We start from the raw sequence: 251663 nt of genomic DNA, 5'->3' as shown, positions 1-251663 counted from the left end.
ATTGCTTGTGTGAATGCTATTTAATCTGCTGTATACCTAATATTTCTTATTATTCTTTGATATTTTCAGACCACTCACTGTTACCACTCAACCTGATCAACAGTAAACTCCTAACTTTGATTCAACTGAGTCTTATGTGTTCTTTCCAACACATACCGCTATACAACCCTGATTACGTGGATTCACCAGAGACCAGTTAAACCCCCGCCCCATACACACATACAAACACACACACACACGTTTGCATTTTTACTTTCTCAAAAAAAATTCATTTTTACATTCTACATGTATGATACATTCTGTATGATTTATAAGCATTTTGAAAAATGGGGACATGGGTTATGTTAAGTTACCCTCTCCTTGTAATACCTGTGTCATACCCATGTCATTATACAGACTTGTGTCCTGATATGTCACAAAAACAAGAGCACACACACACTCTCACACACACACTAATTGAGAATGAGGAGTCACGTGCCGATTTGGGAGGGGTCTGAGCCGGTCGGCCCTGATGGAATGATACGCTATCTGTTGCCAGGGGCAATGCCTTCAGAACTTCACAGAGGCGCGACTAAACATTTCAGAGCGCTTTCATTTTTGCGCATTTATTTTGTCGGCGGAACAGATCGAGACGGATCTACGAATACGAGAAAGAAAAGGAAGAAAGTAAAGCAATGCAAAAACATAAGGCGAAAGAAAGTGGACCTTACAGGAACAAGCTCACACCAAGCGCAAAACAGCGGTGTTTGGAGAAGCTCTCAGGCAGCTCCCTGCAGCGGCACAGAGACCTGGACAATTTACCTCAGTACACACATATGGACATTGGGAATTATATTGTTTACAATGTAAGTCACTTTGCATTCACGCTGTAAATGGCTTTAATCTAACCCGGACATTTACATCTTGCAATCACACATTTAACTACCCTAGCTAACCCAGAACTGGTTTGTCCACTTTGCAGCCCCCAACAAAAAAAATTAACTTATAACTAAACATACACAGCTTTAGCATACATCAAAACATGTTGGAAACGTTCGTATACATTGAACATCTCGTTACAATCTAGTGTTCAGTCGCAGTTAATTCTAAATGCAATGTAATTACAATACGCTAAAACGCATGTGAACAAACTTACTTTGGCCAGTACAACACTGTTTTCATCACCTGCTGTAAATGGACCCAGCCATAGCAGAAAGCCTCGTAACTTTCCAAAGACTTGTGGCTTTTAAACTCCTGCATTGTGTAGTAACTTAAACCAAAAACAATATAATTCCCAATGTCCATATGTGTGCATGGAGGTAAATGGTCCAGGTCTCTGTGCTGCTTGAGAGCTTCTCCAAATACCGCTGTTTTGCGCTTGGTGTAACCTAAAAAAAAACTGTATTTCATTGTTCCTATGTTTTCCATATGTATCGTGTGAGGTACTGCAGCAGTTTTTAACGCAGCAGTAACGTCCAGGCATGGTAAAACAGTGCAGAATTGCGAGAACCTCCTCTTAACAACACATTTAAACAATCCTGTTTCGCCTCCGGTATCCTTCGCTGTCGCTTTCATTCTGTTGTACTGCGGAGCTTCTGTCACGAAAACAAATTCCTCGTATGTGTAAACATATCTGTCAATAAAGCTCATTCTGATTCTGATTCCAACATGGCGGAGACCGTGATATCGAGGGAGGGGCTTTGTGCTATGACGACAATTTCTCATTCTCAATAGCCAGATAACAACACTGGATTGTGAAGGGTCTAAATGATTTGTTCATTTCGACTCAAGAGCCAACTCGTAATGATCCAGTTTATCGAACAGAGAGCTGGTTTGATGGCAGAATTATGGATTTTAATTTAAAAAAAAGTGAGTGAGTGACATACAGCCAAGTATGGTGATCCATATTCAGAATTCGTGCTCTGCATTTAACCCATCTAAAGTGCACACACACAGCAGTGAACACAGAAGCACTGTGAACACACACACGGAGCAGTGGGCAGGCATTTATGCTGCGGTGCCCGGGGAGCAGTTGGGGGTTTGGTGCCTTGCTCAGGGGCACCTCAGTCATGGTATTCCTGGCCCGAGACCCAGACCCACAACCTTAGGGTTAGGAGTCAAACTCTCTAACCACTAGGCCTCAACTTCCCCTGACAATTGTGGATGGAAGAGAGTGCTGTTCATTCACTCCCTCCCACCTACAACTCCTGCCAGCCCCGAGACTCGAACCGGCAACCTTCTGGTAACTAGTCCAACTCACCTCACTTGTGTAATTCTGAATATTTTTTAATTTACAGAATAATACATTTTATTCTGATAAACCATCTGAGTGCAAATTGGTCATGCCTCATATGATAGGCTTTTACATGATATGATATTATATCTTATATTGTAGAATGGTATATCCTGTTATTTATTTATATATATATATATATATATATATATATATATATATATATATATATTAACTGACTTCAAAAAAATGTTTTACATTTACTGCTTTCATATTCTCATTCAATTTACAGTTTGATTTAGGTCTATTGTCTACTTGAACAATACATGATGGGGTTTCAGGACGTTTTATTTTACTTTTATGTACTATTTGTGTAAATGCCTTACTTTAATGTGGTTTAACGGGCGCACGCGTTGAGAATTCAAATCACATTTAAACTGTAGCGGAAGCAGTTACCATGGAAAAGGAGCCCCAACTCACTCAACTGACAAGTAGCGAGAGTCTCTCCACTGTTTCCTCTTTCTCTTTTCTGCATTTCACCTCTGTTGTAGTTTACAACAGAGGTGAAATGTAGAAGAGTTTAATTTCTAATAAACCTAATATTGTAAACTACATATTGTTGGCTATAATGTCACACATTGCTCCTATATTCTTCTGCTGATGGCCATGTTGCGGAGCAGGAGCCGATCTCCTGTTGAAGAACATCTCCTAGGTGCTATGAACCAACTTACTAGTAAGTAAAACCTCAAGCATTCAAAAGTTTAGCAAATGTTATATAAGGTATTATATATCGAGTGAATGAGTGCCTTAAAAAAACAACTTTTTTAAATATTTTTAAATTTCAAAAATGTTCAAAAAAAGCATATATTATATAATATAAATTTCTGATGCAGCCAATAATTAGAGACGCACCGAAATGCTTTATTTATGCTTCACGCGGTGTGATGCTTTAGGCCGGTGACACACTGGATGCGTGGCGCAAGCGTCTCAGCCGCGTGGCGTGTCGGTTTTTAATTCGGCTCCCATGTTAACAGGTTAGAGCTTACAGACCGCCTGCGTGAGACGCGCGGCAAACGCTTGCTTGCTAGAAATAGAACCGACGCCTATTTTTACCGCGACACGCGGGCGTGTTGGAAGCTTTTCCAGGCAAAATATAATAGGAAAATGTGTTTAAATGTAATTTTGTACACAAATACATATGATTTCCTGATATTTTGATATTTGAAAGTCCATAGGTTGACATAAATTCAGATATAAATGTAATAAAAAAAATAATAATAATTATCGATTTTCAAATATTGCACCTGTCAAACATAATCTATTTCGCCGTCAAAACGGTGTCCTTTATCAGTAGGCGTAGGTGTAGGTGTGCAGAAAAAAAGTATATATTGTTGTCATGAAGACATGAGCCTGGTCTGTCAACGGTCTCCCTCTACAGCAGCATCGCGCCAGCGCCGCGTCAGGCACGCTTCTGGTGTGTAAAGACACAGAATCCGCCACGCTTCTGGGACGCTTCAGACACGCGGCGCTCACGCCACGCAGCCAGTGTGTCACCGGCCTTACCCCATTATGCTTTGCGCGTACGCGTATGTAGGATGCTTCGAACTTCCGGTTCGCAACTAGATGCGTTTAATTAGCCGTTACAGAGTTTTTGGAATGCTCTGAAACCTCAGTTGTAATCGGTTTTACTTACTTTTAACGTCCATAATGCAGACATCCCAAGTCTCCCGGAAGTTCCGGGAGTCTCCCGCATATTGAAAGCGGCTCCCTGAGACCCGCAAATTAGTTAAAATATCCCGGAATCTAGACCGAGCGAGCAAAAGCGCGCATGCGAAACAGATACTGTTTCAAACCGTGTAGCGCGCGCACGGCAGAGAGGGAGAGGGAGCGAGAGACCTTGCGTGTGTGTGCTAATGTGCTTGTATGAAGCCCATTTAAGACAGAGAGCATCCCGATTGGCCTTTTTCTGCAAATCAACCAATCAATTGTCAGTGTGGGCGGGCTTTTATCTCTTCTCCCGAACAAAATTAATCAGTTATGTCTATCTAGAAACAGGAGCACCATGGCAGAAGGAGAGTGTCACAAAAAAAAAAAAAAAGTACACGAAAGTGTACCCCTGTCTTATAGGTGTAAAACATAATGACAACGAATAATTACATAGGCCTATAGCTTATAGAAATAATAATTTATGCTATATCTTTTAGGGACCACAACATGTTAGGGAGGCTAAACGCAGGGAAGGCTGCTCCAATATATCTCAGTTCTCCCATTCAGATAGGCAAAGTCTCATTGAGAAGGTGACTACAGGGTCTTCGGGATACCTCCCTGAAATGACTTTTTGCAGGTTGGGATGTCTGCATAATGTCAACAAGCAACGGCAACATTAGTTCGCAGCAGTGCCGGCTACAGACAATTTTGATTGGGGGGGCAATGGGTGGTCCTGGTCATTTAAAGGGGGGTCTCATGAACACCTACAAAAAATACAGTTGACACAGCTAATAACTATATAAAAATACAGTTGACACGGCTTAATATTACTGCTACTAAACAAAAACAACACAGAATATCAACTACTTTGTTTTTAATTAATCAATTGCAGTTTGCAAACAATATGCTCAAACTTTAAAGGGTTGGTTCACCCAAAAATGTAAATTATTTAATTAATAACTTACTCTCATGTCGTTCCAAACCCTTGAGACCTCCTTTTATCTTCGGAACACAGTTTAAGATATTTTAGATTTAGTCCCAGTTCTAAGTCTCCCTCCATTGAAACTGTGTGTACGGTCTACTGTCCATATCCAGAAAGGTAAGAAAAACATCATCAAAGTAGTCCCTTTAAATGGTTTGCGTCTCCAATACGCATTAATCCACAAATGACTTAAGTGGTTAACTTTTTTAACGTGGCTGACACTCCCTCTGAACTGGGCCATGCAGAGACCTTTGGAGGGGCAGGTGCTCAAAGTATAAAAGGGGCACATGGAACAAGGCTTTAAATGGTGCTGTTCAAAATATCAATACAGCAATATACTGTGATGCATTCCTTGCTGATTCACGTATAGATATGGATGATTATGTATTGAAACGGCAGCAAATGCTTTGATGCAGTTTTGAAAAAGAAACAATAGAGAAGACAATTTTAAGTTTAATATAATAATAGCTCTGGGATTAGAAACTGAAATTGTCCCAACCTGATGGATTTTTCTTCTCTGTTCTACAGAATAATTTAGAATAGCGGTTATAGTAAAAACTATAGAAAACACCTGTGCCTCTACATTTTCCTCTTTCTCACCAGCCTCTGTCTCCTGGCTTGCTGTTCCCTGCTCTCTTCTGTCACTTGTGCCTCTACATTTCCCTCTTTTTCTTCCTCTATCTCCATTTCCTCATTTGATCTATTACTTTCCACTCTCTGTCCATCTAGGAACAAGGGTCAATTTACTATTTCAGCATTAATCTATTATTTTAACCATCACTACTACTCTCGCACCTAATCAGTAAGTCCACCTAAATATTGATACAAAACATTAAAAAACTGATACACTGGAATATAGGGATTAATATTATTACTGTTGTAGTTGTTGTTGTCTAAAATTGAACACCTTTGCAATGTAAACAAATGACAGTCTACATTTGTTATTCATCTCCTTCACACTGCACTTTGATGTCAGGTATATTATGCATTTTTTATTGACATTGATAATTTTACATTTATTTCCAGAGAGATATTATTGAGTTTACAGGCTACAGTGGTCTTGCTGTAAATACTGTTGCTATGGTAGAAAAAATTTTTTGCGTCACATTTAAAATATAATTATATTTTAATTCATTTCTGAATTGTTTTTATTTTTATAATGATAATTCAGAGAATGAGAAAATCTGAATAAGCCTAACCAGTGTTGTGATAATTATTTTTAAGGCAAAATAAATAAGTACAGTAATATAATAAAAGTTTAGTCAAATAACATAAAAAAGACCAGACCCCTCGATGCCTGTGAAACTTTTCTCCCTCAAACAGCACGCTACTTCTACACTACAGGCTACACACAGCAATATAAACAACATATCTGCATGTTCTCACATCACATCGTTCTTGTAAAATAATAATAAGTAAATAAACATCAAAATCACTTCGCTGAGAATGAAACACCACTTACCAGCTGCTGCGGTGTTGAAAATATCCTCTGGCAATTAAAAAATGCATGTGCGGTGTGAGGAATCGTCCCGGTCGGATGAGGTCGTCGTCGTTGTCGTCAGGTGAAAGGTCATCATGTTGGTCATTTTATTTACGACTAAATTATTATTAATACATTTTACTAATATTATGATTGGGCGTGGGCAGGCATTCACAAAAGGGAACATTATTACAAAAAAAAAAAAAAAAATTCGAGAAAATTTAGCTTTGACAAAAGGGCACTTAAGGGGCAAAGGAGCAGGTGCTCAAGTGAACCAGTTGTTTCCGACAATTCAATCAAATAAACCGGTTGAAAAAATTAAATACGGTTCACCGCTTCTTTTGCGGTCGATGTAATGTCATTGGCGATGACTGCCCTTCATACAAGCCTTCAGTTTACCCGCGCTTATAACATTAGAACAGAATACGTCCAGAATCAATCATCAAAAGAATAAGTTTGTGGAAGTGTGAACTGACTATAAGAATAAGTTTGTGGAAGTGTGAACTGACCATGTGTGGTCCTTGTCTGGAATCTAGACCTGATCCACACTAGGACCATCAATCATTGCGGTATGTGGTTGTTAAGTTGTGTGGGCCGGAGCTGGGCCAGAGAAAAATTGGATCAGGCTGAGGTGTGACTCAGTTTATGGCTTTCTGGTTAAAGACCGGTGTTGATATGGTTTACTTAAGGTTATGTTTTGGTTCCAGTATTACATTTTGATCTGGCCCAATTCAGGGCAAGTTACGGGTAATTAACTTGGCTGAGACTTGGGCCAGCCTGGTCCACACTAGGACCATCATTCATTGCGGTATGTGGACCAAGCAAAAGCTGGTTGTGTGGGCTGGAACTGGGCCAGAGAAATTTCCCTATGTAGGCAGAAGCCAAACTTCAATTCATTCTCCTCATCAAATGTAAACCATCATCATGGTGACCATAGTGGTTTTCGGGAAAACTCCATCGTAAGTGTCAGTATTTGTGAACAAAGAGCTACATGTGGGGTTTGTTCATACTAAATGCTGTCTTTTGATTCATCTTTCGTAGTACATATGGTGCGAAGAATTACAGTCATGATTGCACAACACCATTCACAGGAGAGTCAGTACTCACCTTACCCGACTAATAACCTTCACCCAGTTTATGGATTGCAAACCTTTCCGATTGGACCTACTCTGGGACAACAATATGCCCCCAGCATCCACATAAGATCTGGTAAGATCTGCAAACATCTACCTGTTTCAAAAAGAATAAAGCCTAGCACATTCTACAAGACCAAATGTTGTTGAACTTTTATTGTTTTAAGTCTGTGACAAGAAGTTCACGTTGCAACAAAATCGCTATACTTGTACTTCATATACATAAAGAGACAATTCACCCAAAAATGAAATTTCTGTCATCATTTATTCACCCTCAAGCTCAAAAGAAGATATGTTGAAGAATGTTGGTAACCAGACGGTTGATGATAGCCATTAACCGACTTCCATTTTATTTATTTTTCATACAGTGGAAGTCCGTGGCTACTGTGAACTGTTACCAGCATTCTTCAGAATATTCTCTTCTGCGTTCAACATACAGGTTTGAAACACATGAGTTAGTAAATGATGACAGAATTTCCATTTTGTTTGAACTATTGCTAAGTCTAGCCGACCCATCTTTATGTATGTGCGCTCCGTCTTCGACAAGAAAGACAGCAACAAGGTGCCACTTTAAAGTGAGCGGAAGTAAAGAGCTAAAGTCTGTGGAAGCTCAAAACTGCCTAAACTTCTTTTTTATTGTCGCAGAACTATTTGTTCACATGCCAAGAATAAATTATTAAGTAGCCATGAGTTTTTGAGAACAGGATTGTGGTGACAGTGGGTGAGATGGTGTGACTGACGCACACAACAACAAAAAACTTTACATGAGAAATAAAGTGTGAATAAAATCAATCCTATTTTTATTTACTGAACAAATGATTATCGTTTTCCAGCAGGTCAGTTTCCTGCTTCCTTCAGTCAGGCTGCATATGTTGAAGATCAAATCATGTACGCTCTATTTTTCCACATCCTGTTTAAATTTAACAGACTATGAGACTTCCTATAAAGGACTGATTATGGTTCTTTCGTATTGCAAACATGATACTTGACTCTGAACTGTGGCTAATCTTTATTCTTTTGTTTATAATATTTTTCCATCGGAATGTTCGGAAACAGTATACCATTGCTCAGCCTTTTCGAGCATTTTTTTGCCCCCAAAAGAAGAATGAAAACTTACTTCATTTGATTTATAGCGGGTCTGTTAGGACCAACACAGACCACAGGGTGAGCACCCCCTGCAAGCCTCACTATCACCTCTTCCAGCAGAAACCTAGTTTTCCAGGAGGTCTCCCATCCAGGTACAGACCAAGCTCAATCCTGCTTAGCTTCAGTGGGCAACCGGTCTTGGACTGCAGGGTGATATGGCTGCATACGCACACATAGAACCTTTACATCACACATAAGCTTATTTATTGCAGAGGAAGGTGTTCTCTAAATATTCACTTCTGTGGCATTGCTAAGAAAAAACACTTTTGTAACCTTTATTTTTAAGAATGTATTAACTTACATCGCTCCAAATTCAGATTAGCTAATTCCATTTCATAAAAACTAATATAATATAAAACATTTTTTTAAATTTTTTTGTGTTTTATATTTAGAGCCAATCACAAACAAACCCTGATTGTATTGGGTAATGTTTAAATGTACATATTTAACAAATTTCAACAGCTGTTTTTCTTCTTCTTCTCTTCCTCTTTCGCTTTCGTTTTTCCCCAGTGTTTGCCTGACGTTGATGACGGAAAAGAGGGGGAAAATCTAAAACTGGTTCATTAGACGCCCACGAGCTGATCTGGTAACACTGTAAGCATCAAGAGAAGTTAGTTGAAGAGGAAGAGCAGCACGATGGCGTTCACCTCAGCGGTTCTCATGTTCCTGTCTGCGGGTTTATTCACGGTAACAGACGGTAAGTTTATTACATAAAATAAATAAACTATTTAAACATGCTTTTGTGTCCCCATTTTGTAAAGTTAGTTTTTTAGACATTGTTTTTTTGCCAATTATATTCTTTGTGGCTGTTACGTTTAGAGCCCAAACTAACCCTTTAAGTTGCTCAAGGCTTTATTTCTAAGGAAAAAAAATAAAAAAATAAATAAAAAAAATAAATAAAAATTCAGATTTATTTTAATGAAACTACATAACATTATAACATAAAACCAATATGAAAATGTTCACAAAAACATGCCTGTTATTGTACAAAGCTCCGTTTTTTGGAATTACCTTTTTATGTATTTTATAATAATTTTACAACTTTTAATGTATGCAGTAATATAAATTCATTAAAATAACACCATTTGATGCACAAGGCTTGGTTTTTCATATTATATTGTTTTTATTTACAGTACAGAATCCATATTTTTAATGTTTTCTATACTTTAATTAAACTCACACATTTTTATTAGCCATTTTTAGATAAAGGTATCAAAACAACTGTAAAAATCTCTAAATATTAATTCCTATGCTTTGTTAATTAAAACAGTATACCTATGTATCCTTTACATGTATCAATGCACATATTGTACTATGAAAAGATGCACTTACAATAATTCATAAAGTAAAATATTTACATTGATAACTATATACAGGATGTACATATATATATATTATATATATATATATATATATATTTCTATATTTCTATATATTCATACTTATATCTATACATTCAGATTTACATTTATATATTCAGATTTATGACTATGTATTTAGATTTACATTTTTATATTCAGAATTATAACTATTCAGATTTCTATATATTCAGACATGATAATATTCAGGCTTATAACTATATATTCACAATTTACATTAGATTTTAATATAATTATTTGTTTTTGGCATCTCATTATATATATATATATATATATATATATTTACAGATTTTATAGTTGGTTTGATACCTTTATCTCAAACGGTGTCAGAGTTTTAATTAATTTAAGTGGGTACAGTATATAAAACATAAAGAATATGGATTCAGTATTGTATATAAAAACAATAAAGGCTTATTCTGAAAAATATAGCCTTGTGGATTATAGGGAATAATATTCTGAATATTTTACAGCTGGTTTGATACCTTTAGATGAAATGGTGTTATCGTTTATTATTGCATACATTAAAAGTTTTAAAACTATTATAAAACACATAAAATGGTAATTCCGAGAAAAAAAACAGAGCTTTGTGCAATAACAGGGATGTTTTTCTGAACATTTTAATAATGGTTTTATATTACAATGTTAAGTACGTAAACTGTTCAATTAATTTAAATGCTTCATTTTTTTCCTACTATTTTCCCCTAGAAATGAAGCCTTGTGCAGTAAAGGGCACATTTTTATGACTGAGTTAGTTTGGGTTCAAAACATAACAGCCACAAAGAGTATAATTGGCAAAAAAAATAAAAAAAATAATAAAGATTGTCTAATGATTGTCAAACATCAAACTAAGTTGGTTGGTTGACCAATGACTGTCAAGTACAAAAATCATTTGTACAGTACTTGATTTAACGGTACTTTTTAAACGATGTTCATGTTATAAAGTCCGTTCTCTCAATTCTCTTGAATTTATCATCGTATGTTCTTTTAGGAGCTGACTGTGAGAGCTATTACACCAGCAAGAACAAGTACAGACCTTCGTTTAACTGCGGGTTTCTGCAGCACTGCTGTGGAACCTGCAATGACAGATTCTGCTGCCCCTTTGATGTTTTGAGGTTATCCAAGCGTGATCAAAATATGTGCAATATGTAAGGATTTTTAAGCCTTTTCTTTCTTAAAACAATAGACCCAAAAGTTACTTTTTATACACCCTAACAATAATTCATATTCATATTTAGTTAATGTTTTAATATCCCTCATCATCCATAGCTGTGATCTACTGTTAATTCTGTGAACTGAATCATGGTACAATCTAGTGATTTACACTCAAATATGTTGTGTATATATTGTTAAAGGGTTAGTCTACCCAAAAATGAAAATTAGCTTGTGTTTTACAAAATGATAAATATAATTTTAATTACTAACATTTTATTATAAATAAGATTTATAGATTCAATTATAGCTTAAATATACTAGAAGATGCTTTTTCTAATGCTTGTTACTTCATATTTTTATCTGTCCAGCGGCAGAAACCTTGGTTTTATCATTGGCTTATCAATAGCAGGGTTTGCGGCCTTCGTCATCTTGTTCATCTGCTGCTGCTGCTGCTGCTGCCCCTGCTGCTGTTTCTATCAAATGTGCAGAAGACACAGAAGTAAGTGTTTTAATGTTAAAGAAATACTTGATCAAAAACTGAAAATGTACTTGTGCTCAGGCCATTCAAGATGTAGATGAGTTTGTTTCTTCATCTGAAAAGATTTGGAGAAATTTATCATTTTATCACTTGCTCACACGTGATCCTCTGCAGTGAATGGGTGCCGTCAGAACAACTGCTGTCCAAACAGCTGATAAAAACATCACAAAATTGTCACTTTTGGCCAAAATGCAAGTCCTCTATCCATAATATTGCCATCTCCAGTAAAAAAAAAAAAATCTTTATTATTTTTCATTATCTCATTATCTGATTCAGGAGAGAAATATGCACAGACCAATCATTGTTGACATTTGAAAATAGTCAAAACTGTTCTAAACAAATATGTTGGTGGATTTTAATGTGAAACTTTGGACTTTTTCACAGGAGAAAGTGCTGTTATGGTTCACTTTGTCCAGAAGTGATAGTTTAAAGTAAAAAATATCTTGATAGATTTGTTTCTTGGAAACGTGTTCAGCAGATGTTTATTTTTCGGTGAAATGTTCCATTAATGGGGTTTATAAATGATTCAGTATGCTAATCAAATTTAATTATTAATTGATTTCTGTCTTGTTTTTCTTTTCCACAGCTGCGGTACAAACAAATGTAACTACAGTCATGAATTCACAATCCATTCAGATGCAGCCGGTAATGCAGGTAGTCCAGCCCCAACAATACCAACCAGTGCCGACTCAAGCAGGTTACGGGGGTCAGCCTATGCAGACAGCACCATATCAGGGACAGTCAAATGCACCAGAACCCCCACCCTCGTATGACATGGCCAGTAAGAACATCTAGTACTGGATAGACTGAGACCATGTAGTATCTGGAGTCTGGTAAGATCTGCAAACATCTACCTGTTTTACAAAGAATAAAGCCTAGCACATTCTACAAGACCAAATGTTGTTGAACTTTTATTGTTTTAAGTCTGCGCCGTCTTTGAGAAGCAAAACAGCAAATGTTACCCTGGACCACAAAAGCAATCTTAAGTGTCAGTGTTTCAAAATAGAGAATAAATAAATAATCTTTCTATTAATGTATTAATGGTTTATTGGATAGGACAATGTTAGGCTGAGATACAACTATTTGAAAATCTGGAATATGAGGGTGCAAAAAAAATCTAAATACTGAGAAAATCGCTTTTGAAGTTGTCCAAATGAATTCTTAGCAATGCATACTACTAATCAAAAATTAAGTTTTGATATATTTACGGTAGCATAAAATAATAATTGATCATTTTGACCCATACAATATTTTTTTTTTGGCTAATGCTAAAAATATACCCCATTGACTTAAGACTTAAGGTTTTGTGCTCCAGGATCACAAATAGGAGCCACTTAAAATGTGAGTGGAAGTCAAGAGCAAAAATATGTGGAAGCTCAAAACTGCCTAAACTTATTTTTTATTGTCGCAGAACTGTTTGTTCACATGCCAAGAATAAATCATTACGGAGCCATGTGTTAGTTTTTGAGAATATGATTGTGGTGACAGTGGGTGAGATGGCATGACTGACGCACACAACAACAAAAAAAGAAACTTTACATTACATGAGAAATAAAGGGGGGTGGGGGGGAATCAATCCTATTTTTAATTACTGAACAACTGATTATCGTTTTCCAGCAGGTCAGTTTTCTGCTCTCTTCAGTCAGGCTGCATATGATGAAGTTCAGATCATGTACGCTCTACAAGCACCGCTTCAACCAGCGCTTCCCACAGACCACACCTCACTTCAACCACCACACAACCCTGATTATGTGGATTCACCAGAGACCAGTTAAACACCACCCCACCGCACCACACACACACACACACACACACACACCCACACACACACACACACCCACACACACACAAATGGCCACTTATCAACTCTGGATTGTGGAGGGTTTCACATTCCCGTGCTTCTTCTACAAAAAAAGATTGTGTTGAGAATAAAAGTATTGTTGCTTCAATTTAGCTTAAACTTGCTTTCAATTTTTTTTTACTCCAGTCATTACCCACTGCTTGTTAGTTTCTCTTTAATTTTAACCAGATTTGCTCTCAGTGTGGTTTGACACCTTTTGTTGTATTGCCTTTTGTTTAATGGTCAATAAATGGCATCATAAAACGAATTGTTTAATGGTCAAAAGTTAATGCATCTTATCTAAATGTGAAAACAATCCTTTGTACAATTTTATCGTAGATTTTGAACATTATTCTATCAAATAAATCAACCAGTCACGGGCCAACTTCAGACTTACGGTGAATAAATAGCAGAAATCTTAAACTGAACAGCTCTCCGTGTGAGAAAACATTCTTGCACCATCTTAAGACTGTTTTTATTGTATATTTTGGACATACTCTTAAAGATAAAGGTTCTTCACTGGCATTAATGGTTCCACAAAGAACTTATACATAGAACCTGTGGTCCACTGTATAGAGCAATAGTCAAATGGAATTAGTGGCCTAAAGTCAGTCACACCTCCACCATTCCAAATAATGTACATTTCATTCATAATATTATTAATACAGGCCTACAGTTCCTGCACATTTCAGTTTTTCTGAATTGCATGAAATGGCTAATAAAAATAGGTTATACAAAATCATTATGTGGTCACTTAAGCTGAGTTCAGACCGCAATTTTAGCCCTGATTTTGGCACACCGACAGGTTTTGAGAAATTGCCGACAAATGGCCAAAATCACAGGCAAATCGGTGCTCGTTCACGTAAGTGACAATCACGCAGTGAATTGCCGACAATTCTCAGACGGCCGTGAGATATTTGGCATGTTAAATATTTGGACCAATGCTTGCCAAGATAGTTATGCGGTGTGAAAAGAACAGTGACCCGACTACTTTGAAAATTGTGCAGTCTGAACTCGGCTTCAGGCAAATTGGTTTAGACTTGACTTCTGATCGTGACCGTGTTTCACAGGAAATCTGTTAATTGTCCAGTGCCAAATAAACACAGAGATGGAAAGGAAAAGGTCAAAGCGATGAGGTGCCCAATTTAGAAAAAAAAGGAAAAGAAGAAGAGAAGAAATTATCTAAAGATAAAGGTATGCAGCTTTTAATGGAGGGGTTAATTGGTGGGTATAACTCTTAAGTTGCCTTTGGATACTTCACTCATACTGCATATGAGGAAAAGCTTAATTTCCCTCAATGCTGAAGACTTTTTCAATACTGCAGTGAAACTGCACTGCCATTGGTTCAAACTGGAAAACTTTTTGAACCAATGACCGTGCGGCAAAGCTGCGTGAGCCTGTGGCGATGCAGTGCGCCAAAATCCTGCCAAAATGAGCATGAGTCTTGCCTCTCTGCGCTCATGGATTGCTTTCTTCAATGAAAGCGGTCCCACCCCTCACGCCCTCCCGTTTTTCCTGCTTCAGTGAGCCAGCTAGGAAGAGACAGTGGGGTAGAGGGGCTCAGTGCCCGGACTTGGGTGAGCCCACGCCTGCTCAGTACCCGCGTGCATCACCCTCTCCAATGAGAGAGCTGAGCTGGGATGGACGCCAAGCTTTTCCACATCCTCTCAATATGAGACAAGTCTGGTTCTGACACACCTGCCTTTCGCAACCTCCGCATCACCACGGATTTGGCCCTGCACGCCACAAAAGCCACAGACCTGGCCATCGAACGATCCATGGACAACTTGATTGTGCTAGAGCGCCAGCTCTGGCTCAACTTGATGGAGATCAAGGAGAAAGATGAAGTGGCCTTTCTCAACTTCTGGGGAAGTCGTTGCCTAGTGGTTAGAGAGTTTGACCTAGGGTTGTTGGTTCGACTCTTGGGCCGGCAATACCACGACTTATGTGCCCTTGAGCAAGGCACTGAACCCCCAACTGCTCCCCGGGCGCCGCAGCATAAATGGCTGCCCACTGCTGTGGTGCGTGTTCACAGTGTGTGTGTGTGTGTGCACTTTGGATGGGTTAAATGCAGAGCACAAATTCTGAGTATGGGTCACCATACTTGGCTGAATGTCACGTCACTTTCACTTTCAATGCCCCAGTCTCTCCAACCGGTCTCTTCGGCCCTACTGTAGATGGGTTCACTGAGCGTTTCACTGCAGCACAGAAGTCATCCCAGGCCATGTGACACTTCCTTCCCAAACACTCTGCCTGCCCCTTCTACCTCCCAGGCAGCACCCCCTAAGGAGCAGCATCGGCGAGCTCGCCCCGCTAAGAACGCTACCTTCCAAAGATGTCAAGGTCCCGGCCAAGGATTGTGCTGGACTCGACCCCTCCAAAATCTTCCTGATCCTTTGGGAAAAAAAGAGGAAGGAGCAAAGTCCCACCGCCACTCACTGCAGTTCACCCGGAGACCCCCTCGTTTCCACGGGTTGATTCTCACTTTGGTATAACTGGACGACACTCAGGTCCTCCGCGCCGACGTGATGACTCTGCTAGGGAAGGGAACCATAGAAATAGTTCCCCCCTCAGAAAGCGGATTGGGGTTCTACAACCATTATTTCCTCATCCTCAAGAAAGATGGCGGTCTCAGACCCATCTTGGACCTCAGATTCTTGAACCTCTTCCTCATGAGACGGACATTCAGTATGTAAACATTAAAACAGATCCTTACACAGATTTGCCCTGAGGACTGGTTCTTCTCACTGGATCTGAAAGATGCTTACTTTCACATCCAGATAGCCCCCATCACAGACAATTCTTGATATTTGTGTTTGAGGGCATAGCTTACCAATATACAGTCCTTCCCTTCGGGCTGTCTCTAGCACCTCGCACTTCCATGAAGTGCATGACACAGTGCTTTCCTCTCTGAGGCAGATGGGAATCTGTGATCTTAATTATCTCGATGACTGGCTCATTCTGGCCCAGTCGCGGACCAAGCTAGACCATCACAGATCCGTGCTCCTCAGCCACTTAGAGTGCCTAGGACTCAGGGTCAATTTTGCCAAGAGCTTACTGCTCCCCAGTCAACGTATCACGCTCCTGGGGGCAGTCTTCGACTCAGTCCGTATGAGGGCTGTAGTCTCACCAGAGCGTGCCCTGGTAATTCAGCAGGTCGCAGCTTCCGCCAGAAACAAAGCCTGTTTCCCTCTGAAGTTCTTCCAGAGGATGCTAGTGCTGATGCATTCCACATCCCCAGAAACTCCGGGTCCCACCTCACACTTGGCGGCACTGCTGCTTTCGCATCAAGGTCAATCAGGCCTTTTTGGCAGACTTGATACCTTGGATGAACCCTGTTTGGTTCAGTTTTGGAATACCACTACAGGAGGTTTCCAGAAGGACTGTGCTCTCGACAGATGCGTCCATGTTTTTTGTTTTAGGGCACTTTGTGCGAGGGCAGACCAGCCTTCAGCTCGTGGTCACACGAGGAGAGCCATCTACACATCAACTGCCTCGAGATGTTTGCAGTGGAATGAGCCCTTCACTCCTTTCAGGCATTCCAAGGGCTGCCACGTCCTAGTCCAATTGGATAGCATGACAGTGGTGTCCTACATAAATCAACAAGGCGGCCTTTCGTCCAACTACCTCTGTGCACTGGCAAAGCACCTCTTGGAATGGGCATTACCCAGGCTGTGATAGCTCAATGCAACACATGTACCTGGCAGAACGAATCTGGGAGCAGACATGCTATCCTGGAGCAATGTCCCCCCAGACAGTTCCCAGAATATGGGAGATTTTCGGGTTGGCAGAGGTCGACCTCTTCACCTCAGAAGGCAACTCTCATTGCCCAACCTATTTTTCAAAGGACTCAGATGCCCTGGCCCACAACTTACATTTTTACCCCAATTGCTCTGATCCCTCAGGTCATCAGATGAGTCAGGGAAGACAAGGACAGAGTCCTCTGGTGACCCCACTCTGGAGGAGCCAAGTTTGGTCCACAGAGCTATTCAGGCTCTCTACAAAAGCCCTGTGTTTGTTAGCATTTTTGCTATGTTTATACAACAACAATTCGGTTTTAACTAAATAAAACACATGATCTAATTTCACCATAATATTGTGCTTTGCAACAAAACTGTATCAAGTTCAGTTATTATTAATTTCCATCAGTTGGGTTAACATTAGGCCCTGTAATAAGCCAATGGAATTGGAATCCAAATCTGTGTAATTATAATTTAAATCGGACTACTTTTCAAATTGTATTTCATAAAAAATCATCTCAGACATTACCTCAAAATGTTATTGGGGTTTCAAAAAAAAAAAAAAAAAGCTTTGTTACAGAACAGCGCATTGATTTCATAAACGTCCACTGAAGAGGTCATCAGGACCTCTCAGAAGGGGTTGTAGTTGGTGCCAAGTACAAAAATCATTTATACAGCATTTTAATCTATGTTCACGTTATAAACTCCGTTCTCTTGAATTCATCCTATCTTCACATGGTCTTGAAATTTGTTGTATTTCTACTGTTGGTGATGACGGGTTACCATCCAAAGTTGTGAATATAACTTATGTGCAAAATTGGAATATCGCCCAAAACATTTTCGAACAAGCAACGTTTCCATCCGAAGAATAAAAAAGAACAAAATCGTCAACTAATAAACTGGCACTATACATCACTAAGAAAAATAGGAGAAGCTACTGAATATAGTTATTAATTATCTGCATAATTGCATTTATATATTCAGGATTTATACATATTTTCAGATTCATTTCCTTTTATTCAGACTTATGACTTTATATTCAGATTCATTTTTTTATGTTTACAATTTACATTTATTTATTCAGATTTACTTCTATATATTCAGACTTATTAATATATATTAATATTTACTGCTATATATTCATAATTTATATTTATATGTTCAGATGTATGTCTATATGTTCAAATTTACAAATTTATCTTCAAATATACATTCAGACTTGTAACTATATATTAATTTACATTTATATATTAGACATAATATATTCAGGCTTATAATTATATTATTACAAAATATTATATTATTTTGGGGAGTACTAGAACATGCTTGCATTTACTATGTACAGATATGTATTATGTTTTATGCATAGGTATTTTTATTTAATTATATCACAATAACATGAATTTAATTTATTTATAACGCGGTATATGTATGAAAACTGATGCAAACTCATTGTCTGCCAGCAGGAACAGCTCCACACACAACAGCTTCAAAAAAAAAAAAAAAAAAAAAAAACAGACATTACATACAAGATTAAAATGACATCAATTTTTCTGAAGTCCCGAAGTCGGTGTCTTTCAGAAATAAAGTGATGTAAAAACACCTGCACTCAATGTATGGTAAATTTAAATTGTGCACACACACACACACACACACACACACTGTAGGTGCAAAGTCCTATGTTAACTTCACTGGAACAGGAAAAAAGCTTCTTACTCGTCACAGAAGTCAATCAAAAAAGTTTAATCCAAACACAAAATTACAAAACTATACAAAATCCAGATGGCTCCTGTAGCCTTTCCTATGGTTTCACCTGTTAAACCTTTAACTGCTGTTACCTTGAACGTTTAAACAAGAGTTATTTTTTAATGACAGACGAAAACGGTAAGAAAACTATTTCTCCCTTATTTCCTATACACGAACAACTACCCAGTTCGATCTTCCGCCCAAGTGGGCGTAACCATTAAAGAAACAGAACAGAAATTAGCCTGTACATCAGAAAACATACGAAACAGTACTGAAATATATATATAAATATATATAAAATAAATACAGGACAAAACAGAACTACCTCAGAAAGAAAGATACAAATATGATATATTCGGTTTATGCTTGAAATCAACACTCCAAGAAACAATACCATACAAATTATTGAAACGTAAAATTGGCTCTTACACACCAGCCCCTAATTGTCTTTGTGTTCAACGAAACAATTAACAACCTATTTATACTAAAGAGCCAAACAAATTACATAAAAGAAAGATACCAAATAGTTTCAACTGAATCTCCGAATTTTTTCTCAATAAGATGCTAACCTGAATTTAGGTGATAAACCCATAACAGATAGGAGACTATAAATCTGCCTCTAAGAGTAAACAAAGCTTAATAACAGGACGTAAAAGAATGTTTGTGCTTGTTTTCACTCGGGCCTGAGAGTTTCGTGGTGCGGAATCATCAGCAACCAATACAACGTCCCCAGGCTTGAGATTTTGTACTAGGCTTTGCCACTTTTGTCTTTCTTGCAGGTCTGGTAAGTATTCTTTGATCCAGCGCTTCCAAAATATGTCAGCCATATACTGAACTTGGCGCCACCTACGTCTGGAATACAGGTCTGCTTTGTCAAAAACCCCAGGAGACATGGACGGCTTTACTTTCAACAGCAGCAAATGATTTGGAGTAAGGGCCTCCAAATCGTTTGGGTCATTGGACACCTTAGTGATGGGACGACTATTGATTATTGCTTCCACCTCACATAAGAGCGTTTGAAGACTTTCTTCATCAAGAGACTGCTGTTTTACAATGGAGTTGAGAATTTTTCTGACAGTCCGTATTTGACGTTCCCACACTACTCCATGGTGGGATGCAGTTGGAGCATTGAAAATCCACTGTACACCTTTTGCAAGCATTGTGGTTTGAATCCTGTCATTATTTAAACTTTGTATGGCCTTTTGCAACTCCATTTCTGCCCCAATGAAATTTGTCCCATTGTCAGACCTGATTGTTTTAACCTGACCCCTTCTAGAAACAAATCTCCTTAGTGCATGAATGCACGAGTCTGTATCCAAAGAGCTGGTGACCTCAATGTGAACAGCTCTTAACGTCAGGCAACTAAAGATTACCCCATATCTTTTAATCAATGTCCTTCCTCTTTTGATTTCAAATGGGCCAAAATAATCAATGCCTACATTTGTGAATGGGGGTTCATCTGGCAAAAGCCTGTCACGGGGAAGGTCAGCCATGAATTGTTTGCCTGTAGTGCCGCGCTGGCGTTTACAAATGGTGCATTGAGATAGGATTTTTCTGATGGCCGTTTGTGCTTTTGGAATCCAGTATTTTTCCCGTAACTTTGACAACATGTGATTACGGCCGCTGTGACCCACATCTGCATGAATTGATCTTAAGATCAGATGTGAAACAGGATGGTCCTTTGCTAAAATAGCAGGATGCTTGGCCTCCTCAGGCATAGATGACCTGCTTAGTCTGCCACCTACTCTTAGAATTTTGTCTTGCAAAACTGGTGACAACTTGTAGAGAGCGCTGCTGTGTTTTACAGTTTTACCTTGCTGGAGGGCTTTGATTTCCTCTGGAAACATGATTGTTTGGCTGTAGCGAATGATCTCTTCCTCAGCTTTTTCAAGGTCACTTACAGTCAAAGTAACCCCTGACAGTGAAGATTTGAAGTTTTGAAGTTCAGAATTCACTGCTAGATTGTCTCTTAGACTGTGGCACAGCTCATTTCTTTTTTCCATTAGTGTCTTCAGAGTGCTTTTAAACTTGAGGAACCATGCAATGGCTCTTTTCAAACGGTACCAATCGGAGTAGTGTGAAAAGAACTGAGAAGTATAGTCAGAATTGTCTGCACTCACTGCATTTACGCAGACTTCCTTAACTTCCAAATCATTAACAGATAACTTAAGGGTGTGACTAGGCATTTTTGGCCACTCTGATTCTGGCCACAACATAGATTTGTCTGAAAGGATGGACCTGTGAGCCGTGAATTTGCTTTAAGGAAAGCATCTACAGTAAGTCCTCTTGAGGCAATGTCGGCCGGGTTGGAAGAAGAATTCACATACCTCCATTGCGACGCCTTTGAGAGCTCTCTGATTGCAGTTACCCTGTTGGTCACAAATGTACGGAACCGCGTGCTTTCGTTGTTGAGATATTTCAGGACTGAAGTACTGTCCGTCCAAAATACAGACTCCTGAAGAATCAAGTCCAATTCAGATTTCAGCATATTGTCCATTCTAGCAGCCATTGTAGCTGCAGTAAGCTCAAGATGTGGCACGGTAACTGTTTTTACTGGAGCAACCCTTGCTTTACCCATAACAAATGCACAATGTTGGTTACCTCTGTGATTCTCCATGAGCAAGTATGACACTGTGCCAAAACCCAGCTCACTGGCATCTGCAAAATGATGCAGCTGCGCTGAGGTGATTTCACCAAAGTTAAGTGGCTTCATGCATCTTTCAACCTGAAAGTCATTCAAGTTCTGAAGACTAGCCAGCCACAGATTCCACTGACGTCTGAGAGTTTCTGGAATCTTGTCATCACAGTCATGTTTTGTTCTACAAAGCTCCTGCAGTATTTGCTTTGCAGGAAGAATAACTGGAGAAAGTATTCCAAGAGGATCATAAATGGAGCTGACCATGGACAATATACCTCTCCTTGTAAGAGGCTTTTCCTGTAGGGTTACTTTGAACTGCAAAGTGTCTGTCTCAACACACCACTGAACCCCTAGAGCTCTTTCCAATGGTAACTTGTCTTTCTCCAGGTCCAAATCCTTCACTGTCTTAGCTTTGCTCTCCTCACTTATGGATGCAAGTACAGTGCGACTGTTGGACATCCACTTGGTCAAATTAAATCCTCCTGATGCACACATCTCCCTTAAGTCATGCATTAGAGCAATACCCTGCTGTTCAGTAGCCACAGACGTCAAACAGTCATCCACATAGAAATTCCTAAGGACTGATCTATGCTGTGCACTGTTGTCCTTTGCACACCTTTGCAAAGCGTAGATTGCACAACTTGGGGAGGATGTAGCACCAAATAAGTGGACACTCATTCTGTATTCCTCCACTTCCTGTGCAGTGTCCCCTTTAGGCCACCAAAGGAATCTTAACAGATCTTTATCTTTAGCAGGAACTCTGACCTGATGAAACATCCCTTCTACGTCTGCTGCAAGGGCAATCGGCTTATGTCTGAATCTCGCCAGAACACCAATAAGAGAATTATTCAAGTTGGGTCCTTGCAACAGTTGCGAGTTGAGTGATTTTCCTTGGTAGGTAGCTGCGCAGTCAAACACCACTCGAAGTTTGTGTTTTTGTGGGTGATATACCCCGTGGTGTGGGATGTACCAGATTCTGCCAAGGGTTCCTTCAATTTCACTTGCAGGGATTTTCTCAGCATGACCTTTGAGTAGCATGTCCTCCATGAAACTACAATAGTCCATGTAGAAAGCTGAATTTCTTTTGAATTTTCTTTTTAGAAATTGTGAACGCAGAGAAGCTACAACATAGTTGTTGGGAAACATTACATCCTTTTTTTTCAAAGGAAGGTCAATGCAGTAATGCCCATCTACAAGCTCTATGGACTGTGATACAGACTTCATAAACTGTCTATCCTCAATGGACATTTCCAAATTTTCAGCTTGTTCACATTCAGGAAAATCATACCTCATTTGCTGTTGGATTAGGTTCTCCAAAGTTACCACTGAAATCCTGTTTGCCATCACCTGTGTCCATCCTGTGTTTCTGTTAGTTTGGATGTTCTCTCTCTCCAAAGGTCCATTTACAATCCAGCCCAGGATGGTCTTGACAGCATAAGGCCCATCTCCTCTACTGTTGATGACCTTCCATGGCTCAAGAATCTTAGGTACATTTGTTCCGATTAGTAAGCCAATACCGGCATCGATCTGAGGAAGATGCACCTCTTCAAGATATTTCCATTTCTGAACATCCTTCTGTTGCGGAATGTTTTCTCCTTTAACTGGAATCTCTTTTTGAGAGAACACCTGAGGGAGATCCACAAAATTATTCTCGTTCAGTCCACTTATTTCCAGTTCGGTGCAAACATGTGTACTAACAGACCTTTCCTGTCCCATAGTACGCAGTAGGATGTTTGTTTTCCTGCCAGTTAGCTTTAATTCCTTCATTAGCTGTTCTGTACAAAATGTCGCAGAACTTCCTGGGTCCAAGAAGGCGTAAGTCAAAACTTCCTGATTGCTTTTTTTGGACTTAACTCTAACTGGTACTATGGCTAAAGAGCACACCAAATGACCAGCCCCAGTGCAGCCACAAGTTTCGCTGATGACAGTGTCAGTGACAGTTAAGGAGCTGTTTCCATCTTGAGATTTTGGAAGCACTGGCTTCCTGTCTGGGAGATGAAGAATGGTTGGATGCTTTAATGAGCATTTTTGACAAGTTAGTCTTTGCACACAACCTTTACTCATGTGACCTGGTAATAAGCAACCATAGCACAAGCCTTTAGATTTCAGAAAGTCAAGTTTTTCATTGTGTGGCTTATGCTTCAGAATGCTGCAAACGTCCAATCCATGGTTTTTATTACAGCATAAGCAGAGGGTTTCATGGCTTGCTTTTGCTAGATCTTTTTCCTTTGTTCTTTGTTTTTTGGGTTCTGGAACAGGTGTCACACTTGTTGCAAATGTGGTTTTCCTTTCTTTCACTTGCAAGTTACTTGATCTGTTTGTTTTGAATTTGAGATTGTCTTTTGCCATCGTGTTATCCTGAATATTGCCAAACAGTGGATGCGAAACAATCTTTGCCTGCTTGTCTACAAAACTAACCAAGTCACAGAATCTTGCTCTCAAGCCAGTCCTTTCTTGAAGCTCACAGGCAACTGCTCTCCATTTTTCTCTCAGTTTGAAAGGAAGCTTGGATACAATTGCACGCATGTTGCTTGGACTGTCCATTTCCTCAACATATTCCACACTGTCAATGGTGTTGCAACAACCAGTAAGGAAAAGAGCAAACTCATTTAAGGCTTTATTATCCTCAGGCCTTAAAGCTGGCCAGTTCAGTGCCTTTTCTGTATAGGCAGTGGCGATTGTGTACTCATTGCCAAAATGTTGGTAGAGTAGTCTTTTAGCCTCTTTGTAGCCCCTTTCAGAAGGCATGTGTTGACAGCTGCGTACCAGAACCTTTGGTTGCCCCTTGGTGAACTGTTCTAAGAAGTACAATCTGTCTTTGTTATTTGTTGTCTTACTCTCTACTCCATGTTCAAAGGCTCGAATAAAGAATGTGAAATCCAGCGGGTCTCCACTAAACACTGGAATATCCATAGGTGGAAGAGTAGATAAAGACTGCTGTTTTATGAAAATCTCAGCAATGTCATTTTGACGTTGCATTATGTTGAACAAGCTTCCTGTATCAACATGTGAAGGAATTCTCACATCTGACCTTGTTGGTTGTGATTTAGCAAAATCATGATGCACATCACTGTCTCTTGGAACTGCATCAGTATCAGGTGCTAGCTCACGAGAAAATGTTTTTGGCCGTACTACTTGATTAGGTGTAGCTTTAAGGGTTTCTGCAATAGTGGCAGCCCTAGCTGCATTACCAGATGCATCAGAAACACTACGAGCTGGTTCATACATGGACAAAACCTGAAGTTTGGCTTCAGCCGCAGCAATAGCAGTTTGGAGCTCAAAATTTTCCCTCTTTGCTTTGAGTTCAGTTTCCTCTCTCTCAAGCTCTTGTTTCTGTAATAACGCATTAGCTCGTGTCAACAGCTCTGCCCTTTCAGTTTCAATTTTCAGTCTAGAAGAAGCTGTAGATGAAACACCTGAAGCCACCTGACTACGAGATTTTTTTGGAAAGAGAGGCAGTTGTGAAGAAGAGATAACCATTGAGGCACTGTCATTACATTCAACCTCTGCATCACATTGCTCTGCCTCCTTGGATTGGAGTTTTACTTTTTCAACCCAGTCTTTAACCTTGTCTACAAAGTGCTTAACTGCTTGAGACTTCGATTCGAACCAATGTAACTGATCTAAATATGCCTCATCATCTGACATAAATTCTCTGGTTGCATAATTAATGTCTTGGAATGCAGCAAAGGACTGTGCAAACTCACCATTTATGCAATCATACACAGTGTCAACATTACCAGAGTCCTCAAGCAAAGCTTCAATTTCTCTCATTTGCCTTGTTAAATGTCCCAGCTTGGCTCTTCTAGTTCCCAACAAGTGATGAAGCCGTTCCTCTTGTGCTTTAACAGTCATCTTCGGCACTCTTTTAGAGGCCGCGTTCAATTCCTCTGTTTCCATAGTAATCAATGTTCGTGTTCAAAGCGCGCATTGCGTTCATCACGAAAGCAGATGAGATCGCCCTCTTGCGATGCTGTGTGGAAACGCAAACATGGCGGGACCATGACGCTGCAAAGTTCAGCAATATTCAAAGTCCAATAATATCCCCAAAACGTCCGAAAAAGTTGTGAAAGCTCACTAAAGTCCGATCAGCAAAATCCGTAGTGCATGTAATCCAAATGGCATCGGAGAATCTCAGCCGAGAATCCCGCGATAGTCCGTTAATATCCAAGTAACGTTATGGTCTTTGATGTTGCGTGAATCACTCGATAATCTTCTCGTTAAAAACAAAAATATTGCTCGCTTCAAACGAAAAAGAGAAGTTTTCTTACTTTAAATGTAGGTGCAAAGTCCTATGTTAACTTCACTGGAACAGGAAAAAAGCTTCTTACTCGTCACAGAAGTCAATCAAAAAAGTTTAATCCAAACACAAAATTACAAAACTATACAAAATCCAGATGGCTCCTGTAGCCTTTCCTATGGTTTCACCTGTTAAACCTTTAACTGCTGTTACCTTGAACGTTTAAACAAGAGTTATTTTTTAATGACAGACGAGAACGGTAAGAAAACTGTTTCTCCCTTATTTCCTATACACGAACAACTACCCAGTTCGATCTTCCGCCCAAGTGGGCGTAACCATTAAAGAAACGGAACAGAAATTAGCCTGTACATCAGAAAACATAGGAAACAGTACTGAAATATATATATAAATATATATAAAATAAATACAGGAAAAAACAGAACTACCTCAGAAAGAAAGATACAAATATGATATATTCGGTTTATGCTTGAAATCAACACTCCAAGAAACAATACCATACAAATTATTGAAACGTAAAATTGGCTCTTACACACACACTGTGAACAGACACTTGGAGCAGGTGGGGGTTCGGTGCCTTGCTCAAGGGAAGGGAATGATAAGGCTAATTATATATGCATACCACTTTCTGAAACAACCTTACACAGTTTTGATAACGTTATTGATGTACACAATGTTAACGTAGCATGCCTATGATGATGTAATACCGACTGCACACATACACAGGCTTATTCTTGGGATTCCACAACTTCCCTTGATCATCCTCACAACTTATTCAACGTATTGATTGTAGCCATTTTGTTCTCCTTTCCGGTTCTGTATGTTTATAAGGATGTAAAACTTCAATTCATAATTTGTTAGTGTATTGGAGGTACAGATAACGACACAGCAGCTCTTCGGATTGTTTGTCCAATGTATTTCAATCATCGCCAAGGCAATGTTTTCCCCCACGGGCTAAATTCAGATCACGTGACGGGGTGTTCCCGGGGCGTACCCAGACCAACCGTCTGTATGAATGGTTCTTTAGACTAGGACTGTTCGATTCCGATTCCTGATTCTTTTTTCTGGAATCGAAAGAATCGATTCCAAGAATCGAATTATACGTATTGCGAAAACACACGTATACATACACGTATGTATGTGGGTAGATACATAGGGATATACATATATTTAATCCAGTATCATAAAACTATAGCATAAATTCCTGTTAAATTCTAAAAGCATTTTGTTAAGGAACAGACTCATGCACACGATTCTAGATTTCGTTGGTTAAGTCGCTGATTGCCTACACAATGCTGAAGTAATCATCCTACCCTAAACCATACTCTGTTTCACGACTGGATCCATTTATTTAGTTTGAACTTTATTTCTTGTTGACAAATGAAATCGGCTACATGGGCGCGGTTTGTGTAAAAAAAAAAATAATCATAAACAAGAGTAGATTTGGAATCGCCTTGGAATCGATTCTTCTTTCCCAGCCCAAATTTAGACGCCCAGTGTGAACACCAAGAGAAGTTAGTTGAAGAGGAAGAGCAGCGCGATGGCGTCCGCCTCAGCGGTTCTTCTGCTCCTGTCTGCGGGTTTATTCACGGTAACAGACGGTAAGTTTATTACAAAATCAAAGAAACACTTTAAACATGCGTTTGGGCGGTTTACCGATGGCGCCAAGTAACGTTACAAAAATCATTTATAAAGCACTTCATTTATCGGGACTTTTTAAACTATGTTCACGTTTTAAGGTCCCTGTTGTTCTTTTATGTTTAGGAGAGGACTGTAAGAGCTACTTCACCAGGGATAACGTGTACAGGTCTTCGCTTACCTGCAGGTTTTTGGAGCACTGCTGTGGAAGCTGCGATCACAGATACTGCTGCTCCTCTACATCTTCGAGGTTATCCCATGATATGCAAGATATGTGCACTATGTAAGGATTTTCTTTCTTAATACAATTGTCAGTGAGACCCAAAAGTTACTTTTTATACACCCTCACGTAATTCCAAACCAAAATGGTTTAAAAGAAATTACATGTGTGTGTGTGTGTGTGTGTGTGTGTGTGTGTGTGTGTATACATAGTGTGAACTACCGGGGAGTTAGAGGGAGCTCGGCTCCCCTTAATGACACATGGGCTCCCCCAAAAACGAGAAATGTGAAATTTTGGGGGGTCTCAAAAAATATTGACAATGTGTATATTTAGAAGTGCAATTTCAGTTGTGTAATGTGATCATGATGCAGTATTAAGTGTAAAATAGCAAAAATATTATTCCTTCATGCATGACGGCGAATAAAACCTAATTTACTTCAATAAAGATTACTATACATCAGACATGGGGACATGTGACTTGGTGACTTGGACTCGAGTCGACTCGAGTCGCTATTTTTAGGACTTGAGACTTGACTCGGACTTGGAAGTTAAAGACTCGGGACTTGACTTGAGACACGATGACCTGAATGACTTGAGTGTTAATCACACCATGTTTACAGTTTAAATATAAAATATATAAATTATTTTTTAAAATAAAGTTGATTACTCAGCTGGAGCGCAGGCTGAGAATAGCGTCGTGACTGGATCAGGACACTATCATCAGTCATGCCCTCTCTACCTTACACACACCACGCCCACTTAAATCAGATATCACATCACATCAACATGTCAGCCTGAGAGGTACCGAGGGTCATCGCTTTTGTCTTCAATAGTTCGCGCCTAAAAACGCGTGGAAAACGCTAGTCGAGCGGCTTTCACCTTCTTTCCAAAGCGGTCGGGCAGAAGTGCTCCTGGGGCGTCTGTCGTTGCTAAGCATCCATGACACTCTCTCTCTCAATGAAGACGCGGAAATTTCAGCAAAGGATAAATGGATTTGCAGCACTAAAAATCGCTCGCAGTAGCTCTGCTACTAAATTCATTTCAAAATGGCAATCCATATACAGCTATGAACAGCTGTTCCTTCATCTTAGCTGAGCTTTCAACGTTGATACAAGAAAGGATGAAGCTGATTGGTTAGTTATTGTCACATGACCTGCGGTGCGCTTGCGGCATTCTGAAAAGTTTAGATGTTGAGCGCGTTGCTTCCATTATGAGAAGAGAATCCTACATTGCAAATAACGAACTTGCGCGCACAAAAGACGTGATGTGAACGGCCCCTAATGATCCGCTAGCAGGCCGTCAAAAAAAAAGCATTCCAGGGGCAGCGCTAGGGCTGGGCTAAGGGGGCATAAGCCCCGAATATTTTGTTACCTTGTCTTTCTCATAGAGCAAAACAATTAATCAGAAAAACAAATGTATCTGCCGCGATTACCCAATCATGAGAAGTGCATATTACATATATGTGTGTGAGTGTGTGTGTGTGTGTGTGAGTGTGAGTGTGAGAGAGAGAGAGAGAGAAAGAGAGAGAGGAGAAATGTAACAGTTTAATGTTGTATGTAAACTGTGTTTGAGAGAGAGAGAGAGAGAGAGAGAGAGAGGTGTTCAGAGAGGAGTCTGTTGGATGTTTAGTTTTATGGACTCAGTGTTGAAAATGTAAAACATTTCAAACACTGTTGGCAGAAGTGAAAGATAAATAATTTTAGGAAGTTACAATTTTGTTTGATTCCATGATGTATTTTACTGAACATGAGTATTTACAATGCAAATCCAAATTATTTTAATTTACTGACAGTTACTTATATCTTGTCTTTTAACTTTATTAAGATCAGATTCTGCAGGTAAAATAACAATATTAAGGTGACTTGACTTGGACTTGACTTGACATAGCTTGTGACTTGACTTGACTTGCCCAAGAAAAAAATACTTGGGACTTACTTGAGACTTGAAGGTTAAGACTTGAGACTTACTTGAGACTTGCACATGTGTGACTTGGTCCCATCTCTGCTATACATGCTATTCTTGTAATGAGCATCAAGGTGGTGGGATGCTGGGCTGCAAATTCCACTTATGTTAGTACGCAGTAGATTCGTAGAAAAAAAATAAACGCTGGAGGCCATTTATCACGCGCAAAGTCCTTAATTCATTTTGCAGTTATAGCATCATAGCAAGGGCAAAAAGAAAACAAGGCAGTTTAATTAATTTTGGTTTTATTAAGAAATTGTGTAGTGAGTGGAGAGACTGGAAGAACCAATATACATGGCTGTTTGTTAAGGATGGAAGCTTGTGGTGCATCGGAAATAAGCTGCGCTGCTCAGTTTGACCTATCAATTTGTGTTGGTAAAGTATAAGGGGCCGTTCACAATCGCGCCTAAAACCGCTTTCTCCTTCTTTCCAAAGTGATCGGGCAGTTGCGCCCCTGAGGCGTCTGCCGTTGCTAAGCAACCATGACCTGCTCTCTCTATAAAGACGCAGAAATTTCAGCAAAGGATAAATGGATTTGCAGCCAGGCGGCAAGGAAGTCGACCGGAAGTTGAAGTCGGCTGCGTGCTGCCATCTTGTAGCAGAACTTCACTTGCGTTAGCATTCCCATTGACCTCCATTCATTTTGGCATCACTTTGAGAGCGAATAACTTTACATCTGAGGCGTTTAAAGACTCAGTTTGTCCATTATTTATTTCTAAAGATACACGACAATGTATAAAGGGCTCCATTACCTTCTATGTTACATTATGGCCCCGTAGAAACAGTTTTTGTAAAAAATAGGCTCACGATTGCGTCATAACCACTCGGCTCTCTGTCGCATTACCGTACAGACAGGTGGAGAAGCTCGCAGGCAATTAACTTAATATGGCGTACTGAAGTTACATTTTAAAATACTATACAAAATAATTAATCAGAATACTTACTCCTGCTCACTCACGCCAAAGAACTCCCCGCTCAAGCTCGCCGTCTCTGCAAGATTAACGATGGCAGTTTGCACGCACAGCTACTAGAAGATTTACATCTGGCAGACAGGTTGCTGACGTCGTCAAGCTTCGTTTGAGTCTGCGCGTCAGAAACGGAAGTGCTGAAAAACGCTAAAAATGGGCTTCAATTGTCTCAGTTGAGTTCCAATGGGGTCGCTGTGTCCATTTCTTTTACGGTCTATGTTTGCAGCACTAAAAATCGCTAGCAGTAGCTCTAAATGTATTTCAAAATGGCAATCCATATATAGCTATGGTCAGCTGTTCCTTCATCTTGTCTGAGCTTTCAAAGTTGTTACGGGAAAGGATGAAGCTGATTGGTTGGTTCTTGTCACATGACCCGTGGTGCGCTTGCGGCTCTGAAAAGTTGAGATGTTTTTAACTCGATGCAGTGCGGAAGCGCCTGGAAAAAAACATAGCCATATAGAGACATCTATATATATATATATATCTCTCTTTATGGCTCTGGAAAAAAACGATCGCTTCCATTATGAGCGCGTGCCTACATTGGAAATAGCGAACTAGAGTGCGAAAAATACGTGATATGTGAATGGCCACTAATAGTGCATATACAGTTGCAGCTGTTATGTATCTTTTTAAGTCATTGTAAGTCCTTTTTTGAGGCACTCGTGTCGATTATGTATAATAGTGCATAAACTTGTAGCTGCTGTAAGTCCTTATTTGAGGCACATGCAAGCGTATCCAGTCTGATTAATATTAAAAGTTATCCTGTCAGGATAACCTACATACCTACATACCCTTACACATCTATCTTACACACCTCTGTAAAAGCTAATATGCCATATGCATATTAATTTGCGTATTATGCGGCACACAGGCTCTCAACAACAATGACAGCTGATCAACGATTTCAACAGTAGGCTAGATGGGGGTTGGGTTAAATTCAGAGAAGATATCCCTACATGGATCAGTAAGAGTAATCCACCAATACATGATTCACTATGAACATTCACGTCACTCTAAAATGACAACGCGTTCAACAGCAGCAGAACTGTACAAATGCTGGACATCCACACACCCCACCACAGTATCACCACTTACACCTCCATAACAATGTGCATGAATCAATACTCATCAAATAATAAAGCACTCACCTGTCACTTGTAAATAAAGTCAATGCGTCTGTCATTCAATGTCCCTTTACTCGTATTAAAAAAATAAACATGGCCATATAAGTTGTTGTGCTAGCTGTTAGCCACTCATTGATATATTCTTTAAAATGGCGCACAAAACTATTGTCAGTGAATTCAGTTGAAGTAGTTTATCCTTCAGTTATTTCTCTTTTGTTTGCAAAAGAGCGCCTTAAAAAAGGCAGATCGCAGCAAGATCTGGTGTAGAGGCGCTGGTGACAGTGGCTTGGAAATTCCCAACTAAACGATGGACGCAGTGTTACCAAATTGGGCTAGGTGATGAGTGGGGCTAGGCCGTAGGGCTGTCAACGAATATTCTAAATTCGAATATGTATTCGAATAGTTTTAAAAAAACTAATTTTGAAGGTGAAAATGAATATTCGAATAACAAAAAAATGTGGGAAAAAAGGCCCGCAGTAGTAGAGGCGTGGCTGTCTCCTTTGCGAGTGGGCGCGCTAGCGCGCCTGAGGGTTCAGGGACAGGTCACAGCCTCACAGGAGTCGCACTGTCTGTCACAGCATCACTGCTGAAAGATGACGCGTCTTCATGGAAGATTCCTACAAGTGCAGAGCCCAACTCGACCGCAGCAGAGAAAATGAGGTCAAATTGTTGACCCGCGAGATAAAGTTGTATGCAAGCTATTTAAGATACAGTTAGCATACCATTCGACCACTAGCAACATGAGGTCACATCTCAAAAACGTGCACCCAAATGAGCATGGCATAATGTGTGGAACTCCAGCTAAACCGTTACGTCTTGACACTTAACGCTACTTTGCATCGCCCGCCGCAAGCTCTTTGTCTGCAACACGACAAGAGGCCATAACGGATAAAATAATTTAGTTCATTTGTAAGGACATGAGACTGATCAGTATCATGGATGAGGCAGGCTTCGGGGAGTTCTGTCAAGCAATGGATACGAGGTTTATTTATTTATCGTTTCATGTCAAAGAAAAGTTCCATGTTTACCACAGCACAGCTCGCTCGGAGCATTCAATGCCAGTTCTATATGCTGTAAAACTTCAATCACCGAATGAAGCCTGCTATATTTGGGACAACAGTCGCGACCTTAAATTACTTGCACAAAAATTAGTTTGTTCATTTAAACCATTATGCGCAGATAACATGAGGGTGAGAGAGCGTGAGGTCTGCAGTCTTGGCCATTAGTTGATTTCCTTGTTTTTGTGTAGGTAATACGTTGTCATACGTTTAAACTTAAATAGACTACCTACACAAGTAGTTATGTCTCTTTGTATTATTTTGTCCTTTTATTGACGTAATGTGCGTCATTGACAACATGCGTAACTAGATGTTTGAATAGTTCGAATATTCGTGTGTTTTTAGAGGGAATACTCAAACGTAATTTTTGAGCAATTTTGACAGCCATACTAGGCATAGAGCCGTGGAAATGGAGCGAGGCCGGTGGAGTGATTAGAAATGAGCGACACCTGCGACACTCACCGGTCTGGAGTCCCACGGAGGAGATCAGGAGGATATAAAATAGGAGCGACGACAGTGAAGGATGAGAGAGGACCAGGCCTGGGCTTTATTTTGTGTTTGGTTTTTGGTTGTGCGCGGCCGTCATCTGTGACGGGGCTGTCACACTGTTGTGTGTTTATTTTGTTATTAAAGTTTTTATTTGAATGTCCGCCGGTTCCCGCCTTTTTCTTCCTGTGATGATGAAGTTTGTATACTGTTACTAAAGCTCATGACAAATCTGATTCGATGACTTTGAACAAAAGGGAAGCATTATCTGTAGTACTGGCCCGGTTATTACAGTCTATATGTGCTGGCCACATTCCTTTTTTTTATGTAGGATATTCCAGTTCAACCTCAAAGAAACTAATCATAGGTCATTTTGTGGACATTACACAATAAAATGATACCTAAATAATAATTTTTTTTAAAAACCTATTAGTTTTTATAGGATAAGCAGAGAAGGCCCTGCTGGCACTGACAGCACACCACTGCCTGAGATGCTTCATAGGTGAGTAAAACACAAATTAGTTTTCATTTTTGGGTGAATTAATCCTTTAATATCGGTTTTTGAGCTTAGTCTAATAGTTGATGTAAATCTCAAACCATATCTTCAAATTTACTTGCATTTCCAGCATTGCATCTGGTTCTGTCCTTCCATTTTCTTGCATTACCCAACGTTTCCTTCTGAGGTTGTAATTTTTTCACTGAAATGTTAATGTAGTTTGCAAAAAGCACCCTACTCCCTGTAGGTGCATGTTACGCTTTTAACAGCGACTTTGTCACTTACAGAACAAACACTTTAAAAAGCAGTTTTGTTTTGGTCAATTTAAAGCTTAGGCAGAGGAGAGAAGTAGTATGATGCAACCTTTACATTTTTGAGTGCGTTAACCAAGGCAAGACGGGGCTTGATCAAAGTAGTTAAACAAATTTTTTTCGTTTTTTTTGTGGCAATGTTTGCAATAGTGACCCTGATTTGAAACCTGATTTGATAACGGTTTATAATGATATTATGTTTTTAATAATCTAATCTAAGCACAAAGCAAACTAACCAGTGTGTTTTATTGAAACCATAGTGGTTTCATTAAATTAATCGAAAAATAAAATGTTAATTAATAACATTTTCATATAAATAAGATTTATAGATTCAATTATAGATCAAATATACTTTTTACACAAAAGATGCTTTTTCTAATGCTTGTAACTTAATGTTTTTATCTGTCCAGCAGCAAAACCAGTATTGCCGTTACTTTATCAATAGTAGGGGCTGTGGTCTTCGTCATCTTTTTCTTCATCTGCTGTTGCTGCTGCCCCGGCTGCTGTATCTATCAAACGTGTGTAAAACCCAGACGTAAGTGTTTAAGTGGTAATGAAATACTTTAACAAAAACTGAAAATGTACTTGTCCTCAGGCCATTCAAGATGTAGACGAGTTTGTTTCTTGATCCGAAAAGATTTGGAGAAATATTATCACTGCCGAATCCTCTGCAGTGAATGGGTGTTGTCAAAAGGAGTCCAAACAGCTGATAAAAACATCACAATGATCCACAAGTACAGGTGCATCTCAGTAAATTAGAATGTTGTGGAAAAGTTCATTTATTTCAGTTATTCACCTCAAATTATGAAACTTGTGTAAATAAAGTTCAATGCACACAGACTGAAGTACTTTAAGTTTTTGGTTATTTTAATTGTGGCATTTACCCACATTTAACAAAAACCCACAATTTCAACCTCGACCAATTAGAATAGGGTGAAATGTGAATCAGCTAATCAACTCAAAACACCTGCAAAGGTTTCCTGAGGCTTCAAAATGGTCTCTCAATTTGATTCACTAGGCCACACAATCTTGGGGAAGACTGCTGATCTGACAGTTGTCCAGAAGACAATCACTGACACCCTTCACAAGGAGGGTAAGCCATAAACATTCATTGCTAAAGAAGCTGGCTGTTCACAGAGTGCTGTATCCAAGCATGTTAACAGAAAGTTGAGTGGAAGTAAAAATTGTGGAAGAAGAAGATGCACAACCAACCGAGAGAACCGCAGCCTAATGAGGATTGTGAAGCAAAGTCGATTCAAGAATTTAAGTGAACTTCACAAGGAATGGACTGAGACTGGGGTCAAGGCATCAAGAGCCGCCACACACAGATGTGTCGAGGAATTTGATGAACCACAGACAACGTCAGAGATGTCTTACCTGGACTAAGGAGAAGAAGAACTGGTCTGTTGCCCATTAGTCCAAAGTCCAAGGTAAAATGACCATGATGTTGGTGTGCTTGACTGGCCAGCAAAGTCACCAGACCTGAACCCCAGAGAGAATCTATGGGGTATTGTCAAGAGGAAAATGAGAAACAAGAGACCAAATAATGCAGAGGAGCTGAAGGCCACTGTCAAAGAAACCTGGGGTTCATACCACCTCAGCAGTGCCACAAACTGATCACCTCCATGCCATGCTGAATTGAGGCAGAAATTAAAGCAAAAGGAGCCGCTACCAAGTATTGAGTACATGTACAGTAAATGAACACACTTTCCAGAAGGCCAGCAATTCACTAAAAATGTTTTTTTTTCTTATTGGCCTAACTTGTTGAGATAGTCAACTGGTGGGTTTTTGTTAAATGTGAGCCAAAATCGTCACAATTAAAAGAACCAAAGACTAAAACTACTTCAGTCTGTTTGCACTGAATTTATTTAGTAGCCTACATGAATTTCACAATTTGAATTGAATTACAGAAAGAAGTTAACTTTTCCATGTCATTCTAATGTATTAAGATGCACCTGTAGTTTACATGACTCCAGTCCATTAACTAGTGAGGCTAAAAGTGTAAATAAGAAACAAATCAATCAATAAGATGCTTTATAACCTTAAATTGTCACTTTTGGCCAAAATGCAAGTCCTCTATCCATAATATTTCTATCTCCAGTAAAAAAAAGAAAAGCATTATAATGAATGCATAATGCATTATAAAATAGTACAAAGCACATGTCAAACATTCATCTGATCTGATATCTGATCTTATGGCTGTTTGAGAGAATTTCTTTTTTACCATTATTATTATTATCATAAAACTACTACTTATAAGTGGTCTTTGATCGCTTTAAGTAAAGTAGTATCAGAAAAATGGCAAGATATGAGACTTTATACATTATAATCCATCATAAATGTGGATGCAACATGTTTCATTGTGTTATAAATCATCATACTCTTAAAAGCTAGAACCACAACTAAGTTAATATTATAGTATATTAAAACTGTTCTTATTAATATTCATGAGATGAACATGAGCTTTTTATAATGCATTTTGTATTCATTATAATTCCTTAAGAATACACTTATAATGAAAGTGTCACGAAATAAACCTCTTGTCTGAATCACGAGAGAAATATCCACAGACCAATCATTCTAGTCCTAAACCAATATGTTGGTGGAGTTTGATGTGAGACTTTGGACTTTTTTTTACAGGAGAAAGTGCTGTTATGGTTAATTTTGTCCAGAAGCGATGGTTTAAAGTAAAGAATGTCTTTGATAGATTTTTTTTTTTCTTGGAAACGTGTGGCTTGTGTCTTCACAAAACATTAATTGATGGACTGGAGTGCTGTGGACTGCTTTTGGATTATTGTGATGTTTTAGGATTTAAAAAAACAAGAAAAACAAAGCTTACGTGACGTGACGTGACATTCAGCCAAGTATGGTGACCCATACTCAGAATTTGAGCTCTGCATTTAACCCATCCGAAGTGCACACACACAGAGCAGTGAACACACACACACACACACACACACACACACACACTGTGAACACACCCGGAGCAGTGGGCAGCCACTGGGAGCAGTTTGGGGGTTCGATGCCTTGCTCAAGGGCACCTAAGTCGTGGTATTGAAGGTGGAGAGAGAACTGTTCATGCACTCCCCCCACCTACAATTCCTGCCGGCCCAAGACTCGAACTCACAACCCTTCGACTGAGAGTCCGACTCTCTAACCATTAGGCCATGACTTCCACACTGGTGATGTAATGCTACATTTCTCCAAATCTGTTCTGATAAAGAAACAAACTCATCTACATTCTTCATGACGAGTAAATGTTCTGCAGATGTTTATTTTTGGGTGAACCGTTCCATTAATGGGGTTCATAGATGATTCAGGATGCTAATTATTGAATTATTAATTGACTTCTGTCTTTTTTTTTTAACAGCTGTGGATGAAACACATGTAACTACAGTCGTGAATACACAATCCATTCAGCCGCAGCCGGTAATGCAGGGAGGCCAGTATCCACAATACCAACCAGTGCCGACTCAAGCAGGTTACGGGGGTCAGCCTATGCAGACAGGACCATATCAGGGACAGTCATATGCACCAGAACCCCCACCCTCATATGACGTGGCCAGTAAGAACACCTAGTGCTGGATAGACTGAGACCATGTAGTAGTCTTTTCTGTGAAAGTAACTAGTGTCTTTTACTGTTTCCAGCGAGTCCTGGATATCCCACTATTCAAGGTGCATATAATGGAGGCCAGGCCATGTACCCCATGAAGTCACCTGACCAGCCGGGTGCTGCTCCTGTCCTTTCAGAGACATTGAATCAGCCGGCTTACAACCCCGACTACATGCAGCCACCAAAAACCGGTTACTAAACTGCAACCATCTGTCAAATCAGTCATTGCTGGATTGTGGAGTTTGACGCAGTTTCGCAAGGCAGTAAAAATGTGCATTATACAAGACAATGTGCTATGGTCAGGGTTATTAGTTTTTTAATTTTAGTTATTTAGTTTTATTTCAATTTCTTTCATTTTATTAAAAAATAAATAAATGATTACTATAGAAAGTTTTACATGAAAATGTACAAGCAATGAGTGAAAATAGTTTCACACATTAAAAGAAAATGCAGTTTAAGATTTATATTAGTGTTTTCTGCCTTCGGTATTAATAATTCTGCTATACACTGATATACAATATAAAATTAAATATACTAAAAATACCAAAATGTAAAATATAACTTGCCATCTTTATTTTATTTTCATTATTTTTGTTAGTTAATATTCTTTAGTTACAGCTCATGTAATTCTGTTGAGTTTGCATAAAGGTTTTTTTTACTGAATTTCAAATGGCAGGAAGTGTGATTATATATAAAGAAAGGTGTCAACTATTTTTTTTCCTTTTGAGGGTATAAATGCAACCGCGTTTTGAATAACAATGAGTGTCACAAAACTTTCACAATTATGTCATGAGTCCCACTGACATTCTGCACCAACAAGTTTAAACCCACACACTCGTTTTCAAGCACAGAATGGCTGTTAAGGTAGGAAAAACATTACTTTTTTAACCTTTATTAAAGCATTAAGAAACCCCCGTCCCAACATTTGCAGTGCCTTTTCAGATTGTATTTTACTGTTTTAGGTGATATTGCTTTTATGAGATGCAGTCTATTTGTTTAAATGGCTATACATTTGTGAATATGTTAAATTGGTGTTTTATGTTTTCTCTGTGTGAAATATGGAAAAAAAAATTTTTTGTCTCTTTTACCCAGGAACTAGGGACTTTGGCCTGGTACTCGGTGTGTTTCCACCACAGGAACCAGGAACTAAAAGTTCCGGTTAAAACAATGTCCCTGCTGGCGAGGTGGTACTTTTTCAAAGTTCTGGAACTTTCGGGGGCGGGACTTGGGCGCTAAACATCCTGATTGGTTGAGTTCACGCAGCATTGGCTGGGTTCAACGACCATTTATTGGGATCATTTTCAAAATATTACTGTTATTGTGTCATGAAATATAATTTTTAAAGTATGTAAGGTGAGAATGTAGTCGTTTAAAACTCAAATCTGTGGTTTATTTATAAAGACAGTGCCTATTTAAAAATGTGTTTCGCCGATCTCTGAGACGTGAGCTCCACGTGATCAGCGGGAGCTCAGTCCTCATGTATCCGCCGAAAGCAGCCTCACCTCGGCTAGACCTTCTGATGTGTGCCGCTGGCTCCGATGTCTCTTTTTAGTGGTTAAACATAAAATATAATTCATTTTGGGTAAATCTAACAGGTTATCTTTGGTCTGTATTCAATTTATCTATATGTTAAAATGAAAATAAAAAGGCAAATTTATATCATATTTAGTTTCATTGTAATGACTATATATACACATTTCCCTGAACTAAGTACATTTCTGCAGCTGTTATTATGTTTAAAGGGTAACTAAACCAACTTTTTTTTTAGTTAATGATCTGTAAGAATGGGGCTTTATTAGTGCGGTTCATTGATTCGAGTAACGTTTTTGACATTTGAGTATGAAGTGTTTTAATTCTACAATATCTGATGTAAAAACGTCTGAGTGCTGCCCTCTTCAGGTTGAACTGTGGCTACTGCGGTTGATTTTTCCTATTGGATGTTGCGGTGACAACAAGTGACGTAAGCGGTTTCCAGCTCACCACGCCCTAGGTAGTATAAAACCATCTTGTTCCGTCAAAATCACTGTAGAGAGTCAGGAGTTGGAATTGCGAGTATTGAAAGCGACCAGGATAGACTATTATAGCATCTATTTAGCATAGCGTCTACATACTTATTTAGATTTTGTGTATCTTATATAGGTAATTAGCATAGTTGTTGGTGTAATGTTAGTATTGTTAGACGCATAGTTAGTTGCATAGTATTGCATCATTTAGGATAGCTTCAAGTTGGCTTAGATTTATCTGTATTTAGTACAATGGTCAGGATGGTACGTATGTGTATAATGTGTTGATAATAAGATGGCGCCAGTGTGTGGGGCAGGCCGTCTGTTGTCTCTAGCCTTAATCGTGTTTGTGTTGTTTTTACTAACTACTTTTAACAATGTGGACTCTCTACTTGTGTATGATCGCCAGATACTGCTGAACATTAGATTAAATATGGAAAATATGCTAATTTATAATTCTGGTGGATCGCAAACCTTACCTCACCTGCATGAGTTACCTGCGTATCTCTGCCGAACGCCGTTTCCTGCTCGAAAGAAAAAGCGACGTAAACGTCGGGGGAAACGTGGCGGCCTGCTGATAAAAATTAAATCCCGTCTGGCAGTTTCCCGTAATCTCCGTAGAACATTAGCGGAGTATCAGATAGATGACTGCAACTATATTTCCATGCGTTCTTTGGATCCTGTCCACACCTGGCTGGTACCGGTGGTCGACGCAGACAAGGAGTCCAGGGCTCCCCGCTCCGTGTCTCCCCGCTTCCGGAGAGGTAGAGTTAACACATCGTGCCTACGGGTGTTGGATCGTGAGCCCCGGATAGCAATTAACCCAGCTCCGGCCAGGATTGCCCTGGTAAATGCCAGGTCGCTGGTAAACAAAACTTTTATCTTAAATGACTTTTATACCTCTAATAACTTGGATCTACTGTGCGTGACTGAAACCTGGATGAACGAGGGTGAGTTAAGCCCCTTTTCGGAGGTTTTACCTTTAAACTGTGACTTTTTTAACTCTCCACGACTTACAGGACGGGGTGGTGGAATTGCGATTATTTTTAAGGAAAAATTAAACTGCCGGCGTGTGATGTGCAACTTCTACTCAAGCTTTGAGCTGATTGTATTTGAGCTGAATCAAGCTGAACCAGTGCTATGCGCTGTGATTTATCGTCCTCCCAAATACCATAAAGACTTCATAAACGACTTTTCCGATTTTCTGGCAGAAATCATGCCGAAGTATGACAGAGTTTTAATTGTTGGAGATTTTAACATCCATATCTGTTGTCCCTCCAAGCCATTGGTTAAAGACTTCTTAAATCTCACGGAGTCGTTTAACTTGATGCAGTTTGTGGCTAGCTCTACACATGAGCACGGACATACATTAGACCTGGTTTTATCGTGTGGTCTACCTGTTAACAATATTAATGTTTGTGATGCTACTTTTTCTGACCACATGCCTGTGTTATTCGAGATTTCTTGTTTCTGTAGTGCTAAACCATGTGCTCCTGCTCGTCGCTGTTGCGCATTTAACTCTTTAACTGCAGAACGGTTTACTGATGTTTTTAAAAGCGCAAATATGGCCTTCTCAGTGTCCACTCAGCATTATAATACTGATGAGTTAACATCATTGTTTTATACTTCTTGTCAGAATGCACTGGACATTGTTGCCCCTTTCAGGACTCTTCGTGCTAAGTCAAAATCTGAACCATGGCTAAATGACATTACCCGTGCTGCTAGGCAGGAGTGCAGGAGAGCAGAACGCCAATGGAAAAAAGATAGGCTGCAGGTTTCGTCTGAGATCTTGAAAGACAGCTTGTTTAAATATCAAAAAACTGTAAAAATGGAAAAGTCAAGGTATTTCTCAAATGTCATCGCAAATAATTCTCATAAACCTCGTGTTCTGTTCAACACTATTAATTATGTTTTAAATACATCTCAACAAATGAGTTTGGAATTTTCCAAAGAAACATGCGAAAACTTTTTGCAGTTTTTTAATGACAAGATTGTGACTGTTAGAGCCAATATTGTTCACCCTTCTGCTGATATGTCTTCTTTCTCTGTGTGCTCTTTTGTTTTTAATCAGTTTGAGCCAGTGTCTCTTGCTTGTTTAAAAGACATCATTGACAAAATGAATCCATCTGTTTGTCCCACAGACATTATTTCCCCAGATTTCCTAAAAAAGGTTTTTGACACCCTTGGCCCTAAAATACTAATAATTGTAAATAGTAGTCTCATTCATGGAGTTGTACCCCTACATTTTAAACACGCAATAGTGGAACCACTGATGAAAAAACCCAATCTGGATTCATCGGTTCTTACTAATTTTAGACCCATTTCGAAACTTCCGTTTCTTTCCAAAATATTGGAAAAAGTTGTTTTTAAACAATTAATGTCCTTTCTAGACTTACATGGTTTGCAAGAAATGTATCAATCTGGTTTTAAATCACTCCACAGCACAGAAACGGCCCTGTTAAAAGTTTATAATGATTTATTATTGGCCACTGACACAGGTAACTATGCTGTTCTTATGCTGTTAGATCTTACTGCTGCTTTTGACACTATAGATCACAATATACTGATCTCTCGTCTTGAGCATTGTGTTGGTATAAAGGGTGCCGCGTTACAATGGTTTAGATCTTATCTGGGTGAAAGAACTTTCTCGATACGTCTTGGGGAATTTGTGTCTTCTACTGCATCTCTTGTATGTGGAGTCCCTCAGGGTTCCATTCTTGGACCCATTTTATTTTCCTTATATATATTACCTTTAGGGTCCATATTTAGGAAACATGGCATCTCATTTCACTGTTATGCAGATGACTCGCAACTCTATCTGCCTTTAAAACGAAACAATGCAAACTCTATAGCACCTTTGTTGAGATGTCTTGAGGATATTAAAGCCTGGATGGCCTCTAATTTTTTAAAGTTCAATGAAGATAAAACTGAAATCATTTTGTTTCGACCTGGTGGTACCATCAATACCCCTGATGTAGATCTTGGCGACTTAAAGTCATATGTGAAGCCCGTTGTAAAAAACCTAGGTGTTTTAATGGATGGTGACTTTAAACTAGATAAACAGATTAATTTGGTAGTTAAATCGTGTTTTTATCAGTTAAGGCAATTATCTAAAGTCAAGTCATTTGTATCTTTTACTGATTTTGAGAGGGTCATCCATGCTTTTATATCATCCCGCTTGGACTATTGTAATAGTCTCTATGTAGGCATTGGTGAGGCATCTCTAACACGTTTGCAGAGGGTACAAAACGCGGCTGCACGTTTATTGACAGGGACACGCAAACGAGACCACATTACACCTGTATTAGCTTCCCTTCACTGGTTGCCAGTTCGTTTTAGAATTGATTTCAAGATTTTACTTTTAGTCTTTAAATCATTAAATAATACTGCTCCTAAATACCTCTCAGATCTATTACAGCCATATGCTCCATCCAGAGCACTTAGGTCTGCTGGGCAACTGCTTTTAGTTTCCCCCAATGCAAGATTAAAGAGCAGAGGTGACCGTGCCTTTGCAGTAGCGGCCCCGAAACTCTGGAATAATTTACCTTTGTACATTAGGCAGGCATCTTCACTTGCTGTTTTTAAATTACATTTAAAAACATATTTGTATAGTACAGCATATAACACAGTATGAGAGTTACCTGTTAGGAGTTCTTTTAAGTGTGTGTTATAAATCATTATTGTATTTATTGCATATTTTATTGTGTTTTTATTTATTATATTTTATTTCTTTTTATGGTTTTTAGTTCTACTGTTTACTTTATATTGTATGTACAGCACTTTGGTGAACACCTGCTGTTTTAAAAAGGTGCTCTATAAATAAACTTTGATTTGATTTGATTTGTAGTGTTGCTGGTTGCACTGCTGGACTGCATAGTTTTCCAGCAGACTTTAAAATTAGGCACCAGTGGTTGCATGCACTTGGCCTGGAAGACCGCGAGTTCCCGCCTAGAGCTATAGTGTGCAAACTGCATTTTACGCAGGATTGCTTCTCCAACGCAATGGAGGTGGTAATGGACTTCTCCACACAGCTTGCACTGAAAAGTGCAGGAGTTAAGACCGCAGTTTAAGCCAGTGGCTCGAATTGATATGGCTCATGCCACAGATACCTCGACATCCTCCACTTCAGGTGAAGGTGGGGGAGAAAAGTCCTCTACTTCAAATGAACGCTCTGTTGCAAAGCTACTTGCGTCACTACAGTCACTCTCCATTTTAGCTACTCTGACAGCAGCTGTCAATCAATCCGTCACTGCGTGTCTCAGGTTCACACCCCACCCGCTCAGCCCCGCCCTCCGTTTATCCCATCTATCTCCGCTGTGCTGACTAGGGGTTTAGTTACCCTTTAAATGAAAACAAAAGGAGGAAGAGGTGTTTGATATCCCATTTTTCACAAAAAGATGAATCTTTAGATCATTCTTGAAAATGAGTAAAGACTAATTGAAAAAAAATTAGCTGTACGAATTGAGATTGGGAGGTCATTCCACCAGCTGGGCACAGTCCAGGAAAAGGTCCATGAGAGGGATTTTGAACTTCTTTGGGATGGCACCACAAGGCGTCGTTCACTTGCAGAGCGCAAACTTCAGGAGGGCACATAAGATTTAACCAGTGAGTTAAGGTATGTTGGTACCGTGCCAGTGGTCGTCTTGTAGGCAAGCATCAGTACCTTGAATTTGATGCGAGTGGCTACTGGTAGCCAGTGTAACATGATGAGGAGGGGATTAACGTGAGCTTTTTATGGCTCATTGAAGACAACCCTCGCTGCTGCATTCTGGAGTAATTGCAGAGGCTTGACAGTACATGCAGGAAGAGCCAGGAGAGCATTACAATAGTAAGTGAAGGTATGACTGAAGAAGAGATCGCTTGAAGGAGGTGAGTGGGGATCGGATCAAGTGGACAAGTAGTAGGATGATTGGACAGGAGAAGTTTGGAAACGTCCATCTCTGACAGTAGGGGAGGAGGAGGAGAAAGAGAGCATCGGTCATTGTGAAGTTGTCCTCAGTCTGAGGTGTGGAGAATTGGTCACTGATAGATCTTGTCTTATTTGTGAAGTAAACTGCAAAGTCATCCGCTTTAAGAGTCGATGGAGGAGGTGGTGGCGGTGGATTAAGAAGAGAAGAGAAAGTCTTGAAGAGTGTCCGAGCGTCACGACAGCTGTTAATTTTGTTGTGGTAGTAGGATGTTTTAGCAGTGAAGACATTTTCAGAGTTTCTTGATTTCTGCCATTTCCTCTCTGCAGCCCTGAGTTTATAGCGATGTTCACGGAGAACCTCGGACAGCCAGGGGCAGATGTGGTGGTGCATGCTGGCCGAGACGTCAGTGGGCAAAAGTTGTCCAAGCAAGATGTTAAAGTGGAGCAAAGAGTGTCCGTATCGCTGTTCGTGTCCAGAGCAGAAAACTGAGAGAATGGTGGAAGAGAGGATGAAACCACAGCAGATAGGCGAGATGGAGAGAGTGAGCGTAGGTTCCGTCGAAAGGTGACCTGCGTTGGAGTGTGTGCCGCTTCAGGAGTAAGTGCTAGGTTAACAGTAATGAGGAAGTGATCAGAGGTGTGCAGTGGAGCAACTGAAGAGTTGTCCACAGAGCAAAAGCGTGTGTAGATGAGGTCCAGTTGGTTGCCTGATTTGTAGTAGACACTTGCTTGAGATCAAATTAGGTGAGCAGAGTGTTGAAGTCAGCAGCCTGGGGTTTATCTAGGTGGATGTTGAAGTCTCCAAGCAGTACCAGAGGAGTACCATCTTCAGGAAAGTTTGATAGCAGCACATCCAACCCCTCTAAGAAGTTTCCCAATTAACCTGGGGGACGATAAATGACCACAAAGTGGATTTTAACAGGGTGGGTTACAGTAATGGCATGTGATTCAAATGAACCATTACCTGTAGGTGATTCCTGAAGATCAAATTTCCATTCTTTTGATATAAGGAGACCCGTACCTCCACCCCTCCCAGTGATACGAGGAGTTAGGGAACAAGTGAAATTAGTGGAGAGGGCTGGAGGGTTGGCAGTATCTTCAGGTTTGATCCAAGTCTCAGTCAGTGCCATGAGGTTGAGACCGGAATGAGTAGCAATAGAAGAAATGAAGTCTGCTTTGTTATCTGCAGACTGGCAGTTCCAGAGACCAACTGGAATAGAGAGCATAGTAGTAGAGGTCAGAGGGACAAGCCGTAGGTTTGTCAGACAGGCCGTCCTGCGATGTACGTAGCGTTCTCTTTGAGTGTTAGTAGTGATAGTAGAGATCTGAATCACACAGTGACTACAAGTGTAAGAAATATTTGAGAACAAGCTATACAAAAAGTAAAGAAAGGGGGGGAAAGCAATACTCAATTGCCCTGTCGTTGTCCTTGCTCGGTGGAGTCGTGCAGGTAGAGTCGATTGTCTTCACACGAGGGCGGCCGCTGCGAAACCTACTGCTTTTGTATTTGCCTGATTACCTGTGATTGAAGTCAGCTGGCCACGCCTCACTATTTAGCAGATCGAAACTGGGCAGTCCCACGATAGGCAAACGCAAAACCAATCGCCACTTTCAGCACATATTTACCAGGGTAAGACACACACAATTAAAACCAAAAACTTCCCTAGCAATGACAATCACACAGTAGTCTAATGAGAAAACGAGACAAAACACTCACAAGCTGCTGTCCTTCTCTGTTGCTCGACTGTTTCTTCTGACAAGTGCTTTCAAAACAGCTAATTAAGTAATTTCACTGGCTTTGGCCACGCCTCACTATTTATCAGATCGAAACTGGGCAGACGCGAAACCAAGTGCCACTTTCAGCACATATTCACCAGGGTAAGACACACACAATTTAAACCAAAAACTTTCCTACGAATGCACAAAGTCCGCCACTGAGGATGCACGTCCAAAATCAGCGTACTTTGTATTGAGAAACGTGCACAGACCTACGTCACCAGTCTATTTGCCTAATCTTCCTGGTACTTTACACCGTGGTGGAAACGCAGAAAGCAACAGGTCTGGGGGAAAAAAAGTTCCTGGTACAAATATTCCGGGTAATTTCGATGGAAACGTGGCATAACAGGTCCTGCATGCTCACTCTCCTGTCAGCACTTTAATTTATATTTATATATTCAGATTTGATTTGATTCTATGTTAAAATTTATACATTTATATTCAAATATGCATTTATACATTCAGACTTGTAACTATATATTCAGATTTACATTTATGTATTAGACAGTATAATATTGTGTAATAATATAATTATAAGCCTGACTATATATTATTTTGGGGAGTACTAGAACATGCTTGCATGCATTTACTATGTACAGATATGTATTATGCATATGTGTTTTTATTTAATTCTATCATAATAACATAAACTGCAGTGAAACTGTTATACAGTTGAATTTATACCATAGTACGGTCTCAGGCGGCAATGTATAAAAACCGATGCAAACTCATTGTCTGCCAGCATGAGTCGCTGTTGGAGTGGTACAGATCAAGGTTTCGCCGGGAACAGCTCCACACACACACAAAAAAAATCCTGCTTTATCAGACATTACATACAAGATTGAATTAAAATGCCATCTATTTTTTCTGAAGTCGGTGTCTTTCAGTAATAAAGTGATATAAAAACACCTGTACTCAATGTATGCACACTGCACACTGTAGTATCACAACTGAAGTGTAAATTCTGCAGATTACATCATTGTCCAGTATTGTACAGTCAGTAATTTATGATCAAAACGTTTATAATAATATTCGAAAAATTTTACAGTTGGTTTGATACATTTATCTCAAACGGAGTCAGAATCTAATTAAAGTGGATATGGTTTAATTAACATGAAAAATATGGATTCAATATTGTATATAAAAACAATAAAGGCATAATCAGAAAAATATTGTGCATTATAGGGTATTGTGAATTATAGGGAATAATATTCTGAATATTTTACAGCTGGTTTGATACCTTTAGATCAAATGGTGTTATCGTTTAATGGATTTATATTATTGCATAAATTAAAAGTTGTACAATTATTATAAAACACACAAAAAGGTAGCATTGTGCAATAACAGGGATGTTTTTAATATTGGTTTTATATTATAATGTCACATAGTTAAATTGTTTAATTAATTTATATGGTTAATAATAATAATTTAAAAAAAAGAAATTAAGCCTTGTGCAACGTGAAGGACACATATTTATGACCATTTAAGTTAGTCTGGGCTCAAAACATAACAGCCTCAAAGAGTTTAATTGGCAAAAAAATAAAAATTAATGTCTAATGAATGTCAAACATAACTTTTGTAAGATTTGGTCATAGGAATAAATGACATTTTAAAATATATAAAATAGAAAACAGTTATTTTAAATAACAAAAATATTTCAACATTTAAAAAATTTAAAATCTCACTGTTCAAAAACTTTTGACTGGTAGTTTGTGTGTGTTTGTATTTTTTTAAGACTAGACTGTATATGCATAAAAATGACTATAAAACTATAAAAATGTTAAGAGATATGCCACTTCAATCTAATTTGGCACAGTTGAGCTGACTTAACCCTTATTCCAAACCTAAATGGTTGGAATCTTCAAAAATGACACACACACACACACACACACACACATATATATATATATATATATAAATAGTTAAGCAACATGGTAGTTCTCTCATAAGTCATCGATGTTAGCAAGACAAAACTATTTTGACAGGGACAATTTTGCACAAACAGAAACACGCACACATGTAAAAAAAAAAAAAAAAAAAAAGATCCCATTTGATGTCTACTGTAAGTGAACACGTGCCTGGTTTGGACTGTCTTTTATGGTATGTTTGGAGAATTTGTAGCACTTGAGTGTATATGGGGCCCCCTACTGGTGAACTAATAAAGAAACAATAAAAAAATTAAATAGCAGTCTTGTCTTGTCTTGTACAGAATTTAAATAACCAACAAATTATTAGTAACAAAACACATGAGTGTGAATGATGCAATTTCTACCTTTGATCTCGTAGGTGTCTGATTCACTATGAAAAGTGAGCACTGTCTTGACTGAACTTCTCACTCTTTCCCTCAGTGTAGCCATCTCGTAACGTTCACCTTGGAGATTGAAAATGAGCAGTAAACAATACAGAACCAGAACAATAAAACCCACAGAAGAGGTGGGAGTTCAAAGAAGGAATCTTTATATTACCAAACTGCAGGGAGAGGAAGACCACCTCAGAGAAAACCAGGGTTGAGCTGCTGCAAGAGCTTTTGAAGCACAGCAGCTGTGGTCAAAGAGTTCTCGTGTGTTCTGATTGGTGGATGATGAGTGGATAAAGACTAGACCAATCAAATAGTGAGAGAGTGATCTGCTCACCTGGTTATGTTAAAATGCCAATCCATATGATTCGCGAACACAGCGTTCGGAGCTTGAATAATTATACTAATTTCGGGAGTTCGGAGCGGGTTCGCGAATCATTTGAGTCAGTTTGGGGATCGCGAATCATTTCAGTCTGTTCGGGAGCTCGGAGCGGGACCGCGAATCATTTGAGTCAGTTTGGGGATCGCGAATCATTTGAGTCAGTTTGGGAGTTCGGAGCGGGTTCGCGAATCATTTGAGTCTGTTCGGGCGCTCGGAGCGGGATATCGCGAATCATTTGAGTCAGTTTGGGAATCGCGAATCATTTGAATCAGAGTTCGGAGCGGGATCGCGAATGAGTCAGTTCGGGAGTTCGGAGCGGGTTCGCGAATCATTTGAGTCCGTTTGGGAGGTCGGAGCGTGAATCATTTGAGTCAGAGCGGCTTCGTGGATCATTTGAATCATTCTGAGAGTTCGGTGCGGGTTCGCGAATCATTTGAATCAGTTCGGGAGTTCAAAGCGGGTTCGCGAATCATTTGAGTCTGTTCGGCAGTTCAACGCGGGCTCGCGAATCATTTGAGTCAGGTCGGAGCGGCTTCGCGGATTATTTGAATCATTTTGAGAGTTCGGAGCGTGTTCGCGAGTCATTTGAGTCAGTTAGGGAGTTCAAAGCATAGACAGTAAAAGAAATGGACACAGCGACCCCATTGGAACTCAATTGAGACAAATGAAGCCCAGTTTTAGCATTTTTTAGCACTTCCGTTTCTGACGCGCAGACTCAAACGAAGCTTGACGACGTCAGCAACCTGTCTGCCAGATGTAAATCTTCTAAGTGGCTGTGCGTGAAAACTGCCATCATTAATCTTGCAGAGACGGCGAGCTTGAGCGGGGAGTTCTTTGTCGTGAGTGAGCAGGAGTAAGTATTCTGATTAATTATTTTGTATAGTATTTTAAAATGTAACGCCAGTACGCCATATTAAGTTAATTGCCTGCGAGATTCTCCTCCTGTCTGTACGGTAATGCGACAGAGAGCCGAGTGGTTATGACGCAATCGTTAGCCTATTTTTAACAAAAACTGTTTATACGGGGCCATAATGTAACATAGAAGGTAATGGAGCCCTTTATACATTGTCGTGTATCTTTAGAAATAAATAATGGACAAACAGAGTCTTTAAACGCCTCAGATGTAAAGTTATTCGCTGTCAAAGTGACGCCAAAATGAATGGGAGTCAATGGGAATGCTAACACAAGTGAAGTTCTGCTAAAAGATGGCAGCCCCCACCCGACTTCAACTTCCGGTCGAGTTCCTTGCCCCTTGAGAGCAGCAGCTCCGCCATCTTGGACTGAACGCAACACAGCTGTCATAGAATTGAATGATACCCGGTCCCATTTCAAAAGCGATCAGATGTTAAAACACTATAGTCACATTTAAATCTAGACTCAAAACTCATCTGTTTAGCGGTGCATTTATTGAATGAGCACTGTGCATTGTGTACGAAATGTGCTATATAAATAAACTTGCCTTGCCTTGCCTTACGGTAGTTCTGCCAACGGTAAAGCCGTTGGTTCAGTCCAAAATGGCTGCAGCGCGATAGCAGCGCCATCTAGCGATTGTTGTCAAAACTGCAATGGAGTTTCGCCTCTTGTTACTTCTATACTCTTTGCCTTGGTTCAAATCGGGTTCGCGAATCATTTGAGTCAGTTTAGGGATCGCAAATCATATGGATAGGCATTTTTAACTAATTTAGTAGTTAGTTCTAATAACGTTTTCCACGCGTGTTTAGATGTGATATGTGAACTCATATTTTTTGTTTGAATGATGTGCCTTTTAACAGTATCAAGTATATTCAAAAACTAAACAAATCGTGCCTAAAAAAGTGCAAGCATCTATTCTAGGCTAATCTAAAGTTACATGATGAAGTCATTCTAGTGCGCATGGCGCGTGTGCATTTTGAGTGCTTTCTTTCACTGCATTATTTGGTGTATTCAAATGCATTTATGAATGCATGTGAATGATCACAAAATTCAAGACATGGGGGTTAGAAAATGTACCTATATATTTATATCATTTTATGTAGTTAATCAATATCACACGAAGAGTGCCATTTCGGTTTTTCTCCAAAAATCAGCATGATTAAAATGTGATATTTAGTTACTACAAACAATAATTTAATTACAAATACAAAATGTTGCAGAATAATGTAATATATGAATGAATAATAGCCTAAAGAACCTTTGAGCCAAAAGGGATCTTTCTTGTCATTATAGAACCTTTTTAGAATAAAAGGTTTTTTGGAGTTGAGTAAAGAACCCTATGATTCTATATAGAACCCCAATGAACCCTTTTAGTGTTGTCCAGTGTTGGGCAGTAACGCATTATTAGCAACGCGTTACAGTAACGCAGTTACTTTTGACAATAACTAATACTGTAACGCATTAATTTTTAAATAAATTAACTCCGTTACCGTTACCATATGGTGCATTTTCCATTGCTTTTTTTAAAATTAATTAATTTTGACTGATTGGCAGTCTAACCTGTTTGCAGCAGTGATGCATTGTAGGATTGGTGGATGCCAACCACTGTAAACACGAATGTGGGCGTGTTTCCGTTTATTCAAGTATGTGCGGCAGTCTTGGCGAGTCAAGGCTTGAGCAACACAAGTTTCTCAAAGTGGAAATATACTCATTATTTCACTTTAGTTGAGCATAAAGACAAAAACCTTTTAATCAAATGTAAGGTTCAAGTAAGGTTCAGCGTTACTTCAAAGTGTCATCAGCTGTGATTAAAGGGATCTGCCCTTATGTTGTTAAAGTTTGTTAATTAAGACATTCATGATAAATATTAATAAAGCAAGATGCCCTGTTTGAAATATATGACATGCATGGTTTATTCGAAGTGAAAAGGTAAAGTATAAATAAAAATTATTACAACAGATGTGAAGGGGAAGGAGAATTTATACGTGCGTCAAGGTAAGTCGATAAAAGACTTCCGCATAGGATACACCTGTGTAAGAAGCACCCCAAGTGTTTACATGTCCTCTCGCTCAGATTACAAAAGGAATAAACCACCCCTTAAAATCTGATCAAAATTTAAGTCGGATCTGGCCAATTCAATCTGATTGATGTGTTTACATGTGACTTTTGTTATTCTGACTGTGCTTCTAGTCTTATTACGATCGGATTAGTAGTGTCCATGTAAACGTAGCTACCGAAAAGTCCAAAATTAGGAAATGCCTATGAGAAGTATGCAGCACTGCAGAAATGTCAACTTGAAGGCATGAAAACTGGACAATGAAATGCTCATTTGGCTATTGGGGTTTCAAAAATCTGTTGAGAAAAAAGACTAAGACTTTAAGAATTAAGGCAAAGATTTCAAGTTAAACTGAATTTGTGACAGATCTTATGCATAGCCAGATTGTGATGCACATCTGGGTGAAGAGTATTATCAGAACTGGGTTCATCCTTTGGTTGGATGGAGGAAGATCTGAATTTGATTTGCTGCATTCAAATTGCATACTTCTAAAAACCGTTTATGAACATGTGTTGTGGAAAGTTACATTTAAAAACGATGCAAAAGCTTACTTATATGTTTTTAATATAAAAAGTTATATTTTTGCCAAATTATTTTTGACATTATTATTACCATAGTGGTTTTTCAGGATGGCCTTTATTTTGTTATGTTCATATTATGTTTATATTGTTATGTTCATCTCCTGCTGCCCGAGTAAAAGAATGAAAAAGCTTCATGGTAAGTGTCATATTTGTGTAAAAAGAGCTACATGTGGGTTTTGTTCATACTAAATACTGTCTTTTGATTCATCTTTTGTAGTACATATGGTGCAAACAATTACAACACCATTCACAGGAGAGTCAGTACTCACCTTACCCGACTAATAACCTTCACCCAGTTTATGGATTGCAACCCATTCCGATTGGACCTACTCTGGGACAACAATGTGCCCCAGGACCAGCATCCACATATCTGGAGGCTGGTAAGATCTGTTAACACCTACCTGTTTCAAAAAGAATAAAGCCTAGCTCATTCTACAAGACCAAATGTTGTTGAACTTTTATTGTTCCTCCATGCCACGCCGCATTGCTGCAGTAATTCAGGCAAAAAGAGCCCCTAACTAAGTATTGAATGCTGTACATGCTAATACTTTTCATTTTCATACTTTTTAGTTGGCCAAGATTTATAAAAATCCTTTCTTTGTATTGGTCTTAAGTTATATTCTAATGTATACAGAGTTTGGGATTTTCCTTAGTTGTCAGTCATAATCATCAAAAAAAAAAAGCAATTACCATTTGAAATATATCAGTCTGTGTGTAATGAATGAATATAATATACAAGTTTCACTTTTTGAATGGAATTAGTGAAATAAATCAACTTTTTTGATGATATTCTAATTATACGACCACCACCTGTAGGTGTACCCCTAGTGATTCAGGACAAGCTAAAAACACGGTTTGGAAAATGGATTCATGCTGTACTCGCTTATTATATACATTTTGTAAATTTTGAACACAAAAAAAGTTATGGACCGAAGCTCTGGTTGATTCTTTCAGGGAGCGGTGTATTTCTGCAAATGGCAATAGGACCACTGGGAGGAGCCAGAGGAGCTTGATTTTATATTCTACTGTCAGGACATAATGACAGGTTAAACAAATATGTAAAAAATAAATTTTTGCAAAAGTTACCTACTGCAGCTTTAACAGAAGAAATAAACTCATACAGGGTTGGAACACGGGCGTGAGTAAATGATGAAAGAATTGGCATTTTGTTTGAACTATTGCTAAATCTAGTACTAGTTTTTATTTTCCAGCAGGTCAGTTTCCTGCTTCCTTCAGTCAGGCTGCATATGAAGATCAGATCATGTACGTTTTTTTTTATTGTAGGCTATATTTTGGACATACTCTTAAAGATAAAGGTTCTTCACTGGCATTAATGGTTCCACAAATTACTTATAACATACATAGAACCTTTACATCACACAAAAGCTTCTTTATAGTGGAGGAAGGTGTTCTCTAAATATTCACTAAAAAGTTCTTTGGGGAACTCAAAATTGTTCTTCTGTGGTATTGCTAAGAAAAACCCCTTTTTAAGATTTTTTAAGAATGTATCAACTTCCAGAGCTGCAAATCCAGACTACCTAAATCAATTTAAAAAAAATAAATGTATATAAAAAATAATATTTTATACATTTTACGAGCAAATAACGAACAAATCCTGACTGTATTGTTCAGATTTACATATTTAATACTTTTTTTAAATTTTCTTCTTCTTGTTCTTTCGCTTTCGTTTCTCCCCAGTGTTTGCTTGACGTTGATTACAGAAAAATAGGAAAAAAACTAAAACGGATTCTTCAGACGCCCACGAGCTGATCTGGTAACACTGTGAGCGTCAAGAGAAGTTAGTTGAAGAGGAAGAGCAGCACGATGGCGTTCACCTCAGCGGTTCTCCTGCTCCTGTCTGCGGGTTTATTCACGGTAACAGACGGTAAGTTTATTACGAAATTCAAAGAAACACTTTAAACATGCGTTTGGGCGGTTTACCGATCGCGCCAAGTACAAAAATCATTCATACACTTGATTTATCGGTACTTTTTAAACGATGTTCAAGTTATAAAGTCCGTTCACTTGAAATTATCATGTGATCACACTATGAAATGTGTCGCATTTCTACTGTTCTCTTAGGTTTTGGAGAGGACTGTAAGAGCTACTACACCAGCGATAACGTGTACAGGTCTTCGATTAGCTGCGGGTTTTGGCAGCACTGCTGTGGAAGCTGCGATGACAGATACTGCTGCCCGATTGAATCTTTGAGGTTATCCGAACATGAGCAAGATATGTGCACTATGTAAGGATTTTATTTCTTAATACAATTGTCCGTTAGACCCAAAATGGTTTGAATCTTCAAAATGACACACACACACATATATATATATATATATATATATATATATATATATATAGAGAGAGAGAGAGAGAGAGAGAGAGAGAGAGAGAGAGAGAGAGACAGAGAGAGAGAGAGAGAGATAGATTTAGGTTAGTTAATGGTTTAATATCCCTCATCATCCATAGCTGTGATCTACTGATAATTATGTGAACTGAATCATGGTACAATCAAGAAATTTACAGTTAAATGTGTTGTGTATATTTTGTTAAGGGGTTAGTTCACCCCCAAAAAAGAAAATGATCTTGTGTTTTACTCACCCTTGTGAATCCTAGGTGTAAATGACTTTCTTCTTTCAGATGAATCCAGTCAGAGTTATATTAAAAACTATCCTGGCTATTCCAAGCTATATCATTGTAGTCAGCAGGTGTTGCAGTTTAACAGTCCACAAGGCAAGAGAAAAGTGTTTATTACTTTTGAAATATGGATATTTTTCTTACAAAAACGTTACGTTTTATGATGAATGTGCAAGCTTTATTTGAAGACTAGTGGAGTGTTAAACTGCAACACCCACTGACTACAACGATATAGCTTGGAATAGCCAGGATAATTTTTAAAATAACGTCTGAAAGAAGAAAGTCATATACACATAGGATGCTTCAAGGGTGAGTAAAACACAAACTAATTTAAATATTTGGGTGAACTAACCCTTTAATATAATTTTTTGATCTTAGTCTAATCATTGATGTTAATTTCAAACCTATCTTCAAATTTACTTGCGTTTTCAGCATTGCATCAGGTTCTGTCCTTCCCTTTTCTTGCATTACCCACCATTTCCTTTAGAGGTTGTGGTATTTTTACTGAAATGCAGTTTGCATAAAGCACCCTACTCCCTGTAAGGTGCGTGTTACGCTTTTAACAGCAACTGTATTACTTATAGAACAAACACTTTAAAAAGCTGTTTTGTTCACGTCAATTGAAAAAAAAGGCAGTAGAGAAGTAGTATGATGCAACTTCTACATTTAAGGCGTTAACGTGGTGACCCAGGCAAGATGGGGCATGATCAAAGTAGGTAAAAACTGTTGTAAGAAATATTGGTTGCACTTTATTTTACAGTACATGTACTAACATGTACTTATAGTGTACTTACAGTGTATTTATCTAAGAAAGTTCTGGTAAAACAAGGTAACTACATGGGGTAAGGTTTAGGTTTAGGGGTAGGTTCAGGGTTAGTACCTAGTTATTACATAGTTATTGCAATTACTATAAAAAGTACATAGTATGTACATGAGGAACAGGACTGTAAAATAAAGTGCTACCAAAATATTTTATACAAACAAATGTTTTCTATTTTTTTTAAGTGGAAATTTTTGCAATTATGGCCCTGGTTTGAATCCTGATTTGATATTACTGTTTATAATGATATTATGTTTTTAATAATTCAGAGTGGTTTCATTAAATTAATTAAAACAAATGATATAAATAAGATTTATAGATTCAATTACAGATTAAATTTACTTGAAGATGTTTTTTCTAATGCTTGTTACTTCATGTTTTTTATCTGTCTTACAGCAGAAACAGTGGTATTGCCATTGGTTTATCAATAGTAGGGGTTGTGGTCTTCATCATCTTGTTAATCACCTGCTGCTGCTGCCCCTGCTGCTGTATCTATCAAATGTGCAGAAAACCCAGATGTAAGTGTTTAAGTGTTAAAGAAATACTTGAACAAAAACTGAAAATGTTCTTGTCATCTGGCCATTCAAGATGATAGATGAGTTTGTTTCTTGATCAGAAAAGATTTGGAGAAATGTTTCATTTTATCACTGGCTCACCATTGAGTCCTCTGCAGTGAATGGGTGCCGTCAAAATGAGTCCAAACAGCTGATAAAAACATCACAATGATCCACAAGTATAGGTGCATCTCAATGAATTAGAATGTTGTGAAAAAGTTCATTTATTTTCAAATGTTCAAATTGTGGAACTTGTGTATTAAATAAATTCAGTGCACACAGACTGAAGTAGTCTACGTCTTTGGTTCTTTTAACTGTGATGATTTTGACTCACATTTAACAAAAACCCACCAATTCTCAACCAATTAGAATATGGTGAAATGCAAATCAGCTAATCAACTCAAAACACCTGCAAAGGTTTCCTGAGGCTTCAAAATGGTCTCTCAGTTTGGTTCACTAGGCTACACAATCATGGGGAAGACTGCTGATCTGACAGTTGTCCAGAAGACAATCATTGACACCCTTCACAAGGAGGGTAAGACACAAACATTCATTGCCAAAGAAGCTGGCTGTTCACAGAGTGCTGTATCCAAGCATGTTAACAGAAAGTTGAGTGGAAGTAAAAATTGTGGAAGAAAAAGATGCACAACCAACCAAAAGAACCGCAGCCTTATGAGGATTGTCAAGCAAAATTCATTCAAGAATTTGAGTGAACTTCACAAGGAATGGACTGAGACTGGGGTCAAGGCATCAAGAGCCGCCACACACAGACGTGTCGAGGAATTTGATGAACCACAGACAACGTCAGAGATGTCTTACCTGTTCTAAAGAGAAGAAGAACTGGTCTGTTGCCCATTAGTCCAAAGTCATCTTTTCAGATAAGAGCACGTTTTGTATTTCATTTGGAAACCAAGGTCCTAGAGTCTGGAGGAAGGGTAGAGAAGCTAATAGCCCAAGTCCAGTGTTAAGTTTCCACAGTCTATGATGATTTGGGTTGCAGTGTCATCTGCTGGCGTTGGTCCATTGTGTTTTTTGAAAACCAAAGTCACTGCACCCATTTACCAAGAAATATTGGAGCACTTCATGCTTCCTTCTGCTCACCAGCTTTTTCCAGCAGGATTCAAAGAAACCTGGGCTTCAATACCACCTTAGCAGTGCAACAAACTGATCACCTCTATGCCACGCCGAATTGAGGCAGTAATTAAAGCAAAAGGAGCCGCTACCAAGTATTGAGTACATGTACAGTAAATGATCATACTTTCCAGAAGGCCAACAATTCACAAAAAATGTTTTTTTTATTGGTCTTATGAACTTATGAAGTATTCTAATTTGTTGAGATAATGAATTGGTGGGTTTCTGTTAAATGTGAGCCAAAATCTGTTCCTGTTCCATTAATGGGGTTTATAAATAATTCAGGGGGCTAACAAAATGTAATTATTAATTGATTTCTGTCTTGTTTTTTTTTTCCACAGCTGCGGTACAAACACATGTAACTACAGTCGTGAATACACAATCCATTCAGCAGCAGCCGGTAATGCAGGGAGGCCAGTACCCACAATACCAACCAGTGCCGACTCAAGCAGGTTACGGGGGTCAGCCTATGCAGACAGCACCATATCAGGGACAGTCATATGCACCAGGACCCCCACCCTCGTATCACGTGGCCAGTAAGAACACCTAATGCTGGATAGACTGAGACCATAAAGTAGTCTTTTCTGTGAAAGTAACTAGTGTCTTTTACTGTTTCCAGCGGGTCCTGGATATCCCACTACTCAGGGAGGCCAGGCCATGTACCCCATGCAGCAGCCCGCCCAGCCGGTTCATGCTCCTATGCTTTCAGAGACATCGAAACAGCCAGCTTACAACCCAGCCTACATGCAGCCACCAAACACCGGTTACTAAACCACAACTGTCTGTCAAATCAGTCATTGCTGGATTGTGGAGTTTGACGCCCTTTCGCAAGGCAGTAAGAATGTGCATTATACAAGACTATTTGATGTGCTAAGGTCAGGGTTTATTTCAGTTTTTAATTTTTAATTTTATTACTTTCAGTTTCTTTCAGTTTAGTTTTCGCTTTGTGACACGCTGGAAAAATGCATTTTGGAATTGTAAATATAAAAAAAATTTTTTTTAGAAATGTTTACATGAAAATACTATTTCAATCTTTCTGCAAGCACTGAATGACATTTTTTTTTCATGCGTTTTTGTTTTTTATTAGTGTTTTCTGCATTCAGTATTAATTATTAAACTATACACTATTTTCCCTACATTTCAAATGTCAGGACGTGTGATTCTTTTTAAAGAAAGTGTCAACAAGTTTTACATCTAAATGCAACCACATTTAACGCAAGTGTCTTAATACTGAACTGCTGTGAAAACCAATATTATATTTGCTTGATGCTGATTGATTATATGAAATGAAATAAATATATACATGTCTGCCCCCATTTCTTGAATTTTCGGATAATTTTAAATGCATTAAAATAAACTGAATCATGCAGTGAAAGAACTCACACTGGTGTAAATACTAGACTTCTGATTGCTTTAGTTAAAGGGTTAGTTCACCCAAAAATCATTAATGTCATTAATAACTCACCCTCATGTCGTTCCAAACCCGTAAGACCTCGTTTCATCTTCAGAACACAGTTTAAGATATTTTAGATTTAGTCCGAGAGCTCTCAGTCCCTCCATTGAAGCTGTGTGTACGGTCTACTGTCCATGTCCAGAAAGGTAAGAAAAACATCATCAAAGTAGTCCATGTGACATCAGAGGGTCAGTTAGAATTTTTTGAAGCATCAAAAATACATTTTGGTCCAAAAATAGAAAAAACTACGACTTTATTCAGCATTGTCTTCTCTTCCATGTCTGTTGTGAGAGAGAGTTTAAATCAAAGCAGTTTATCATATCATTCGTTTGCGAACGAATTATTCGATGTAACCGGTTCTTTTTGAACCAGTTCACCAAATCAAACTGAATCGTTTTAAATGTTTTGTGTCTCCAATACGCATTAATCCACAATGAGTTAAGCTGTTAACTTGTTTAATGTGGCTGACACTCCCTCTGAGATCAAACAAACCAATATCCCGGAGTAATGCATGCACTCAAACAGTACACTGACTGAACTGATGTGAATAGAGAACTGAAGATGACCACTGAGCCGAGCCAGATAACGAACAATAGACTGACTCTTTCACGAGTCAAGAACCGGTTGCATCGGTGTTCGGATCACCAGTAGTTCTTTCGGACAGTTCGATTCAATAAACCGGTTGAAGAAAATGGTTCACCGGTTCTTTTGCCCTCGACGTAATGTCATCATTTGCGATGATTGCCCTTGATTCAAGCCTTCGGTTTAGCCGCGCTCATAACACTAGCACAGAATCAGTTCAGAATCAATCACCAAAAGAACCAGTTCAGTTCAGACGCTCTGTGTGTCGGTCTGCTTCACGCTGAATCACACATGCACAGTATCATCAGCTCCTCGGTTCTCGAATCGGACGCGTCTGACAGAAACGGTTCTTGACTCGTGAAACAGTAAATATTTAGTTCATTATCTGGCTCGACTCCCTACTGAATTACTCCAAGATATAGGTTTGTTTGAACTCAGAGGGAGTGTCAGCCACATTAAAAAAGTTAACAGCTTAAGTCATTTGTGGATTATTGCGTATTGGAGACGCGAACCGTTTAAAATGATTCAGTTCGATTTGGTGAACTGGTTCAAAAAGATCTGGTTACATCGAATGATTCGTTCGTGAACCGGATATCACAAACTGCTTTGTTTTAAACTCTCTCTCACACAGACACGGAAGAGAAGACAATGCTGAATAAAGTCTTAGTTTTTGTTATTTTTGGACCAAAATGTATTTTCGATGCTTCAGAAAATTCTAACGGACCCTCTGATGTCACATGGACTACTTTGATGATGTTTTTCTTACCTTTCTGGACATGGACAGTAGACCGTACACACAGTTTCAATGGAGGGACTGAGAGCTCTCGGACTAAATCTAAAATATCTTAAACTGTGTTCCATAGATAAACCGACGCCTCACGGGTTTGGAACAACATGAGGGTGAGTTGTTAATGACATAATTTAGATTTTTGGGTGAACTAACCCTTTAAGTAACATGGTAGTTCTCTCATAAGTCATCAATGTTAGCAAGACAAAACTATTTCGACAGGGAAAATTTTGCTCAAACAGAAACACGCACACATGTAAAAAAAAAAAAAAAAAAAGAAAAAAAAAAAAAAAAAAAAAAAAGGCACTTTCTCAAGGAACATAAAGGGAGAGGTGCTGAAATCCCATTTGATGTCTAAGTGTACACGTGCCTGGTTTGGACTGTCTTTTATGGTATGCTTAGTGAATCTGCACTTTGATCTGCCGGTGTGTTTTACACGAGAGGATCGGCACCACTCGTTTACGAGAGGTGTGATCTTTTTAGGTGGATCGGAGGATAATGATGATACCAATTATTTCATATCATTGAATGTTTCAGATTCAATATTTAATAAAAATCTCATACCGGGACCTTCTGGTGAAAATTACTTCTCTCTGATGATGCATGCCAGACTTCTCCAAACATCAGTCAGAAAAATTTAATAACCGGTGTCTTGTACAGAATTTAAATAACTGACAAATTATTAGTAACAAAAAAGTTTTGAAAAACATGAGTTAGTAAATGATGACAGAATTTCCATTTTGTTTGAACTATTGCTAAGTCTATCCGACCCATCTTTATGTATGTGCGCTCCGTCTTCGACAAGAAAGACAGCAACAAGGTGCCACTTTAAAGTGTTCCTGTGGCTCAGTGGTAGAGCACACACACACACACACACACATACACACATGGCCACTTATCAACTCTGGATTGTGGGGGTTTCACATTCCCCAGCTTCTTCTACAGACTCTGAAAAGATTGTGTTGAGATTAAAAGTATTGTTGCTTCAATTTTGCTTAAACTTGCTTTCTGAATTTATTTTTACTCCAGTCATGACCCGCTGTTTGTCTGTTTCTCTTCATTTTAACCAGATTTGCTCTCAGTGTTTTGACACCTTTTGTTGTATGGCTTTTTGTTTAATGGTCAATAAATTGCATCTTAAACAACATTGTTTAATGGTCAAAAGTTAATGCATCTTATCTAACTGTGAAAACAATCCTTTGCACAATTTTTTGTAGTTTTTGGACATTATTCTATCAAACAAATCCAACTTCAGACTTTGGTGAATAAATAGCAGAAATCTTAAACTGAACTGCTCTCCATTGTGAGAAAACAATCTTGCAACATCTTAAAGACTATTTTTATTGTATATTTAGGAAATACTCTTAAAGATAAAGGATCTTCACTGGCGTTAATGGTTCCACAAAGAACGTATAACATACATAGAACTTTTCCATCACACAAAAGGGTAGCACTTTATTTTACAGTCCTGTTCCCCATGTACATACTATGTACTTATTATAGTAATTACCATAACTATGTAATAACTAGGTACTAACCCTGAACCTACCCCTAAACCTAACCCTAACCCATGTAGTTACCTTGTATTACCAGAAATTTCTTAGATAAATACACTGTAAGTGCACTATAAGTACAAGGAAGTACACGTACTGTAAAATAAAGTGCAACCCACAAAAGCTTCTTATTGGAGGAAGGTGTTCTCTAAATATTGTCTAAAAGGTTCTTTGGGGAACCCAAAATGGTTCTTCTCTAGCATTGCTAAGAGAATCCCCTTTTGTAACCTTAATTTGTGTATAAACTTATAGCGATCCAAATTCAGAAAATTCCTAAATCCATTTCATAAAAACTAATATATAATATAAAACATGTTTTTAAAAATATTTGATATATTTTTCGAGCAAATCACGAACAAAATCTGATTGTAATGTTTAGATTTACACAGTTTCAATCCAAACGGTACTTATTCTCCTTTCTTCCGCTTTCGTTTCTCAACAGTTGTTTGCGTGACGTTGATTACAGAAAAAAGGAAAAAAACTACGACTAGTTCATTAGAAGCCCACGAGCTGATCTGGTAACACTGTAAGCGTCAAGAGAAGGCGATGGCGTCCGCCTCAGCGGTTCTCCTGCTACTGTCTGCGGGTTTATTCACGGTAACAGACGGTAAGTTTATTACAAAATCAAAGAAACACTTTAAACATGCGTTTGGGCGGTTTACCGATGGCGCCAAGTAGAAAAATAATTTATACAGCACTTGATTTATCGGTACTTTTTAAACGATGTTCATATTATAATGTCCGTTCTCTTGATTTCTACTTTCTACTGTTCTTTTAGGCTCTGGAGATGACTGTGAGAGCTACTTCACCAGCGATAACGTGTACAAGCCTTCGTTTAGCTGCGGGGTTGGGAAACACTGCTGTGGAAACTGCCATCTCAGATACTGCTGCTCCTCTGAATCTTCGAGGTTATCCGAACATGAGCAAGATATGTGCACTATGTAAGGATTTTCAAGCCTTTTCTTTCTTAATACAATTGTCCGTGAGACCCAAAAGTTACTTTTTATACACCCTCACGTAATTCCAAACCAAGGTGGTTTGAATGTTCAAAAATGACACACACACACACACACACACACACACACATATATGTTTGGGTCAGTTAATGCTTTAAAATCCCTCATCATCCATAGCTGTGAACTACTGATAATTCTGTGAACTGAATCATGGTACAATCAAGAAATTTACAGTATTGTGTAAAAGGGTTAGTTTACCCAAAAATGAAAACTAGCTTATGTTTTATCCACCCTCGAAGCATCCTAGGTGTAAATGACTTTCTTCTTTCAGACAAATCCAGTCATTATATTGTGTTATATATGGAGTTATATAAAAACTATCCTGGCTATTCCAAACTATAATGTTGTAGTCAGCGCGCGTTGCAGTTTAACACTCCACAAGTCAAGCCAAAATTGTGTTTATTACTTTTTAAATATAGATATTTTTCTTACAAAAACACATGGATTCGCTCCAGGGGGCCTTTATTCATCCCCCGGAGCCGTGTGTGGTACGTTTTATTATGAATGTTTGAAGACTGTTCAACTGCAAAACCTGCTGACTACAGCCAGGATTATTTATTTAAAATAACTTCGACTGGATTCATCTGAATGAAGAAAGACATATACACCTAGGGTCAGTAGTGTGCTGTGGGGCTTTAGCCAGGGCCTTTAGTAAACAACTGTAAACTACATACCATTACACATCTATCATACATATCCATTAGTGATGCATGGGTCGGCCTTCTTTCCAACCCGCGGGTCCCGCTTCATAAATGGATTTTTAAAAATGTTGTTTTTAGTGACCCACCCCAACCCGCCCCGCAAATAAAGTGCTCTCGATTATGAGATGACCCGCGCATCACTAATAACTATATAATTTGCGTATAATGCCGCACACTGGCTCTCAACGACAATGACAGCTGATCAACAATTTCAACAGTAGACTAGATGGGGGTGGGTTAAATTCCCTACATAGATCAGCAAAAGTAATCCACCAATACACGATTCGCTATGAACAGTCACGTCACTCTAAAATGACGACACGCTCACAGCAGCAGAACTGTACAAATGCTGGACATCCACACACCCCACCACAGTATTATCAGACCCAATTTATAAGAGACATGCTACTTCCTCAATCCTCCATACAACTATATAAGGAAAACCCGTAACGGCAAAGATGGCGGTTGTATGCACATGTCCCGCCCCTCCCGCTGGAAAGCCAATCATCTGCTTTGAACAGTCAAGCCGGGAAACACTGACACATGCGCACAGTTGCAGCGAGTTGTGGTGTGTGCAAGATCAGATGGAATCCACATAGAAGAGGGTGATAACAACGCAAAGGCACCGGACTACCAGTTAAAGCATTTTATATCGACCAAAAATATGTTACCTTACATTCTAAGTAAAAGACACCGGCATTCTGGATAGAGACGTAAATGAAGTTGGTGTCGGGAACCCTTTCACATGCGTGGTAAAAGTAAAAGTTTCTATACATACAGTTTTCACGTCCGGGTGACCAGTGAAAGTGCAGTTCTGACTCTCTGCCCATTCATTTAGATAGGAGCCTGGTCTTGTTAGTCTGAAATAGCTGCCTGGAGGCATTGCCAAGATGGCGGCCGAGTGGCACGACTTGCCTAAAAAGACATTGGTATTATCAACCACCATGTTCACCTCCATAAAAATGTGCATGAATCAATACTCGTCAAATAATAAAGCACTTACTTGTCACTTGCAAACAAAGTCAGTGCGTCTGTCATTCAATGTTCCTTTACTCGTATAAAAAAAAAATAAACATGGACAAATAACTTCTTGTGCTCGGTGCTAGTAGTTTATCCTTCAGTTATATTTTTTTTGTTTGCAAAAGAGCGCCTTTAAAAAGGTAGATCAGCAACAAGGTTTGGTGTAGAGGCGCCGGTGACACCGGCTTGGAAATTCCCAACTAAATGCAGTGTTGCCCAATTGGGCTACTTTAACAATGTTGCCGCGGGTTGTCTGCTGGTTGAAGCAACCTAAGTGACGTGATATTTAGCCCCTGGAATGTGATCTTTACCAGGAGAACCCCGCCAAAAATGTGTATTTAACTCCTGGAACACGATTTTTAAAGTTGGACACCTCAAAAACGTGATTGGGTGGGTTTTGTCGAGAAAACCTGACAACCCTAGCTGGGGGAAGCACTTGGCATGTAGCTGGTCCCAGAGGGCGTGCTGTCATGGAACGTCAAAATTTGATTGGCTGATGATTCTGTCACTAATGTTCGTTACAAATCAGATTCAATGACTTTGAACCAAGGAGAATCACCATCAAAGTCCTTTTATAAATTGTCTCTGGCACTAACTGTGGTGCTGGCCCAGTTATTACAGTCTATGTGCAGGCCGCAGACCTTTTTATTTTTATGTAGGATATTCCAGTTCAACCTCAACGAAACTAATCATAGGCCATTTTGTGGGCATAACACAAATGAAAATGATACCTAAATAATAATAATAATTTTTTTTTTTACACAATTTTAATTATTATAGGCGAAGCACAGAAGACCTTGCTGTCCCTGAGAGCCCACCACTGCCTGAGATGTATCAAGGGTGAGTAAAACACAAGCTAATTTTTTTTTTTTTTTTGAGCTTAGTCTAATCATTGATGTAAATCTCAAACCCTATCTTGAAATGAATATTTCCTGAATTGCATCAAGTTCTGTCCTTCCCTTTTCTTGCATTACCCACCATTTCCTGTAGAGGTTGTGTTTTTTTTTTACTTAAATGCTGTTTGCAAAAAGCACCCTACTCACTCCAGGTGCATGGTACAACCCCTTTTTTACTTATAAAACAAACACTTTAAAAAGCTGTTTTGTTTTTGTCAATTTAAAGACAAGGCAGGAGAGAAGTAGTATGATGCAACTTCTACATTTTTGAGGATGTTAACGTGGTGACCCAGGCAAGATGGGGCATGATCAAAGGAGTTAAAAACTGTTGTAAGAAATATTTTAAAGAAACAAATGTTTTCTTTTTTTTTAGTGGCAATGTTTGCAATTATGGCCCTGGTTTGAATCCTTATTTTATATTCATGTTTATAATGACATTATGTTATTAATAATCCAAGCACAAACCAGCTAACCAGTGTGTTTTGATTAAACCAGTTTTATTGAAATGTTAAATAATCATATTTTAATATAAATACGATTTATAGATTGCATTATATATTAAATATACTAGATGCTTTTTCTAATCCTTGTTACTTCATGTCTTTATCTGTCCAGCAACAGAATCGATAGTATTGTCATTGGTTCAACATTAGTAGGGGTTGTGGTCCTCATCGTCTTTTTCATCTGCTGCTGCTGCTGCTGCCCCTGCTGCTGTTTCTATCAAATGTGCAGAAAACCCAGACGTAAGTGTTTTAGTGTTAAAGAAATACTTGAACAACCACTGAAAATGTACTTGTCCACTTGCCATTCAAGATGTAGATGAGTTTATTCTTGATCAGAAAAGATTTGGCAGTGAACGGGTGTTGTCAAACTAGAGACTCCAAACAGCTGATAAAAACATCACAATGATCCACAAGTATAGGTGCATCTCAATAAATTAGAATGTTGTGGAAAAGTTCATTTCAGTAATTCTACTCAAATTGTGAAACTTGTTTATTAAATTAAATAACCAAAGACTCAAACTACTTCAGTCTGTGTGCATTTTAATTGTGATGATTTTGACTCACATTTAACAAAAACCCACCAATTCACTATCTCAACAAATAAGAATATGGTGACATGCCAATAAGTTAATCAACTCAAAACACCTGCAAAGGTTTCCTGAGGCTTCAAAATGGTCTCTCAGTTTGGTTCACTAGGCTACACAATCATGGGGGAAGACTGCTGATCTGACAGTTGTCCAGAAGACAATCATTGACACCCTTCACATTCATTGCTAAAGAAGCTGGCTGTTCACAGAGTGCTGTATCCAAGCATTTCAACAGAAAGTTGAGTGGAAGTAAAAAATTGTGGAAGAAATAGATGCACAACCAACCAAAAGAACTGCAGCCTTATGAGGATTGTCAAATAAAATCTATTCAATAATTTAAGTGAACTTCACAAGGAATGAACTGAGGCTGGGGTCAAGGCATCAAGAGCCGCCACACACAGACGTGTCGAGGAATTTGCTGAACCACAGACAACATCAGAGATGTCTTACCTGGACTAAGGAGAAGAAGAACTGGTCTGTTGCCCATTAGTCCAAAGTCATCTTTTCAGATAAGAGCAAGTTTTGTATTTCATTTGGAAACCAAGGTCCTAGAGTCTGGAGGAAGGGTGGAGAAGCTCATAGCCCAAGTACTTGAAGTCCAGTGTTAAGTTTCCACAGTCTGAGATGATTTGGGGTGCAATGTCTTCTGCGGGTGTTGGTCCATTGTGTTTTTTGGGAACCAAAGTCACCGCACCAGTTTACCAAGAAATATTGGAGCACTTCATGCTTCCTTCTGCTTACCAGCTTTTTGAAGATGCTGATTTCATTTTCCAGCAGGATTTGGCGCCTGCCCACACTGCCAAAAGCACCAAAAGTTGGTTAACAAATCAATCATTAAGATGCTTTATAACATGAAATTGTAACTTTTGCCCAAAATGCTAGTCCTCTATACATAATATTGCTATCTTCAACAACAACAAAAAAAGAGGTCTTGTCTGAATCAGGAGAGATATTTGCCCAGACCAATCTTTGTTTACAAGTGAAAATAGTCAAAACCGTTCTAAACTAATATGTTGGTGGATTTTTATGTGAGACTTTTTCACAGGAGAAATTGCTGTTATGGTTTACTTAGTCCATAAGCGATAGTTAAAAGTAAAAAATGTTTTGATAGATTTGTTTTTTGGAAATGTGTGCCTTTTTGCTTCACAAGACATTAGCTACTTTTATCATGTAGACTGCTTGTGAATCATTGTGATGTTTTTATCAGCTGTTTGGACTCTCGTCCTGACGGCACCCATTCACTGCAGAGGATCGGTGATGTAATGCTAAATTTCTCCAAATCTGTTTTGTAATACTTTAAAAACCTTATCATCACGGGAAGAAGGAGGCGGGAACCGGCAGACAATCAAACAAAGACTCTAATTACAAAATAAACACAAAACAGCGCGACAGCCCCTCGCAGACAACTGCCGCGCACAAATAAAAACCATACACAAAATAAAGCCCAGGCCTGGTCTTCTCTTGTCCTTCCTTGTCATCGCTCCTCTTTTATATCCTTCTGATCTCCTCCGTGGGACTCGAGACCGTTGAGTGGAGCAGGTGTCCCTCATCTCCAATCACTCAATCAGCCTCGCTCCATTCCCACGGCTCTCGGCCCAGCCCCACTCATCACAGTTCTGATGAAGAAACAAACTCGGGTTTATAAATGATTCAGGGGGCTAACAAGATTGAACTATTAATTGATTTCTGTCTTGTTTTTTTTTTCTCCCACAGCTGTGGTACAAACACATGTAACTACAGTCGTGAATACACAATCCATTCAGCCGCAGCCGGTAATGCAGGGAGGCCAGTACCCACAATACCAACCAGTGCCGACTCAACCAGGTTACGGGGGTCAGCCTATGCAGACAGCACCATATCAGGGACAGTCATATGCACCAGGACCCCCACCCTCGTATCACGTGGCCAGTAAGAACACCTAGTGCTGGATACACTGAGACCATAAAGTAGTCTTTTCTGTGAAAGTAACTAGTGTCTTTTACTGTTTCCAGTGAATCCTGGATATCCCACTACTCAGGGAGGTCAGGCCATGTACCCCATGCAGCAGCCCACCCAGCCGGTTCATGCTCCTATGCTTTCAGAGACATCGAAACAGCCAGCTTACAACCCAGCCTACATGCAGCCACCAAACACCGGTTACTAAACCACAACTGTCTGTAAAATCAGTCATTGCTGGATTGTGGAGTTTGACGCACTTTCGCAAGGCAGTAAGAATGTGCATTATACAAGACTCAACATAGTTTTTTGAAATTGTAAATAAAACAGAACAAAGATTATTATAGAAAGTTTCACGTGAAAATACCATTTCAGTCTTTCTACAAGCAAAGAGTGAAAATTGTTTCTACAATTTTTTTTTTAAATGCAGTTTAAGATTTATATTAGTGTTTTCTGCTTTCAGTATTAGGTATTCTAGTATACACGGACATACAATATAAAATTAAATGTACTAAAAAGACTAATCTAAATCTATTATTATTTTTGTTAGTTAATATTCTTTAGTTACAGCTCATGTAATTCTGTTATTGAGTTTTCATATTAAGTTTCATTGTGTAGACCACATAAAAATGTTTTGTTTTTTTCCCTCAATTTCAAATGGCAGGAAGTGTGATTCTATTTAAAGAAAGTGTGAACTAGTTTTTTTCCTTTGAGGGTATAAATGCAACCGCATTTGAATAACAATGAGTGTCACGAAATTTCCACTGACATTCTGTACCAACAAGTTTAAATCCACAAACTCGCTTTTCAAGCACAGAATGGCTGTTAAGGTAGGGAAAATTGTTAATTTTGTTATAGCAATCTTTATTAAAGCATTAGTAAACACCCGTCCAACATTTGCAGTGCCTTTTCAGATGTTTCAGTTGACTTTGCTTTTTTGAGATGCAGCCTATTTGTTTGATGACTATACATTCTGAATATTTTTAATTGCCGTTATATGTTTTTTTATGTGTGAACGATGTTCTCAACATACTTTCAAACTCAACATAGTCGTCCAAACCCTCTGTAGTTTGGACTGTCTTTTATGCAATGTTTGGTAAACTTGCAGCACTTGAATGTACTTGGGTAAAAACTGTGTAAATTAAAAAAATGGTGTAATAAAAAAGAAACAATCTCTAGTGTTTGTATTGTTACTAATCATCTAAAAGGTACGACATGCTCACTCTCCCTGCAGCACTTTGATCTGCTTATGTGTTTGATCTTTTTAGGTGGATTGGAGGAGAATGCGTAACTGATGATTCTTTATCATTGACAGATTCAGATTTGGATGCACCTGGGCCACGCGCACGCTTAGGCTTAGGCAGACTGCTCTCACTGCAAGAGCATTAGCGTCGCGTAGCACTTTAATCCGCAGGTGTGTTACACGTGAGGATCAGTGCTCCTCATCTAATGAGTGCTCTGATCTTTTTAGACCGGTGCCGTTTTTCCCAGAAGTTAACGATGAACTCACCTAGGCATGGCACGCCCCTACTTTGTGCTAATCCACTTTTCTACTTCTACCGCCCTCACCTCTGTTGACAGCACTGAAGAAAAAGGGATGCAAGCCATTTCTGTGGCTGATTTTCAAAGCACTTCCCTGCTGCTCAGAAGTTGTAACACGTCATGTGCCACTTCCTGTCTAACCGCTCCAGCACTGTAGAATTAGGTTACTTGCTCCAGTATGCTCACAGGCTCTCTTCAGAGGTATTATTCAAACTTCAGTACAGGACAACAATGCTCACGTTGTCCAGTCTGAAGTGCAAACACTGTTTGCAAAAGGAGACGTAGAAATGGTTCCTTCAGTGAACAGCGAGTCTGCTTTTTTACTGCTGCTACTTCCTTTTTCCCAAAGAAGATAGCGGCTCAGATCCCTACAGTAGCCCCCTGGCCGATATCATAGAGGAAGGACCTCTTCTCACAAAAAAAAGGGCACGATTTGGCATCCCTGGCCAGAGATGTGGAGCCTTCATGTTTGGCAAAGTCTTTGCAGCTTCCTGCAAGTGTAACTCCATTTTGGAGGCTATAGCTCTGTCTACAACCGAGACACACTGCACAATGTTTGGATGTCCCAGACAAAAGATTGGCATTGTGAAACAATCGTGGTGATTTCAGTGATCGTGGCTCCTAATCGGTAGTCCTATGTCGTACAGTGAGAGAGGTTCAAAGATGGCCGTTGTCACAGTTATGTGACCAAAGATAGCCTACGATAATTTTCCGGCAATGTCAGTAATTCATGTTTATCACACAGTGTGTTTTCAGTTACGACTAACGTTTACTGACCAACCTGTAGAAATGCGAAGAAATCAACGCGACATGGCTCTAAAACACAAAACTGCTCTTATTTCTTCCACTTTCACCACTCCTACTTTTTTCAGCACTCATAAAAACTACAACTGTCAAAGTGTAATTCATTATGCTGTTTTTCTTTACTACTAACGCATGCTAATTACTTTTTATTCTTGTATAGAAACATGCGTCGTAGCCTAGGAGTCAAAAGGGAGGCAGATCTGAATGTGATTGGCTGCATTCAAAATTTCACACTTCCCGTCATATATCAGGCCAAAAACAGTATGTGAACAGAGTAACTGTATTGTGGAAAGTTACTTTTAAAAGTAAAGCATTACAATATTGCGTTACTCCCAAAAAAGTAACTTATTGCATTACTTAGCTACTTTTTATGTAAGTTAATGTGTGACATCACTTTTTCGTTAATTTTTTTTTTACTTATATGTTTTTAATATAAAAAGTTATATTTTTGGCAAATGTAAAAGCCCTTTTACATCAAAAGTGAAATGAAAGCTTCTGGTTGAAGGAAAGGTAAATTTACATCTGTACAGTAGGAGGGCACAGCTCAAACAAACCTTTCAGCAAACTGTTCAGCGTCAATTTGAGAAACACTGAATCTGTTTTTGTGCCATTGAGATGAGTATATGTATTTTCACATTTAGTCTAGAATTACAGTAAGCATTATGTTTACATGGTGCACACAACACCTCTGCACTAACTCCCGATTTTTCTCTCAACATGTGGACAGTAGAGCTGTCGGTCAAAAAAGAGAAAACAATATTTTAAAAACTCTGATATTTTCTTGCAAATAAAAATTTAATTAATTACTTTACTAGATACTTTAAAAAAAGTATCTAAAAGTGTTTTCCTCCAGATGTCAACCAAGGATGCCGAAATACAATTGGGTAAAGTGACAGTGGGCGGGTTTCACAAACCCAAACAACGACAGACATTCTGGCCCAGAACGCAAATTTTCAAAGGAGAATAACTGACTGTAGCTTTGTTTTGTTAAATTAGCATGTTCCTTAAATATCTGCAAACATATTATTGTTTTTTTATGCTTTAGTAGAGTCAAAATCTTAGATACAGCACCTTTAATCTTAATCTTAAAATCTTAAAGTTTGGCATGTGTGCCAGCATACAAACAGTCTGTATATGTAGTTCTGCAATTTGCAATAAATAACCAGTTTAAGAAAAAAAGAAGAAGTTTGATTAGCCTAGTTGTTTTGGAAATAGTAGCCGGTTGACCACCAACCATGTTCCCAAAATCTGTTTATATGACCAGACCGAGTCGTGAGTAGATAAGATCCCTAAAATTGCAAATACTAAAGTTTCAAACCCAAAGAGATATCCTTTTTAAAAGTTAAGAGTTGGTCAAGCAATAGACTGTATAAAAACATGGACGTAAAGTCCGTGACGTTATCCATAAAATCCTAAAGAGCTTTTTTGAAGCTCAAATTGGGCGGAGCTGGATGTCGCCATCTTGGCAGCGTTTCACAGAGCTTCACTCCTGGATAATCGAAAATGGGCAAAAAGGCGGGAGCTGGTTGCTGAAACCACACCCACCTAACTCGACTACGGTTAGAGCAGCGGCAATCCACCTGTTACTCAAGTTGCCACACCCTTAATTATGCAAAACTTTAAGACTTAATATAATTTAAACGGATAAGTTATAAAAAAAAAAAAACTCCACCCCCCTCACAGTTGTCATGAAGGGCATAATTAAGTATATAGACAAAAAAAAATGTAACCAGGCTGTAAACGTTTTTCTTCAGCTATTAAGTTGGGCATTTTAACACGAGCAATCTATGGGACTGACTCCCTTTTGCAGCCAGACTCAAGCGGTCAGACGATGAATTGCAGTTTTAGTCACTTAGACTTCACGTGAGAGAGCAGGAGCTTGCCGCTCGGTCCACGCACTCCTAAATCAACTCATTTTAACACGCCCCCACATGTCTACATCACAATGTGGGAAGATTTGCAAATGTTCACAAAGAATGACGGTTAACTTTGATTCTTGCTGTTGCCGCTTGCGCCATGTTGTGGAGACACTGTTTCGTTGTGAAAGCGAAACTAAAAGCGACTCGCTATTTTTTTCCAGGCGCGTCCCCACCGCATCGAGTTAAAAACATCTCAACTTTTCAGAGAACCGCAAGCGCACCGCAGGTCATGTGACAAGAACTAACCAATCAGCTTCATCCTTTCCTGTAACAACGTTGAAAGCTCAGAAAAGATGAAGGAACAGCTGATCATAGCTGTATATGGATAGCCATTTTTAAATAAATTTAGTAGCAGAGCTACTGCAAGCCATTTTTAGTGCTGCAAATCCGAGCACTTTGGAAAGAAGGAGAAAGTGGCGTGCCAATCGTTTTTAGGCGCGATATGTGAATGGCCCCTAAGTCATTATAATTAGTAATTATGTCCCCACTGGATGCAACAAATAGTATGTTTGTAATGGGTTTTATTGTTTTTGTCTTCTCGGTCAGATGTTTTGACCGGGACACTACATCAGAGTATGTTATGGGGCGTAACATTTCTGTTAAATGCTTGAGGCATTAGGCCAATCACAACGCATTGGATAGCTGGCCAATCAGAGCACACCTCGCTTTTCAGAGAGATGAGCTTTGTAAAAAATGATGTGTTTCAGAACAGCGGGGCATAGGGGAGAAACAAAAATCTGGAAAATAATGTGTTTTTTTTTTTTAATTTTTTTACCTTTTTCAGCACAGCAGGGCATAGAGGAGAAACAATGATGTTGAAAATAATGTTTTTTTTTTTTTTACCTTTATAAATACATTTCATTATACCAAATAATATTATTTTTAGCAACATCATATGACCCCATTTAAAATATATGTGTGGACTTTCGTTTTCGTTTCCTCCATAAAGGCTCCAGCATGGGACAGGCATTTGATTGGTTAGGAGATCCACATTGTGACAGAATACCAGTCCCTTATTCAGCAATCGATTCCCATTGTCGTGAGTGTGTCAGTGTGTTGTGTCGTGTGGTTTTATGGGTTTACAACAAAAAAATAATCTTTTATCTCATGTTTACGCTCTGGACGTCACATGCCTAATAGTGTAAACCTGTATGTTAAGCAGGACAGGGCTTTTTCCTTCCTAGTTCAGGTTTTGGCGTGTTCTCAGGTTACAACATCCGCAGGACTCCGCACGGAACGAGCTAACGTTCCTGAAGAGGAAGAGCGGAGCGATGGCGTCCACCGTCCCGGTTCTTCTGCTGCTGTCTGCGGGTTTATTCACGGCGACGTTCGGTGAGTGTCTAAGATACCTCAACAAACGGCTTCTTAGCGTTCACACGTCTTTTCTTTGACGGTTTCTCCGGGTAAATCGATGTCTGCTAAGTATACAGCTGGATCTGCCCTGAAAAACAAATTCGTTATGGATGTCTCGAGTCTTATGTGCCATTTGCAATTTTATTATGTATGTTTCACGTGTAGTTTTTAGTAGAAAGTTAGTTGTTTTCTTTATTTCTTTTTTTCAAAAAAAATTTTTTTTTGAAGTAAACAAAAAGATAATTTGAGTGGCCTACGTTTTACTGAGAAACTATTGCCTTCTTTCTAAAATGTCACAAGTAATTTAGTATTTTTGTAATTATTGTTAAAATGTACTGGCAATTTCAGTTTTTTTCTCTTTTCCAAGATTATTATTATTTTTTTATTTTTTTTCCGGTAGTAAATTAATTTATTTTTTCTAATCTGTTTTGTGTATATGAAATGTTTTATCTTTATAAAGTCTATACATGTTTCTGTAGGTTTAAAAACATGTGATGCATTTCTCCATACCCTATGGATCTCAAATCTGCTCACAACAAGTGATGCATACAGCTTACAAGAACAAGTCTACTTAATAAATATGATTATGTTGTTCCAACGCTTATTATTTTCTAGAATGAAGCACAAAAGAAGACATTCGGCAGAAAGTTTTTGCTACTCGTTTACACACAAGAAAAATATATGGTTGTTTACACTGTAAAAACTCTAACAAGCCATAAAAAATACCATTAAAGATGATCTAAATCAAATTCCAACTAATTGGGTTTGGATGACCTGTCAAATAGCAAGATTTTTAATTGTGGTGGAACTACTCCTACGTGTTAGTTTTGGCCAACATGTCATTTATTTCTCTTGTCTTTTTGCTTTGTTTAGCTGATGAGGACTGCAAAAGCTACATCAACAGTTATGGTGTGCCGAAGCCCTCCATTGACTGCAAACTTTTACAGTTCTGTTGTGGGACGTGTGATAACAGATACTGCTGCTTGAATCCATTTGACAAGTTATCCGAGGATGAACAAGACAACTGTTTTTTGTGAGTGGTTTGACTTCTCTCGTGATTGAACAAATGTCTTTCATAGTTTCATACTGACATGCTCGTATACTCTAGCGTTACCAAACTATGTTTTAAAAATATGACTTCCCAAACCCAATCCCCATTTTTGTTTGGCCGGACAAACAGATAGCGATGCCATTGGTTAAGTCCGTGTCGCTGTGCTGGGACAGCATCGATGTTTTGATACTGACACAGTAATATTTATGTTCATTTTTCAGGGAAATCCATCTGTGAATTGGAATAAGATTGTGATTAGGTCATATATGATTTGATGTAGTGTGTTTCTAACCTGTCTTTTTTCATCATCTGTCCTAAAGCAATGATTATACGTCTATTGCCATCGGTGTGTCAGTAGCAGGGATTGTGATCTTAGTGGTTTTGTTCATCGTCTGCTGCGTCTGCCCCTGCTGCTGCCTCTACAAAATGTGCAGAAGTCCCAGACGTAAGTGTCTACAGTTGCAGAATGCATCCATTCTTGTTCTTGTTTTCAATTTGAGTCGTGATATAATTGGACGGGAGTCATATTCCATGTTCAAATGTGAATCAAACTGAATCTCACGAAACGCATCACTAACTTGTTAATTGCGACATCATATCCACAAGTTTCGCAATTTCATTTCTTTCAGTTTTGGTGTCGAATGTAACCTAGGTGTGTTTTCGTGAGACTGATCCATGTATAAAACAGGGCTAAAATGTTTAAAAAACAATTTCCACAAGTTTAGACTTTCTCTGACCTTGTAGCCTATGATACAAATGTCACATTGTTTTCATAAACATGCATCAAACAGGGAAGTGTTACAATGAGAATGTTTTTATGCCAAATAGATTACGTTGTGGGTCAAAATGTGACATGTTAGTGTTTTGTCCAACTGGCCTCCGTGTAAGACAGCATACAACTTATTTTCCACAAGTTTAAACTTTCTCTGACCTTGTAGCCTATGCCAAAAAACTGGAATGTGACTTTTGAGAGCTGAAAACTGAATGCTGGAGCATTCTGGGATTCCGCACCCAGTCTGAGTCACTGTGTACATGCACAGCAACCACAAACAAGGGGAGGAACGCCCTTGTGCCCCGGTGTCTTGTGACACCATTGTTAATAATCGTGTCACAAGACGCTCAAATAATAGTTGATGTCTTATCTTTAGAACTTCTGTTTTTAACATTTAGTTACGTAGAGGGGGAAGAAGGGATTCGGTTTTCCATTCTGGGAACTAGGAATATAGTATTCTTCTTAAAGTGACAGTGCACTTAAAACCAGAATTTTCATTTATGAGTGCTCTGGCCCTTTAAGAAGCATGTTCATCATATGATTAGATTAGATTAGATTAGATTCAACTTTATTGTCACTGCACATGTAGGTACAAGGCAACGAAATGCAGTAAAACTCACTGTTAAATTCACTGACCTGTTAAAATGGTCAGCCTGTTTATTTGTTTTCTGCTTTAACCAGTGCTATTTTAATATCATTGAAATACCACTGTAAGTTTTTATTAATATCTTGAATTAGTTTTTATAGTTTTGTTTCCATTTTGATTTTAACATTTTAGTCATTCTGTTCTGTTGTGTTTGTAACTTTTATTCGTTTTTTATATTTGTATAGTTTTCTTCACAGGGAGGATTGTTTTTATTCTCAATCACATTAAGAATATTCTTTAGTATTGTTGTAAAGTTATTCATTTATAATTGCGATATAATTTAATAATAACTTATTAAATTATTTAATTTATAATAACTTTTTAACAGCGTTAGCTGATATCTGTAGACCAGGGTGGCAAATATAATACCAATTTTTATATAATGTAATGATATCAAATGGCAATTTATAGAAAATCCGTCTTCATATTAAACAAATGGTCAGATTATTAAAATGCATGGTCTCTCTCTCGATTAATAATAATAGAGCCTAATAATTAAAGCACAAACAGAAGTTGAACATTTAACTGCCACAAAGAGGAACTACAGCTGTTATTGTGGTTGCAGATGTTATCAGGCTGAACTGTGTATAAATATATTATTAAAAAATATAATATTAGTCAATATTACTGTTTTAAAGATTTTCTGATAAAATACATGAAGCCTTGGTGAACACACAAGGCTTTTTCCAGAAGCATTTAAAAATCTGCAGTGTATTTTCTATAATATGCATGAATGCTACGCATTGACTGTGACTTTATCAGCTCAGTGAATTCATCTTCTCTTGCCTTTGATTGTTTTACAGCTGTTATGGGAGCAACAACCACTACAGTGATAACCACACAATATCCCCAGCAGCCTGTCGTTCAGGGAGTTCAGTATCCACCGTTCCAGCCCATGCCACCTCAGGCCGGGTACGGCGGCACCCCAGCCTATGCTGGAAAACCCATGCCGACGGGACCCTATCAGGGCCAGCCATTTGCAGCGGGACCACCACCCCCGTATCAGGAGGCCGGTAAGATAATACGAGCTTGCACTACAGAAAATCCAGTCCGCTGGACTATTTACAAATATTCATTTGAGAAATTTTGAGGTAAATGCTGTGAATTTTGATATTTTAATGCAAATCTTTTTATTTGGAAATAAAGTGTCTTTATATAGTATTGCAATCCTTCACTGTCTCATGACTTGTGAGTTATGAATATGGCAGTCTTAAAGGAATACGCTTTCCACAGATGATTCAATTATTACTGAAGTGTTTTAGTAAAAAATATATTTTGGTAACAATTGCTGTAAAAATTATTTTTAGATTATTGTTGTTTTTAATATCAGACTGTTTAACAGACCTTTTAAACTTGCGTTATTGCATCATGTAAGCTACTTAAAATGACAAAATGTATATAAGCATATTTGAGATCTCATACCATCAAAAAAAAAAGAAAGAAAAAAAAATTGCCATTCAAAGGTTTGGGGTCGTGAGATTGTTTTAATGAAAGAATCTCTTATGTTTATCAAGGCTGCATTTATTGGATCAAAAATACAGTGAAAAACAGTCATTTTGTAAAATATTATTGCAATTAATTTTTTTTTTTATGTAATTGATTCCAGCTGAATTTTCAACATCATTACTCCAGTCTTCAGTGTTCTTCAGAATTCATTCCAACTCTGATTTAATTCTCTTGAAACATTTATTATTATTAGTGTTGAAAACAGCTATGTTGCTTCATAGATGTTTTTTAAGGATTGTTTGATGCATTGAAAGTTCGAAAAAACAGAATTATTTGAAATAAAACAATATGAATTCAATATCAATTTAATGCATCTTTGCTGTTTGAAAGTATTAATTTCTTTAAACCCAAACCTTTGAACTGTAGTTTTAAATTATCAAGTTGCATGGCTTTCACTTGAAAATTTAGCTCTAAATCGAACTCAGAAAAAGTGAAAGTGTTGGTAGAGGTTTGATTGACTCAAAGTGAAGCTGTAATTCTGCTTGTGTTTTCAGGAGGCCCAGGATATCCTGTTCCCTACAGCCAGGCACCGTACCCCATGCAACCACCCGTTCAGCCTGGATTCGCTCACCCACCCCCACCAACAGACTACAGCTCGACCCAACCAGCTTACAACCCCAACTACATGGAGCCACCAAAGACCGGCTACTAAACCACAACCTGGACTGTTGAGGATTATGTAGTTTTATCTTACAACTGCGGAAATGTACATCTACTGTGAAGCAGATCCTCCAGTCGGGTCGGGAATTAAATGACCAGTGTTTGCTATCATTGCCGCTTTAAAGTCTTTGCGTGTGACAGCAAACCACGTTTTCTTTACACTTGATTTTATTTAAATATTCTTATTTTAATTTACTCCAGCCATTGTCTGTCACTCCAAGCCATATATGTTGGTTTCGTTTTGTTCGTTTTTCTCCACTAGGCAAAAGGGAATATGTTTTTTTCGAGCCTCATAACTTGACATTCTTCATCTTGAAATGTCGTTAAGGCCCGTTCATAACGAGAACGATAACTATAAAGATAACGATATTAGCGTCTACACCAGTGAATGATATTGTCTGTTTAGTCTAAGCTCACGTGTGTCTGCCGCTTTAAATTCTCCAGCTCATTACAGCAGGCTTGATTCTGATTGGCTGTCAATGTTTTTATCGTTAATCAGAAAAAAAAATAGTTCTGAAAGTGATTCCAACGATATCGTTTCTCTGTGGCTTTATCGTTATAGTTGTGGTGTGGACTCTGCTATTCTTTAATATCGAGAACGATTTTTTTAACTATATCGTTATGTTTATAGTTATCGTGCTTGGTGTGAACGGGCCTTTAGACGACTTAAAGATCGCACACTTTATTTTATCCTGGGAATTTGCACAAAACTTCGACACTTTATCAGTTGGTACAACCATCATGTGGTTTAGATGTTTTCAGAGGTTTACGCATTTGTGAATGTTTGTAACTGTGTTCTCGTGACGGAGATCCAGAATATGCCTTGTTCAATGCAGCAAATTACACGTGGATACCATGTGTTCGGATTATTTTGGATGTTGCAGGAATTGCATGTTTATGAAGGAGGCGTCAGCACGGTTTATAGGTTTTACTTAAGGGTCTGAAATACATTTGTATTTCGCTGTGTGAGGAAGAGGTTTTGTTTGGTAATGTGACAAGCTCTTACGTGTTATGAAGGTCATGTGTTATCAATACCTCGCTCTGTACCGTCTTCAACAGATTCCTGTTGGGTGGGACTTTTTTTTTTTTTTTGATATTCTTGGTTTGATGGTATGTTAAAACTGATGTTTTATGTTCAAATGTTTATAATTTCAATCTCCATGTTTGCATCTGCAAATAAAAAGAAGTTGTGCTGGAACCAATGTTGAAGTCAAATGATGTGCCTAACATTTCACCTTCTTTCTTTTTTGTTTTTGTCAGACTTTTCTCATCTTTCTTACAAGTCTTTTACCTACACAGAGGAGCTTAAATGTTGTAGAGGAAGTGAGTTTACATAAACGTGGACCAATTCTAATTTAAAGTAGCACACTTGTACTACAAGATACTTTGAGGTCTCGGGAAAGTACACACCACTTCCCTTGATAGCACTAACAACATGCACTCAAAAAACTGATTTTGCAGATGTCAAATAGACGTCTATGTTCATCTGCAATGAACGTTTCCTATCAGATGTCAAATAGACGTTTAGAAGATGTCTTTAAGATGTTTGTGAAATCTGACATCTTAAAGACATCTATCAGATGTTAGTACACCGCAGATAGCTACTCTAGCATCTCGAATCCACCGGTTTCTTGTCTCACTTTAATACAGAATACAGACTAGTGTAACTTACCTCAGATGATTCTGGTATTAATATTAGGGTAATATTACTGCAGTATTCACCTTGTTGCTATGCTGATAGTTTTGTACATTAATTTATTGTTTTTGTGTGTTTTGGGATAGCAGGTGAAATTATCAACTTTAAATAAAAATTACATGCAACTATTTTTTTTTTCATGTGAGTATCCATTTAAATAAACGATATAATGTACAGTCAGTTGTTCATGAGTATTAACCCACATGGTTAAATATTGTATATTTGTCACCTGCTGTTAATTACCACAGATAAACCCTTTGGTTTATAAAAACTAAAAAAACTAAACATTTCTACAGTAGTGCAGCTACAATGGAGGACTATATCCTGTAATACAAAAAGGCGATATAGAATTAATTCTTTAATTCGGATCATTGGTGCTCACAGTCTTTTAAAAGTATGACGAAATCTGAGGACACACGGAATGTTTCTGAGCAGACAAATTTCAAGATATACACTAAATATCATTAGTTACAAAACTTGACTTCATGTTTGCTCATCACGACCCGGTTTCCATATCCATGTCTTCAACGTACTCCGTTTCCGATCGGCAGATCTCGTCCAGAGCCAGTTCTGCGGTGATATAACACAGTTTAATGCACTGCAACTGATTCATTTGAAGATCAAGGTTTAATGGTGCTTTATCATGCAGACGTTCATGCTGGCATCACTCGTACGCACACAAACTGACCTTCGCTCTCGGACAGATCTGGGACCAGCCGGAACGTGTCTCTGATGGCGGGAACGACCTGATCGTACATGTGCAGGACTTCCAGACAGTGTTCGGAAAACGACGAGTCCTTCATCAGCAGCCAGTGCAGTAACATCAGAGCTTCTCGCAGTACCTGCAACCCAGGACACGTCCAGCTCCGACCACCCACTGCTTGACTTCCTCTGCCTTTTGTCTTCAGCCATTGTCTGTGTAGAACCACAACGACCGTCCGCACCACCTGAAGAGGAATAAAATGCATCGTGCGCTCTGTACCAGTCACATCAGTAGCTATTGTTTCACCCAAGTTCCTCTTGTGCTTCTACAGACGGGTTTTGCTTTAAAACTAACAGACAGTGAGAGTAAAGAGTATCAAACCTCATTAACACACTGGCAGGAGGATTCACACAACGCCGCCCATGTCCCGGTCTTCTGTGTGAACAGTTTGGTTAACAACCGGATGACCTGTTTACAACAGAAAACCGTTTTTAATACCATCTTTATATTTCCAATGAAGTATTACAAGATGATCACCTCCAGTTCTAAGCGACTCCACACGTCCTCAGAAGCGGATCTGTCCGGTCTAGATGTGACGTACTGGAACATTTTGAGAAAAGGACACGGATCTGGTGGAAGAGCGAGTGTTGGTGTGAAACCACGCCAGCAGATGATGATCAGTGGAGCACTGGAACACACTTACATTCGTGTGAGCAGAGTTTAGCAGCCATGTCTTCATTATAGATGAGAAACGACAGACATCTCACAGACAGACGCACTATTCTGAACGACGTCTCCTGAGTCAGACATTTAGGCAACACTTGACTCGACATCACCACCTGGAGTCTACGTCAGAGAAATTAGAGTCAGCAGATTAATTATTATCATCAGGATTGAAATAAATACTAGTAAATTACTATAATAATCAGACTTTTAAAAAGAAAAAACACTGGCTTTGTTTGAAATGGAGTTGGAACTGTTATTCCATGCGAGGCATAAATGACTGTGATTACTTTCTTTAAGATATAATAGTACGTTTTCTGAAATAAGGTTCTTCAGAGGACTGAAACTGACTGTTTTTCAAAATCTTTCAAAATTGTCTCATATTAACACAGTCTAGGCAAGTAATCCAGATGGCATAAATTGTGACTGATATTCTTTATGGTCCATTTTTCATACTAAAAATCTGCATAAACTGAGAACACTGCATTCTAGAAGTTACTTCAATCCAAAACCAACAAATAGAAATGAAGTCTAGTGCTAGTGTGCAATGTTCTTCATTAGATATTGAGTTTTTAGATAGACAGATAGATAGAACGGCAAAATGATAAATAGATAGACAGACAGATAGAACGATAGATAGAACGATAGAACAACAGATAGATAGATAGATAGATAGATAGATAGATAGATAGATAGATAGAAAATAGACAGATAGATAGAACGATACAACAACACATAGATGGAACAATAGAACAGATGAAAATAGATACAGATAGATAGAATGATATAAACAATGATAAAACGATAGAACAGATAGATAGATAGATGGAATGATAGAACATAGAAAATAGACAGATAGATAGAACAATAGATAGAATGATAGAACAACAGATAGATAGATAGGTAGACAGATAGATAGATGGAATGATAGAACATAGAAAATAGACAGATAGATAGAACAATAGATAGAATGATAGAACAACATAGATGGAACAATAGAACAGATAGAAAATAGATACAGATAGATAGAATGATATAAACAATGATAGAACGATAGAACAACAGATAGATAGATGGAATGATAGAACATAGAAAATAGACAGATAGATAGAACAATAGATAGAATGATAGAACAACAGATAGATAGATAGATAGATAGATAGATGGAACGACAGAACAGATAGAAAATAGACAGATAGATAGAACGATAGATAGAACGATAGAACAACAGATAGATGGAACGATAGAACAGATAGAAAATAGATACAGATAGATAGAACGATAGATAGAACAACAGATAGATAAATAGAACAACAGATAGATAGATAGATAGATAGATAGAACGACAGAACAGATAGAAAATAGACAGATAGATAGAACGATAGATAGAACAACAGATAGATAGATCAATAGATAGAACTATATAACAGATAGAAAAGACAGATAGATAGAAAGAATGATAGATAGATAGATAGACAGATAGATAAAACGATAAAGATAATAAATATCTTATAGAAAATAAAACAGATATTATCAAAAACTAAAATGCAAACCATAAGACTTAAAATTAAAATAAGTATTAATTTTATGTACTCAATTTAAACTAAAAATATAATAAATAGTAAAAAAAAAAACTATAATGACATCATGAACGAATAAAAATGATGAAAACACACAACAAAATGACTAAAGCTAACTAAAATTAAACTTAAGACAGAAACCATTCGAGTAAGCTGTAAATCTGAATCTCAACTGTGTGAAGTCTACTACACCTGGAGAGCTGGTGGTCCCGCGCTCTCTCGGCCAGAACACTGAGGGTCTTCAAACACGTGCTCACCAGCGCCTCCCTCTGGCCCGCGGCCGTAATGAACGCAGGATCTGCCAGCTGTAGGACCCTCCTGAGCAGAGACAGCGGGGTCTGCGGGTCCCCGTTCAGATGTTCAGAGGTGCTGAGGAGGGTTCTCGATCCCTGCGGCTGCTTCACGTCCTCCTGAGGGCACAGGAGCACGTCCAGAGCCTCGCTGCTGTAGCACACTATGTGATAGAGCGCTTTGAGAGCGGCCAGGGCGAACTCCTCCTGACCGCTGAGAGACTCCTCCAGACTCGAGGCCAGGCTGCAGTCAGACGAGCCGGACAGTGAGCTGCTGTGGAGCGAGGACTTGGCCGAGCTCTCCACCGTCTCCAGAGACTGACAGTATGTGCTGATGTGGAAGCTGAGCAGGGGGAGGAAGTGTGCCGCGGCGGGACAGGAGCGCCGGGTGCGCTGGAGAGCAGCGTCTGGGTTCTGTGGGACACTGTCGGGGCCATGGAGAGCTAATGCGGTCAGAGCGGACATGGCCAGATTTTGCAGCTGGTGAAATCGAGATTGAGGACGATGAAAAGATCTGAACTCTGTGGAGGACGAGCTGGAAGTGGTCAACGATCCCCTGAAGAAAGGAGCAAGTAAACATTGAGGAAATAGTTTTTTTATAGTTATATAACATGCTACAGTAGAATACATGGATAGAGCTAAACTCTGCAGGAAAGTGGATCTCGCGGGCCAGATTTGAGGACCCCTGGTATAATATAATGCTAATTGTTATTTAAACATGGCTGATTTTTCATTTTCACCAGTTTTCCAGGCCTAAAAATCTAATTTTAGAATGACATTTTCCCCCAATATTTCTAGGCTTTCATAGTTTTACTTTCAGAAATGAATTAATAATAATACAAATATTTTATATACATTTAATTGTAAAAATAAATAAAAAATATTATAGTAAATTTAAAAGGAATATTTAAGTCATATATAGTTATCAAGTCAGAATAGTTTTTACCAATACAAAATTTTAATTAATAATAAATAATAAAATGTTAATGAAAACTACATTTTGAAAATGCAAAAACAGTTAATTTCATGATGTAAAAAGTCTTTTAAACAAGCCGTTTTTACAAACTTTTTTTATTTTCTACTCTAAAATGAATGTGAAGCTGTAGTGTTTTATATGTTGTTCTTAATGAACCATGTGTTTGGGTGTTTGTGTATCTATCTATATCTATATCTATCTCTTCCCATGGCTTAAAGTATATTTGATCATCGTTTCCAAAGTTGACATTGCTCAAACGTTCCATTAGGAAACACCAATATTTACAAATGACGCAACGGAATATCGTATGATAAATGTTGTAAAAGTGGGCGACTGATTTCTCCAAACAAACAGTTGTATGTAATGCAATCCGATGTTTACAGTAGGTTTCTCATGTTTCAGGACACACACTAATGCTCTCAGAAGTGTTGTGTGTTTAAGTCAGAAGCTCCTCCCAGTGGGCGGGGCTTGTTGAGGCTTACGGGCTGACGTAGCCGTGCTGTGACAGGACTTTTGGCAGAGCGTCAGGACTGATGGACAGCAGGTGACACAGACCCAAAGAGCTGGGATCCAGCGGCTGCTGCAGAAGCAGGTTCAGTAACACACACCCTAGTGTGAAACACAGCATCATCAACACACACCGGGATAACACAGACAAGAAGAAACATGCTAGACATCTGACCAGCGCTTACCCTCCTGCTCCGATCGTGGCTCTTCTGTGAGGGAACGTTTGGACTGAGCTGGTTCACCATCTGACAGATGTTGATAATGTGATATTAAGGGACTGGATGACAATATAAACACATCAGCAGTCAGGAAAGAAAATCATTCATACCCTCTAACAAAAGGGCTTTTTTGACAGGAGATGTTTTCTTGGAGAATTCGGCTGCAAAAGTTTCTTTAGTCATGAACACTCGACTCGCAGGAGACTGAAGACTGTTAACACAACAACACACACACACACACACACACACACACATCAGCTCATATTAGTCTAGAATCTCAGCTTTCAAGACACATTCGAACCTGCCAATAAATAAACAAGGATTAATATTAATTTTAATAATATATTTTAAAACAGTAATACCTACACTTTTAATAACAATAAGACTAGTAATTAATATTACTGTTATAAAAATATGCAATAGTGTAACTTAACATTATAATGTTTAACAATAACAAAAAAAAATGTATTGTAAGTATTGTGTATACTTATTAATAATAATAATAATAATAATAAATACAATTAGAAGTATTATTAATACTATTATTCATGTTGTTGTTGTTATTAAAAATAAAAAAGTATTACTATCAATTTAATAATAATAAAATATTAATCAATAATAATTATTGCCTTTTATAAATCACATAATTTTTTATTATTGCTATTAACATTAATATTAGTAATACTATTGTTGTCATTAAATACAATCATTATTATTTCGATGACTTGTTTTTTAATATTAATAATATGATTATTTTCTTTATTTTTTGTTGTAGTATGATCACAATCAATATTCCTGTTGCTATTAAAAAATGATTAAGTATTACTATTACTTATGTACAATATTAACAATTCTAATAACAATAATTGATATTATTGAAATATTTAATTTAATAAAACTTAGTAGCACACAAACAATGTAACATGATGCACTGAGGAGTGGAGTGCATGCAAAGAGATGTGTTTATATGAGAAAAAAAGGACATGCATATATTAATAAATTGTTGTATCAGTCTCTGGTCAACGAATGCTGCATTTACATGTTTCGTGCAGGAGTGGCGGGCTGCTTTCCTCCGCGCTCGATGCTCTGAAGTTTCCCTCTCATTTCATTCATCTCGGCTTCTTTAAAGTGCAACTCTGACTGCAGTGACTGCACCTGCAGAGAAACAAGCATTCGGATCTCATCCGAGCCGATTCATCAGCCCAATCATGTCATGAGTCAAACTCAAGTGCCATACCTTCCTGGACAGCTCCTTCTCGCGTTCGCTCTGAGCGTCAGCTTTCTCCTTCTCCAGGGCGAGCTGGGTCTGCCGCTGCTGCTCCTTCTCCTGATTGGCCAGTTTCAGGGAGTCCCGCAAGACTCGGATCTCTCCGTTCTTCATCAGGATCTCCTCCTCTACCTCCTTCAGCTGAGTGGCAACAGACATGCAGACAGAGTCATGAAACACTAAATGATGACTGGAATTCAGGAATGAAATGTTATAATGGGGTCTCTATGAGAGCAGATCTTGAAGCACCCAAATTAACTGCGTGTTGTGTTGAAGAACTCACCTTTTTCTTCAGGTCTGCTTGCTGTTGCTCTAACTGCTTGAAGTGCAGGTCTTCTCCATCTTTACTGGAATGCCCATCTTTTGAAAGAGATGCAAAATTACACATGCATACATGTTTAATCTCCAGTTTAACACAAAGTCGTTACATTTTTAGTCGAACCCATTCATATAATGCAAAAACGAGCTATGCAAAGAACTGTGGGAATATGCTTTTATCAGAAATGCTCGGTCCAAAAGCAGACATGGCAGTGTTTGAGAAAGAAGGACTCGTGGAACGTGCATCCAAAAAGTCTAACACTAACCCAACGCATCTTTTCTGTGAGGTTCTCTGTTGTTACAGGTGTTGATGCTGCTGCTGCCGTCTCCGATGGCGAATGTTTTCCGTCCGGATCTCACAGGTGCTTCTCTTCGCTCATCAGCGGACGTGAACAGCGAACCGAACGGCCTCTTCGACCCGCTGTTCTGGCCGTCTCCGGTGATGGCCTGGGACGCGATGATGTCAATCTGCTCCAGGTCATCCTGCGTGAAATCGATGTCATCGTCAAACGGGTCGGGCTCAGCTGTGACCTGATGGCTTTTCAGTCTCTTGCTTGGTGGGAAGTCCATGACAAAGAGGAGCTTTTGGGGGGGAAATAAAGAATGGCATTGGTTTTATTCTTAGTGATAAAGTGTTTTTTTATTATTATTAGCATATTTTTGTGTTTTGCTTTGGTGCCTAAATTGGTACCGAGAACCGTGGATTTTTACTTGGTACTGTGACAAATATACATAAATATATATATATATATATATATATATATATATATATATATATATATAGTGCCAGCTGAAAAAAGTACCATAAAACAAAAACACAATTGATAATACCATAATGCTACTAGTCAAAGCAAATAATCCAGTTATTTTCAAGCCACATGCGGTAACAAATAATATCTGTTCTCCATGAAATGCTCTTGCAGAGTCTCATACTGTGTTTACTGTGGTGAAACTGTAGTGAAGTGCTCAGGTTGATCAGTTACCTGCTGCTTCAGCGCGTGTCTCTCTCAGACTCCTGCATGAACCCGCGGCGGACACGCGGCACGACCGAACTGAGAACCTTCCAAACAACCTGCTACTCTGAACCATTAACATAAACACAAATGACTAAAGAAATAAACGGCAAGTTGTGAGGTTTGAAACATGTCTGAGCTTTGCCTCTCAAATCAGTGTGGAGGAGGGTCTACATGCGGACAGTAGAAAACGCATACGGTAGTAAAACCTCATTTGATTGGCTGAAGAGCGAGCCTAGTTTAGTACAGCGTGCACTGATTGGTCCATTGACCAGCGCACGCACAACGGAAACGCTCGTGAGACAAGTCATATGCAAAATAGTTTTGAAACTCAAAGTTGTGATTTAAAAGATATTATATGGTCAAGTTTGGCCCAATGAACGGTGCATTTTTAGAGGTTTTCCCTTTTTAAATATCCGTGCAAAATTAATTATGGAACCTCTGCTTGTTTCCGCCTCGGGATAAAAAATACAAGGTAACCTAATTTACCCTTTTATTTTATTTTTTTTTTACTGAATTTTCACACAATCTCACAATTTTGACGAGAATACGTTGAAACTGTTAGATATAAATCCCAAATTAATTGTGAGAAATAAATTCCGAAGTGTAAAATAAAAAATAAATACAAATAAAAAAGTCTCTGAAGTCATCTGATAGACGTATGTAAGATGTGAGTTTTGCATAACTAGATGCACTATACGTTGTAAATAAGTATACAGAAGTACGCATCGTTTGATACGTGACACGCCGTCTGTTTATAGAAATGGATCGCTTGTGACGTCATAGGGCCAGCTCGCGCTCTGATTGGCGGAGGCGCGAGGCTCTGGAGTGTTTACCATCGGAGCTCGGAACAGCAGCTGCACGTAGCTCGAGCCACCGCTGGAGGAGGAGGTCCGTGGTCGAAAATTTGGTTTTATTTGTCCGTTTTCACTACCGCGTCGATAAAAGCACTTCCAACAGCTGTGGAAACTCTTTGTATCGCTAAACCGAGTCACTGGAGCAGGTCGGTGGCGTTTAAGAGGCGTTTTTCCGTGTTGTTTTGAACAAAGGAGCGCGCCAGAGACACTGGCCTGGCCTACTGAGTTCAGCTTTGATTGTAATTTTTATATTTTATTTTCCCTTTCAGCTCATGCGAAATCTTCACGATGAAAACTGAGGTCTCTACTGCTGCTCACTTTGTCACACGTCTGTTGAGAGGAACGAGACTGCTTTCAGAAGAGCTACTGGAACAGTTCAGATTCTCTTTGGAGGAAGCTTTAGGGGGTGAGAGAGCCTCGGGCATCTCCTTTCCATTGTTTACAAATAAATGCAACTATATCATGGTCCAAATTCGGTAGTTTACAATGAAAACGAATATTATTTTGAAAAAAGCAGATGAGGATGAGACTGGGTTTATCGCAGCCCCAAAAGTCCATTTACTAAACTTGAATAATTTTGTGTCTTAAAGTACCAGAACTGTTTTGGAATTGCAAATAAGTTCATGATCGATTGCTCCAAGGCTTAACTGTCTTCTTTCATTGTAGATCATTATCAGCACCACTGGTTCCCAAGCGCACCGTGCCGAGGTTCGGGTTACAGGTGCATCCGGATCAACCACAAGATGGACCCTTTGATAGGCAAAGCGGCCTGTACGATCGGACTCACAAAAGAGCAACTCTTTTCACTGCTGCCAAGCGAACTCACCATGTGGGTCGACCCGTATGAAGTGTCCTACCGGATCGGAGAGGATGGGTCCATATGTGTCCTCTACGAGTCCACGCCTCCGGACAAAAACCAGCCGGAAAGCTGTAAAGATGGACTGAGAATCGGACGTCCGAGTCCGTCCAAATCCTTCAGCATGATGACCTGCTCCAGCTGAAGAGTGATTCTGTGTAATTAGCTGCTTGTGAGCGCAGTGAACCAGGCTTCGCTTGCATTCGATTTCTTTTTAAACCTTGTTTTTTATTTTTTAATCAACAGTGAAATCTTCATCCTATTGACCTCATAGTGAAAACAAATGTATTTTGATTAAATGTGTTTTAAGCTCCCTGTACAGTCATGTTGAATATGTTTTTTTTAAATTTCTATTAAAATGTTTCTATGGATTTCTAAAAAAAAAAAAAAAAAAATTAAACTGTCTTTTGTGGTTATTCCATGTAACTATTAGATTTAATCAGTACATAAGCCATAGAAGAGACTCTTTATACTTACAATTTATTAAATGCCTTATTTTTCTAACACTTAACATGTTTCTTATAATAATTAGACAAGCTATAAATATGCATTTTTCTTAAAAACTACAAAACTAACTTACTCTTCCTTAATTTTTCTGTATATGGAATTCATCTTAAATAAATTAATATTAAATACAATGAAATATAATGTTCCCTATATAACATTTAGACCTAGACTAAAATGCATGTTTGGACTGTTTTAACAGAAAGACATATCTGAAAATAAGTTAGTGCTATTGTTTTGTCTTAAGATACACACAAGTATTTTGTTATTTTCAAAGGCACGTTTATAAAAGATACTTGTATGTCCTAACTATGGCCTAATCCTGGCTTAACCTGAGCCTGTCTGTGAAACCAGGCCTAAATCTTGAAATCATTTTCTTAATTGAATGAAAAAAAAATAAAAAATCCAGAACAAAGAATGATATTTCTGGAAGTGAATCTGAAAATAAAATGTTGAATCGCTATTATAACTTACTTTTTGCTTGGTAATACTTTTTATGGTTGATCTTAAAGAACATTTGTTTTTTATTTTGTATTTAATTATTTATAAGGCATTTTCATTGAATTTTCTTCAGCATTTTAAATCATGAGTAGTCATAAATGCATACATTACTTTAGTAGTCACTTAATTATTTAAAAACGTTTTAATTATCCTACTCGACCAAATACAACAAACTTCGGCCTCTGAAAATGCCCCTCATATTTTATTGCTTTAGTTTTTAATTTTTAGATTTAGATTTTCTAATTCTTTGCCAATACATAAACCCCCTTACAATCCCAACCTATTTTTAAATATAATTTAAATGCAAATTGTATACAATAATTATATTAATACTGATAAGGTATACAATTTAAAATGTATTATTTAACAAATGTTTTATTTATGTTTATTAATTAATTATTTATAACTCAAAAGTCCTAAAATGTGATGTTTTTAGTCTTTCCGAGTAAATCATGTGCAGGCGAACACAAAAGGGGAGCAATCACAGCAAAACAGCAATCATATGTCCATTACATCATTTTATAGACACAGTCTATATATAATTGTATGCATTTAGCAGACTGTTTTATCCAAAGCAACTTACAGTGCATTCAGGCTATCAATTTTATGTATGTATGTATAATTACATTTTTGGATGGATAATATCCAATACTGAATCGTTCTGTTGTTTTTATATCATGCGCAAGCGAAATTAAAAAGGAAGGGAAACGGCAATCATGCGTTCATGACATCATTTTATTGATACAGTGGGACGACAGTTTGATTGTCACTTTCAGCATCCAATCCTCGGACGAATTTAACGATGACAAACACTTCTGGCCAATGTGAGCGCAGGGGGGCGTGTCCTCACGAAAGCGGTAGTAGCGCCTCACCCGACGGTGTGTCAGACGCGGCTCCTCCAGAAGTTTTGCGCCCGACCCCGATCACCTCACCCGGACTCTCAAATCTGCGTCAAACCCCTCATCAGTTCACGGTTCTTCTGGGTTATGGAACTGGATAAAATGGACGAAAACGACTGGAAATATCACGGGGAGGGCAACAAGAGCCTGGTCGTGTCTCACTTGCAGGTTTGTGTTCAATAGTTACTAGCTTTTAGCTTAGCCAAGATTCATATAAACTCAACCGAACTGGATTCAGTCAACGGAAAAAACAATTCAAACTACCTGGAAATGACCTAAACATAAAGTTTGGTAACCTTATAGTACTATCAGACGGAAACAAACTCCTCCTTCGTCTTAAAAGGGTGTTGTCAGGGGTTTAATGCTATTAGCCGCATAGCAGGCTAAACTAGGATTCATTGATGAAGTGAATGTACTACATGTGTTACCGATGTCACACTCACTTTATGTGCTCTAAAGTTCATTAAATCTTCGCATATGTATATGTAATGCTGAGATTCGTTGAATTAATGTTTGTGGATGGTTATGTGCATCTAAAATTGGGTCTTTATCGGCGATAAGTTCCCAATGAAAGCTTCAAAGTTCAGTTTGGAAACATTTAGCAGTTTGTGTAAAAGAAAATGCAGGTTTAGACCGGTTTTAGACCACCATGATGGATGTAAATGAAGATGGTGATCACGTTTATGATTGATCTTTGGGGAAAAAGGTACAATTAGAGACTAAAACACATGAATTTTCAACAGTGCAATATTTTTTAAAGGTATTTAGGTTATTGCATGCAAAAACACTTCTGCTGAAACTTGCTCTTAGTCTAAACTCTCCTTATTTGGACAAAGTAGAGACATTTTAAATAAAATCTGTTCCAAATAAGTCATAACTTGTGTCTCAGTTATAATATTAAAATGGAAACTATGTGAATAATTCATTTATCAGTTTAATCCGCATGCAAGTGAGTCCTTGTCTCTGTAGAATTGCAATGTCAAGGTCAGGATTTGTTAAGATCGGGGATATGTTCCTGGAAAACAGAAACAGCTTAACCTTTGTCTGATTTTCCAGCTTGTTTTGTGATCGGCTGTACCATCATATGATAAATAAAACGTCTGGAGTCATAAATGGGGCTGGATGTGTGTTAGAGATTATAACACAGTATTGTGTGTCCAATCACAGGAAGCCGCCCGAGACAACATTGACCAATATATTGATAAAATCGTGTCAAAACTGGGTGTGAGGAAAACACTCCCACTCTTTCTGGTCTGGTTTTTACATTCTTTGAGTACGAGCTGGACCACATTGTCCTGATCAAATCAGTCTGAACTATTATATAAAACTATTTAAGGCATGTTGGATGAACTTTGATAATATGATGCAGGTTTAAATACATAGGGTTGAATTTCACGAAAAAATACGAGAAATTCAGGTTCATTTATTTTGCGACAATTATTTATGAGTTTCCCCTCTAGAAGTTGAGTCATTAATGACAATTTGGCTGAACTAACCCTTTAATCCTTTTTTTTTTTTTTTTACTAAAATAAAATATGGAAAACTTTTTTTAAATTTCATCTAGCTAACATTTCTCATGGTTATTTAGTTGAACTTTAAATAAGTAAAACTGGAGTAAAAATTTATTGAAAGTATATAGACAAAGACAAACCTACTAAAAATGACAAAAACACAGCAAAGTTAAATATTGGTAAAAATGTTAAATATAAAAATAAAATCTGATTTAAATTAATACAAATATAGTAGTATCTAAATGATACTTTACATTGATATATTATAATTATGATTAATTTACTCATAAACTTCATCTTTTTACGTTAAACATTTAATGAGGCAGAAGTAGGTTTTCTTAGTGTTGAGCAAGTGTGTTTAGAAACTGCATTTGCGTTTAAGTCACCAACGATTGCATCAGTCTATAAAACACACCGTCATACTCTGAGTTCATCGTCATTGACGGGATCGCACCTTTACCTTTGTGGACCTTTTTAGTTCTAAGAGCATTCTGGGAAAAACAATGTATACTCCGGTGACAGTTGAGGGGATGGAGCATTTGTTGTGCACACAAGTACAGTCACAGGCAAACCCGTTTCAGAGGATTGCCTTCTGAACTACAATAAGACGTGGGTACAGACAACGATCAAAGTCTGTTTGAAATGAGCCGTGTGATTCTGTTTTCAAACATGTCACTTCCTATTACAGCACTGTCGAGTTCTTCGTCTGCTGAAGTTTCCCTCTGAAGACTCTGCACATACACGACAGGTAAAACTTCCTCAAATAGACTCTACTGAACGCTAGTACTTCCCAAATTTTTCCAGTGTGCACCATTTAACGGTGTTACCTTTTCTCACGCTATGAAATGATGGTAAATTGTTGATAAAACTTGTAAATAGTTAATAAAAGTAAGTTTTTGGTGATTGATTTGACTGCTCTACAATCTGTTTGGTTAATGTAACGACTAATTTGATGGTGAAAGATCTATTCATAGCATCTATCAGTCAGCTGGAAAGCTGGAACACAAACATGGTTATAGACTGAACCTCCGACACAGATTGACTGGATGGATACTGTGACCCAATTTAAAAATATGGAAATAATAACTTTTCTATTAATTGTACGGATTAATAAATATTTGCAATGCTTGGGAAAAATGGATTGTGTTTATGACTTAAAGGTATACTCTCCCCAAAATGAAAATATTGTCTTACCCTCATGTCGTTCCTAACGCGTAAATACTTTGTTTGTCTTCGGAACACAATTTAAGATATTTTGGATGAAAACCTGGAGGTTTGTGACTGTCCCATAGACTGCCAAATAACTGTGCGTTCACACCGCCGGCGTCGAGAGCGTCAAAGCGGCCGGAAGTCATTCATTTTCAATGTAAGCCGGCGTCGAAGAGCGGCGCTGAGAGTTGAAATCAAGGCAACTTTATGGTAATGAGCTATGACGCGGTTGGGCAGGAACCAATCGGAACGTAGAAGTCCACCACTTGAGAGGATTCCAGAGAACGCATTAGTTCTCAAGCACAATAGAGGACAGGTTGATTATTGCTGTTTCGCGTTTGCAATAATCTATAATGTGTCCCTGTTTGCATACAGGGACATAAAAAATAAAAGTGATTCGTAGACCAAGGTGTCTGAGATTGTTCATTTTCAGTAAAGTATCTTAATATTTCGTCCACAACAATATTTAATGAGGTTAACTTATAACGTTACCCTCCTTGTGGTTAGTCTTCACGAGATCAACAAGCTTGTTTGCTTTGCGGCCGCTTTAAATACAAAATAAGCATTCGATCTACGTCAGAGCGTCTGAGCGCTCACGAATCTCTCTGCAGCGTCGTGAGCAGAGCGGCAAGAGCGATTTTTGACGCTCTCGACGCCAGCGGTGTGAACGCACCGTAACAGTGTCAAGGTCCAGAAAGGATGAAAAGCATCATCATAATAGTCCATCAGACATCAGTGTTTCAGTCGTAACATTATGAAGCAACGAGAATAATTTTTGTACGCGAATAAAACAAAAATAATGCCTTTATTCAACAAAATGTATCCTCTGTGTCTCTCCACATCACTGTAGCGCCACTTTGGAGGACATCGACAGAACGCAAATGGTGTATGCTCTTCTGTGACAGTTTAGCTCTTATTCTCCAAAATGGCGCTACAGTGATAATTTTATTCGCGTACAAAAATTATTTTCATTGCTTCATAATGTTATGGTAGAAACACTGGTGGCAGATGGACTATTATTATGATGCTTTTCATTCTTTCTGGACCTTGACACGGTTATTTATTTGGCAAACGTCATCTATGGGACAGTCACAAGCCTCCCGGTTTTCAACAAAATATCGTTAATTGTGTTCAGAAGATGAACAATGCTTTTACTGGTTTGGAACGACATGGGCTAATGATTTGGTGACTAAAGACAAAATGTTCATTTTGGGGAGGAGTATCCCTTTAAGTCATAAACACAATCCATTGACATTGTATTATTTCCATCAATATAATTTAAGTATGGATGCATACATTACCAAACAATCTTTTCAATAGCCCCTTTAATTTTAAGCGTAGTTCTGTCAACAATTTCCACAAAAAGGCACAATGTTTAACGTTAAACATACTATTTCTGTGTGTTTTCTTGCACCATATTGTAAGTTTTTAGCGTCTCTTGGTACGAGCATCTGCAGCAATGTAAATATGCATCAAATATTTGGTCCTGGTTTACTTGCATTGATGGTGAAGCGTCAGCTCATTTTCCTGTGTCTTTCCTATCAGACCGCAGAACAAGCTTTTCGACACATCCTAAACATCGTGGATTATAGTAAATATGTCATGAAGCCTTTACTGGAGGAGAAATACGTTCACAGTGGAGTGAGTTACAGTTTAAGACATTATTAAATCATGTTGCTTTAACACACTCCGTGACCCAACAAATGAGCTGAAAGTAAGGGCTTGAATCTTCACAGGAGGTTGTTAAACTACCACTGGACTTTGTGAGACAGCTGTCGCTGAAGGTCCAACAAGAACGACCTGGTAAGATCTGCAGTTTTCAAGAGTTTTTTGCAGTGACATTGCAATAACCCCCAAAAACCAACAGTGTTATGATAGAGTTTGTTGCATTTTGATTGCAAAATCCTACAGTAATTTCAACATCGAGAATGGATATTCTAAAAACCTCAAAAGCAAAGAGTACAGATCCATTATGGAAATGACAACTGTCCAAAAAATGCAATTTACCATTGGGGTAAAATCTGCCTTGGATATGTGATTCATGAGATTCATCCTCTAAAGAAAAACTCAAGTCTGTTGTTCATCTAAACATGTTTATGTGAGACACAGTCCGTTTTTTTAGACCGGATCTGATGTTGCGTAACGGTGTTGTGATCTTTCCTTCACGCAGAACTGCGCTGTGATAAGGTCATGGACACTTTCAGTGGGTGTGGTTTATGCCTTCCCAACCTGACCCAACTTCCCCTCCACCATCTCAGAGACCACAGACCTCCAATCTGCGTTGAGATTAAGGTGAACTCCTTCATTCCGAAGCACGTAAATGTTATTTTGGAGAATATGGGTAACCAAACAGTTGCTGGTCCCCAGTCACTTCCACAGTATTTTCCCTTACTATTAAAGTCAATGGGTACCAGCAACTCTTTGGTTACCCATATTCTTCAAAATATCTTCTTTTGTGTTCAGCACAAGAAAGAAATATTCCTTCAGAAAGCAGAGACATTTGAATCGTCCACGATAAAAAATCGCGATATTGCACCCCCCTAGTTAAGTATGTCTGGTTTAAAGGAATAATTCATCAAAAACTGAAAATATGCTTAAAACTTACTCTCAGGCCATTCAAAATGAAAATGTAGTTGAGCTTGTTTGATGTGAAGAGATTTGAAAAATTGAGCATTCCATCACTTGCTCACCAATGGATCCTCTGCAGTGAATGGGTGCCGTCAGGATGAGAAAAGCTGCGTATTTATAAGAAACAAATCGTTAAGTAATTTTAACTTTAAACGTCACTTCTGGTCAAAATACCATTCCGTAATCCGAAATAACACTTCATACAGTGAAAAAGCATTGTCCTCCTACATCAAAATCCATATTTGTGTAGAACTGTTTTTGAAAGGAATATTATGAATAGAGAACTCATATTCTAGCCAGAAGAAATGGTTTTGAAGTTAAACGGGTCTTATGATGGATTACAAACATGCGGTTTGTGGATTACTTCCATTTATTTGTGGTTTTTATCAGCTCATTCTGACGGCACCCATTCACTGCAGAGGATCCACCTGGTAGGAAAGTTATTTAATGCTACATTTCTCCAAATCAGTGCAGATATAGAAACAAATTTACATCTTGGATGGTCTGATGATTGCTACATTTTCAGCTAATTAGAATTTTTTGGAAACTATTCCTTTAACCTTTTTCTCCATCTTGTGATCATCATTAAATGAATAACTGATGCAGTGGTCACACAAAATGCTTAGATTAATTATCTTGGTAAATAAAGCATAAACTATATGCCTAATTAACAGTTTTTCTCAAGATTATGACAATATCTTTTGAAACTATGTATAAGTGTGCCAAAAAACTCTCCTTGAATGTGTTGACTTTGTATCTTTTTTTGTATCTTCATGTGGTTTGGGTGTTAACACTATTGGTTTGGATTAGTGACAGTTGTTAAACTGGAGTCTCATAACTGATTTGTTATGATCTGATAAGAATTGTTTTTAAGAGATCAGTTTAATATGAACGCCCGCTCTTGGGGAAGTAGACCAGAGTAGCCGAATGACTCATTGAATCTATTTGTGTGGAATTTAATCACATGGCCAGTCAAACAAACGGGAAGGTGGTGTGAATCTGATCTGAAAAGCTTTGTTTGTGTTCATAAAAACAGCTAACATTCTTTACATAAAGTTATTCACAACACTTCATTGTGCAACTCGAGATCCAGAGATACAATTACATATTTTGCTTTTTCCCCACTAGCCAAAATGTGGATTTCTACCCTTTTCAAGACACATAACCAAGGAATGTAAGCGCAAAGTTTGCAGATTCTGCATGCATCAGCATTACAAGGCAAGTACCAACTGAATATCTAGTCGTTGCCAGACTTTTATAGAAGTGAAGCCAGATTTCTCAAAGCAAACTTCTGCTTTAACCAAAAAAAAAAAAAAAAAAAATGGTGCAGTGTAGAGAACATCCTGCTGTCTGTTTGCACTCTACGTTATCATATAATCAATTCTTTGTGGGGCTCAGATATTGCTGAAATACAAAAATCAGTTTCAATCCCAAAGTAGAAGTGAAATGGCGAGTCTTTCATCATTACACAAACTTTACAGTAAAAACACTTTGTAAAGTTCTAGTAAAATTCCTAAGATGTTATTTTGTTCTTTACAGTTAGCCAATGGGAAGTGGAAGCGATTGAGCAGATATTGCCCTCTGGATCTCTTCTCAGGGTGAGATACTGCTTCAGTCACTAAATGCAGGAATGGAAAGCTGGATTTCTATCTTTCACTGATGGGAAGACCTTAGGTCAGCATTGTTGACAAACCTAACTGACTGCGGCAAAGTCATTCACCACGCTGGATGTGTCACTAGCCTGTGTTAAAGCAAAGACATTTTCTATTGAAAAAGGAGGATAGCCAACATTATTGCAAAAGAAGTGACTAACCTTTCAACTGTGAGACCAGTGCTACAATCTATAATGCCTGAAGCCTTTATACTGCTGCTTGAGTCACAGGAATGCAAAAAAATACAAAAAACAAGATTGGTTATCCAGATAATTTCTATTTGTGCTGTCTTGTCAAAATCAAAATGAGATACAAAGAGTTTAACATGTTGCTAATGAAGTAATTTTAAACCAAATAATCTTGTATTCCAGGAGCAAACAGCGAATGTTCGTTGCATTAAAGAATCTGTTAGAGGAACCACAAAACAACTTGAAAATCTTTAAGGTAAATATGAACTTCGCACAGATTTCAGCCTGCTGCCTATTTTTGGAACTTTACACTTCAGATTTAAAGATCGAAAGTCTTCCCTCGACTTCCGTTAATAGAATGTTCAGCATTCGAAAAGTAACCGACACAGATGATGTCATGCATACTGATTAGCTGTTGCTCTTCAATCCAACGGATGAGAATATTCTGTTTATTACACAGCAGTTTTACCGTCTGGGGTCTTTAATGCTTCAGCTTTTAAAAGTTGAGTGGATTCTGATTGGCTGTCAGTGTTTATTGTTCTTTCGCTAGAATGTCATTATGATTATGGTGTGATCTTCCATATACTAATAGAATTAGAAATGTTTATCATGTTTTATTTATTTAATATTAAAAACATATTTAGTCAGGATGTTTTCATTGGGATTGTTAGCTGGGAAACCAGCTTTGTTGACCATCTTTATACCTGGTTTTGTGACTATATTAAACCACCAAAGACTAGCAAACCACCTGGTTTAAGGTGTTTTTTTTTTCAAGGGAAAATCAAAAATATTAAAAAATAATAAACTCTAGCTACTATGTTTAATGTTTGATTAATAGAAAAGTAGCATTAATTCAATGTTTCTCTACTTTTTCAGGGTGGAGAGTTGATATTTAGCTGTAAAGATGATGCCAAGCAGCAACCCGAACTGAACGATCTCATTCAACACCTTCGGCCTTATTTCTCTCATAGTAACGGCCTCTATAACGGCCACCAGCCAGGCAAAGCCGTCCTGAACGAGTTCATTCAGGTGATCTGCTCTGCTCTGCTCAGCGGCGGGGACTCGAATCGCTCGGGAGAGCCCAGGAAGGTGCACCTGTCCGAGAGCAGGCCGCACTGTGAAGCCAGTCCCTTCCCAAGAGACCTGCTCCGCAACGGTGAGCACGGAAAACTAATGAATATCTGGATGGCCGGCAGTGGAGAAACATGGCTTTATGCCCTTCAAAATATTGTTAAACAAGTGCAATGGAAATGACTTCATTGATCAGTCACAATATATGCGCAGGACTGAACTGGAGCGAAAGTGTTTGACATAGTTGAAGAAAAGACACTTATGGAGTGTATAAAAGGCTGGATTGAATCATACAAATGGCAGCAGTCGTAAATGGGTTTACGCAAGACCAGTAGAACAAATTGAGCTCATTTTCATGTGTTCACAGGTAACCACGGCCTCCCTAAAGACAGTGTCCTTGCAAAAATCCTCCAAGTCCAGATGCTGGATAACCTGGATATCGAAGGAATCTACCCTTTGTACAAACGTGTGGAGCAGTATCTAGAAGAGTTCCCGAAAGAAAGGTGAATTTTAACCTGGGATATCGAGTGCTGCGTTACTGATCTGTCGGATCAATACTTCGGTGCAGGAATGTTAAGTTCCTGCTGAGTAAAGATTCTGTTGGGCAGATACTGTGCAGAACCCACCTGTACCGAAATCATTTAATAAAAAATACAGAATAGTTGGCCATCTTTGTTTTGAGTTACTATAAATTACAGTGCAATTTATTCAAAGTAAGTTTAAGTGATATTATGGTGCCTTGAATGATTTAAAGACACTAGGTGGTGCAAAAGACCCATTTGTTAATGGATATACTTCATTCCAGTCATGAAGCACTGCATCCACATGGTGGTCCTCACATGCTGAAAATCACTTAAACGTAATCAGCACTTGTTTGTATCTCCAGAAACCGACTGCAGATAGATGGGCCTTATAATGAGAGTTTCATGGACATGGTGAAAAACTGTCCTGCTGAAGATGACGGCTCTGTAGAATACGCAGTTGGGAAGGTAAGACCGTGAACACGTGATGCCGACGAGTTTAGGTTTGTGTCTAACAAGAAGAAATGTTCAGGTTGTATTTCATCGAAATCAAAAAAGAAAAAAAGTTAAGGTATATGTGATTTATTATAGCATGCATATATTATTGATTAGCTTATTTACTGAATCAAATACAGGTTTATTGATAATTTAACTTCTTGTCTGGCATTTTGCATGTTTTTTTTTCTTAGCTCCTAATTTTTTATGCAAAAAAAATATTTATTAAATGTAAAAACATGTATTGTTGAATATATATTTAAGATAGTTTTTTAATGTTATAATACATAAAATCATAGTATTATAAATCTAATTTAGGAAGGGTTAACTCTTTTAATTTCTGATTTCATTTTGTCACTTTCCAGGTTTATCAGTATAGAGTTGCAATGACCGCCAAAGACTGCTCAGTCATGATCACGTTTGCACCCGACGAGGAAGACGAGGAGTAAGTTTGCTTCCGCTCTTTAAAATCACCGGCTATCTGATCTGCCGCGACATTTGCAATCATTTTACATTCCGATGCCTTGTTTTCAGACAGCAGTTGAATCTGGAGAAGCCTCGTTTCACATATTCCATCTCCATTCTGGATCTGGACCCCAAACCATATGAAGGCATCCCTCACCAGTACAAGCTGGACACCAAAATCGTCAACTACTACCTGCGGAGCACGCAAGCTCCGCCCCCCTCCAGCCTATATAAGGAAAGGCAGGAGTGTACGCTGCTCTTCCATGCTGTATGAGACACCTCCACAAGTGCTGCTAGGGAAATACCCAGAAGTGCAGTTGAAGTAGTGATACCGTTAGTTTTCTTCTTTTTGTTTGCTATTCTGTCTAGTTTTTTGCCCTCCCACAGGATTCCGCGACATGAAGTTGGCAGCGATGGCGGCGTTCGCAGTTGTTTGCCAGAGCGACCTTTCTTTTCGAGGGTGATGTTCTCATTGGGGCTGGTCTCCTAAAGCACAGAATACCTGAATGAGTCTGTCATTGGCTGTAAAGAGGGAGGACAAGGAGTCTCTGTGTGTTTTTGTGCAGTGCTGGGTTTTTCTCGCACGCAGCAGTGCAACTGTGGTTTCCAAGTGCCAAAACAGGCTCGAAGCGATTTCCTCTAGTGAATGTTTTACCGTGCATCAGCTTGGCCGTGTCTGCAGTCGCTGTCCAGGCAGTTTGGAATTGAAAAACAGAAAAGTACTTGAGTTTTTTTTTTGCGTGACTTCATCCCTAGAGCTCCTCAAACCACTGACCCTCCGCGAGCTACAGTAGCGGGATTTATACTGACAAGCACAGACCTATTGCATGCTAGCTAATGAGGTCGCGTTAACACCGTCACTACCCGAAAGATAGATTTGATAAATTAGAGGATAAGTCTAATGACATTACTCGCTAATGAAAGTGTCTTTTTGTAACATACGCTTGGCTGGCGTAACCGTTTACCACCATATACACATCGAAGTGTCTTCTTAACAAGCAGTTCACAATAAAACCTTTTTTTTTAACTAACCCTCATGTCATTGCAAACCCATTTGATAGAATCGTTACGCAGCTTGTCAGTTCATTCTGAGCGGGTATTTTGTCCGAATTGTGAATGAACAACTTTTTTTTTTGAACAATCATCAGTGAATCAGGACTTAGTTTTGAGTGAAGAACAGACTAAGTTTTGTTGTTCAAGTAGTGCACGAGTGAAATTAACTACAGTTGTTGCATTGGAGCTTGACGATACTTGGTCACATACAAACTGTTGTGTAATGATTTTTCAAAAATCTGGAGAAATATAAGTATGCAGACATGATGGTGTGCAAATAACTAGTCACTATCACCTCAAACGCCACCGTTTTCCCCAGAAATGCAAAAATATGCTTTCTGTCCATCAACGATTGCTTTGTCTCAGAGTTTGACACTAATACACTTAGTTGTTGTCTGTTTTGAAACCGTAGAGCAGAAAACAACCAAAGGAATCCAAACCCAGCATCTCGAATGCTACTATGGTTGTGTTCGGATTGAGTTTTAAAAGCCTTAATTGGTTGCAGAGCCATTATACGACCAAAAATGGACAGCATGCCAGTTTTAGTCATTCGCACAAGTAAAAAGATGATCTAGCAGGTTTTCCCAACAGTGAAGATTATTATTATTTTTCTTCAGAGAAGCAGTATAGGCCACAGAAATGGTAGTGTTGATTTAAAATGAGTTGCAAGTTTGGCGCCTTTGACCCCAAAAAAACAACCACAGTGAGATGGTTGGCATAGATTGTGTGCTGCAACTTTAACACTAAAGATGGCACCTCATGGTATACTTTCTTTGTCATGGGAAGTATTACTGTTACAATATACTGTGGCATGAGAGATACTCATGTGCCTGTTTACCTCATTTGACGTGATGCAAACTGCGTCGGCTTGCTTTTCTCAAAGTCAATGCAGTTCTCATCAGGCGAATATTGTTTTGAGTTTTACATGGATGAATATTCAACATTGCCAAATTGTTCACACTCCCCTTTGTCTTAAAGTGAACTGGTGTCAAGAGAAGTATTAATACGCCTTACCTGTGAGTGAAAACGCCTTGTCCAACCAATGGCGTTTATTTGACTGTCATGTTATGATGTAACTGATTGAGCATTTCATTACTCTATTTGCCTTTGTTTTAACATCTTTCCCGTTGAACCAGACGAGCCAGAGATTTTAAGAGTCTTAGGTGGGACACTGTGTTATTCTAATGAAATAAAGACTTATAATCACTATGTAGGCAAGAATGGACTTTAATTCTGTTATTAAGCAAGAAAAGAAAAGAAGATCACCGTTACAGTGATGGAATCTAATGTTAAAATTTAACTATTTGAAAATACAAAGTGGATTTTGCAGTCAAACATTTTGTATTTGAAATTATTTATTTTTCTAGCTCTTGTCTAATAATGTATATTTCCACGCAACGTGGGCCTATCATGCGTAAAAAATGATTGACATGTACAGGTGGCGTCACCATGTAGTTCCTAACGGCTGATTGTACAGGTGTTTATATCGAATAAAAAGATTAGGTATGAAGTTCCCACGGCGTGAACGTTGGCTTGTTTTATGACTTCTCACAAACATACGGTTCTTATCAAGCCCTCGATTGACGCTTCCACCCCGAGAACCTTCAGGAGGCTCTGAAAGTAATTCGAGCCGTTTTCCATCACTTTTTTGGTGTCAAACTCCCGAGCTGAAAGCAAAATAAAACATTTAAGTCATTGTAGCAAAAGTCACAATTATGAATTGTACAAGTGTAAAATACTTGATTCTGATAAGTCAGTTGTGTCACTTTTATTGCAACCACAACATTTTATATTTCACATACAACATAACGAAAGTTTTCTCATTGTCAACTTTTCTCACAATTTTCCTCAATCTCAACAAAACGAAAGTTTTGTTATCATAAGGGCTGGGTTTTGACACAAATTTCACAATTCGATTATTGATTAGATTCAACATCGAAATGTATATAAATATATTTCAGCCAAATTATCTTGGACAAAAAATCTCTCAACTAATGCTTTAAAATGTAGAGTATGTTGGTACAACGTTACTGTATAATTGAAGGTTAAAACTGACTGATTTGTAGGCCATACAGCTGCAAAAATTACACTTAAGTTTTTAAAATAAAGTTGTTGTTTTTTAAATTCAAACATTTAAATGGTGGCCGCCATTAAAAACTTGGGTGTATTCAAACAAATGAAAACAATTATGATACATATGTTAGGCTATATAGTGAGTATACAGTATTTTTTGTTACAGTGTTTTCTGAGTATTTTTCTAATGAGTTTATGGTCACCGGATAAAGTTAAAGTAAATGTCTGATGTAAATGTGAAGTTGTGCGACATTGTTTACAAGCTGTTTACGGCTAAAACACTGATTAAGCGAATACATGAGAAAATATATGGATTGTAAAAGTTTTTTGTAAATATTTAGTCATGTTTATTTTGTGCTGAAGCAGGCATTAATGTGGAAGAGATGATAAGTCCATGTGCGCCTTACGCCGCCGTTTTTGTTGGAATCGCTATAGCTATCTGCCACTCCATATTAAACAGCACCAAAAAAATGGCATTTATTGTTTGGACAGATGGACAGAATTTGAAATCCGACTGTTTCAAATTAAAAATACCAAAGCAGAATGCTTAATTGGTTGGGTAGTGCGCTTAAATCAATGTTCTGTTCAGTAACTGAAAACAGGCTGCACTAATCGATTTCTGGGATTTAAGAATTGATATTGTTCCATAAAAATTAAGATATCTATATTTTGTTTTACCCAGCCCTAGTAATCATGACTTAATTTCCTTGTGATTTTGACAGTTATACCCATCAGTTATATTTAGTTACAATGTACACTACAAAAATGGCCAGTTTCGGAATGGAGTAAAAATGGCCATGAAAGAATTTCAATCTATTTAAAAAGCTGAATAAGCCGGTCAACCCTGATGCAACATTATCCCTTACATAATCATATGGTTAATCTTACCCTGGTCTGGCATTTTCAGCAGGAGCTCAAGCGATGGCTTTACCACTCCTTCCATGGACACATCGATCTTCCAGAATATGGTCATGGAGGTCCTAAGAAAACATACAGCCATTGGCTCTTTCTGTATTTCATGCATGTAATCTGAAGAGATGAGTCATGGTCACCAGTAAAAGATACAGCAACTTGTAGTCGCTTGACACTATATATGTGTTTCATGTGCCATCAACAGTTGACAAACGGCAGAAGTTACAGGCTGCAATTTCCATTTGGCTTTCCTAGCTGATGCAACTTACCCGGGCAGTTGAGGACTCCTTATAATCATGAGCTCAGATCTGCATCCCTCTGGAAGGCTGACCACGTCTGGGTACTTCTCCTGCCAAACAAACCGCCTGTTTATTAAAGGAATCAAAATCTCAACAGATTCCATCCGACCCACGGCAACCTGGTTCCAAAACAGTGGCCGATAACTAAACACATACAAACTAAATATGTGTAGAAATTTTACATTTTAAATGATTGCGTAATTGTAAGTGGAAATACACTTTTTGCTTCCTTAACAAGGCAAGAATACACTGAATTCAGTCTGAGACTGCACTGGGAATAAATCACTCAAAAATTTGGTAACACTTTAGAATAAGGTTCCATTAGTTAATGTTAGTTAACTACTTTAGTTAACATGAACTAAGCAAGAACAATCCTTCTACAGCATTTATAAGTCTTAGTTCATGTTAATTTCAACATTTACTAATGCATTATTTAAATCAAAAGTTGTGCTTGTTAACATTAGTTAATGCACTGTGAATTACCATGAACTAACAATGAATAACTGTATTTTCATTAACTAACATTAACGAAGATGAATAAATACAGTAATAAATGTATTATTCATTGTTTGTTCATGTTAATTAATACATTAACTAACATTAACTAATGGAACCTTATTCTAAAGTGTTACCAAAATTTTTTATAATTTATTCCTCCTCATGTTATTTCAAATGGTTTGACTTTCTTTCTTGTAACACAAAATGTGAATTTTTAAAGAATGTCCAGGCAAGAACATAATGAAATATTCAAGTACAGTCAAAGTGAATGAGAACTATGGTTTCAGTTTCCAAAATAACCATAAAAGTCTCAAAAAATTGGTACATAATTTGACAAATTGCTTTTGTTCCTATTTTGTAAATTGCTTTGGATAAATATCGCCTGCTAAAAGCATGAACGTTAATGTCAATTCAAAGAGTCTTCTGGAGTCATATGATATTTTATGTAAGAAACAGACCCCCAAAATAAAATTTTCTTTGTTCATTTTATCACTGTAATGAGCTTTTTACTGTTGTGACTGAATCATTGAGACAATAACTTGAACCGGTTCAACCTAATCAACCATTCAGACCAGTTTTGTAAACCAGATTCAATTATATTGAAAAAGAATCTGGAATATTCCAGAGAAATACACCGACTTTTACAACATCTGTATTTTTAGGTGAACTATCCCTTTAATATATCAAGTGTTTTTTAATAATTAGTGAACTGAAGACATTTAATAGTCTTACCTTCAGGACTTCGAACCACAGAAGAGAAGATTGAATACACAGAACCATTTCATGCTGACGGTAAATAATAAAATAAAAGAAGAGAAATGTTTCCATCTCTCTGTCTTTGGTAGAAACCACTAAATACAGTTAGAAATTAAACCCTTACTTACCCTGTCCCTTAATTACATATTAAAACATGTAATAACACTCTGTATGTGTTTTAATAAGTAATTAAGACATCTAATTAAACCACTCTTAAAATTAACTCCTCATTTGTCTGCATTTCAACTAGCCAATTAAAATCATATAATAATAATTCACACCATGTTCACACAATCAACAAAGGGGTGCGTTTCCCAAAACCATAATTGCAAAGTTAGCAACTTTGTTGGTTGCAATGCAATTTCCTATTTCCAACCAAGTTGCTAACAGGGAAGCAACTATGGTTTTGGGAAACGCACCCCAGCACGACCGTCATAAATGCCTTGAACAAATTCATCAGACTTTTCCATTGGACATCAAAGCTTTCCAGTTTTTTTTCCCAATCCCCACATTACATAGCTGGGAAACGTTGTCAGTTACACCATTATCTTGATGCTCCCTTTGGTAAACACAAAGACTTTCTCTAACAAGTATCTCGAAACCTGTCTGAATTTGTGTTTGTGATGTTTTCTTACGTTCCAGTGAAGAATAAACACTGTTATGTTCTTAAAGCGAGTCATTTTTGCAAATGTTTATTTTTACACCTACACATTGGTTCTGGTCAGTCGATGAGTTATGTAATTAATATTTAGTCACAATGAGTGTATTCTTTCCAGTTTGTTCTTTGAATCTATTCAGCAAACAAGCATTTTTCAAGACTCTTGACCAATCATAAATAACGTAAATAACTTCATAGAGCTTCTGTCTACTTGTTAACCCAAAACGTTCAACAATTGTTTAAAAGACAGCACTCTTTTTGGTAAATGTGACACTGGCCTGACCAAAGGCTTTCTTGAACTAAGCCATTAATTTAGCATCCTTTACACGACCTAACCATTATTTGAACTCTATACCTCCATTGTTTGATCCTGGAACGACATGTTATACTCCCCACGGATCCCTGTCAACAGTTATTATAAACCAGACAGGACAACCAGAGTCTCTGGGCTTGTCCAGAAGCCAATACTGTCTGGATGTGAGGGATCGTCTACAAACTTGAGCCGAGAAATCAGAAAAGATGCAATTTTGGGACTCAAGAGGACATTTTCAGAAACACAGGAGTTAAATGTTCAACCCTTGCTTCCAGCACACCACGTGTTGCACCGATTAAAGCATTGTTTCATTTACACCAAGGTTTGTTAACAGCGGATGACCTGGAACTGACTTGTTAATCGAAATGCCTCGAGGGCGATACTGAGGTACCCTGCTAAAAGGAAAGAAACACAAAACCGCTGACTACACACATGCCACTGCTGAGTACTTAAGCTCTCTGGCACAACTTGAGATCTTCCATTATGTGAAAAGTTCCATAAGAAAATATATACTGAACCAGATGCTGAAGCAAACCGACATCACCGCAGTGGAAAGAGATGTCTAAACGCAACAAAAAAAACACAGTCCAGTCTTTTGACAGACATTATCACGGTGCTAGACTTGTGTGAAAGAGCCTCAAACTACATCTCAAATGGCCCGTGACATTATACAGAACATTCTAACCAATGGAATTCATCAGTGGAAACAGTGATTTTTTTAAAGACATCCTTAATAAAACATCCTCTGGTGAGTTTATACAAGAAAAGAACGCCCACAACTAAACAGAACTAGAAGAACGTCCTATTCTCATAACTGAAGATGTGCGCAACATAAAGTTGAGGTAGAACCCTTTTACTTCCATGATGCAACAGCATATTCAAAGAAGTTTGTAGGGAGGGACTTGATGTCGAAAAGTGGTTTCTGTAGGACAGGTAGTTTGGAAGAATGGGACTGAATTTGGGATTGACTTCTTGGCGTCAAGTAAAGTCATTTCTGAGGTTGGAGCAAGTTTATTTTGATGAAAAACACTGAAGATTGTCTTTTTCCTTTGGATTCATGTACACCAATGAATCATGCACAATTAAGACCAGGAGCGTGTATAAAGAAAGTTCACACACGGCAGTTCAAACAGTGAACAGTCGCAGCTGTTCATTCCAGCTGGTTGAGTCACTGAGCTCCGCTCATTACCTGACGGAAAGTCAAAACATCCTATGGTGCTGAAACATCTTACATCATTCATTTCACAGTACAGTTAAACTCTCGTTTGATCTATGTCTCATAAAACTCATCTATTTACAGTTCTGTCACTAAGGACAGACGAGGACTAGGCTGTAAAATCATTTGTATATTCAGAATGATCCCACATACACAGTACAACTCTTAGGTTACTTACACTACTAATCTTTGGGATGGGATGTTGCAAGGAGTTGTGTAAGAGTGATATCAGCTTCAATCTAAGGCTGGATGTGTTAGCAATTTAGCATCTCAAGGTAACAAATCTGGAGGTTGTTTTATTCTGAAAGCTCTGGAAAATGTCTCAAACTCATCTGCTAGTTTGTCAGTTCTTGACTGAAAAAAAAAGGATGCAGTCATTTCTGCTTATTGAAGACTGTGGAGTTTCATTAAAGGTACATACAAAAATGTCAAACTGTTAAGAGCATGAAGAGCATTTGAACTACATTTTACCATTGCAAACATCTAATAGTTTAATTCAAAACTAGGTTAAATTAAATCGGCTGATTAGCCAAATCTTCAGCCATCATCTTCACGATGATTGGCCTATAAACCACACAAATGTGTTTAAAAGACATTTGTCTACAGCAATGAATCAAATCTTCTAGTCACAACAGCGTTTTTACTGTATAAACTTGCATTATCTTTGTCAAAAGGTCTTGAATATAAAATGTTATTGTGATAAATTACTAAAATAACAATGGTGCATCTGTTGTGAGTTTAACAGTAAAAATACACCAAGTAGTCCAGAACATATTCCTCACTGTTTACCAAATAAATCTTATATTCATGAATCTTATTATACAACAGTTAGGTCACGCAAAGCATGATTTGCTTCCTTTGGAAATATTTTCTTTGGCAGAGAAAGATATACAAACTAATTGGCCATATTCTGTTTAAAACGCAAGTTGGTTGGATATCAGCTTCTTGTCTGAATCACAGCCATATAGCTGATGTTCATCTTTATCAAATATTATAGAGATACTAAATGCATTTACATATTCTTCGAGAGTTTGGTTTCTTTCGAGTCATTATGAGAAGAATGGACAATAGATGTGATTTTACCTGAGAGCATACCAATCTAATTATAGCATGCAACTGCTTGACCAAAACCCCCTTTGTGTATAAAACCCAAAGACGAGAAAGATGAGATCTTTCTTCTTGGCTCAACATGCCCAACCTCTGAAATGGGAGATGGGGCCGTCTTATTGGCCAGTAGGGGGTTGACTTGAAAACCCATCCAGAAAAGCTAAAAAACCAGTCCAGACGTATTGATCAGCGTATTGAAGCTACAATGTGTGCATTTACAGCCCAATTTCTGCACTTACACCATGTTTTTAACAGTCAGTAATGACAAGCCAGATGCCACCTCTTTGTTTGAGTACAGTAGACCTAGCCTAGTAATTAGGTCGAACAAAATCACCAAGTTTTCGTCTCTTGTCACAACCCTCATTTGGCTGAAACGTTCTGAGACAGAACGGGAGAAGTTCTGCCCGAGCGAGTCCCAACTAAACGTCTGTTCTGACATTTATCAGCATTCTTGCTGCGGACATGCACACACACATCTTGCGCTGCTGGCAAATCCCACAGTTTTTCGGGAAAGAGCGGAAATATCTGGCCCCACAAAACTGCCTGAAACCGTGGTAACGTACAAACGACTCTCTCCTCACCCTCAGTAATGTAGTAAAAGTTGTAGTTGGGTTTATAGATTAAAACTTCTCATTGCATGCAGTTTGGAACTTCTCCGCTAAACATTGAGACGTTTGCAGCTGGAGTGATGATAAATGATTTTTCGGAAATAGGTCGGTCTCATCGCTGAAGCACTGGCATACAGCTGCAGGACTGTAAAAGTGATTATTGCTTTACTGTACCTGGTTTTCATTACGGTGTTGAGAGAGGGACCCCATATTATGCACACCCTCTAGGATATTTTTACTCACAGAAGTATATTTCAGTCCTCTCTTTCTCGCTCTAAGCTGTAAGTTTTATAGATTCTTTCCATCTGAGCCTGGTCATCCTAAAGAGCTTAATCTAAAGGGTTTTTTTTGCTCCATCCATCTCACCGCAGCTCTGATTTAATGCTAACCGTATGATTTTGCCTGAGGGTCAGAGTGACGTTTGTAGACGCCCCCTGTGCACAAATCAGCTTTGCTCAGCTGTTGATTTTATTCTCTATTCCCATTACTGTAAGTCGGGGAAATCTGTGTTGTCATCTTTTCCTTGTTTGGCTTTTCTTCTACAATATATTTAAGCTTCGTGATGAAAGTAACTGATCTGTACATGTAAAAATCAGTGGCGTGTAAACTACATTTCTTTGAAACAGAAGGCATGTGATCATCAAAGATAATGTATGCCCTGATACATTTTCAAATAAAATACAGCGTAAAAGTAACAGACACTCTTTACGCTACGTCCAAAACTTTAATTTCTGAATTACATTTAAATTATTACTTTTAGTCTTGAACTGACTAAAACAATTCACTGAAATAATCAGATTCGAACGGTTTGGAAATTAATACCACGTTTTGAAAACAACAAAGAATTTCAATTAAATGTAAACAAAGTAATGACCATTCCACTATTAATTTAAATGTAACAATTTGTTCAAAATTCTGAAGTTTACATTTAAAAAAATTAATTTAAACTAATAACAATACCAATACCAATCCACCAGGGTTTAAAGCTTTGAACAAAGTGTAAAAAATGTGTTACTATTTGGTTAATAATTGAAATTTACATTTAAAATAATAACCATTTCATTACCACTCCACTAAAAGCTTAATATTTACATTTATTAATTATCTGACGCTTTTATCCAAAGCGACTTACAATTGGTATATATATGTCAGAGGTCGCACGCCTCTGGAGCAACTAGGGGTTAAGTGTCTTATCCACTGCGCCAACACCACCCCTTAAATTTAAACTTATATATTGTTTGCAATTCGGAAATTGCTACCAGGTTTAAAGTTTTGGAAACAGCATAAAGAGTTTCCATTACTATTCTGCAGATTTAATTGAAATGATCCAGGTTAATGAATAACTGATTAATTGAACCAAAAACCATCTCTTTCAGACATTTGACCGATTACAAGTCAAGAACCAATGCATTTGAGTCTGCATAGGCTTTTAATGATGATTTTCATGGTTGCTTCAACATCCAAAAACTTTTTCAGCCAAGTCTTGCAAATTATATTAAAGTTGTTTTATGAGGTGAATTGTTGCTGCAAAAAACGGAACAGTTTGAATAAAAATCCTATAAACACTATTACTAAACTTGAAAAATCATAATGAATAGCAATATGTGCGCACATGACTTTATTGGAATGTTTTCGATAATTTAATATGGCACAACGGAATCACTGACGTTCAGTTATACAAACTTTTCTAAAGATCATATTTGCGTAATGTGTTGTAGTCGCCAACACTATAACCTGAGAGTATGAGTGTTACTGAAAGCAAGTCTGTTTATTCTAAAATGTGTGATATGATAGTTACATTTGAACATAATACTTAAAACTCCTGCAGTCCACTAAACAACACCCATCACACACAGAAACAACAGTTTTACTCTTTAATCTAACAGAAAAGGTGTTAAAGGCTACTATTCCTTCAAAGCTATCTGGCTCTCCAGGGTCAAGCTGTTAAACGCCGTATCACCTGTGATGCCAAAACTTATCATTATGGAAATGTGTCAGTATACATTCACAGAGCTATACTGTCCCACAGGTTTCAGTCAGCCATGAGACTCTTCACTCTTCACGAGTCTGACCTTCAGCCTTGCAAAACATCAGAGACGTCCCTTGGTGCAAGATAGAGGAGGAGGTGATGGAGCAAAACGAGCAAGAAAACAGACATCTAATACTGCCTTGCAGCAGAAAGCAATGGACAATATAGATCTATTTTTATTGAGTCGTCCAAGAATACAAAGGAGCCAAAGCCAAACTATGAAGCGACTGCAGGTCAGTGTTATGATCCTTTGAGACAGTAGTTTGTCAATCTATTAACTAATCGTAAATTACTATTTCTACAAGTTGAACAAAGACCAACTGATGACTGTCCAAACTGAGTTATTTAAACATAAAACTCAACATAAAAAGTCCATTGTTTGTATATATTGAAATCAAAGTAATTTGCCTTATTATACATTATATATTGCAACCCTAACAGTACTGAGCTCCAACATTTTGCTCTGTTCATAACCATATGGCTTTTACAGAAGTCACAAATCTGACTCTAATACAAACACTATACCTACTTCTACTTGACACTTTTAGTCATGCTTTTTTTTGCACAGACCTTCAGATAAAAACTAAATTCCATGGCATGTGTTCAAGAGAAACAACAGAGGGTATGCTATGCTGGTCTTTCCTATTTTCAGTGGGCTCTAAGCAGGAGAAATATGGCCATCATCTGAACAAATGGTGAAGTATTGATATATGATTATTAGGGCTGTCAAATGATTAAAATTTTTAATCAAATTAATCAGAATTTTCAGTGGATTAATCATGATTAATCACTATTTGCAACTACACCTGAATCCTAACCATTTTTTTTCTGAAATGCATACCAAAAGATAAATAACAGGACACAGATACATAATTTTCATGTATTGTTTCATCCTGTGGTTCTTTTTTTCTGAATTTCAAAAGTTTAACATTTACTTAGATAAAATTTACCTGAGCACTATATCAAACCATGCCATTTAACTACAGATAGTGTAAGAGTTTTAGGTGAACCAGTGGTTAAATATAGCCACATATCTATGAAATTATGGATAGAGAAACTCGAAAGAATGAACTCAGAAACAAAAACATGCACCACAATCACATAAGCAGCACTCTGGGCACTCTTGTTTTTGGGAGGTGTTCATTTGCTCTGCCACAATACTTTAGGATCGATATTTTCACGTTCTGAAGGCTTCAAGTGCCAGTAAAACCAAGTAAAAATGCATATGCTTTTCCAAACAACTGTAATTTTCGCTGCATTGCATGTAGGTGTTCTGCGCATGCGCAGTGTGAAACACAGGACGCTATAACACAGTGATCCTCAAATCTGGCTCGCGAGATCCACTTTCCTGCGAAGTTTAGCTCTAACCCTAATCAAACATGCATGAGTTTGCTAATCAGTGTCTTTAGGATCATTAGTAAATCACAGGCAGGTGTGTTTAATTGGAGTCTGCGCTAAACTCTGCAGGAAACTCGCGAGCCAGATTTGAGGATCACTGCTATAACAGGAAGAAGAAGCTCCAGCGTATCAACTACCAAAGTCGTCTCTGTTTATCGAGCTTGGCATGAATGTATTTGAGAGTAAATGGGGTAAAACCTTAAGCTTCTTCGGTGTTTTCGTCGCGGCGCTCGCCGCTGTTTTTTACTATCTTGAGAATTCAGAGATCGACGAGACTTTCCTAACCTGAATAATTTGTCACACTGCGCATGCGTGAAATGCGTTAAAAAATTTGACGTAATTAACGACAAACAACTAATTAACGCCGTTAACACGCTATTTTTGACAGCCCTAATTATTATATATAGTTACTTAAAAATGACCTCAATCAATGAATCAATGAAATCTATTGTAAGCAAAGAGTATTTTGCATACAAAATACAGATTTTTAAATACAGTAGATGTTGTGAATGCATGTCCAAAAGTCAAAGTATACATTAAGAGTCTTCAAAATTGGCCTATAGCTTATTATCACAGCGGTTAGTTTATTTGATATACTGCATGACCATTCTGCCCAAGGTGGTCCTTAACACTTACCACATGATTGGCAAGATGTGAACGTGTGAACCTGCAATTCCCAAAAAACACAAACATCCGCTTGAACCACAGCCAAAACACAGATGGTACCGCTAACTTTCACTGGTAAACAACACAACGTTCGTGTAGAATTAACGTCAGTAACAGATTTGTAATTCTTACAAATTAAAAGCTGAAGAAGTGTGAGTAAAAAACAGCACATAAAAACACTTTTTCCCAGTAGACCAGTAGTGTATTACTAGCATGTGTACACCATTGACTATGACGATCTCTTTAAATGAGAACATGTGGAAAACAGTGTTGGGATAAACTGGTCTAAATAGTCATTTTACAGCCAGATTATCTGCATTGGATGACAACATTCAACAGCCAGGCGGTCATTAACAGGCATTAGTTTCCCAAATAGTCTAACAGCCCTGTCAATGCAAAATGCGGCCTCTGTTTTCAATCAGTACTGCCATTTTTTATTACTTAAAAAATAACAAATCAAATCAACATGATAAAATTGAAAGCCTTGAGACATTTCAAGACGTTGCGGGAGAACCAACAAATCCTAAACAATTAATTATTTTGAATTTATGATTCTTTGTAATGATTTTATGGACCCACTTTATATTAAGTGGCCTTAACTACTATGTACTTACATTTTAATTAATAATTTAGTACAATGTACTTATTGTGTGCATACATGTTTTTACATTGTACTTATATATATATATATAAAACAAAACTACATGTAATTACATCTGTATTTAATTTCTGTAATTACATTTATAATTACACTGTTGACCCATACTTTACACCTTAACCCACCCTTAAACTTACCCATACCTCCAACCCTCTCCCTAACCTTACCCCTATCACACCTCAATAGCAGCAAAAGTGTTTTACAATACAATATGAACACAATAAGTACAGTGTACTTATTTTTTATGTAAGTACATAGTAGTTAAGGCCACCTAATATAAAGTGGAACCTTTTTTTTCTGTTGAACACAAAAGAAGATAGATAATATGTTATATATATATGTTATATGCATAATTTTGGGTGATCTATTCCTTTAATTTAGCACTGATTTGCATGAGTAAGCAGAAATCGATTGAAGTAAAGCAAATTTCATGTTACTGAAAGCTTACATTTGGATCAGATTTCTAACATTTTCTGTCTTGTTTGTGTAATTATTCCAGGAAAAACAGAGCACTGTGTATTTCGAGGTATCACCATGTACGATAAAACCGTGTGGTCGCCAAAGCCATGCGTTAATGAGCCTGTGTTCCAGTGGTGAGGTGGTCTGCGACCGAATACTGTGTCCAGTCCTGCATTGCCAACTCATATTTCAGCCAATCAGAGAGTGCTGCCCAATTTGCATTGACCCAGGTTTGGAAAAACAAGTGAAGCAACAAAAATGCATGGAATAAGAACTGCCAATACATTTCATATACTAATTGTGATGTTTGATCTCCCCTTGTCTTATAAACGCACAATCATCACAGTCTCAGCTACCGATGCCCCCGAGTTTTCTGGTGACCCTGCCGCTCCCAACATTCTCGAAAATCCCTATACCAAAACATCACAAAGCCAGAGAGATAAGACAGATTAAAAAAGGATGAAGAGGAATGGATTTTTGAAGAAAGGAGTAGAAGGATGGAAGAACACCGGAGGGCTGAGGAGGACAGGATTTGTAGGCTGGAGATGGAGCAAAAAGAGACGATGAGAGCTTTAGAAGAAGCAGCCAAATGTGCCCAGGAAGGACTCTGTGGAGACGAGGCCACTAAAGACGAGGACATGGTTTGGTTGAGGGGGGGACATTTTCCAAATGCCACCAGTGTCTCCAACGAGAGCAGCAGATTAGAGCTGAAGATCTTTGCCCGAACCCGATGGGACCCGATGGGACCCGTCGGGACCCGACGGGTTCGGTCGGGTTCGGGCTTAATTTCTATCATCTTACGCGTGCTCGGGCCGGGCTCGGGCCGGGCTCGGGCTTGCGCTCCGGTTTGCGAGGTAAACGAGCGGTCATGTGATGCGTTTCGATTAGCGCGAGAAAGATGCGAAAATGAATGCTGAGCAGGTGTAACGGAGGCTTGCCTCTGGTGATTACGTTTTGGTTGCACCAGCAACTAAAGCAAAGTCTGAAGTGTGGAAAAGTTTTGACCATGTTTATAATGAGAATAATGAGTGAATAATGATGACGCACCATCAGTGAGCGCAGGAACGTGATGAAGACATCTACAGTGGATTAAATCATTTTCCTCCACATAAACATGTAGACCTACCCTAATCTCTGTGAGTAAAGGTTTTTCAAATGATAACTAAATATTCATTGAGTCTTAAATGCATAATGTTGACAGAGTATTTACGCTAATGCTGGCATTATTCTTTTATTAAATAAAGCAAATCCGGCGGAGCCTTTATCTTAATTTCGTTATTGCCAAACACCCATCTTAATTTAAAATTTATCTTAATTTAATTTTTTTTAAAGACTCGTTTTTATTGGTGCACTGGTCTATTTATAGGTTAAATGAGCCTATGTCTAGAATGCTGAGATGTTACGATGTCACAGAGGACTTATTTTATTTCTTTATTCCAACTTCCAAGTGGTCTAGTCTACGTTAGTTATGAGTAAATTATGTTAAAACATTAATAAATGACTCATTGTTGACAAAAGGCAAAAGAGCTGTGTGCGTGCGCACATTTGAATAATGTCGGGCTGTAAACGGGTTCGGGCTTTAAAAAGCTGTCAATCAAAATGTACTTGTCGGGCTCGGGTCCTGTCGGGCCTAACTTTTAAGGCCCGATTACAGCTCTACAGCAGATCCTACTTTACTCTTTGCTCTCCAAGAGCCAACCGGGTGAGGAGGACCATGAACTGGGCGAAGAAGAACCAGAAGTAGTTGAGGAGGAATCTGAGATGGTTACTACATTGCTGCCTCCAGGTTGTTCGATCTCTGACGTCACTGTCACCTGTGAATACGCTAAACTGACGGGTATACCTCCACTGTCCATCCCTGAGCTCAAATCCTTCAGCCTCCAGGGTGAGGAAGGCCACATCCCCGCATAACCCCATTACAGGTCGTAAAGAGATACAGGTGCTGCAATGGAACTTAGAACTTTTAACTAAGACACATGCAAGAAATTAAGTCTAAATCAGTATATACGCCTGTATTTACACAGTCCACATCCATGTATACAGATCCCAGTCAGGCTGATTTTGATAACCTGTCATGCATTATGAAACTACAGGCAATGAAATCAAAACCATTCCTGCTGGAGCATTCAATGGCATTCCCAACTTAGAGTGGCTAGACTTGGGGAAAAATAAGATTGTGTCATCTGGCATAGACCAACAAGCACTTAAAGTAAGTTAAAAATACAAGTTTACCACATACTGCAAATAACGAACACATAAACACCCTTTTAGAAACATTGTGAGCACCCAAATGATCCAACTGCAATTCACGGTTTGGAAGTTTTTTTTTTTTTAAATGCCACAAATTTGGCCCAATACTGAATGGCTGTGCTGCAAAAAATGGTGCAAATACTGTACATGTTCATGCCATTAAGTTGCATCAGACTTCGTGTGAAGAGATCTTATAGAAATCTTGACATGATCTGCAAGACTGCTGAACAAGGCTGTAAAGAAATCTCGCATCATGTTGTTGTAATTTTTAAAAGTCTGCTGTATGTACATAGACACATAACAGAAAGTATAAATAATCTGACTGTTGACATGAAATTGACCCATTCTTAATGTACAATTAAACTGACATGTACACGGGGTTTCATTTACACAGGTTTTTTTCTCGTGCAACATTCGGGCAATTGAGATTAAGTACTTTTCCACTGCTGCCCTTCGGTTCAGAAATTCATATGAATTACTTCATGTCTTCCAGCTGAACTTTAGGTGAATTAGAGAAGCAAATGTTTCTTCCATAACAGTTTAAAGCCATATCAAAACAGTACCATCCGCAACCCTAACAGTACTGAGCTTCAACATTTTGCTCTGTTCATAACCATATGGCTTTTACAGAAGTCACAAATCCAACTCAATAATACAAACACTATACCTACTTCTACTTGACACTTTTAGTAATGCTTTTTCAAAGTGGAAAACTTTAATTTAAGGTTTCAAAAACATATTGTAGGTGACCTTTATTTTTCGCACCTTAAGATCAATGACGTGATTTTTATGTAACTTTCTTTTAAGGGTCTTAAATTCCTGTCTCGCCTGTACATGGACGGAAACCTTCTGGAACAAATTCCCTCTGAGCTCCCATCAACACTGCAGGAGCTCAAGATAAATGAGAACAATCTAAAAGAAATCGGGGAAAACAGCTTTGAAGGTAAAACAGTTACAGAAATTGCTATGTATGAAAGGTTAAATGCTGACATTTAATCAGCTAATATTAGCATGAAATGTTCCTTACCTAATTTTGTACCATGAAAACACAATATTTTCAAAAATTGCTTCATAATTCCTGGAAGGTCTCGGCAATCTGGTTATTTTGGAAATGGAGGGGAACTTACCACAGGTCTTTAAGCCCCTCAAACATCTGACTTACCTTCGGCTAGGCAGAAACCATTTCCATTTCATTCCTTAGGGTCTACCTGCATCTCTACTGGTGAGTTTCAAAACAGAGGACTATTTCTAGAGTTAAGGAACATCCTGTCAAACAATCTTATTCATTTAACTGCATACAAGTTTGTGGGCTATAAACCAGAACTGGTTTGCTTTTACAGTACCTGTGGGAAACCAGTGGCACTTGAACAGCAATTATGGCAAACCAAAATTTGAAGCTGCTTCAAATTAAATCAAAAGTAACAACTGCTTCTGTTTATTTTATTCAATGAAGCAAACTCTACAATATCTCTTTGATATTTAGGAGTTGTACCTTGAAAACAACCTGATTGAAGACATCTCTGACACGGCATCACAAACGTCAACACCGTTGTGTTAAGATATAATAAATTAGATGAGTCAAGTATTGGACCTTTAACGTGGATTGATCTCAGGTGTGTGTCCCCAACAAGTTTAACAACGAAACCAATGTTAAGGCAAATATTGCTCTCATTTGTTTTATAAAATGCCTATTTTGCATTAAAAGAATTATGAAATTTGGTTCCAAATTATGTTGATGTTCAGCAAATATGTTTTTGCACTCAAAGATTGCATGCTAAAGGGGCGAACTGAAAATTTGAAGAACTAAAAAGTGGTACGTTTTCTGAGTGAAAACGTTACATTTCCTACAACTTAACATCAACAAAATAAGGTACACTGATTTTGTCATAATTTCCTGTGGCACAATGTTCTATTACCTTTACACAAATTACATTTGTTTTAATTTTAAGGTTTATCTTTTATAAAAAAAAAAGAACTTACAGTATGGTAAGAACTTAATTCAAGTTAATCAGTATTGGCTAATAAATGCAATTGTTTGTGCTATCAGACTTTGTCCTGTTATTAAAAAAAATAATAATAATATAGACTGGTTATATCCTGTCAATCAAAATGCATCTAAATTCAAGCTGTGTGTGAAGAAAAGGTCTCCTGTGGAATTACTTTTAAAGGGGGTCATATGACGTTGCTAAAAAGAACATTATTTTGTGTATTTCGTGCAATGCATTGTGTTTATGTGGTTTAAGATAAAAAAAAAAAAAAATCCACATAATGTACGTTATTGTTTCTCCTTTATTTCTCCGCCTTTCTGTATAACATAAGATTTTTTTTTTTACAAAGCTCATCATTCTGAAAAGCGAGGTGTGCTCTGATTGGTCAGCTATACAGTGCGTTGTGATTGGCCGAATGCCTCAAGCGTGTGACGGAAATGTTACGGCCCTTAACATACTGGGATGTCGTCTCCTGGCACGACAAGAAAAAAAAAAACAATAAAACCCATTTTAAACGAGGCATTAGTTATATCCAGTGGGGACATAATTACTAATTATAATGACTTCTACTGTCTTTTTATGAATTGTGTTGCGTACTGCGCTGCGTAAACATGAAACCATGTCTGCATTTGTGATTGGAGAAACAAGCGCTATTCTACACTGCTTAAAACTGGCGAAAATCAGTGTCAAATTCTTTAAATATGAAAAAGTACTTACAGGCTGAGTCAGAAGCGCCAGATTGTCCTTGCAAAGTTGTAATTGCCACACGTTTTAGAAACAGCCTTCCAAGGTTCAGGAACCAGTCTGAATATTTGGGTTGAACTGTTCTGGAACAGATTTCTAGTTGTGTCCTCTTTTGGAAGACTAAACAAAGTAGTTTTGCTCTGACAATAATACACACAGTGTCTCCACGACATGGTGGCGGCAGCAACAATACTAGATCGAGAATCAGTTACACACCTTCTTTTTTTGCGTAAACATTTGGGCCCTGTTATGTAAATCTTCCCACACAGTGATGTAGAGATGTGGGGACGTGTTTAAACGGGGCGTTTTAGGAGTCTTAACTTTTATAAAGAATACCTCTTTGGGTTTGAGACTTTAGTCTTTGCAACTTTGCAAGGGATCTCATCCATGCATGTGCAGCTTGTAACACTCCAAAGAGAAAGGAAAACTTGAAATGGCACCATATGACCCCTAAAAATTATAATTAATGATTAATTTGAAGGTATAAAAAAGCAGAACCACCAAACTATCAGTCAGTATCTGTATCAGAAGATGTCATTCTAAATCATCGGTATTGACGCAGAACGTTGGTACTGATTGCATCCCAATTTATGACACATTTTCTGAAAAAAGAAAAATTACCACCAAAGTTTTTTTTTTTGCGCAATATATGACAAAACCTTGAGGTCATGAGTGTATTTATGTCCAACAGGACGACTCTCATCTAGTTGCCCTTCGCCTCGAGAACAATTTCCTTGACTCCCGGAAAATCCCACCCACATCTTTCTCCTGCGTCCGTTCCTTGTCTAGTGTTGTGTTAAAGCCTCAGAGGATTAAGTAACTGCAAGCTTCTGTGCTATTATCATAAACCACTAAAAGGCCGTTAACATTAATAAACCAGATTCCTTTTGAAACGTGCAGTTGTCATTTTTGTCTCCCAAAAATTGCATTAAATCTCTGTTTGGGATGTTTATTTTCAGTCTTGTTTTATTAGCTTTTATTTATAAGTCAGATAAGACTGAATATGATCACCGCCTTGAGGATCATGGCAGAATGCTGTCGTTCGAGCCTGTCTAGACGTGTTTTTGTAAGATGCATGAATTAACTGTATAATAGTTTCAGAAGAGTAAAATTAGTAGACTAACTTCGTATTCTATGTTGAAATGTATTTTATTCTTGTCAACAGTATTAAGTTTGTCTGTTGTAGTGAAGAAAAACCGGATGCGGTATTTTTTTTTTTACTACGTTTATTACTGAGAACTGTTATATATAATTGCAAGATATCTACATGGTTAGAATCATTTAAGTGACAAATTTTGTATTTGCCTAGTTCAGAATTCAGCGGGAAAACCAATACAGCTTCAATAAAGACTTTTCCAATGTATTTTTCTATTCGCATTATTACTCCTTTTGTCCAAATGTGAGTGTTAAATTACACTATTACATAAACAGATTTCCTGAAATGTCTATTGTCTTTCTTCCTCAAAAGATCCCAGTGTAAAGCATCTGTGCTCTATAAACGTCCGACAGAAATCCTGTGCTAATGCAATCACTGCAGACTGAAACACATTAATGATCTGACTATGACATCATAGTCTTCCGCTCCTTCTCAAGTTCTTCAGAAGATTTTGAGCTCTCACTCCATCATCGGCAACAAGATTTGGACGATTACTGAAAAATGCCTCTGAGGTTGAACTGGGGTTTCGGTGATTTTAGGCTACGACTAACAAGTGGGAAAGAATAAACAAACAAAAGAGCCTGGAAAATGTAACAATATGACAATAATAATAAAGTAATATAGCACTTGAATATTATTGTGCTTTTGTTGGTTTTGATTGCTTCCATTGTCCTCATTTGTAAGTCGCTTTGGATAAAAGCTAAGCTTTGGATGACAAAATTTAAATAGAATGTAAATAACAAAACTACATTGAAATTTTAAAACTAGCCCCAAATCAAATGAATAAGTAAGTGTGCTCTTTCCATTTAATCATGATCCAAACAAAGATGCGTCATACATACAACATGAGCAGTTTTTAATTTAAATTAGATTGTACAATTTCGAAATTTTGATGCAAAAACAGAATGGTTTGACTTCAATTTTGTGAAACTATACATAAAAATATCTGCATGAAACAGAGGCTGAACGAGACGCAGATTCACTCTCTTCCAGCAGGTGGCGCTTAAAGCGTTTCCTTGGTTTTGGCTGTAAACAAAGCAGCACTGCACTTATTAACTTTAATATGCGTTATACAGAGGCAAGATGAAAAGAAAAAAAAAACATCTAAACTTTTCTAAAGACAGTAAGTTCCCTCAGACATGTATTCATTTAAACTCCTACCCCTAAATTAATCGCGATTTGTTTAGCATCTCAACCGATTTGAATCGTCACATATTTAAATCGATTTTCAACCGGCTCGCGTTTAATCGTTAAATCCCTAATATTAATGCATACTAATAAAAAATAAAAATAAAAAAACTTTAGTCATGTCAGTATTTATATTGCAAATTCACTTGTGTAACATTAAAACTTGAAATAATTTTTTTTACCCCATTGGTAAAGAATTCATTTTAAGGTTTATGCTTGAAACTAATAAAAAACAGTGGAGTGAGAAAAAGAAATGTAAAGCAGCAAAGCCAACATTTCTCAAGGCCGCACAAGTTTTTTCAAGGTCGATATATTTCCAACATGGTTCTGCACATCATGACATTACAACAAATAAAACTGAGGACATGAAAGACAAAGAATTGGAGAAAGACTGAGGGAAATTATTGTTTTTTTATGGCTCTTCCTGAAACATGCAAGTACACATTTCTACCTTTCCTGAACCGGTTCACCCTCACATGTAGTGTCGGTAATAGTATCTACATCCTTTTAAATTAAGGCACCAACTCCACACACCACAAACATTTATTGGTTTGAGGTTGGTTATCATTTCGGAAGGAATGCAGGCCAGTGAGACTCAGGAGAATGAAGGGAGAAACTATGAAACATAGGAACTTCCATCATCTCAAAACCCAAGCATATGTGGCGCCAGCAGTACTGCCCCGTGATTGAGAGGGGTCTCGTTTTGTGCTGCTGTAAGCAAACAGCACCGTCAAGTCTGGAAAAGCTATTATCCAACATTTAGGTTTAGATTAAAGGTCCCCCATGACTTGGGATTTACGAGACGTTGTACCATAAACGCTGATTCAAAGAACAATTTATTCAAGATAACGAGCATTTCTCTTCCTTAAAAGTGAATGATGTCATTTGTAATGTCTAACAATTTGAGTTGATGTTTTTTTTTTATATATCCCAATATATTTTAAGGATAAAAAGAGAAAAGCTGTTTTTAACTAGCATTTTATATCACTATCAAGCCATTACATCTCAAGATTGATGTTATATCTAAAAATAGAAAGGACAGAGATTATGCAATATTATGCACGCTGAAATATTTCAATGCATCAAAATTCATATAAAATTGAGACCACCCATTGGCGATGTCAAGAGTGAGGATATCCCACACTGGCCATTGAAAATTTAGCCGGACAAAACTGGCCAAGTTTCAAGTGCTGATGAGAAACATACGGCATGTAACAATGAGTGTTCAGTGCTAGTTAAGCATCCAGCAGAGCTGCGAAGCGTTCCTTCCCCTTATTCCCAGTCTGCTCCTCGAACCAGCAGCATCTTTTCCATCCTCATTCATTCAAGGATCTGCTTTGACGAGTCTTCTCTCCACCTTTCGGCTTTTGTGTATGCTGCATTTAAGGACCAAATCTTACTTGAAGAAGGATTACACAGATTCAACAGGTATGTTGTTTTTATCTAATTGTAGATTATGGAAGAGTGATTTCACCTCATTAAGCTTCTGTGAAGCTCCATTTCATATATATATATATATATATATATATATATATATATATATATATATATATATATATATATATATATATATATAGGCATTCAAAGAAATGTTTGAATAAACCAGACAACATATTATTAAATTAATCTGGAGAGTACAAATTCATTTAAAAATGCTGCTGGGAAACATGGACAGATTAATTCTTCATCATTCATGATGCTGAGCAGCCCAATAACATGCAACTTTCTCTAAACATGATCTCGGGATTTTTAAAACATAAATAAAACATAAACGTTTTTTATTCAGTATGAACTAATAAATCTTAAATATAAATCTTAAATAATAAAATGTTACCAAGTGCAAAAATCAAAGCAAATGAGTTCGATTTCTCATTGAACGTCAGAAACAATGTTTTTCATTTTGAAATGTCTTTAAACTGTGAGCCACCATCTAACACGATGATGACTAAGGTGTCCATAAACAAGAAGTGCAGCTGGTTCATTTGAACAACTTTTACTAACAATTACCGCAATTATTTACATTTTGCCTTCACAATTATTAATGCTGCTGAACTGCATCTGATTCAATATTGTGCAGCTAGATAAAAAACTGAATAACAATCAAATAACCCCCAAAATAGTGTACAAGTATGAGTGTAGTGATATTTCAGGAGCATCTGTAGTTATTGTGAAGCACTATGCAAGTCATTCAATTAGAATATAACTCTTAAACCTGTCATCAATTCCTATTGGCCCATTTCATTGCGATGCTCACTAATAATCCAATCAGGACACTTGGGATCCAATTCACATTTCTTTTTCATGAAACGTACAAAACAATGTAACATTTGCATGCCAAAACGTTCAGTTTGACAAAGCGCCTGTGTTCGTATTCGCAGGGCTAAACCATTTCTGACTGGAGCTGCACAATGAAGGTGCTTTTCCTACTCTCTCTGCTGACGTTATGTCACACGAAACCATACACGCCGATCAATGTCATGGATTTCATCAAGCATCATGACATCATGCAACAAGATGCGGGTGACTATGATGATGACGATGATGATGATGACGACGACGACGATGACCATTACGACAGTTACGATGATAACTTTGTTTCGGACTGTCCTGAAGGGTGTCGGTGCTCAAAGAGAGTTCTGCAGTGTTCAGATCAGGGTAAGAACTTCATCACGCTACTTTAAGGTACCAGTCATTGACCAGTCATTTTAGGAGGATTAAATAGTACCAATTTACAATTTAGTTTGAATGTTTTGTTTACCGCACTAACAGCATATTTTAATACAAATACACATTGAGACAGACATCTTGAGATGCATTAAGAAAATGGAACAAAACTAATGGCAAAACAAAGTACCGGTAATTGTAACTTTTTATCTTGCAATTTTGGCAAGACTGAATAATGAAATATAGTCACAATTACCTTATTTTTAAACAAAAAACAGAACCACGAGATGGAATTAAGAGAGAAAAAGAGTCAGAATTATAGGATAAAAAGTCTCAATTACCTTGTTATTTTTATTTTTTTTTACCTGTGGCAAAAGCAAACTTCCATAAGGAGACAAAATTAAAAAAATTATTAAATGATATAAATGAAAAAGCACCTCAAGATACCTGTGTTCTGTTAGGTCCCACTTGCTGTTTTCGAATTCAAGATTTTATTATAAGATTTTATTAACGCATCTGATCGGGATTATAATTACATATAAGGGTTTCCTTAAAACTAAATGATCAACTAGGCTTTCAGAGAGCCCACATAAACGTGCAGCTTTGCACATCCAAATAATAAAGAAAAGGGTATATATAAGTATATCAATATATGATATATAAAATCTCAAATTAATCATTTAAGATGAACGGCTTGTTTGAAGCAACTGAACATTTTGTATCGGTCTTAATGAGAATGATTTTTCAGGGTTTTTTTTATTATATGACTTTCATTTTCTTTCTTTTTGTCATTATAGGTCTGACCAAGGTGCCAAAGGACATTCCCTCAAACACATTGCTGCTCGATCTCCAAAACAATGACATCACAGAAATCAAGGAGGACGATTTCAAAGGCTTGGATAATCTCTATGTGAGCAGAAACACCCTCGTCGAATGCTTTCAGAGTCGTGATCTCATACTGGGTTTACACCAGGACATCTGGAGATGTCCTCTGCAGTGCTAGTGGGATTATGAGGAATGCTGGATGCATATTTGGGTGTTATTGATATTGAAATTTACTGCAGACTGTTTCATACTTGTGGTAAATATTTGCTCATGTTTAGTGGTAAAATGGTTTAATGTTCTTGCCAAAAAAGAAAGCTAGTAAGGAAATAAAATGCCCAAAAAAAGAGTCTACATCTTATAAACAAATCACACAAAATTATTTTCTGATTTTCCAGAAAATTACAGAATATTCAGAACTAATTATCCAATAATTTAGTTATTTGTCTACCAGAAAAAAAAATATCTATCTATCTATCTATCTATCTATCTATCTATATATATATATATATATATATATATATATATATATATATATATATATATATATTATATAAGGTTGTGGGTTCTATATATATATACACATCTATACATATCTATATATATATATATGGTTGTGGGTTCTATATATATATATATATATATATATATATATATATATATATATATATATATATATATATATATATCTATAAGGTTGTGGGTTCAATTCCCAGGGAACTGAAAAATAATAATAATAATAAAACATAAAAAAGTGTAGCCTGAATGCACTGTAAGTCGCTTTGGATAAAAGTGCATAACTGCATAAATGTTAATGTAATGTGGTTATGTTATCTACAAAGAATACTTCATATATTTGATGTGCAACAACGGCAGAAATTGCCCCAAAAAACCTTCTGTAGCCAGATAGATAATGCCTATAACTACCGTAGGTTCAGTAACTTTAGACATTTATTTTAATGTGCAACAACATTCAATACATCACACAAAACTAGTGTTTAAGAGCCATAAAAATGCATCCAAGCTGTAAAATGTTCTGATTACAATTCTCTTTTAAAAATGGCAGATATGTTAATGGCTATATGCATTCATGCGATGTGCTTTTTTTACTTCCCCTTTGGTTTTTTCGCAGGCCCTGTTTCTGCTCAATAACCAGATATCAAAAATTCACCCAAAGGCCTTTCGCAACACGAACAAACTCAAGATTCTCCACCTGTCGTACAACCTGCTGACGCAAACGCCCGAGAACCTTCCCAGCAGCATTCAATCACTGCGTCTGCACGACAACAAGATCAGCAGACTCCCCAAAGGAGCGTTTAGAGGAATGCAAGACCTAAACGTTTTAGGTGGGTCTCTCCTCAGAGATGATTTCAAATAAACATGGTCCTGAGTTGGTGATGTAGGACTTGCATCATTTCCCGATTCCCATTCCCTCGGTTCTCTCCATCATGACCTCGTCAGAACGGGTTATATAATGAGAGGATTGATTTTACACACTATTTATGTCTGATCTAAAGAACACTCTGCCTCCTAGTGTCTACATTAAGACCTGCATTCATCTGAGAATAAGGGATAACATAGTGTTATAGTTAAAAAAACGACCCAACAAAGAGTGATCCATGACTCAAGTCACAACTTTTTTTATAAATGAATATTTGCTTAGAGAAACAAGTGGTTTTTCTTTTCTTGCATCTCTAGAACTGAGTGCAAATCCAATTGCAAACAGCGGGATTGAGCCAGGAGCTTTTGACGACATGGCGACTCAATACTTGAGAATAGCTGAAGCAAGGCTTACAGCTATCCCTAAAGGTAAGTATTAACATGTTTTATGAAAGTCTTAGGCCCCGTCCACACGGAGACGGAGCTTATCCAAATCCGATCTTTTTTTTCCTCGTCTCAAGAAATATCCGCATCCACACGAAACCGCAAAATGATGTAGTATACATGCCAGACCAGTATGTGGCGCTGTAATTCTGCCACAGAGATACACTAAAAACAGAGAAGAAGACTTGGACTATGCTCATAAACCTTGCGCGTGGTACACAAACGAACATGGAACAATACATTCATTAATCAGTGTTAATGTTAGTTAATAAAAAGACAATCGTTCAGTGTTTGTTCATGTTTTTGTTACTGTTACGTGACGTAGAGGTGTCTGACTAGGGGGGAGACGTGGGCTGATGACGTCATCGTTTCAGAAAATATACGGATTAGCCGTCCAGACGAAAACGCAAAGACGGCGTTTTCAAATTTATCCACTTTGGGACCCGGTTTAAAAAAATAGCGGTTTCACCTTGCAAAAATGCCGGATCCGTGTGGACGAAACGCCTATCCGATAAAAAAATGTGTGTGTATTCACAGAAACGCGTCTCCGTGTGGACGGGGCCTTAAAAAGCATCTGGGTCTCAGAAGACAAAGTGCTTACAAATTTGTTGATGTGATGTAGCCCTAACAATACTATTACTGTCTTTCTACTTCAAAAATGAAAAAGTTGAATGTGTTAGTGTCAAATGTTCTTCAGTGTAAGCACACAAGTCTTTTAACGGAGACGTTTATTGATCTAAATCCCACAGATCTGCCATCTTCCCTCACTGAACTTCACTTGGACTATAACAAGATTGCCAAAGTGGAGTCGGAGGATTTTTTGAGATTAAAAAGCCTCCAAAGGTAAGGTACACAAACCCCTCCACCCTTGCGGATAGAAACAGAACCCACTAAAAGACGATGTCTTTCGCAGGTTGTGGCTTGACTTCAATCAGATCAAGTACGTGGAGAACGGAAGCTTCGCAGCCAATACCAAAGTCAGAGAAATCCATCTGGATAACAATAAACTGAAGAAGGTTCCTCCGGGCTTGAACAACCTGAAATATCTGCAGGTAAAACACAGATGTGCACGCAACTGAAACATGAACTAGACATGATGCATACGGAGACTGAATAAGCTTCACTTCCTCTTTTAGGTGGTGTACTTACATGCCAACAGCATCACTTCGGTTGGAGTGAATGACTTTTGCCCTACGAGAACCCGGGTTAAGAAAGCCCTTTACACTAGGATCAGTTTATATGCAAATCCAGTGAAATACTGGGAGATTCAGCCACCCAGTTTTCGGTGCGTTTCCAGCCACAATTCTGTGCAGCTGGGAAACCACAGAAAGTGAGCGAAAGCATCAACATCTTGCCACTGGAGGGCAGCATTATAATATTATCGTTTCGTGTCCTCTCGGTGATGCACAGGACGTAATTTATCCAAAATCCAAGAGTATCCTCGGTGATATACAGACTCGTTACTTGAATTTGGTGAGGATTTCAAACACTTTGTTTACATTGAAATCTTTTCGACTTTATAGAGACAGAAGAGCGGGTTTAAATGCATATTTTTTAGATCAGGTGCTAAATAAATTTGTAGCCATGTATTAAAGGTCTCCAATTAGTTTTTGTTTATAAAGGGTACAACTGTTTAGAAACAAAGAACAATAAATCAAATTTACAAGGCCAGTTTGTTTACTATTTTACTTCTTGTATTTTAGAGAACGGGCATTATTCACATGGTGCTTATTCACGGTTTTAGTGATAACAGCTAATTAATATTGCATGCTGAATTTGCATTATATAACTTTTTATTCTCTGAAAATAAAATACTGGACATGGACATTCTTGTCAGATCACAGAAATGATGAAAATTGATCTGTATGGACAACAGGGTTGGTTACGGTTTACACTGACATCTGCAAATCTGTTCTTGCAACAAGTGTTTTCTTAGCCAGCGGTGCGGTGTTATTCGTTTCCAATTCAGATATTGTTGTTTCTTTAGAAAAAATAAAGAAAAATACAACAGTACTGTACATCTGGTTGGCCTCAGAATGTGTACATCTGTCTGGCAGTAAGACCAAAAAAAACAAAAAAACTGCAGATGGAGACTTGGGAATACTGGGTTTAATACAGCTAGGCGATAGCAATGTGTGTTGAAATAAGGTTTATTTATTATGTTTAACTAGGGCTGCTCAATTATGTCAAAAATCATAATCATGATTATTTAGGTCAATATTGTAATCGCGATTATTTAACACGATTATGAGTGGGCCATATGACTAAAACTTAGTGAACTAAAACTATGTGAGTGATTTATTTAAAGATAGCAATTTATATATCAAAGATAGCTATGACTAGGGCTGCACGATATTGGGAAAAAATGACATTGCATCTGCGATATATATTGCGATATGAAATCTAATCAAATTTTTTCTTACAAAGAAAAATGGGGTAAGCACACTAACATTCTGGGGTACATTTGTAGCATTAGCCAAAAAATCATTCTAGGAGTCAAAATTATTGATTTTTCCTTTATGCCAAAAATCATTAGGATATTAAGTAAAGATCATGTTCCATGAAGATATTTTGTAAATTTCATATTGTAATTATATTAAAACTTAATTTTTGATTAGTAATATGTATTGCTAAGAATTCATTTGGACAACTTTAAAGATGATTTTCTCAATGTTTAGATTTTATTTATTTTTCAGATTCCAGATTTTCAAATAGCTGTATCTCAACCAAATATTGTCCGATCCTAATAAACCATACATCAATAGATAGATTATTTATATATATGATGTATTATGACCCTTAATGACACAATTCATTAAACAGTAATACAATAAAGACCAAACAAACCAAAAAAAAGCAAAGGAAAAATACAATAAAGATACAAATGAAACTAACATTAAAGTTGTTTATGCTAAGTATTAACAGCCTACTTCAGAAATGTAATAATCGAATGTAAAATAAAAAAAACAGCATCCAATGTTTCTTATTAAAGCTACAAAAGTCCTTCAGTCAATAGCAGTGAGTGATGTTCTCATTGTCTTTTGTTTGATTAATATTAAGATCAGCAGCAGGAATATTAGCCTGCTGTCACTTTAAGAGCTGCACACATCTAATTTACTGTTACGCATGTATTTCCATCAGGGTATGTACAGAATGTCTTAAGTTGAGTTTAATACCTTTTACTACCTTTTTTAATACCTTCAAAATATTTTTAATTCCAGCGCCACTTCAAGCTGCAAGTGTAGTGGCGTAAATCAAATCTCTTTCCAAATGAAATAACATATTGCATCACAATGTAACGAGGTCCTTATAACTTATCAACAACACTGGACTCAGAGATAAGAACAGAAATAAAGACAGAAGAGGAAGGAGACATCTTCTTCATAGATCATTAGTCAGTAAGTCTGATGTGTAGGCAATATAGAAAAGAGGAGGCCATGAAGAAAGCACAGGTGTTATTAAAATAAATGAAGATGATAGATTTAAGTAAAGCAGAGGGATTAATCAAGATGTCACAGTGGGCCTTTGTCCATAGTTTTGGCTTCACAGGGCTTATTGCTTTATTAGACAACCTTAGCCTGTAATTATAGCATTATTAACCTAAAGTAAAACATGAGTGAAACAAGTGTTGGGCTATATTTGACAGTGATAGATATGTCAGGACGGTTTGGTCAAAGTAAGATCATTGGTTCTCCAGCTGTGGCTCACTATTGGTGGTACTCAGGATACCATTAAACATACAATACAATAATTTAAACAAAATCCCCATAATTTATATTCGGCTTTATCAGAGCCATGCTAAGCCTTCAGATTAAGGCGAGACACTTCAGGTGAATAGGGTAAAAAAATAAATAACTAATAGTTATCACCTTGATTGATTACATTGATAATTGAAAACATTTTCTGAGTTTTCTGAAAAAACTTACGTTTAATTATGCAAATGAGGCAGTAGACTGGAGCTATTAATCCTGAATTTGGATAATTAACAGGTAAGTTAGTCTACTCCAACCTCCACTTAATTGAATCAATTTTCCAATATTATAGCTACTATCAACAGTAGGCTAAAGAATAAAATTATAACAAATGCGTGAAAATGTTCGAATACAAACAACTGTAAGCATATAGGTCTACAAACATTATACAGTCCCCCCAGGATTTCATGATTTTTTTGTGTGTGTGATTTTTGTGATCAAAATGACTGATTTTCCTGTGGCTTTTCTCAAAATTTGCAATTATATTTGCGGCATTTCTTATTGTTTTGCAGTGAAAATATACCACAGAGAACATTTTTCTAACACTGTTATGACTTTTCTGACTTGGAGAGCCACTGTAGGGCTCCAGACTAACGTTTGAGGACACCAGCACCAGTGCCATTAAGTTCTACAGAAGGTGTCTCCAGCACCCGACAGTAAAGCACTCACCCTAATCACACATCTACATCTCGGAGCAGTGTTAATTTTGACACGAAATTTTAATTTAGTTTTAGTCTTAGTCTTTTGACTATAATTCTTTTTAGTTTTAGTCAAGTTTTAGTCATCTGATTTGTTTTAATTTTAGTCTTATTTTAGTCGACTAAAATTGCTTGGTATTTTAGTCGACTAAAATTGCTTGGTATTTTAGTCGACTAAAATTGCTTGGTATTTTAGTTGACTAAAATAAGACTAAAATCAATAACAGATTTATTAGACAATTTTTTACAGCTGGTATAGGAAACAAACTTAACCAAAATATATAAAACACAAATTCAACTTTATTTCAACACAACTGTGTCTTTATTTCGATTCAAAAGCTTTTATGCAGCAACAAACACTGTCATGATAATGTAAACAATAACTAGCTGCCAATTGACCATCCATAAAAGAAAAATAAAGTTAGGTCCAGGACCTTAAAGCTTACAGCGGAGCCGAACAATAAGTGCATACATTTAAAGTAAATATTTAATAAGTTGGGTGGATAAAAAAAGTAACAAGATTTTATAAGGTATTCATTTGTCTAGCAATATTGTATGTTTTAAATACTACAATATTGCTAGATTAGTATGTATAATGATAGGATGTGAACATTCACGTTTTACATGACTAATATAGAAACATTTGTGATATTGTCAACAAGTAGAACATTATAAAATATACTAAACATTAGTATTAATCAAATGTATGTATCATAATATTACGTATTAGTATTGTGCTCTCATCTAACTTGAAGAAGGGGCTATTTTACAGTACTTTTCAGTTCGTAATATTTAATGCTACAACATCTACGCACTGCACTATTCCAATTTTGCTTAGCTCAATAAACAAAAGAACATCGTTGTGAAATTACATTTGAGAAAATGTCCGGGTTGCTCGTCTGTAAATGTCTTTTCAAATCGGTTGTGTTCTTGCCACGAATGAGCGCTCTGCGTGCTTTACACTTTGTTTTGTTTTGTTCGTCGTCAAACGTGAAGTGAGCTGTGGACATTTTGTCGCTCTTTTAGACAGTAGGGACTTTAAGCAACAGCTGCGAATGGAACGGCTACAGCGACCGGAAGTTTGCCGTCACACCGCTGTAGCCAAGAACGTAAAAGTCACTAAGCAACGGTAAAACAGAACAGCGCAACGCAGCATTAATTCATTTATTGAGATCCAAAAAAATATATAATTTAAAAAAACAAGAGAAGGATTGCTTTTGGCGTTAAATGACAATCTTTTGTCAGAAGAGGAGTTTTTAATATTGTATGATGTAAATAAGTCTAAAAACATAACATTTATTTACCTAACCTCTCACGTTGTAGCGACTCTGGCAAATCAGCTGTTCTCCCGTAGTAGACCGTTAAATTAGAACGTCACAAAGTAGCAGTTAAATTCGCGCAGGCGCAATACAACGCCAGAATGGCGTTGCCGTTCCACCAGAGGCTGTTGCTTAAAGTCCCTATCACCTCTTCGAATGCCGACTTCCCGGGAGCTCATAAAAACTGAAAACCTTCGCTTCACGTCTCAATAAGTCAGGCTCGGATTGGTTCTCTTCTCTCATGCAGTCTGTTCTGTTTTGCCGGTTCTTTTGCTCATTCCTCGCATCTCTCCCGTCTGCTGATTTGATTTTCGTCACAGTCCATTTTCGCCTCGTCCTTTATTCGTTGACGATAATGTCAATCAATTTAGTCATAGTTTTAGTCTCCATCAGTGCCTTCTATTTTAGTTTTCGTTTCGTTTTCGTCGGCAAAAATATATTCGTGACGAAAATAATGACGAAAATATTTAGTCAACGAAATTAACACTGTCTCGGAGACATCTAATGTCTGCATTTACATGCAAGATGTATTTTAAGAGTGCTTGCTCATCAGCAGTACATCTCTAATAAAATGTTTCCTGTCCGATGTCAAATAGACATTTATTAGAATGCATGTAAAACTGCTTCTGAGACCTTCATCAGATTACACAGCAGATGATTCCCAGATCTTTAGCAGGCGTCTTAATATATTACATCTGCTAAAATGTACTTTAATTCTTGTCATTCATAATGTCTAAATATAATTTAATGAATACAAAAATATATAGGCTATATTAGGGAGTTGTGTCTCCGTCTCGAGCAGATAAACTTAGTAGAGCGGATTTGTTCCACTTTTGGTTTGTTTATCCAATGTATCTCTTGTAAAACGGTCCTGATAAGAACACAAGTCCTTTCTTTGACTGAATGTGCATTGCTTCTAAGTCCAGATTCTGCAGAAATTTGCGAAAATTGGTCCAAAAACGTGCATTTCCCCATGTTTTAATTAGTGAATGGAAGTGAGCTCTCGTTCATGTTCGGCAGCAGGCCAGCCTGTTTCAGCGCATGCGCGAACGAACACCTCGCACGATATCGCTCAGGTCATACTCTCAACATATAAAGAAATCCACACAAATTTTTCAAAAAAGGCCTGCACTTAACACAAATTGAAAATGTATCTGAAAAAAAAATTGGGCGCGAAAATTTGGTACCTCGTCAGAGGATGTTTATTACTTTTTAATGCCCTTAATTTTGGCTTATTTAATTTACTACCTTTTACAACCCCGCGGACACCTGTTCATTCTCAACTTCACTGTTGGATTAAGACCTACCCGACAAGGGTTTACGTGAATGATCACAAATGTGAGTAATGACACATTTTAGTTTTTTGTATGTTTTTTGTATTTTACTATTTAAGCATGTACCTTAAGCTAAAAGTTGAATTTACATGTCTATGTTCAATTCCGTGTCAGAGCACATGCACAGAGAGCCTCCTGAGGTTCAAATTAAGTTTTAAATACACAGATAAATCTAATAAACTTTAGTAAACCAGGCTAATCCCATTTTGTGAACTTTACTGATTTGCATTGAAGTTTGGGCATTTATGGAAGAGTGAAAGCGCAAATTGCTGGAGACAAAAATGTATTAATTTCACATCTCTTTTTAATAAAGTATAATTAATGTATATAATTTAAACAAATGTGAATGTCAAAAAGGGGTTTCCAGTTAACAGCCATTATGACTTGAACTTTTCTCCCATTTTAGTTAATTGGATGCTGCTAATTCAATCTATAACGGATGCTTTCTTAGGGAAAATCCTTTGGAATGAAGTATGGCAACTCTTTAGTCCTACAGAAATCAAACCAGTCCTGGATAATATAACTGTAGCTCAACTTGGGTCTCACTGTAAAAACAAATGATATACTACAGAAAAACTGCTAGATGTGACAAAACTAATAATCAAAACTTAGCTGAATCATTTCTTTATTTTGTGTTCCTCAAACTTAATTTTGGGTCTGAATGGGTTAAGATTGGGGGGGTGGGCTACAGAAAGGGAAGAGAGGCTCTGCTCAGGAAACATATGGAACAAATCTTCAGGTTGGCCTGATTCGCTGCTGCCACGTCTTGCATACCGGCGTCTCCAAAAAAAAAAAAAAAACCTCACAACAGGTTTGGATCATTTAGGATCGCTGAGCCCCAGAAAACACCTGAGGGATTCAGACACAGATTTAAAATGGTTTAAAGCTACACCAATACATCACAATCAGCGTAAACCCTGATATGATATTATCAGAGATTACTGTAGTTCGATGCTTCAGATGCAATGTTTTTATTGAGCTTTTAATAAACCTTAGCCTCTCAAAGAGCACATGAGGATGAATTCTTGCAAACGCAAAGGTGGCTTGTGTAAAATGTGAGCACATAACTATAAAGAACTGATCTTTTTTTACACACACCTCATGCTTTTCCCCCCATCCGATTTCCCTCCAGAGTAAATGCCTTCGAACTAAGACAGAAAACAACCGCCCAGCTTGTTTTTATCAGCCTTTTTCAAGAGGGCCACCAGACCACTTCCCTCCTCTGGAACATTTTCCAAAGAAATAAACACTGTTTTGTTCAGACACACATTTGTGCATTCCGTTTTTTTATCTTTTTTTTTATTTTAAGGTTCAAATGGTCCATAAACTATAAATCATGGTCCTTGCACGCAGGTAAAACTATGACAAATGGTGTTTACACCAAGACTACTTTTGTGTCAGTCAACAGTAAAACATTTAACTGGAAAAATATGTCGTTAAAACGCAAATCTGATTGCAAACGTCTATTCGCACTTCCTAGTCAATAAAGCACAGGTGTGACAATTAAAATGCAATGCATGTGTTCATTTGCATATTCCCCAGAAGCAATAGTCCAAATATTTGCACACTGCTAAAAAGCGTTGCCCATGCTTGTGTAGAATGCATGCAACTACTCATCTATATTAAAGTCACATTATGACAATAAATAAACTAGGCAACATTTCTCAAAGACCGAAAAATTTGGCTTGCACAACACATTTTGTTCAGTTTTCACCCCCTTCCTCACAAAAACGGCCCAAAAGAACCTCTTGGGATCCCAATCCTTTTTTTTTTTTTTTTTACCCGCAGTAGCATTCATGATGCAGAGACTTCTCAGTGTCTGTCATGTGGGCGGCAGCAAAAACAAATCTTCCAGCTGACAGAATGAGTGCTAAGGGGTCTGTCTTGCCAACTCTGAAAAAAACCCTCTGTAGATGGCTCATGAGAGACCGTCTGTGGTCTCAGATACAGTACAAGCACTGGAAAAAGTTGTCATGTTGCAGAAGGCCTCCATATAGTGAGCTAGAAATGTCTAAACCAATTAAATTGAACCCACTTAATCAATGCCAATGCATTTTAGGCCATCGTCCTTCTCACTTAATAAATATGTTGGAGGAACACTGGCTAGTTCGGGTTACAGTATATAGTATAATATTTATTATGTAGAGTTAATATCACAGTTTAAATCTTGCATAACATTAGCTGCACTAGTGCAACACCTGTCAAAGAGTCTGGCCTTAATTTAGTGGGTTACATTTTTACTGTCCACATGCAATAATGTGGACTGGCTACTCCGCTACTCCTTCCAGAACTATGTCTGGAAACTTCAACCTCACCTCATCTCAACAAAAGGGGAAAAGAGGAATCAGATGAGACCACGAGGCTTTCCTGAGGTCACCGAACACATGCAACCAAACGCTTCCAGAACCACTTCCACAGTAAAAGAGGCAGATCTCAATCTCTCCCGAAACGCCTAATGCTGCCGCGGGGGAAACCACAGAGGTAAATCTTTCACGCTCGTCCCAGGAGAAAAAACATTTCCCCGCTTTAGGCAACATCGGTCAAGCTGAAGGGGTCCCCTGCTGCTGGGTTTCATCTTTCACAATCTCACTCGAAAAACAACCCCACAGGTATGACAACATGATTTTAAAGATCGTACACTATATAAGGCTGAGTAACGAAATCAAAGGTGTTACTTTAATTCTGATTGGTGTTGGATTTTATATAATTGGCATTAGTGTCTGCAAAATGAATTGAGCTATACTGTTCATAGAGGTTTTAGCAACCTAGATGCCAAAGTCAAGTACCATATTTAAATGGCAATGCATATCTAAAACTTGAAAATGTGGAAAATTGTGGCACATCTTTTCTCACGTTCAAAGGGCCAATCAAAATGTAAACATTCCTCTGGATGTAGTTTCCAGCTTTGAGAGAGAGATTACTATGATTGATTCATGAAAACGAGCTTCAAATTTACAGAATAAGTCATTATTTAATGGAGAAACATTAAAATCATAGCCAGCATACCAACATGTCAAAGATCTGCAGAAGACAAGAAAATTGCTACGGAAAGAAAGTTGGTCATACTGAGCAGTTACAGTAGTTAAATTAAATAAAAAAAATTTAACTCTGTATTTTTTGGATCACTTTTCTAGCTGCTTTGCCGTGTCATATTATTACTATGACCAAACTAAATTTTGTTACGTTTAGGAGAATGTTACATCAATTATAAATAATAATCCAAGAAAGCAGAGTTCTTAAATATTGCAAGGGAGCGTCCACCTCTCCAAAATTGTTGTTTGTGCTTAGAAGCACAACATAAAAACCTATTAATACTAGGTCAGTCGACCGCTGAGGTTTCACTTTCAACAGGCACAGTAAAAACCCCGCTGAGATAATTGATCCCAGACATTACAACAGAAACAAATATCAACATTTACAGAAAAATGTCTTATTTCCCAAACTCTGTGCAATTCGAGGTGCGAGTTTAGTCTTCTGGAAAAGTCTTGAAATCTCATTTTGGATCATTTCAGCTGTGATCACTTTCTATTCACATTCTGCTTCTATGTGGAACCCAGTCTAAATTCAATATTTTTGTAATAAAATATTGAAGATATTACTATTACATTGATTACTTCAGTCATAGCAATTTGATCTAAATGAATAAAAACACTCTTAAATACACAAGGTTTAGCATCAGCATTCCTAATAAACGTGTTCTTATGATCAAAATACAATTCTTCTTTGTGTCTGTTCCCAAACAGGAAACGCACAGTAAACCATGGCACCATCACACATCTTGACAATACTGTCTCTGCTTTTGCTTTCTGGAGTTCCGGTACTTTCTCAAGACTATGAAACCAACGATTTGGATTACGACACGGCGGACTCTTCGCCTGAAGATCCTCGACTTTCTATACCGGATTACGATGGCCAATTAATGTATTGGTATGAATGCGCCAGCGAGTGTTCCTGCCCCCCGTCCTATCCTTTTGCCATGTATTGTGACTCCCGAAAACTCACGGCAGTTCCCAACATCCCAGGACACATCCGCCACTTGTACATTCAGCATAACGACATAGAAGAGATAACTTCGAAGTCTTTCATCAACGCCACGTCCCTGAGGGAAATCAACCTCAGCTACAACAAGCTCCAATCATCTAAGGTGGATAAAGACGTCTTTAGTATACTCAAAGAACTCATTCAGTTACACCTTGAGCATAATAATCTGGAAGACATTCCTTCGCCTCTGCCGAAAACCCTTAAAAGGCTTCATCTGGGCTTTAATCAAATTTCAAAGATACCAGCTGACGCCACGCGCGAGCTTACCAAACTTACAGTGCTGGATTTGTGCAGCAACAGACTAACAGATGCGGGGATTAAAGGAAAGATCCTATCTGACATGAAGAGCCTCATGCAAATCAACATGTGCAACAATAAGCTCAAGTCCATGCCAGCGGACCTTCCAGAATCGATCCAGCAGATATCGCTGGAAAACAACTCAATCAGCTCCATACCGCCAGGCTACTTTAAGAAGACCCCTAATCTTCTGTCTCTTCGCATGCAACACAATAAACTCAAATCTGTTGCATACAATGCCTTTAACCTGTCCAAACTAATGGAGCTCCATTTGGGCCATAACCAGCTCTTCAAATCCTTTTTCGTCCCCAGGACCTTGGAACATCTTTATCTGAATCACAATGACTTTAAAGGTAGGATTGAATTCGTTGACTAAAACATGAAGGCTTCTTGAAGAAATGTCAAACGTATCAATCTAATGATGGCATATGTCTCTTTGCAGATCTGAATATCTCTCTGATGTGTTCGTCACTGGATCTTGGCAACCCTAACATGCTGACCTACATTCGTCTCGACAACAATAAGCTGACAGGACCAGTGGACTACTACGCTTACAGATGTTTCCCAAGGCTGGTAATGATCTTTTATGGAAGCCAAAGGAAGGACGATGAAGACGACTCTGAAACCAAAAAATATGAAAAACCCGACCGACCAAAAAGGCCTGGAGGCAACAAAGCTATCAACTAGATCGATTATACAGATTTGGCAGATATAGTTCAACACACCAAACTATTAATTAATCCAAAGTATAAGACTGAGAGATAATAAAAATACATATATTAGTGGTTTTAAACATTCTGTTTGATTTTCTGCTTGCATGGTTTTGCTTTAATGCATCTTAATTATCATAAAACGTGTCCAAAATTGAATTGCTATGTACGGAAAGTACAGATTTTCTTTTTCTTTTCTTTTTTTGCACAATGTCACTTTTCTCTCTGTGAATACAATATAAAGCATTTATCTACACTAAGAACACTGCATTGCAATGCATGTGAATTCCTGCAAAATTTAATAAATAGCAAAACTTTTGTCTTCTGCTGACATTACTGTAAAATGCTACTGAAGCCAGAAAAGTATCTAAGAGGATCTAATATAAAGTAAAAAGTCAAATAAACAATATAGCAATAATATTGCATGCAAATAAAGTGATAGTCCATTAGTTTAATGGAATAAACATCTTGTTGAAACCAACTGTAATGTTTGGGGCACTATACTTTAAAGATTCACTAGATGGCGGCATTTATTGGAAGACTTGTTTTTACAAAACAATACGTTTAAATATCAAAAATCATAATTTTTCATCAAAATCACTGAACAAATAAATTAGCATTCGACTGCGCTCAATTGCTACTAAGTATACAGACTTCTGTGACGGACTAGCGGTTAATAAAACCTCTAACTATTCAATAATAAAAACAAGTATTTTTGCACAATCTTACACTAGAGTAGGGGAATTACATTTAAACATCTGAGATCCTCCAAATCAAGTCCTGTGGTGAAGAAACCACCCAGATGGAGAAATGAACCACAGACGAACAGCACTGTAAAAACATTTCCAAGTATTTGGCCCTTTTCCCAGTACAGTCAATTTTTACAGGTTGGCATAATTGTTAACACACCTGTAATGTTATTCATTCTCTATTTTCATCTCTTCATCTCCCATGTTTATTTCGAGGGGCCGAGGTGCAGAGCGTCACATGTTTCCCATTAAATATGTTTTTCTTCACTTTAACCGTAAAGTGTCTGTTTTATAGAAGAGCTCTGTTGTTCTTTTGTAATTCATTTTATTTGGTTTTAATTAAATGTATATAGGCAAACTTGTGAAGTTCACAAACAAACTGAAAATGCTCAATCACAGTTCAGATACAGTCATGGACAACTATTAACCAAAGAATTCATCCTAATGTCCTGTTATCTATAAACTTTTTCTTTATGTCCTGGTGGTCTCTTATAAACAAACTAGTAACGTATCTGCCATTAGGGCTGTCACAAATCGATTTCCCATGTCAAAAAAAAAGACGTTTCCTTTTTCAACGTCAAATAATGGACGAACGTAAAGAGAGCGCTGGAACCAACCAACACTTATGCTGGGCGGCACGAGGCAGGCATAATGAAATGTGCAAAAAGGCTTGGGCCATTACAAATTTATTGGACAGGAAAACAAGTCGATCAACATTTTCGAGGTCCAGAGCAGAGCGTTTTTTATTCACTATATGTCCAGCTGTTGAGAAGACGCGCTCCGACTGCACTGATGTCCCTGGGACACTCGGGTACAGCTGCGCAAGGTTGGGGGTATTACTGCCAATTTTCCACCACAAAAGCCGGTTGCTGTCAGCTTCCAATGGTCCCTTTCATAACTCGGGCCTACCGCACTGCGAGACCTCCAGACGAGAGTAAATGCTTCTTTACATTGACTTAACATTGAAATCATTCGTGACAGACGCTCTATTCGCACTTGGTGTGAACGCAGCATAAGAGGTCGCTTTCGACTTCACTGGCACGTAAAATTGCTGGTATTTTCTTTCTAGCTTTTTAATTGTTGAATTATTTAAAAATTAATAGTGTACATATTTAGTTAAAATGTATTCCCTATTTTCATTTTCGAAACTTTTTTTGGTTGGTCTGATCAATTGTGCAATCGATTTTCGAACTAAAAGTGACAGCCCTATCTGCCATTGCCATTAGCCCTTGATAGGCTCAGGGTGGGATATTTGAAATACTATAATATGGTGCAAACACATGTTACATTAAGGATACTTTTGATATCAAGTTTTGCTGGTTAGCTTTGTCCTTGACCGGTTACAAGATGACCTACAATCTAAAACATTTTTGAAATGATTTTGTTCAAAATAAAATTGTTTAAATTAAATAATAGGAAATGAATATAAAATAGGAAATATACAAAGACAGTTTACTACAGAAAACTACAGTTCAGTTCAATTAACTACAAAAAAAACAACAACATTAAAATGGTTTAAGAACTGGTAACTTAAACAGGGTTTGTACAGATACTGCAAAATACAATTCCAGGACTTTCAAGTACTTTTTTGGTTTTCAAGGACTAAAATCAGATCTCACTTATCAATCAAATTGTTATCATCTTTCAAATTGTAATAAATAATCTAACACAACAAAATGGTACAAATAAAGAATGCAATGACTGACTGTGGCAACTTCAACATGTGAAAGGATACTATGGCAAAGTTATCGCTTTCCTTTTTCAAACAAATTTTTTTTCATGAATATATGATTGAGCTGAAGAATGAAAGCTATGTCATACACTATCATATGTGCTCATAGACACTAGGGGTGTGACAGGTTTACAAGGTGTGACAAAATGCAGATACTTGGTTCACTTAAACAAATCAATGTTTTTAATACTTTAAGAAGTATTCAAATGATAAAATATTTGTCTTTTAAATCACAAAAAGTATAACAATGCAGTTGTATTTTGAAATGTTTTAACTAATCTAGAGCTTAACTAATGATTATACATTGTCTAGACAATATCGATATTAAAACTTATATTATATAAGTCTTATATTTAACTAATTTTAACCTCATATAGCTAAAAAATAATAATAATTTGTGACGGATTGTACATAGACCTTAAAAGTATTTTTTTCTTAAAAAGTGCAAATATGCAACATGAGGTAGGCCTATACGAATTAAATTAAATATTGTGTGTTTGAGTAGGCCAGTGGTTCCCAAACTTTTTCTCCCGGCCCCACCTTTTGTAGAGTAAAAATATTTTAAGTTTCAGTTTGTTTTGCAAAATAATCTGCTGATTTTGCACGATCCCTCAATTTGGAAACCAGTAGAGCAGGCGATTTGTGCTCTATTAATTCGGTCTGTTACGATGCTTTATGATTACTAATGCCTGTGTAGTACGGCGTTGCACACAGAGGACAAAAATGTTCATCCTCAACCCTTTATCATCATTTGTGTTCAAATCAAAGCTGACAGAAATGGATTTGTTTTTGTTTAATGCTTGTCCATTTTATATATGCATTTAAATTTTGGATTCCTTTAAAACGGAATGTGGAAAAACAGGTTTTATTTTGACTATATTTATATACAAAAGAAACAATGAGCCAATAATAATTGTCCTCAAATAAAGTATCAAAACCAAGTACATGGTTTTATTGAACAACACTGTTAAAGGGGGGGTGAAATCCTATTTCATGCATACTGAGTTTTTTACACTGTTAAAGAGTTGGATTCCCATGCTAAACATGGACAAAGTTTAAAAAATTAAGTTGTACGTTTGAAGGAGTATTTCTGTTCCAAAAATACTCCTTCCGGTTTGTCACAAGTTTCGGAAAGTTTTTTTCGAGTATGGCTCTGTGTGACGTTAGATGGAGCGGAATTTCCTTATATGGGTCCTAAGGGCACTTCTGCCGGAAGAGCGCGCGTTCCCGTATAGCAGAGCACTGAGAGCACAACAGACTTCACTGATCAGAGCGAGAGCGTCGCGAAATGTCACAAAAGGAGTGTGTTTTTGGTTGCCAGGGCAAGACAACCCTGCACAGATTACCAAAGAAAAAACAGCATTAAGGGACCAGTGGATGGAGTTTATTTTTACAGAGCATCAACGGAGTTGTGCAAGTGTTTGTGTTTGTTCCCTGCATTTCTAAAATGCTTGTTACAAACAAAGCCCAGTTTGACGACGGATTTGCGTATCGTTTATTTCTTAAGGATGATGCAATCCCAACGAAAAAGGGTCACGATTGTGTGTTGGAACCACAGGCGGTGAGTAAAACTGCTTCAAATATCTCTGCCTCCTTGTTAGTGCGTCCGCCTCCCATCGGAGACCCGGGTTCGAGCCCGGCTCGGAGCGAGTCGTTGCTGCTGCTGCTCTCGTTCAGTTTCAGCCTTCACAGCTGTCACAGCTTCCACATGCTCTCAACGCAAAAGCTTACTGGCGCTCGTGATTCTTTAGCTCCGCCCACACGTCACGCCTCCAGGCGCTCGTGTTTTTCCGGGAAAAATCGGTACAGACTATCTTTCTCTTATGAATATAATAAAACTAAAGACTTTTTGGAGTTATGAAGGATGCAGTACTACTCTATAGGTACTCAAGATTAACAGGATATTGAGTGAAAACGAGCATTTCACCCCCCCTTTAAATACATAATGTAATATGCCTATATTATAACAAATACCTGCAGAGGGCGCAAACGGCTTGGTGATGTTTTATGTGATTAAACGACATTTAAATCAATTTAATTTTAATATCTGGCCACATGCAATTCCGAAACTTTTATTTCGAAACCGTGATGTACAATAAATCGCATATTTAGAAATATCTTGACGTATTCTCCTGTGTTGGCAAAGGTTTAAATAATTTACGTTACAAATCAAGTGAGTTTTCCCACATGAACGTTAAGCAACCTGAACTCACCGCATATGCAGAGGAGTTTAGCCCCTTTCACATATACAGTATTTACTGATAAATTACCATTAAGAGATCATTGGTGAACAGGACCTTTTCAAAAATCGTGGTAAATTCATTATAACAATCATATCGTTGGAAATCTTTGACTATTGCACCAAGCAGCTTTTTCAATGTGTCGCGCTCGAGACCCAGAATTCTTTTCCAATTCATCAGCTAATGCTGGTCTTGTATTCATAAGAGCAAAAACTTCTGATTGGCTATTAATGTTAGTGTAGTTGGGAGTGAAAGCTGTGTTCCTCACATACAGTGGTAGGTGAACATGAACTTGAATGTGATATCAACAAGTGTTTTTAAAATAGGATTCATTTTTTTTTTCCACAGCCAAACGCCGCATGCTGTACATCCGGCACTGTGCTGAAAAGCTTTAAGCCCTGCAATTAACCAATGTCTTTTTGCAGATTCCTGCAAATCTAACCAAGCTACTCTTTATCTGTAGTGAATTTACTGTTAAACCAAAAACTAAACAATGAACAATATAACAAGGTTACTGAGAGATGGACAACTGGACAACTCAAAGAATCTGGACCTGGTCTATCCTAATACCCCGTCACATTTCTGTGTTAACATTGTCCTCCCATTGTCTTGTTGCTTTTCTTGCTTCTCTGAGAAGCAAAAAAGATTAATTAGAAAAATACAGAGCTTAGAAAAACCAAACACGTTCCAAGAGATCAACATACATAAAATTCTGAACTACAAATCTCCAAAGCCTTAGTCCTTTTCGTTGCCTTCTGCTCTCTTTTACAAACTATTTTTTTTCCAATGGACCACAAACATGGCCAAACCCTGCAGGCGACACAGTGGTCTGATCAACTCAAATGGGAATGTGAAGGGTTAAGGTCTGTTCTATAAACTCCCACTTAAGGATCTCCTCTGGCAGCCTGTGGTGGGGCTTAAAATCCTGATTTGACAGATCACATTTTACTCACAGGCACCAAGAAAATAGCCAACCACTGCCTGCACTGCGCTTCTGCTCTTTAACGTGGCAGAACACATCCAAGAGTCTTGAGATACAATGGGAACGAGGTTGAGAATGCTCATATCAGCAGTCATAGTGGCATCATGTGTGCTCTCAGCATCTGGTGCACACTATCACACTCACAGGTATCACAGACTGGAGGATGTAGCACTTACTGAGGAAACCCATGCAAGGGCACAGAGGAATAAGGTAAACTTTGTGTTTTTATTTCATGGCTAATTGTTATCTTGTGCAAACGGTGACAGAACAGAATATTTAGAAATGGGTTTGTTTTTGTCTAATGCTTGTCCATTTTATATATGCATTTTAATTTTGGATTCATCGGATTTCATTTGTGTTTAGTTTAATTGATTTTGCTTGTTCCAAATTCAACATTTAACTAACCCATATATGACACATGGAATCTAATGCAACATATTAAATCATATCTATTATATTTTTAAAAAATGACCTACGGTAAATGTTTTAAATAAACTGCTTTAAAATGTTAATAATGCAAACTATTAAGGACCAATTCTCACTAGTTGCTTATTAGCATGCACAGTATTAACATATTGGCTGTTTATTAGTACTTATAAGGCACATATTAAATGCTTTATTCTGCAAGACAATATTTTAGATCCTCTCCATACCTAAACTTATCAACTACATTACTAACTATTAATAAGCAGCAAATTAGGAGTTTGCTCAGTGAAAACTCTTAATTAATAGTGAATATGTGTTCCCCATTCTGAAGTGTTACACATATACATACATATATACATAATGCAAATTTAAACTTAATATAAAAACTGATTAACATGTCAAATATATTCAGTATTAAGATTATACATTTACTGCATTGCAATTTAAAAAAAAAAAAAAATTATTACTGATTGTTAATATTTTACTATGTAACTAATGATTCAAAATTACATGTTTATTCACATTTATTTAAAGTATGCTAAGTGACTTAAGCCAAAGTAAATAACACCACACATTTACAGGTTTACATCTGTTACATTTCCACCATAAAATCAGATTACTTCCATGTACTTATGGTTTTGAAACCATACGGCTTTGTTCAAATAAACAGTTCTGTGTGGAAGCTGTCTGATTAGTCAGCAGTTGTTTTAGAGGAGTTCCCTCAGGCTCATATTCTCCCACCCACAGCTTCACACTAACTCATAGGTCTGACACTGTCAGGGTGATTTAACAGACGCCTGAAGACACACAGGTCCAAACAGACGCTCGCCCCAACAAGCCCAAAGTGATAACAGTTGTTCATGAACAGGATGTCAGAGTAGTATTCTCAAAAAATAACCTCTCATCAATTTCTCACCCACATGTCATTACAAACCCTCATGTTATGACTTTTTTTCATCCATGAAACACAAAAGGAGATTGTTTTCCATGCATTGATAATGAACAGGGTTTTTGAAGCTTCAAATCTTCAAAAAGGATGCAAACTTACCTTAAAAGTGTCATAAAAAAAGCAATACAAGAGCGTTCTGTGATGAAAAGGTACAAATTCAAGTAATTAAAAAAAAACTAAAATACTTTATTTCGGTACTTGGAAAAAATAGCCATATTTTTTGAATGCTACTAAATGATCCAGAAGCAATGGTAAACGGTTCTCTTGATGGGAATACTTTCGGTGAATAAGATAAGATGTCAATCTTTTTTCATGTAAAGCTCTCTTATGACAACTTATATCCAACAGTTATCCTTCATTGTAACCAAATACACAGGACTTTCTCCATCCTTCAGAATTCCTCCTTTTGATTTCTACAGAAGAAGATCACACAGGTATGGAAGCCCATTTCCACTACTGAATAAAAATAAAGGTATCTGTAACTTTTTATCTCACAATTCCAATTTCTTTATTTTTTTTTACAGTTGCGAGTTAAAAAATCTCACAGTTTAAATTTTTTTCTCAGAATTGTGAGTTTTTATTTTTTAAAAAGTCTTATTTGGTGTCAGAAATGGGCTTCCATATACAGGTCTGAATCGACATGACAACGGAACATATATTCTTTGTTTAACATTAATGCAAAGGTTGGGAAGTAAAAAAAAAAAAAAACAAGACATTAATTATTGATGTTCAACCTGAATGTGGCATCCTTCTGAAAAACTGTCCCAACTAATGAAGCCATTTTACAGAGGGCGACAGATGACACCCCCGATGACTCTACCCCATTGGCTCCTGGAGGAGACCCTTTAGGTAACAAATAATTGACACCTGGTCAACTGTGTGAAAAGAATGAGTGATGGGCTCTTTTTAAAAACCACACGTTGCTCACAAGAGCCATTATTTGTTCACGAGTTATGTCTATGTGAGTGGGAAGCTTCATTAACTTAAATTAAATTTTGTTCATGTTTCCAGACCTTCCAACTTGTCTACTGTGTGTGTGTCTAACTGGATCGGTCTACTGCGAGGAGGTCGACCCAGAGATGACGGCAGTGCCAGCTCTGCCAAAGGAGACAAACTACCTCTACGCTCGGTACAACAAGATAAAAAAGATATCAGCCAAAGATTTCAAAGATCTCGGTGAGTTCTTCCTGACTTGACTTGCTCTGGCATTCTCGTTGACCCCCCTTACTTTGTTGGGGGAAAAAATACAATCCTTGTGGACAGGATAAGGGATTGCCCCTTAAGGAGAGCAGGAGACAAACAGCTGCTCCTTTTCAGAAACAACCCACAATTCATTTCATCCAAAAGATTTCCAAATGTTAAGGGACATGATAGACAAACCACGATGCGATCACAAGAGATTGCGAGTTTTTTTTCCATTGCATAAAGACATCGATCACATTTTGGAACCACAGCATCCTACAAAACACGTGTGTTGACAAAAACTTGCAAATGTGGTAAACTACTCTGTTTGCAGCAGTGCATCATGGGTAGAATAAAGTTAGTTAGAGACCTTTAGGGGCCTAATGCATCAAAGGTTTAAAAAAAAAAAGTTTATTGGATAATTAGTTGAATATATATAGGGTATTCACAATTGATGTTAATAAAACACTCGATAATAAGTTGACTTTTGACAGCACAAAAAAAATAAAACTTTTAACAAAAACTACAATACCAACAAAAAAAATTAACCACGTGGACGGCAGGAGTGTCATTTCTACGCCAAACTGTCTAGGTGTCTAACAAATGACGCTTAACTTTCACATGATCAATTTAATGCTCTTCTGTCTATTTCCATTCATCCACTACAGTTACTCTGAAGAGAATCGACTTCACGGGAAATATCATTTCTGAGATTGAAGACGGTGCGTTTGCGAAGCTTACCATGCTAGAGGAGCTCTCACTAGCCGAAAACCAGCTGGTGAAGCTACCAATGCTACCGGCGAAATTAGTCTCCTTCAACGCGAACCACAACAAACTGAGGACCAAAGGAATCAAGTCAAATGCTTTCAAGGTAAAGAGCCACAAATTACACTCCCTGTTGGAAAACACTTCAAGCCAACGCACAACCCTTTTAGACTTTTTCCATTTCTAGAAAGAATACCCTACCGAATTGATTTAATCAAGACAATTTTAGACTTTTGAAAGACTATTTGAATCTTTTGCTCTCACTTCCAGAAATTAAGCAAGCTGACACATCTGTATCTTGCTCACAATGAACTGGAGGCGGTTCCTCTCATTCCAGAGACTGTCCGCACACTTCACCTACAGGTTTGAAACCCCGACGTGTTTTGAATGCTGACAAGTCTTCTGGAACTCTAACCCCTTCTCTTGCTGTGCTTTTTAGAACAATAACATTTCAAGCGTGACTGTGGACACCTTCTGCAAAAGTAACAACACCTACTACATCCGCTCCAACATGAACGAAATCCGCATGGATGGAAATCCAGTCAACCTCGGCCAGTACCCCAACAGTTTCACATGCCTGCATTCTCTGCCAATTGGGCGATACCAATGAAAACAGAATCAAAGGTACACTACAGTGAGAAGTCCTTGGATAGCAAATGATGATGACTAAAACCGAGAAGCAAAAGTCATTCGGTCTCCTGGTGCTTGAGCAGAGACGACTGTAGAAGCTAATATCATGAGAACCTGTATTATACATCTAGTTATGTAACAGCTGCCCAAACACTTAGATTTCCTCTTGATATTGACGTTGTAGATGAACCTGAACTGCAAGTCTTTGAAAGAATAACTTCATATCCATTGTAAATAACCACTGGAGGCTACTGCTTTGAAAAATGTGAGCTCATGAAAAGCTGCAGTCAAGCTTTTAGTATTCCTCAGAACTCTGTGAATTTCTGACACCTCTAGTACTGTTAAATGGTCTTTCTTTAGCTGAAATTAAGATGCCTGCTAAGTTAATTAGAAGACGAGGAACTCTTGCCAAATTCCAAGTCACTGATCTTTCCCAGCTGGCTTTACTTTAATATTTTGAATATTATTTATATGCTAAATTTGTAATTACTACCTATATGTGAATTAAACATGAATAGAGTGTACAGTAAAGCATTTGTATGTTATTTTTGCTTTTGTAGGTCAAATACACTTTTATTTCTTCCTAAAAACGTGTGACTAGTTTGCTTTTATCTTTTACAACTATGCCAGACTGTAGATTAAGCAAAAAAAAAGAAAAAAGAAAAAAGGCAGTTTCAAAAAGAGACCAAAACAACTGTCTGCAAATTGCAAACCCAAATATTTTGCACACAGAAACTTCTGGAAAAAGTGGGGTAATATTGTTCCATTTAACCAGCCAAATTGGCAGCGATCACAGCACAATGATCCAAGCAAAAAATGGAATGTTTTTCATATTGACTCGAAGGCTTTATTCCCAAACTTTCACTGCCATCGAGTCATGGAATGTGTTCCCAATCTGACATTCAGCAATCTTTCTCATACTCTTGAGTATAAGTCTCATGATATATACATATTAGGGGGAAGTACTTACAAGAAGAGAAATACAAGTGGAGAACTTTGTTATTCCATGTAGAATCTTTGAAATATTTCTCTCAAAGGAATTCATTAAACCAAGTGTCTTTGTTTTGGATACTGATAAAAAAAAACTACTAATAAAAGAAAATAAATGTATAGCCGGAATGCACGGTAAGTCGTTTTGGATAAAAGCGTTTGCTAAATGCATAAATGCAAATGTGGATACACATTGGACTAAATAATCATATTCCTTATTAAACTTATTAAAATATTAACTTACTATATAAAGATTTAATGAAAGTGATAGAAATACAAACCTTTTCCATTACAAATTAGATTATCATCATAACAACAACAAAAGTTTGAATAGTACCAACTGGACAAATCTCAATTTAAATCGAGTCCCTTTTTGTTTAGTTTGTGTGTAGCTGTGATTAGATTTCAATAAAAGTCACAACTAGTTTCATGATCAATGAGAACTGACATTGCTGTCAATTCTCAATACTAGTGATCGACCGATATTGCTTTTTTTGCAATAAAAAGGTATATTGCTTATACTTTAGATGACCTAGTATTTTCTACAATCAAATAAATATTTATTAAAAATATTTAAAAGAAAGTAAACTATAACCAACAGGGGACTCAGTATTCTGGGAAGTTAGGAATCATATTTTTTCTAATAAAGTCAAGGTAACACATGAATATGACAGTGGGCAAATGCGTAAAGCTCTGCATAATTTGATAGATTTATCAAATAGATTGCAAGGTTTGTGAAATGTAATTTTCATTAGCCATTCAAATATTTGTTTAAATGATGTAAATGCTGCATGGTGACTGTAAATGAGAAAACATTATAATGTTTACCTTTCCATTACTAAAAATATAAAAGGAATCGTTATAATACTTTCTGTATACATTTTACTTCCTTTGTTTAACGCTGCCATTGGATTATTAAACAGACTTCTTTTCATATTGGAACTGTTAACTGTTATTGTCCAATGCCAATTTAGGAAAAATGCCAAATATCGGCCGATATATCGGTCGACCATTACTCAGTGCTCAAGTATTTGTGCCCATACATAAAATGCCAAATATCGGCCGATATATCGGTCGACCATTACTCAGTGCTCAAGTATTTGTGCCCATACATAGTTGGATGAGCACTTTATTCCCTGCTTCTATTCCTGGTTACCTGAAAGTGCTGAAACGTTTGACGCCTCTCCTCACATCTCTCAGAGAACGTCCTCAAGGTCCTGAAGAACAGAAGAAGGTCTTTTGTGTCCTCCACTCTGCAAACAAGATGATATTGTTACATTAATACCCCAGAACACCAAACATTGATTTGCACACTTTGATAAATAAACATTTTGGTAAATTCTAATTGGATTATTTGATAAGAAAACAAATCACAAGGAAATATCCTCCACATACATGGTGTATTTGTGATTAATCCCATTCACAGGCTGACATTACGAGACATTTTGAGATTTTCCATAGATTTACCAGGGGCCCAGAAAACTGTGGCACAGAACGCAACTTTCCATGACTCTCGAGTCTTGTCTGTGAAAGGCCGGTGCTGTAATGTGTGATGGAAAAATGGTACGTTTCTCAAAACGAAATGGATCCACTCCAAGAGTAAAAGACAGCAGCTTAATGGCAAGAGTTGGAGAAAAGGCTCCCACACAATTAATGTCCACCTTAAACTTTTTGGATTTGGGTGAGCTGAAAGTTTACAAACATTAATCAGCCATCTGGATTGACTGACGTCTAACGCTGTTTAAAAGAAACCACAGACAAATCAACCTCGCCGACGGATCTCATTTTGTAATACATGCATTTCAGATTTGTTGACTGGGGACCTTGAATCTGAAAAAGTCATTTTAAAGAACGCTTACCTTTTAACTTCGAACAGACTAAACACACCGAATGCCAGGATTGCTCAACAGACCGATTAATGGCAAATCAATGTTTGGCTGCTTTGTATAATTTCACTAAATTTGCCCCTTCAGTTTTACTCATTTGCTTGGTTATGCTGCCAAGAACCTGTGGTATGTGCTAATATTAGATTCATGATTTTATTTGTCACGTACAAGTTATATGACATACAACAAGCAGTGAAATGTAGGTCTGGCATAATCTTTTTAGACTGTGCAAAAAAATTAGAGAAAATATGTATAGATGTATAGGTTCCAAAAACCTGTGTGATTGTGCTTCGTTTGTGCTTTGATTCAAACTTCACACTCGTCAAAAATCAAAACATCAACAACAGAACAAAAGTTGGAAGCACAGCTATAGAGGATACAGTAGTTTTAGCGCTTTAAAACTTTCTCCACAGACATGCCTGAATCCACTTATGTACCTGACCACAAAAGTGCTCAAAAAATTCTTAAGTTTACACGGACCGTAATAGTTATAAAATGCGTCTTCCTGAGACGCAGAGGCAACTCAGACTTATGTGAGAATCATTATCTCCAGTATTTTTCCAAGTCTCTCGTGCCAGGACTCTCAGACCAGACAATATGATCCAGATGTACATTCAGCGACCAGGAGGCTGGCTGCACTTTAGAAAAGAACCCAAACAAATCGCCGCCAAAACAGCAGCATTGCTTCAAACTGTAATTTGTCATCCCAAGTGGAACAACCACAAAAGATCCAATAGTCATGCTTTTAGAAAACAAACTCTGAAATGTAAAGAAATTCATTGGTAGTTCAAATGTATAAGTGTAAAGCATTTACATTTCATGTGATATTATGTTGATTGAGAGATCAGTTGCTTTTAATCAATGGAAATGTACCATAAAGCTACAGATACAGGAATTGTATCACTCTAAACCAACGAATGAAGCAAATACATTAACTAGGACAGCAATGGTTTTGATCGATCCCTGAGGTCTCTGGTGGAGTCACCTTCAGGTGGTCCACACGTTCACTTTTTTTGGGGTGCTGTTGGCTGTCAACGACTTGCTGGTGCCATTTATTGACAGTTTAATGAGCGGGACATGTTATGGACCGTCAACACAGCACTTTTAAACATTAAATCCACACATCATTATGTGGGGTGCGGATTTCTTATGAACACAACTGACTGAACTGACTCATTACAGCACCAGAAGAGCAACCATCCATAGTTTAGAAAGAGAGATTACTCCACCAACATAAAAAAAAACATGCTCCTGCCGTAAAGCTGCTCTTCTCATTTTTGTGGAGTTTACCACAAAAAAGGAACAATACAAAACTGACAGAACAGAACAAAAAAGCACAATACAGCAACAGAACACAATAGAATAGAACAAAGCAGAACAGATGGGTAAAATCTGAGAACAAACTTTGAAGTTGCTAGCATGTTTTTAACATTTTTCTTAAGTTGCTATCATGTTTCTAGCATAATTACCATGTTGGTTGCATGTTTTTATCATGACTAGCATGCATTTAACGTAATAAGCATGTTGTTAACATGCATCTAGTATGATTAGAAAGATGTTAGTATGATTTAACATTTTGATGGCATATTGCTAATATGATTAATAAGTTGTTAGCATGATTCATAAAGTTTGCTAACACATTGTTTCCATGATTAACATGTTGCTAGCATGTTGTTTACCACATTGCTAGTATGATTAGCATGTTGTTAGCCTGTTTCTAGCATGTTTTTAACATGATAAGCATGTTGCTGAAGATCTGACCTGAGTTTGGTGGTTGTAGCTATAAAACTCTAGGAGGAGATACTGATTAAATTTTGGCTCAGAATAATAAATCCAGATTTTTTTTTTGCCGCATTACTAGAAACAGAATACAATGGAACAAAGCAAAAAAAGTCTAGAAAACGAAATAGAATAACAATAGATGGAACAGAGCAGAATATTACAAAATATAACAGAATACAGAGAGGAGAAGAACAGAACAGAATAAAACATCACAACAGAACAGGAAACTAGGGATGCACGAGCATGATTTTTCTTGGCCTCCGATACCGATTTTTTACAAGCCAAACTGGCCGATTCCGATACCGATTTTTTACAAGGCAAACTGTAAAATAGTAAAATATCGGTTTCCACTAGGGTTGTGCCGATAGACAATAGTATCGTGTATCAATGATAGTCAGAGATATCGACGTAAGCAGATGTCTTTGTCGATAGTCAAGACGATATTAGGCTCATTCTCCTATTAATGTATTACATTATGATAATAATAACTATTATCATTTTTATAAGGTGGCCTATTATAATTCGGCTATCAAACTGCCCAGCTATTTCACTTCAGCATCGTATTTCACACACGCACACACTCAGCGCGCGCACAAAAGAGGATTAGAGCCTGTAGTTGTTGAAGAAGTTGTAATGCTTTGACTCCGATAACTCGTTAAATCCATGAAATGAAAGAGATAGGAAATGAGGAGTTGGTGTCTCATACTGGTGTTAAACTGTTAGACTTTAATGAAATATACTGATTTTTGCAGAATATTTAGATTGATAACTTCCGTGCGCAGATGGATTAGTCACAGGACTAATATGCGATATGACAATTGCGTTCGACTATATATGAACTAGCTAATTTAATTACAGTATTTCTATATTTAACGTTAGTTTATCAGTATGTTTGAAAGTATATTTTTTCGATTATTGGTGATTACATAGGCTCTCTCTCTCTCACACACCTGCACCGTTTAAAACACCAAATATATGGCAATCTTACTCTTACTCCACCCATGCATGATAATATCGTGTATCGTCGATCTCACGGGCTGACGATATGACGATTTGAAAAATGGCCATATCGGCCAACACTAGTTTCCACAGTTAACTGTACCTAAAGCAGCACTGCGCTCACAAACGCTGCTTTATCAGGTATGATGAAATAAAAATGAGACCAATCGGACCAATCAACTGCAGATTAGCATCACACAAACGAGGGGTTTGGAAAAATTAATCGTTGAGCGGATCATTTGGGAGTCGTTGAACAAATAAGGTAAAAATAAATGCCAAAATAAGAACCTTTCATTACCCATAATAGGGGCACTTTAAAATAAACAACAGAAGAAAATAGAATACAACAGGAAAAAAAAAAGCTACAGCAGATATGGACCACATGCCTAATGATCACATTTATTTGTTAATTTGGCCTGGACCACGAATAAACAAATCCTTCAGCTGCATGTGCAACAGAAATCACTCAAACACACAAACAAAGCCATTATTTGTCTAATGATGGAATATTTTTTTTATTAAAAAAAGTTAATACTTTTGAGGTTATGTGGTATTTCACTTAAACACTACCTAATATGAACGGTCCTCAAGAGTACATCGCCGTCAGTCAATCAGTCGGCAGCGGATCTAACCTGATCTCACAACACTCGCCCATCAGAGAGATCTGATGAGAAAATCAGACCTCTGCAGGAACTATCTCGCTCTCCGTTAACAACAGCTGGTCAGGGTTCACTCAGCATTCAGCTAATGAGCCACTTGGATACTTTTTCCCCTCTTTTTGTTTGAATTTGTGTCTTTTTACAAGACTAACAAAGAAGAACACTCTTCCATGGTGTCTGGGAATTCACTTGCATGATGTTTATTTACACTGTAGGTTTTATGTTGTGTAACCTACTACGCAACCTGGATTTTCTCCAAATGTGATTTCTGTTGATTCAATTAAGCAAACAAGCAAGATCCAACATTTTGTGAAGAGTACATCCATCTAATTATCTATGGTATCCACTTACCTTTTTTTAAATAAATGTAAAAATAATAATAATTACTATTATATTAAAGGAATAGATTGACCAAAAATGTACTTATTCCCGGGCCATCCAAGATGTAGTTGTGTTTGTTTCTTGATCTGAAAAGATTTGGAGAAATTAGCATTACATCACTTGTTCAGCAATGGATGCTATGCAGTGAATGGGTGCCGTCAGAATGAGAATCCAAATAGCTGATAAAAACATATTTGTTTAGAGTTGTTTTGGCTTGATGTTTGATGTAAAAAATTTCCTAATGACCAATTTATCAAAAATATGCATCTTTTAATATCATTCTGACGGCACCCATTCACTGCAGAGGATCCATTGGTGAGGGACTGAGTGATGTGGTACTGAATTTCCCCAAAGTCTGTTCTGAAGGACAAACAAATATCTACATCTGGGATGACCTGAGGGTGAGTAAACATTCCTTAAAATCTCCTCAAAATCCCTTAAAATAGAAACACACCAATGATATTAAAGCTGTTAAACAGTCATCACTCTACCTGGACACAAATGCAGAGAAATCTTTGAATTCAACACCATCCACAACGATATTGAGCTCTGTAACTCTCCTGCGCAGAGCATCGTCCTCCTGGAAATAAACACAGAGTTAAACAACATCAGAAACACTCTTAATAAATAGCCTTAAACTGATCTGCATTTATGCATTTATTCCATCACCTGTCATGAAACTGATGGTTTATGGGATTTCCTCTCTTCAGGAAAGAAACTCTTTTACTTTTTTTTTTTATTGTTAAGACTGGAGCATGAACCTGCTTTCACTTTTTTATGTGCTTTATATAATGCTTCAAGTTTATTCTTGACTATTGACATGGTAAAGATTTTAAACTTTAAAGATTTTTTATTTTATTTTTTATTTATTTTATTTTTACTGTGACTCAGCTTTAGATGTTCCAACACAAATAAAACAGAGTTATATATTGATCTATCCACAGGTTGCCAGTTTAAAAGAGCTCAAAAATGTTTAGGGTGAAATCAGTCACCAACCAACATTTCTATTCTGAATTATTTAATGCAGCTGTGTAAATATTGGTGCTAAGGAGGTCGCTCAAAGAACTGCATTTATGCTTGTCATGAAGATTTCAGAGAAAGAAGGACAACAAAACACTATAATTGTCGAATCTACTCCATTAAAGAGACATTTTAAGTCTAATGCACAAATCTGATGTTGAAATGACAAAGTCTCGGGTCAAAATGGAGACATGCTGTCCTCTAGTGTTTACTATAAGAACAATCACGGCAGGCTTCACTGGTGGTTTAAATGGTTATGTTCTTTGCAAAAACGCAGCTTTTCTCTTCACAAGACATTAACTGATTTACTGGAGTGCTTTAGATTACTTGTGATGTTTTTAGCAGCTGTTTGGACTCTCATTCTGACGGCACCCATTCACTGCAGAGCATCCGTTGCTGAGCAAGTGATGAAATGTTAATTTCTCCAAATCTGTTCTGATGAAGAAACAAATCCATCTACATCTTGGATGGCCTGAAGGTGAGTGAATTGTTCAGGTAATTTGCTAACCATTCATAAAAAACACCAAAACCCATAAAACAAATTAGTATTAAGGATTTTCTTAACCTCATGGTTTTGTTGCAATCAGCTGCAAGACCGTGAATATCTTAAGTCCTAAAGCACTCAATCTACATCGTTCATCTGGTAGGAGAAAAATTTCAAACACCCTGCTTTGCAAAGAAGTATCCATTTTGTGAGCATTTTGAAAGTGTGTTAATTTTAATAAACAATACCTGTGTTAATACTGTTAAGTGCATGCATAAATATGAAGTGACTTCTTTGTACCTGAATCTCGGTCACTGCAAATTCAACCTGGAACAAAAGTACACTGCAGTGACCTGCAAGTCTGAGCTGCTGTACAAGTTTTCTCTCACCTGAAGAGACAACAGAAGTAAGTAAAAAAAAATTTTCTTGCAATAAATCGAGAAATTAACCTATATAAATGATTTTGTAATTAAAGGCAAATTTAAAAAAAAATCACTTTTGTGCAATGTCTTTACGAAACACTCATTTAGAGCAATCCCATTGATTTCCGTCTGTCTTCTGAGGTCTTTTTCCAGCTCTCTGACTTCTGTGATCAGCTTTGAAAGAGCGGGTTTCTGTGATCCTCCTCTTTCCTCAAACACTGACTTTCTGCAAGAGGAGAAAAAAAAGTGAAACCTTCAATGTATTTCCTTTTGTCCAGTCCTCAAGTGAACCATTTTCACTGTGATTATCCTCAAAGATTTCACATCACAGGAAGACAGTTTTGTTCATTATGTTTACTTTATGCTTTTGTTCATTTATGTCCAGTTTAGACTAGATCAAATCCACTGAAAGGTAGTCCGTACTAACAGTTCATGCTGTAGTCGATCTCCATGCTCTATGGAAATGGACCGTAAAATCTCCTCCTGTTCAGCCTCAAGCATTTCAATTTCCTGCTGGAGCATCTGGATCTCTTCTTCATATTTCTGCTCCATTCTCTTCCTCAATCTACTAAAAAGCCGTTCATGAAAATACATACAGAAAGAGAGAGAGATATTACATAATACACCCGTTTACATAGTATACATATAGCTTAAATTACATTTGCATGCTAGAATTGTTTTGATATGCAAAGGTCCTAAACTCAAGTAAAAAAAAAAAAAACTTTTAACTAATCTAACTTAAGCAATATATAACATTTCAACAAAATATACAACATATTTAATAGATTTCACCGCATGCTTTTTTCATTGCATTCTGTAGGAGACGGTTCATGTCAAAAACGCTGTTATAAATGTATCAAACCGACGTATTATCCTAACAGCTATCAATGTGTTAATTATAAACCTTTAGATTATTTTATATTGTTTTATAATAGCAATATTTCGAGCGTAAATCCGATGACAAGAGCTCGATTTGACAGAACAAACCAAAACATTAATCAGACGAGAGTCTTAATAAAGTCTAAAGTTGTAATATAAAGCTATATGTTATTTTTATATGGATCTAATACTTAAATAACTTAAAATCGAGCGTTTATAGGAATAAACTTACTTTTATCTACTCCTGAAAATGAAAACAGCGACTTCACGATTCTGACTGATTCAACTGAATCCCGCGTCAACACGGAACAAACCAAATGAGAACTGCAGGGGTGAAGATATATACAAAAACACACTTAAACATTTATCTAAATATAATTATTATGAAGCGGAGTTGTTATAAATGAATATATTTCTGCCTTTAATCATCGATGCGTATGAGATAAATCGGATATTTGTCTAATATTACTTCACTGTTTTGTCGATGGAACATTCCATAAGGATGCGGTACATTCGAAATTGGAACCAAATGCACGTCATGATGTCACAGCGGACGACTTACAGTGTAACATCAGTATATGAATGTGAATCTTCGGCATTAGTCTGTTTACTTTAGCGTTTGCTTTTATTCAGCCTCATGGAATATTTTAGGAACTGTTTAACTATGACATGTTAACGTAAGATACGTTTAAAAATAACACCATACAGAGTGTACTGCTGTAGTAATATGTAATACAGTCCCATGTCTTGCAAAATTTATATTTAAAAAAACAAATAAAATAATTTACATAAAAATCTTTTTGGTCAGGTTTTTTGATCAGGCTTAAAATCATTTGTGTTGTGTAACAAGTTCTGAAACATTGCTAATAAATACACATTTTAAATTGTGTTTTGCCAACTTTAGTAGTGTGCATAATTTTACACATTTTGTATGTTTTGATCATGATTTATTGTACATAAAGGAATTATAAAATGATTATTGTCTTATCTGTAGTGACCTGAATTTTAATATCATTGCATCCATCATTTAGAGTCGTAATTCACTGAAAATTGAATTTGCCTCATAGTCTTTTAGAGTCATTTACTCGAAGATCTTTTTCAGGACTGAATTTGTGTTTGATTCTGATGAAGAAGAGGATAAAGCCACAAGCAGACCAGAAGAACAACTTGAGGGGGGGGGGGGGGGGGGGCACTTAGAGGACGATTCAGGATCTGATGAAGATCAACAAACGTCCACTTTGAAAGAAAAGGCATACATTTTGATCTTTTCACTTGTTTTTAAAAGTTTATGAACCTTGTTTTAGCTTAACGGAGATGTTTCCAGCCTACATTACGACCCAACACAACAAGAACATGCTGCTTTTGAGAACAAGACAGAGGATCGGAAGAAAGAGAGGTATTAGTTAAACTAATTTTTGGATTTAAATTCATTTGACTGTTTCTTTGTAATTGTGAAATCTACTATCAATTTCTGGGCAGTTTCACAAATAGTTTCTACACCATTTTTTTTTTTCACTGTCCATATATTAAATATCTTTCTCTCTTTCTAAGTCACTGATCAAATAACAAACGCATGTTTTGCGCATATCTATATATACACCAACTAAAATGTTGTGAATCTTGTTTAGATTACACTTTGATTAAAATTCAATCAACTGTGACTCAGTTGTAGAGCATTGTGTTAGCAGCGCAAAATGCCTTGGGTTCAACTCCCAGGGAACACACATACTGATAAAAAAAAATAAAAATAAATGTGTAGCCTGAATGCACTATAAGTTGCTTTGGATAAAACTTCTACCAAATGCATAAATGTAAATGCATATTTGAGTGATTAGTAATATTTGCAGTAATATTTTGTGCATAACATTAAACTAAATTTTATACTCAGTCCCTTTGCTTGAAACAGATGACATTTGAAGGTACTCGAATTTGGTTTGCATTATTTATTACCTGAATTTCAGCAATTTCCCAATGAAACAGGAGTGTCGCAAGAAACAAAAGAGATGCCAAAAGACACCAGAGGCCTTCGCTGAATACCTGAACGATTTAAAGTATTCAAAATAAATTACAGAGACACTTTTGCATATTCTGTTTAATAGCTGTAATTTATTATTTAAAAAAAACATGATCTACTGAATATTTCCTTTGTATGATCTCTATTATTTGAGCTAATAAATGTCTCTTTATACCACTAGATGGTGATGAGATCATACTTTCATGACTATTGCAGCAGGCTTCAGTGTGTTTTCATTCTTCACTCACTTTCTCCAAACCACAGGATCAACCACAAAGTTGTGTTCTAGAAAACCTACTCTGTGCTTTGTATGTGTTTACACGCGCTGCTTTAAAGACCGTTTAGTACATATGTTCTGCACAGAAGATCATGCAAATGTTACATAATGCAATTTTCTAATCTTTTTGCATCTAGTCTGTAAGGAAAGATTGCACGGTGTCGACAGCTACAAAGACACTTTAAATTTGTGGGAAAACATACTTTATGTGCAAGGATGATTGAGGAAACTCTTCAACCTGGTCTTAGTGTCCATTTTGGCTAATGATAGTGATATTTGACCCCTGGTGTTTAGTCTTACCCTTATCTGCAGACTCAAGCAGTTTCCACCAGCTAGAGCAAAAGGGTAACTGGAGTCTTTACTCTTGTGTAAACTTCCAAAAAATGTTTAAAAATGTAATGTTATCCATGAAGGTTTTGAGCACAGATATATTTTTTTTAATAAACATTTTTTTGTTTCTCATAGAAGAAAGAATTTAGGTTATATTTTGCAAATAAGTACAAGTAAAAACTAAATGCTATATAGTTTAGGTATAGTAACTGGATACATTTTGCCATTTGTTATCACTGTTTTGCTTTAGTGCAGTTCGTGTAAATAAATGTTATGTGTGAACTGTTGCATGTCTTACTTAAATTGCAAATTCAGTTAGAATGATTTTTATTTCAAGGTCACACAAGCGCAGGCAAGTTGGCACTGAACGTGTTTTATGTCAGTCTGTGCAAAGGCCAAGAATGAAACATGCAATCACTCAAGCAGCTAAAACCTTGCACTCGTCCACCCATGAAACCCTTAATAAATAAATATACATGAACTATTTGGCTCTGCCCAGTTAGCGTATTGTGTGTCTCTGTGTTAAAGAATGTCGTGGTTCCATTGACTTTGTGTTTGATCAACAGTGGTTTTGCTCACTAGGCAAAGCAGCACTTCTGTGGATCTGAAATATAGTCATGCACACTGTGTTCTGTGTATAAACAGGACGCTGTGGTTTCCGATTTCAGTGTGACATCACAGCTCGTCAAGGACTGATAACAGCTGTTGTACAGTGACATAAGTCCCCCAAAACGACCGTTTTGCATCACCAAGTTCTGTTTTTGTACTTCAATCATAATACATTTAATTTTGGAACTTTTTAGATAAAATAGTATGGGTTTTGTAATGGTGTTTAATATGCTTTGAGTGGTTTTTAGCATATTGCTAAAGCTAGGATGATGAATGTGGTAGTTAGCATGTTGCTAAAAAAAAAGTTAGCATGTTGCTGGTGTATGTTTAAAAGAACCCACAAAAAGTAATATTCTGTTTTCTAAATATTGCTTGACCTCATCCTTCAATGCATTTATTTTTTACCCACTTTGCTAGAATTAATAACTCGCCCCTCCTCAACAAAACACATGATTGGAGGAATAATTCACGTTCCTAGCATAGATACAAGATTTTTGAGTTGCTGTGTGATTGTGTGGAGATTAAAAAAGTTTTATGTCTATTAAGATTCCTCAGATTATCATTTTGCTTTCTGCGTCTGTTAAAGGGCCAGTAGTATATATATAATTATTTTTTCTAAAGTACTAGCAAACAGTCCTTTGTGCAAGTTAATATTGTAATGTAAAACCCCATTTTAGGTTCTACTTAAAGCCTTTATTATCAAAAGCATGTCACATTTAGACTTTATGATGCTAACTGTAATGCTAATCTGTGAATGGGGGATGGGAAGCCAAAAACGGTATTCATTCTCCATTTTAATATTAACTCAGCACAGCTGTCTTGATTTTAAAGTCTTTTTCTAGGTTTTAATTTTTTTTTTCACCAGTGAACATATGTTAGAAAAGATTAGCAAGCTGTTTGACAGATAGGAATGAACTCTGGTGGTTTTTATGACAAAGGGAGGCTAATTTCTGAGCGGGGAGGAACCAGAATACGGGCTGGTTTGAAATATCAACACTTTACTCTGTAAATTCCTCTCATAGTGTGAATAACTTCCACAGTTACGTGTTACTAATGTGTTAGCCAGCTCAAAAAGACAAAGTCAGGTGACTAGCCTAGCCTGTGTCTGACTATAATAACAGCCCTTCCCCCAAATGACACACCGTGCCTGCAAGGGTAAAATAAGAGGCTTTCCACATACAGATGTGTACTGCATATCTTATGTAAATACAGAAATTTGATAAACCACCAAAATATTAGCTTCAGCATAGCTGGAATTTAAAAAAATTGACTAGTGGCTGCAGTCTGTAGCAACAGATGCTATTGCCAAAACTTTGCAATGAACCGCCATGTGTTTACTTGAGAAAAATAGTCTGTACTTTTCCATACTTAAAGGTCTTGTGTGTTTTTCACTCCAAACATTCCCATCCTCTGTTCCTCAAATCCCACCCCGTCCTGCCCCCAGACTTTTCAAAGAGCACTTGTTTGGATCTATAACTATTACTATTCACATCCAAGCGTAGGGCTCGGATAACATCAGCGTCTTCAGCGATAGGATGACGCTAAGATGAGGGGGTTGTCATCAACGGCCATTTTAAAGGCTTCCTGGTCTCTGATTGGCTATCGCTTTGGCATATCAGGTTAGTGTGTGACAGCAGGAATGTCTGTTTTTGCACTGAGACAAAATTCCAACCCTCCTTAGTTATACACAAACAGTGTTGGGCACAAAAATGAAATGAAATGAAATGAAAAAAGAAGGAAAGGAGAATGTGTTGCCTGGCACTTAAATTAGCAGCTTTCCTTTATGCTTGGTGCAACAGGCTGAGGTTTCATATAATTAGTTAAGAGTGTCGCTGTGCAGGTGGTTCGGGTTAAACAGCAACAGTTAGAAAAGCTGCAAATGTCTTCATTTCAAGCTTCAGTAGTGTAGTTCCCAACGTAACAGCTTATTCTTGAATGTCAAGAGGATGATTTAGTAATTCAAGCTCATTACAAATCATATTATGACCATAGCATTTCAGTAAACATTTTACTACAAAAGGCCAAAAGTCATACTTAAGTAGCTTAAATGTTGCATTGCATCTAACGGTATTATTGTACTTTAAATGTTAAAATGAAAAGATGAATAAAAGTATGATTTGATCTAGCGAGATAATTTCATTCATGTACATTTTTTTTTTTTTTTTAGGTTTTACTGTTTACTTTTAAAACAGCTGTTGCTTTACAATTTTACTGTACACTTTACAACCTGTTTGTTTGTGAGAATTTAAAAGTATTTATATGCATTTCCATGTCCAGGAACCAACGCAAATGCTGACCTGTTAGTAAACCATATATTAAAACCAGTTAGCATGCAGTAAAATGAATGTCGATTTACTTTGCAGAAAGAAAATGTACTGCACCCGTGATTTTACTGTGTTTTGCCCATGGAAAAGTTGCTTTCTCCATGCTATACGGTTTTCTGGTTTGTAACCAGCATTGCTATTTATCCCGTTGTAAAGACATTCGGAGGGTTTTTAGCATGGTGCTACATGGTTTTGTGTGTGTTTATTATTTCTTTAGCTCTGTAGATATGGCTCAGGTCAAATTAAACTGTTAAACGGTAAAGTGATGTTTCCCTTAACACTGCCTAGGAAAACACCTAGAAAATATTAAGGATTCACCTAACAATACTATTCATGCCGTCAGATTGTCTTCTTTGGAAATCAAAGTGGTTCATTTATAGAAGTGAGAATCAAATCCATAAAATGACGTCAACCAGAACTGCAGCTGGGTACAAGGTCACAGAGGGAGAATCCAAAATGACAGCATTGACATTATGGAAGTGTTATTGTTAAATAAAATTAAAATTAAAACTATTAAAAATGTGAATTTTTAATTTTAATTATTTTTGTGAAAATTTTTTGGTAATTGACAATTACAGAATTTTTTTTTTTTTTTTGTAATTGAAATAAAATAATAGAATTTAATTGATTAAAAAAAAAAGCCTAAAACTGAAACTAATGAAAATTTAATTTAGAAATAAAAGTTTCAATTAAAGCTCTAAAATTACTAAAACTACAAAAGCAATGAAAATTACACTGGTCTACATTTTTTTATTATTATAAAATATATAAACACAAATGAAATCTGAAAATATAAAAACAAAAGCTAGTTCAAAATATTAAAAAATAAATAAATACAAAAATACTTAAGAAAAATCAGCCCTTTTTATTGTACAATGGCTACATTCTTGGATATATAAAAAAGAATTGTTAGTTCATAATTTCTCTCAAATCCGATAAGGAGATATTTAAGAGGGGATGCCCAAAGTTCAAAAATTTCTTCCTCTCTGACATAAAAAAAAAACCCATTTTACTTTCAAAGGCTGGTGCATTTCTGACAGAAACAGTCCCGCTGATCAAACACCAGAACTCAAACCACGTGAGGCTGACAGAGACAGATCATCGGCATGAAACGGGGCCCTTTCTGGCTCATGATTTTCTCAATATTGGGTGTAGGAGGCACTTTATATGTCTGTGAAGGAGAGGAGAGGATATAGAGGGAAAGGGTGGAGGCGTAAAACACGAAGTGCAGCCTTTGGGCCTGTTAGGAGATTAAACTACGTGCAAGAGGAAAGCGAGCCAGCGGGAGGGAGAGAGAGAGTCGATTGGGATTGAGTGCTCTCTTATATCATTATCTCGCTGAATAATCCTGCTAGCAGCATCTTTGGCAGCGGGGGAAGGGAATGAACCCACATTCACAGTCTATGGGTCTTGCCTTCTACTTATCTGCAGTGTTTCCTCAGTTTGCTCACTTTTGTTGCCATTTAAGAAAAACGGATCTTGTTTGTGCTGTATGAATGTTGCTCAACTAAAGTCATTCACATTTACATCTAAATGTAGAGACTTTTATCCCAAGTCATTCACAGTGCATTCAATTTACATTCTTAGCAAAGCATTAGCAGTTAGCATTGAAGCGTTTGATGCAGTAGCATTAACTGTTAACAGGAAAACGGTCTTAAAATGCAAACGAGCAAAAGTCATTGATCTAAAGGTACATTTTTCCTGGCTGAGAAAAAAACAAAAAAACTAAAACTAGTCGTGCTGGTTGGTTGACTGGTTTAAGTGGCTGACTGCCTGACTAGCTATAGAAGAGGTCAAAAGCCTTCTGAAACTAGCTATGACTGGACTGGAAAGACCATCTAAAACTAGCCACAGCTTAGGCTGGTTTCAGCATTTTTTTCCCCCCAGCAGGTTAAGAATGTAGTTAACAATTAATTAAACTATATTAACAGTATTAACTGCTAATGAACTGTTAAAAAATGTATCTTGAATGGCATGTGTCACTTTTGGTAAAAATGTTTGTCAAATACTTAACGGTAAATGTCAACATCAATGTTATACTCTCATTGGACGTAGTGTCTAATGCTATAGTGCAAACCGTTCCGAATTGTGCACTTATGTACTATTTTATGATGTTGTGTGATATAAATAGTGCCATTTAATGGTGAGAATTCTAAAAAGAAGTCCACTTTAAATACTCGGATGATGCTCTTAAATAACCAGAAAAACCAGTGCATCTTTGGGGCACACCTACGTCAGTTTGGATAAAAGTTCTGTCAAATACATAATGTAAATGTTAATGACTCTAGTGCAACAACATCTACGCAGTGCAAACAAGAAAATCACTGATTTGAGCAAATCTATGGCTAAAGAATGTAGCTAACAGCTACTTTAGCTGTGATTATACTCACAATATGCTAACTGCTAATGAACTGCTAAAAATGAATCTTGAACAGTCTGTGAGTCACTTTTCGATAAATGTGTCTGTAAAATACATAAATGTAGATGCAAACGTCAATGACTTTAGCGCAACAGGAACTATGCAGTATGACCGATTTAAGCAAAAATGTACATATTTATAGTGTTAACTGCTAATGAAATGTTAAAAATGTATCTTGAATGCATTGTGAGTCACTTTGCATAAACGTGTCTGTAAGATGCATGAATGAAAATGTGAATGACTTCACCATAACAGCATCTACATTTATGTGACTCAAAGCGATACCATTTGAGGCTATGCTACATTGCGAATATAATCACAGCTAAAGGAGTTGCTAACTACACTATTTAGCCATGTATAATGACTAAAATGCTTTGTTTTTAAAGTACACACTTAAGGATGATTCAATCTTTGAATTTTGATGGGGTAAAAACACTCTGGATTATGACAACACGCTAGTTTGTATTGATAACTTGCTCGGCCTGTCAAACAGTTATGATTCAAGCTGACATGCCTGTTGTTTTTCCTGTCATGACATGTCATTGAGAGAGAAATTAGGACGTGATTGTGTGCCTCTTCCACCCAAGGTTTACACCATTGGGTCATGGATTTGTTTCTATAGCGAAGGCCTTTGAGAGGAACCCATCCCCCACACAACACACACACATCCACCCCAGCCCTCAACTGTAGCCTGGCTCTTGGCCGTTTAAAGGTATAGCGCACGTTTTAGTTTGCATGTAACGTTTTTGTATTTTTACTGTACTGTAGTATTGGCCTGTGCAGATTTTTGTTTTTCCCTGGCCTGACCTCTGTTGAAACAATCGTAAATTGATCTATCAGACGTGTATATTGATAGGAGGCACTGTTCTCGGAATCAGCTTACAATAAATTTTTACAAAGTTTAATTGAATTATGTGCACTGATTAATCATGCACAATTGCATGAAGAAATGGTATTAAATAGAGTCAATGTTGATGTTTAATAGGTATTACAGTACATAAATACTAAACAGATTTATGAAAGATACTGTAAAGAAAAGAAGAACGAGGCAAACCAGCTTTGACCCGACCGACAGAATCTTGTTTTTGGTAAAGTTGTCGTCGTTATCCTGTTCCTCCCCTCCTCCCACCATCGGTGTCACATGATCAAGATCTTATGCTTCTTTGGAAGCTGAATCTTCCTTATTTCAGAGTTTCGGTTTGATGTCTATATTAGTATTATACATTTCCTTTCACAACAGTCCCACAAAATGTCATTTACATAATGCATTTGGCATGAAATAGTACTCTTTTTTTTATGAACTTTGACAAGTACAGGCTTTCCAGTGTAGAGTCTGAAACAGTATGTGGTCATAAAACCAATATGAGGTCATTATAATTATACATGAAGTATAAATATGATTCAAGACACTGCCCAGACATGTCATGCCATCTGCCCATTTACAGAATGGGAGAGTCCTTTCTAACAGTGATGTAGATGTTATATAATGTTTTACAGCAAAGTTAAGCTGCTTTGCTTATTGATTAAGTGATCCTCCACCTTGATAACAAGCCCCAGCACACATTTGATCTAACACCTTAAGCTCTGGTCCAAAGGACGGGTTTGCCTCATTCGACACATGTCCGGCCCCAAAATCTTGTTCCTGGCATTAAGCGTGTTTAATCTTGAACCGTTTGGATAATGTGCATGTTTGAATAGAAACATAGAGGTAAAAATTGTAATGCACTGCACCGAGAAAGATTTCGTTTATTAAGGTTTAAGATTTGAATGATATTACTGTTTAAGGGAAATTTTTAAGGGTGCATTTTTAGGTGCTCTAACTAACTCCCAAACCACTTTAATTACTAACAAGAGTCAGTTTCATGAAATCCATCAAGTAAGCCCATGCCACATTTAATCACAAAACACACTTTTTTTTTCATGGCAAGTAATATTTATTTTTTAATTCTTATGACTGTAATTAATTAAAAACAATCATATGCTAGTAAAATATAAAATATTTATACATCATTTCATATTATAGTATTTGTTATACTGCCTTTTATTTGTGCAGACTGCAATAAAAATGTTCTTTTATATATTTGATTTACATTACAAAAAATTCTAAATTACACCCAAAACACAGTGTTATTAATTATAAAGATAATAGTTTTTGAATAATTGGAATTCGTTTTTTTATTTTAAATTTTCCTTTTTAATTTTAGTTAAAAGTTTTAGTAACATTGTCATGTGATTTGTCATTTGTACCAGCTTTTCATTTCACAAAAACTTGATTCTTAATCTATATTTCCATTTAAATATCTATCTATCTATCTGGTAAATATTGCATGCATTCTCTCAGTTAATAAGGTCATAAAAATTGCAATTATCATTAAAAAAGAAGTTTATTAAGCTTATTTTTCATTTATTTTTAAATAGTTTTAGATAGATCATGCCACACCTGCCAAGTCAACTACTTAGAAACTCTCTTTTCCCATCGCAGTAAAATGATTTCTTTTATCAGCAGTTAATGGGCTGGAAATGAAGCCAGGGGACTGAACACACAATACTGCTAGCTCGGCCACAAGAAGTTGCACCACAATTATCTGAGATGCTGTTGTCAAGCTGCGCAGGAAAGGGGCTGAACAACTGCTGATCAAAACACTCAGGGCTCGACTTGTGAGAAAGATTTCATCAGAGCCTTTTTGTCTAACCTTTTTGCAATTTTATTGATTTAGTGGGGTTTATTAACACCGATATCTTGTCATATTCAAAGACCAGAGATGATCATAGGTCTCGTTGTGTGCTGTGAAAACAGAAACCCAATTAGTGACGTGGATTAGATGGTTATTTTTTCTTTTGCACACACCCATATCCCTTGTCTCATGAGATTTGCTATTGTTCTTGTGTCAGATCTCTATTACCCAGCACTGCTGTACTAGATGGGTGTGTATGTTGGAAAAAAAAGGTTCTTAAATGTTATGCGGTCATCGTAATTCTATTACACATCTCCTTTTTTTATAACACCAAAATATGTATTGTGCCATTCTTTGTAATGTAAAAGGGCACAGTATATCTAATGAGCTACTGTTCAGTTTTTACATAATTACAAATGTAAACCATGCAAAGGTTGTGAATAATTATATTATTCTGTGCATTTTATACGTGCAACTCGTTATTCATTGAGCAGAGTGTCTCCAAAACGAATTGTGTAATAAATAAAATATAGACAAAGTGCAATAAAAGATGCTGATTTATTATGAAAAACATTTGACATAGGAATTAGTTTTCTGCTGCTACGTTTGTCAAGAGGGATCAAATGAGCTCGATGGTGATTGGCTGGCTGGTCACACTCCTACTTTGGACCGTCCAATCATAACACAGCACAGAACAAACAAACAAAGAAATGTCTCGCATTGCATTGCAATCAACAGATTTGGTCGTGTAAAACAGTTCAGAAAAACACGTTACCTGTGGCAGGTGTCTAAATACATGGTGCCACAGTGTCACAGAATTCTTTGAAGTCCCTTTGCATGAAGTCTTCGCTTTGCATCACGTCGTCTTCCGAGGGGAAATACTGCATGCTTTCCTCTTGATCGAAGCTGAAGAAGGGAAATGGCTTGCATTGGTTCATCTGTCGAGCATAAAATGTGAGAGGTGGAGGCAGATCTGGACTGTCCAAAAGTGCGCCTCTAGCGTTCTCCAGAACGCCCAAGTATGAGTCCATATCCGCGAAGTCCATTTCGCAGTCGGACCCGCTATCGGTTCCAACAGAGTCCGATCGCATGTGCATCATCTGGTATTTCTCATGCATTAGGAACTGGTTGGTGTTCCTGGGCGCCCTCATGCCAGGCGCTCGGTTGCCTTGAATGTTGGCAGGACGCAATGAAACCAGAGTCCTAGACCATCGAGACAGTCTTGCTCGATGTCTGCGCATTTCTGGATTGTGCGCCCTTCTTGCTGGCCTCCTTCCCCATTTGTGCCACTTCTGTTTAGCGCCGCCGTTGGTTCTCCTTGACTCGCTCTTGGGTTTCTCGGTCTCCTTGCTGTTGGGTCTGTTGCTGTAGACCTCCCATTGGCACATCATGCCCCTTCCGCACATTTTCTCAGCGTCTAGCATCAGCTGTAGTGCGCTCTCACATAATCTGGAGGGCAACAAAGGCTGCTTCTTCTCCTCGCTTAAGGGTTCTGGTAATTCGTGCTTCTCTACACGATTCACCCCCGGTCGTCTACCTTTTTACAATCTTTTCAGATTTTTTCTTGGTCACTGGCTTTTGATGGCACATAGCCTGGCGCAGTGCCCTCTGTATATGCAGCTTGACGCGCGTATGTCTCTGATCTGAGACCAGTCACACCCCTCCTCAGCTTTTCCGAATAACCAGTGTCTTTTTGATTCAGATTAAAAGCAGAATCGTTGTCTAAATGTCTAAGGAGTGGAAAAATATGTTTGTAGTTTGTGTAACTTTGGATAAGTGCCAACAAACTACGTTTTCTCTTCGTCCCTGACTAGCGTTGAGCTCGAAATGACAGTTGACATCTACAGAATTCCGCGTCTAGTGGGCTATTTATACTGTTGAGGGGGCGTCAACCCGCTTTGAAGGCATGGGGGCGTGTCGTTCTTTCTTGAGGTAAAGTATTTAAAATTCGACTTCGGTTTTATCTAACAACAACATATATATACTAATTAAGATTTCTATTTTTTATATATATATCTATTTTTATCTTAGGAGCAGCGATAAAGCGTTTTTTCGTGTCTCGGAAACTGAACCCCTCCGAGAACAGAATGGTTTGTTCCTTCTCGTCTTCGCAGTTGCTGTTCCAGGATCAGTTTTTTCAGTCATAAAACAAGTCTCTTTCATTTATGGACAAGAACGCATAACTGTCCTGAGATCAGCTGAGAAACATCACCACGACAAAGAGCGTGCATACGTGATATATGTGAAAGATGAGAGAACAACAAACCAATGGCTGTTCTGTGAACGGTTGTTGTTCTTCATTTCTCAGTTCTGTTTTAGGCTTATACGAAGACGCACTCTCGTTTTCCTTATTAAGATATGACATGCACTATAAATGTACAAACACTAAATATTCTATTCTATATCCATGATATATGACTAAGATTTTCCGTCGATGTAGCATTTGTCTAATCAAGCCTAAAGGAGAATGATTGAATCGCCTGAACGATTTTAGCAGAGACACACACAAACAACAATAACAATGCTTACTTATTACATAATATATTAGCATATTAAATTGTAGGGAACCAAAAAAAAAAAAAAAAAAAAAAAAATTGGTGGAAACCACTAACAAAATAACATTTCCGAACATTCTGAGAATAAAAAATTAGTATCCAGAGCTGGGTATTACTTACAAACTCTACTCCCTTATTTTATCCAAATTACATGATCAAAATTTTAATTAGTAACGTAATCCATTACATCATATTAGGTAGGTTTAATATAATCAGGCTACTTTTTGATTACTTTTAGATTAACTCGTTTATTACATTGAATTAAACAGTATAGTCGTGTACCATATTAATATAAAAATACAAAGAGTAATATAAGTAGAGTAATGTATATATATTCCATTTGTTGTGATTAACAACTTCTGAGGTTCGTAAAGGAACTGCAGTTTTTTTAGTTTAATGAAAAGCGAATAAATAACTAAATTATATAAATGTAAAATAAATCATAAAAAACACTTATATATAAAATCATTTATTTTATTTGCTTACGCGCGTTTCATGTGACCTATAACCAACGTCAGAGAATCTTATTCAATGCAAGTGCGATGCTCAATTATTAAAATATTTATTTCAAAATATCAGGAGTACTTCAATATATTATTATATATTTAGATATTCAATATATTAGATGAAAGAAGATCGAATGATTTTTTTGTAAATTCCATGTAAATAACAAATAACGTACAATGTATAAAATATGAGTAATAGCAAATTTGTGATTTATTTATTTACATTTGATTTATTTTGCATGTAGAATTGGTTACAATTCCTTGCTTCTGAAACCCCTAGAGGTTCATAGAGAAATTGCATGAGTTAGCATGTTTGTGATAGAAAGAAACACTGATATAAACCTGTTTTAGATACATATATATTTGCATATGCAAAAGCATGTAAGAAAATGTGATTAATATCGAGTATAGCTTTACACTGATATGCAACACAAATAAAATAAAAGATTAGATAAATATTTATATTAAAAGATTAGTTAAATATCACTTCATAAAATAGAGTGAATTCAACCTTATTTATATCAATGGAGTGATTTTATATATATATATATATATATATATATGTGTGTGTGTGTGTGTGTGTGTGTGTGTGTGAAAACTAGTTTGAGTAGTACCGTTCTCATACTGCAGGGGGCGATACATCTCTCTTTGTGTGTGAGCGCCGCGGTGCGTGAGAAATACGAGAAGCAGGCGCTTCGCTCCTGTCAAACCACAACAAAGATGGAGGCGCGACATGACAGTTAGATTTGCAATTTTTTTTAGCGACGCGTTAAAATTCGCGCTGAAGTGAAGATGGACGCGCCGCATCTACCGGAGCAGAACGCGGAGAAACGCGTCCGTATCATCGGATCCGAGCTGGTGGAGAACTACACGGTCAGTTTGACGTGGTAGCACTTTTTATAAATACACAAAAGTGATTTACACTGTTAGTTTTGGTGGTTAAAAGTATGTTTAGTTTATTACTAGAATCTCTAAGATAAAGTAGACATTTTAATAAAGCACGTTTCTTGCACAAGAGTTAATAATGAACACTAATATGGGGATAAAAATATCAATGTTTACATGAATGAAAGAGAAACAACATGAGAAACATTAGATAATAATGATAATGTCAGATTTATTTTGAAAAAACAAAACAAATATATATATATATATATATATATATATATATATATATATATATATATATATATATATATATAATTTAAATGCATATTTGTTTCAGGTTTACGTCATAGAGGTGAATGTTGGAGATCACAGATGGACGGTCAAGCATCGTTACAGCGACTTTCACGAGTTGCACGAAAAAGTGAGTCATGTCATAATCAACAACAGATCAGATATCAGATATTAACATTGTGTTCATAGTTCATAGTGATTGGCTGATAAAACTGGTTAAACGTTGTTGACTTCAGCTCACTGTGGAGAAGAAGATCGATAAGCATCTGTTGCCACCCAAGAAGATCATCGGCAAAAACTCCAAAAGTCTCGTGGAGAAGCGACAGAAGGAGCTGGAGGTTTATCTCCAAACGCTCCTGAGCAGATTCCCTGCGTCCGCCCCCAAAGTCCTGTCCAACTTTTTACTCTTTCACTTTTATGTAAGTTTTTATGTGCTTTGTGTTTGATAAGAAGCAGAAGATTGTAAACTTAAGATTCTGTCACATGCTGGTTAAACGTTAACCGGAGATTGTGTGTAATCCATCCAAAGCAACTGCATGCAACTCTTGCTCTATTGATCTCTGTAAGGCTTTTCTCTGTAATAGACATGACCGGATTGAGTTATTTTGGAGAGCAGACGTGTTTTATGTTTGTGCATTTGTCCTTTATTGGCATTTGTGCACATCGGCATGCATTACAACTCAATTTCTCACAATGTGTAGAACGAAACACATGATATCAGAGTCATTTCTGGACGAGATCTTTCAGGAGATGAGTTAAAGAAGCACATGCAAACATTAAAGGAAAACATATGAAGATTTGCAGAAAATCTCAAGATGTAGATGAGTTTGTCCTTCCTCGGAACAGATCTGGGGAAATGTAGCATTCCTTCATTTGCTCACCAGTGGATCCTCTTTAGTGAATGGGTGCCGTCAAACACCAAACAGCTGATAATAAACATCACAGTAATCCACACCACTCCAGTCCATCAGGTCCATCATGTCTTATGTCTTGGACTCTCATTCTGACGGCACCCATTCACTGCAGAGGATGAGCAAGTGATGCAATGCTATTGTGAAATTCTCCAAATCTGATGCTGAAGTAAACTGAGGGTTGGTATTTTTTCAGTAAATGTTATTTTCGGGGAGGACTGTTCCTTTAAACAGGATGTCATGAGGAATTTGGAAATCATTTCTCTATTCTCCTGGTACAGTCTTTCAGGAAATGTTTTGACGAAGCACCTGCAGACCATTAAACTCAATCCAGTTATATTGCTGTTTCGGCTGGTGTTTTTTTTTGTAGTTTAGTCTATGAACAAAGCCACTCGTTGGAATTTGTTAACGGCTTAAATGATCAAATGTAATTCTTGTGACAGATTCCAACTTTGACTTGAACTTTATTATTTTCAGGAAATCAATGGGATTGCTGGGGCCCTGGCTGAAGAGCTCTTTCATAAGGGTGTGTTGTTATTAATTTATTAAGTTATAATATGCTTGAAATGTACAGCATTAAATGTGTTGGCTGATAAACAATGTCACGGGCTTAATTATAAATCCATCCTATTATAATAAAGCTCCAAACTAGACTTTTGCATGCTTAAAGTGAAAACATACATCAAATATTATAATGTAGCATAGAAAAGATGGATAACAGCATTCTGGTACCTTTAAAATTGTGTTGTTCATATTGGACCAATGATAACAATTAATAAGATGATGATACAAAGAATATAAATAGATTATAAAAAAAAAACAAAATTACCCCCATTTTCATTTTCTACAAATCCCATTATATATAATTTAATTGGTAATTTGCATAATTCATTATATGAGCAGTTTTACATTGTTAGTTTAGACATTTGGTGTTTAAATAAGTAAATAAGTTTTAAATATTTATTTGAGCAAAAGTAAAGTAAAAACAGTAATTGTGAAACATTATTACAATTTCAAAGAACTGTTTTCTGTTCTGTCTAAATATACTTTAAAATGTAAAATGTTTTTTTTATCAAAGTTGAAAACTTCAACTTTGTTTATTCAACAAGTTTAATATTTTTTATTTGCATTGACGCTTTTATTAACAAGATTCTTTAATGAAAAGGAAGTTCAAAAGAATCGTTACATTCTAAATGTTTTTACTTCGATTTTTTGATCAATTTAAAACATCCGTACTGAATTAAAGTGTTTATGTTTGTAAAAAATCTTGCTGATTTGTACGGCCTCTATATTTAGTTGTGTCTTTTCTTCTAGGTGAGCAGTGGTTGGATGCAGGCGAGGTGTTTCTGCTCAGGCCGCTCCAGTTGTACGCCGTCACACAGCAGCTGAAACTCTCCAAACCTTCCTGTGCCAACGGAGACGCCCGAGCTGACCTGGGACACATCCTGGACTTCACCTGCCGCCTCAAGTACCTCAAGGTTTGAGCGTGTCACTTTACTAAACATCATGAAATACTAGTGCCAATATCAGTTTGTATGGAGCACAAAAGCAGGCATAAGTGTACTTTTTCGAAATTGAGATTTATACATTAAATAAATAAATAAGCTTTCCATTGATGTATGGTTTGTTAGGATTGTGTTTGAGATACAACTATTTACAGATCTGGAATCTGACGGTGCATAAAAATCTAAATACTGAGAATAAAATCTCCTTTAAAGTTTCCAAATGAATTCTTAGCAATGCATATCACTAATCAAAAAGTTTTGGTATTTTTACAGTAGGAAGTTTACAAAATATCTTCAAGGAACATAATCTTAACTTAATATCCTTATGATTTTTTCGCATGAAAGAAAAATAAAAATGTTGACCCATGTACTGTATTTTTTGGCTATTGCTACAAATATACCCAAGCGACTTAAATAAAAATAAAAATTTAATTTATGCATTTAGCAGATGCTTTTATTCAGAACAACGTACAGTGCATTCAGGCTATCATTTTTAGCTAACATGTGCTCCCTGGGGATCGAACCCACAACCTTTTGCGCTGGTATCACAATGCTCTACCACTGAGCCACAGGAACACTTAAGACTGGTTTTGTCTTAAAACTCGCTACTAGTGTTTCTGTAGCTCAATTGGTAGAGCACTGCACTATCAAGCGCAAGGTTGTGGGTTCGATTCCCCGGGAACACATGACAGGTAAAAGTTGATAGCCTGAATGCACTGTAAGTCGCTTTGGATAAAAGTGTCTGCTAAATGCATAAATTTAATTTCAATTTAATTTAATCTAATTCTCTATTATAAATACAGTAGAAGAAACGATAATAATAAAAGAAAGTGTCAGAGCTCTCCTGTTTAATCTGCTGTTGACATGAAATCTTCACGCTCAGATCTCTGGAATGAAAGCAGCTGTGGGGACGAGTAACATCGAGGAGCAGAGCCTCCCGTTTGTCCTGTCCATCTTTAAATCGCTGCTTCAGATCGAGGTGAGGAGACTCACCGTTTGTGTTTCGTGAGAGTCTGCGGTGGATGATGTTTCTAACACTTACCCTTCATTCTCAGATCAGTGATTGTAATGCCGGACAAATCAAAGATCTGCCTTTCCTAAAGCCCACCCTGGCCTCGCTCCGCATACACCTCTCAGCCAGCAGCATGAAGGTACGCTGTCTCAAGAAACACAGTTTGAAGCTTGAAGTCTTAAAGCTAAAGATAATGTAAGCTCCGTCTTCAATAGGAAATCTTAGTTCCCGAAGCGTCTGAATTTGCGCTGTGGGAACCTGAAGGTGTTGATACGGATTGTCCCATGACGGCGATCATTCCCACGTGGAAGATGCTCACCACTTTGGACATGAGCCGAAACTTCATACGCTGTATTGATGACTCGGTGGTGAGTTATGGTTTCTGTCGTACATTATATTAAATAAACATCAGTTGTCATTTATCTTTTTATTGAGCTTTTTTTTTTTTTTTGGGCACAGAAACTGATTCCTGAAGTCGAATTCCTTGATCTCAGCTATAATCAATTGTCTCTAGTGGAAAACCTCCAGGTGTGTCGTCTCTGGATAGTTCAATTGTTTTATTTTTAAAGTGCAAAGTAGGTTTGACGTTTAGAATCCGATGTTTTTACTTTTTTTTTTTGACTGCAGCATTTGTACAACCTGGTTCACCTGGATCTGTCCTTCAACAAACTCCGAGTCCTGGAGGGCGTTCACACTAAACTGGGGAATGTCAAGACTTTGAATCTGTCTGGGAATCAGCTGGAGACGCTCTCGGGCCTCAGTAAACTGTACTCGTTGGTTAACCTGGATTTGAGCAGCAACAGATTAGCACAGGTAGTTTATTACAGTATTTGCTTAGACGGTCTTTTCTTGACACCATCAGTTGCTCAACATAAGTCTTGTATTTTTTATTGTAGCTGGATGAAATCAAACACATCAGTACTCTTCCCTGTCTGGAGAAGCTGTCTGTGTCTGATAACCCCATGTGCATCATCCCAGACTACAGGACTAAAGTTTTGGCGCAGTTCTGCGACCGGGCGTCCGAGGTACGGAGCTTTTCATTGAGCATTTGATCTGTTTACTGCACTGTTTGCAGTAAGGAAAAATAACAAATAATTTACATTTTTAATTACATTTGCATTTTTCGGAATTTGTTTTGGGTTGATATATATTATAACGGTATAATTCATATTTGTCATGCAGGTGTGTTTGAATGGTACAACCACCACAGAAAAAGAGCTGGACACGGTGGAGGTGCTGAAAGCCATTCAGAAAGCCAAAGAGGCCAAAGACCGAATGGCAAACAATGAGAAAAAGGTTGGTTTGAAATTATAACAATAATCTTAATATTAATAATTGTTATTATCATTCGTTTATTTTGCCCTGTTTAGTAGGAAATCATCAAGAGATAAAGAAATAAAAATGATGGAAAGTCGGTTGACAATGGAAAATAAAAAATGACGTAAAAGCCCTCCCAAATGCAAAGTGATGTAATAGGTCCTAATTCAAACGGTTTTATCCGGCAGATTAATGGTTTTCTGAGAAATGTGACAATCTTTTAGATGTGAATTGGCCTAAACCTTGATATCCAGACATGAGAAATCAACCAAAAGATGATTCATAGTCTGGCTTTATATGCTGGTGTTGATGCATTGGCGTGCAGCGGCTATTACATAAGACACATTTTCCAGTGGAGTGGAAGACACGTGTTGTTGCGTCTCCTGCTGGCCAGACTCTGATAGTGACTGGATCTCATCTGCAGCCCACATGCCTGCAGTCCTGCTTTGTTAAATACATGTGATTATGCATTAACTTAAAAATTGGAGATTGTAATATTATAGTATATCTTGAACATTGCGGTGTGCTCAAGACTCTGAATTATCATAATTACTTAATCAGTGCATCACTAGAGCCACTCAGGATTGAGTCTCAGGATTTTTATTTGTTTAGATGTTGTTTCAAACAATGAAATGAGATTTTTTTTCTAATGTAATTTAAGAATTACGAAAGCATATCAGGCAAAAATTATCTAGAATAAAATGGCATGTAAAATGGTTGAGCTTTTATGAAATTAGAAAAAGATTGTATTTACGGATATATCAAGAACACATCGTTTATGGCCATTGTGTTTGTACTTGCACTGAATCTTTCATAGTAGCATCGTGTCCTAACCAGGCATGAGGATTTGAGCATCAAGTCATTTTGTGTTAAAACCACAGCCAATCAGTAGATATTTTAATGGAGCAGGATTTGGACCAATGAGATTTCACAGTGTGGGTGGAAAAACTCTGATTAACACGGGAATTTATGACTCGTCGTTCTGGATCGGACATGTTGTAAATCTTTACACGAGCATTAAGGTGTTTACGATTCCTCGCACCCTTTCCATTGAGCTCTAGGGGTCTTGAATTAGTCCCACTGTGTCTTTGGCTAAAGAGGAGCCTGATGTTATCGTTGTCAGGTGAGTGACGTCCCGGGGCAGTCCTCTTCGTCCTCTCTCGTCGCGCCGCCCTCTCTGTCTCGTTCCACCTGCTCCAGCCAAGGTAATCCTGTATGTATCGCGCTGCTGGGACGAGGGGGGGGGGGGGGGCCCGAAAGAACAATTAAAAGTGAAGTGTGTTATTCTCAAACACCCCCATCTGTCACTGGTGGGATAAACTAACCGTCTCACATCAAACTCAATGAGTCTGCATTTTAAGATGGGAGTGGAGAGAGTTTTAACATCAAAAATTACACACTTCACCTTTAAAGCGTAAAAAAGAAACATATCCATCTGATGCAATGACATACAGTAATTAGCATGCTTGACATTGTGTTTTTCTTCATTATGTAATGATTTTAAATGAGTAATCAGGCACTATTGACTCGTTTTCTTATGATATCTGAAACTAGTTATTCTTTATAGAAAGACTTTTGCAGTTTTCCTTGCACCAGTGATCTTTAAATCTCATTTCGTTTCCATTTCTGTTCAGTTACTCCTGCATACTGACTTAATGCAGCTCATAATTGCGTTTCAGAGATTTGGTGCGTCCATTTTTCTGCACTGCAGATGAAATAAATCATGTTTTATCAGCATTCCTAACTGATTTTTCTCCCCTCTATGCTTTGCATAAGTATACTGGGCATCCATTTTTTTTCATCCATAGCTTAAACGTTGAATTTAGTGGTGGTTAATTTGCATGTGTTGCTCTAATAGCGACTGGGCCTGGTTTATAAAGCATTTGATCTCCATATTTGTCTCTTGAGTGTTCGTTACCAAGCAACAGCCTCGGGGCTTGGATAGACTTTCCTTTTTTGCAAACAGCATCTAAATATTCAGCATTACATACTCCTATAAAATGTGATTCGAACAATGTTTTCTCAAATATTAATGGAATATTATACTCCAGCACAATTTTACATAATTTAGGAATCTTCTATGCATTCCGTTTAATTTGCATATAAAACAGAACACACTTCTTAAATGAGTTTGTGTAATTAACTTTTATAGTTTATTTTATTGGTATGTGGTGTCAATCTGTTTTATTTGATTATTGATTTATTTTTTCAAGCAGTGGACAGTGCTGTCATATATGTCAACGTTTGCATTGTTACTACCAAATCTTGACAAATCTTGACTTTTTGCTTTCCGTCTATCTCCTTTTCAGAAATAACCACTTATAAAGAAAAAGCTTTTATTACCAAAGATATATTAACTCCTGTGGATTCTACATTTACCCAGAGATGCTATGATGTTTACAGCTCAGCTTGTGACGTCATTCCGCAGGTTGGTTTGTATTATAGCGCAATTAACTAATTAGTATTGTAGTTTCAGCAAAAACAAGAACACACCACTAGTTATGTTTTGCAGGTGGACACTCAAATTGCTTCCAGTTTGTCTTTCGGAGGTCACCTTTGAGAGCAGGTTGGTTCTTATAATCTTATTTTGTTTCTGTTTTGCTAAAACATACTTGTATCCCATAAATGTATGCCTTGTTTGATTATACATGCAATAGGATCGAGTGATTGCAATGTGTTGACCGAACTGTTCTTTGTTTTATGCCCTTGCGTAAAGTACATTTCTGGACTTAGTACTCTTGATAGAAAATGTTCAGTTACCTAAAATACTTGTCCATTGATTCATCTTCCAGTACATGTGGAGAAAGCACAGATTGTTACTGGTTTTGAAATTCTAAAAGGATGAGCAGTTATGGTTGTACATTCAAGATTGCAAAGCTAAACCAAAATATATATTTTCATTTCTCTTTAGCCTTTGTTGCTGTGAAGAGGAGTGGAAACCATGGACTGCAAGTCTTTCGAATCTCTTTTTGCCCCTTTCTTACTGTACTACACAACCACCAACCAAGAGTTTACCAACCAGCTTTAAGCTCAAATCAGCCTGTCTAATAAAGAAGAATCAACCCAGAAACCCTGCAAAACCCTATCTCTTGAGGAAACAGACAAGAGCAGCCCTCAATCTGGAGATGGCTATTTTGAGATGACACTTGATGATACTAACGCGATCATGGGTTGTTCCTCCTCGTCTGCTGTTCAGGAAAAGACAACGGATGTTGTGCAGAAGGACTCCTCAATTGGTGATGTAAAACTAGTGGTTTGGTCTCTTTGCATCAGTGTTGGAGAAGTTTTGAGTCAGTGGCCATCTTGTTTGGTGGCAATGGACTGCTAAGTTGTGGTTTTCCACACAAGGTCAGAAGAACCAGTGAGTAACTTGGAGGAACTGACGAAGGTCCTTGAGATAAACTTGGTTGTGCCATACACTAACATCGAGACCTTTCAATTTGATATTCCAGAGGTTTGTGTCTCCTTGAAGGTGAAGTCAAACAATAGGCGTTGGTTCTTTTTCTCAGATGCCCAAAGTCTAAAGGAGATGCACTCTTGCATTGTTCCACATGTGGACCAAACTAATGAGCAAGTATTGACCTCCTCTAACACTCAACTGTTTATCCAACAGTTTCTGAACTCTTGGGACTTTGAGGAAACTGAGGACAGTGTTAAAGGAGGACACTTGATACATTTCCTTAAACTAGACTCATCTAACCTCTGACACAAATGGCGCAAACAACCCACTGTTTCCAAAAAACTCAGTACCTTCAAATGTTTTATCCCAAATCAGCCTGTTTGAAAGAGATCAGGACCAAACCTCCATTCCCATGATCCTTTTTCTGACCTCTCAGTACCTGTGGATTCTCAAGGTAGATTTTGTTGCTCTGGCATCCCGGGACCCATCAGAATCAACTATGGTGCGGAGCTGCTCCGAAGTAACCCGTATCCCGCTCTAATTCATGCTTCTCGACCCAAAGCAGGGCTGTTCATGTAGGGCTGTCTCAAACTCTCGCCTTTTCTATGACGAGCATGTTATAGAACTGAAGGTGGGTCATGAGTGCCTGACTGTTGTTTTTGCCCTTCCACAAGAAAGTTCGTGTTCCTGAGAGAGTTCACACAGCTTCGGTCCAATCTAAGGGAAATTAAGACCATAGCCCTTCAGCACATTAAGAACGGACACTTGAAGGTGCACAGTTGTCTCGCTCCTGCTACGGCCACGGAAAGAAGAATACCTACCAGTAGGTAATAGAGTGCATTCATTACTAGTATTTTCAAATATGTTTAGTTAGCATAGATGCCATTTTAGCCCCAGTCCTAAACTTAAGGCTGGAATGGAACTGAAGGTTTTTAGGTTCAAACTTTGCAAAGACTTTCACCTTTTGTGCCTTTTTAACAACACACCATATTTTGAACTACATGCAGCTAGCATTCACTGGCAATAACAACATCCATGTTCGTCAGTTGGGGTTGGGAATTGGCGTCCTTATATTGTTTAAAGGGGTCATGTGATGCGATTAAAAATGTTCCTTTCTCTTTGGAGTGTTACAAGCTCTTGGTGTATAAAGAAGATCTGTAGAGTAGCAAAGACTGAAGAGATATTCTTTATCACGACGTCACTATGTGCAAATATTAGCGTAATGCTGCCCAAATGTTCACGCAAAGAAAGAAGGCGTGGTTTCTGTAAATGATTAGTGTTGAAGCGGTCATGTTAGGGAGATGCTGTGTGTATCTAGACGAAAGCAAAAGCACTTTATTTGGCCTTCCGAGAGTAGATGCATTTAGGAATCTTTAAGAATACTTGCAACAGAACAGCAACACATTTATTGACGATCGTTTCTTGAACCTAAGAGAGGAGGTAATTCTGACTATGCTTCGACAATCTGGCACTTCTGAATCAGCTACTGGAAGTATGCTTTGTTTTTAGTTTAGTATTTGCTCTTGACTGTTCAAATGCGGTGGTTTGTGCGTCGTGTGTGTGTGTGTATGTGTGTGTGAGAGAGAGAGAGGGTCACACAGTGGAGTCAGCTGTCTTAACCGTCTGTGGCTTGTGTACTGCAAACACATATGAGCTTCATCACTGTGTCTGTCACGTGACTCTGTTCCTCATTCTAGCTTGAGCTGATGGTAAAACTAAGGACATTATTAACGGTCTTTACATTTATTTTGAAAGATGAAGCTTACGATTATGAAAAGGGGTGTTACATTTCCGACGAGTGCTTGCTGTGTTCAGCCAATCACAACGCACTGGGTCAACTGGCCAATCAGAACAGACTGTGCTTGTTGGAAGGAGGGACTTTGTAGAAAACGACCATTTGAGAGAGACTGGGCATAGAGGACCTACAATAATGTACAGCATTTGAAGCATGTCAACGTACTCTGTTACACCAAATACAAAAAATATGACCCCTTTAAATTACAAGAAGTTCATCAGACTAGACAAAAAATCCCAGCTCCAAAAGACAATTAAGATTTCCGAAAGAATTGTGTTGATAACCAGAACAGAAGTTAATCGGACAAGAAAAAAATAGGAAAAAGACTTGACTCTAGCCTTATCGGACTAGAAAATAAATCCCAGCTCAAGTGGACTAAAAAGCCTTGACTCTTGCCTTGTCCATAATCCTAACTTTACAGATGAAGTTTTAAACCATTTTTACTGAAACCAAATGCAGCAGAGGAGATAGCATGCGTCTGTTAAATGACTATTCATATTTCCCAAGGCAGCATTTGTTAATTAGCAAAACCTTGAAGGTTGTTCTTAGCTGTTCTGACAGAAGATTTTTTTTTCGCAGCGTCCCTCAGGAAGTGCCCAAGGCCCCATCTGAGCCTGTCTCTGCTGTATCCAGCCAAATCCCTCATTCAGCAGCTGATGGAGGACAACCAATGTCCCTCGCAGCTCTCGCTGTCCTCCTTATTACTCCTCATCTCGTCTCTCAAGGGAAACCAGCTTGTTCACTTCTTCCACGACAATATTGCAGAGGCAAGTATTTTGCGCATTTTGCATATTCATATCCTATGAGGAAATTTCCTGGATGGTTGTGCTGACGAACTTTCCCTAAGCAAGCTTTCTAAGCAATCTGTTGGGTTTTGTTGGGTCGTCACACTGTAGTTTCCTCGATTTGTCCTTCCGGTTAACCTTTTTTATTTACATTGACTGTATTACACTTGGCCAGCTGCCTTGTTTTCACAAGACGACTATCTGAACATCTCTCCACACATTCTTATTCAATCAGTGTCTTGTTTTTACAGGATATCCTAGACTGAATTTAAACTGAACACAAACACTCTGATTGGTGATTGGTGATTGGTGACGTTCACTAGAATCATTAATTCCCTACACTTATGTAGAGTATTTATGTGGCTGTTTTCTTGGGACACATCATATATTCTTAAAAATAAAAAGATGAGTAGTATGGATCAAGGTATTATATAGCACAAAATGCAGATGAGAAACAAACCCATGGCTCTACATTTGAGCAATTGAAATCCTTGTCTAAGCAAACACTGCAGTATTATGCAATGAAGAGAATGAGCCTAAACCTAGGTTGTTTATCTCACTGTTGGCATGCAGATGGAGAATGAGGAGCTGAAACACATCCTGTGGACGTCAGTGCTCTTCTACAGATCTCCTGATGTGGAGACGACTGCCTGTGTCCTGCTGTCCACCAAAGCCATCTACTTCATCCAAGTGAGCAACACTTGTAATGACAATTCTATTGTAATCTAATCTTCAGACATATCGGGTTCTAGGGCTGCACGATATTGGAAAAAAATGACATTGCGATATTTTATTTTTCTGCGATATATATTGTGATAAGAAATCGAAACACATTTTTTCTTACAAACAGCTGCAGAGCGTCAATGTGGGCTTGTTCGATCAGTTCTTCAGAGTCATGGGTGAGTTTGTTTTCACCACAATCACGTTTATTTTTTCCACACCAGGCCATTTTGTGCATGTTTGGTTTTAAAACCCAAAATGTAAGTGTCTAAAAATTGGCACCAAAAAGTTTAGCGAGCAACAGTTTCCAGTTTTAACGCTTTCTACTCTGAATTGATTTCGCCAGTACCGTCCTACAACCCAAGACTCTCATACTCACCAGCACGGATGTCTTCCTCCTGGATGAAGACCACATCAGTTACCCACTATCTGAGTTCGGAAAAGAGCCACCACAAAGAGACAAGTACCACCTCACGGACGCCCGGCGGATACACCTGGATCGCGTGCTAATGGGCTGCCAGACTTACCCACAAGCCCTCACGCTGGTGTTTGATGGTGTTCCCTGGCTGGATCTTTTGTGCCACCTTACCATAGACCATTTTGCAGATGGTGACAGGAAGGGTGACAGGACGCAGATGTTCGGATGAGCCAAGGGGGAAGTGCAATGGTGTATTTTCGTACCAGGAGCGGCTAGCAGAGAGAGGCTAATATCTCTCTTGGCTCATCAATGGGAGACATTGTGTAGCCGAGAGTTGCCAGTTGATCTAACAGGATGAAGTACTAAAAAACATTGGAAAATTTGCAGTATTCACCTACACAGTATGACGAATATTTATTTTTATGAACTTTTTTCATGATTTTGACACAATGCATCCTGGGAAGTAATGTTGTAGAGTCCACACGAGTATATATTTTTTGTCTCAGGCTTCAAACGTAACTTTTTTTGCTGCTTTTCAGAAATATTTCTCTGCTGCTTTGTGCAATCAGCCATGCATCACGAAATGTGAATCATCAGTTTCCTTATTTTAAGTAAATTTGTTCTGTGGCAAAATGATTTTCAGATGGCTTTCAGTGAACGAAAAAGATATAGTCTTTTTTTTTAATGTAAATGCCATTTTAATCTGCTATTTCAATTTTAGAAAGTATTCCCAAAATAAATCTGGGGATTTATTTGTACATATTTTCAAACAGAAGACCACCAAGAACATTACAGAGTGCTTTTAACTTCATGTTTGTAATTCAGCCTGATTATGCACTTTGATTTTTTTTAATAAATGTGAGTAAATGTTAAATGTTTTTTTTTCTTCATTTAATGTCCAAATATTTGGTTTCATCTATGAATTGGAAGAAAATGTTAAAACAGAACATTGCGCAGTAAAAAAGAACAGAAAGTCCAGTCTAAGAAAATTAAATCTGGAAAGAGGTTTGTATTCAGGCTGTGAATACAAACACTTTAGGTTTTGCAATGAATTAATTCAATAAATAAAATGTTTAAAATGCTGGGTAAATTTGCCTGTAGATAAATGAACCTCTTTAATGCTAGCTGTGTGAATAAAAGAAAGATTTGGGCAAACAAAAACTGAAGTGTGTCGCGTGACCAGCCAAAGGCCTGGTTGAGCAAACCAAAAAAAACAACAACCTCTTCTTCAATCTCCAGCCCATGTTGTTCCCTCCAAGACTGAGAGTCAGCAATATTAGATCCTGCTTTGGAACCCAGTGTGCACGCGGCCTGTTGCAGAAACATGAACGGTCTGATTGACCACTAACAGATCACTTATGAAAATGCACACAGGGTCATGCAAAAAAACAGTGCTTTGTGGAAACTAACTGACAAATGTTTTTTAGCGCTGTAATTTAAAACGGCGTGTTGAACACAAGTGAAAAAGGGCAGGAAACATTTGCTCTGTACTGCTGAATTACTGTGTCCAGTGCTGGTATATTGTTAGTCTGACCCCTTCGCTTCCTGTTATTTCTCAGTAGGCAAACTGTGGCCTGTTTGTGATTCGTTCCTTGGAAGCATTCTGCATTAGCATTGCAACATTGAAAAGTTTTCTGCATGTTATATTTGTTCGTGTGGAGCTGAATGAGTTAGACCGATTAACCCATTTGTAGTCTATGGAAGCCCATCTCCGCAACTGAAGTAACTTTTTTTATTCAATGGCGGAAATGGGCTTCCAGAGTAATGAACTCAGAATGAATCCAAAACGTTATGAAATTTGACATCTTTTTATATGTATGGTACTAACGTACATGCAATCACCTGTGTGGTTGCTAAAATGTTGGTAGTAATTGCCAGGACATAGCTATGGGATTGTTAGGGAGTTGTTTCCTATTTCGTTACAATGTGGCGAGGTTCTAAGGGGCTGTTCGCACAGAATGCGTATTTGCGTCTAAAAACGCAGAGCCCAGGAACGTTTTTTTTTTTAAATTGCTGAATGCATCCTCCACCATATTGCCATCAAATAAAACAATGGCCATGCCAGCTTGCTACTGTAAACAAAACCTCACAAAGCTTGCCCCGCCTCCGGGGGCTTCTGATTGGTCCACTTTATGTCTAAAAACGATGATGCAAATGATGCAAGACATGAGCGCAGTGAAGGGTTTATGTAGAGTTTATGTGCTTTGCTCTGTCACTGGTAAAGTATTGTAGGTAGTTGCCCTGGTGTTGCTATGTGGTTTCCAGTGTTTTAGTACATTGTGGTTGGTAGGGTATTCAGAGGGTTTTTTCATGCATTGCTAATGTTGCTGTTAAGGTGCTGTGCATGGATGCTTTGGCAATGTTCTAGGATCTACTGGAGCGTTATGAGTGGTTTTATGTGAATGGCTGTGCAGTTGCTAGGGGTTTTAACATGGTTTTTATGAGGTTGTTAAGCATGTGCTAGACTTTGTAGCTGGTTTTCAGTTCTGACTGGTTTATAGTGCATTGTTATACAGTCGCTAGGGTGTTTCTATACAGTTGCTAAGGTGTTCTAAACAGTTTTCATGCATTAATGATATATACAGTTGCTATTATTTTCTGTGTAATTTTAGTGCATCGCTAAAGAGTTGCTGAAGTATTATATGAGGGTTTCCAGGGTGTTCAGAGTCATTTTTAGTGCATTGCTATACAGTCATGTGGGTGCTATGAATTTGCTAAGGTATTCTAAATGGGGTTTCATGCCGTGCTAAGGGGTAACAACTCTGTGTGGTTTTTAATGCATTGCTTATTAGTTGCTAAGGCACTGTAGGTGTCTGTCAGGGCATTGCTATGTGGTTGCAAATGTGTTCTCAGTAGCTTTAGTGCTACCAATTGCAATTGCCGTGACTGTTCTTAGTGCATTATGATGTATTTGCTAGGGTGTTCTGGGTAGTTGCATACCAACAAAAAGCTCAACCTCGAGTCTCTAAAATTCTGGTCTCTAGATATGGCTCGAGTCCCTCTTTTTACCCGTTTTATTGTCTCCATACAAAAAAAGTCTAATAATTTAGAAAAGTTAAAAAGCTGAACCATTTTATGTTAAATAGCCCAGATTATTATGTGGCACAAATCACAGTTTGTCACTTAATTGTGTTAACAAAAAGCAATATAAAAACGAATGACCATTTTAAACCGATGCCCCTCAACATTGCGTTTTCTTTTCAAAGCAAACATTCCTCTGTCAACTATCACTTTTCAGCAGACAGACAATAGCAGGAACTCAAAGTCTCAAACTGATGACACAGCAGTGCCGCGGGGTGAACGCCGCTGTCCTTTAACTATATTGAATGTGTGCTTCATTTTTCATGTTTCATGTCATGTTTCAATCTACTGATCTAACTGAATTTAGCCATTTGAATCACATTCATGGTGTTTTCAACAAGTGCACAGAAATAGAATTGTAAATAGAATTGTAAAGAACCGCTTTTTCAAGTTAAAAAAAGATATACGTTTATGATTGTTCAAAACTAATTTTATCATTCCTGTAGGTCAAATAGTAGAGGACTTCAAGAGCAAAAGTTTGATTCCCATAGAAAACACCAGCTGATTTAAGATAAAAGTGCTACTTAATGTGTGAATGTCACTGTTTAAATACCATTTTCACAAGTTTATCACTTTTAATAACAAGTCAACCTCAACTCTAACCCTAGCACTGCTGGCACTTACTATTTATGTGACCCTGTCTAATAAAATTAAGAAATCTGCAAATGCTCAGTGTACCGTTTTCAATTCTGCTGAGACCTGTAATCTTGTCAGCTGACAAACATGGACTTCCCAAACCACTGAGGCAAACGATGGAGGAAATCCGGTGATTTTTCTGTCAGGAAAGGATGTTTTTTTTCTCACCCTTTCTCTTGCTTGAAGCCGCTGTGTGGTCACATCAAACTCCTCTCGCTCGCGTCCAGCTGCTCAACATGCAAATCCTTGAAAGCACAATGAGTCAGAAGGTCTGAAGAGGGTTTTCTGGAGATGAATGAAATCGAGACATTCTGTTGTGTCCAGTGACTGGAGATAGTGGCCGTTCTGTTTGTTACATTTTTATCTTGACGACTTTTCTGGAATTTTTTTCTGGTTTTGGGGAAGCAGACATGTCTTATCTTCTCATTTTGGGACTCATGGTACTGTGGACTTCACACATTCAGGTAAGTTAAAGTGGTTGCTTACATCTTTAGATAACGTTTTAAATAATTTGTTAAAAGCTTTTTGGACATGCGCCGTGGTTATACCAAGGTATTTATTAAAAAAACATGTAAATTGTGTATTATGTGAATATGAACTAAAAAAGTAAAATGATATTGCCATTACAAGTGCTACCATAGTGTCCAAAACAAATCAATTACAATGATTACTGTACCAAGATACTGACCCATTACACTTTTGTAAGGGTGGTATCATTTTTAATTAACAACTTTATTTGGACTATAATAATACCATTGTATATAATACTGTGTAAATAAATAGTGGTGGTACCGTGGTGCATTGCTGGTATCAGATTATTTACTATGATAGATACATTCAGGAAAGTTGCATGGAAATAGGTTGTTTATAACGCCTACAGGTGCTTCTCGATGAATTAGAATGTTGTGGAAAGATTCATTTATTTCAGTAATTCAACTCAAATTGTGAAACTCTTGTTATAAATAAATTCAGTGCACACAGACTGAAGTAGTTTAAGTCTTTGGTTCTTTTAATTGTGATGATTTTGGCTCACATTTAACAAAAACCCACCAATTCATCTCAACAAATTAGAATCATAAAACCAATAAAAAACATTTTTTGTGAAGTGTTGGCCTTCTTGAAAGTATGTTCATTTACTGTACATGTAATAGATACTTGGTAGCGGCTCCTTTTGCTTTAATTTCTGCCTCAATTTGGCGTGGCATGGAGGTGATCAGTTTGTGGCACTGCTGAGGTGGTCTGGAAGCCCAGGTTTCTTTTACAGCGGCCTTCAGCTCATCTGCATTTTTTGGTCTCTTTTTTCTCATTTTCCTCTTGACAATTGCCCATAGATTCTCTCTGGGGTTCAGGTCTGGTGACTTTGCTGGCAAGTCTAGCACACCAACACCATGGTCATTTTACCAACTTCTGGTGCTTTTGGCAGTGTGGACAGGTGCCAAATCCTGCTGGAAAATGAAATCAGCATCTTCAAAAAGCTGGTCAGCAGAAGTAAGCATGAAGTGCTCCAAAATTTCTTGGTAAACCGGTGCAGTGACTTTGGTTTTCAAAAAACACAATGGACCAACACCAGCAGATGACATTGCACCCCAAATCATCACAGACTGTGGAAACTTAACACTGGACTTCAAGCAACTTGGGCTATGAGCTTCTCCACCCTTTCTCCAGACTCTAGGACCTTGGTTCCTTGACCCCAGCCTCAGTTCATTCCTTGTGAAGTTCAGAAGTTCAGAAGATAATTCTTGAATCCAGTTTACTTGACAATCCTCATAAAGCTGCGGTTCTCTCAGTTGGTTGTGCATCTTTTTCTTCCACTCAACTTTCTGTTAACATGCTTGGATACAGCACTCTGTGAACAGCCAGCTTCTTTGGCAATGAATGTTTGTGGCTTACCCTCCTTGTGAAGGGTGTCAATGATTGTCTTCTGGACAACTGTCAGATCAGCAGTCTTCCTCATGATTGTGTAGCCTAGTGAACCAAACTGAGAGAACATTTTGAAGCCTCAGGAAACCTTTGCAGGTGTTTTGAGTTGATTAGCTGATTGGCATGTCACCATTTTATAAATAATTTTTTGAGATAGTGAATTGGTGGGTTTTTGTTAAATGTTTCACGTTTATACGCGTACAATATCATAATATTTTAATGCCATGAAGTATAAAGTACAAATACGATGGTGTAAACATTTGAACTCGTTACTTTTTAACGTTACCTCAGAGTAGATTTGTGTTGAAAAAATAGTTTTTCGCGTAAATCACTTACGTTTTTTTTTTTACTTTACGTTAGCCTGCTTGTCCACAGTAACGATACAAAATGTTTGTTCTAGAACCAACTTTTGTTTATTGTCGTTCCCAGGCCGTTTCTAACCGCTGCAATGCATCCGTTGATGTCCTTCACAAGACTCCCTGCACATCCTGCGCCGCTTCCGCCGCCGTCGTCTGCCCACGAGGGTTCAGGAAGATCAACCAGAACCCCGAAATCTGCAAGTATGTGATTATCCAGGCTCTTCCTTTTCTGTTCGCTCAGAAAGTTTGTGTTAAACGTGTCCTGTCCTTACCCCTGCTTCAGATACGTTGTGGAAATCGGCAGTCGTCAAGTGGAGCTGTCAGGGTGTTCTCACAGCTGTCAGGGCGTCACGACAGTCCAGCACTGCTGTCCGGGCTTCTGGGGCTCCCTGTGCTTGCGTGAGTTACACTGAGATACAGTGTTCAGAAAATGTCATCAAGCATCTATCTATCTAATATAAATTAGCATGTAAACACTTTTTCAGACCATACAGACAGAGTGATCTGTATCAGTCAAGTATGGTGATATGGTGAAATGTACTTTATGGTGCTTTAGGTTAGTATCTACTAAATGATGAATTTTCTAACTAGTCTTGTGTGTTTTTCTAGCTTGCCCTAGCTGGTCTGGAAAGATTTGTAACGGTTATGGTACATGTGAATCTGAAAATGGCACCTGTGTTTGTAATGTAAGTGCATATGAGTTGCATTCTTTTACTTAAAGTAACCTTTAAAATGTACTACATTTTTATTTAATTTTATTTATTTTTTTGAAAATATGAGTTGTCCTTCTACTTATATTTTTATGTTAATTCAAACGTTTTTGTTGAAATAGATCAACATTTATCAAAGTAATATGATATTAAAATAAATAAAGAATTAATAGTATAGCCTTCATCAGAGTTACTTTTCTGAATTGTGTTTTTTTACTTCTACATAATTATCCAGTTTTTGTTGACATAAATGAATAAGAAAATATGTATGTATTTATTTTTTTAAATAATCTTTAAAAAATAATATTCTTCAGTTTTGTTAATTCATTTTTTTTATTAAATTGATGCTTATTTATTAATTTATTAAAATAAGCTATGTTCAATAAAATTTATACCTAATAATAATAATAATAATACAATAATAATAATGGTAATATTAATAATAATCAACATTTTTTTCAGGAGGGATATACAGGTTTTGCGTGTCAGAATTGTGTGAATGAGAATGCCTATGGAGACCACTGCCGTTCAGGTCTGTTATTTGTGTTGATTTCTGATAGCACAAGATAATAATCTCCATTTTTTGGAGATAAAATTGTCTAATTGTTAAACTGCTGTAGATTGCAGCTGTGTGAATGGAAAGTGTAACTCCGGTCCGAATGGAGATGGTGAATGTTACTGCCAGCCACCATTTTCAGGCCCAAAGTGTGATAAAGGTAACTTAGGAATTGTGTCTATACGTACCCATGGTGCATTCAATATCCAGTAACTTTCAGTAAATATAATAACGCTTATTGAATTAAATCACATTTTTTGTTTCCTGTGCAGTTTCTTCATCTTGTTCAAACTGCCCAGCCCATTCATACTGTAAGGGAGACCACACAAATGCTGTGTGCGAATGTCTGCCTGGATTCAAGAAGAAAGGAAATGCATGTACAGGTACTTCCGATGTTTAACCACATGTGTATATGTATGAGATGCATTTTGCAAATGCAGGATAATTTTCCTTTAGTTTTAATGCAAGACATATCCCAAGTGAACAGCGTAGTCATTTATTTATTGTTTGGTTGCATTAAGAATTTCAGAATTCGCAAGCTTTCTGATATGTTATGTTTAAATATGCAAACGAGGCAGAATATTTGCATAAAGACCATTGGATAAAGTCATATTCAAAATAGATTTGAATTAAATTGTATTGACATATTAGAGTTATTAGGTTTTTATTGAGGGGAAAATACTGTCAACATCCAGAAAAGCATATTCAGCATGATTTTAGGAACAAAGCGTTCTATAAAACCATGCAAACTATATTAAGATTAAATTAAATTATAAATTAACGCTATTATCCGAAGCGATTTACAGTGCATTCAGGCTAAAACATTTTTACCTAACATTTGTTCCCTGGGAATTGAACCCACAACATACAAACAATATGAACAAACATTCAGTAAAATTATTCAGAATATAGATGGGAATAAATAGTACATTTTGTGTATGTAAGTGCTAATGAAGTGAAACTTTTTTAGATAAAACGGCTTGTAAATGTTATGTACTGTAACAGACGCAAACAGATAAAGTGCAATAGAAAAAACACTCCAAAGTGTGTTCTTTCCACTAGTCTGAAACAACACATATAAATGAAAACCTCAAAACTGAAAACAAAGTCTTGGCGTGAGGTTTCTCAATCCTTTTAGAGGCTGGTTCCTACCCATCATGTCTTTCTGTCCCGTTCCAGGTTCCTGGTGTTCACCGGCGATTTGTGACACAAATGCTAAATGTGTATTAAGCGGTGGAAAGTTTCAGTGCGAGTGTGAAGAGGGATTCAGAGGAGACGGCAAACACTGCATTCCCATCAACCCCTGCGACGCTAATAACGGAGGCTGTCCTGTGGAGTCCACCGCCTGTGAATTCACAAGCCCAGGAAATGTGAGCAATGAATCTGAATCTGAAGCTAATGTGGAGCTCAGTTGTGGGTTGTTGCTATGTGAGTGCTGTGTGTGTTTCTCTCCAGTCGAAATGTGTGTGTTTGCCTGGAATGGAATCGTCCGACCCGTCCAAGGGCTGCACGCAGAAGTCGGCCTGCACATCGGGTTCATGCCATGTCAGCGCCCGCTGCGAGACCAACTCAGACGGCACGCCCAGGTCTGTCTGGGTGCTTCTCTCGTGATAACATGACAAAGGCAACTTTCACATCCTGCAAAAGTGATTCTGTTGCGTCATGAGTAGCTCGCAGAAGGCCAGGGGTATAACCCGAGACCTTTCATTCTTTCAGCTGCCGCTGCAACGCTCAACAGATCGGCGATGGCAGACGCTGCTATGCTAACCTCATGGAAAGGGTTCTGGAGCTGGACAGAGACGGCAGTCAGGCAGGAAACCTCACTGGAAGCCTTCGGTTCTTTGGTGGGTCTGCTGAGATCACCAGACCTGCTTCCCCGCTCTTTTGAGTTTGCTTTATCAGTTTGAAATCGAACCGCTCTGACGGCGTGTTGTGTGTTTTTCAGAGCAAGCGTGTGAGTTCACACTCAGCCAGCACGGCCCGTTCACGGCGTTCATTCCTGTGGGACAGAATCCATTCCAAGTGGGTTGAAGCAGTTTGTGTTTCACGTCCTCATAATGTTTCCTGTTTTTTTTTTTGGCGTGTGACAACTTCCTGTTTGTCGCGAACAGATGTTTACGTGTGCTGTGCTCTTCAGACTCTTACAGGAAGCTCCTCGAGCAGCGTCCTGAATGAAGTGTGCAAAAATCACCTCATCCTCGGACAGAAACTCTACAGAGATCTGGAGGGGAAAGACATGTGGATGTACGGAGGAGAAAAGATCCGATTCAAAACAAAAAAGGTGTCCATCTGTCTTTCCATCTATCTATCTATCCATCTATCTAATGTCAGTCCGTCCGTCCATCCATCTGTCTGTCCGTCTATCTATCTAGTCCGTCCATCCGTCCATCCATTGTTCGTATTATCTACAATACTATCGTTGTGTTATTCTTTATATCATTCTATCATTCTGTCTATCAATTTATCTTTCACACTATCATACTAGCTACCATTCTACATCAGTCTTTCCATCGTTCCTTCTGTCATTCTGTCTATTTTTCTAACATTCCATTTATCGTCTTTTACATTGTTCTAAAGTTCTATCTATCGCTCTATCATTCTATCATGCTATCTATCATTCCTTCATTTTATCTATCATTGTCAATCATTCTAACATTCTATCTATTGTTCTTACATACTATCTATCATTTTATCTATCGTACTGTCTATCATTATATCATTTTTCTATCGTTCTATCATATTTTGTTCCGTTCTTCCTATTGTACTAACGTTATGTCATTCTACATCAGTCGTTCTATTGTCCCGTCTATCATTCTATACTTCTTTGCATTCTATCAATCAGTCTTACATTCTATCATTCTATCTATTATATCGTCTATAACTCTTTCTATCATTCTTAAAACCATGCTATCTATTGTTTTATCATTTTATCTATCATTCATTCATTCTGTCTATCATTTTAACATTCTGTCGATCGTTCTGTCTATTGTACTGTTTATAATTATTTATGTCATTCTTTGAATCATTCTATCTATCTTTCTATTCTTCTATCATTCTATCACTTTATCTATCATACTGTACACTCACCTAAAGGATTATTAGGAACACCTGTTCAATTTCTCATTAATGCAATTATCTAATCATCCAATCACATGACAGTTGCTTCAATGCATTTATGGGTGTGGTCCTGGTCAAGACAATCTCCTGAAGTCCAAACTGAATGTCAGAATGGGAAAGAAAGGTGATCTAAGCCATTTTGAGCGTGGCATTGTTGTTGGTGCCAGACAGTATTTCTGAGTATTTCACAATCTGCTCAGTTACTGGGATTTTCACACACAACCATTTCTAGGGTTTACAAAGAATGGTGTGAAAAGGGAAAAACATCCAGTATGCGGCAGTCCTGTGGGTGAAAATGCCTGGTTGATGCTAGACGTCAGAGGAGAATGGGCGACTGATTCAAGCTGATAGAAGAGCAACTTTGACTGAAATAACCACTCGTTAAAACCGAGGAATGCAGCAAAGCATTTGTGAAGCCACAACACGCACAACCTTGAGGCGGATGGGCTACAACAGCAGAAGACCCCACCGGGTACCACTCATCTCCACTACAAATAGAAAAAAGAGGCTACAATTTGCACGAGCTCACCAAAATTGGACAGTTGAAGACTGGAAAATGTTGCCTGGTCTGATGAGTCTTGATTTCTGTTGAGACATTCAGATAGTAGAGTCAGAGTTTGGCGTAAACAGAATAAGAACATGGATCCATCATGCCTTGTTACCACTGTGCAGGCTGCTGGTGTTGTTAATGGTGTGGGGGATGTTTTCTTGGCACACTTTAGGTCCCTTAGTACCAATTGGGCATCATTTAAATGCCACGGCCTACCTGAGCATTGTTTCTGACCATGTCCAGTCCATCCCTTTATGACCACCATGTACCCATCCTCTGATGGCTACTTCCAGCAGGATAATGCACCATGTCACAAAGCTCGAATCATTTCAAACTGGTTTCTTGAACATGACAATGAGTTCACTGTATAAAATGGCCCCCACAGTCACCAGATCTCAACCCAATAGAGCATCTTTGGGATGTGGTGGAACGGGAGCTTCGTGCCCGGGATGTGCATCCCACAAATCTCCATCAACTGCAAGATGCTATCCTATCAATATGGGCCAACATTTCTAAAGAATGCTTTCAGCACCTTGTTGAATCAATGCCACGTAGAATTAAGGCCGTTCTGAAGGAGAAAGGGGGTCAAACACAGTGTTAGTATGGTGTTCCTAATAATCCTTTAGGTGAGTGTATATTGTTCTGTCATGCTATCTTTCATTCTTTCTATCGATAAATGTCTGTCTATTGTTCCATTCATCATTCTCTCTGTCTATTTTTTCTGTCTGCTATATTAATGGCTCAATCCACTGATTTTTGCATGTGTCTGCAGCATTTTATCCTGATGAGGGATCCAGACGTGTTGTTTACTATACTTGAGAGCGATCTCCCAGCATCCAATGGAATAATTCATATTATTGACAAGCCCTTTACGCTTGCTCATATCGAGTCTTCAAACAACAACATGGAGGTAACACGCTATTCCAACAGTTTCACAAGCAGCTAATCTAGTAATGAAATCTGACGAATGACACACAGCACCAACCTCAACACCCTCTAATGTAGATCTTCTTTTCTGCAACCTCAAGTTCTCCTCAAAGACCATCGGGGAGATTTTCAGGGAGGATGAAAGGTTCAATCGATTCCTGTCTCTGATTGATGTGAGTGATCTCCTCTCCCAATCTTTTTCTGCATTTCTCCACTGAACCCGTGCACTGAGAACATTTTTTCCTCTTTTTGCTGCAGAATTGTGGAGCCCTGTTGCCTGTCAGAGGTTCAGGTCCGCTTACAGTGTTTGTTCCTACCAACACAGCTATAGACAGATTCAGAGATGGAAGTCTTGTGTACATGCTGAATGACGTGAGCTGCCATTATGTGTTTTCTGCCTCAAATTATTGAGAACACCAATTTACTAATGATTTTAATCAAATCTTTAGGATGTTCATATATGTGTTCAAATAACACACGCTGATCTTTCATCTCTTTGTTAATAAAGGCCAAACCAAAGCTTCAGTCACTTCTGAAACACCATATGTTCTCCCTGGCTGCTGTGAGTCTCCTTAGTCATACAAAATCATGTGCTGAATGGTTTCCCACAGTTAATTTGACTTCAAAATTAAGCTTTTATGAACATTGTTTCCAATTAAATGGTCTGACAAATGAAAATGTTTTTAAAAGTTTAAGAAATGATATTCTAGGAAGCATCTGATTGGACAAAAATGTGTATGCCTGTGAGTTTATTTGGGTCATTGGGGCATGTTTGGGGTCATTTGTTGATGGGAAACATCATTACCTGTATGTGGAGCTCTTGTGAGATTAGAATTAGCTTCCTCCTAGGTTGTAGGGTTGCTTCAGGACTTACAATTTAGACTGCAATATTTTTGGACCATTTTTTAAATAATACTAATTGTCTGTTTGAGTTTTTAAAGTAATCTTAAAATCTCCTTGCCTAAGGTCACTGTGGACCAGCTTGCTAGCATGTCTGAGATTACAACAATGGCCAATGAGGTCTTAAGGATCAATGCCTCTGAGGATGTAAGTGAATGTGCTTCATTGATTTCATCAACTCCTAATGGGAGTGAGCAATTTTTATGAAATTTGGTACAAATGTTTTAGCCCTCATTCTGTTTTAAAAAAAAAAAATTGGTGACTTAGCAGCATTGTAATAATGGGAAATTGAAAAATGATGGGACTGTTGTTTGTACGCTCTCTCAATTAATCCACAGGGAAGAGTCTTTTTGGGCGATAAAGGAATATATCTCGAAACGAAAGACATTGTCGCATCCAATGGAATCATTCACATGATTGATGGAGTTCTTGTGCCTTCCTTCATAGTTCCCATAATGCCCCATCGGTGTGATATAAATGGGAGCAGGATCTCTTTTGTAGGTCCCTTTTAAATATGTCTTCACATAATCAAATGACCAACGCAATGATTGTGTTCAATTTTATGTTAAATACAATTAATTTATTTATTATGGTTAATAAAACATCTGTACAACAAGTTTTTGTAAAAAATTCAATGAAAAATGTTCTTTTCATAGGGTACCTGTGTCCGATGCAGCCACATCCATGAGACACAATGTCCGCCTGGAAGTGTTGAGCTGGTATTTTACGTTTTCAATTAATTATGAACTCCATTAACGCATCTATAATCAGTATGTAATTGATAAAAGACATTTTAAATGAATATATTTTCTAAATTAAAACAACCAATGAAGAATATCTAAACATGAGCAACATTTACAGGTACAGCTGTATCATTTATTGATGTAAACACTGCATTGGAGCTTTTTTTTCACCTTGGTAGGAAAATTATTTAAGAGGCTGTGAACCAATTCCTGATCAACGATGGTCGTACTCTATCTATGAGGAAGGCTGTGCCAAATACTGCAACATTACTCAGACGGTATGAAAACAAGTTCTCAGATCCCACATACAAACACAACCCACAATTGTTTGCAAATGTTTTTCTCCATAGGTAAACTGTTTTTTAAGAATAGCCTATAAACCTTTCAAGACAGACTTACTATATGCTACGAGGTTGTTCTTCGAGTGTATATACCTCAGTTGAAGCCATCAGTCTGCATTATTTCAAATTATTCTCAAAGTAATCCCATTTAAGAGCAGAATTCATAGTGAAGAACTACATTACCCATGATTCCATACAAAGTAATTTGAGTTGCAGTGAGCAAATCACACCACAAAAGCTTGTAAATAAACATATTTTGCAATAAACTCAAAATGTATTGTTTCTACAGATATAATCAATAACTTTAAATGAGTTTCACCATTGTTTAATTCGACAATGTAATTTGCAGTGGTTCATGGGATTGTAGTTCTTTCCCTTACTGAAGCCATTTAATACACAGTCTTGTACATTTGTCTTTTCGCCCATTTATTTTTTCCAAAGTTTGTAATGTTGTGATTCTTCTGTAGCTGGTTGGCTTGGTTTATGGATTTTAAACTTTTATTGAATTCTGTTGGGGAAAAATGAATAGCAAAAATGCATCTGAACCACCGCCATTGAAAAAGTGGACGGGCACTAATGCACTCAATTTATAATGAGTAATCTGTATGAATATGGACGTTTGTGAGAAGTGCACCATCTTGTTTTCAGATGCCACAGTGTTGTAGTGGTTTCTATGGGCCGGATTGTAAACCGTGCATTGGGGGTTTCCAGCACCCATGTTATGACAAAGGGACTGTGAGTATGCAACTCTACGGTCACTACAATCGTTACTGGAAGTTCTGCTGTTTATTTGTCACCTGTCTGTCCAATAGTGTTTTGATGGCATCAATGGGAACGGCTCCTGTAAGTGTGAACCAGCGTTTACAGGTGTAGGCTGCCACCTCTGCTCAGACCCCAACAAACATGGAGAGAACTGTGATGAAGGTGAAGTTATATACCTTATATATTGTCAAAGGATTGTTGTACAAACCCGCTGGTATAGTACCAGTCACAGTGACCTCTTCCTCTGCTCGTGCTCTGTTTGCTCCTCTAGATTGCCACTGTGTCCATGGCATTTGTGATAACAGGCCTGGCAGTTTGGGGGTGTGTAGAAGAGGATCCTGTCGGGATGGGTTTTCAGGGAAGCTTTGTGACCAGACAGCCACCCCCTGCAATTCAGACGGCGTCCTCGAGCACTGCCACATTCACGCCAAATGTGTCTACAACAACCAGCAAACCATGTTAGTGTAGATCATTGTAGACTGCAGTCGGCTATTTTATTATATATATATATATATATATATATATATATATATATATATATCATTTGTTTAATTAACCATTTGTTTACCATTTATCAATTCAGCAAATATTTGGCAGGTTTTTTTTTATATAACCCAATATTTATACTCAATATTTTATTTTAGACTGCAATCAGGTATTTCGTTTCCATTACTTTTCACAGTCAGTTTTATTATTTTATTTTATTTCTTTATACAGTCAGGTTTATTTGATTTTATTTATACAATATTATTTTTTTTTGCAAATATCTTTTTTTTTTTTTTTAAGAGCCCAATACTTTTACTGCAGTGCCCTTTTGAAGCAAGCATGTCAGTAATGGCAGTTTGTGTGCGGACATGTTATTGATCTATCATACATTGTGCTATAGGTGTGTTTGTCTGCCTGGATATGAAGGAGACGGCTACACCTGCATTAAAACCGATCCCTGCCTCCAACCTCACAGAGGAGGCTGCGATGTCAATGTAAAACACGTTCCCTTTTCTAGTGGTTTGCATTTAGCAATGTCTGCCTAATTTTGCAGAATGAACCGATTTGCTAGAATCTGTCGGACTTTATAATTCCTTTCTATGATATATGATACCATGATAAGCTCATGTTGAGCTTGCCTCAGGGTTTGTGTGTGTGTGTGTGTGTGTGTGTGTGTGTGTTTGTTTTATAGGCCAGATGCATGTACAGTGCAGGAATGGTGAATTGTGCTTGTATGGAAGGATGGACAGGTGATGGACGTTTGTGTGTGGGAATCAATAACTGCTTGAGCGAGAGTCGTGGTGGATGTCATGAAAATGCAGAATGCAGAGTCACCGGACCAGGACAGGTAATATTGGACAAGCTGTGAAGATATAACTAACCAGTATAATATCTCCATTGTTTTTCCTAGACACCATTGAGATTAAATGAAGCTCCTGTTGAAAGGCTTTTGCATGTTGGAGGTTCACTCTTGTCTTCTCTAGCCCTTATCTCATGTTCTGGGTCAATTTGAACGAAAAACATATTTGTGTTGTATTTCTATTGCAGTTATGAAGTCTGTTTGACCAACAAATTTAATTTTTAAAAGCAGGTGCACAGAATTAATAAAAAACGTATATTGTTATGTCAGTTTCACAACTACAATCTGAGGGTCTTTACATTTATGCTTTTGTTATTTTTCATCACTTCTTGCCTGTGGATTTTGCTTTAACCCATGATCTCATGTTTGAGCTTCAGGAAAGTGCACAAAACTACCAAAAACTTATTTAGAAAAAAAGTACTGTTTGCAATATTCACATTAAAAAAGATTATCTGGAACACAACAACTGTACTCACAATTTTAACATAATACTAGACATCTCAAAAATCTCAAACTTTTCATATAGTTGCCAAAATGCCAAAATCAGTTCAATCAATAGCCAGATCAATAGCCAGAGATTAATGATATATTAAATTAAAATTATACTGAGATATTTATGAAAGTTTGCATTTCTTTAAAGAAATTTTAAGAGAAAATCTGAGACCGAATTAATATTTGTATAAAACCCATCCAAGAACTTAGCTATAAATGAATATTGCATACCCAGAACTGAGTCTTGTTCAACTTATTTCTCTGTTCAGAATGAATGTAGCTGCAGGAAAGGCTACATGGGAGATGGCATCGTCTGCAAAACTGTCAACCCCTGCATGTCAAATAACGGAGGATGCCATTCTCTGGTCTGTATTTCATGCTTGCAGATTTATCTGTTAAATAAATCTCTACATGTCTGAACAATCTGTCAAAATATGGAAGCTGGAGAGATTCTGCTGAAGTTATATTCAAGCCTAGGATGTTTTTTCTAGCGTGCAATGAGGCATAACTGTTTGATAATGTGTCCAGGCCACATGTAAATTAAAGAGCCCAGGAGTACGTGAATGTGTGTGCCCAAGCGAATACAAAGGCGATGGAATAACATGTTATGGAAACATGCTTATGGTAAGATTACGCATTTATGCGTTCATTTAATTGTGATGAATCAGCTATCAATAACAGGATTTTAAATTAACAATAAAAAGTCAACACATAACTATAATACCTTATTCTTCAAGTTAAAAAAACTAAAAAAAAAACATCTGAATTCAACATACTCTATATGGACACATTCACAATAGATTTTCTCCTAAAAACTGATTTAGATCAAAATCAGCATTTAAAATCGAAAACATATTCATCTTTTTTTATTTTCAGGAGCTAGATGGAAACTCAGAGTTTTATAATTTCAACCGCTTCCTTCAAGTAAGTTCATCTTTTCAATTATTCAATTTACAATAATGTTGTCGCAACATTATGTGAACATTTAAACAAGTATTACTCCGTTTGCAACAGCATGTGAATATATTACTATACAAGATTTGTGTGTTCATCTACAGAGGCACAAAGTGATTGACAGCGACAGCAGAGTCACGGCTTTGGTTCCATCTATAGCTGCTTTCAGAAACCTCAGCGATTCGGAGTCGTCGATTTGGTTCGATTATTACATGCTTCCTCACCTTCTGCAGTAAGTGTTGGGATCGACATTGAGAACTGATTGCTGATGTTTGAAAAATGAAATAAATGCATTTTCCGTGTGCAATTTCTGTCTAGGGTTCATTTTTTAGATGGCATATACACCTCTGAAGACTTACAGAAGCTGGTTGGTAAAACAGTCCAGACCCTAGGAAAGACTAAATGGGAGGTCAAAAGCAACGGCAGGGTAGCTGTAACACAAAACTCACCACTTGAATTAGTTAACACCTTAAATTGGTCATCTTTAACCTCTGATGTGACCTGTTAACCCTCGTGTCCCCAGCAGCTCATGATCGGCAATGCTACCATCCTCGCTCCAGATCTCAAGGCGATAAATGGGTGCATTCACATCATTGACACGGTAATTTAATTGAACACACAGATTATTGCAACTAAAAAGTTAACTTTGTGTTATGAATTTGCAATAAATTAGAATGTTTATTGGAGTTGCATGAAAGGAGGGAACCAAGATATGTCTAAAGACCAGATTAACTGCATAGCAATACCCAGAATATCTTAGTAAAAAACACAGATGTCCGTTTGAACATTATACAATCCCCTTGTTCTCTAAAATATATGAAATATTTCTGACTAATTTGCTTACAGGTTCTTCGACCTCCTCTATCTGATTTCCCTCCACCGCCTCCCAGTTTGACGACGCTCCTGAACGACACGCCAGATTTCAGCCTTTTCAGGCAGACAGCGCTGGTGTGTTTCGCCTAGGAATTTAATATTTGAATACTTAATATTTTCAAGAGTAACAGAATATCTTTCTACATAAGCATAGTTGTCTCTGTTTTTATTTTAGCTCTACAACTTGGAAAACAGGATCCCAACTAGAGATTACACCATTTTTATCCCAAATGACAGCGCCATACAGGAGTACCTGAAAAAAACTAACTCGACACAACTGGTGAGTAGAACTTTTAGAAATGATGCTAGAAACATCGCACTTGTAAAACGAATTGATGAAAGCGTCTCTTTTCAACAGAGCCAGGACATCGTGAAATATCACGTAATTGTAGGCGAGCAACTCTTTCCTGAACACTTGGGCAATGGACTTTTTAAAAACACGTTTTTGGGAAATGGCACTCAGATCATGTTTTTTGTGGACACTGATAATCAGGTATTGCACAACCAACAATAACTATTCTATATATCGTATTCTGTACAAGACTTAGATGAAATTAGTTGTGACTAACTAGTCTTAAACTCCAGACAATGGCTAATGACGTACCTATAGACGGACGCTTCATTGAGACGAGGCATGGCACAGTGTTCAGGATCCCACGTGTCTTAGATCTCCACAAGAACCACTGCAGTAAAGATGTGGTTTTAAAAGTTGCTGTAAGTTCCCATTACAATTTTTCAAGGTGAATCTTGAAGCGACGCAACAGACGATCTTAAGGAACATTTGCTGTCTTTGCAGGGTCGCTGTGGAGATTGTACAGCTGAACCGAAATGCGCTTTAAATGAGAAACCTGTAAGATGATATAGTCCTTTTGATGTTTTACGTTTATGTGAACGGAATTTTATGATGTATCCCTCTCCTCGTTTCTTCAGCTACAACCAAAGTTCCCTCAAAATATGAAGTCAAATTGTATATACAGGACAAGAGTTGGAAAAAAGAGATTGAATGTGCCGGGTTGTCACATGGAATGTTTGAGAACAACTAAGGTACTTCATTTTCTCCTTTTCTTCAACGATTTCGGTATTTTTACTTCCATTTGTCAATGAAAATTCCAATGTTGGATCGGATTGTATTCATTATATTCTTTCTTGATTTCAAACTGACACGGCTCTATCCACACCTTCAAAGCAAATCTAATGAAATCTTGTTAAACCGGTTGTTATTATTCAGGCGACTATAAACATGTTGATAGTTTAACTAACTGGCTTCTCAGGATATCCTTCAAACTGTTGCTCCATCTTGACAGTCGTTGATCTGAAAGACAATACTTACTATAGAATAAAAGTTTGTGCGAATCACCAATCTTGTGGCAGCAGTGAGAATGCAAGCCGTTCTTGCACTATAAACACTACAATGCATGAATCTGTGCAGCTAGAAATCCCCATCCTGCATCAGGATTGGGTTTACACTTCAGTGTACAAGCTGAATCAGATTAAAATCTCACAGTAAATGTATTCCTAGGACCATTCTTGCTGTCCTGGATACTTTGGGCATGATTGCTCCAAATGCCCTGGGACTGTGAATAACTGGTGCTCCAACAACGGTCAATGCAAGGATGGGCTTTATGGCAGTGGGGAGTGTCTCTGTAATGAGGGCTTCCACGGGACGGCCTGCGAGATGTGTGAACCTGGCAGATATGGAAAAGACTGCAAGTCCGGTAACATCAACAAGCAATTTTCTATTCTACTGTCGTTCTTTAGGCATTCTGTTGCAGCATTTTTCATCAAACCCTTGGCTTTTATTTGACAGAATGCCATTGTGAGCATGGCAAATGTTTGGACGGTATGGAGGGAAACGGGCAGTGCATTTGTTACAAAGGATGGAAGGGAGTGAACTGCTCTGTTGGTCAGTATTAAGGTCAACTTATTTTATGTCAGATAGCATGTTTCTCACTTTCATACACTTGACATAATAAACGTTTCTCAATTTCAGCGGTAGTCAATGATGCCTGTGGTGGAGTTTGCGATGTCAATGCTAAGTAAGCATGGAAAACATAAATTTAAGACACGTTTTTAAAACACATTGATCAGTGTTTCTAATACAATATTTTTCTTCTAGTTGTATCTCAGGTAGTTCAGGAGCTCATCCAACTTGTTCCTGCATAGCTGGTTTTAAGGGTAACGGGACATTTTGCAAAGGTTTGTTTGTTGTTCTTTGCTAAGTTTGTTATCGAAGGTTTTTTCCCTCTCAGTGGAAGTGAAATCAATATTCACACTGTTTAGTTTCCCAATATCCTTGTTTTATTGTGAATGATTTGTCTTCCATAGAATTTGACCCATGTACCACAAATAATGGAGGATGTTCCATAAATGCAAACTGCACAAAAACATCGCCTGGTGAAAGGAGCTGCACATGTAAAGCTGGCTACATTGGTGATGGGGTTATATGTCTCGGTAAAAGTGTGATTCACTTACTTAAAACATTTTAATGGTTAGCATGGACCAGTAGATTAATGGAATTTGTGTTATAAATTTGATGTTTAAATGATTTCTCAATGCACCTGTGCAACATTTATGTAAATTTAGCACTCAAGTCAAATCAAGTCACCTTTATAAGCACTTTATACAGATTGTGTCAAAGCAGCTGACACAACAAAACAGTGTTAAACAGGGGAAATGTGTGCTGATAATGCCACAGGACAGTAGAAAACAGTCAGTTTATCAGTTAAAGCCAGTTCATTGTTCATTCAGTGATGTCATTGTCCAGCTCAGTTCAGTTCTCTTCCAATATTGTTTGTGCAGTCAAGTCAACAATGTTGCCAGAAATTGTGTCCCCATTTAATCAACCAAAGGCAACAGTGGCAAGGAAACAAAACTCCATTGGTGACAGAAATAGTGAAAAACGTTGGGAGAAATCAGGGTCGGTCGGGGGGCCAGTAGTGTATGGTTTAATTCCAGGATGCAATACACCTCAGATTGAAAAGGGTAGTCGTCTGGTTCTTGTGGTCTTGAGCCGATCAGGTCTGCTCAGGGATCTTCTTCTAGGGTTCATCTAGTTGACATGATCTCCGCTGACATTCAGGGGTGTAGAGGTCGTCTCTAGGCACTGATCCACCATCTGGTCTGGATATGGACTGGATCTGGTTGGCTACGGTCATAGAGACTAATATTAGTGAAGATGCCATTCTTCTTACGATGTATTGAGTACATCAGGTGTTATGGGAAGTGTTCCTGGTTGCGGTTGACCTAATTAATGCAGCCTGACAATCCTTTAATGGATTTGAATTATAGAAATCTGATAGTATATTATGTGTATGCCAGGTTAAAGAGATGAGTCTTTAATCTAGATTTAAACTGACAGAGTGTGTCTGCCTCCCGAACAATGCTAGGTAGATTGTTCCAGAGATTGGGCACTAAAATGGAAAAGGATCTGCAGCCCGCAGTTCATTTTTGATATTCTAGGTATTATCACATGTCCAGAGTTTTGAGATCAAAGTTTAAGTGAAGAACTATAATGCAATGAGAGCTCGCTCAAGTACAGAGATGATAAACTTTTCAGGGCTTTATAAGTAATTAGCAAGATAGGTAGCCAGTGTAGTGTTGACAGAACCGGGCTAATATGGTCATACTTCCTGGTTCTAGTAGGAACTGTAGCTGCTGCATTTTGGACCAGGTAGAGCATTGAAAATCTTAATTCATCTCTTGTGGTGTTATGCAGTTGGTATTAGTCTGCTTTCTATGGTTTCTCTGATGTTAGTTTAGTATTATCATCAGCCTTAATTATGATTTTTTGTGCTATATGAAAATTGCTTAGGGTGTGCCTCAGGGCTATGTACTGCGCTCAATTATAATAATAAAAAAAAAAAATGCATTAAAGTTGTATAATTGTGTTTACACTACAGAAATGGATGCCTGTTTAGTGGACAATGGAGGATGTGACAGAAATGCTTTATGTATGAAAACTGGACCAAACAGGGTTTGTGTCATTTATTTTAGTTCATGCTTAACAGCAAATGTTAACGTTATGAAATAAACATTAAGATGTTGAAAATTACATTTGTTCTAGGTTGCATGTGCATGCAAGCCTGGTTTTATTTCTCAAGGCCATAAATGTCTGGCAGTTAATCCTTGTCGGAAGGTAACAGAAATCACAATTAATTTTATGGCAAATATTTGTATTAAATCATCATCTGATATAAGGTATTTTTGTGTGCAAAATATGTTTATTTTATTTTATTACAGGATAATGGCGGCTGCAGTGTTAATGCTGTTTGCAGATACCTTGGGGATGGGGAACGTAATTGCACATGCTATTTCGGCTACAAAGGAGATGGTTTTAATTGTGCAGGGACAGTTAGTAGAGTTAGTATCATTTAAGATTGATTTTAGGTTTATTAATAGTGATTGACAAAACATGAGAGACAACCACTACTTTTCAAACGAATCTTATAATTGTTCATGCAGGAGATTCTTCGTATGCCTGAGGCAGCATGGATGAGAAGAAATATTGGTGTAAGTGTTCATTTAAATTAGTGAGAGAATGTGCACATTTCGGGATGTATTCGAAATTTATTAACAAGAAAAATGTGTATGTTATAGGTAACAAGAGTCCGAGATCTGTACAGTAAAGGCCCTTTCACTGTATTTGTTCCTCATGCTGATTATGTGGCAAATGTTTCGGTATGCTGCACTGAATCACACAAAAGTATTTTAACATTATAAATATTATATCAGTGTTGATTGGATTGTTGAAAGTAGGCAATATATAAAACATAAAAAGTTGTGTCTAATGTTTGCAAGTTTGCCAAGGCATTTTTCTCTTTGAGATTTCATAAAAAATTGAATTGTGGAATTTCATGCTGATTTCATAACTTTTTCTATTGATGTGTAATTTCTTGTCATGACTATGCAGGTTGAAATGTGGACAAATACAAGTCGCAGTTCAGACCTGCTGCGGTACCACGTTGTCAGTTGTGAAGAACTGCGCGAATCAAACCTCAAATCTGTTAAAGAAGTGGTCACGAGTAGCGGATATAAATTACGCTTCAGTGTTAGAGATGTGAGTCCTTGACGTTTCAAATGCATTTTATATTTTCAATATCGTATATTTATCTGAAACGGAGTCAGAAATTAAAGGGATATTTCACCTAAAAATGAAAATTCTGTTATCATTTATTCAACCTCAAGTTGTACCAAACTTCAGTTTATTTAATTTATTGAGCTTGAAATAATGTTGGTAATCAAAGAGTTGACGGTAGCCTTTGAATTGCACATTATGGAAAAGATATTATGGAATTCAATGGCTACTGTTACGAACAATCTTCAGAATATCTTTTTTTGCGTTCAGCAGAAGAAAAAAACTCATGGTTTTGGGTGAACTATCCCTTTAACGATGACTTTGGGCAAAAATGCCACCAAAATGGACAAATATCCCTCCAAAATTCAAGATATTGGGGTGAAAACACAATTATTCCAATTTAGAGAAGAATGAAACATCATTAAACATACTGTAAAATGTCAGATGTGGCTTCTGTGCCATATTTGCAAGGTAAAGATGGCTGTTATTGATGTTGATATAAATGTTATTGGTAACCTATGGTATATAGGTATAAAGCCTATAGTATTCTGACTGATTAATTGAAGAAATATAATAATTTGACATATAAAAGACAACACAGATCCAATTGACCAATGACCTTGATCTGAAGTGTCTGCTTTTGTCTTTTAGGGTGTTGTGTACATCAATGGCAATACAAAGATCATCACCAGTGATGTTGAGTGCTCCGATGGAGTCATACATTTCATAGACAAGGTCCTGTTTCCATACGATCTAACGCGCAAGGCAGATGTCGCCACTGATGTATGTAACTCAACCAATGGTAATCAAGTTCAAAAAAGTAATATAAATGTCATTCCACAAAGTAAAACTCTATGTTGCAGTTGAACATTACCGCAGCTGCTGAACAATATGGCTTCAAAATCTTCAGCAAGCTCCTACAGGTAATATTTAAGCTGTACGTTTAACATTTTTGGATCATATGCATTTTTCTTTCAAACATCTTAAAACGCTGTTTTCTTCATCTAAACAGGACGCAGAATTGATGCATGTGGTGCAACATCAACCCTTTTATCCATTCACCATGTTCTGGCCAACAGATGACGTTTTTAACAAACTCCCTGAGGACAGAAAGAAATGGCTGTACAGCGAAGACCATCGTGATAAGCTACAAGCCTACCTCAAAGCTCACATAGTCCGCGACCAGAGGGTACGAGACTCATTAATTAAATGAAAATCATTTAACTGAAATCAATGAAGTTATATATCAAAGTTACCATCTAATAGCATCACTAAAGGGTCACAAAATGGTTTGGTATTTTTCCAGGTAGTTGCGGTTGCTCTTATTGCTGAGAAAAAAATGGAAACATTGTTTGGATCAGAGCTCACTTTCAGTTGCAACAAAGATTTAATTGTAAGTATTTTGATGAAGAATAATGAGCTACAGGTCCTTATGAACTTCTTGCCTGTGAAATGTTAATGATTTATTCATTGTTTTTTATATTGATGTCTATATATATATTTTTTATATAATTATAGAAAAAAAATATTAACACTTAAAGCCTGTATGTGTGATGCATTATAAAGGTATTCATAATGTGTTATAATGCATTACATCTTGTAACCAAAGGTAAAATGCCTTATAATATTTGCAGATTCCTTGATACATCTCTGTTTTAATGCATCTCATACTTTCTAAAGTTATGTTCAATTTATACACAAGTCTTGTATCATGTATTATAACTGTGGTTACAATTATTTGTGAGACCATATCAATTTTTTGAAATAGAGATTCTTCTGAAAGCAAAATAAATTATCTTTCCATTGATGTATGGTTTGTTAGGATCAGACAATATTTGGCCAAGATTCTGCTATTTGAAAATTATGGGAAATTACGGTGCAAAAAAAATTCTAAATATTGAGAAAATCGTCTTTAAATTTGTCCAAATGAAGTTCTTAGAAATGAATGTTAATAATCAAAAATTACATTTTAATATATTTACAGTAGGAAATTTACAAAATATCTTCATGGAACATGATATTTACTGAATATCCTACTGATTTTTGGCATAAAAGAAAAATTGATAATTTTGACCCATACAATGTTTTTTATTTTCTATTACTAAAAATATACCCCAGCAACTTAAGACACATATTATGCATTACAAAGCATAATTACTACATTTTAAAATAATGCTTTATATATTTAAGGGCCTTAAGTAAAGTGTTATTAGTAATGCACTTTTTTTTCAACATTTATTCTCCTGAATAATTTTTTTTGTTGTTGTTTTGTTTTTTATATTATCTTTTGTGTTTTTAAAAGTGAAAAAGTTAAAAGCCCCCCCCCCCCCAATATTTATCACATTTCATGTATAAATGTATAAATATAATATTAATAAATATTTGACTTGATAGGCGATTATCTCCTTTTTTTTCTTCTTTTTTTTTGTGAAGTGAAAATTCATTCATTTGCATTGTTTTATTCATTGGTGTTTTAGTGATGTACATTAAAGACATTTGATTGTAAAATTGCTCACCTCTTATTGACTGATTTTCAGGGCGACATCTTAATCAATGGAAACAATGGCAGAATCACAGCGCGGAACATGTTGTTTAATTCAGGAATCGCTCATGGGATTGATCAGCTTCTGGAGCCGCCGAGCATTGGCGCTCGCTGCGACGACTTCAAAAGCGTGGAGGTTAAGGTAAAAAAAAAACTTTGAGACTAAGATAATGTTAACGCTCGAAGAGATAAAATAACATAACGAAATAATACTCAGAGATCGTCTAGTTATTCGTCAGTTCAGTTTAGTTCCACTACTGCTGCGACAAACTTGTTTCAAAGTGATTTTAACATTAAAACAAATGCGCTTTCCTAATGTTGTTCTACTGTTGTTTGTCATTAGGGACTCTGTGGCTCCTGCAGTTTGCTGCCCCGTTGTCCCCTCGGGTCAGAGGACACAGTGAGTGCAGTTGTGGTTCCATTCATTAACAAAACTTTAGTAGCCGGCACTTTATTCACTGTTTCTCATGTATTTTTTGTTTGGTTGGTTGGTCGGTTGGTTCTGTAGCATAACACTTTTTTTATTTATTTTTTCTGTTGCATTAACAAAACTTATTTATGTTGCTTATACAAACATAGCATGCCTTGATCCAGACTGATTTCTCTTTTACAGAACAGAACTAGCATATGTAGACGGCCATATTCACCTTACATGTACAGACGGCCCAGTTATTATGGGTTGTACTCGTATGGTTATGGATACAACTCATACAGAGATTGGCTAGGCTGTAATCGGATTTGCACGAGAATGACGTGGTCTGTTAAGTGCTGTAAAAACCACTTTGGAAGAGACTGTCAAGGTGAGAATTTAACACACAAAGAGCAAGAAGTTGCTTGAACGTTACATGAAACGATGCAGCCAACAGGTATTACACTGTTTGTGGTTTAGTGTGTCCTGGTGGACTCGAGGCGCCCTGTGGAGAACATGGAGACTGCGATGACGACCACACCGGCACAGGGACGTGTAGATGTCACAAGGGTTTTAGAGGCACAGCCTGTGAGCTGTGTGAAAGCAATCACTTTGGGCCGAACTGCACAGGTAACCCGTTTCTAAACAGTCCAATTCCTGATCCATGGGTGTTGGTGAAGACGAAGTGAACAGGAAAATCAGTCAACGCAACTGTAGGAATAATTATCCAAATAGAGCATTATTCAAATAAAGGAAGCAGGTTCAAAATGAACAAAACTGCCAGTAGACATTAGCATAGGAAATAGACAAAATCTAGATACTGGTTGGTACTATTTTAACTGCGATATAAAACGGTTTAAATTTTGGCAATTTTGATCATTTGTGAATAGTTGGCACTTCTTCTGAGCTTTTACATTATTCTAACAAAATTTATTGAGGTTTATGCTTTAAACCTCAATAAATGGTCAGCCATTTTTGACTGAAAAATGTTACAATTTGGCTTTTTGAATTTTTTACTTCGTCGAGTGGATATAAACTTGGTAAAGGCAATAGCTGTATGAACACAATAAAAAATAAAACATTTGAAAATAAGAAAAGCTTAAATCGTCCAAAAAAAAAAATCTCACACCTGTAACTCTCAAAAATGGCCACATTGAAATGAATGAGAAGTGAATTTTATCTTGTGGCCACTTTTGGTACTGCACTCAAACAAATATGTTACTAAAAAGATTTTTTAGATAACTTCACATTTCTAACACTACTTGTTTACAGTAGATTCTTGCCTTTGATTTTCACACAGTTTTAGAGTTAAATATGTTTTGGAAAATATATATTTCATATCCAATCTAAAAATATTATTTTGTGCATTTTTCATAGTAGAATCTTTAAACATTTTTGTGGTTTTCACTTTTTAACAAGTTGGAAATTAGTTTTCAGATTTATGCTAAAAAAAAATTGTTAACTTTTAATGAATGGATCATAATTATTCCAAATATAATTTTTTAACCATAAAATTCCCCCAAAATACAACATATTAAAAATGAAAATAATCAAATAAAATATTGTGTTTTTATTCGAAAAGAAATGTCATTTTTGACCACCGCACAAGAAAAACTAGAGGGGCTAAAAAATGTAAAAAGCCAAATGATAAGAAAAATAACTTTAAGATACATTCACTGAAAGCAGTTTGTAGATTGTTTTGTTTAAAGGATGTTTAGATGTAGACAAAATACTTGTAGATGAAATAAGAATTTTTTTTTGCTGTGTAAACAAAAAAAAGTATTTTTTTTAAAGTGAGTAATATTAATAAATAATAAGGAATAAATCTATATAATATATAAATATGTATGGGCAGCACATTTTCTCATTCATCCAGGCAATGGAAGATGAGACTAAAATGACATTTAATTTATTGTCTGATCAGTATTAATGTTTAGCTTGAAATGTTATTGTATTAGTTCTATTCAACATTGTGCTGACTATAATGAACAGTTTATCCATCTTTTCTTACAGCATGTAACTGCACCAGCAAAGGCACGTGTGACAGCGGCCAGGACAGTGATGGCAGCTGTTTCTGTCAAGAGGGGTGGACGGGGAAATACTGCGAATCCAAAATCGGTAAGAGCAAGCTTCACATGGAAAACTCGATCAAATGTACTGGATCGGTCAAAGATATGTGTAGTGTTGTAGAAAACCATAGAAAACATTTCCGCCTTTTTCAACGGTGAAAACACTCCCTTTGCCTGTTATTTGACAGAAGTCAAGCCGATCTGCTCTCCTGCATGTGATATCAATGCAGTTTGTCTCCCTGCAAACCAATGCGAGTGTGTGCCTCCCTATGGAGGAAATGGCATCAACTGCACAGGTGGGTTATGAATCACATCTATTGTATTGGACTTACTGATTGTAAGGTGTTTGTCCCAGATTCAAATAGCCTATTGTTACTTTTATTCATATAAAAGAAGAGAAAGCTCTGGTTCGAACTCAAGATGTTCACTTGAGAACTGCTTGAGATCTGAAACTTGTGGCCTTGGCTCCAACATACTGTATATTTAACAGCTTATGTCATGGAACCCTATGGCATGTTATCCATGCTGTTGAATCCGTTCAGTGGATAAAATGATTGTACTATAATTTACTTTGATGATGTAATTTTATGGTACTAGATCTGATAATTCAATTTCTACCTTAAACTGTCATAAATCTTCAATGCTTCGGTGCACAGTTAAGTTTAGTCTCTTTGAAATAAGACACTTAGAAAATAATTGCTGCAGTGAAATTCTTTAATTTAATTTAAACAAGTTAAATACGTTAATGTATATTATGAATAAATGTCCAAAAATACGATCTTAAATTTTAATATAAAAAATACATTTTCCAAAATATGTTTAACTCTACTACAGCAAGAAACTCAAAGCCATAAATCTAAACAAGTTGTGTTCCAAATTTGAGGTTGATATAAAAAAAAAAAAAGAGCTTTCAGAAAGATTTTGTTTGGGCGCAGTACCAAACGTTTCCACCAGGTGAAATTCCCTTCCATTAATTTCCAGTGAGACCATTTTCAGGACCATCATCAGAACCTTTTCAGTTTTCAAAAATTTTTACCAAGTTTTGTACAATTTCACTGAAGTAGAAATACCTTTAAAAAAAAAAAAAAAAACTAAAAAGGTTATCGAATTCAAATTTTTGAAAAATGACCGAAGAGCACCGTAAACTCCTTTAAGATATTACGTATTTTTTTCAGAAAAAATTATCAAATTGAAGTCTTTTTTCATTCGCAGGTAAATGTATCTTGATTCAAGCATTCTTACATGTTTGTAATAAAAACATGACAAAAATACTAAGGACAAAAATCCATAATAATTCAGAATAGTCTTATTATGAATGCTTTAAATGGATAAAATAAATTTTGATTATGAAATGTCTGTTTTTCTAGCTCCGGATCTTTGCAGTGAATATAACGGAGGCTGCCATGAGGCAGCAGACTGTTCGCAGACTGGTGTCAATGTTACCTGTTCCTGTCAGACGGGATACTCTGGAGATGGACATGTCTGCTCGCCCATCAACCGATGTGTAGAGGAGGCGAACGGTGGTTGCAGCGATTTCGCAGAATGCATTTTCACTGGACCTGTATGTGGAACTTCTGTTTTTTGTCTTTGTAATCGGACAAGAGTTTTGGATAAACCAAATGTGTTGCATTTACCTTGTGGCAGAATGAGAGGCGCTGTGAATGTCTCGAGGGATATGTGGGAAACGGAATCCAGTGTTTGGAGAAAGTGGTGCCCCCTGTTGACCGCTGCCTGGAGGACAACGGCGGCTGCGACCCCAAAGCCACATGCAAAGATCTTCATTTCCACAGTACGACTTCACAATGATTGAATCGACAGCGACATAATATTTTGAGTACTCAAACATAAAGGCTTTTTTTTTTACGTGTCAGTAAAAACGGCGGGTGTTTTCCATCTGCGCTCATCTGAGGGGAAGTATAAACTGAACTTCAGCCAAGCACAGGAAGCTTGCGAGGCCGAGGGAGCCACTCTTGCTTCATTCAAGCAGCTCTCTGACGCCCAACAGGTGACTTTTGAGCTCTACTTTAGCTGCTCACATCTTGTATTTACACGGAATAAATTCAGAAAAAAAAACAAAAATAATAAAATCTTACGTTGATTTTTCACTAGTCAGTTTTTCTAGTATAAATCCAGTTAGAAAAATTCAACAAAGCTTTTTTCCCCAAACTTTTGTTAAAAGAATCCTAAAAAATTTTATCACAATACCCACAGAAAAATCTAAATTAATAAAATATTTTTTTCTTGAGCAGCAAATCAGCATAAGAGAATGATATCTAAAGGATCATGTGACACCGAAGACTGGAGTAATGGCTGGTTAATTTACATTATAAAATAAAGCTTTTTTTATTGTTCCAGTTGGGAATGCATCTATGTGTGGTAGGATGGATGGACGGTAAGAAAGCTGGCTATCCGATCCGGTTTCCTTCAGCTAAATGCGGCGATAATCATGTTGGTATTGTGCTGTACAAAGAGCCAGTCAATGCCAGTTGGTCATATGATGCGTACTGCTACCGGATTAATGGTATGACGGTCAAGAAATTCTATTGAATTTGAAATTTTACTGTACCTGAACAGCCTTGATGTAAAAATGCCATTTTTCTCTTACACAGAGGTATCTTGTGAATGTAAACCTGGATACGTTGGAAGCGGGGAATTCTGTAATGGAGACCTGGCCTCAGTTGTTGCCACCACTTTCAACTTTTCTGTGTTTTACACAGTGAGTAGCCATGTCATGTTGTTTCCCTCCAAAAATAATGCCACTTCCTTGCAGGATGTTGACATCAAGGAACTTGATTTGTAGTTAAAGGCAAAAAACTAACCGGATGGAAAGAGAGGAGACAGGAAAAAAGTTAAAATGACCAATTACAACATATTCCCAAAAACATTTTTTGTTTTAATCGAATTAAAGAAAGGAAGAAAAAACAAAGCAATGAAAATCAACTAAAGTTAAATCAATATAAATTTATGTTTTTATATAATTTCACAAAAAGTAATGTTTAAAAGAGGAACATCCATGTGATTTCATAAAAATGGAGTGATGCATTTCCTGTTGGTTTCCTCCCACAGACTTTACTGAAGTATGCAGAAGATAGCGAGGAGGGCAAGAACCTGCTGAAGTCCCTGTCCGACAAATCATTAAACATCACACTTTTTGTACCTCATAACGACGGTTTCTCTGCAAACAAGGTGATTATCAATACAAGCCAAAATGAATTCTCATATAAACATTTAGAGGAAGAAAACTAACAAAGAGAGTAGGAACCAGTTGGACACACTCTTTCTCTGCTGGCCTTGAGTTTGCAGTTTATTTCCTTTATCAGACCTTATCATGGAGGGATTTGCTGTATCATATATCCAGCATCAATAGTCTGCACTACTTTGAAGACCTGAAGCACAACACTGTGATCCCGTCCCGTCTGGGCTCTGATCTAGTTGTGACGATTCCGTCCAATTCCACCGGTCAGGCTGAGGTAAGCAAACCCCAACAGCTTCACACCGCTCAGGCCACATTTCTTGTACATTGTCAAGCAAACTGTCTATTTCATTGGTTTCACAGGACTCTCAACCCCAAAAACTGGTGAATAAGAAGGTCATATTGGCCTGGAACATTCCAGCAATCAATGGTCTGATCCACGTCATTGATGGGCCTTTCAGAGCTCCTCCTCTTCCAGTAAGTGGCTGCTTGTACTCAATGGATGTACAAGCAGAATTTCTTAGAAAATTTCATGGGGAGTTGCATTAACACCAATGAATTATAGCAGCAGTTTTCAGATAGAAAGCACACTCCCATGCCTTCTGTTGAGCAGTGACTATATTGAAAAGAATTTTTGCTCAACTATGACTCACTGGACTAGATAAAGCAAGTCAACATCCTGTTTGACTAACATGAATGTCCAATCCAGTCTTTTCAAAGCAGAAGCCGTAGACAGCCACGCTTTGCCAAAATCTGGACCTGGAATTGGACCAAATTTTTTTAAAGTCATCAATGGTGTTCTCTAATTTTTAGGTGCCGCCAATTCTTCCAATCTCGCAGTCCAGCAGTGTCGCAGTCACGACTGTGCTGATTGTCTTCGCAATTGTTGGCATTGTCGCAGGGCTCGCATACTATGTCCTCAAGCACAAGAACGACGCCTTTCGTTTCCAGTATTTTAAGGTATGTTCATGTAATGGAGCTTCCGATATTTGTTGACTAAACAAAGAATCTATCTATATATCTGTCTATCTATCTATCAATCACAAAACCTTCATTTTCCATTTACAAAGTCTGTATCGTCTTTATAATGCAACTTTATATTTCAAACGCAGAAACCTTAATAACGTTTAATTTGTGATGCATAAAAATCCACTTTCAAAGATTAATCAATGTCTTATGCCTCATTGAACAGAATGATGATGAAGATGGTGCTTCCACAAAAGGTGGTGGAAACCCTGCTTTAGTATCCATCCCAAACCCTTTATACAGCGGCTACAGGGCGTTTACAGAGCCATTTGGGGTAAAAACGTCCTTCTGTGTGATTGTAATGTTAACTACATGCATTTCTACGTACAGTTGTCCTAACTGATATTTCTGTATTTCAGGATTCAGCTGCTACAGACACATCCAACCTCATGGACTAGCACAGACAGCAGTGCCGAACTCCTCTTCCTTTCATTACCAGCAGTCAGCTGGAGAGCCTGGCTGGAGGAGGTGGCCTCAACACATTTGAATATGGTTAAACCTAAAAATAAAAGACTTTAATGCCCTAATTATGTCAACATCAGCCTACCATAGTGCCTTCAGTTCAATAAAAACATATCCTAAAAAACATTGGGTGCATTTGTTAGTTTACATGTTGTTTACAAAAGGGTTTTCTTTTTGGCCAATCCAAAAGGAAATCTGCTGTCCAGGGACTAAAACCTTGGGTCTAATTAATGTCTCCAGCTGCAATGCATAATCCCAAAGGTCTCGTCGAAATAATAGAAGGGTATTTTTGTCTTATTTGATATTAAAGACGACTGAAGCTTAAGGCAAGAGGGAGACATGTGAAAACGACCACCTGTTCATACTCCTTGACAGGAAAACAACACTGTTAATTTTGAATTACTATGGACTGAAAAAGGCAAAGCCGGTCAAATAAGAAAAATTTATGGAATTTCAGGTCTTTTTATGAAAAATATTTTCTGCTCAAATGAATTTTTTTCTTCATGTTTTAACTAAGGTAGGCGCACATTCAAGGCTCTAGCTCTGGGTAAATTAAAATTACATTTACACATTTGACAGATGCTTGAAAGATAAGAAAAAACAAAAAAATGAATATTCATATGAATTCAGAAAGCAGACCAATCATGATCAATGGTTTGCTTTTGAATTCCAAACATGTCAGTGAATGAGAGATTTTAAAATGTTAGTATTCATTTTTCTTTAAGTATAACAGTTACAAAAAAACAGAAACCGATAAAAACAAACTACAATGGAAATACTTACAGAAATGTGTACTGTATGTTAAGCAGCTCAAGCTGAATTCATTATTAAAGTCACAGAGAAGATCTAGAGGTTGATTAATTGTGGGGATGATACGTTTGATTAAAATTAATGCACTGCTGCCTTGCAAATACCATAGTGGTAATTTAGTCCATCGATCATTGAAGGCCTCATACAGGAAGCTTTTTGATAGAACAGAACAGCTTCATAAAGTTCTTAAAATGGATTGTGGCGATGTAAGACTGTAAAAACAGTTTTTGGGTACATTTTCTGTTAATTTGAGAGATTTGGTAATTAGCCTGGGGACTTTAGGACCCAGGGCTAATGAGGACTGCAGTGAATTCACAGCTGGGCTTTCCTCCACCATCTTTCTAGTTCCACTCATCTCCCATCCCCCATTTTCATCGCGCTCGTTCGCAACAAAGCATGACACCCATCCCCACTCTAGAAAGAGAGGCTTTCGAGATCACACATAAATGTCATGTCACACCTTTCATTGTGTTTGCTTTGAAATTTATGAAAGTAGGAGACTACAACGTAGACAAGATGGCGTGTGGTGCTTCTCTTTAAGAGATAAAAACTTCGAAGTAAATGTGGGGAGGGGGTCAGGTGTTGAAGAAGAATTTGCTTACTTTGGACGAGATAAATCAAAACGCGTCTTTGGCCAGTTTTTTTTTCTTTTTAAAAACAGCATGCAAATTACATGACAAATAGATAAATCACATTTGTTTTTACAGTGTCTTACTGTTATTATTACATTCGCCTTCAGTTTCCATGAATGTGGCAGAAACTGGCCATCCACCAAAACCACATGCCCAGAACAGACATCCCAAAGGCCTTCGAAACACCGAAAGGCATACGTCTGCTCCAAAAAGAAGTTGCTGTCCTTTCAATAATTCAGCAATCTAGCCCTGTATTCACAAAACATTTTATCTCACCACTAAGAGTTCTCCTTAGTGGCAGTAAAAGATTAAGTTAAGAGTTTTCTCTTAAAACTTGTTCACAAAGCTGCCGAAACAAATTTACTAAGGATTATAGAGAGGTCTTAAGCTAAGAGGAGGGGCAGGGTTGACCTCATTGCAATGGATGATGCTATTCAACTATGCACACAGTGATTGGCTGTTAGCCTCTGCTAGAGATTTATTCATAGAAATATTGAAGAACACAATATTATGTTGCCATATTCAAAAATAAAACTGCTTAATCGCCACATTCAAATAAAGACTTTAAAATGCACGCTACCTGTCACTAATTAAACAAGTATATGCTCAGCTAATTGTCAGCCTCTTATTACATGTGTGCTTCTCAGAATTTGTGAATATGCATATGAACAGCCTTTTAATTGACAGAGTAGAATAATCGTGGCCCATAGTAAGGCAAGCAAACGTAAGAAAAAACCAAACTGGAGACAAGAACAGCTGTTACTTCTTGCCCAGTTGGTTAATGAAAGCAAGGATATAATAAAAAGAAAAGTTTGGAGTCGGGATAAGCTCCAAAACCGAAGGTGATACCTTTTTAAAAGCAAATTGTCATCATATGTTTCTAAAATGTTTATATTCTGAGGCATATTGCCGGTAACAGCCATTTTAGGATGGTTTGTGGCTTGGTAATATTCAGTGGCGTAGCAAGTCAGTCCCGGGCTCAAATGCAAAAAAATAAATAAATAAAAAATTACGGGCACCCTTATAGCCCCCCTTCGAGTGGGATGCCAAGTGTGCAAAAAAAACTACTGATCTTGGCACGGCGGCCAAAAATGTACAAACACAAAACTACTCACTCATTTTAGTTGCATTCTCCGGGCATTTCTTTCGGCAAATTCATCCACGATGAACGTGGTGATTCATTCACGGCTTCGTGCATTCTCGATGGAGAGAATTGCCCGTGCCGATAGTTTGTTTTGCGACATGGTACTCCGCACATTTTTTGACATATTTCCCACCGAATATCCAGCTTTTGGCTCGTCTGCGACTGCTTCTTCGTTCCTCGACTCTCTGCACCTCATCAAACTGTCAGCTGCATTGTTGTTCTCATCCAAAGACGTGCAACTGCTATTAGCTGACAAAACTTCCCTCTCACCTTCGACGTTGTTGTTGTCCTTCGCACTAACGTTAGGTCGGCAAGAAAAACGGTCTATTTTTGGGTAGTTTTTGTGTCGTGACTAACTTTTCCACCTTCTCTTTTCTCTTTAAGGCCCCACTTTTATGTTTATATTTGTCCATCTTTAATTATCACGTAGATAGCCGCTATAGTAACCTCTCACATTGTTTACTTTCTTTTTCTTTTTTTTGCCGCGACGTAAATAAATGATGGCGTAGTAGTCTACGGCAGCTGCGGAGTGCAAAAAAAAATTATAAACGCAAACAAGAAATGACGGAGAAATTAGACATTACGGAGAAAGAAATTACTACACATGATATGCATAAAATAATAAATTTATTGCGGCCACAAATTAAAAAATGTATTAAAAGCTGGGCCGGCCCCCCTATTTTTTTTTGTAAACCGTAAAATGTAAAAAAAAGAAATCATAAATTTAGGACTGAAGCGTCCATTATTTTATCAGACCAGCCATAGAGATAGGAAACTTTGTATAATGAAAATGCTCCCTAACGGTTTCATCCCATTTGGGAACATAAGGGTTTAATGTCATTGAAATCATTGGGTCACTTTTTGTTTTTTGCAAAAGCTACTTTTGAAAATTAATATTTTTTTCACCCAAACCAGCACAAACCCACCCAACAGATAATTCTAAAGATTTCATTGGTCAATCAGCACTGATTATGGACTCAATATTGAAATAAATATCACTAAACCTAAAGTTAACCCTATTATAGTATTACTGTTCAGATTCATCCAAAGTCCTTTTTATTGATGGGTGTTGAGTTGACCAATTAACTGCAGAGAACAAATTTGTGCTTAACCAGTTTGGGGGGGGGGGGTCATGCAGTTTGTTCAAAGCTGGTTGCCAGATTGTAATGAAACCAGAGCAGGAAGATTGAATCACACTACATACGTTATCAGGTATGGCTACTTTTTTGGCTATAACTCTTGAACAGAATTACTTATTTTCATAAGCTTTGGTACACCCAAGGAAAGGTTCACTTTGAGAATACCAAAAAGATTAGGTGGGGCTTGGCCATTTGTTTGTGCCAATATGGTGCTAAAACTCTGGGACTGTTTGCAAAATTTACCCACCAACAAATTCAGTTGATTATCAATATTTGCCAAAATTTGGTGGGCATTTTTGACTTATTGTTTCAGGGAACTGGATAAAATATGTAATTATGTGTTACATTTGAAATTGAGACAAAGCATACTTGATGGGCCACCAAACAGCGTTCCTCATATCATTCCAATTATTTTATATTTCTCAATGTAAAAAATAAGGCCGTACAGTAAACCTCAGTTATTGATTCTTGCAGCTTTGTTTTAATCTGTCCAGACTGGCATTTCTCCAAATTCACATGCCCAGACCAGAAAAGGCAGGGAAATACAGGCCAACAAGAGGCCTATGGCAACGTCAAAGAAACAGCAGTCCTCCATGACAGATGGTTGAAATGGTGCACAGCTTAACAATGCCCCACCCATTCTATTAACATAAAAGAAAGCTTTTGTTATAACATACCAATTCCTGGCTGGAATTTGTCCAATGGTATGAGAGATTTTCAACAGTTTGTTGTTCAAGCCAAACGATTAGAGTTACTGAAATGTTGAAACTGTGCGCGGAGACCAGACTTTTAAAAACATAATACCTTGATGGTAAGAGCTACATTGGTTGATTTGGTTTTGTGAAAAGAATGGTGGTGGCAACTTATGTTTTAGGGATGCTTCTCTTTTGCTTGGGTGGAAGACTTGAAAAGGGTTGGGCAAAGCGCAGAAAAATCCTGGTGCAGCTTTCCATAAAAGCACTAGAAAAGCAGCAAAGTTGGAGTTGGAACATTACTGCAAAAGACCGATTACAGAAAAATCAAAAGTATTGCATAAATTGAATTGTCTTTGAGTTTTAATGGTTTTCTCTCTTTTTTTTCTGGCCATCGAGTGCCAAAAAACATTACACATTTTGGTTGAAGAAAATGGATTAAAATATTTATAGATATTTATATGGGTTAGATTATTTAATGCTTAAGAAATGCTGTACGGCACATTAAACAGTCCCTAAAACTCCTTTTAATTATAGGAAGCAACATTAATATGGCAAACACACCAGTGTTCAATAAAAAATTAAATATACTTACAGTAATTATCACAATAAGCAATTCATCTGCTAACTAACATCTGGCGAGTTTATTAGCCAAACAGTAAGTAATTTACGGTTACCAAGCAACATGGCATAATAATATAAATTTGAATTAGTGCAGTTTGCTGGTGTTTATATAAGCTAATTCTAAACAGCTTTGAACATGGCTTATCCGGTGAGATTTTAGAACAGTATCCCCAGTTCTGAAATGGAACTGAATTGCTCTCAAGATCACTGTCCACGCCTCAACAGCTAACAGAGACGTCTTTGAGAAAAATTTCTTTGCTCACCAATAATCTTACTTGTTCATTTTAAAAAAGGAAACTCTGAGACTCCAGTAATCCACACCAAACACTTCTCAAACATATTTTAATCCACAACGTGATAACAGTAACTAAAGATACAACACTGACATTTACAGCTTTTGAGTGTCACGGATTCAACTGGATGAAAATAAAAATTGATTAACAGGAAAACAAAATCGGCTTGTATTTTGTGTGTGGACAAAAGTTTTTTTTTTTTTCTTCCTCAAATGGAACCCATATGCTGGTTAACTCTAAACTTAAATGTATATAAATAAAAAATTAAATGATAAATAGACTGCTGCATTGCCATAATCTACATTAGTTTGATTTTTTTGTTTTAAATTTATGAACCAAAGGCCTTAAGGCTTGTTGAACGCTTACTTAAATCTCACATATGTGTACCTCTTGTGCACAAAAAGCAAGCATCCATCCTGTTGTGCCTTAAAATGATTGCTCTATGCACATGTATCACCATCAACAAATGGAACCTGGTGAGGCAGAACATTGACCTTAGTAAAACATCTTGGGGAGATTTAGCAAACAACCTAAATTAAGTTTTTCTTTTCCAATTTGCTTCCTTCAGAAATCGCTGCATCAAAACCACCCTTTTGAAGATCAGTTTGTAATTTTCAGAATTTAGTTAAATGTGTAGAAGGCGATCAAGATTGCCACGTCAAGGCGCCACAAATCGTTAAACAAAAACAAGGACTGAACAACTAATGGATGCATGGAATGAGCAATATACATAATTAACTGCAGGACTGATGAGGACAGCATTTTCTTGTTCAAGTGTTTGAGGTACGTTCAACCAATGGACAAGCAAGTCCACTGCTTGACGGGATTCTGAGAACTCTGAAAACTAAGAATTTTTTTTTTGCAATTCTTTGTGGTCGTGGTACCAACAAAACTGTAAAATCATGAAAAACTAGGATTGGCACATTAAAAGAAACAGAGGAATTTATGAAAAGTGGAGTGCAGAAGGAAACAAGTACATCGAGAAGGAAAGCGTACGAAGATTCAGTTATATTCAACTCATCTCAAAGAATAAGGCCATTTATTTTGCCCTGAAATTAAATTAATGTGTAAAAAAGTGCCCCCAATTTGAACATGTTAGAGTCTAAACAAAAGTGTCATATGCAGTCTATGCCAGCAGACTAACATATTACAAAACTGGTGATGTCAAAAATCCTGGGTGACATAGACATCAGCAGGATCCAAGGACGAAGAAAGCCATAAATACCAAATTAGGTTAGGCTATCATTGTCTTTTCAAGCAGTAGCATGTAATAAATCACTCTACAATTTCAGTCTGTTCCCATGATCCAGTAAGACAGCAGTCCATGCCCATTTTTCCAACAAAAGGAGCATTCTGGGAACTGCATAGTCATAAATAAGGTTTTGCTCATCAGTCCAATCCTTCAGAAGTTAGATAAAAATACACAAAATAAAAGGTAGGTTGGGATGTGTTGAGGAAACAAAATACTGTGAGAGCAGAAAAAAGTATCCCATCTTTGGATTATGATGTCAGTAACTACTTGACAACAATGGAAAATTTGGAGGTAACTGCAATGCTCCCAATCCAGAGATAACCTTGGGTTTGTTTCCAGAAAATGCAACTCTGTGAAACAAGAAAAAAAAAAAAAAGGAAACGAAAAAAAAAATCTGCAGCAAGGGTCTATACAGAGTCAACAAGGGGATGGATCTGTATCACAGGCGACAAGTTAACTTGCAAGATTTTCTGTGCCTTTCTCCTCACCTCCTCATCCGTGACTGAATCATCTACTTTTATAACCTTCCATTCAAGACCATTGCCATTAAATCTAGAAACGTCTTGGCCATTGGTGAGTGCTGACTGGGACCAGTTATAGCTTTGGAAACGGAGTCTCCTCACTGAACCACTGTCCAGACCACTGGTCATCACATCAGGTTTACCTGATACAGTTTCCATCTTTTTATAAATGCTACCATCTTTAAGACCGAACCCATTCTGACAGACGACTGGGGCAGAGTCTCCAATCAGGGCATCTTCTACTTTGAACGGACACGACAAAACATGTTTGTTATCCAAGGCAACTACATTTGAGGTCTGACTGCCATTTTCGGTTGGTGAGTGAGGAATTCCCGAGAGATCCGGTGGCCTTCCCAGAGCAAAACTTGGGGCACTTTTTGAATCTGCACCAAAGTGAATTTGCAACCTTGCAGTGTGGCCTCCGGTCAACCCTTTTATGTTTGTTAGCTTGAGGCACTGCTGTGCTTGAACAGAATGTTTATTTAGCATTGTCGATGCAACATTCTGCTTAAGACTGTCCACCGAGAGATTGGTAAGCAGGATCTTGGGTTGGTTTTGGAGAATAGTCTTTGCTGCTCTACTTAGCATCGCATAATTCACATCCTTGGTCTTGCTCAAAACCTTCCGCCCTTTCTTCTTGGAAGGTTTCGACACTCTCTGAACCTTGCTGCCAATCCTGGAAGTAATTGGCTCTGTGGTGCAAGACGTGTATCCATACACATCTTTGCTCCTCAAAATCACAGGCTTGGCTCCCTCCTTCCTCAGCTCTTGAAGAAAGGACACCATTTGTCTCTCGGTGTCCGACAGGTCCCTGGCCATGGGGTTAAAGACCCTAAGGGCCTCTTCGAGGGCAGTTTGTCCAGCTGGGGCAAATCTGGCCCAGGAATGGACTACTCTCCCCATGCCCTGCTCTTCACAATTCATGGTGCACCTTCACAGCTGGTATGCATAAGGACTTCAGGTGTCTGTGAATACGAAAAGGATATTAGTTTGAAGCTTTTTCAATGGACGCATGAACTACAGTTTATCAGTTTTACTATGAACAGCAGTGTAAACTCTGCAACACTAGTTCCAAATGGATTAGCAGAAATATGACTTTGCATCCCAACTTCAGTTGATCAAAAAACAGGTGGTCCTATCCCAAGCACACAACATTGGTTGAGCTAGCAGTCCAACTGCGTTATCCATTACTCGTTAGTCTGAAAATTCTGCTGATAGTTAAGATTATATCTTCTTGGATGTAGACCTAGATTTAAACTACTCACTCTACATTATCCCAGCCAGTCTTGACTGATGCTGTTCGGCAAAATGTTTTTTATTTATTATTGTTTGCTTTAGGACAACTACTCTGTATTGCTCCAATGCTGCGATTTTCTTCAGGATCGAAAATCTGATATTGTGTATACACACCATGTTATTGTTAAGCCCCACGAAAGGCACATTATAAAGCACCATAAAGTTTTTGTGCACTGTATTTAAAGTGTTCTGAGACCGTTCCATAGTTTAATGTGAGGTTCAGGTGAATATTTAAGTTGCTGTATTCAATTTCATATTAACTATTCTCTCCGCTGCAGCTGTCGGTAATCCTCCACTCAGCATTCAAACTGCACGTTGCGTTCGGTTATGATAGTCAAGACGATGAAACTCTCTCTAAGATGATACAAAGTTCATATTATAATTGTTCTGTAAATAAAGATCAATGGTTTTGCATTAAAGGACATATTGAAAAATAACAGTTTTTAAATAGTTCTTTAAAAGTGCTCTTGAACTATAGGCCTAATACTTCACTAAATAAAGTATACTTGGCAAAGTAAAAAAGCTTGTAGCACTTGTATTCCATACAATCAAATTTGCATAACTGTCCCAAGAACATTTTGTGGTTGAGAAAATGACTTTAACTGTGAACTGGGCATTGACAGGAGTTCAAGTAGTGTAAAGTAATAGCCTTATACTATATACATATCTTCATATCTATCATCTCCAAATGCTTAGTAATTTTTATAATTTCTTTTTTTGAACAAGCATACACAATAAATGTTAGAAATAAAAAAAGAGCCATAAGATGGATCCATGTTCAAATTCAATCAAACTGAACTATTTTGAGATCTGATAGTGTTTGAAATAATTCCACATTGTTGAATGTTTTATTGCAAAATATTTGGCACTATGCCCATCGTAAAATACTGATATGCACTGATGCATCAAGAACAAAGTGTTTTGTTAAGCAAATTCCACATTTAGCAATTCAAGCATTCATGATTTTCTTTAAGGCTGTGTCTGAATGTTTGAATCACCTTACCAGAACTTTTTTTTCTCACTTCTGCTGACTGTGGGACATCGGAAGACGTGGAGGCGGATGTTGTAGTTCATGCACAAAATGAGAAAAAACCTTGGAGGATTTTGAAATGAGCCAAGAGGAGACTGGTTTCCTTCTCAAATTTAAGGAAACTTTGTTTCCTTTGCTCCTACATTTCCCAGAGGTGTGCGTGCGACGCATACATATTCAATCTTCCACTTGCACATCTTTGGTGTCCCGCAGTCAGCAGATGTTAGGAAAAAAAAGTGTTTATTATATTTGAAATTTGGATATTTATCTTATAAAAATGCATGGATTCACTACAGCCGGAGGCGTGTGAGGGATGTTTTAATACAGATGCGTTTTAATCCTTTATTTCACGTCTCCTGAACAGTTGACAACAAACACTTGTCTTGGAAGAGCAAGGACAATTTTTTATATAACTCCGATTGGATTATTTTGAAAGAAAAAAAGTCACATACACCTGGGATGCTTTGAGGGTGAGTGGAAGATGTATGATTTTTCATTCTCAGGTGAAAAGGCTGATATATTCTTTGTGCATATTATAGTTCAATACAAGTCAAAAGTTTGGACACTTTCCCATTCTTGTGTCCAAACATTTGACAGGTAATTATATATATATATATATATATATATATATATATATATATATATATATATATATATATATATATATATATATATATATATATATATATATATATTCTATTCAAGTTTATTTGTATAGCGCTTTTTACAATACAAATCGATACAAAGCAGCTTGTTTATTATATATATATATATATATATATATATATATATATATATATATATATATATTCTATTCAAGTTTATTTGTATAGCGCTTTTTACAATACAAATCGATACAAAGCAGCTTGTTTATTATATATATATATATATATATATATATATATATATATATATATATATATATATATATAGACACACACACACACACACTCCCCCTAAAGGATTATTAGAAACACTAATACTGTGTTTGACCCCCTTTCTCCTTCAGAACTGCCTTAATTCTAGGTGGCACTGATTCAACAAGGTGCTGAAAGCATTCTTTAGAAATGTTGGCCCATATTGATGTGATAGCATCTTGCAGTTGATGGAGATTTGTGGGATGCACATCCAGGGCACGAAGCTCCCGTTCCACCACATCCCAAAGATGCTCTATTAGGTTGAGATCTGGTGACTGTGGGGGCCATTTTAGTACAGTGAACTCATGTTCAAGAAACCAATTTGAAATGATTCGAGCTTTGTGATATGGTCCATTATGCTGCTGGAAGTAGCCATCAGAGGATGGGTACATGGTGGTCATAAAGGGATGGACATGGTCAGAAACAATGCTCAGGTAGGCCGTGGCATTTAAAAGATGCCCAATTGGCACTAAGGGGCCTAAAGTGTGCCAAGAAAACATCCCCCACACCATTAACAACACCACCAGCAGCCTGCACAGTGGTAACAAGGCATGATGGATCCATGTTCTCATTCTGTTTACGCCAAATTCTGACTCTACCATCTGAATGTCTCAACAGAAATCGAGACTCATCAGACCAGGCAACATTTTCCAGTCTTCAACTGTCCAATTTTGGTGAGCTCGTGCAAATTATAGCCTCGGCTTGAATCAGTCGGCCCATTCTCCTCTGACCTCTAGCATCAACAAGGCATCTTCACCCACAGGACTGCCGCATACAAGATGTTTTTCCTTTTCACACCATTCTTTGTAAACCCTAGAAATGGTTGCCCGTGGAAATCCAAGTAACTGAGCAGATTGTGAAATACTCAGACCGGCCTGTCTGGCACCAACAACAATGCAACGCTCAAAATTTCTTAAATCACCTTTCTTTCCCATTCTGACATTCAGTTTGGAGTTCAGGAGATTTTTTTTTTATTTTTACTTTATTTATTTGAACAGGGACACTGTAAAATATACATTAACCTTAAAAATTTACCAGGACCACACCCCTAAATGCATTGAAGCAACTGCAATGTGATCGGTTGATTAGATAATTGCATTAATGAGAAATTGAACAGGTGTTCCTAATAATCCTTTAGGTGTGTTATATATATATATATATATATATATATATATATATATATATATATATATATATATATATATATATATATATATATATATATATATATATATATATAGAATACAGTATATGCATAAACAGAATAAATATACATAATTTTTTGCAATGATCACTCAGATGTGGTGATCCAACACTTGACGTGTCGTGACAGAGTAATGGAGGCAGGGCATTTAACAATTTAACAATAAACGTTATTAACCAAAATGGGTCAGGACTGCTGTGCCTGACAGGGAGCGTACGAGAGAGAGCCCCGGCTCCGTGCCAAGGGGCAAGGAACTCGACCGGAAGTTGAAGTCGGGTGGGGGCTGCCATCTTTTAGCAGAACTTCACTTGCGTTAGCATTCCCATTGACTCCCATTCATTTTGGCGTCACTTTGACAGCGAATAACTTTACATCTGAGGCGTTTAAAGACTCTGTTTGTCCATTATTTATTTCTAAAGATACACGACAATGTATAAAGGGCTCCATTACCTTTTATGTTACATTATGGCCCCGTATAAACAGTTTTTGTAAAAAATAGGCTAACGATTGCGTCATAACCACTCGGCTCTCTGTCGCATTACCGTACAGACAGGAGGAGAAGCTCGCAGGCAATTAACTTAATATGGCGTACTGGCGTTACATTTTAAAATACTATACAAAATAATTAATCAGAATACTTACTCCTGCTCATTCACGCCAAAGAACTCCCCGCTCAAGCTCGCCGTCTCTGCAAGATTAACGATGGCAGTTTGCACGCACAGCTACTAGAAGATTTACATCTGTCAGACAGGTTGCTGACGTCGTCAAGCTTCGTTTGAGTCTGCGCGGCAGAAACGGAAGTGCTAAAAAAACGCTAAAACTGGGCTTCATTTGTCTCAATTGAGTTCCAATGGGGTCGCTGTGTCCATTTCTTTTACTGTCTATGCTCCGTGCGCACTCACAGTCTTCAAACAACACGAGCGCTTCTTGCTCTCTCTCTCCCTTGTGCATATTAATCAAAATCATTAAACACAATAGAAAAAAGGCGAAACACCAAAGTTTCACGCGCGCTAGCGCACTCACAGTCTTCAAACTACACGAGTGCTGTCTTGCTCTCTCTCTCTCTCTCTCTCGTGCATATTAACCAAAATTATTAGACACGATAGAAAAAGGGCGGAACGCCAAAGTTTCACATGGACCATTCAGAGATTTTTTTTCTCCATGACAGGCTGCTGGCTCCCACTGTTAATTTATTTTATTTTTAGGAAAAGCACTCTCTGTATTCGCTTAAAGCCCTCAAGTTTACATTGGTTACTGTATTCTTTCAATTGCTCTAAACAAGTATTTTGGGTGACCTTTTTTATTGAATACTAGACATCAAACTAGGCCCTATGTGTTCAGTAAGCTTGTTTCAGTAAGCTATGTGTTTTCAAGGCTTCAGGGTTTTATTGAATGCTATCACTATAAAAGTGCAAAGTAATGCATTCTCAGTCAGTCTTTTATATTGTAATTTTAAGAGCAATAAACATATATTGCAATGTTAAGGAATTCATGTTTTTTTCATTCAGATATGTAAATCAACATGTATAAATTGTTAGTAGTCAATTAATGGGGAGATAATCAAAATCGAATCGGTCTGAAAAAAATTAATCGTTAGATTAATCGATGCATTGAAAAAATAATCGCTAGATTAATCGTTTAAAAAATAATCGTTTATCCCAGCCCTAGAACGCATACTTTAATTATATTTAAATATACTTAATTTTATTATACTCACTTCATACATACACTACTGTGCAAAAGTCTTAGGCACGTTAGTATTTCCACCCAAAAGAATGGTGTTCAGCCAGTTATTTATATCTTTTGCTGTAGTGTGTCAGTAGAAAATATCAGTTTACATTTAGTTTGTTTCACTTTCATCTGTTTCTTCATGTAATCACAGACAGATTTGATGATGGTGAGATCAGATCTCCATGTGGAGCACCGGCTGTTGACTGCTTGTGCATTCAAAAATCTCACTAGATTATTATTAAAATTAATGACAAAATGAATCTTTGGAAATGTAAACTGGTATTCCCTACTGACACACCACATCAAAAGATATAAATAACTCTTAAAACCCTTTTTGGGGTGAAAATACTAATGTGCCCAAGACTTGTGCACAGTATTGTACTTTACAAATGACATTGTTGCTACTTTATAATGAATGACCATAAAGTAATCCACAGAACTGATTAAAGACAGTGTCAGACAGCACTACTTTAAACTAAATAGAGTGATTGACAGAGATACAGTAGCAAGATTATGTATGGTTTTGCATTAAATAATGACCCAGATCATGAAATACATTTATTAGCCTTAGAGTAAGGGAAGCCTGGGATATGAGACCATCCAAGGAGCATGTAAAAGCTATGGATTTATTTTAAATATTTGTAAATGTTCTTTAATGTTATCCATAGTTTTTTGTGGCTCTTCTTCTTTTGTATAGTATTAGTTTAGGTACTGGTAGCGTGTTAAAAGTATCGGTATGGTACCGGTATCATTAAAAAAAATAATAATAATCAATCGATACCCAACCCTATTGTTCAGTACAATTTATTCTGTCTTTTTGTTTATTCAAATAATTATATATACAAATAATTTGTTGCCAAACATTCTGTGTATCCCTAATTCACAGATTTAGAACAAGTCCTCTTATTTACAATGAACAACTGTGAATTGACATTCCCATAAATCCCTTCACATCTGATGGTTTTGAGTTTAACCTGTTAACCAGCATCCCCCATTATGGGACTCACAGCTGAAAGTGCCCTACCTAACTTAAAATTGCAACAGTTCCTTACTTCAGTGTGTTACACACATAATTTTGGTGTCTTTGAAAAGAAGACCCTTTGGGCTTTACTTTCCATCATCCAGAGGTGATAATGCTCTTAAACCTTAACATTTTTTACCACACTGAATTTATTTTTATTTGATATAAAAAATACATGAAATCAGTCCTGGAGAAATCAGATACCATGAAAAATGAGATTCCTGCAACCATTTTTCTGATACTATGTCTAGCCCCCCCAAATATACAAAATATTTACCAACTGTATAAACTATTTTAGTCATTAAACATTCCACTGCATAGTTTTTGAATTATAAAACACATCTTAGACATGATTTGAACACTAGAAAATACAATAAGAATAATTTGAGTAATAAAAATAAATAAGAAAAATAAAAAAGACTTAACTATGTATGCCAATTACAGTACATGCTGAGATTGCTAGAAATCGAGCATTTACACTGATTTCTGCTCATATAGTCAATTATCATGTGTTGACATGATGATGGTAATCATACAAATGTGCCAGATTGCTAAATTACACCTCCATCAGATGACAGGTGCGTCACAGCGCACGTCACAAGAGAGCGCCAGAATTCAAACAAACTATATTCCGCTTATCTCCAGTTATTCCATAATGGACACAAACAATACTGTCGCTGAAGAACTGAAATGTAAATAAAGGAATTATCATCCACATTACAATGTTATTGCTTCGTTGGACAAAACGTGCTCTATGAGATGTCGTTCAGTGGACCCTTACCTTTCTAGCTTAACTGGGATTTACAGCTGTGGATGTGTTTATGACTCGTTATTATGACGAATCTGGTATGAACTGCATTTTTATTCTTCATGTTTTGATGTGTACTGCTTACACAAATTTAGCAAATACATTCTTTATAAGCTTTCCATCTGTCGTGATCTGTCGCCGATGTTTGAGGCTTAGATAATTATAAAGATGTTTGTCATGTTTAATTTTGTCCCGTGTCATTTAATCTATTCTTAAACATTTGACATGTGCAAACAGAGGTCAGTGCATGGGTATCCAGTTGTGGGTTAACAGGTTAAACTTTTTTAATAATTAATGTTTTATTTATATTTTTACAACTTATGTTTTAGACAATGTTAGTTGCACTATTTTAGTGTCAATGTATGTTACCATGATGGTGTTTTGCATTTGTGTTGCTTATATTGCATGTACTTCAGCTTGTGGAAAAGTTACTTTTGGTGAGCTTTGAGTCATCCTGTGGCTTTTTTATTACCACTTTTGTTTATGAGTGGTTGTCAGTATATTATAACACTGTGTCTACACTGGACACCACTGATGCCTTGTACTAACAAATAAAACAAATGTACAAATGATTTGCAATGTCCACTTTGTCATGTCTGGTGCAGACATGGTGTCAGGTACAAAAACAGATTTTAGTACTTCAGTAGGTTAGTATATTACACCAGTTAATGAAAAACAGGTTTTTACTGTAAATTTAAGTTCACCTAGGTAACATCTAAAATATTACATCTGTATTTTTTACAGTTAATTTCTGGCCACCACAGCTTCCACCATTTTGAGCACCACTTGGCAAGGCTCAATCGATAAATAACGCATTATGGGGGTAACACTGAAGCTGATCTTTTACCCATAGTGTGTGCATTGATTCAGTGCATTGATCATTGTTGATGCCTGTCATGAGAAATCCCCTGAAACGTTGAAAGGATACTACAACAAAGATATCACTTTCATCTTTGGACAACTGATGGCAAACCAATATATTTTCACAAATATATGAGTGGTCTCAAGGAAGGACAGATGTTGGTCCACACACTCAGTCGACCCATCTCTGTTTAGGCCTCTTGAGAGCAAAATCAATGAAATTTTTAGCAGAGAAAAACAATGTAGATGACATTTTCAGAGAATGTGCCTTTAATTCAAGTACACTTTTTCTTACAGCAACTGGCAGATTTTTTATTTGTTTCGACCATAAACAACTTAAAAAAGTGAAAAGATCTGCCAGTGCAGTAAGGTAAAACACAACAGATTATTGAGGATTCAAATCAATAAAGGCTAAGTAATGATTTTGGGAAATGATACTCATTTAAATGTAAAAAAATTATAAAAAAACACCACCTACATCACTCAAATTACTTCAATATCATATCAATAAAGAAAAAAAGAAATCAACAACTTGGCGTCACCTGGCCACTAGGATGGCAAAACCATGACCAACAGTACTCCTATATTGCTTTTCCATTACCGGTAACAGCTCAACTCGATTCGACTCGCTTTTTGCTCCGTTTTCCATTGCAGATAGTACCTCCACAATAGTACCTGGTCATCATAGCAATGCTGCAGTAAACTGCCGTGACATAATCTTCTACGCGACACACACCCGCTACCCACACACACAAGACAATAGAGGAAATCGAGTGTATGGATGAAACACCTCCTCTTTTGACCATGGCGTATTCTTCTGAGTTACCATAATAGGAAAGGATATATCACGCAATCTCTGTCCAAACTATTTAAAAATTGGTGGGGTTATTCAGGATACTCGAGCTGGTACTGTGTAGTGGAAAAGCACCAAAAGAAAAGATTGATTCATCTTTTTGTTTAATCTTGGATTGAATGGGCCTTACAAGACTTATGAGACACCCGATTCTGAAGACTAGGGCTGCACGATGTGTCGTTTAAGCATCAATATCGCTATGTAAGAATCCACGAGAGTCACATCGCAGGATGTGCGATGTAGGCTGTCGTAGTTGATCCGTTATTCATTAACTGTATGGGCCAGATGCTCCCCGGCCCTTGACGAATGTGATTTGCGGAGAGCACGTGAGAGAGAGCGCGTGCAAGAGAGAGAGAGACAGAGAGAGAGCGCTTCAAACAACATGAGCGCTGTCTTGCTCTCTCTCCCTCGCGCATATTAATCAATTGACACGATGGTGTCGATGTTTAAATCATTTAAAATGAAAATGTAAATCTGCTCACCCCATGTTTGTTTGTTCAAAAAAAAATTGGATTAGATTTCATATCGCAATAAATCGCAGAAAAATTTTATATCGCAATGTAATTTTTTCTCAATATCGTGCAGCCCTACTGAAGAGACCCTGAATCATGACAACCATCATCAAAAGAAGATGCCATTAATGTAGAACCCGATATTAAGAGTTCAAATGCAGAGCAATCAGATTTGTTTGAGGAGTTCACTCATTCAAAATGGACGACCACACAAAAACACAGTGGAACTGAAGAGCAACTATGATATCCAAAGTCCTACTCACATTGCAACCAACTAGGGATGTAACGATTAACTGCAAACCGTTCGAAAATCTACAAAATAATGTTACGATTCAAATCGATTGAGATGCCAAACAAATCACAATACAATTAGAGTAGGAGTTTATATGAATGTATCTCTGAAGGGAACTGACTGTCTTTATATATATATATATATAAAAAAAAAAAAAAAAAAAGTTTACTTGGTATTTTCTTTTAATCTTGCCTCTGAACAATTCATATTAAACTAGTGTTCATAACCGCAATGCTGCTTTGTTTACACCGGTAACCCAGGAAAAAAACACTGCATCATTGCTGTTCATAAGCACCACCTGCTGTCAGAGAGTGAATCTGCATCTCATTCAGCTTGTATGCGGTTTCGTGCAGATATGTTTTATGTATAATAGTTTTAAAAAACTTCCATTTTAAATGGAAAGAGCACAGACAAATCCTTAGTTTGTGCATATTAAGATATTTAATTTTATTTGTATATATAACTTGTTTGACTTAGGGTTTGTATTAAAATTAAAACTTTAGTTTTGTTCCATTTCAATTTTACAAAGAAACATGCAGCAATAGCAGAATCACATACTCACAATGGCCAAACATTTACATCTACATAAAATCTATTTCTTGCCTTAAAACAGAAGTGAAACCACTGTATTTGCAAATGTGGTGCAGAAACAACTTACGTAATAAAATGTAATGATTTTGCGATAAAGTGCTTTAACATACATTGAGCGTACATGTACCTCTTAGAATCTGCAGAGACATCTATTTGTTATGAACGAATGTAAGGACTGAAAATATCATTTTAATATTTTTGTACAAAATAATTGTAACAATACTACGTTGCACACTTGCACTTCGTTGCTAAACTTATATTGCACACTAATAGATGTTGTGGTAATATATGCATGCTTACAGGATTAAATGTTTCCTGTGCATTTACATTGCAAAGACAGGGGAAGTCATGGCCTAGTGTTTAGAGAGTTTGACTCCTAACCTTAAGGTTGTGGGTTTGAGTCTCAGGCTGACAATACCACAACCGAGGTGCCATTGAGCAAGGCACCGAACCCTAAACTTCTCCCCGGGCGCCGCAGCATAAATGGCTGCCCGCTGGTCCGGGTGTGTGTTCATGGTGTGTGTGTTCACTGCTGTGTGTGTGCACTTTGGATGGGTTAAATGCAGAGCATGAATTCTGAGTATAGGTCACCATACTTTGCTGTATGTCTCGTCACTTTATTTGATGTGTTTTCATCATTTTAGAGTATTTATCATCTGTAACGTCTAGAAAATGTAGTTTTAAGAAAATAATCAGATGTTAAGAGCCGCTCACACTTAATGCACTCCTGCATTATGAAAAATTGAAGTGCAGCACATGGCAAGTTTAAAGGATTTTTATTCATCCGATTTACACTGAGGGACTTGTTCAAAAAAGAATAAATGTTGGATGGGGACGTGGTTCTATCTACTGTTGACTGGAAGAATTGCGGATGTGTATAAGACTTTGCAATAAACTGTAAGAAAGTGGCGGGGTTTAGCCACACTAAACGTTTTGAAGTTTTACATAAGTCAGGAGAAGTCTATCATTTCATTGGCAGAAAAAATAAAATAAAAATTAACCCTTGTGCGTTGTTGGGGACGTTTTCATCCACTAGGGGGTAAAGTTGAGTCTTACTTTGGCCACAACTTTCTCTGTTTATGCTAATGGGATGATTTTTGGTGACAAATCTTATTTTGACCCATATTTTGGGAAAATACTTTGAAATTTTTCCAAAAACTCAAATGGTACACTGTGGGCAAATTCCCTACCCTTTCGTTATGTTCATGGATGAAAACGTCCTCTAAATTTAACTGCTGTAAAAATGTATCAGATAAATATTTTTCAAAAATTTATTTGCATAAATTTATTAATCAACCTCAGTCCTGATCAAAACTACCAAATGTTTAAAAAAAATCCAAGATTTTAATTCTTTAATTACAAAGTTCATAAATATTGGGCATGTCAAAGATTAGTAACAAGATTGGCTTTGATGCATTGTTAGTTTTTGTGCAGCATTAGATTTAAATTTTTTCTCTCTCATTTGTTGTTAGTGGCTGTTTTTACCCCTTTGACTTCCATTATAACGACATTTTTTTATTGCAAAGCCATGACACCATATAATCATGCATTCTTGATTGTTTGTGGTTTTCCCTTTTGGGAAGAGGTAAAATTTGTTATTTTTACAGTTGATCACTAGGTGGGACCATTAACCCTTTAGATAGGCCTGTGCAAAAAAAAAAGGCTTAGTTTCTGGCTTGTATATGGAGTATAATAGCAAATTATAGTGTTTGTGTGTGTGTGTGTGATTCTTGATTGTTGGTGGTTTTCCCTGTTGGGAAGAGGTAACATTGGTTATTTTTTACAGTTGTTCACTAGGTGTGACCATAAACCCTTTAGATAGGCCTGTTTAAAAAAGGCTTAGTTTCTGTCTTGTATATAGAGTTACAACAGCAAATTATAGTGTGTGTGTGTGTGTGTTAGAGAGAGAGAGAGAGAGAGAGAGAGAGAAAGAAAGTGTGTGTCAGAGAGACCTTTAAGCACATACCTTGATGTATCTGAAAAAAATCTAAATATGCACCTCAGCTCTCAGAACTACACGGAGTAAACAAAAAAAAGAAGTGTGTTTATGCTCCTGCTGCCTTCTGATGGTGACAAGAACGGATGGCCTATGTGTGAAATGCTCATCTTTCTTGATGGTAAAGCCAGTTTAAAACCTTAAAATCCTGTAAAAAAAATCTACTTTGCATCAAATTTATGAACAATGTATTATGAACCAAAATGCAATACCTACTTCAAATAAGCTGCAGCTCGCTGGAGGGGTCAAGCTGCATAATCATTTCTAAAACTTCAGTACAAGTCAAGCCCTTTCTCGTGTTGCTTGCTTCTCTTCTCACCATTAAATGACCAGCACAATGGCATGCAAGTGTTTAAATCCACGTACTTTGCTTTTGTTTAGTCTATACTCATCACCACCATTAAAAGGCAGCAGGTGCATAAATACACTTTTGTTTACTCCATGTAGTTCTGAGAGCTGAGGTGTACATTTTGATTTTCTCAAATACATCAAGGTAAGTGCGCAAAGGTCTCTTTCACACACTCTCTCTCTCTCTCTCACACACATACACACACACACAATATAATATGCTGTTATACTCCATATAGCTTCATATACAATTCAGAAAGTAAGATTTTTTTGCACAGGCCTATCTAAAGGGTTAATGGTCCCACCTAGTGATCAACTGTAAAAAATAACAAATGTTACCCCTTCCCAACAGGGAAAACCACCAACAATCAAGAATCTCACACACACAAACACTATAATTTGGTGTTATACTCCATATACTCCATATAACGCCATACACAAGCCAGAAACTAAGCCTTTTTTTTTGCACAGGCCTATCTAAAGGGTTAATGGTCACACCTAGTGATAAACTGTAAAAATAACAAATTTAACCTCTTCTCAAAAGGGAAAACCACAATCAAGAATGCATGATTATATGGTGTCATGGCTTTGCAATCAAAAAAATGTCATCATAGTGGAAGTCAATGGGGCAAAAACAGCCACCAACAACAAATGAGGGAGAAAAAATTTAAATCTAATGCTGCACAAAAACTAAAAATGCATCAAAGCCAATGTTGCTACTAATGTTTGACATGCCCAAGATTGTTATAAAAAGTAAATAAAAAATCCAGCCACAATAAGTCTTATATTGAAAATAAGTAATTTTGTGTGTTTTTTCCCCCCAAATCAGTGACATAATTTATGAACTTGGCAATTAAAGAGTTAAAATCTTGGATTAAAAAAAAAAAAACATTTGGTAGTTTTGATCAGGACTGAAATTGATTAAAAGATTTATGCACAAAAAAGGAAAAAAAAAAGGAATCTGATACATTTTTACAGCAGTTTAATTGAGTGGATGTTTTTATCCCGAATATAACGAAAGGGTAGTGAATTTGAGCAATGCACAAGGGTTAAACAGTCCTTGATGAATTGTTCACAGCAAGATTAATTACATTTAGAAAACAGACAAAAATGTTTTTATTTCAGGTTAATTTATGTGAAATTTCATTTCATGCCAATCACTGTTATGTAAAGAGTCCATATTTTACCCACCCCCCAAATTCATAACAACAGTCCTTTGTCTTAAAAATGACATTGAGCTGCCATGTTGCTTTTCTAAACACTAAGCAACTTGCAAATGGCAACATAGCAAACGTTTACATTGTGACAATATACAATCATACAGATAGAACACAATAACAAATACTGTGTGAATTAGAGCTGCACGATAAATCGCATGCGTTTATCATGCGCATCTCGTCAGTAAAGCTGGTTCTGTGATTAGTAGTAAATCTTCAGCACATGCTTTCAGATGGAGCGGCATTTACTACGAAGAACCGTAGTTCACTGACAAACTACACAATATCGCATTCATTACCAGTGATGTATCGCTAATACAGAACTGGCTTTACTGACTAGGGCTGTCACTTTCAGTTCGATAATCGATTGCACAATCGATCAGACCAATAAAAAAAAAGTTCAAAATGAAAATATGGAATCGATTTTAACCAAATATGTACACTATTATTTTTAAAAGAATTAAACAATTAAAAAATATAGATGTAACAAAACTCACAAACAAGCAGAAAAAGAAAATAAAGAATTCCGAAAGTGCAGTATGCGTTGCGAAAGCTAGACAAAAAAAAATACCAGAAATTTGAAACGTCTATAAGACCCAGTGACCTCGAAAGCAACCTCTTATGGGCCTTTCACACAGGACGCGGAATGCCGCTGGGTTCAGCGTTTCCCTTCCGATACAACGTGATTTGCGCTGCGCTATGGCGTATGCGGAGTTTTAACAACTTTTAGCGGGAGCTCTTTCATAGTCTGTTGTTCCTCCTTTCGGTCAGCAGCAAACATGTATCTGTATCGTTGTAAGAAGCGAGCGATAGCGCTAGTCCTGCTGATGAGAATTAAGAGAGAAGCAAGGAAGAAGAGGCTGTGGGTACGACCTCAAACTTGTATTGGACAGATCAGGAAATTCTGACACACACAGTACTAGCCGTTCATTCATTTTGATTTCCATGCTTGTTTGGATCCCCTGATTCTATTGGTCACACTGGTAATCGTCACAAAGCGCAGCGGCAAAAGTTGAACTATTTTGAACTTTGACCACGGCGTGCGCGCAAGCATGCAAATGATGTGCAATATAAGAAATATTGCTGACTTGTGCGTTTCCAGCGCTCTCTTTACGTTCATCCGTTATTTGACGTTGAAAAAGCAAACGTCTTTTTTTAGACAGTGGTTTTTCACGATAGTGACAGCCCGATTACTGACGAAATGCGCATGATAAACGCATGCGATTCATCGTGCAGTCCTAGTGTGAATAGTCTCTTAAAAAGACATGAAAGAGCACTTTATGACATTTACAATTTAAAGAAGTAGGTGTTTTTCTTATTAAGTATAACGCATAATTTTAACATGTTCTTTAACAAACATCTTGATATGATAGTTAATACTGGAAGCTAATTCCATCCAAAAACATAAATTATTGCAAATTTCTAGTTTGTATACAAAATGTATTTTATTTAGTTGAAAAGTAATTCGCCGTCCAAGTAAAGTTCAGCCAATTCTGACAAATTTACGCAGTCTAACTGAAAAATAGGCATGTCTTTTGTTTTGATGATTATTTGTAATGAAATCTTTACTTTATACCCTTGTTTGTATTTTAAATTCACAACAAACACATGAATACAGAAACCTCTTTTTAGTAGCTAGATAGCGCGCGCAGCGCCCCTTAACTGCGATACTTCACGAGGTTTGACGTAACCAAGCGCATACGAAAATACAGATCCGGTCTTTACACGCTATATTAATCTTCCTTAGCAAACAAAGCGTTAAATAGATCGAATGATATGTAAGAAACCAACTGATACGGCGAAATAAGAGTTTTGTAGCAGTAAACGTCAATAATTTCGAATTATATTCAATAACATTTCAAATGGCGATGCAACACAATACAATAGAGCAACATTCAGCTGGCGAAAAGGAGAGATAAACATTCGTCTGATACTTAGAGGTTGAACAATACCTCGCAACTGGACCAGATGAAAACGATTCAAAAACAACAGACGTTTTTCTGCCCCACTTTGGGTGTCTACTTGAGAAAAAACTAATACGCAAAAAGCCAGGCTAAAATGTAGTTGAGCATAAGCCATATACGGAGACTTTATGACGAGCCTGCTTTAAGTAAATGTCATACAGCTGTAACACGCGCTTCCTCCTCAAAATAAATACATAATTTTAAAATAACGTCTTACCTTTAACCGAGTCCCTTATGAGAGCATTGAAATGAGAGCTGCCGAGCTCCCTGCCATGAAACAAAAATGGCTCTCAAAGCCTCAGAGGGCGAGAGTCTCGGAGTGGCTGACTGGAAGAAGGGGCGGAGCTATCGCGAAAATAGCTAGCTGATGTTAAAAATTGTTTATTTAGTGCAAAAGAATAATTTCATTTTGTTGTGGGAAATGGTTCAGAAATATGTATGTAACATGGAAGGAAAAACTCACCACGGATCATTAAATTATTAAACATGTAATGTTTAATATCAATAGTAATGCAGTCAAGAATCGTCATAAAAAACTTGGTATAAATATAACAAATGTACATATATATATGTTTAATAAAAAGTATTACAAAAGGGTGATTACGTTCCTACAGGATTTGCAGATTAGTGGTGGGGGATGGGCAATCAAGAGCCCAACCCCCAAAAATGGGACTGAAGAACATATGCTCGACAATAATGATGGGAATGTTGGAATGTCCAACTTTGTACTAGAAAAAATATAAAAGAACACCACTTGAAGTTGAACTTCCAAATTCGTTTTTCACAGATTTCACAGAGGTGTGGCTGTATGACATTATGTTAGCATGGCGTCTCTCAGAGAGGTGAAGACAATTCACTTTTAATGAAATAAAATGCATCAAACTTCCCACCATACACTATAATAAAACCTCTCTAGCCAACATTTGGAGAGACTTATGAGTATAACATGACAAATGATCCTCCATTTTGATTACTGTAGAACTACACACAGTACTACATTGCATTGCTGATCCTTAACAGTTTGGTTGCTAGGAGATTTTTTTTGTTTTTTTTTTGATGATGATAATAAACTGCAATGCTAAAGACAGCATTGCTATGTTGTTTCCTTACAGATAATGGAACATCTTCATAGTCAGAAGTTGGACATTTCAAGGTGGATTGTCACAAAGTTTAGAATGAAATTTTTGAGTAAATTTTTTTTCTTGACACATTGTTTTTACTGGTAACATTGGACACCTTGTAGTGAACTCAATATGCCTTCATCTAGCTCATGCAATACTGTTGCTAACCACTAATGGCTTTATTAGATAGATGATCATAGCGACCATATGCTTTCTTCTAATGTTTTTGCCTTGTTTATTTTGGTTTGGAGGGACATCGTCCCAGTCCCCTGATGGCGGCCATTTTATGTTTTGGTGGATGGGTCAATAACAGTCTAACATAAAAAATAACGTTCTGCAATTTAAAAAAACGTAAATATTATACACAAATGAAGAAAAGACATGAATGCACTTTTCTTTTCTTTTTTAAAATCTTTGATATTACAGCATTTGTTGAATTTGAGTGAAATTTATACTGTATATCTAAAGAAGCATTAGAACATTAGCATTAGCTTTCTTTGCTCAGGCATGTTGTTTAGTTGTAGCTAAACCTTGGTGGTGTTAGCTTTGTTGCAAGCAATGGTGCCCAGCAATGGCAGAAAGACATCTTTGGTGAGGTGTATAACATTAAATGAATAATTCCAATCATGTGGATTGTTGAGGTGATCTGACTTTTTTTCTTTCTTTCTTTTTTATTTTTTTTAATTGATCAGTCTTAGGCCAGAAATCGACAAAAATCTAATATCTGTACTGAATGGGGAACTCAAGCTTTATCCAGAGACCAGAATATCATAGAGCCTTGGTGATGGGCTATTTTTACTGAGGTTAGTGTGCATGCACATAGCAACCATCCAGAGCACCCTAGCAACTGCATAGTAATATGCTAAAAACAACCACATTGCAATGCTATGGCTTACAGCCTAGTATAATACCAGTGGCTTTTACACAAGCAAACACCAATTACATTTTCTTCAGAAAAACAAACCTCACCTCACCTCACCTCCACCTGGTGGCCATAGGAGAACAGTGAACGTTGGGAAATATGCTTATAAAATGGTAAATATTTGTGCCAAATTTCTGCCCTTTCATTTCCTGCTATGATTATAACTGAATATTGGCATGTAGATGTAATTCAGCCCAGGACTCTTATCAAATGTGAAGTTTGGGGCAGATCGGACATTGCATGTTTAAGCTAGTTTAAAACAAGTAATTTCCTGTTGCCAGCAGGTGGCGGTATGATTATAACTGAAATATCGGCCTTAAGATCTGTTAAGCCAAGGACTCTTATCAAACGTGAAGTTTAGTGCAGATCAGACATTGCATGTTTAAGCTAATGTGAAACAAGATATTTGAACACTGGCATAATTGGACACTTGCATTTCGATGTGTTCAGGCCAGGACACTTATAAAACGTGACGTTTGAGGTAGACTGGGCAGTGAATGCATGAGTTACAACAACTTCCTGTTTCATAGCATTAATAGCATGCTTTAGCACTTAGTAAGTGTTGCCAGCATGTTTGAGAATATATATAGTATGTTTAGCACACAATGACATATTTTACAGTGTTGCTAATAGTGTAAAACAAGTTACTTCCTGCTGCCAGTAGGTGTCGTTATAAATATAACCAAATATGAGCATGTAGATACCTTCAGGGCAGGACTCTAATCAAACTTGTGTAGTTTGAAGTAAGACTGGAAATTGTATGCACGAGTTGCATTAATGTTCTGTTTCATGCATTAATAGCATGCTTTAGCACTTAGCTAAGTGTTGCTAACATGTTTTAATATGTTTCTAGCATGTTGACAGTCTATTTAACACTTGACAGTCTATTTGACACTTTTTAATATGTTTCTAGGAGTCCATAACAGAGTTAAACATGTCACTTCCTGTTGCCAGCAGCTGGCACTATGACTATAACTGAATTTGGGCATGAATGTTTGTTCAGAACAGAACACCTATCAAACGTGAAGTTTGTGTCACGCTGTCTAGTCTCTGTTTCCCTGAGTATCCACTAGTGAGCTCACTTCACCGTAGGCACTAGAATTCCTCTAGTCTGGTCCTGTCTCCAGTTAATTGCACCAGGTGCAGGCAATATATTGTCATTAGCCTCCTTATAAATACCAGTCTTTCCCTGTTGTTTGTATGGAGTCCTTACCCTTCGTGTATGCAGCTTTCTCGTATTCCGAGTTCTCTCATTATCTTCTTGTCCTCAGAGTTCCCGTTCCTTTTCCTTGCCTCTTCCCTACTTGTTTATTTATTTGTTTGTTTGTTTTCGGACTGTATGTATGGATTTGACCTCTGCTTGTTCGACTACGATTTGGATTACCCTATATTGATATTAAACATCTGCGATTGAATCTCGCTCTCTCCCTGTGTCTCTCTGCTGCACGATTCGTCACAGTTTGGGGCAGATCGGACATTGCTTGCCGAGTTACAGCAACTTAACTATTTCATGGTGAAACATCAAATTTTGTCAGGCGCCAGGGACACGCCCCTTGACAAAAACTCAAGATCTTCACAGTTTAACGTCACAAAGGTGTTATGATGACCCTTACCAAATCTGAAGAAGATCCGATTAAAAATAAAGGATTTTGTCAATGTACGAGGCATGGAAATGGCAAAAACTGCACAAAAATTTTACAGGAAATTCAAAATAAAGTAGGTTTTGGATTTTGTACCAAGATAATTTTTTTGTAGGTAATGGTCTGTTACACGTGTGTACGACTATTGAGCCATTTTGCCACACCTAGTTCTGAAACCTATATCAATAATAGGTAAAAATTAATAGCATGAATGCACTGTAAGTCGCTTTGGATAAAGGCGTCTGCTAAATGCATAAATTTAAATTTAATATCAGATGTAAATTTTTGCAAAGTTTTGTGAGGATTGGAGCATGTTTATGTCCTCAAAAATGCAATTCACTTTGAAGTAGAAGAAGAAGAAGAAACAACCCAGGGCCCTAAATAGAACTAGCACACAAACACATGCACATTACTGGTAGACATCTCTTTTAGATTGGTGGCAGTATCACATATCCTGAATAAATTATCAATAAAACCACAATGACAAATGCTAGCTAACAAAAAAAAATGCTAAAGCTGTCAGTCTTAAAAGGCCATGCGAGCTGTTCTATTAATGGTGAACCTTGATGTGAGCATTGTACAAAGCTTTTTAATATTATTGATGAATCAGGAAATGTGGCTAATTAGTGTGTCTTACAAGTCAGTTACCAACTTCTTTAGTGGTTAGGTAACATAATTCAACTACTGATACTTTTTTTTTTCAATGTTAAAATTGTAGTATGCATAAATAGATTATTTAAACAAGTTTCCCTATTCATCATTGATCAGACAAACACCCCTTACCCCAAACTCACACCATTGGTTGAGTTATTGTTGCTGTGCAACACCACTCAAAACAGACTGAAATTTCCTTTGGCGTCACTTGTGGCACTGAAATACACACTGCAGCTTAAAGTGCCATATTCACAAAAAGAGAAGCATGTTTATAGATTTTCATCCATTTAAGACTATGACTAACATATAAAAAATCCATAATACATATATAAGATCTGCTGTTTTCAGCATTTTGAATAAGATTTTATTGTCAATTTCAACACAAAACCCTCAAAAAAAAAAAAAAAAAAGCAAATATATTTAGATAATCCTGTTATAATTTATTCAGGTTTTTGCATTTAAAAGAGAGAAGCACCAAAAGTAACTTAATATTCACATAAATATTCCATTAGAATAATGAATTAAATTAATTCCCATAATAAAACAAAAGGTCCTTCCAATGAAATGTTATACAAAGACAACTACATAAAAAGACACAATGTATAATGAAACTCTTGTTTTTCATGTGTAGGTCAAATTCATTACACACATAAGTGAACTCTTTCAATTTCATATGGGTTTTCAAAACATTCAATGGATGCTCTCAGCTTCAAATACGCTAACCTGAGTCTAAAACGCATTTGAGCCTAACATGAATTTTAAATGGAACATTAACTCTGGTCTAGAAGCTGATCATAAGAGGTATTGTTTTGCTTAAAGCTTTAGGCCACAAAACATTGAGCAATATGCAAATTACATAAATGTATGCATCTCAAAGGGGGAAAATATTACTGTATCAATAATAGTGCAGATACCACAATCATGCAACCCATTTACAGTTTATGGGCTCACTCACAAGACAAAATATCTGCAGAAATACTATAAATACAACTCAATACTGTATATTTAACACTGATGAAATATATATAAAAAGTTTCTGATTTAAAGGTTGCATAAATAGATTTGACAATTAAGAAAGAAATTTGGGTCACTCTTTCCTAGTATATGATATAGTACTTTTAGAAATTGTTGAGGTTCTTTTTATCCATAAACATCTGAAGACACATAAAACATGATAGGACTAGTCCACCCAAATACATACAGCAGAAAACATTTTCATTGTGTTCATTATTGTTTAGTCTGAACCAGGATCTGCAAGTGGAGATGTGGTGAATTGAAGTAATTTTGGAATTACCCTAATTACGAGTTCACTAAAAATCGCTCAAATCTTTGTTAAACTCGTAATTGCTCAAGTTGCTCTGAATATTAACAATAGATATGGTTAATATTCAGACTTCAATGCAGCATAAATCAGTCCTCGACCTTCTGCGCAACTCTACAGAATGTCCAACAATGTTCTACCGTATTCTTATTGGCGCGTTCACTTATTTGATGCACCTGCGTGTTGCGAATCGAGAAGCCTTGCTTGGAGATGTACTCTACCAGATGCACCTGAAGGGAAACCTCTTGGTTGTAGTCACGTGGTCCAAAGGTAAGTCTCTGGTGCCCATCATGTGTTTATTCCATCTGGTGAAGTTGTTGGAGATGCCTTCGAGTAGTGCATGAACTTCGGTGGTGACGGTGAGTTGAGTGATAATGACCGCCACCGGGTTTGAGTACTTGGACAGCTTACGAGTACTTGAAAGTTCAACAACTTGTTCAAAAGTGTCCAGTGGATAAAGGGGTTTGGTTTCTCCTAAACATTGGATCAGGGGCTCTATCTGATAGAAGTCTGCTTCCTTTTGAAGGAGCTCTGTTTCTTGAAAGTTACATGGTAGTGTCAGTTTCGAGGTACGTAAAAAGTTCAATATGTAACGGAATAGAGGACCATCTCGATCTATAAAATAGTTGCCCTGGGCGTCTCGTGCAGTGGGAAAGTCTCCACGAAACATGGCGCCCAACATAGAGTCTGGATAACGCTGGAGGGTGGAATGCAACATTTAGCATAATGTCCACCATCTACAACAAACAAGAACATAACAATAAACATGCATTTTGTTCCTGCTGAGAATGAGAAGATACTTGATACAGAAAAAACTGCCATGCAGGCCCATGGATATGGTGCTGTTCTAGTTGGTGAACCATCAAACCAATGCTGTTCTCCAGCAGTACTTCAATCAGCTTGGTTTTTCTTGTAAACTGGTTCACCAAGAAAGACTTTCTTGGGTCCATCCTTGAAAACAACATTTTCTGCTTTCAGTAGCTTTGACAATACCCTTAGGAACATAGGTTTCTATGGGAAATTGAGCTTAAGGAAGTATAGATTGTATGGTTTAAACCACCACATGAAATGTTTTCAAATTCAACCCTGTTATTCATAAAATCTTGGTCTCAGAGAAAATGGACCAGTGAGAAAAGACAAAATGGCTAATCCTCAATGCATGTTTTCTTTTCCTTTTTGAGTCACTGGAGGTCCTGTTCTTAAAGTGGCAAGCATCCATTTAGTAATGCCCTAGCAACTACCCAGAACAACCTAGCAACTGCCTTACAACAGCTTAGCGTCCAGCTTGACCAACATTTAGGGAAACTGTATCCATCATCTACAACCAAGAAGAACATAAATAGTTGATGATCAAAGCATTAAAGATGCATTTTGTGCCTGCTGAGATTGTCAAGATGGTACTTGCACTGATATGAAAGATCAGTTTAGACCATTTGGTGCTGTTCTAGTTGATGGACCATCAAAACCAAGCTGTTCCCAGCTAAACTTCAACCAGATTGGTTCTCCTGTAAATGCTGTTTGACAATGAAAGCCTTGAAATAAACATATGCTGCTTTCAGCTGCATTGCCAATACCCTAAGGAATACTGGTTTCTATGGAAAATATAGTATGGTAAACTGAGCTTCACACCAGTAGTATGGTAAACACCACAAGATGTTTTAGAATTTAACCTTGTTCTCCAAAAAAGCTTGCTCTCAGACAAATTGGACCACTAGGTTTAAAGGTGCAGTATGTACCATTGACAACTAGTGGTTGAAATAGTTACTGCAGTCCAAATTCAAAATATTGTCTAGAGTTGTTTCTCCCACCCCCTCCTCCTCAGACTCGACCCTCATATGAGTTGTCAAACTGAGGGCACACAACAGGAATGACCCCAATTGACAATGAAGTACATTCAAAAAAATTGATACAGCTCCTTTAAAGGAGACGGCGCACTGGACGAGAAGCGCAGTGCATATAATCACCAAACAGGAAAAAATTTACTTCAAGAGTCAATAAAA

The 251663-nt window shown here is 37.4% G+C and overlaps 12 protein-coding genes and 2 pseudogenes across 23 annotated transcripts; 9 read left to right on the top strand and 5 right to left on the bottom strand.

Moving 5' to 3' along the window:
• Window positions 1-9192: 9192 nt before the first annotated feature.
• On the top strand, window positions 9193-70095 carry LOC127942953 (protein shisa-5). Of its 5 annotated transcripts, none has more exons than XM_052539021.1 (6): window positions 9193-9357; window positions 63038-63200; window positions 65777-65836; window positions 66508-66635; window positions 68696-68890; window positions 68974-70095. In XM_052539021.1, the coding sequence occupies exons 1-6, from the start codon at window positions 9297-9299 to the stop codon at window positions 69123-69125; spliced, it is 759 nt and encodes a 252-aa protein (XP_052394981.1). In that variant the 5' UTR covers window positions 9193-9296; the 3' UTR covers window positions 69126-70095. The 5 variants fall into 5 exon arrangements, with proteins under 5 accessions (XP_052394981.1, XP_052394983.1, XP_052394980.1 ...); XM_052539020.1 differs by lacking the exon at window positions 9193-9357 and adding an exon at window positions 54462-54627; XM_052539022.1 differs by lacking the exon at window positions 9193-9357 and adding an exon at window positions 62706-62866 and having other exon boundaries at window positions 66514-66635.
• Window positions 70096-74136: 4041 nt separating this feature from the next.
• Window positions 74137-80372, top strand: shisa10.1 (shisa family member 10, tandem duplicate 1). Its single transcript, XM_052539026.1, has 5 exons — window positions 74137-74514; window positions 75409-75568; window positions 75907-76031; window positions 77808-78017; window positions 79005-80372. Exons 1-5 carry the CDS (start codon window positions 74454-74456, stop codon window positions 79160-79162), a joined length of 714 nt encoding a protein of 237 aa, XP_052394986.1. The 5' UTR covers window positions 74137-74453; the 3' UTR covers window positions 79163-80372.
• Window positions 80373-81211: 839 nt separating this feature from the next.
• Window positions 81212-88663, bottom strand: atrip (ATR interacting protein). Its single transcript, XM_052538925.1, has 14 exons — window positions 88432-88663; window positions 87715-88030; window positions 87414-87490; window positions 87101-87271; window positions 86903-87018; window positions 85974-86074; window positions 85831-85890; window positions 85621-85747; window positions 84065-84718; window positions 82273-82415; window positions 82107-82198; window positions 81951-82037; window positions 81555-81813; window positions 81212-81436 (listed from the first exon to the last, which is right to left on the bottom strand). Exons 2-14 carry the CDS (start codon window positions 88016-88018, stop codon window positions 81363-81365), a joined length of 2265 nt encoding a protein of 754 aa, XP_052394885.1. The 5' UTR covers window positions 88019-88030; window positions 88432-88663; the 3' UTR covers window positions 81212-81362.
• A 585-nt stretch (window positions 88664-89248) lies between these two features.
• On the top strand, window positions 89249-90574 carry LOC127942962 (protein BTG1). The gene is made up of 3 exons (XM_052539034.1): window positions 89249-89464; window positions 89588-89724; window positions 89985-90574. Exons 2-3 carry the CDS (start codon window positions 89607-89609, stop codon window positions 90317-90319), a joined length of 453 nt encoding a protein of 150 aa, XP_052394994.1. The 5' UTR covers window positions 89249-89464; window positions 89588-89606; the 3' UTR covers window positions 90320-90574.
• A 1452-nt stretch (window positions 90575-92026) lies between these two features.
• On the top strand, window positions 92027-104385 carry LOC127942931 (inositol-pentakisphosphate 2-kinase). Its single transcript, XM_052538952.1, has 13 exons — window positions 92027-92246; window positions 94278-94337; window positions 96344-96439; window positions 96535-96601; window positions 96969-97090; window positions 98555-98644; window positions 98966-99024; window positions 99450-99522; window positions 100143-100422; window positions 100705-100840; window positions 101224-101326; window positions 101719-101798; window positions 101888-104385. The coding sequence occupies exons 1-13, from the start codon at window positions 92166-92168 to the stop codon at window positions 102090-102092; spliced, it is 1452 nt and encodes a 483-aa protein (XP_052394912.1). The 5' UTR covers window positions 92027-92165; the 3' UTR covers window positions 102093-104385.
• On the bottom strand, window positions 104083-172037 carry cenpp (centromere protein P). 4 transcript variants are annotated; one of them, XM_052538972.1, is made up of 9 exons: window positions 171889-172037; window positions 160014-160154; window positions 159661-159812; window positions 159465-159553; window positions 158152-158240; window positions 153110-153206; window positions 106126-106205; window positions 105833-105924; window positions 104083-104538 (listed from the first exon to the last, which is right to left on the bottom strand). In XM_052538972.1, exons 1-9 carry the CDS (start codon window positions 171909-171911, stop codon window positions 104420-104422), a joined length of 882 nt encoding a protein of 293 aa, XP_052394932.1. In that variant the 5' UTR covers window positions 171912-172037; the 3' UTR covers window positions 104083-104419. The 4 variants fall into 4 exon arrangements, with proteins under 4 accessions (XP_052394932.1, XP_052394933.1, XP_052394934.1 ...); XM_052538973.1 differs by having other exon boundaries at window positions 160014-160151; window positions 171889-172035; XM_052538974.1 differs by lacking the exon at window positions 171889-172037 and adding an exon at window positions 160698-160823.
• On the top strand, window positions 125075-131175 carry LOC127942935 (asporin-like). 2 transcript variants are annotated; one of them, XM_052538961.1, is made up of 8 exons: window positions 125075-125275; window positions 126226-126502; window positions 127309-127421; window positions 128466-128679; window positions 129032-129142; window positions 129907-130000; window positions 130071-130209; window positions 130294-131175. In XM_052538961.1, the coding sequence occupies exons 2-8, from the start codon at window positions 126256-126258 to the stop codon at window positions 130489-130491; spliced, it is 1116 nt and encodes a 371-aa protein (XP_052394921.1). In that variant the 5' UTR covers window positions 125075-125275; window positions 126226-126255; the 3' UTR covers window positions 130492-131175. The 2 variants fall into 2 exon arrangements, with proteins under 2 accessions (XP_052394921.1, XP_052394920.1); XM_052538960.1 differs by lacking the exon at window positions 125075-125275 and having other exon boundaries at window positions 125908-126502.
• On the top strand, window positions 135422-141627 carry LOC127942934 (osteomodulin-like). Of its 2 annotated transcripts, XM_052538957.1 has the most exons (3): window positions 135422-138869; window positions 140004-140951; window positions 141041-141627. In XM_052538957.1, the coding sequence occupies exons 2-3, from the start codon at window positions 140021-140023 to the stop codon at window positions 141283-141285; spliced, it is 1176 nt and encodes a 391-aa protein (XP_052394917.1). In that variant the 5' UTR covers window positions 135422-138869; window positions 140004-140020; the 3' UTR covers window positions 141286-141627. The 2 variants fall into 2 exon arrangements, with proteins under 2 accessions (XP_052394917.1, XP_052394918.1); XM_052538958.1 differs by having other exon boundaries at window positions 135422-140951.
• Window positions 145241-151494, top strand: LOC127942948 (mimecan-like). The gene is made up of 6 exons (XM_052538978.1): window positions 145241-147221; window positions 149175-149235; window positions 149398-149562; window positions 150237-150439; window positions 150604-150696; window positions 150773-151494. The coding sequence occupies exons 1-6, from the start codon at window positions 147069-147071 to the stop codon at window positions 150941-150943; spliced, it is 846 nt and encodes a 281-aa protein (XP_052394938.1). The 5' UTR covers window positions 145241-147068; the 3' UTR covers window positions 150944-151494.
• Window positions 171653-172972, bottom strand: LOC127942960 (coiled-coil domain-containing glutamate-rich protein 1-like). Its single transcript, XM_052539030.1, has one exon. The coding sequence runs from the start codon at window positions 172535-172537 to the stop codon at window positions 171902-171904; it is 636 nt and encodes a 211-aa protein (XP_052394990.1). The 5' UTR covers window positions 172538-172972; the 3' UTR covers window positions 171653-171901.
• A 1872-nt stretch (window positions 172973-174844) lies between these two features.
• LOC127942920 (nischarin-like) lies at window positions 174845-188090 on the top strand (annotated as a pseudogene).
• A 3014-nt stretch (window positions 188091-191104) lies between these two features.
• LOC127942918 (stabilin-1) lies at window positions 191105-220383 on the top strand. Of its 2 annotated transcripts, none has more exons than XM_052538919.1 (69): window positions 191105-191397; window positions 193283-193413; window positions 193496-193611; window positions 193822-193898; window positions 194385-194454; window positions 194543-194638; window positions 194751-194861; window positions 195658-195848; window positions 195934-196064; window positions 196195-196322; window positions 196424-196500; window positions 196616-196759; window positions 198918-199055; window positions 199174-199245; window positions 199331-199444; window positions 199581-199634; window positions 200039-200119; window positions 200311-200469; window positions 200629-200691; window positions 200895-200993; window positions 201705-201791; window positions 201869-201980; window positions 202090-202276; window positions 202705-202798; window positions 202996-203151; window positions 203925-204020; window positions 204184-204279; window positions 204532-204579; window positions 204714-204841; window positions 204928-205036; window positions 205136-205210; window positions 205456-205557; window positions 205658-205762; window positions 205841-205975; window positions 206068-206196; window positions 206279-206332; window positions 206413-206526; window positions 207002-207197; window positions 207290-207385; window positions 207473-207518; window positions 207599-207678; window positions 207808-207933; window positions 209382-209455; window positions 209546-209617; window positions 209722-209841; window positions 209944-209991; window positions 210079-210159; window positions 210392-210538; window positions 211208-211339; window positions 211420-211479; window positions 211569-211745; window positions 211863-211949; window positions 213094-213240; window positions 213442-213498; window positions 213712-213898; window positions 213988-214137; window positions 215521-215625; window positions 215765-215872; window positions 216944-217137; window positions 217221-217365; window positions 217448-217581; window positions 217932-218097; window positions 218186-218292; window positions 218643-218762; window positions 218897-219046; window positions 219133-219246; window positions 219583-219729; window positions 219962-220069; window positions 220155-220383. In XM_052538919.1, the coding sequence occupies exons 1-69, from the start codon at window positions 191344-191346 to the stop codon at window positions 220191-220193; spliced, it is 7653 nt and encodes a 2550-aa protein (XP_052394879.1). In that variant the 5' UTR covers window positions 191105-191343; the 3' UTR covers window positions 220194-220383. The 2 variants fall into 2 exon arrangements, with proteins under 2 accessions (XP_052394879.1, XP_052394878.1); XM_052538918.1 differs by having other exon boundaries at window positions 191111-191397; window positions 205133-205210.
• Window positions 220384-225609: 5226 nt separating this feature from the next.
• On the bottom strand, window positions 225610-244324 carry LOC127942939 (uncharacterized). Of its 2 annotated transcripts, none has more exons than XM_052538964.1 (2): window positions 244223-244324; window positions 225610-228329 (listed from the first exon to the last, which is right to left on the bottom strand). In XM_052538964.1, the coding sequence occupies exon 2, from the start codon at window positions 228286-228288 to the stop codon at window positions 227251-227253; it is 1038 nt and encodes a 345-aa protein (XP_052394924.1). In that variant the 5' UTR covers window positions 228289-228329; window positions 244223-244324; the 3' UTR covers window positions 225610-227250. The 2 variants fall into 2 exon arrangements, with proteins under 2 accessions (XP_052394924.1, XP_052394925.1); XM_052538965.1 differs by lacking the exon at window positions 244223-244324 and adding an exon at window positions 243994-244157.
• Window positions 244325-249752: 5428 nt separating this feature from the next.
• LOC127942958 (BTB/POZ domain-containing protein KCTD6-like) lies at window positions 249753-250752 on the bottom strand (annotated as a pseudogene).
• Between the last annotated feature and the right edge of the window lie 911 nt (window positions 250753-251663).

Source organism: Carassius gibelio, chromosome A22 (assembly GCF_023724105.1).
Source record: "Carassius gibelio isolate Cgi1373 ecotype wild population from Czech Republic chromosome A22, carGib1.2-hapl.c, whole genome shotgun sequence".
NCBI lineage: Eukaryota > Metazoa > Chordata > Actinopteri > Cypriniformes > Cyprinidae > Carassius > Carassius gibelio.
Note: the sequence above shows the minus strand (reverse complement) of the source record. Positions and strands in the feature narration are given on the sequence as shown.

Excerpts from the sequence above, each read along its gene's own strand:
- LOC127942953 (XM_052539021.1), top strand. The coding sequence starts at position 9,297 with ATGGCGTTCACCTCAGCGGTTCTCATGTTCCTGTCTGCGGGTTTATTC. Across the intron at positions 9,358-63,037 it reads TTTATTCACGGTAACAGACG|GCTCTGGAGATGACTGTGAG; the intron begins GTAAGTTTATTA and ends CTGTTCTTTTAG. Across the intron at positions 63,201-65,776 it reads GAGCAAGATATGTGCACTAT|GCGAAGCACAGAAGACCTTG; the intron begins GTAAGGATTTTC and ends TAATTATTATAG.
- shisa10.1 (XM_052539026.1), top strand. The coding sequence starts at position 74,454 with ATGGCGTCCACCGTCCCGGTTCTTCTGCTGCTGTCTGCGGGTTTATTC. Across the intron at positions 74,515-75,408 it reads TTTATTCACGGCGACGTTCG|CTGATGAGGACTGCAAAAGC; the intron begins GTGAGTGTCTAA and ends TGCTTTGTTTAG. Across the intron at positions 75,569-75,906 it reads GAACAAGACAACTGTTTTTT|CAATGATTATACGTCTATTG; the intron begins GTGAGTGGTTTG and ends TCTGTCCTAAAG.
- atrip (XM_052538925.1), bottom strand. The coding sequence starts at position 88,018 with ATGGACTTCCCACCAAGCAAGAGACTGAAAAGCCATCAGGTCACAGCT. Across the intron at positions 87,491-87,714 it reads TCACAGAAAAGATGCGTTGG|ATGGGCATTCCAGTAAAGAT; the intron begins GTTAGTGTTAGA and ends CTCTTTCAAAAG. Across the intron at positions 82,416-84,064 it reads CGGGACCACCAGCTCTCCAG|ACTCCAGGTGGTGATGTCGA; the intron begins GTGTAGTAGACT and ends TCTCTGACGTAG.
- LOC127942962 (XM_052539034.1), top strand. The coding sequence starts at position 89,607 with ATGAAAACTGAGGTCTCTACTGCTGCTCACTTTGTCACACGTCTGTTG. Across the intron at positions 89,725-89,984 it reads TTTGGAGGAAGCTTTAGGGG|ATCATTATCAGCACCACTGG; the intron begins GTGAGAGAGCCT and ends CTTTCATTGTAG.
- LOC127942931 (XM_052538952.1), top strand. The coding sequence starts at position 92,166 with ATGGAACTGGATAAAATGGACGAAAACGACTGGAAATATCACGGGGAG. Across the intron at positions 92,247-94,277 it reads TGGTCGTGTCTCACTTGCAG|CACTGTCGAGTTCTTCGTCT; the intron begins GTTTGTGTTCAA and ends TTCCTATTACAG. Across the intron at positions 100,423-100,704 it reads AAGAGACCTGCTCCGCAACG|GTAACCACGGCCTCCCTAAA; the intron begins GTGAGCACGGAA and ends ATGTGTTCACAG.
- LOC127942935 (XM_052538961.1), top strand. The coding sequence starts at position 126,256 with ATGAAGGTGCTTTTCCTACTCTCTCTGCTGACGTTATGTCACACGAAA. Across the intron at positions 127,422-128,465 it reads AAGGCTTGGATAATCTCTAT|GCCCTGTTTCTGCTCAATAA; the intron begins GTGAGCAGAAAC and ends GTTTTTTCGCAG. Across the intron at positions 128,680-129,031 it reads GCAAGACCTAAACGTTTTAG|AACTGAGTGCAAATCCAATT; the intron begins GTGGGTCTCTCC and ends TTGCATCTCTAG.
- LOC127942934 (XM_052538957.1), top strand. The coding sequence starts at position 140,021 with ATGGCACCATCACACATCTTGACAATACTGTCTCTGCTTTTGCTTTCT. Across the intron at positions 140,952-141,040 it reads GAATCACAATGACTTTAAAG|ATCTGAATATCTCTCTGATG; the intron begins GTAGGATTGAAT and ends GTCTCTTTGCAG.
- LOC127942948 (XM_052538978.1), top strand. The coding sequence starts at position 147,069 with ATGGGAACGAGGTTGAGAATGCTCATATCAGCAGTCATAGTGGCATCA. Across the intron at positions 149,236-149,397 it reads TCCTGGAGGAGACCCTTTAG|ACCTTCCAACTTGTCTACTG; the intron begins GTAACAAATAAT and ends TCATGTTTCCAG. Across the intron at positions 150,440-150,603 it reads TCAAGTCAAATGCTTTCAAG|AAATTAAGCAAGCTGACACA; the intron begins GTAAAGAGCCAC and ends TCTCACTTCCAG.
- cenpp (XM_052538972.1), bottom strand. The coding sequence starts at position 171,911 with ATGTATTTAGACACCTGCCACAG. Across the intron at positions 159,813-160,013 it reads GATCGACTACAGCATGAACT|AAAGTCAGTGTTTGAGGAAA; the intron begins GTTAGTACGGAC and ends CTCCTCTTGCAG. Across the intron at positions 158,241-159,464 it reads TTGCAGTGACCGAGATTCAG|GAGGACGATGCTCTGCGCAG; the intron begins GTACAAAGAAGT and ends GTTTATTTCCAG.
- LOC127942960 (XM_052539030.1), bottom strand. The coding sequence starts at position 172,537 with ATGCTAGACGCTGAGAAAATGTGCGGAAGGGGCATGATGTGCCAATGG.
- LOC127942918 (XM_052538918.1), top strand. The coding sequence starts at position 191,344 with ATGTCTTATCTTCTCATTTTGGGACTCATGGTACTGTGGACTTCACAC. Across the intron at positions 217,366-217,447 it reads CAAAGATCTTCATTTCCACA|TAAAAACGGCGGGTGTTTTC; the intron begins GTACGACTTCAC and ends TTTACGTGTCAG. Across the intron at positions 219,247-219,582 it reads TCAGAGCTCCTCCTCTTCCA|GTGCCGCCAATTCTTCCAAT; the intron begins GTAAGTGGCTGC and ends TCTAATTTTTAG.
- LOC127942939 (XM_052538964.1), bottom strand. The coding sequence starts at position 228,288 with ATGAATTGTGAAGAGCAGGGCATGGGGAGAGTAGTCCATTCCTGGGCC.